The sequence below is a fragment of the Rhyacophila brunnea genome, unplaced genomic scaffold (assembly GCF_057557595.1).
Source record: "Rhyacophila brunnea isolate RB1 unplaced genomic scaffold, BYU_Rbru_1.0 scaffold_12, whole genome shotgun sequence".
Lineage (NCBI taxonomy): Eukaryota > Metazoa > Arthropoda > Insecta > Trichoptera > Rhyacophilidae > Rhyacophila > Rhyacophila brunnea.
In genome coordinates, this window is record NW_028232774.1 from 24,206,664 (window position 1) to 24,439,897 (window position 233,234).

The window sequence follows — 233,234 nt, forward strand, 5'->3', positions numbered from 1 at the left end:
TATACTGTATTCGATTCTATCGAATCTTCTACTAACGCATGCAAACAAAGGCTTGGTATAATCCAACATTTTTGGATGAACATTGATGGCGTTTGTTTTTGAGATTGGAGGACTGTCTGACTGCTTACTTAATTTATGAAACGGGTAATGCTTTCATGACAAACCTACATATCTTTGCGTGCGTTATCGTTGTTAAGTGAAATGTCTTTTATAAATAAAAAAATATGATATTTTATTAAACATACTTATATTTGAAAACACCTGAGATATACAGTATCTTCTTTTTTTCTTTTGCCATATCCACCCTTTAACTGGTGCATATGGACACCACGCGGCGCCTCCAAGAATCCCTGTCGCTCTCCAGTCTTCTTGCTTCGTTCCAGGTCAAACCAGCATCACGTAGCTCTGCTGACACTCTGTAGATTGTATTTAGCGGCCTACCAGGACGCCGGAATCCGGTCGGCTTGAAGAACAGGCAAGCCAGGTTGAAGTTCTCTTCTGGCATCCGCAGCACGTGGCCGAGCCAGGTCCAACGTCGCCTCTTCACTTTCAGCGTGATGAGGGGCTGTTTGGTGCGTTCTCTTATCTCCTCGTTGCTCCTAAAGTCATACCCCACCGCACACCCAGTATTCGTCGCAAACATCTGTTTTCGAAGCTCAGTATACGGTTGCTCTGAGCCTTCGTAAGGTGCCATGATTCGCTACCGTAAAACAGCACCGTCAGAATGCAAGCGTCGAATAGGTGGCATTTAGTTTTGACCGAGGACAATCGTGAGTCCCAGACATTCCGCATCGAATTGAATGTTACTCCAGCCATTCCCATTCGGATAGCGGGCTCTTTCTGCAAAATGCCATCTCCCGTGATGTGTACCCCCAGGTACTTGAAGCTGTCGACGCTCTCGATGTTTTGTCCGTCGCTAATCAGAGGGAAATCTTCGCATTGGGATAGATATGTAGATAGATAGATATACAGTATACACTAGGAAATCCAATCCCGAGCCAAAATTCTGATCCCGAAATCCCGGGAGTAAATAATATTGTAATATAAATAATAATGTGAATTTAATATGAGATTGCTGTTTCTGAGAGTAAAGACTTAATGAATGGATTAGCGAGATTTAAAATAGTAAAGCAAATAATCATGGCGTACTTATGGCCTTTCCGCTTTATAAATCTAATTAGTCAGCCAAATATGAAACTGCCGTAAAACGTATAAGATCATGTGGAATTACTTTATTAAAAGTGCGAAGCATTGTTTTTTTCCAATCTCTCTCATTTTTATTTATGTGAAAAAATAAAATGAATCGGCAACTTACACATGGGTATAAATCAAACTTCATTCAAACTGCGTTTATTTCTAATGTAGTTATTTGTTATTAAAAGTATTTTTCCTGTTATATTTTAGTTTTTATTTTATTTTCCATAAAAATTGATAAAAAATCAATCCTGAAAGTTTCTGGATTATGTTTATCAATCCCGGGATTCATAGGTATCGAAAATAGCTCGGGATCCCGGGATTGTAATCCCTAGTACCTATACACCGACGAGAAAAAATCTTTTATTTTTTTTAAATACAATGTCCGACGGAACTTGAACCTGTAACCACTAGATTTGCATCAATGTTCTTTACAGTCAAGCTATAGAAATATTATCTAATTACGATGAAATTAATTAGTAGTTTTTACATGAAATGATTACCAAATGGCGTTAATTTTTGTGTTTTAAATCAATGTATCAATTCAGTGCCCTAATTACTAACTGAGGTCCGGATCCCGTCAAATTTAGTTATAACGTACTTGCACTGCTAATGCTGCAACGAATAATTTACAATATTTGAGAATGTTAAATTATTTTTATTGAAAAAACATAATTTGACAAAACAGCTCAAATATTATATAGGTACCTACTAGATTTAAAAAAAATACTACGATGCCCGACGGGTATGGAACCTGTAAACACTAGATTAGCGCCAATGTGCTTTCTGAATAGGTATGTCTATCCAGTGCCGTCCCTAGGCAAAGTGCCGCCCTTAGGCAGACTTAAAATGACGTTTCCTTTTCACCTCATTGTAGTCTCAAATTGTATGCAAAATTATTAAATGCACCTACCTATTTTACTATCTTAAATTGTGAAAATATACATTTCTACGAAATGTATTCTAAAATAGCGATGGTTTTAGGTACATAGAGGTCTGATGTCCCCTTGCGATTTCTTTACAGTAAAATGTTGATACTTTTTAACGCATCGTCCGATAAATGGACAACTGAAACTGCTTTCAAAAGTTATAATCATAGTATTCATTCCTAAGTTTGCCGCGTCTAAGCAACGCTTGGCCTGACTGCCCCCACGGGATGTCTCTCTTTTTATGCGGAAGGCATACATACGCCCTGGCGGCCTACTTCCTTTGACACCAACGATGGTCAGCGTTACTATATTATAATAATTATTATTTTACTATCACAAAGGCATAGAATGGATCTACGAATAAAAAAAATAAGGAAATAGAATATATTATACCAATCACGGCAATCAGAAAGGCCGGCAAATATGGTCGACATTGCGTGATACAATAACATAAAATACACAACATTACAAACACATACGAAGGTTATTCGCACACGTAGAGTTGGGTTTTGGGAGAAATTTTTGAGATTTTCCATCCCGAATCTCGAGAATTGAAATTTTTAACATTTCGGGAAATCCAGGATCTCGAGAATCTTTTCTCGGGATTCGGGATTTCTTTATTATCAAATATTAATTGAAAAAAACGATTTCTATATGAAAAAAGTGGACAGGAAACACAAAACGTTCAAAGACTGATCGGGGCATTTAACACAATTAAGCCAACGTCGACTCAAAATGAGCGCAATTTTTTCAACATCAGGGAATTTTGTGTCTCAAAGGCGTAGGTACGCGATTTTTACACGCAGCGATTAACAGTCTGGGTTTTTTGAAATTCTATTTTAATAAGTTATGATTTGAACTATTTTTGTTTTCCTACTTCTATTTTGTTTTGTCTTCTTACATAAATAAAAAAAAACATATTTTTTGGAATTTGTCTGTTTTTACACTGATTTTAGGATTTTTACAGTTTTTTTTTAAATTTCCCGATATCTCGAGAATTCCTTTCTGGAAATCCTGAATCTCGAAAATTCAAAATTTCTTCATTTCGGGAAATCCCGAATATCGAGATTGAGATTTTCTTCGGAAATACCCAACTCTACGCACACCTAGGTACATACCACGTGAAATTTTTTTACGCAAAATCGTCACTTTCTAAATTGGCGAATATGGTTGCCCGTTTTTGTACTGCAATGAATCAGTATATTGATATTCCTTCCCTTCTTTTTTTATTCGTTGGAATGGATAGATTGATAATTTTCCAGTACCTCTATAAATCATTTTCTCAAATATGATGCTTACAAGACTCCTCAAACCAATCGAGTGGTCAAAGTAATTCTAAAATATCATATAAATTCCGTACGTTTTACTGCTTTGTTGAACGCACACTTATTATGAGGATATCTATAGTTTGCAACATCAAAGTTTGTTGTGAATAGTTTTCGGTAGAAATTTAATGATTGCATGAACTTTCACAATATGTACCCACCACTACTTAGGCAGACTTAAATGGTAGTTATCAAGCAGGGACCAGTAATTAGCCACAAGGGATATTTGAACAGAAATATAGAATTTTCGGTTGGCTGGCAACTTAATAATAAATTATCACCATTATGGCTTATTACCTGTTAAATAATATTACTATCGGGGAACACAAAAATAAGGGAAGTGGTTTGCCTTCTGGGTGTGGCTCTAGACTACGGAGAAATATGGGATAAACTTAAAAACGCTTTTAATATTTACATATTGTGTGTCATAATATACAGTAAAGTTTGTCACGTAAAAGAAATGTACATGTAATATTGCGATCATTGATACCTCGTATCTGACATTCAATGGTTTATAAATAGAGAGAATTAAAAATAAAAAATTAGAATTAAATAAAAACAAATAATTACAAGATAAAAAGAACTTTTTATATACTTACCACGTTTTTAAATTTTCTGTTGAATCATATAAACTTGACACATCTATGTATTAATAATTTAGGACAAATAAGGCAATTGTCAAAAAATCATTTTTTTGCTATTTTGCAACAAACAAACAAACAAGTAATATAGAATACTGAAATCTCATTTTGATTTCCATAGTAACGCACCTATATGTTAATAATTTAGTTGCTAGGACCATCCCCTTAGAAACCAATAATAGTGGATTGGATTACGGATTTCTTCCGAAATAACTTTTCGTACAAAACACAATTAACTGAAAATGAATTCAATTCTACTTAAAGATGGCTAAAAGTATTAAAAGAATGCATTGGCATCGTGTTCTGATATATTCTAAAAGTTTCAAATGTCTAGCTAGTCGGGAAGTTAGTTAAAAATTGATTGCAAGATTTGTACTGGATAAACCATCACCGGACAAACAAGAATACGAGCTAAGAAAAACGTGGTAAAATAGAGTTACTTCCATTAAAAAATAATTATTTTTGCTCTAATCGTATTTTTGTTTTTATTTAATTTCATTTAATAGTAAGTTTTAGTATAAGATTTTAACTACCCACTGTCAAAAATATTGAATGTCAATGTTATAACATCGATTGGTGATTTTTGAGGATATCGTGCGGGCGTTGTTTCTTGCGTTTTATGCAGTGACCGTTATGAAATCATAAACGAAACCTGGTATCAAAATCTTGGTCTATGGCGACTGGGTTTTCCATATACTGTCTTTTACATTACATTACTCTATCGGTGGCAGTTTGCATCGGCTGGAAACCAGGGCCGCCGTGTTCTTAAAATACATTAATATTACGAAATTATTCAAACATATTTTCGCTGTATTAGAGAAAAGTTAATAAACTGAATTTTAATGATAAAAATATTAACCATACGTACTAAAAGATGGGATCCTTTAACGAATTTCCATTGTGTAATTTGTGTGTTTATATTATTTGTCTTTAAATAAAATATATTTAGCTTTTTAATGATTTTTAGATACACACTGATTAATTAAAACACTATCAATATAAATTTTCTCAATTTGCAAGGTTCGTTTTTTTTACGTTGGGTGCCTTTTGTAGGTGTCGCATTCACCTTAATGTGTCTAGAGTTCAATAAGAGTTTGTGATCCTAAATTTAAGTTGATCATTCAAACATGACGCATTTTCATTATATCATTAAGTAGAATATAACCGCACTAATAAATACGTAAAAGATTATTGTGAATCTAGATTCTAGAATGTTGGTTAGATTATTTTCATTCAACTTTTTTGCTATTTGAATCACAACAAGTAGTCGAGTACTAAATTATATGAGGTCCTCCGACATAGTTGTCATTCAAAGGCTCTCCAACTTTGAGGTGCGAACGCTTTGAATTGATCGCTGTTCCTTTGCTGAAAACTATTCGCAAACAATCAGCGCTTCCACAAGTTCCCTATAACTTCCGAGACGTAGAAAACTTTGAATGATCGCTACGCCTTTTCAATGAAGCTCGATTAAAATTATGTAAGTACCTTTTTTTAAAAGCCTCGTTCTAGAATCTAGGTATATCATCATAAGTCTGTATTTCACTATGAAATATAATATGTATTAATGATAAAAAATGTTGTATCTGAAAGCCAGACTACCGTATCTCTAAAAAGAACACTTTTGAAAAAAACTCAATTGAAAAAGTTTCTTCCCATAAATGTTAATGTAATTACGGATATATTGTTATTTTTTAGAATATCAGAATTATGAATATTTTTGATACATTAGAGATAACTTAATAAACTTAATTTTAATAATAAACATGACCATAAAAAATAGTAATAATAAGATGAGAAAGAAGTCATATTTTATAATGTTTTGTTTAATTGTAAGTTTCTTTGACACTACATAAAAATATTTTCCTTTTTACGGTTTTTAGATACCTACTGATTTATTAATTAAAACACTTTAGTCTAAATTATCAAAAAAATGTCTCAAATTGTAAGTTTCTTATTTTTCCGCAAAGTGCCTCTGACATAAAAAAGTGATAAATATGCTGTATCGTATTCAGACAGTTAATTATCCCGGGATGTGAAACTATCGGGCGTGATGTTTTTTTTAACACGGCCGCTCATGATCGTGTTAACTGTATTAGAGCGAGATAGAGTACAACAATTACAAATTGAGAATTGAGATGCAGCGATTTTGAAAATGTCTCGTCGAGTCTAACACAATATATTTTGAAATACCCACGTCAAACTTGATTCTAATCGTATGAATTTGGAGTCAAGTAAGACGCAGTGTCATGTGTTATCAATTAATTATTGTAGATAACCGCCTTGAATTCGGAATTGCCCGAGTAATATACGAGTTAATTTTTGATTTAAAAAAAAAATGGAAACCTGTTACCTTGTTAACTAGTTAGAATAAACTGGTAGGCGGAGTATTCACATTAATAAGTGGTTGAGCTTTGTGGACTGTAATGTTGAAGGATGTTTGTGGATTCAGGATCTGGGCGGGGAGATTCAAACATGATGGCAGGCACTGACCTTTGTTGTTGAGAGGGCTGGCGTGCGTTGGAACTGATTCCGGGCCATGCACTCATGCACTAATATGTAAATAGTTTTGGAGTGTCACTCTCACTGTTACACTTGGGTTAATATGAATGATGATGAATGACGGCTTAAATAGATGTTCAAATCTCCTGAGCTCATACTGAGACTCGTATATAGTCCTTGCTTAAACGACGGCCACACTGTAGCGAGTTGACTCTCTCGTTGTCTACTAATACTCGCTGTCATTAAATCACGGTCTCCTGATGGCCCGTGATTGTTAAGTGCCTGGATGACAATAATAAGAAGTATGGTAGGTGTGACATATTTTTGCGGGCTTGGGAATGGGATTGGGGATCATAATCAGCCCAACCAATAAGGTTAGCATACAGACCCATAGTATTGAAGTGCGATCTCCTTCGTATCCGAAAATTTCTACGTAAACAGTTCACCGCAGGACACTTATTCGTACACCGCAGTACGTGAAATATGAGTTCGTGTAACATTTAATCAAATGACGAGTTCTTTGTTGAACATTTTACCGTGGAGTATATTTGTACGTATGCTACAACATGTGGCGAATTTTATGAGATGTCTTTACTAGGTTAGGTTAGGTTATGTTAGGTTAGGGTTAATCTAATTGGAACAGTAGTATTTGCAAACTATCGCCGCATTTTGTAAGATAAGTACAAATGTATTCCACGGTGAAATGTTCAACGAAGAACTCGTCATTTGATAAAATGTTATACGAACTCATGTTTCACATACTGCGGCGCATGAATAAGTGTCCCACGATGAACTGCATACGTACAACTTACATGTAACCGATATTCTTTCCATTGAATTTTTCATCGATCAACATGAAGTATGCCACAACGACCTGTTACAGTTAATCTTATAATTGACTGCAAAATAAAATATAGTTAATTTAAATAATGAAAACTACCCATTACCTACCTACACCGTATTAAGATTTGTTTAAAACAAGAACTTATTCGTAAGTCTGAAACTAGAATAAGGTTTTGTGAAATCAAATAGGGGCATACATTATGTAGGTACACAATCGTGGTAAGTTTTGCTTTTCATTATAGTTGGATATAGTAAGTTATATTACAACTTACTAGACAAATATGTAAACAGACGAAACTACCACCGAAAAAGTCGTGTTAATGAGATATTATGTGGTTGAACAGTTTAATGATTTTATTCATACGTAACTGTCTTTTATTTTAGTGGTGGAGTGGTATGTGATTAATCATTTTTTTGAGTATTTTCTATAATGTTTTTTTTTATTTAGAGTACCTATTACGCAACCATTTTTTAAAGAATTTCCTTTAAACAAAAGTTTCTGTCTGGATTCGAGAAAGAAAGTCGAATGCTTTTTTTCACGTATAAAATTCAATTTCAGGAAAAATTCACCCTTATCTTATTTAACTAAATTTTGTCAATAATCAAAATTATTAGTTTTTTTTTTAAATATTCATTTAGCACGTACTCTAAAATGCTAGATTCTGTCATGAATAACGGTGAATAATTGGCGATGCTACTTCCGAATCTTATTTTTAAATACAATTTTAATAATTATTTCTGGTAAAAAATTCTCGAATTCTCGAGATTATCATTGACACTTTCTCGAATTTTGCACAATCTCGAAATTTATGAAAAAAGCAATATCGAAAAAGAAGAATTAACTTTATTACCTAATTATTTATCTGAGACGAAAAATTTAAATCACAGCCTCTATGTAGTGTGAGTGAATGAATATTTGTTACGTACATATTAAAACCCACGCCCACGATGGCCGAGCGGGTAACGCATCGGCTTATAATGAAGTGGGTCTTGGGTTCAAATGCCGGGTCTGGAAAATACATGTTATTTTTCAATGCTTGTTGGAGTCAGAGTATGGACCTAATACGTTGGGCAAGTGACCATCGTTTTTTTGAGAGTAGGTTCTCTTGAAAACGCTTTGCAGTATATGGTGTATATTTAAAACGTAAATTTAAACATTTTAGTGTATTTGTCTGTTAAAGAGAGCCAAAAATGAATAATCAGATAGGTAAGTAATGAATTTGCAGACATTTTGAAACTAAAAATGAAATGGGATGGTATTGTAAGTCTGCTTACGGGTAGGACGTCACTGCGGTCAAGTATACCTACTGCTTTAATCAAGGCCCATCATTGATGACACACGAAACTGTGAAGATCGATGGTAGTGCTAGTTATACTTTAAATGCAATGTTGTTAACTGTTTATAGAAAATTATGATTATTATATATTTAAATAAATCGTAATGATTTCAACTAAATCTGCAATCAAAAATCTTCATTTATTGCGTACCGATTACCGCATTGTATTCTAAATAATCAATAACCAGCATAACTGTCGTAAATAACAATTCAGTGCCACTGCCTGAATATAATCGGTCTTGGCTTTAGTATAAAGATTGCAACGCACTGTTTTAGTACATACGTTTTAGTATATTCTTCTTTTCTAGTTATAAGACATTTTCGTCTACACTGAGCATATTCCTGAAAATGTCATTAGATAGTACCTTTATCGTTTATTATCGATTTAAAAAAAGTGTTTAACAGCTTTAAGGGGTAGAAACCTGTTGATTGAAATCGGCGGATGGTGGATAAGGGCGATTAGTTAGATACCTACAGGTTGTGTGCAGGGTGAATTTTGAAGGCTTCATTTCGTCGATGTGATGTCGGCCTTTGCGAGGTGCGTGCCGCTCCGCCCAAGAATGCAGCCCCAGTCCCGCCTACTTCAACCCTCACAATCGGGGCGAAGTCAAAACACACAAAAAATGATTCATTTTAATTATTAATTTATAAATAGTCACCACTAATTTATTGTAAGTACGTTAAAACTACAGTTGGAGAGATCCGGACACCGTCTATGAATCGACTTTAAGTCGCCAATGCGACATGGTTGTTTAGAAATTTCTGCGTGATCAGTGAATATAAATAAGCAAAGCTCACTGATTGAACTACGGTGGATGTGAATTTATGTCACAACATAGAGAAAATAAAATATACTATAGTTGATGTAAGACGAATATATTGTTGTCTTTATTTAATAAAACGCAATTATTTTTGTAGTACTTATTCCACTTTTAATCAATTAGATTAGTACCGGTTTCGTCCGCCTCAGAGGGACATTTTCAACTCAGAAGAGTAAGACACATAATTTAGAATGCAATAAAATGAAGGCATGTTTTGAAAATGTAACAAGTCAAGTAATTTCGACTTTCATGAATGGTACTCATGGGGAATACATATGTACAAGTTTTGTCATATCATATGTGAAATTTAGGGAAGAATTACCGTTCTTACCAAACTTTTACATAAAACTCCTCCCTCCTAGAATTTTATTTTAAACATTAAACTATTGATTTTCATAGTAATTGTTAATTGGAAAGAGTTTAATAATTGTAGTGTCAAATATGGCCTTCTTTTTTAAAATATCTTTTGGAGGATTATGGACACCTCCGGAAAAGACCGGGAAAGGAATTAAGCCTATTTTAAGTGATATAGTTATTATTAACTATTTTCACTGTTAATAGTTGTTACTAAAATATACTTAAGTATGTAGTTTAAGTAAATCAATCTAATAGTTCTGTTCGAAGTTCGGTCGAAGCAAAGATCTGTAAAGTGGCGTACGCAGATGATATATTTTTTAAATTCGCCTTCATCGGTGTTGCCAACTGGCAACTATCATGTAAAAAATCTTTAAATCTTGTAAATTCCGTTAAAAAGTTATATTGTATTATATTTTTCTTGTTAATTTGTTTCCAAAAATAATTTAAAAAAAAAATGTTAGAAACAAGAATTTTGACACTAGGTGGAAGAAGGAGTCTTATGCGGATTCCGTATTAGGAATTTTGAGGGCAGTTTGATTTCTGAATCAAACGATCGTACGTGCGGTTGTATTGGTGACAGCCCCAAAAACAAAATGTATCTACGTACCTACGCATTTCTCACTGTTTTACATAATTATTTATCTCAAAAAATAATGGCCAATGCATTGCTTTGGCTGCTTACATAAACTCGACAGAAGAGTATCTTTCCACAATGTTGTAAATTTAACTAAATGGTAATGTGGCATGAAAAGTCAAATTGAAATCGAATTTAATTATGCACTACCCAATCCTTTGAATTTAAGCATTGAAAGCATAGTTTGGTAATATAAATTAAATAACAAAAATAAATAAATAATTAAGTGTGTCAATGTGAAATTATAGTGGAATGTCATAGTAGAATAATTATTCTACTGTTATCCACAATTATTGTGAAGTTCTTTTTAAATGAAACTAAAATGCAAAGTCACATGTACTTAGCTAAATTAATTAATATTCTAAACAGCTAGCAAAGTAGCAAGTTTCAGTTATTTTTATTGGTCCAAAATAACACGGATATCACTCGGAGAAATTCCATAACAAAGGCGGTTATTCATAATAATTGTTAGCACAGTTAACACGTCTTACTTGATTCCAAATATATCCCATTAGAATCTCAAATTGGACAAAAAAACTTCCTGTTTACTCAGCGACATTAAATTTGACAGCAGGCTCGCGGTTAACCATGGGTGGCCGTGATAAAAATATCACGCCTGACAGTTAAGATCCCGGGATAATTAACTCCCTGAATACGACTTAATTATATAATTTTTTTTTTCACTTTTTTTACTTATTGATTTTGGAGCTAAGTTTCATACGTATAGGCTCCGTCTTTATAGAAGAAGGTTTTTTTCAACATCTTTGGTTAAAAATAATTTCTAATAGACTTGTGTAATGACTGCATTGTATCTATATTACATTTCAATGTCATCATTTCCAATATCCGGTGAACAGTAATTCCCGCTTTTTTATTGCATTTCCTGCATTACACGACAATATCAATTGACCGACCGGATATGCTTGTCACCTTGCTCTATAAGTACGTAGTCTCACATTATAGGTGGGATCTTCGTTTAATTTATCCCTGAACGCAGCCGGAGGAAGTCGAAGGCCGGACAAAAGATGTCGAGGAGCCTACAAGACTGCTCGTTTCGAAGAAAATGTTCGTGATGCGTCCACGGTCGAAAATCAGCAGCACGGATGTAAGTGGTTATAAAGTTATTTAAATATACAGGTATTTTCGTATTCAAATTTATTTGTTGTTCATACTTATAGTGATCATGATAAATTACAAATTCAAAGCGTTCTCAACATGACATAAAACAAAGAAAATAAGTGTTAACAATATTTACATAAAACACAAGATGAGTAAAAGAGTACACGAAAGAACACCGAGTGAAGGTATATAAAACAAAGTTCACTCAATCTCACCTTACGTAAGTGGAGAAATTAATATCCAAAGTGATGTACATTATAATATATATATTATATAGATCAGGGTTGGCAAACCTTTTTACGTACGCGTGCCAAAATTTCCCAAATAATATTTTTCGACTGTCTGCCGTGTCCAGCAGTTTTTCAAAGTGAAAAATAAAGTTTTTTTAAGTTTTATAAAAAAAATACTTTTTAAGAATTCTATTAAAATAGCTTATACAATATAATTGCGTTTTTTATATTCTATCTTTCATCGTTTTTCTAGCCGAAGGCATACCTTTTATTATTTGAATATGTTGTTCCTTGTTTTAAAAATCACAAAAAGATCGTGGAAGCATTTAAAACCACTCTTCTTTCATATTATATTCTCCATCACTGAACAGCTTTCCATTTTTAGAGATTATGTTTGAGGCAAAATAACAAGCAGTTTTTGAATGACTGCCGATAATTAATTTCATAAGGTGTGTTTATAATTATTTTTATTTTTAATTGCCCGATCCTAAGGACAGGGCTATGCAATTGTATATTAAACGTAATGATTATTCTTGAAAAGGATTTGATATTTGATTTATTGATTTTTAATATTACTTAAATAGTACTCATATATTTATTTGTAAAACTTTTTTATAAAATAGTAATTTCTCGTCTCTGTTCTGGCAGAACACACTAACTGGAGAATACTAGTTTTGAGTAATTTGACTTTGAAATTGTTAAAATGTTTGAAATGGTCTATCATGTGAGTTTATTAAGTAATCGTAAAAAGGATGACTTTAAAATAAAGACTGTTTATTTATTAAGAAGGTTTTCAGACGGTAAAGTTTGAAATAAGGAACATTTTGGTGTAACTAACTCAATATGTCATTCTTTCGAATTAGTGTCTTCTGCCAGAACAGTGACGTTTTTTTCTCTTCAAAATGAAACAATCGCGTGCCACTAGTTTCATAGGTTCGCCATCCCTGATATAAATGATAGATTTTGGTCAGTGTTTTGAAATATGCATCCGGAAACTTGACAATAAAATTATTACTGTTTCTATCCAGCATTTCGCAGTTCGTATGCCCAGTTGAAGGCTCTGGATACAAGAGGGGTAGTTTCCATATCTATATGCCATCGGATAGAGTTATTGACGTTTAAAGGGCGGTAGTCAGCTGTGGAGATTTTGTCAGTCAGACTTATTTGTTTTCATTGAACTAAGAACACAAACTGCAAACTCTATTGGATGGTTTTTAAAATTCAATTAAACCAATCGATTCTGGATGATTCAGGCAGTAAAATGATGCACATATTATAAGTGCATTTTTTTTTCTTTATTTATAAGTGCATTTAATTGGAGGTTTTTTTAATGCAACAGTATTAGGTTACCGTTAGACTATTGATGCGATCTTCCAATTTGAATAGATTTCCCATCCTTAATCCGGACTATTCTGTAAGCTGTGAATTGCGAAAAATGCGATGACACGTCTTACATTATATGGAATTATCGGAGAATTTCTGTTGCCACATAATTATGTTTGTGCAAACATTATTGTCTTTGTACGGTGTTGAGTCGGTTACATGTAAGTTGTACGTATGCAGTTCATCATGGGACACTTATTCGTGCGCCGCAGTACGTGAAACATGAGTTCGTATAACATTTTATCAAATGACGAGTTCTTCGTTGAACATTTCACCGTGGAATACATTTGTACGTATCTTACAAAATGCGGCGATAGTTTTCAAATAATACTCTTCCAATTAGATTAACCCTAATCTAACCTAGTAAAGACATCTCATAAAATTCGCCACGTCTTGTAGCATACGTACAAATGTATTCCACGGTTAAATGTTCAACGAAAAACTCGTCATTTGATTAAATGTTACACGAACTCATGTTTCACGTACTGCGGCGCACGAATAAGTGTCCTGCGGTGAACTGTTTACGTATAAATTTCCGGATACGGTTTACTCATGGATCCTGAGAGCAAGGAGGTAGACGGCATGTGATGCCTTCAAAATTTGGCACAGTACAGAACTAGTCTATCATCCAGAGATTACAACGGCTCTCGACAATATGTTTGAGACACATTTTGAAGTTTTTTTTGAAATATTGCTTGGCGCGGACCAAATAACCTGAAGAGACTGGTGGTTTTGGGTAGCCTCCAGGGAAGGCAAAGCAGATGAAGAGCGCTAGAGCAATCAAGTAAAGAAGCTAACCGGGCGCAGCCTTTACTCTTCCATGAGAGAATCAAAGGATCTAAAGTGATGGAAAGTCTTAGTCGTTCAAAAGATAACAGACTTTCAAGGTGGTCACGATTCTCAGTCATGAAGGAACTATCAAGAAGAAGAACATTGTTACGTGAAAGGCGTTTTTAAATTAACCATAAAGAAGGCCGCGTGATCTCGTCGTATCACTTGATTCGTATAACATCATTCACTGCCAGTATTGAGAGAAAAATAAGATGTGGACTACCATGTCTTAAAATAATTGAGGCGTAGTTCTCCTTTACCATCACGCAGTAGGCTCTTTGCAGATTAGACGGACGGTAAGTGTAATGAGTGTCCAAAATAAAATTAAAACTTATCATTTTCACGACAAAATGTGAATTGAGTTCTTTGTGACATTGAAAAACAAGTCGGTATTAATAACAAGATCTATGAATGTAACATTCTATATATTGAATATACTTAATTTGAAAACATGTCATGCATATACACCCTAGAAAAAATCATATTGTAGAAAACAAAAATACAAAAAAATTATTATTAAGTCTAAGTACGTTATAAAAACTAAATAATGGAGTAATCCGTGATGTCGGTTAGTAATTAAGGAATTAATTGACATTTACATTAATTTAATATACTAAAACCAATAGCCAACATTATAATGCAATTCGATAAGCATTTCATATAACAACTACCAGTTATAAACGTCGTAATCAACTAAGATGTCTGTAGCTTAATTGAAAAAAAAGCACACTGGCGCGAATCAGGTTCAAGTCCCGTCGGATGTCGTATTTTTTTCGACAAAGTGGGTATTAATAGTTGTTTAATTTTTAATGGTTCAGTGTCTTCAGCCAAATAATATAATACGTTTAAGTTGAAGAATGACGACTGCCAGTTTTGATACTAACTAGTAAGTCTGCTTGAAGTTTGACATATCTATATTAAATACTAGATAGTGGTGGCGATTGTGATCGACCGCTTGTCTTTCGTGGACCATCCGCAACCACAGGTCACGTACATCTGAGTACGCACGCCCGTCATAGTCAGGTGGTAGGAATACATACCACTCCATACTCACTACGTTCCCAGAAGAACGTATTATAATACTACTCCTTGGGTGTGGAATTCCTTCTTGCGAAATTCAAATTTGAAATTGGAACGCGGCAGAATCATAAATACCTGCAGAGGGAGTCGAAGGCCGTGGAATGAGGAGGCTAAGAACCGGGGGTGGGGTATTCTTATTGTCTACGCCCGACGTTTATTGTCCATGGTAGAAGTTTTGTAATATACCTACCTATCTACACATACTTATCTGCATAATTCGAGAATGACTATGACATTTAAATATAAATCTTCTGCTTGATGACATCTAATATAATATACATATACTTTTATAAGAATCTACTATAATATTAATATACTTAAATTAATTATAAATCATTTTACCATGAGGATTAATTTGTAACAAACTCTCACTTTTATGCTTTGATTTTTTTTATTTTGCCAGGGATGCACTGAGATAAAAAATACCTAGAATTAGTGGCTGTTACAAGCTAAATACGAGAATATACAAATAATCATAACTACTTTGAATATTATTTAATTTAGATGATCAATTATAAAAAAAATCAAACAAAAGTACACCATACGTAAATTATATGATAATGTTAAAAGAGGCCATATACCATTTGAACTAAACATAAAACGTTCTAGAATCGCCATCAAGTTTTAGAGTAGGTACAAATGCTTAATATAAGCCCCACTAGATAGAAGAAAGACAGCTTCTTCTGGCATTGCGGCCACGACGAAATCATTTTGTAACGGTGTTGGTGTCATTTGAAAGTAACGATACCAACACCTTAATGAGTCGCCTGCACCACCATTCTACTTATAGTCAAAACCTTTTCCATGGCCGTACTGTATGGTAGATTTTAAATTCGGAATGTTACCACAATGAAATTGAATATTATTATTTTCTTTTCTAACAGCAACAAAAATAAATACAAATCTGTGATAATTGGTGCAGTGGTTATCAATATTTTTTACTCTCAAAACCTTTTTAATTTACATGTCATTAGTGTGTGAGATGACATATTATTATGTAACATGGTTAATATTAATTGTACAGTCGTTTTTTTTCGAATAAAAATACTTGTAATGAAGCTATAGTTACTTTAAAGTATTTTTCTTCTTCTTTTGACCATGTCTGATCCTAACTATTAAGTTCATATTCGGCTACTAAATTGAAAAACAATGTGTTGTCCGGTATCGAAATTGGTCAAATCCATATTTAGTGTTAGTCAAGTATGTGTATTTGCCAGTGGCGAAGGGTGGAGGTAGGCTGTTAAGATTCGCTATAAATAGTGCACACTAAACTATGTTAGTCATATGTATTTGTTTTTATTGAACTAAGACTACAATTTACAGATGGTATTAGTTAGTTTTTAAAAATCAATTAAACCCTGCCTAAACGAAACCATAATAGATTTGGTCTAATTTGGGCAATACGACAAAATTGTGTACAATTTTCCATTCATAGTTATTTGTTTTCATTGGATTAAAACTACATATTACACATATTTTTGGTTCATTTTTTTGATTCATTAAGCCCTGCGTAAACCAAACTATAATAAATAAAAAATATTATTCTATCTATAAAATACTCAAAGTTATGTATGATTTAATTGCATAATTTTAGATATTTTATAGATAGACATGTATTTTTTGACTAATATCTATTATGGCTTGGTTTCTCAGGGTTTAATTGAATTTTAAAATCTAACCTACACTATCTGTAAATTGTAGTCTTATTTCAATGAAAACAAATATGTATGTCTGAAAAAGTTTAATGCGCACTATTTATGGCGGATCTTAACAGCCTACCTCCACCCTTCGCCACTGGTATTTGCCAGGCCCATAGTGACGTCCCTAGACAAAATGCCGCCCCTGGGCAGCGCCATAATGCCGCCCCATTTTTTATATAGTATTTATTAATATCCGTGCTCGTGTTGTTTCTGGTTACCAAGGACGTCGAAGAGCGACGGAAGTAAAGTACACATCGCGAACCTGACAAAACCTGAAAAGTTCTGTTAAACTTTGTATGCTAATTAATACATTTTGTTTCCAACCAGTGAGCTGAATTTTTGGAAGGAAAGATATTTTCATTATTAAGTACTCAGTTTAGGTAGGTAGTTATTTCTATATATACCAAATGATTTTCCTCGGTTTGCCACCCTTCAAGTAAATGCCGCCCCCGAGCGAAGCTCAATCTGCCTACCACCACGGGACGTTACTGCAGGCCCATAATTCGAACCTGGAACCCACGACATTATAACCCGATGAGTGAGCCACTCGGCCATTTTATTATAACATAATTATTTTAGATTGGTGATATTAATTATAAAATAATATTATAAGTAGGTATTTAAAAATATGTGTACCACCCATAGATAAAATAATTAAAATATGAAATAAAAACAACTTTCTCTGTGGTCAATGTCCAGAAACTTTGAGAATTAGTGTATTGAAGAATTGATAGGAAAATGTTTATAGCAAGAGCACACTATCTTCAGTGGGTCTATTCTATGCTTATCGACCGCTAAAGTGATAAAGTGAAAAATATTATCAAACTTAGGGTAGGTTTGTATCAAAATATTAGCACTTATTGTAACAATTACACGAAGCCGGTTTTTATTGTTGCAATAAGTGCTATATTTTAACAGCACCTATCTTGCTGCTGTTAAAATATCGCATTTATTGCAACAATAAAAACCGGCTTCGTGTAATTGTTACAATAAGTGCTAATATTTTGATACAAACCTACCCTAAGTTTGATACTATTTATCAATTTAGTGTTCGATAAGTATAGAATAGACCCACAAATCATACTTTGACTAACCTTGGTCAAGCGAAATCTAATTGTTACAAGTTACAAGTGCCATCCCATTGCAAGCGATTTTAATTAGTCTCTACTAAAATTAAATTGTTTAAACACTGCCAGTCACAACTGGTAATTACTGGCGCACAATTAATTTGTTGTAAGAATCGACTCTACAATATTGTCGTAGAAATTTTGACCAGGGTTAGGCTGTAAATCGATTACTATGACATCAACATCCAAAGTACGCAACTTGTATTTTAATTTCTGTCAGTAGATGGAAGTTGCATCGATCATTACAAAACGTTAGCACAATCAGTTCCTGATCGACGCGAAGTTCACATTTTATTTTTGAATTGTAACCTTCCCCCACCCACAGCAACTACGCTGTTAGAATGAATGCAAAAATATATCCACGGTATGCACCGGCCAAACCCTAACAACTAATTTTTCGGTTGACAGCCAAACGCGCTATCAAATGACCACTGACCCCATGCCGAATTTGAAAAATGTAGGCTTCAAGAGTAATGCAGAGACGAACTAACACTTATATATAATTATTGTTTCTCACTTCTCCTAAGGCATTATAATAAGAATATTATGTTTTGTCATTCAAACTATGTCGCCAATTTCGGCATCGTAAGATGGACGTATTTATCTTTTCTGCTTATGCTTCTACGCCATTAGTACACACAGTTACTTGACGATGTGGATAAATTTTAACGATTTGGTTTGCTTTGATTTCAAATTGGCCGGCTAACCACGTAAATCGCTCGTCTTTCATGGCATTTTTACCAATAATTAAATAAAAATCTCCGGTTGATACTTAATTTTAGTTCTTTAGAACATCGTGCATTTGAAACATATAAATCAAGCCATGTGATATTTTAACTTTTACTTTGGCTATGTTTTTTTTGGCGTTATTGTTGTATTCTTCTTTGCACACACAACAACCACTTGGTAGTGTGTCAGCTCGCACTTAACATTCTCGCACCTTTACATGTTTCGTGCCGGAATTATGCGCATCTGGAACCCTTCATTTTCACACATCAAAATCACCGTTCGTGCAATGAATATCAGGCTTGCGACCTGTAACTCCCACAATTGGTTGTCATAAATGATGCTCCTACATCCACAAATTCTTTTTATTAATTCATTAATACGTTCAAACTAAAAAAAATACAATATTGTAAGAATATTCTGTGTTCATGATGAGCCGATTCTAATACTAGTGGCATTTTTCGAAATATTTCCAAGTATGTGCGAATTTTTTTGCGATGCATACGCAGTACTGTGCCTTCGAGCTAAATTTTCTTGTAAATTTTCCCATGAAAAGCGGTAGGGATGGGTCGGTAATGCAGATCGCGATTTTTCTGCAAGTCGGCACGCGAACTCCCGCCAGAAGTGCGAATCCAGTCTGCAAACGACGCTCCGCCGCGGCGCTCGCGCCATACAGCCTCCATTCGCCAGAGAAAACTTAAATCGTGTTTTATCGTAATTAACCGAAAATAAATTTATTCCAGATACTTTCATTTGTCTATGATGGATATTGACAGTATAACAGACTTCCATCTTTCGGGCGTGCTGTGATTAACTTTTTGGTATTCTACATTTTGAAAGTTTTCGGCACTTCGTTGTTTTTCAGATTTTGACAATTAAAAAGGCACCAAAACTAAGTGTTGCTGAGTCGTACGAGATTGTGAAAGCTGGAAGGGCTTTGCCTGATTGAAAAGTATGATATTTTAACTATTTATTGTGCGCTATTATTAATAATAATATGGTCGTAAGTTTCCTGCACTATACAATTCTCTTATTAATAATTGATGTCAACTTTCTATAGAACCACTGATTATAAAATAAAAGTTGTAGTACTACAACCAAGTTATATTACATATTGTATGTATGTCGTATGAGGTGATTATATCATAAGTTATTGAAAAACTTCTACACAGTTATAGCATTCTCATTATATTTATCGAAAAGTAATTAATAATCTAGTAAGTAACAATTTACCTACTTTTTATTGGTAGATGAAATACAAAAACTAATTATTGTAAAGATTCAAAAATACAATACGTGTCGTTCAGGAGCATCTTTAATTTTATTTTTTATTCATTAAGTAAACGTATGAATATTTTTTTCATTATATTAACTGACGATTGGTGGAAAGCCATTGCATGCAATAAAATATAACAGATTCAACAGAAATCTGTCAAGATTTTTTTTATGAACACCATCTTTTATAATCGATAATTTTCTTTATTTCCATGACAAATTTTTTTTTACTTAATCCAGATTTAGTTATCTACTTGCGTAGTTGTCTCGTTTTAGGTTCATGACAGTATCGTAGTCAGACTATCTAAATAAAATCACCAAAACTTTTTCCAACATTCAAGCATACATTTTAGGATGTCATGAATATCGACAACAATGTCATTATTTTATTTTCAATAAATCAACAACTAAAATTGTATTATGTTTGAGGCTATTAGTTTCAAAGTCGGTATCTTCCATTTTAACATGTTTTGATATTTTTCTTGGTCCTGATTCTGAAAGTACTTTGCCATCGTATTCATAAAATATCCACCTCCGTGTGTTAGTTAAATAGGATTAAGCCAGAGTGTGATTTTAAAGTCTTTTATATTCATTAGCTGCCATTTTTATGTTATACAACTAACTTTAAATATGATTTTTCGTATTAATTTTTGTTACTTTAAGAATATTTTATTTCAGTATTTAGGTACTTTTTCTTATTGTTTAATAATATGCTGGCAAAAAGAGATTATTACATTTTCAGTCATAAATGTGGTTAACGTTTTTTGCGGAGTGACGGAATTTTGAGATTTTTTAGACTCGTCGTCCTAGTGTTGTTTCAGCTCGTAAGGGATTTTTTTGTTTACCTATTTGAAGTTGAATCCCAGCTACCCTCGATTATAAAACCGTTTATATTTATCAGCCGGATTTTTTAAACTTTTAAATTAACGACTAACTTTTAACATGTTAAGGACATTTTATTTAGCATTTGATGTTTATAATTTATTATTTCCTAATATGTTTGCAAAAAACAAATATTCTATTTATTTTGCAGTCATAAATACACTCGATTTGTGCGATTATCTCAAAACGGCGGAATATGAAGTTTATCGACTTTGTAACTAACATCCTCATATTATCATGATACATTTATATGTATCTTGTATCATTTATATGTGCTTCTTATGAAGGGACCAGATTAAAATTGTTCGAATATAAAATAAGATGTAGCGATTGGCGAGTCCAATAATTCAGTAGAAAAGTCTGCCAGACAAAGATAGAAGAGAGATGAGGTATAATTATGATATAAAATTAATTTATCGATACCTACCTACTATTTTATTTCACACTACACCACCGCCAAAAGTTGATCATTGACAAGAAAGAAACTTTTCGGTCATTATAATTATGTTGGGTGTTTCTAAAATAATGCTTGACATTATTTTCAGACAAATTGGTTGTAAATAAAATTAATGGTGTCAGAGGTCACCTGTTGTATAATTGGCGGACAGCACGTCAATCTAAAAATGGATACAATTTTATTTATGACAGTTGTGATAATATGTATTATAATTATGTTATGTCCTGATACAGAATCGTTAAACGTTATTTAATATTAATATTGTTGCTCCGTGCATTTAGTAATATCGCCTCAGCCTCCAAAATGCAGTTTGTCTTTAATTTTAAATATCGTGAAAATTGATGTCATCAATATTCTGGACGGAATTTTTTATGTTGGACGTAAAAGCTGAAAAAGCTTTCGGTTTGGATTTTGGACAATTTTTTTATATGACGTATCCCAAGAGAATAAAATTCCTCTTTACTGAATGTAGCTCACCATAATTAAAGTTTCACACCCATGGTTTAATTTAGAAAATAATTTGTAAAATATATAATACTTAGTATTTTGGGAAAATACTTAGATAGTTCTAATGGGATTGTCCAATGGGACGTATCATTGTTTTTAGTCTATATTCATTCGACATCAATATGCTATGCAAGTAAAGCTAAACCAAGAAAATTTTAGTTCTTAGCTAAGTTTTTGGAGAAAACCATCTACCATAAAGATTTCACTCAATCAATCACAAATCACAAATAACAGTACGTCAGTAAGTTACATAAACAAAACATCAAAAAAGAAAACTAATTTAAATATAAAAAATGCAACCTGAGCAGAGATTTTTCAGGTAGTTACCAATCACCAAACTATCTTGTTATCGTTCTGGAATCGACATCATTATAGGTGTTGTAATACAATTGATATGATTCGATTTAATTATAATTACAGCCGTAATATTTTTTGTGGTGAATATAGCACAGAACTGTTATCCTGTCCGAATTAAAAAATGTAAGATTAATTTAATCTTTCAAAGGTTTAGATGGAAACCTTATTTTTAGCTTTTCTTCCTTTTTCCTATTCGAGCGGTTTTCCTATCAAAAAAAAAAATCGTCCTAAATCAAGACCAGCAAATGAGTGAGTAAAATATGTGACCTTTCAGTGACAGGTTCTTTTGCGGTGCTTTCGCATAATCCCAATCAATATAATAGTTAGGTTTGTAATATATATGAAAATCAATTCAAATGCTTTCTCTATTGCTGAAAATAGACTGTAGAATGTCTGTAATACACATTCATAAATAATTATTCGTCTTTGCATTGCGTTTCTGACAAATCATTTCCAATTTGCCACCTGATATCATCGCTAATTGTATCAAAGTCAACAAATATGTTGTATGCAGAAAGCATTCCACAGCTAATTAATTTTATTGGCATTGTTTTAAAACACATTCATATCAGGTAGGTATATATGGTACACTGACTATGAAGAAAAGTTTACATACATTAGACCTGGACGACGAAAGAGTGTACCTACATAATTATAGGGATTACAATACCGGCAATACCGTTTTTTCGCAAACACTTTATGTTTTTCGAAAATGATTTTAACGTTTTTTTTCATTACTTATCTACTACTTATAATGTATATTAAATTTAGTGTACATGTATAAGATTAATGTTGCCTAAACGAAAATATAAAAGTTAAATAATAATAAAACAAAATCCCTCAAATATACTTATGGAATTGTCGCGATGAATTAACATAATATTTTGAAAAATAAAACATTCGTGGCAAATATTTCCAATTTTCTATAACTATTGATCCAACGTTGATAGAACATCCGACAAACGTTGAATTTGAAAGAGATTTTACTGTATCTGCTCTAAAATATTATGATTTATACATATTTATAAAGGTCAACATAATAAATGTAGGTAATTAGAGTATAGTATACGTTTTATAACTATGCGCTTTTTTGCACTTTTTACTACACTGATACGCCTCTTTGCCTGATTACCTCGCATAAAATTAAATCAAATGATATTCACTTGTATTAATAAATGTAATAATAGATAAATAAATAGATAACTTTAGAAAATTTGAAAAAAAGAAGAAAATTTTTGGAATATATTACATCAAATTCATTCTAGAGTCGGATTGCAAAGTGATGAAGCATATACTCTAGTTTGTTTAGGTTGCTATAAAATAGTGTTTTATTGTTATTTATTAAGTCAGGACATTAAATAATATATGGTGCAATTATTTGGTGGCATTTTAAATGATTATTTCAATACCCGCTATCAAATCTGAAGAAGACAGCTCTATTTGAAATAAAACTATTTCATATTCAACGATACAATAGGTTATTTGCAACATACGAGACATTCTATTAACTTATTAATGATATGTAATAAAATAAAATTGTCGTAATCAATGATAAAAACCATCAAGGGTAGGTACTTACAATCAAAGGGTTGAGTAATTAATCCAGTCCGCTATCGATTTGAATAATTATTACAATTTTCAAATTTACTACTCATAACTTTGGGTAGGAAACTTAAGTTATTCAATATTAAACCAGATTTAATATCTGGTTATTAATTTTAAATACGAATTTGGACTTCCACGAATGATATAATATTTTTAATAATCGTAAAACTAAGTAATTAGCGATCGATTTATGATTTAATATGATATTTTTTTTAAATATATAATTAGAACAGAGTATACCCAAGGTCTGAAGAAATCTAACCATTCGAGCGTATAGTCTAATTATACCATTATACCATTATAGTCTTTCGTTATAATGGCATGTGTTTCGTTATCTTATGATTATCAAGCTGTATTCGATACGGAAAGTAAAACGAATATGTTTTATTGTTAAAAGATCTATAAATAAATAAATGATTATCAGAAAGAATAAAGCCTATTATATTGAATAAATAATAACCTGTTGACTAAAGTGTAGGTACTCATAAAAATTAAGCTATTCGCGTATAATATTTAAATCTATCAACATTGCGATTTCTTTTGTTTATTTGGTATCCCATTCTTATTTAATTTGACTGTGTTCTTCTGGAGTAAATCGACAAAACTCATAGAATCTAATGCCCAGATATTTTTGTTGAAAATACGTTTTATATTAATTACATTGCACTAAATTGGAATAGTTTTCAGTTCCGTTTACGTTGTTACAACCTCACACGTAAATATAACAAACTAAACTTATCAAATTGCGTTTATTACATGGGTATCTTAGTCAAGTACAGGCGGGAGCTGTTGTCTTCTTACAAGGCCAACAGCACTCGGTATGCGGTGGTGTGCCAAGCGGGGGTGTTAGGGGTACTAAACACCCTTCCGGCAAGATTTATGGGGCGGAATATGTTATTCATTTAAATAAATAGAACTTTAACTAGAACTAGAGAAGTGTGGCGAGAGACCGGAGTGAGTGGAGAGCGGTTGTGGAGGAGGCCAAATCCCACCCCGGGATGTAGCGCCGTGGAAGAAGAAGAAATAGAACTTTATTACATAACGTTAAATATATTTTTTATAAATTGTACTACCATGCTCCATCTATACAAAAAATGGCTACATGTAAGTTGTACGTAAAATATTTCACCGTGGCACAGTTCGCAGTGAGCTTTTTTATCGGAATGAGATGACCGTATATTATACGGTCTCAAATTTTACTAGATTCAATATAAACATTAATTCAATTTTCATAGCTGATTTTGGCAAAATTCATGAATTCAAGAATGAAAACCTAACCTAAAAAATAATCCAGTGCATCGGCTATTTTCAATTTTATTTTTCTGCCGGCTTCCTGTAAAGTATAAACTGACAAGTACCGTGCTTTATTTAGACATGAATTGTATGCCAGTACTATTCATACGCCCCAAAGAGGTTGGACGGTCTTTAATATACGGCCATATGTGTGATACAGCGAACTGCATACGTACAAATTTCCGGACACGAAAAAAATAACATTTTATAAATTAATGTCATTTTTTTAACAATCTATGCTGACATTGAGAACTGAATCTGGCAGTGGAACGTAATTATTTGTCCCGACGGGCAAGTATTTACAATGTGGCGCTCACTTACGTGCCTATCGGAAATCTGAACATTCAACTCTTTTGAGCCAGTTAGAGACGCCAATAATAAATTATTGAAGGAAAATACACAAATCTGAGCTCTATAAATAGTCTGCACCAGAATTTAAGTCAAATTAATAAAGATTGGTAGACTGCGCTGGTAAAGACATCGATTTAAGAAGCTTTACATTATAATTCAGAATGTTATATTTTATGTAATAGGTAAAATATGTAAAAAAAAATAAATACATATTTTGATTCCAATAACATAATTGTTTTAACTTTTCTTTGACTTCTGTCAAATTGCCACTATTTCTTTTTATTTGGGGGAGGGATTCTGGGCTGGCACCCAGGTGGCAGTTACTCTTAACGTATCCCTGGGCTCGTATGGCGCTGTACAATGACCAATGCTGCTTAATTACGCTGACGCCGGCAGGATTACTCTATTAAAGCGTGTGGATACATTTTACACAAAAACTCGAAAATATATTTAAAAGCGGCATGAATTAAAAGATGACTCGGCGATAGTTAGTTACTAAGTATATAAAACAGTGACTCAGGGATATTTATATGATACATAATAATAATTACAACTAGATCTCTGCTTATGACTATGTATTCTGTGTGAATCGTGACAGTATATTTGAGAAATTAATACTAAATTCATCCGGAGCCACAGTTTTTGGTTTATTAACCAAATTATTATCAATTGCCCAACTTTACCACTTACCAGTACCTACCCTAAATAAATTTCTGGCCTAATGCAGTGGTTTCACAATGACGAGTGTGGTTTCGGGCACTTATTCGATGCAAAGCTCTGGATGCACTGTAAAGCCATTGTATAATTAACAGAGAAGGACACGCTAATAATCGTAACTAAAGTTTTGTTCTTGTCACTGAAAATAGTCTGGGAATGTGTATTATAGTGGTAAATTTTACAAAAACGCGGCAATTGCAGGTTAGATTTTTCAAACACATTTTGAATTCGAATACATAATATCTTATGGGTTATATGGAATAAGCCTTAATCCATATTTGGATATTATGTTAGGTAAAAATATGAATTTTGACATTTTCAAATGCATAATAATTCACGATTCACCCACATACACAACCGGTCACAAATCTCCGGTATATAAAATTCTCACGTAGGTACTTTTCAATGTATGTTGAAATACGCAAACCATTCTTGTACTTTTTTGCAACCACACCCAGAAAGTAACCCAATTCCAAATTTTTTGTGTTCCCTCGGATAACTCATTGTCCGTAACATCAACGCACAACGTCAAGCATTCCACCAGTGTTTACAGATGTAGGCCAGGCGGTGTATATGGGTATGGGGAATGTAACCAGTACAGGGATCAGCGGTCAAAACGATGAAGCACAGTAAGTAGTAAGTATGGAAGCCAGTGGCACTGGTTAGCTGTGGACTTTCCGAAAGCTGTAGCGTGTCGCACCCGTTATGCGGACATACAATTCAAATAGTATCCGAAACGCAGTCCGTAGCATGTAGTTATTATAATAAAAGTAAATACATATATTAAAATCACCCCCTTCATACCTAATAGACATCAAACTCCCTGCATGTACCATTTTCTGTGTGCACGCCTGACCATTATAAATCAATTTAAAATAATATGTTAACCATATTCAATCAAAGTCAAAAGAAAATTATGGATATTATATATTATTTTGACATTAATAACTTAGACCAAGTTGTTATCATTTAATGCAATCTATAAACTATAAAATAGTTTTCGTGTATTCCAATACAATAATGTAACTTTTTAGGGGTGTGAATTAAGTAAAACGTTAAATAACGAGGGTTAAAGCGTAAAGTTTGAAATGTGTGGTTTTCATAAATTAAGGTAGCCTATTTACAGTAAAACAATAAAATTTTGTTGAGGTTCCTTGTTAATAATTTATTAAAATAAACTATATTTTTATTTTCATTATAATGGTAGATTATTAGATCATTATTTGAAACGAGATTTTTTTTTCCTTTGACCATGTCCGATTCTAATAAGATCATATGGGCCTCCACAGTGATGTCAGCCACTTGCTCAACCTATTAGGTCTATACTCTGACTCATACACAAATTCAAAAACAATATGTGTACTTGCCAGACCCATGATTCGAACCTGGGACCAACGACATTATATTAAAAAAAAAATTAAACATTTTTTAAACATATTGTGGACATTACAAATTATAAGTTTAAGACGTTCACAACATGACATTTATAAACAATGAAATATACAACAGTATTCTATACATAAGATAGGTACAAGGAAGTACACCAGATGAGTTAAGCAGATCCTATTTTAAGAATTTATAAAACAACGTCCACCTATACTCATCCTCACGTAGGTGGAATATATCAACACCCGAAGCAATTTCGTTGAACATAGTTATCGCCCTCCCAATTGGCATTACCAGTGGCAGGTTGGTTCTGCACCTTGGGAGAATGAACAACTGATGGTCTCTATTTCTAAGATAGTTATCAGGGACATACAGGTCAACACTGCCCAGAATGGCAGAGTTCTCATTTATACCTCGTATAAGTCGAAAAAACCTTCTAAATTGCAAACTGCAGTATGTAAGCACGCCTAAGAGAAAGTCAGTTGGATAAAGCCACGGATAGTATCCATATAACCTCAAGTAAAGGAGTCTCAAGAATTTCTTCTGAACCCTCTCCACCTCCACCATAAGGCCATACTTCAACTGATGCGGTGCCCAAACAATAGACCCACTCTCAAGTCTGCTTCGAACTAAAGAATTAAGTAAAAGTTTTAATACCGTAACATCCGAAAAGACCCGGGAAGTACGCATGACGAAGCCCAACATTTTAAGCGCCTTGTTACAAATGGTAACTATATGGCTAATAAATGTCAATTTACTCTCAAACGTAATGCCAAGATCCCTTACAGATGATATTCGTGACAGAACTCTACCATGCATTGAGTATTGGAAAAACAACACTTTTGAGGCTCTGGTAAACGACAAAAGATTGCATTTATCAATATTGAATTGTAGTTTGTTACGCCTGCCCCAATCTAATATTTATTATCTATATCAAGTTGGAGCTGACGACAATCGTCCAAGGTGACAACTTCCAAAAAGAGTTTCAAGTCATCAGCGAACAATAAAAACATATCATTTTTTATTACTAATGCTATGTCATTTATAAAAATCGTGAACAGCAAGGGTCCTAAGTTTGAGCCCTGAGGGACACCAGAAAATGTGTAAAAGGTCTGTGACTGATAAAGGCCGTACGATACGTATTGTTGACGGTTCCTAAAATAACTCCCGAATAGCTTCAAAAATCGATCCGACAATCCGATAAGTTGGAGTTTTTCCATCAGGATGTCATGATCAACTTTGTCAAATAGGCCGACGCTTAAGCCGCGCAGCCATCGTGGGTGTTAAAACAAACAGTTACAAACAAATATAACATATTTTAGTGAAACTGTTTGTTATTAACGTATTGGATATATTTTTGCTTGTGGCCAATAGGACATCTGGGTAAGGCTCTTTATCCTCAGCATCTTAAGAATGGCTGTTCAGGAATTTTTCCAAGGAAGACAGATTTAATGGGATCTTAAATACCTAACCGGTGTGGAATAATAGGCAACCGATCTCGAATGTGGAAGAATGTAGGATAAACTAAAACACGTGTCACGAATACGTTATTCTAACATTCTCCTTCGTTCTGACAACTGCTCTCGGTTTATGCACTGACGCTCATTCAATATTGGTGTATTTTAAGGTTTCACACAGTGTCGTAGTCGTATCGGTGTAACCTACAGCATATGCGATTATCGAAGCTCAAAATTCGTCAAATAATCAACGAATGCATGAAAAAATAATTATAATAATGATATGTAAGACTTTCTCGTTGAGTGCTTATAATTAAAAATAATAGCTACATTTTAAAACAACAACCATTTTCTTAAAATAATCATCATAAATTTATATCAATAATTAAAGGGAAAAATTCTTAAAAACGTGGCTGAGTGAATACCGATGTACTTAATAATTATTTTATCAAACGATGAGTGAATAATTATTGTATAGGTACTACATTTCAACATGCTATTCAGTCATAATATTAGAATAAAGATAGTCCAATTAATGCATATCTCGGAGGACTTGAAACATATACCTACATAATAGAGACCAGTGATCGTCAATATTTTTTTTTGCGGAACGCTTGAGATAGGTATTTTTCCGTTTTTATATCAAATCAAAATTCAATATCTGTAGAAAGATGGCAAAACATGAATTTCTTTCGAAGTTTAAAATAAAATTGCTCAAACAATTTAGAAAAACTGACTTTTTCCCTTACTACAGATATTTTGACCATAAGTACCAAGTTAAATTCGATATAAATAAAAGCTTCAATATTTTGAGTATATAAATAAAAAGGATTTTACCTAAGTTATACACATTTATATTTTTTTATGGAATCGGTGTTTTTTTTTAAATAAATATTTAAAAAATCTGTGTGTATACTTATGCACGCACGTACTTATTTGGCGTAAAAAACAAAAACAAAACTTGTGATAAACTAGATTCTTCGACTAGCTCTTAATTATCTTGTTAAATTACACACTCAAGAAAAAGGACCGCTTATTGGAACGCCGTTGGTTTATTTCTATACACTTTAACTTACTCGTATATTACTAAAATATATAATTATTTATCGTTGTTTTTATTTTTAAATTAACAACTAACACTATGACGCTTAATAGTTTGTTTACGTAAGGAATTGCAAATGGCCGACAATAATAAATTCGCTGCCTAGCAACGGTACAATTCTAAACTATCGAGTATGTTTTTTTGTGTTAAAAAATAAATTATGTGTGACATGTCACACGCCAAAAATACACTCTGATCTGTTTTTCCAAACGCGCCTAAAGAAGTATAACTTCAAAAACATTAAAACTATGAATTAGTCAAAAATCGTTTCTGTAGGGTAGAGAAAATTAGTAAACATGACCTACGATTATTGAATACATAATAAGAAGGGATCCTTTAACGAATTCACGTTTTATACGTTTTGTTTTAATTATTATAAGTTTAACTATAGAGTGGGTCATATCACTCATATAACCAACAGTCTGCGGACGAAGGTCGCTAAAATCGTCCTAATATAATAATAATAAAAAAAACATACGAGTCCTTCTAGAAGTTATAGTTTAAACAATCTACTAATGCTTATATTTAAAAATTAAAAATAACCTGTATTTATAATAAAATCATTACTTGTAGCAAGTCGATTATTTTTTACAAATACATTTGTCTTAAAATGTACGTGTTCGTGAAAAATGTTCTGCCCGCTTGCCAATTGTGAGAGTTGGCTCTATGTTACACCATCCCGGAAACGCACCGCAGAAAATAGAACTATTAAAACCTTCTTAAACTCTATTGAAGTTCTATAAATTGCGAGTAGCATTTGCGTATCTACAATATCTTTATTATCTAACGGTGCATTATAATGAGGCATTTTCTTTTCATCTTTCAGATATATTGTATCTCATCTTGTCAGCTTATGATTAGTGGCATTCGGTAATATAAATTCAATAACGTGACAAAATATTTTACAGGACAAAATGCCAAAAAAAAAAACAATGGACTTATAGATAAAAATAGTCTTCGATTTTTGAATGGAACGATTGTACCTACGTGTGGTTGTATTGGCAACAAGTTCATTATTTTAATCTTATATTGGCAGCCCCAAAAATAATATGGCGGCTCGCGTTGTGATTTGAAGTCTGTTACTTTGTTTACGTAGATGCGAATTTATCGGCATTTTACGTGAGTGTTCATCTAACAGTAACATATGCTTTGGCTGCCTTCGTAAATTTGAAAAAAGGAGTTTCTTTCCACATTTAAATAATTAGATATGGCTAAATGTATAAAATGTTAAATTGAATTCAATTAAATATAACAAGAGAGACAAAATATAGAAGAGCGAGATTGTTATTTGACAAGTGATACATATTATATAGTAGTAAGTCATTTTATATTTTAATTAATATTCTGTTTCCCAAACAACTATACCAAATGAATGTGGTGTGGAGTCGCCGCTTATCTTCTGCTAATTGTTGCATAGATTTTTGAATGTTATATTTATAATACATAATCATATACACGGTGGCCGCGCGGCTTAAGCGTTGGACTATCACGCCGTGGGTCCCAGATTCGAATCCTGGGTCTGGCAAGTACACATATTGTTTTTCAATGTGTGTATGAGTCAGAGTATGGACCTAATAGGTTGAGCAAGTGGCTGACATCCATTTCTCGTAAAAAACAAAATCTGTTAATAAAAACCTCTACTCTGTGGAGGCCCATAATATGAGATCATATTATGATCCTATTATGATCGAACATGGTCGAAAAAAAATCATATACCCAAAGTATGTTGGATGCAATTGACACGAAAACTTGTTCGATTAGCGATATTTATAATATTGTATTATCACAATGATTTTATTTAGATATGTCATATTATACTAAATTATTACTTTACCTTATTATTGTCACGAATATATTATGTTTAATACTATTTTCAAGGTCAATTAAAAATTGTCAATTTATTTACTAATCTTCACCCCTGAGCGATATAAATCTTCTTCTTATTGTGCCATCCCCTAGCGGAGGTCGGCCACCATCAAGTCGATCTTATTGTTGTCGTCTGCTACCCGGAACAGTTCGGTGGAGCTGCACTCGTACCAATCACGGAGGTTCTTACGCCACGAAATGCGGCGCCGTCCTCTGCTACGCTTCCCATTGATCTTTCCTTGAATGACAAGTTGGGGAATGCTGTATTTTTGTCCTCTCATAATGTGGCCGAGGTACTGTAGTTTCCTGGTTTTGATACTACGTAGAACTTCTCGGTCCTTCCCCATTCGATTGAGAACTTCAACATTTGTCACCCGGTCAGTCCAAGGAATTTCGAGGATGCGTCTATATGCGATATAAATATGTCTTATTATATTGGATTTAGGGTTCCGCTAAGCTTTTGATGGTATACCTACATGAATTATTACGTATATTATATACATATTAATACATATTAGAGCACAGATTTCTCGTATAAATAATTGCTAACCTCAGAATAATAGATCTCTTTGAAAAGTGGCTGATTTACTTCAAGGGTAGGGTTCGTGGTTAATTTATTCCAAAATTGAGTTTTCAGTCAAACTGCAGTGGCGTAACAGATAACCTTGCGTTAAGCACATAATTAGGGATTGCAATATCGAATGAAAATATCAATACCGGTATTTCGGTATTTCGTATTAATACCGGTATTAATACCAGTAAGTATTTATCTTGAAAACATTGATATTAGATATTTATAGAAAATGTATCTAAGTATCTACATTAATAATATTTCGTTGACGTTTGAAAGTATGTACAGGTCATAAATTATAGAACTGTTGATTTTTTACAAATACATTGCAAACACTAAATTTGTTTTCCAAAAATTAAATGTGTCTGCATTCTTAATAACGAATATACAGGTGTTTTTTTAATATTTAAAACCGGTATTTCGGTATCGATAAATCCTGGAATACCGATTTTAAAATACCGGTAGGTATTGCAATCCTTCCATATAATACATACGAAGCTATGATAGCTATGATTTAAAACAGATATTAGTATAAACAAACTTGAACTGTGTCACTGAGCTTGCGATAGAATTGAAAGTACCCTTCGAATTTTGATGCATTTTGATCACGAATCCGCTAAAACAATCTATATGTAGTGAATTCAACGAAAGCTTACAAACTGACTTTTTCTTGTATTCAATTGTGGCCCATAGCTTGCGTAGTTGGTCATACATACTAATCTTTTCCATTGCTTAAGTAATGTCCTCAAAATTCAAAAGGAATAATTAATATTAAGAAAGCAGGCTGCAGTTTTTGTTATACAATGTTCACAGGTTTTTTAATAAGTATGCCAAACACCACGCCAAACCAAATATCAAAGTTTCGGTCGAAATATTCAAGAAATGAAAGCGGCAATCGTAAGTTTTTAAAATCATAATTGAACTATCTATAAATTCCCCAAAATCCACATTTACTAATCGATTGTCAATAATTTTTGAGATGTTTTCTATCCACGTCATTTGCAGAATTGCAATATTTTTATACAATTGTTTAACAGTAAGTTGTTATAGCATTACTAAATAGTTCTTACACAATATTTATATTGTATTTTTATCTTGATATAGACCAGAGCAGGGATATCGAATCTATGACACGCGTGTCACTAAATGACACACGAACTATTTTCGGGTGACATGGAGGCAATAGGTCTAATTTTATATGTTATGATTTTTTATATTTAATTTACTGAAATAAAAAAAAAAGAACTTCATCTGTCAAACTGGCTTCTTTTATAAGCATTCAAACGGATTACACGATAATATAAATAATATGTTTTATCAATATAAGTATTGCTAGCAATGTCTATGAATAATAATGTACTTTTAAAATAATGAAACTTGTAGTGAGGTCAATACCCTACCACCTACATGACTTGGCAGGAAACTAATAATTCATAATTACAATGTACCTTGCAACATAGTGGTGTTGAAATAGCAGAAAAAGCGATTTATGTGAATCAATCAATTTTTAACAGAAAGATAATTTAGCAAAATAATTATATTAAACAATTATTTATAATGTACCAAACGATTTATCATGATATGCACAAAATTGTTTATATGAAAAATTAATCGTGCCTAATAATTAAAAAGTGTTTAATTGTCTAAAATTAAAATCAATTATTTATAATTTACAAACAAGCTATGCATTACACAACAAAGCATGATTATCAAAATATCCAAATAGTGATAGCAGCATTTTCTATTGTATCGAATCGCTATAAAAACACTTAGTACATGAAATTAAAAAGTCAGTCAGTTATCAAAGACTCAACTGTAAGGTTATCGTTCTGCTCAGCCCGATCTACTTCACAATTTCTCATAACGCATACACGTGCTTTCACTCATCTAAATTATAATCTGTAAACGTACCTGTAATAATTAAATTAATATTTATTTGGAAGGAGATAATAAAACCAGGGTTCATTTCATTCACGCACCAAATTCTGAGTTATTCATTTTGGGAGTCAAATCAACCAACCCTGCCTTTTTCCTTATTCCATCTCACTTCGTCAAACTCATTACCCGATAATCCAATAAATAAAAATGTAAACCACTATTTTGACCATATTTGGGTAAACCTTTGACTGCGAACAACTATTTTCGTCGTTGAATTATTGCAATTCAATCATAAGATGTTTCCTTTATAATGGTTTGTCTGAAAAAATCCAGATTTCTATTATAAACCGTACCTTTAAAGTCGTATGATATAAATCACGAATAAAGAAATTGACATCAGACAAATAAAAAATAACTCAATAAAATGTAAAAAATATATATTTTTGTGTACCTAGTAAGTATTCATATGTAATTAGACGATTATATGATACGATAAACCACTGTGTATAATTTGTGTGACTATTTGTTTTAAGATTTTTGCATATAATTTAACATGTAGAAAAAGGCTCTCCATCCCTGGAGTAAGCATTGCACCTTGAGCATTAAAGATCATTTCGCGACTAGTGGCCAGCATGGAAAAATATAACTGAAACGCTACTGTATTTCTTACTCCGTGGTAAATTTTACATTAGGCCTCAAAATCATTTTGTCCGTAGTTCCTTCGAGCGTTTTAAACCACTACTGGTCTTTAAGTACAGCACTGACACTAAAAAACCGGAAGCGCATAGTTTGAAGGTTCTGCATGCATTTCCGAATACACAGTATGTAATACAGGGGAATTTACTATCGCATGTGTGACTTTCAAATAGTTGTTCCATGTTCAAGGGTTTAAGAAATTATTTCGACGGCTGCATCTAATGGCCTCATAAATATTTTAGTTGTAAATGTTATAATCCTACCTGTGTCGTAAATTTTATGTCAGATAGCTATCCTCTTGAATTATTATTAACGAGTACTGAAATTGATTAAATCGCAACCTGAATATAAACCTCACCCATTATTGTAAAACAATATAAACTATGTTCTACCTTGCATTCAAATTATTAATAGTGATAACAATTGCTCAGTTTTGTTCATGGGAAACAGGTAAGACTGATTCACAATTCACCAAGCATATTATAGAAAATAACCATATCATCAACGTCATATACCTGTATGCTTATCATAATTATTTTTCCAAACAAGTGCAAAATAAAAAATACTTATCCACACACCATTTTGAAAAAGTGATATTCCCTTTTTAAAGCATCTGTAAAATGTTACTTTCTTATTTGCATTATAGTGTTTAATTATTAAATGCTTGAATATATAAAAATAAAAAAAATGTCATGATTTTACACTAGAGCTACAGGTCGCATTAAACCTATCTGTCTGATAATTTTTATAAGCCTGTCAGAAATATTAATCTGTATCTGAGAACCAATGTATTTTAGTCAGATTTTGCTGAAAATGATTTAAGTATAGATTTTTAACATATCTATAAGCTATAAAGCTGTAAATTCACTAATAATCTCTTCTTAATCGTTCCCTCATAGCTGAAGATCGTGACCACCTTGAAAGTCTGCCATATTTTAAGCGACCATGACTATTCACCCTTCTCCATCTACTTATCTCAGGGCACAGTGAAGGCTACCCCCAGTCAACTCCTTCACTTTATCGCTCTTCCTCTGCTTTGCTTTCTCTCAAGGCTACCCAAAACCATCAGTCTCTTCAGGTTATTCTGTCCGCGCCATTGATATACTACTAGATGAGCAGTTCCCATACAAGTGTCATTTTAAAAGTGTACCACAAAAGATATTATGAATATCGTCTTATAATATTTCCTTGTAGGTATAATGCGTTAAGACCGATAACATGGATTCCCGAATTTCACCCGTATTGCCCTGGCTGTAAAACTAAATTTGCGTTCTTGGAATAGTGAACCTAAGGGTGGCTGCAACGCAAAGTAGACAGAGCAATACGCTGACTATTAGTTAGAGTAAGATGCAAGCTAGTCGTGCTTACCCAGTAAGTTTTAACAAAGGCCGACTCGCTGAAAATCGGGCGTCATTTTAAGAAGCATATGATTCATCCAGTAGTATATCAATGGTCCGCGCCGAACAATATAGCCGCCTAAGCGCCTGAAAAATCTTAAATTGCGTTTTCAACAAAAATGTTCTACATAGATATGCATTTCAATATTAGTATTTAAAATTATAATACAAATATAATATGGAATACTGAAACACTAGACTATTTTCAAATTAAATAGTCCGCGTTGGGTTTTGCCATCAATCACTGAAATGAACATTAGTTTTCTCAGGATTAGGCTATAGTTTGATAGTTTTTAGTGGCTGAGCACGCTGCAAGAAGCCGTGCGATGCGCGAGAGGCACGGCCACTCGCAGTGTGTTTTGGTCCTTACACTTGATTTACGTTACAATATTAAACAATCTTTAACAGTCCGATCTCTATTATAAGGCTGTAATATAAATTATATATCGGTGACAAGCATGTATTGATTTAAATATTGACATTTTCAGTTAATTCTGTTTTGAATGAAAAGCTATTTCGGAAGAAATCCGTAATCCAATCCACTATTATTGGTTGCTAGGGGTCTGGGGTCCTAGCAACTAAATTATTAATATATACGTGCGTTACTATGGAAACTTTGGACTTTATTTTTTTGTCGGGTTCGCGATGTCCAGTTTACTTCCGTTGTCGTTGGACGTCACGTTAAATGTACCTATCTGAAACCGTAGACTCGCAATATTGTCTATTGAAGCAGAGATGGCATATAAGTTAGATTTAGTAGTATATGTAGATACCTATATCTTGCTACTAATGTATCCATTCAACACAATTCTTAGATATTGGAGTCATGAAAGGATGATAAAAAGTACTGTATAAAAAAAATGTGGCGGCATTTTGTCTAGGGACGTCACTGACTAGTAGTAAATAGACACCTAAAATAAGTAATATAAAACATCATTACCATAACAAAACGTCAAAACAGGCTGCCATCACTCAATGTGCCAATGTATAAAATAACATTTTTCCCATGGTTTCCAATTCAACCATACTAAAAACGTTGCGAAATCGCTCTCAACCGAAATTCTCAAACAAACTCCTAGCTGCAAGTCATTTCATATTGTAGAAGCATTTATAACAAACATCACACTTGGTGGCAGATGTACAACAGAAGTAAATTATTGCGAATTTTTCCACGTTGTCCAACGTAAGATAACCGCAGTGACAGCAACCAAGTTACAAGTTGAAATAAACTAATACTTATGGAAGTCCTATGTGTTTTGCATATATTGTGAAAATATAATATATTGTATTCGCAGCAGAGTATGTGTTAGCCTGTCAGTACTGTGAGAAGGTATAGTTCAAACTTTAACATATTTGACGACCGTATCTGACAGGTGATCTCTGATCATACATTGTTTATATTCTTTTCAAGTAGGTAGGTATATAAGAAGATAAAACAGATGTCAGGAAAAGTAAATCGAAAGTGGTATTTTGAGATATATATATATATATATATATATATATATATATATATATATATATATAGTAGGTATTTAAATATATTAATATAATATTATACAAGCTGAAGTACCCGGCTTCGCACAGGATCGCTTCGTGGATACATTTATCTTAGATATTTAAAAAATAATAATAAGTAATTATCTTTTTAATAATAAAATAGCTGTGTAAAGCGTCAATTACATTGAGCTTTTTTACGAGCTGCTTATTGGCGAATTTAAAAGCGGGCGGTTCAGCTACTGCGATTTCATGATTACACACAAAACTTTCCATTCGCTGATAAGCCACAAGCCAGCGAGCGATTTTGACGGAACGTAGTTCGTTTTTTTACCGGGAGGTCGCTACGCTCCATAACAATGTTTCCATTAAACGTCAAAAATGTAAATTTCAAAATGAGTAGTTCGTTTTTCCACCACCATCGCTCTACTGCGCAGACGCAGTAAGCCCACACGCCGGCGTGTAGTGTGAAAAGTTGACCGGCTTTCAACTTTTCTAGGTGGAGTGTTTACAACCTGCTTATTAGCTTATTCGATGATTACACTGGGCGAATTTACAGGCAGATTATAAATTTGCCAATAATCAGCTCATAAAAAAGCTCAATGTAATTGACGCTTAATACAATGTGGCAATATGAAAATAATTCTAATAGGAATAAAGGTCAAACAAAAGCACACTAAATTAAAATCGAATCCAAAATATGCAAACGTTATTAATATGTGGTAAAAAAATTCGAAATTGGATGGAACAAACAAACAAAAAAAATTGTATTTTATATAATACTGATTTAAATTATTTTGACTTTTGAAAGTTGTCAAGTGCATATTTAAATGTATCTGAAAACCGTGGCCTCGCAATATTGTTTATTGAAGTAGAGATGGCATTTAAATTAGATTTAGTGGTATATGTTGTTAGTAATGTATCCATACAACACATTTCTTAGATATTGGAGTCATGGAAGGATGAAAAAAAAATACTGTATAAAAAAAATGGGGTGGCATTTTGGCACTGCCCAGGGACGGCACTGAGAATATGAGTAAAATATTTCAAAATTACAGTCGGACACTTTATTTTTTTTTGTTAATACTTTAATACTTGCATGCACGCGGCCGTAGATTAAACCAGCGAGATTTCGTTTTACATGATGCCAAAATACCATTAGCATAGTCGTCGTTTTACTTAGTTGTCGATATAATAATTATAGCTACGTTAACCATGGCCTCACTTGTTGGCTATTAGAAGTAACCTAACATTATTCAATGCGTATGCGTAAAATTTTAATTTCCCAGTGTAAAGTCCAAAAGGTCTTCGTGTAGCAACCATTATGTGACGACTATAAACTTCTTCTGATGAAAGTTTTTGCTATACATTTGAATTAAAAAATTAAAAAAAACTTATGATCACCCCTGCAGAATTGTTGTCTGGTCGACCTATTGATTTTTTCGCTGAGTGCATTACAAAAACACAAGGGCAACCATACTTTTCCAGTTGTTCATTTCAGTTTTTTTTATAAAATAAAATAGTTCCAGTAAAACCCGGGATGAGCGCTGGCCATCTTCAACATTGTTATCTATATCTCTTCTTATTAATTGTCTTACCAGTTGAATCCGCGAATCAGGAGGTTCTTTTCCACTGCATCCAGTCGTGGTCTCCCAGCACGTAGGTGTTTTAATGACGATCGATTAACAAACGCGCACGCGGTTGATTGTGCTATTCCGGCCATCGGTTGTATTTTATTTTCTTTAATCGATATATAAGAGAACTGTTATTCATTGTATATGCAAAGCAGGTTAACGGTCGGCCGCAAAGTTTTTGTCAGGTGTCGAACATCAAATTTTATGATGAAGGTGTTCATGACTTATTTTTCTGCATCCGATCTAAATATTTCCATTTCCAATTGTTTATTTGTCTATTTTTTAAATACATACGGACCTTCTCAGCATTATTTCAACAATGTAAGAATTAGCAAATCATTTAAACTATCGCACAATAGTCGCATCTACAGTCATCATATTCTACACGCGTGAAATTATTCAATTGGATCGAAACGTTCAAAGTGCAATAATGCAGAGGCCGGCAGATTACTCAATTGCAAACTTCATCAGCAAAAACTCGCAATTTTACCGAATATTCATGCATATAATTAGCAGGTCATATTTGATTAGTTGCTCAGTCTAAATACCTATTAGTATCAATCATAATCTCCGTCCGATCAGTAAGCTTCGTGTAAGTCACTCCTATTCAATCGAGCTTGGACCTCGGGACAATATCGTAAGTATTGTAACATACCGTTCTTGTAACATACTCTTGTACCGATTGTTTACGCTGCAAATAAAACTAACTCCTGCATCCGTCGGAGCAACCATTACCAAATCTCGACTTATCATCTCTCCTCCGGACGGCACTCCATCTACACCTCCTGGTCATCCCCAAACTCTGCGGTCTCGTCCCTTAACAACGAGACTCCGCAAAACATATACTTAATAAAAACTGATCCAGCTGCGATGGTAAATAATAATAAACATTCTTGGTAATAAAGAATATCGCTGTTTCGCAATCGCATAGAGTCCAAACGATCATGGCCACCGTATCGCTTTCGAGACAGTCTGCTTACAAACGTGGTGGGTATGAGAATCCAAGATATAGACAATTGTTTGTACTGAAACACTACTTATATATGGGTAGATTGTATTCGGAATTGCCCTAGTAAAACAGAACAGAACCTATTAAACCATTCTGACTTTGTATATCAGCATGAACTGAGGTAAAAACACTGTTGGATGAATGTCTCTCCTACCTTCTTTGGCGGCTGTTAATCATCAGCACAAACTTTACGCACATTTAAATTATGTAGGTACCTATGTGTATGTGATGACGCAAAAAGTCCACATAACTCAGGTCCTCAAATTGTCAATCATAATAAACTTATCTTCTCTTCTTTGGCCATATCCGCTCCTTAGTTGGAGCATATGGATACCACGCGACGCCTCCAAGAATCCCTGTCGCTCGCCAGTCTTGTTCCATCATTCCAGGTCAAACCAGCATCCTGTATCTCCGCTGTATACTCTATATAGAACATAGATAGTGTAAACTTAATAAATATAATAATAGATAATTAAATTGGAACAACTAATTGGAAGACAACATGGAAAAATATTGGTACCGATTGGGAATTGAATCCACATCCATCGCATTCTGGTCGGAGAGCTTAATTAGTTAGGTATTTTTTTTTAAATTGTATATGTATTGTTGAATTCTTACCTCTTGTATCACATATACAATATTAAGAAGTACTAAGTAGATATCCGTGCGCCATCTGCGAATTTTGATTTAAAATTCTAAAAGATATTTGTCAATATTTCCTCACGATTAGTAAATTTACCGGTAAAGCTCACTGTTCAGAATGCGATGGACGTGGGTTCAAACTTCAATTGTATTATTATTCACTTCATAAAATATATTTTAATTGATGTAAGATGCATGTCATTATGGATAGGTTCCCATCCTTTTATCCAATAAAATGATAATATTGTCATAGAAATCGTGATACAGTGTAAGTGCCTATTGAAAAGATCATTTAATTAAATCCTTTTGTACATAAATTGAGTCTGCAAATAAAAATTGCGTCGCGAGAGTTACTAAGAAAGGAAATGATAATCAAAATACTTTTAATTGAATCCCTTCCGAGTTTCAAAACAGAAATTATAAATATAACCCTCCCCCTGACCGCTTTTGGCTTCATTTTGTTACAACAATGATTTATTTTTGATTAAACTACTTTTTTATTCAATGAATAATACACAAGATTTAAGAATATAGCACATTAGAATAATAATTAATATACCTTCTTGAAAAAAAATGTTAGTATCGAGTGGGAATCGAATCATCACAAAATATGGTTGTCAATATTAACGGAATTTGAGATAACACCTCGGACGTATAGTTGTTAGTAATTTTCGGCATAATTAGGATGGTGTAGATTGCAATTGGACCCATGGCCACATGGTTTAAGCGTCGGCCTATAGCGTCGTGGTCCCAGATTCGAATCCTGGGTCTGACAAGTACAAATTCTGTTTATCAATTTGTGTAAAGTCAGAGACATCCATTTCTCGTAAAAACAAAATATGTTAATACAAACCTCCACCATGTGGAGGCTCATAATATGGATCATATTATGATCTTATTAGGATAAGACATGGTCGAAAAAAAGCACATCGGGTGCAGTCCGATGGATGCAAGTTCGAGTCCTGCTGGGCATAATATTTTTTTCTAATGGGTATGTATAATGAGCGGTTTCAAAATTACGTAACAGGTAATTATTTGAGGTTGAAAGATCATTTTTAATATACATAATAATATTAAAGCTTGTATTTAGTAACGTTTATATTGAAAATATATTATAATGTAATCTATAATCAGTTATGTATAAGTCTGCAGTCTCTCAATGAATGAAGCCTTTTCTAAGCTGATTCCATTCCTCTCGATCGTGTGTATTAATTGTGTTGTGACCTTCCATAGAACGTCAATTTTTTATCGATTTAGCGGCGACTATTTTTTAGATCTACCTTTCGGTCAAAACTGTCGCCATTTTTAAATTGATATGTACATAATATGTGAATCATAGTGCACACACTGAAAAACAGTGTGGAGAAGGGCTCTATTTCGAAAAAATATAGTTATATATTAATAATCCACAAGTGGTCATCAAATACGCGAGTCCGTCTTCTTTTTTCTGATTTTGTATCAGACTATAAACAAATTATAATCATAAGAATTGTCTAACAAAAGTTTATCGCTGTTAATTTAGTATCGCAAGGCCTACTCATATTGTAATAATTTTAATCAATTTAAGCTTTGTACTTTCCGTTTGAAAGATTTATGTTTGACAAACTAGATTTGCTTTTCTTCAACTTCAAGCACTATGCACATTCACGAATGGCAAATATATAAATGGTCACCGAATATAGTTGTTTCGATACTGTTTATATAATTAGTTAACATAATATTAAAAGATTGTTTAAAAAATAATACATTATTATGAATTAGAAATTCTGGATTTTTTTGTGAAAAGTGTAGAACCTATAGAGTATAGACTAATATATGTTTGTAGAACATTTTGTACATCCCTTTTCTTGTCCAGTGTTTCACTGTGAAACCATTCAGTAGTGCGCCAGTCAATAAATAGGGGAATGGGACAACTGGACGCCGGGACAATTGGACGCCGCACTGTCGTAGACATGTATACAGAACGTAGACGAGGAATTTTAATCAGCTTCTATCTATTACTTAGTGGTTTCAATTCATTTTACTCTTAACATAATGTTTTTTTTATTGCGGATTGAGAATTACCATGCTGTATATAAAATAAAAAAACTCTTTTTCGTTGGAACTAAAACATGTGCACGATTAAATCATTATTTACGTATTACATATTATTAAATATATTTTTTTTAAAGTACCTATAAGTACTTAACGTCTATTTAATTTCGAACTGCGTGGCGTCCAGTTGTCCCGGCGCCAAATCGGCCTAGACCCAAAAATAGCGGGTCATCATAATAAATTTATTGGACATGTCACTCGATTATAAGTTCCCGTTAAAAACGCATCGCACCGAATTGTCATTATTTTAATCATATCATATCGATTGTACCCTTATAATTATTGAAACAGTCAATAAACTTTCGCCTCCTACATCAACACGAACAACTACTACCGTCTTTCATCTGCAACCCCTAACCACCGCCGAAGTGGAATACCTATTTATTATTTAGTGTTATTAATACGTTATGCTTCATCTATAAGATTGCTTGCTGTGTTATGTGGGTTATTTTTTTATTGCTGTCTAGTTAATACGAATAACTATAATTGTACGATAAGTTTTAAAAAAAAAACTAAACAATAAAACTCACTTAATTTTAATTTGGTTTAAGGGGTGGAAAGACACTAACAAATATAGTGAAAATAACAGTACAACAAAATAAATACAAGATAAAAAGAACTTTTTATATACAACGTTTTTAAATTTTCTGTTGAATCATATTATAAACTTGACTTGACTAGCTTAAACGATCAAAAAAATTAGTAGTTGATAGAAATACTGAATAAATATAGAATACTGAAATGTCATTAAGACATTTCATATTGATTTCCATAGTAAAGCAAGTATATATTAATAATTACGAATAATAGTGTTTTACTTTTTACGGATTTCTTCCGAAATAACTTTACATACAAAACAGAATTAACTGAAAATGAATTCAATTCTACTTAAAGATGGCTAAAAGTATTAATAGAATGCATTGGCGTCGTGTTCTGATTGATATATTCTAAAAGTTTCAAATGTCTAGCTAGTCGGGAAGTTAGTTAAAAATCAATTGCAAGATTTGTACTGGATAAACAACCACCGGACAAACAAGAATACGACCTAATAAAAACGTTGTAAAATGATTCAAATTGAATAGTACAAAACTTCCATAGAGTACCTTCTCTCAGTCGATTGTATTAGTTTCATAGAATAATACATGAATTCATAGATATGATATTTAAAATACTTTGTTAATATAAAAATTCTTGTTTCTTGTTACCTGATAGAAAAAGAAACGTTGCCTACCGCAAGTTTTCATATTAGATTTTCCTTTCGCTTCCCTCCGTCCCGCCCTCGGCATTTGCGGTTGATAAACTTTCTCCATAACATTAAGCGGAAAGTGCTACAAGCTTTACTTTGTGTCATAAAAGTGGTTCTTCTGTAAGCTGATAAAACATTCGTTATTTATTGACATCTAAAACCGTGGTTAATGTGTATCGGAGAAAAATTGATATTATGGAAACGGAAGCTTGCTCATAAGGTAATGAGACTCAAGCAGATCAGTGGGTATATACCATGCCCCCCACAAGGGGGGTCTGACAGGGCTCTAGCCTGAGGGCCCGGCGAGGCGACTCCACCAGATAAGTGAGATAAACTCACATCACAAATATGCTTTAATAGTAAAAAAAAAAGTCACCTGCTTCCTTCAACAATGTTATTATTTAAAATTAAGTGGTTGTACGATATATAAATAAATATAAAATTTTAAATTGTGTATCGATATTCGAAAACCCATGATTCAAATGGATGTATTAAAATATGCAAAAAACACTAAATATACACATTAATTTTACCGCGTACACCATTTTTGAAACTGCTACTATAGAGTGTCAGACTACCTTTATCCTTAGCGATAGGTAGGGGGGGCGCCAAAGATCTTAGCCTGGGGGCTCGTTTCAGGATGTGGGGCCCATGGTATATACACAAGGCATCTATCGGCGGAAATCGACGGTAATTTATCATATATATGTATGGTGGTATTATAATTGTAAAAATAAGTTAGCCCTCTAAACTGTCAAAACTGTCTATATTGCTCTAAAAGTTAACACAGCCAAGACAGGCTGTTAAAACATAGCACTTTTTGACAGATTGGACGGTTAACTTATTTTAACAATAATTAACCACCTCAATACATAAATATGATAAACTACCTTCTACTAGTGTATAGAATAGACCCATTGCTATATCTACGTGACCGCATATCACCCTTTTGTTACGTATATTTCTGGATCTGAAATACCTCTAGTTATACTACGCATGTATTCTTAAATGATCACTTAAAATAACTAATTTTACGACATTTTTTAGTTCGACAAAGAAAATTTTCATACTTTTAAATGCTACAAACCTGTATAGGTATGCAGTTGGATGATAAATACAAAAGACTGTTTCATTTTTATTATCGAATATTTACTAATCTTTAACAAGATGTATGGATTGTCATAAAATAAACCTTTTTAATGTAGACACCGATGCCACACCAAACCAAATACAGATATAAATGTCTGAATTCACGCACAAGCATTTTCAACCATGAATATAATAGATATATTTTTACGCCGTACCATGTATTTCATTTGATTTTGTTTTTGCTTTATAAATCAGGTTGTTTTCGTATCTCGTACTGTAAATGTTTCTGTATTTTTAGAGATTATTAAATGCGGCATAGATGAGAAAAGATTACCGATCCCTGATATATTTACTAGTATGATCCTAAAATCGCCTGTCATCGTCTAAATTATAATCCTGTAATCGCTTGAAAACTTTATACGAGTATTTGCTTGAAAAATAAATTAAAAATTTACAAAGTTTCAGGAATTTATCATTTTATTTTACCTACGCGTAAATAAAAAAAACAGGTAAATATGGTTTATAAATGCAAAAGAATGTCAAAATAATTCTTCTTACGATAATTGTAAGATTACAGGACAAAAAAATATGATCGGCATTAAAAGTCTTTCAGAAAACTATTTCCCGTTAAACTGATAATTTACAATAATGTGCCTGAGTTTAACATTAACATGATGTTATGACATTTGTGTTAAATTCGAAATATAACTAAAATATATATATATTTATTAGTAATCGATTAGTAAGAAAATTTAAAAGGGGGCCTCCAAAAAGTACAAAGCGGTAATAAAAGTATTAGATTATATCGTCACCTCAATACTATAACTAGATAACTTGATTTTCACTGTTTTTTCGATATACATTGAGTATGATTTTATATTTCCTTCTCTCCAAAATGACAAAACTAGGTAAGTCAGAAGTTAATGGGAACTGTATTAATTTTATGTTTGAAAATATTAGATAAATTTAAAACCATACATGCATTAAATAAATAAAATTAGTAAGTACAACATATTTCCATGCAATTGAACATTGTTTAATTGTTCCCAATTAGACAAGCAGAATTTTCCATTTATATTTTAAATAATAATTATAGACAAGATTTATGTTAATCAAGTAAAGTTTAAATTTAATTTTCCCAGAAATGACCAGCAGAGTGATCAAGTTGTAGTCTTCTTCTTATTGTGCCATCCCCTAGCAGAGGTCGGCCACCATCAAGGCGATCTTATCTTTGTCGTCTGCTACCCGGAACAGCTCAGTAGAGCTGCACTCGTACCAATCACGGAGATTCTTAAGCCACGAAATGCGGCGCCGTCCTCTGCTGCGCTTACCGTTGATCTTTCCTTGAATGACAGGTTGGGGAACGCTGTACTTTTGTCCTTTTTGACTTTTGTCCTCTCATATTGTGGCCGAGGTACTGTAGTTTCCTGGTTTTGATACTACGTAGAACTTCTCGGTCCTTCCCCATTCGATTGAGAACTTCAACATTTGTCACCCGGTCAGTCCATGGAATTTTGAGGATGCGTCTATACAGCCACATCTCGAAAGCTTCAAGTCTCCGTGACATCTCTTGGTTTAGCGTCCATACTTCTATACCATATAAAAGAATTGAGAGAACATAACAACGTACCATACGCAGTCTCAGACCTAGGTTAAGGTCTCGATTGCTAAGGAGGCTTCTTATTTTGAGAAAGGCGCTCCTTGCGATCTCAATCGATCTCAAAGTTGTAGTATTGATATTATATATTAGTGATATTATCAAAATTTTAAAAAGTTGCGTAATTTAGCAAATTGACGTTTTTAATACCGATTTAAAATTCGCAGAACAAACGCTCAACTATCATATTTTAACAATATTAAAATTATAAATACTATGTACATAAAATATGTCTTGTGGTAGTAGACAGGGCATTCTTTGCTTAGAAACAGTATGTTAAGGTCAAAATTGCGAATATTATGCATCTACATCTACTTGGATAGTCGATAGTAGATTCCGTTGACATGAAAATTTTCCAATTCTCATTAATGGAAGTTTATATATTATTATACCTATATATATATTCAAAATTCGATTAACAGTGTAACATGGACATATGTGTCGCTACATTTCAAAATCAGCCAACGACCTTTAGGTATTTTTGACTTTTTTGTGAATTGCTGAAGAGTTACTGCTTTCTAACATTTCTGCATTATCAAAATGTGGAATTTATTAATTTTAAATATTCTATACTCGAAATAATATAAACTTTCACCCTTGTGACTGTGTATTTGAGAAAACAAAAAGCTGTTTTTCTCCTATTCATCTATTATGGACTTGGCTGATTTTGAAATCTAGCGACACATATATTCGGTAATCCACGTCACTGAGGATGACACTTTGTAAAGACAGCTTGCTATCCGAATATGAATAACTGAGCAGCATTCAACTCAATGCAAAATGTCTGAGACTACGAGTTACACTCTGTCAGAACCAAATTTCGCATCTTTAACGCTGGTATTCTGACAGTGCGCTTAACAGTATGGTATCATGGCACCTTGCATAGACTCGAAAATATAATTATGTATATGGCAGCTTGTCAGGTAATATAAAAGCGAACCATGTAGCCTTTCGTCACATATTTCTAACGGAAAAGCGCCTTAGAAGACCGCGAAATACCATCAACAAGGTATATGCATGTAGATACTAAATAATGACAATTGACCTGGAAAGACACAAGAAAACTGTCGGGCAACAGGTATTCTTGGAAGTTCTGCATGGTGTCCACATGCGTTACCTAAAGAGCAGATAGATATGAATAATTAAGAGCCTTTTCCCGTACAAATGCAGGTGTGCAAATTTTAAAATCACCTTTGAATGGACGACAGAGACTCAGAGGTAGAATTCGTTGACAAGACAGTGAGTTGTAAATCATAATTAACAGTACGGGCGAGTTCTCCTCCAGCGTATTTATATTAGAAATAATTTTACAGTAACCAAGAATGAAATTACACTAAATTACGGATTGCAATTTAACTTGGGGTTCACTTAATATCACCTTTTAACCCATAGAACATAAAAAATACTTGACAAAGTGTTTTAAACAATGCTTTCTAGTGAGATACATTACAAAGGACGGACTGATTTTCATGTAGCCGAAAAGGCTCGCACACCCGTTTGCCTATTCATGTTGTGAGAATGGCGGCAAAATACAACTTTATTAAATTAACATGGCCTTGTTTAAATCAATTTTAATCTCAATCATAACAATGTATCGGCGCACAAGCTCTGTCGACGCATAGTTATTATGATAGTGACGTACAAAATAAAACTGCACACTGCATATTTAATTCGCGTTATTCATAGTGACACATGATCGCATACTAATTATAAAGTTCACCGTAGTACTTCATTATTTCCCGCCATCCGAGAGCGCCTTGTTTGTTTGCTTCTGTTATTTTGTTTTAAAACAAATTTTAATATACTACGAAAGACTCGTTTAGTACAAAAGTACAACGCTTTGACACTCTGACTCCGGAATAAACAATATAAATACAGTGTGTGACTTGATCCGTATTAATTGCTTCATATTTGAATGCTGTTGTTGTATTAAGTCTATCTAAGGGCCGTGTTTCCAATAACACTTTTGAATACCTGAAATGAAATATAAATCCATGCCAAAAAGTACATGTTTTATATTTAAGTCTTAGGCTGTGATCTACTATCCTCTATCTCTCTATCAAAACTGACAGCGGTATATAACTTTACTCTCCCATATACATTCATTAATTTGAATAAATGTATTACATATATTTAGCTGAGAATACTGAGGCGTTATAAATTAAATATGAATACTTGTCATTCACCACCACAAAGAAATACTCAATTTTCCATACGTCGAAAAAAGTTATGGTCTTTTTTTGGGCATTTGGGAAAACTATTTAATAATGGCATTGAACGCATTTTTCAAAGGAAGGGTCCTTGATATTATATTAACATTAAACAAATTCAAAATATACTTATACAAATTTTATTATAATAATATGGTTGAATTTGATGAAACCAATTGTTCTTTTGTTTCTTCATATTTTGTTTGTTTCTTGCCAAGTGCTTGAAGCCTACACATATTTTTTTGCGATTGTACCGAAGCTTTGACTGCGACTCTGTGTCATATCGCCCCTTTACATCTAAAAGAGGATCCGCCGATCAGGTCCTCACACGGATTTTGTTAAAGAACTTTGCAATTTTGCCAAACTCAATATTTACACATAATGTTATAATATATGTGGGAACCAACAATCCAAGTCATGTCAGCATATAGGGCTGCGATATAGGAGCTGACCTCAATTTATTAAATATTCATATACATTCAGCGCAGTATCCAATTATCACATAAGTATGTCAATTATGAGTAACAGATCTCAATTTATTGAATAGGTACCCATTATCACCTACAGTCAGCCAGTATCCAATTATTTCATACTCAATAAAATAGCTGACCTCAATTATTATAATATTTTTTTTTAACATTCATTTCATTTACCTACAGTCAGAATTGTAATATCCAATTATTGCATACCTACGCAATAAAATAGCTAACCCGCAATTTATTAAATATTCGTTCCAACGTATTATTCAATTATACGTATGTTATTCGTTAACCGGATAGTAATTGATTGGATATGCAGTTACTCGCCGCGCTTCGTACTGAGGCACTCTCTCATCGCGCCTCGGACTGAGTATTCTCTCGCCGCGTCTCGCCTTGCACTGTTTAACTGTCCATGCACGTGTCCTTATACCAATTGTAAATTATCTGTTCAATAATAAAGTCGCAAAGCTCAATCCACCCGAACAACAACAAACAGTCTTTCACCTCAACACCTGAATCTCAAACATACATAATATTATTCATTTATTTTATTTTAATATAATACCATAAAGTAGCTTCTAAAGTGGCTTATATTGCGACGCGACAGCCGTCGAGAGCAATGAAAAGGTGATAGACTTTTTTTCAAGGAAAAAATACAGAAGAATCAATTTTATAATGAAATAAAAATACATATATTGTTTAATTTTAATACTTTTGATATTAATAGTAAAATATAATCCAAATAAAATATTATTTTTATTTTTAATCAACCGCAGCACCCCCAGATATAACGATATATATATATATATATATATATATATATATATACACGAGCCGCCACTGCTTATAATATTATTATATCTTTATAGCAAAGAAGGTTTTCTATCTCTTCAGCTCCCAGGCATAAAAGTGTATATTGTATAAACGTGGTTACGGATCATCTATTCCAAATTTAAATTCCCGGAACCGGCACACGTAGTATCAAAATTAGTTTTCGTCACAGTGCGCTGTTGCATTGCAATATCTATGGTAATTATTGTTTGTTGTCTGTGCAAATATGGCGGACTGTCCGCCGGGATGATGTTCGCGGATCGCTTTCAGCTTTACGCGAGGCTTTCGCTTTGTCGCGAGAGCAAATATTATGCATGTCATTAAAGTGGAAACGATACGTCGATTACACCATGATATTTACAATAGTTTCATTTAGCGTCTACTAATGTAGGTACTTGGTTGACAAAACGAGGCTTGTTTATTTTAGTCGGTATTTGGTTTAAACTTGGGTGGGTATAAGTTGGAATGCCATCAAAAATAAAATTATCTATCCTTTTCTATGCCTCACGATATTGTGATGACAGCATCGGACAAGCCGTTGAACGTAGAGCAAAGGTTTTACTAAAATCGCCGTAATTCCAATAATTTGTGGCTTATTATTTCATAATTATTCAAACAGATGTCACTGAAGTGGTTAATTTTTTAGATGATGAAAATCAATCAACTGTGGCTGTTAATTTGAGTTTGAAGTTGGACGAGATAACTCGCAAAATTTGTATGTGCTGCCTGACGATCACGGCCTGATAGAGCGAGAAAACTCGCTGAAGGCATAGAACCGGCTATACTTGGTAGCGTATCGAAAGAAAGAGCCTCCGCCCATTCCGTACTTCGTAGGTGGGCTAACCACCAGATATTTTCAACGCACAGTGAACCCTTTTTACACCCGTGCGACTTTATGCGTATCTTACCTCACCTTAAGTGTAAGTGGAAGTATCCACATCATATTATGGAATCACAAGCCCACAGAGAAAAACAGTGAAACTGAGCAGAGGGTTCAGTATACTTACAGTATGCTTACATCCAGTGGCGCACGCAGGATTTAATTGGGGAGGGGCCAAGGAGGAGAATGTAAATTAGTCCCATAGGCTCTTTTTCTTCTTCACAGCCTAATTTCTCGTTGTCTATTGCACTCGGTGTACCTACACCATGGTCCCCACATCCTGAAACGGGCCCTCAGGCTAGGATATTTGGCGGGCCCCCTACCTACCGCTAAGATTAAAGGTAGTGTGAAACACTACATTAACGTTTTTCAAATTGTGTTTTAGTTCAAATTAAGGGTACACATAAGAATTATTGGCGATTTTCAATACATGCACTTTAATAATGGAGCTGTCGAGTATCAACACATAATAATCAAAAAATATATTGCACAATTATATAAGCAATTGAAAATGTTCATGGCCAAGAAGTATAATAGCGCCGCAGGCGACTTTTTTTACTATTAAAGCTAATTTATGATGTGTGTTTATCTCACTTATCTGGTCAACCCGACACGCCGGGCCCCCAGGCTAGAGCCCTGTCAGCCCTCCCCAGCCATGACCTACACCACTCCGGAATTCGGGTGGACACCAAGAATTTTTGACAGTTCCATTAGGGATTGGGTTTCTAAAAAAACCTGACATTAGTGTTTCGAAATTTTTGTGTTAGAAATTAAAATCTAAGAAATAGTTCTAAAAAGGGTGCTGGAGAATTACAAATATTTTTTTTGCCAGTGTTTTTATTTGTCTAAGCCCAAAGGTTTATTGGCTTTCAATTTCAATGGTTAAAATCATTCTGATAATTTTCATGTTTGGGGGGTGTCAGGGCCTCTTGCCCCCAATTTTAAAATGCTGAAATTTATGCTGAATTCCACCAATTAAGCCCTTCTTAAGCCCGGGCCCCCAGGCTGTAGCCCTGTCAGCCCATGGTGGTGGGTGTAGTCGTACTTTTCGCCGATTTTGTATCGTCGATGTTGGGTTTTTTAATAGTGAAGTTCCAAAATATTAATTGAAAATGGAATAAAAAGTATTATTGCATTTAACTTATAGGTACACAAACCTACCCAATAGAACACAGCCCAATTTTTCGTTTATCGGACTTTTGTCTATTGCACTCGGTGTACACCACTCCGGAATTCGGGTGGACACCGAGATTTTTTTGATTTTGATCATTTCCAAACAACCCGACATTAGTGTTTCGAAATTTTGTGTTAGAAATTAAAATCTAAGAAATTTTTCTAGAGGGTGCTGGAGAATTTCAAATCATTTTTTTGCCGTGTTTTTATTTGTCTAATCTATTGGCTTTCAATTTCAATGTTTTTGGGGGGGGCAAGGCCCCGCCCCCCCCCTGGGTGCGCCACTGCTTACATCTACGGTATACAATGTCATGCCTCTACCTTATCGCCAATTAATATGTCATAATTACATTTTTAATACGATACTCATATTATCCGGTATTCATTACGGAATTGTCAAAAGGATCTTTAATTGTATCCTCGGTATAGTATTATATCCATTTCCATATTAAAAATTTAATTATATTAAAAATGCCTTTGATGTGTGAATTTTCAAAATGTTTATATTAATATTTTAATAGCTCAAACAATCGAGTTAATAATAATACCACTGCTATCACGATGGAAATATTGTGATACGATAGATCAGTGGTGAAAAACATCGTATCGCGTGCCATCTCGCCTTTGTATATGGTTTTTGGACTTTCACAGTTCATTTCGAAATAAACAAGTAGCAAAATGTATGGCCCGGTGTAAGGATGTTAAAAATAAATGATCGATTTAGTAGACAGGGAAAATTGCTCAGAGTTACGCGATGTTCGCATTTAAACACTCAATTCAATTACATTATCTTTTTAAAATTACGTCCTCTATAATGAGCGCTAAACATCTCGAAAAGAAGGAAGAAGAACACGTGACAACCCATAAACCAAATACAATAGCAATCAACCGTGAAGGGAATAAGACAACTGGACGCCAGGAAAACTGGGCGCCGCACTGTCGAATGAACGACATTTGGTTACGATTTTATACAGAAGGTAGACGAGAAATTTTAACCAGTTTCTATCTACTACTTAGTAGTTTTAATTCATTTTGTTCTTAACTTTGCTTTTTTATTGCGGATTGAAAAATTATCATGCCCGAGGCTTTATATAAAAATAAAATAACTCTTTTCTCGTTGGAACTTAAACATAATATTATGCACAAATCATTATTTACGTGTGCATATATAAATTCTCACCAAGTATCCAGTAATATTATAATAATTTAAATATAAATAATACTATTAAATATATATATATTTAAATTAGCTATATTCACGAACGTCTATTTATTTTCGAATTTCATTCGATTGCGTGGCGCCCAGTTGTCCCGACGCCGAATCATCATAGACCCACCGTGAACCTCAAGTAATACGTATGTCTCTGTTTAATGCCTACATTCGTATTATAATACATAACAAAACATTTGATATTACGAGGGTGGGTCAATAATTCCTTAGAAAAAAGCATTAAAAAAGTTTTTATTTTTGTATTTTTTTTTTATTTCTCAACATAATCTCCTTGGAGCTCAATACACTTGGTTAGACGTTTCTCAATTTTTTTTAAACCGTCAGAAAAATAAGTTTTCGGAAGGTCCTCAAAATAAGCATTTGTCCGATCGATGACTTCTTCATTTGAAAAAAAACGTTGTCCACTTAGCCATTTTTTTAAGTTTGGGAAAAGGAAAAAGTCACTGGGGGCTAAATCTGGCGAATACGGTGGGTGGTCGACCAACTCGAACTTCAATTCTTCAATTTTAGCCATTGATCGTAAACATGTGTGAACACAAGCATTGTCCTGATGAAAAAGGTTTTTTTTCCTGTTTAAATGAGGCCGTTTTTCTTCAATTTTGTTTTTTAGCTGGTCCAATAAAGATGCATAATAATCCCCTGTTATTGTTTTTCCTTTTTCCAAATAGTCAACGAAAATAATTCCACGTGCATCCCAAAATACAGTAGCCATAACCTTACCAGCTGATTTTACGGTTTTCGCCTTCTTTGGACATGGTTCGCCTTTCGTAATCCACTGCTTTGACTGTTCTTTCGTCTCGGGAGTATAGTGGTGTATCCATGTTTCATCTACAGTCACAAAGCGACGAAAAAATTCATCCCGATTGCGTTGCATGAGCGACAACAGGGCTTTAGAGGCCACCACCCTATTGCGTTTATTGTCGACTGTGAGCAAACGCGGCACCCATCTTGCAGAAATTTTTTTCATGCCCAATTTGTCATGTAAAATAGAAATGACGCTACCTTTTGAGATTCCTGTAACCTCAATTATCTCACTCAACTTTAATCTTCGGTCACTTAACACCATATCGTGGATTTTATTGATCATTTCTGGTGTAGTCACCTCTACAGGACGTCCTGAGCGTGGTTCGTCCTTTGTTGATGTACGACACGTTTAAATTCATTTAACCAGTTATAAATAGTTGCAAGTGAAGGAACAGATATGCCGTGAACTAAATCCAACTCATTTTTTATTTCCTTTGCTGTTAACCCTTTTATATTAAAATGTTTAATAACAGCTCTAAACTCAATTTTCTCCATTTTTTGTAAACAAGCAAATTTTTTTTTTAAATGTACGAGAAACACACAACAACCCGACCAATCTGATTGAAACTTCGCAGCATACTAAATCGGTAGTGCCGCTGCATGAAAACAAACCGCTTACAGTACTAGTCGCGCCACCTGTCGGCTTTTCTAAGGACTTATTGACCCACCCTCGTATCATCATTAGCTTGGACATATCCATTGCTAGACAAAAGCCTCTCCATAGTCTATATTGCGTTACATACTACGTATTTTCTTCATTTTAGGAACACAACTTTATAAACGGCAGTTTACCATCATGGCTACCAATTTTACAGGAAGATGATTATTCACTATCAGGAAACCTTGGATCGATTTTTATAATAATAATTTAGGCATCGACTCCAGATCTTCTAAATTATGTATTATATTCCGTAAATTATTTAACTTCCATGTGTATGCAGACTTCTTCAATAATAAACAATACTGCTTTGAAAAAAAAAGTCGTTCATTTTTTTCACCCCTTAAAATGTATCGCCATAGTGCATGATTATCTTATCTACATGAGACGTCAGTACCAAGTAGGGAATCCAATCCCGAGTCAAAATCTTGATCCCGGGATCGGCATTTTTTCGACAGTTAATATTAAATTTTATATAGACAAATAACATTGATAAAATCGGTCAAAAATAAATCTTCTAGCTTTACTTTTTACTCTCTACTCTCTTACTAGTTCTATTTTTTCTATTTAATATTTTTCGTCCTCTAAATTAATTTAAACAAATGGATTTATTATTTTTCTGTTACGATTGCGTAAGGCAGCAAAAAATGGTTATTTATTAAGCCAGTGATTGCCCCTGTGACCTGCATCGTACATATATGTAGAATTTTTAATTAATCTAAAACTATTCACAAATATAAATGATTTTCATTTATTTTCGTCGAATCAATATTGTGTTTAGTGTTTACATAATATATTATATGAGATTGCTGTTTCTGATAGTAAAGACAATGAATGGATTATCGAGATTTAAAATAGTAAAGTAAATTATGGTTTATGGCCTTTCCGCTTCATAAATCTAATTAGTCAGCCAAATATGAAACTGTCGTAAAACGCATGAGATCATGGTGGAATAACTTTATTAAAAATGCGAATAATTGTTTTTCCAATCTTTCTCATTTTTATTAATTTATGTGAAAAAAATTAAATGAATTAGCAACACATGGGTAATAAATCAAACTTCATTCGAACTCAGTTTATTTCTAATGTAGTTCTATGTTATTAAAAGCATTTTTTCTGTTATATTTTCGTCTTTATTTTATTTTCCATAAAAATTGATAAAAAAATCAACCCCCAAAGCTTCGGGACTATGTTTACCAATCCCGGGATTCATAGGTATCGAAAATAGTTCGAGATCCCGGGATTGGAATCCCTAGTACCAAGGACAAAGTACCGTTTTTATCAATTAAAAAATACTGTTTTTAAAATAGGCAATATTGGTGTTTTTTTAGCTTCAATAAGCAAAATAAGCAAAAAGGCAGCTATTTGCCAGTCACATTTTAAGATAATGAGACATTAACATTTCTTCAACTTTTTTTAATATTTTTTTATTTTTTCTTAATAACATTTGATCTGTGGTATATAAAACCAGTATATTTCCAATGGATGCTGTGTGTTTGCTTATGAATCTCGTTACACTATCGTGACGAAAAACAATATTATGTCGATTTTTATACTGAAATAAATTGTATATAGGTACTGCTTTGGCTGTATGTCAAATGGTTCAGAATTTTACGTAGAGAATTATCTGTACACTAACTCAATTTGTGATTTTTGTCGAAAAGCTGCCTTTTTAATTATGGGGCCCGAATATATTTCACTTTATTCAGAATATAATACATCAAAATAAGACGATTGAAAATAATAAAAATGCTATATATTTCTAAAAAGTTTCAAGAGTAATGTCCGGTGGGGGTGAGCAAATGATGTGCCACTTAGGCCCCGTCCAGCGTACGGGTGTTCCGCGGAGCGTTGAGCGGCGCGCGCAACTCAAACGTATAACCGTATAAACGTATAACTAAAAAAAGACATTGTCTACGAACATTTTCACACACGGTTATACGTTTGAGTTGCGCAAAACGCTCAACGCTCCGCGGAATGCCCATACACTGGACGAGCGGTTAGAGGCGGCATATTTTAAGAGACAAAAGCTAATAAAACAACTTTTGAGATTATGTATCGTGTTAGCTTTTTTCGCCTGCGGCGCTGGTAGTCTTTCTACCACAGAACGGATAAAAAATATAATTCAGATAGGCTATACCACAATACAGTATATTTTGAAGCAGCGTTTTGAATGTGTGAGTGCCTTACGAAAATATAACACACATTATTATAGGCGTGTTATATTGTGTGTTGCAAATACACCAGTATTGAATGAGCGTCAGTGCATAAGCCGAGAGCAGTTGTCAGAATGAAAGATAAGCTTAGAATGAAGTATTCCTGATACGTGTTTAAGTTTATCCCATATTCTTCCACACTCGAGATCGGTTGCCTATTACTCCACACCCGTTAGATATTTCAGTTCACATTAATTCTTTGCTCCCCCCCATCCCATTGATCCCATTGTTCCCTGATTTCTACCCAAATTTTTAAAATGTGTCAGGATTTTGAATATATATTTTTTTCCGATCATGTCCGATCCTAATAGGATCATATGGGCCTCCACAGAGTAGAGGTTTGTATTAACAGATTTTGTTTTTTACGAGAAATGGATGTCACCCACTTGCTCAACCTATTAGGTCCATACCGTGACTCACACACAAATTGAGAAACAATATGTACTTGCCAGACCCAGGATTCGAACCTGGGACCCACGGCGTGATAGTCCAACGCTTATGCCGCGCAGCCACCGTGGGTGTCAAATTGAATATTTTATAACGTTTTTATTAGCTCGTATTCTTATTTCTGGTTGTTCGTCCGGTACAAATCTTGAAATCGATTTTTAACTAACTTCCCGACTAGCTAGACATTTGAAACTTTTAGCCATCTTTAAGTAGAATTAAATTCATTTTTAGTTAATTCTGTTTTGTTTGAAAAGTTATTTCGGAAGAAATCCGTAATCCTATCCACTATTATTGGTTGCTAAGTGGGTGGTCGTAGCAACTAAATTATTAATATATACGTGCTTTACTATGGAAATCAAAATGACATTTCAGTATTCTATATTTGTTTGTTTTTTATTTACTTCATATCAGTACAAGTTTGATCATATTGAGCATAATAATTCAACAGAAAATTTAAAAACGTTGTATATAAAAAATCTTTTTATCTTGTAATTATTTATTCCATTCAAATGCATGAGAAGAAAAAATGTCGCTAGATTTTTCTCATATAAGAATTTCTGAAAAATAATTCCCCTTTTGTTCTTCTTGATAAAATTTAATACAATCGGTATTTGAACGTACTATCTTCTACAAAAACGTTTGTTACCGCTGGAATGATATTATAGTCTATTAAATTTAGCCGATATCTGCAAAAATTTTTGCTGTTTTAGGAATTTACAAATTTATTAACTCGACTACGTGAGCGCTCGCGGAGTTATAATTAATTAATTACTGTTTTAATCACAATAATTGTCCGACGTAAATTCGCCCGCGGAACATTGTGATGGAAAAGAGTTGCTTCAATTAAAACGTCATTTATAATATCACTAGTAACAACATAATATCAAACAGATACAAAGACACGGTGTCAGTGAACTAACAATTAGGTTAAACCTATAGAATACCTACACTGTATACTTTTTATACAGCTTACTTATAAAGTTATAATGTTTCGTAATTTTTCATATACATACGAATTAGGGATTGCAATACCGGTATTTCAAAACCGGTATCCCGGTATTTTTTGATACCGAAATATCGGTTTTAAAAATCGGCCAATACCGATATATTCGGTATTGAAAGTGGAAATAAAATGTATTAATTAACACAAAAAGGTTTAATATGACTGTATTCTGTGTCGGGTTACGCGATGTCTTGTTTACTTCCGTTGCCCTTAGAGGCCAGTAATGGCACGTGCTATAAATTTATTAGTATTTTAAAGACTTATAGTATAGTAGTACTTCTGTTTTTTCATACATTTCAACAATACCGGTATTAATACCGTTATTCAATAGGAAATACCGAAATACCTGTATTAGTATTTTAGTAATACGAGCTCACATATTACATATTGTCACTAAACTTATATATTTATAATAAAACTGAAGTATCTGTGATTTCAAAATATTTTCATTGTGATCAGCGTTTCGGCTATTTCTATGATACCTAAACATAAAAAATATATCTAGTACCTACATTAAACAAACGTAATTTTAAAACACCTCAGAAACTTGAACCAGTATCCATAAGATTCCAGTTAAGGTTTATACCTCAGTTGAGGCACGGTCTAAAAAGATCGTGGCTAGGCGATGCGCGGATTGCGGGTCGCGGGTGCAAATGACGCGTGTCAAACGAAATATAATTTGTCATATAAATCCAACATGTGTCCATTTAATGTTCTGTTTATTATTCTATCAGTAACAATAATAATATATTCATTGACATGTTTTCTTTTTAAAGTAAATGGGTAATGTTTTTAGTCATCTTTACACGATTTAAGAATTAATACGCCCGTCACCATCACGAAACAAATTGACGTGTTTCCAGCTCGACGTTCTCTCTCCGAATGGCAGCGAGTCCAAAATTTCTTGCCGTTTCACTGATGTATCACCACCAATTAGGCCACTAGTATCGATAAGTAGTCATATAACTTAAGCGCTTTACAAATTTCGCGAATGTCGGCGACAGAATTTTGAGGTTTGAATCGAGGTACCAATATTAGGTACTTACCTTGATAAGTATTTTTTTTCAACGAATAATTTACAATATTTGAGAATATAACATTATTTCTTGAACAAACACAATTTGTAAGCACCAATTAGAAAAATACGACGCCGGGCGGGATTCTAATCAGCATTCATCGGATTTTAGCCAATGTGCTATACAAATTGGCAGTGACAATTTTTTTTGACGCAATCAATAGAAGTTTTAAAAGGGGTTCTCGAGACAGATCAAATATGTCATACGATAGTTACTAAAATCTTTTATAAAAAGATCTCGTATTTCTCATAAATTTAGCATAAAATCCCCGCAACTAACGTCAAATGAACCCATAACATAAGCACTACTACAACAGATAGTACGTGTATATAATAAATAAACTACTCATTTTATTATGTGCCATCACTGTCATCTTCAATAATAATTATTTTTAGTTAAAGTGTGAATGATTCTAGAAAAGAGATACGTTGATATTTGTACTCTTTTTTTATTGATTTTATCATTTTGTCTCAAAATCATTCAGCGCGTCAGGTTTCTATGTACATAAACCCACCACTCCCAATTGAGCCACCTGCATTCCACCTAATTACGGTTAGTACCAATTAATCATATCCAGTAGACATTGATGAAATTATCAAGGATAAATTCTTATCTAGGACGATGACAAGTTTACCACGAGTTATCATTGTTTTACTTTTAAAATATCTTTGAAATATATTATGTAGAATGTATAAAAGCCTTCAGTAGTTTAGTATACGTATTTAGCCTAACTGAAGATAAAGGTTAGACATTAAAAAAATATGTTCCTTCACTATATAAATAGATTTTCGCGTTTCGAATTTGTAACGATTTTGCAACATTGTGGTCCAGATGATTTGATCATCTGACAGCATTCTACACGGCTTTGCACCATCTCTCTCGGTATTCAGAGACACACAGAGCTTTCGTCAATATGAAGCTTGTGGCACTTTTGATTTGATCTGACCTTTGACCCGACCCAACATCACGAATAAAGATTACTGCGGGAAACTACCAAAAAACTGAAGAATCTGGCGAAGAACCGAGGAAAGTCTGTCACAAGTCGACTGATTATTGAGTCGTTTCTACGTTTGCCCATCCACGAGCATCCGCCTCCAGCAACACATTTCATAAGCATATAAGCTTTTACCGTCCAAGTCTCAAAGGCATACATATTATATTCAAATCATAGACATAAGACAGTTTACTAGACGCATTTTGATATTCCAAATTAGGGTACTGTTCGGTTATACGGAATACAGCGGAAAACGCATTTTGAAAATAGCCGATAAACTGGATTATTTGATAGGTTAACCTAACCAAACTTAACCTAACCTAACCTAACCTAACCCAACCTAAACTAACCCAAACTAACAAATAATCCAGTTTATCGGCTATTTTCAAAATGCGTTTTCCGCTGTATTCCGTATAACCGAACAGTACTCAAATTAGTTGTAAAAAAACATGATTAGGTACTTGGGTATAAAATAAAAGATGAAAACCGACAAAAAATATAATTTTTTATCAGATAATATTTTTACTTTAGAAAACGCCGGCATACATGAATTCAATTTCTACTTATTGTGCATTCATACGGCTAGATCATAGTACCTACCTTGCAGTTATATTGGATATTGACTAATTGCAAAAAAGATATTAAATTTCCGATTCGGCTACAAACCGATTGACAGGATTTATTAAAAACATCCTGTATGATATTTATTATGAAAGTAATTCCTATTTTTCCGGTTACGGCAAAAATATTTTTTGTCAAAACACCATTATAATTAAATACATAGTAATATTAACTTTCATAATTCGATATATGACGTGTTTATTCAGCCATACATACCTACTTATTTTTGTTCATTGATAGGGATGCCAATTAGTTGCGAAATGATCTGTAGCCCAAGAGCGCCATAAATATATGAATGCGCGATAGGTATCATCTGGATATTAAAATTATGATGTTTCGTTTACCTAAATCCAAACTAATCGCATTTTCTAGTCATTATTTTCGCACTGGTACTAATATTCATTGGAATGCAAACATGAAGTATTAGTAATCTGCAATGTTTTTGTAATTCTAATATTGGAACGATAACGTGTCGATTAATGTCTGGGCCCGGAGCTCGAATCCCGATTCTGGAAAATTAACATTTACCCAAAATATAGACCTAATAGGTTGAGCAAATGAATATCATCAATTTCACGTAAACACAAAAATATTTATATCAACAGTGGAGGCCCATAATATAGTCCTACTAGAATCAAACATGGTGATGCAATTAAAATCAAATGCTTGAAAAAAATGTGTCACTGAGTTAAATTCCTGCCTCTGAGCTAGATGTAGCATGACTTTCGCTAATGAATCTCACAAAATTCGCGCGTAATAATACTTGACATGTATTATTATGCGCGATGTACAATAGTCCGGGAAAATCGTAACGCATTAGCGTTAGTAATATGATTTCGAAGTAAATAAAAAAACAAAACAAAATAGTTAAATGTTTTTACGATGTAATTAACATAAAATTTTCATGTAATTACTTTAAAAAAATCTCTGATTATTTGATAAATAAATTACACAAAATAGTTACTATTCAGGGGAATGTATGTATCTATCAGTGGAGTGCAATCCATAGATGCTGTAGAAGCTGGGCATCCTCAAAAATAGTTGATAAATCATTATCAATAATGTTATGTAGGTATTTATTGCACAATTTTATAGTAAAATTTACTATGCTTCGAATGGTTCTATAATTATTTATACATTGCTTGTAACATTCTTAATGTATTGTTATTATTGCCATTCTTTATTATTATGAATAGTATGCAAATATATAATATATTATTGAAATATCGTAAAGCTTCATCGGTTGTTCGCCATGATCCAATTAGTTATTGACGTTTAAATACCTATATAAGTAATTACTAGCGAATGGTAAGTCTGTAAATATGTATTTTTCAAACAGCATCCCTACAATCAAAAGCCACTGGTATATATTGTAAGAGCATACTTCAGTGAAACGGAAAATAATTTTCAACTATAGGTGCGACGAAATTTCGGACTCGCTGCCAATCGGAGAGCGAAAGTCGAGCTGTGAACACGTCAATTTGTTTTGTGATGGCGTCGGGGGAATTAATTCTTAAATCGTGTAAAGATGACTAAAAAACGTTACCCATTTACTTGAAAGAGAAAACATGTCAATGAGTATATTATTATTATTATTACTAATAGAACAATAAACATAACATTAAATGGTAGCATGTTGAATTTTTATGACAAATTATGTTTTGTTCTGCACGCGACGTTTGCAACATCTTCGCGTTTTAGACCGTGCCCCAGCTGCGGTGTAGCCTTTTAAACGATTGTTATACAAATCAGAGTCTCTAAATTCCTCTTTCTATAGGTGAAGTTGGAATTATTATTTAACTACACGAGTTCTATACGATAAACCCTTAAATTATAGTTAGTACTTAGGTCAGGTTTGAATTTTTATCAATTCAGATTTTAAAATATTTTATAATCCGTTAAAACGTGTTATAGTAAGTGTATCTCGAAGAAAGGCATTATCAACACCAAAACATGTGTTAACCGGTCAGTTTTTGATCAAACTTGTTTTTCGTTTGTTGTAGAATGCTTGTGAACGTGAGCCCTGAATAAGGAGTTTTGGGAGGCTTGGAGCCAGTCGAAGGAGGCCGAGCTGGACAAGGGACGCCATGGAGCTAGAAGCCATGGGGAACGCCATTGGAGACTCGACGAGCTCCCATACAAACACCACACTCTCTGAGGAAACTATACAGCTGGGTAAGATAGGATCCATTCAAATGCCTTTAATACATTTTTTTTTAAATCATACTTATTGTTTACGCTTTGATGAACACAAAATGCAATAGAAGTATAAATTCATTATATTTATACAAATTTTTAATCATTTTTTTAACAATTAGCATTTAGTAATCGGCACATAACATCGCACCATGCGTATTCAGACGAAAAGATTAAAGTATCCTGTAGCAAGAGACGTGTCGTATTTTGAGGAAGCAGTTTCGTCTATCAATATGGGTTTAGAGAAACCTTGTGACGTTTAGTGCCTCTTGCGCCTCATATTGTGAACTTTACAAATTATAAATGCAAGACGTTCAAACATGACATGGGATGAAAAGAAAAAAATGTGTAACAGTTTTATAATATTTATACAAAAAAAAACAGATAAATTAGTAAATAGAAACATCATCAGTATCATGGAAGTACACCAAATGAGTTACATACTTAGACCCTATATATAAAACAACATTCAACTAAACTCATCCTCACGCAATTGGTAGGACGGTTGGTATATATTAATATCCGAAGTGATTGGCATTGTTAATGGCAGGTTAGTTCTGCACCTTTGGAGACAAATAACTGATGCTCCAGAAGATAATTATTATGAGGGAGATCTAGGTTAACACTACTAAAATTTGCAGGGTACTCGTTTATACTTATAATATGTTATTTATTTATACATTAGCAAGTGGAATAGATGAAACTAAAATTTTGATGACTCCGATGCCGTCTAGGAATCAAAATTAATATTGTTAATACCTTGATTTAAAGTTACAAAAAACAGTCTGGAAAATGCATACTTGTTAAGAAATTTCTGCATCTTAAGAATTTGTATCGGTCAATTTAGAGACCAGACTGCGATTAAGCTATATGTTGTGATCGAGAAATCCCGTCTCGAGAATTCTCATTTCTCAGGAAATCTTCAATTAGATTCTTTATAAATCGAGAAGGTGTCAATGGGCTACGAAAAAAAGCTCTCGATTTTGATTCTGATAGGATTTTCTAAAAAAAAAAATGGCTGAAAGAGCGAAGAAAAGCTCTCAACTATGATTCTTGAAAATGTTTTCTTAGTCTGAAGAGCTTAAAAAAGGTCTCGACTCTCATGGTGATTGAAATTTGTTAAATTTCTCAACACTCTCGAGAAATCAAATTTTCGAAAAACCACAAGTTCAAGCCACATTCGATATTTTGGTTCTTGTCGGTTTAAGGGAAACCAGGGGCAAACAAATTTTGAAAACAGCTAATATAGTAGATTAATTGTTAGGTTAGGTTAAGCTTTCATTCTTGAATTCATGAATTTTGCCAAGATCGGCTATGTAAATTAACGCGGTTCCCGCCTGGCTTCCCGTAAACTGACTTGTACCGATATTTTTCCAACAGGTATGCTTCTGAGGTTGTTCCAAATTATGTGCATTCAATAAATTTAATAATTTCGCATTCGTAAATGTAGTTTAGGTAGGTACTATTTTATCAAAATTATTTTAATTGTAATCAAGTAAGTATATTTTCTTTTGTTTATTACATATTGTTCTCTACTTTACTATTTACTATGATTACAAAACTTTGTAGTAGACTATGTTTTGTAGTGCATTGGTCAATCACTGTTATGTCATAATATTGTGTTTGTGAATATTTGTACACATAAAACCACATCATTTGCATTTTAACGAGGCAATATTTAAAACCAACACAAATACTTAGCACTGAAAACTGAAGTCAAACGTATTTTTTTGTATTCATAGCATCGTCTCATTAACGAGCTGTTCAATTTAAAAGTCAATTATCGAACAGACTCAAGAGAATTAAAACACTTCTCCTGACGTTTATTGTGGGCATAATAATTCATTTAATTTTTTTTCGAAGAATTTTAAGTTTACGTATTTTATGTAATTCTTTTGCGACTGAAATAATTAAGAAAATATGCAAAAAAAATAATGACACGATACATATTATACACTACCAACTAACGCCATCTAATTATCTAATATTTCCGTTCAGAATTGAAACTAGATAAGTATGTCAAAAGTTTTTGAAAATCATGTTACTATCTAGGTACAGTGGATAAGGCATGTTACACTTCAAATGGGTTGTGATCAAAACAAAACTATCAAAACTGGTAGTTATTCATCTACCACACTCATTCCGATTGTAATTCTTCAACTTGAACAAGCGCAATATAATTGGCTGGAGATACTAAAATAGTAATCGACGTTTGGCATTATATCAATACTAAAAATTACTTCAACCATCAGAACTTTTTTTTTGACATTTTACAGGAGAGCACTTTTAAACTTTTTTTGTCATTAATGTGAAAACTATAAATATAATAATATTGATTTAAATATACGCATTATTTTTTTTGGCATTGTTTATGTGAAACAAAATCATTTAAAAGTATATTCTGTTACATATTTCGTCAGATAACCTCAGATAGGTTAATTTTGTTCCAAAATGTTTTCAAGATTGAAGTTAAGCTTGTAATGATGTGTGTGCTTTTCCAATTAAGCTACTGACAACCTACATAATTACGATGATCTTAACTAGTACGAACATGAAATGCTTTATAAAATGGCTATCGATATTTGTATATTAAATCAATTAATTTCCTTAATTATTATTAACCTACGTCACGGATCACTCCACTATTTAGTTTTACGTACTTAGACTTGCTAATAGCTTAATAAACTATTTTTTTATATTTAAATTTTGAGAATGTACCATTCTATATGCACTCTCGATGGCCGCGTAGCTAAAGCGACCGCCTATAGCGTTGTGGGTCCCAGGTTCGAATCCTGGGTCTGGCAAGTACACATATTGTTTTTAAATCAGTGTATAAATCAAAGTAGGGACCTAATAGGTTGAGCAAGTGACTGACATTAATTTTTCGTAAAAAAAAAATTGTTAATACTAGCCTCCACTCTGTGGAGGCCTAAATATGATCTTATTAGTATCGGACATGGTCGGAAAAATTGGTATTAAAGTTTTGTATGTTCAATATATTGAATGTTACATTCTCAAATCTTGTGAATTATTCGTTGAATAGACACAAATATTTTATTAAATTAACCTCTTAGGTTAACATGCTAGGTTAGGTTAAGTTTAATGGCCATTATTAAATGAAATGACATTGGAATAGTTTAATGGCAAACAAATAGCATCCATATCATTGGGACTAATTCTCTGTACGTTTACAAATAATAACGCTGTCTAGTTTAATATCAACAGACATCAAAATAATAACTAAGTAGCAATCAAATATTTCAAACTGAAGAGCTTTTAATATTAACTTAAAATCCATTAAATATTGTATTTACTTTTTTTTGAACGAGAATTTTATTCATCAAATACCATTAGAAAATAAAATATCTATGCTGAAATTTAATGAACATAAAGACCTGATAATCTCATGAGATTTAAAAGCTGTTTAAACATCTCTCGTTTTTTTTTTACATTACCTACTTATACATATTATAGCATGCGGAAATTTATTAGTATATATAGGTTCTTACTTTCTGATTTAAATTGAAAATATAATGTACAAAGTAATGTGCCTATTATATTAATGTTCACTGCTTTTAATATTATTTATTTCTACTTGTATTTACGTTTAAATTTTAAATATTACATAATTATAACAAAAAAATATATTAATTAGACATGGTATTTTTTGCTTCTTCTGATCTAATGAAGAAACATTACGTTTTACGTCACTAGACACACAATAGTTCCATAGTACAATAATAATTAATAAGGATTACAATAGATTGCAGAATATTATATTTTAACCCGGGATTTCGGCGTAGTATTTTCAGTCCTATTCCTGGAATCTGGAATAAGTGGAAGCATTTGAAATTTTTGTCTGTTTGGTGAATTAGTAATAATATTTTCTAATGTTTTGGGGTTGTAATAACAGCTTTATTGTTTTTACGAAAAATGGAAACACTTGCTTAATATATAATATCCATATACTCTGGGTCCAAATACAACATGATCCCTTGGAGGCCCAGATGCTCGTATATAGTAAAAATTGTGATATGATTTTACTATGATATGCTCAGTAAAAAAATACCTTATAGTTATGTACCTATATTAACTATTTAAATCCCAAAAATTCCGCAGTTCAAATTTTGAATAATTCAAGTTTTCAGGCTATTGAATGCGTTACGTAGATGTTTCTTTTAAACTAACTTTTCTAAGCGCCGATATATTTTTTTTAATTTCGGAATGTCATACTCAAATTAAAGGTTTCTTTCAGGTATCGGAGAGAATGGAATGGGACCAGCTTCCACGCCATCATCAGTGGACCTGTCGTCAGTGCGTCGCAAACAACCTCCACCAGTGGCTCCGAGAGGGTCGGCCAAGACTATCGTCCTAACAGCAGGAAAGAAAGACTCCAGGCCGAAGCTGTCCTTGGTTCCAGATTTGTTTGAAGGTAATTTTTGTAACACAATAATAACAACGTATCAAGTTTTTACTCGAAACAACTAATACCTACTAGCATGGCCCACACATCCTGAAGCGGATCCCCAGGCCAGGGTGAATGGCGGGCCCCCTTACCTATCGTTAAGGTTAAGGGCAGTTTGCTTTCGACAGTAGTATTCCTCAAATGGTTTCCGCGGAACTCCAGAGTTAAGTTGATTCTGTGTATTATCAGCATTTTTTAAATAAATACAGTTGATTATTGAGTTTTCGGCACTCATCGTCATAATAATATTATGAAGCACTGATCGCTACCTCCTTTTGTAGTAACCAAGTAACATCCGACCATCGTCGTATTGAGTGAGTAGCCATTTTTATTAATCAGGAAACACACTAAAAATATTTATAAAATTCTATACTTACGTGAATCATCGTATCACACCAAATTTCATCGCAGTCACATATTTTAAACTGTTAATAAATAGCCTCAGGCGACTTTTTAGTACCTACATATGAGAGAAAATTTGTGGCGTATACTTATCTCACTTAACTGTTCTACCCACCACGTCGGGCCCCCAGACTAGAGCCCTGTCAGCCCCCCCTTTGTTGGGGCCATGCCTAGTAGTTACATTCATGCTAGTGTTCATAATAAATTATTATGTCATTGCTTAAACCATTTGTCATTGTAGCGGGAGACGACAAATCTCTAATGCAATCAGGTATCATTGGAGGAAGTAGCTAGTTCATTATTGTCATTATGACAAGCAGTCAAGTTATGATGGTGAGACAATAAGAAAAAGAGCATCATTTATTTGTTCTACCAATCTATCTATAATATAAAAAACAATATTTGTTTGTTTGTTTGTTTTTTATGCGCTGCCATACCGTTAATCCGATTGCGATAAAACTGTGTCAACGTATTGCTTGCACTTGTGCGAAGAGTATAGGCTATATCTTATATATAAAAATGAATGTCTGTATGTCTGTCTGTCTGTCTGTCTGTCCCGTATGCGTTCCTATACCATTCATCCGATTGCGATGAAATTTTGGTAAGTGGTTGTATGCACACCCGCAAAGGTTTTTAAATTAGAAAAACAATCTTCCTCTTCTTCTTCTACTTCTTCATTATATCTTCTTTTATTCGCATGGTTCCTATACCATTCATCCGATTGCGATGAAACCTTCGTCAGTTGTTGTGTTAACACCCGCAAAGGTTTCTGGATTAGTAAAACCATCTTCTTCTTCTTCTTCTATTCAATATTCTTCTATTCGTATATGTTCCTATTCTATTCATCCGATTGCAATAAAATTTTCGTCAGTAATTGTGCCAACACCCGCGAAGGTTTCTGAATTAGTACAACGATCTTCTTCTTCTTCTATTCGTATGCGTTCCGATACCATTCATCCGATTGCAATGAATTTTTGATCAAGTGTTGTGCTCACGCCCGCAAAGGTGTTTGAATTGATACAACCATTTTCTTCTTCTTTTCCTTCTATTCTATTTTCTTCTATTCGTATGCGTTCCTACACCATTCATCCGATCGCAATGAAACTTTGGTGAGTTGTCGAGCGCACCCCCGCAAAGATTTCTGAATTAGAAAATCATCTTCTTCTTTTATTCGTATGAGTTCTTATACCATTCATCCGATTGCGATGAAACTTTTGTCAGTTGTTGTGCGTACACCTGCGAAGGTTTCTAAATCAATATTATACAAAATACAAAGTTTGCTGTTTGTTTGTTCCATCAAATTTTGATTTTTTTCTATATATTAATACTATTAATAACGTTTGCATATTTTAGAATCGATTTTAATTTAGTGTTCTTTTGTTTGACCTTTACTCCTATTAGAATTACTTTCATATTGCCATATTGTATTACACAGATATTTTAATATTAAAAAGATAACAACTTATTGTTATTTTTTAAATATCTAAGATAAATGTATCTACGAAGCGACCCCGTGCGAAGCCGGGTACTTCAGCTAGTAAGTTATAAAATAATAACCAATAACTGTGATCAATCAAATTTCTACGGATTTCGATATTTTAATTTGAAATTTGTACATATGCAGTTCGCCGTATCACACTTCACCATGAATTGTTGTATCAGAAATATATGGTAGTATAATATTAAAAACCTTCCAACCTCTTTGGGTCGTATAGTACCGAGATAAAATTAATGTCTAATTAAAACACGGTTCTTGTCGGTTTACAGGAAGCCAGCGGCAAACAAATATTGGAAATAGTCGAAATACTGGATTATTTATTAGGTTAGGTTAAGTTAGGTTAGGTTTTCATTCTTAAGTTCATGAATTTTGCCAAAATCGGCTATGAAAATTGAATTAATGTTCATATTGAATCTAATAAAATTAAAGACCGTATAGTATATGGTCATCTCTTTCCGATAGAAAGCTCACGGCAAACTGTGCTATGGTGAAATGTTTTTTTCGTACAATTTACATGTAACCCTTTATCTTTACTTATACAACGTGCAAAGGCCTAGCTAAAAGACCTTGATAACCTGCACAGGCGACATCTTTATGTTAGGTTTATTTCTTAAGTAATGAGAAAGTTTACTGCAATTTCTATTGCCTTGTTCAACTGAGCCTACGTCTGTGCTTCCATCTATATTCCTTGGTTTATCATGTATACCAGTGGTTTACAACCCACGGCTGTAAACGTCATAATAATTCGATGATCCAGTATTAAACAGTAACAACTCAAAAAACGTAGTTTTGAGATAATCATGTTTTAATATTTTGAATATTTTACAATACACAAGATTTGTCAAGTTTTAAAAGGATACATGTCAGAATTTACCTATTCTAAATTGAAACGTATGTTCAATCGCCAATTTTAAATCGAAACAATTCGAAATGGATTTGTACAAAACTGGTATTGTTTGAAAGTTTGTAAAGTTTCATATGGGTTTTTTGCTCTCAATATATCTATCTAAATTATTTTTTTCGCTTTTTTTCTGTACAAAATCGAGAATAGCTGATTTTTACGAGTATTTTGATACCAATATCGCGAAATGTCGAATTTCTGACTTGTTACCGTTCAATACTGGGTCATCGATATATTATATCATTCGTCCGTTTATCAATTATAACGTTTTACGATATATAAATGCAAAATGTTTGGAGCCATCAATAAAATGGTTTTAAATAGCTGAGCCGATTTGGCCACGATAACATAGATGTACGAAGCATATTAAAATTAATGTAAATTATTGGAAACTTTATGGTGACATCTATAATTTAAGTGTATGCCTCATTTAAAATAACAAAAAAAGATTGCCTAAAATACCTCTTTAAAGTTGGTACTTCAATCTGATCATCATTTTTCACCACTGACTGCCAAGGGAATTGTATTCAGTATTGCGTATGTAAAGGTAATATTTCCATAATTAATAATAAATTACTTAAGACGATACATCAGTGAAACGGCAGATAATTTTCAACTATAGGCGTGACGAAATTTTGGACTCGCTGGCATTCGGAGAGCGAACGTCGAGGTGTGAATACGTCAATTTGTTTCGTGATGGCGACGGGGGTATTAATTCTTAAATCGTGTAAAGATGACTAAAAACATTACCCATATACTTGAAAAAGAAAACATGTCAATGAATATATTATTATTGTTACTAATAGAACAATAAACAGAACATTAAATAGACGCATGTTGGATTTATATGACAAATTATATTTCATACAAATTATATACACCCACGATCCGTGCATCGCCTAGCCACGATCATTTTAGACCATGCCACAAATGAGGTACGAGGGTGGGTCAATAAGTCCTTAGAAAAGCCGACAGGTGGCGCGACTAGTACTGTAAGCGGTTTGTTTTCATGCAGCGGCACTACCGATTCAGTATGCTGCGAAGTTTCAATCAGATTGGTCGGGTTGTTGTGTGTTTCTCGTACATTTAAGAAAAAAATTTGCTTGTGGAAAATGGAAAAATGGAAAATGGAGAAAATTGAGTTTAGAGCTGTTATTAAACATTTTAATATAAAAGGGTTAACAGCAAAGGAAATAAAAAATGAGTTGGATTTAGTTCACGGCATATTTGCTCCTTCACTTGCAACTATTTATAACTGGTTAAATGAATTTAAACGTGGTCGTACATCAACAAAGGATGAACCACGCTCAGGACGTCCTGTAGAGGTGACTACACCAGAAATGATCAATAAAATCCACGATATGGTGTTAAGTGACCGAAGATTAAAGTTGAGTGAGATAATTGAGGTTACAGGGATCTCAAAAGGTAGCGTCATTTCTATTTTACATGACAAATTGGGCATGAAAAATATTTCTGCAAGATGGGTGCCGCGTTTGCTCACAGTCGACAATAAACGCAATAGGGTGGTGGCCTATAAAGCCCTGTTGTCGCTCATGCAACGCAATCCGGATAAATTTTTTCGTCGCTTTGTGACTGTAGATGAAACATGGATACACCACTATACTCCCGAGACGAAAGAACAGTCAAAGCAGTGGATTGCCAAGGCAAACCATGTCCAAAGAAGGCGAAAACCGTAAAATCAGCTGGTAAGGTTATGGCTACTGTATTTTGGGATGCACGTGAAATTATTTTCGTTGACTATTTGGAAAAAGGAAAAACAATAACAGGGGATTATTATGCATCTTTATTGGACCAGCTAAAAAACAAAATTGAAGAAAAACGGCCTCATTTAAACAGGAAAAAAATCCTCTTTCATCAGGACAATGCCCGTGTTCACACATGTTTACGATCAATGGCTAAAATTGAAGAATTGAAGTTCGAATTGGTCGACCACCCACCGTATTCGCCAGATTTAGCCCCCAGTGACTTTTTCCTTTTCCCAAACTTAAAAAAATGGCTAAGTGGACAACGTTTTTTTTCAAATGAAGAAGTCATCGATCGGACAAATGCTTATTTTGAGGACCTTCCGAAAACTTATTTTTCTGACGGTTTAAAAAAAATTGAGAAACGTCTAACCAAGTGTATTGAGCTCCAAGGAGATTATGTTGAGAAATAAAAAAAAAATACAAAAATCAAAACTGTTTTAATGCTTTTTTCTAAGGAATTATTGACCCACCCTCGTATATAGCATTAAGTCTAACAGTCAAACTATCTTCCTTCCCTCCCTATATTTTGTATTATGCTTTGCAAAATGTTCTCCATTATTTTAATAAACCACCACAATATTATTATAATATACACAATAACTAATATTAATTTAAAAAAAATAACTCCGTGTGTAATGTGAATCACAGTAATGGCTATTTCCATTTTTTTTAATCTGTCATCGACTTCAAAATAATGTTTTCAAAAATAAAAGTGAGCAGAAGACTCATACGCGCATTTCAGGCTTATTTTTGTTTGGAAATATAAACATTAGATACCTATATATAAAATGAAGATATAATATAATATTTGTCACCCATGATGGCCGCGCGTCTCAAGCGTTGGACCTAATCGGTTATGGTATATATGTGTTTATGGAGTATGGACCTAATCGGTTGAGCAAGTGGCTGACATCCATTTCTCATAAAAACAAAATCTGCTAATACAAACCTCCACTCTGTGGAGGCCCATAATATGATCTTATTAGGATCGGATATGGTCGGGGAAGATATAATAAACAATCTAAGATATAAGATAATACTGTTCTACAACCGGTTTATACCATCACTGGTTTATACTCTACCATCATAACAATGTAACAAGAATAATGGCGTATTAGACATGAATTTAGAATCAGATGCATTATAAATCATATTTAAAAATATACAAATACAATTGGTCCTTTTTTTATTCTAAAGGTAACCTTAGTCATACTCTGAAGCCTGGAGACGATTCAACCAAGGTACAATCACTGTCGCTGCAGAGGAACCAGGCGAAAACAGCAGGCAACGCGGCTGGCACCAGCCATGGCACTCCAGGCGGCTACAGCCAAGGTTCCGGATCGACTCCTGGACTAGACGACGGCTATGGATCTTCGAACAGCTCGCCGCATAGTTCCGGTAAGTAAGCTTGAAAATATATTTCCAATTCAATTTCGCCAGGAAACTTATACACGATAGGTACCTACATGTGTCAATGATTCAGATTTTTCTGCAATCACACAAGCATGGCTGAATTCCCACTCGTGCCCACGAAAACGATTTTCAAATAACTAATGATAATAAATATAAAATCTGATACTAAGTATAATTATCATTTCATTATGAGTAAAACCGTTTATTCTGCGACCAAATTTAATTGGAAAACGCTGCTCTGCATAATTCAGGATAAAATCAATCAGTTTATACAAGAGGATAATACAATGTGCTTAATAAAATAATATTGGAGTGGACAACACAAAAGTCTTTCCAGACTAGAGTCCTGTCACCCCCGCCCCCCATTGTGAAGGCCATGCTGCCAATACCGATGGTTAAATATTAAAATAACCAAATATTCGTCAGTTCATTCCACCATTCCTCCCATTTTTAAGGCCGTCGCCATTTTAATAAATCTTTTCACTGGATACCCATTATCTACCCTTAAATGCCCTTATTACAATAACAATGTCGTCTCTCCTTCGGCTGCTAATAAATTTAAGTTTGTCAACAGTATTTTCGCTCAAAGGACTTGCGAAGAATGGCCTACCTTAAAGTGCACAATAGAAGATCGCGTTTATTTATTATTGTTATTATGTTGCTTATACAAACGTCAACTTAGAAAGTGTCCACGTAACATAGCACCTACTCGTAAACTTTCTTTTATAACTCTCTTTATGTGACACACTTTTCTAGTTATTTTAAAGCACATAATGTAGTAAATACCTGGACATATTTTGAGATTATCTATTTTATTTTATTGTTTTATTTTGTTTTGGATGCATACTTACCTGGCGAGCTTGTAATATGTTTTGTTTTAAAAAGAGAATGCATTCACTCCAACGTGTGCACCATAGACTAATATACTTTTGCGTGCACTGACCATTCGTGATTATGGTTTTCAATCTCAAAATCATGAATTCCGGGATTCCGCTCAATTCATTGGTTGTAAAATTCCGGGATTAAAAATGGTCTAATCATGTAATTTCAAGATGGGCTTTCATGCGATGTAGTGAACGAAAATTACCAGTCTCTAAATATGACAGCATACAAATAATATTATACTACTTATTAATTTTTTCATTAAACCTATTATAATTTCATACATATACTACTGTCGAACAAGATCTTCTTGGCTACTTGTTAAAACTGTGAACTAACAATCTCCTCCCATTTTAACCGCACTTCGATTATAAACTAACAAGCTCCTCCTTTTTAGTCGACGACAGCGACTTCCGGCTTGTGCCTAAATCTTCTTGTTGGACGGTAATTTTCAGATTGAGAAGCGATGTTGTAATTTTATGGTACTATTTGACACTTGACAGGTCGTGAAAATCGGTTAACCTCAAAATGAGTCTACGCGGTGTAGCTAGTTTTCTTTATCGGCAGGTTTGCTACTATCGTTCTGCTGCGCAGGCGCAGATATCTAACGCCAATTGTCGCGTGAAAATTCAGAAGCTTCTGAATTTTTTTGAATCATGCATTTTTTGTTATGGCCGCGATCATACGTACTGTCAGCAGTAAATCCATACACGTGTAAATGGAGTATAAATGTATAAAATGAAAGCAAAAAATTATCACTGGATTACTGATTAAGTTAACTACAAGTTACTTCACATTACAGGCTCATTTGCAGTGAACTTCACACTACTTCTATGATATTTATTTGCCAATTTTCAAAGCGTATAAAAAGATAATCCATCACGATGAGTAGATAAACAGCCAGCGCTCAAATTGGAAAATTTGACGAACCGGAGCGCTCGATAATGTTTCGAAAATATTATGATAAGTACCTAGTTAAGTATCTAATTGTATATGTATTTTCCAAAAAAAGTGTGTTTGATTTTTGTTATAAGGCCTATCTAGCTCAAACGGTGAAATTATTTTTTCCACGAGACGGAGCGATAATTTAGGGGATTTTATGAACCGGAACGGCGCTTGGTCCATTTCTAGCCTTGTAAACAGCCAATACTAGGTATTACACTTCGGCATTAATATTCAGTTGAAAAATATTTGTGGAGTTTACCAACTTAATAACCATGCTTCATGCGCTTGCAGAATAATTTTAAAGTCACAACAGAAAATAAAGTCTGTATATTACAAATTCTTTGACTTTTCCACATTTTTACAAGTCAATAAATAAGTACAACTGCATAAAATCGATCAATTTACTGGCAATATTATTATAATAATGGTTCTACAACATTTTAAATATCGAATAGAAACAAAGTTGTAAATTGGATGCAATTGTTTTGTTTTGACATTTCCAATTAATGCACATGCAAAAATAAACAGTTGTTTCGTGATATATTTATTATATATTATATTATACATATTATTATTTAGATTAGGTTTCAACATTTAAAATGACTACTTATCACTGTGAATTGTATTTGTGGGTTTGGATTTGATAATACACCGCAGTCTGAGATCTGAGCAAATAAGTTTACCCATGAATTCATTTTGGTTGTATTACATTTTGAAGCGCTAAATGCCTTATTCTTAAACATTTAAACAACTCAATATTTTAAATTATGTTTGAGAAACCAAAAGCCATTACCAAAAATTTTATTTAAACCTAGCGGGCCAGCCTTTTCCGAGAATTTCCCAGGATATTGTACTAAAGTGGTGCTTGTCGTATCAGTAGGCTGACTGTGTTCTAGTGTTAAAGAATTGGACCAATTCTCTGAAATTACATTATGAAATGCTGCAATAAAAAGTAGAACACAAATAATATCATTTAAATTTTACAGAATCGATCATTATTAATTGTTTATCGTTATTAATGTTGTGCCACTTACATAATATGGAAATTGTCAATATTATATTATTTAGCCAATACAATTTTACCTACTCTTTCTCCTACTGAATTGCTACCCATAAATCTTTTCCTTGGTGTATAATCATAATTTGTATTCGGCACATGGTATAAAGCGTAGTTCAATGAATTGACATTATTAGTGAATTACTCTGGTATCAACCGCATGACCTCGTTGTGATAAAAATATGTGATTAGTTTTGCAGCCTGCCACGGTAGTAAGAGAAAGAGAAGACGTGGACCCATAAGTTTTAAACTGAGTAGTGTCCTCTCACCATTACGTAGCATTAGATATAGCGAACTTCCTTGATGGATGGATTATCTATCATGAGACATGAGAGTGCTAGAGGTCAGCTATTGGCCTAAGAAAGCAAAAGGTCGAGCAGGGTGAAAAAAATTGATTACGGTGGTCAATTTAACCCCGGACATGCAGTATAATAGAAAAAAGAACGTTCCTTTTTTAAAATATTTTCATGTCGTTCATTTTGCAGAGATAATGTGTGCCACTAGAGAAACAACCGCTCCTGTGAACAAATTCTCCATGGTTACCCTATATTCTAACTTAAACGACCTTTTGATGGCTTGAATTGCCCACTGTCTTTCTCTTGTTATTGTAAATAAAAGGAGCAATTTGTCTTTGTTTCAACAGTTTAAGGCTCACATCTGGAAATCTTAATGAAAATAATTATCATTAAACTGTATTATTTCTGTAATTTTAACCACCGTTAAATTGAATTAATAATATCAATCTTTATTGATATTTTTGATGTTATACTTCTTTTGGCGCGTTTGGGAAATCAGATCAGAGTGTATTTTTGGCGTGTGACATGTAACACATAATTTATTTTTTCACACGAAAAAACACGCACTCGATTGGATTCGAACCACTGGTTGTGCGGTTATCAGCCGAACGCACTACCTTTACGCCACAGTATGATACTGCAATCGTGACGAATATACAGTATAATATTATAGTTTAGAATTGTTCCGTTACCTAGGCAGTGAATTTATTATTATTGGCCATTTGCAATTCCTTACGTAAACAAACGATTAAACGTTATAGTGGCAGTTATTACTTTACAAATAAAATCAACGATAAATAATTATATAATTAAATAATATTAGTTAAAATTTATGGAAATAAACCAACGGCGCTTCAATAATCGGCCCGTTTTCTTGCGTGTGTAATTTAACGAGATAATTAAGAGCTAGTTCAAGAATCTAGGTTATCACAAGTTTTGTTTTTGTTTTGTTACGCCAAAGAAGTATAACTTCTAACGCGCGTACATATGTACACACACCGATTTAAGCTTAAAATAATATTGATATTGCATATTTTAAAAAATGTATTAGCTTCTCATAAGACCCTGCAGGTAGATTGTTTATGAAAAATGACAATGCCTTCCAGAATTTTCACCTATTTATTACTAAGCTTAAAATAATATTGATATAGCATATTTAAAAAAATATGTATTAGGCTCTCATAAGATATAGCTCACATATAAGGTAGATTGTTTGTGAAAAAAATCCAATGCATTCTACAATTTTCACCTCTTTATTACTAAACTTAAAATAATGTCGATATTGCATATTTTGAAAAAATGTATAAGGCTCTCATAGACACCTGCAGGTAGATTGTTCATGAAAAAATGACAATGCCTTTTACAATTTTCAGCTATTTATTACTAAGCTTAAAATAATATTGATATTGCATATTTTAAAAAAAATGTAGCAGGCTCTCATAGATCCCTGGAGGTGGATTGTTCATGAAAAAATGGCAATGCCTTCTACGATTTTCACCTATTTATTACTACGCTTAAAATAATATTGGTATTCCATATTTTTTAAAAATGTATTAGGCTCTCATAAAATAGAACTCATAGATAAGGTAGATTGTTTGTGAAAAAATATAAAATTATCATAATGTAATCTACTTTTCAAATATTCACTACATTCTTATCGATTCACTGGAAAATGTATTAGGCACTCATAAACTTATGTAGTGTATATTGCTTTATAACCAATTAAGGGGGGCATGCTCAGCGTAGGTCAAAATGGAATTTTATTATATTTTTAAAGCTTGATCCTGGACATTCCTTAAACGTTGTAGATAATCTATTTATATAATTTTGAAGCCTAATTATCCTTTATATTTATTTTAAACATTTGATGACTGCATAAAGTATTTTTATTACATAAAATAGTATTCTTTTAAACCTCTCGCTCTAATGTTTTAGAATATAGTCATATTTCAGTACATAAATGTGCAGTGGTGTTAAGATTTTTTACATTTATTAATTTTTAAACGCATTTATAAAACCATCAATATAATTTATGTTGACATTATTATAGTGGAATATTTACGATAAAAAATTATATTGATAATCTCTGTGATCCCAAATTTGACAAGAATTAGGCATTTTATTATTCAAAAATGGGCAAGATTAACACATTTGAAGATAATTCTAAAGATATTGATTATAAGCTATGTCTTTGACCATTCAAATGTGATAAACATCCTACGAATAATGATTGCTTTATAATAATTATTGACCTAAGAATAAGGTTTACCTTACTTTTTATACCGTTTAAAAAAAGTTTTTTTTCGGTTAGGTACATGTTCAAACACGCGCGTTAACATGTTCTTACTCCATACTTCAGTTTTAGTTTGTCAATTTATGGCTACGGCCATTTGTTGTTGCTTAACCAATGGGGACTGCCAAAAGAAATGGCGTATTTCAAAAAAACACTACCACGTCGATCCGGCCTGTTTCCCGATTTATTACCCATTGAGTGCCACTCTATGACGACATTTTTGTCCAGCGGTTGTCCACTTATAGAGCGACATGTCCAGCTCATTTCTATATCATCACGTATTTTTGTCTGCTATTGGTTTCTTTTATGAACTTTCCTCGTTAAGCCCAACATGCATCTTTCCATGCCACGTTGTGGTAGGTACTCAGTAAAATTGATATCAATCAATATTTGTTTGAGAAGTTTGAACACCAGAAAAGGAAAACCTTTCTGACTTAGAAAATTTCATGATTACGAGACCACAAAGCTATTATTTCTAAAGGTCAAGAAAAGGGATGAAAGCAGCAGTGACTATAATATCCAACTTTCATAAAATGGTGAAAACTGGAAGAAGAAGGATATTTAACCCAATGCTTACGGGCCGCACAAAATTGTGTTTTTGCTAATTGCTTTTCAAATGCAAATTAACACGTTAATTAAAAAATTAATTAAAAGAGCTCGCAAACATCAAAAATAATTAAATATATGAACATATTTCTGATTAGCAAAACTACCCGTACAACAAAATGTGTTTATTTATTTATCCTAGATAAAGTTTAGGGATTTGTATACTACTTTGAAACTAATAGATTCGTGCTGAGATATTCTTTACTATATTCAGTTTGATGTGATGCTTTCTTTAGTGGTGGGCTTAGGAACGTTAAGGTCTGGTGTGATCTTGATGCCCCCAACGATAAAAAAATAAAACAAAAACTATACGTACATTTTAAATTATAATAACCATAATATTTACCTTAAATAAATATATAAAATTTTTTATTAAAGGTATTGTACTTTATATTAATCGAAATATATTTTTTAGATATTCTTATGTTTCTTTATTTATGGCCAAAAAAGAATCGAGCGGTTTTTCTTTCGGCTGGTAACTTGATAAAAAAACAACACTTTCTTCCAGTTGGTATCATGTACCCTGACGAGTTAAGGCGTGTCCTGTTTTCTTTTAAACATTAAAGTTGGCTTACAGGCGCTCAAGAGACATTCCTAAATCATTGCAGTAATTAAAAAGTTAGCGCGTTCAACTGTGGAGTAAGTAATTGTTTTTGACAGCCATGGAACAATATTAGATTAATAATCATTATTACAACGACCCTTAAGCGGTACCCTTGTCCCTTACCTCTGTCAAAATGATTTTAAATAATCTTTATACAATAATTATTTTATTTTGTCTTCCTATTATTCTCCTTTAAACGGGGTTATATATTATTGGTTATTACAATCATTTCGTACGCTGTGCAGTCATTCTTAATATGATTATTGTGATTGAATTTACAGGAATAGTGCGCTAATTTGTGACACGTAATTTTAATAACGAAGGCTTTAACATTACGACACATTTAAATACAAATGAGGGGCTAGCAGAATGGTTGCATATTCTCTATTGACTACAAAATAACCTTATGGGAGACTTACGTTTTTTTTAAATCTTTGCGTTTCGAGTCTTAAAGACGCGATGAAATGATATATAGGCTTTTTGACGTTGCGGTAGACCTACGTATCAAAAGGAAGTCATTTTGAATTTTTATTAATTATTCGAAATTCAAAAATATTATTTATGGAAGCCGGATGAATAAGGCCAATCGAATTGACTCGACAGTAGAATTCCATTAAAAATATAATTATTGTATGTGGTTTACAGCTGATTTGTTAAATATTTCGATTTATCACATTTTGTAATAAAAGAAGAGAAGGAATACGTTATAATATTAGGGCGACATTGAACGTTTTCCCGCTATTAGCATTAAATAATATGGCAACAAAAGTCTTTTCAGGTAGATGCGGTCGTTCGAAGTTTTACTATGGGAGTTAACACGTTGGTGTAACGACCCGGATACCTAGATAAGAACATTTATTTAACAAAAGTATGTGTTAGATAGTGTAGTGATATCCACGTTTATTTAATCATTATCATCATTAGCCTGGGTCAATCCGCTGCTGAATCAATTAATTTCGATTTTATATAAAAATTACACAGCTACTTATAATTAATTCTAAATATTATGAAAACTATTTGATAAATCACTATGATATTGTTCGTTAGAATTATGGTCTCGCTATACATAGTTTTTTGGAATACCTATTTATATTAACTTAATTAATCCCTCTTCAGGGGTTAGGCCTGATGGTTTTATAACCAGAAAGTTGGCTTCAATTTGGCTAAGCTTAATATAATTTTATAGTTTATGATTTTGTACATATTTCATTAATATTAACTTTAATAATTTTAAAATGTAACACACTACCTGCTGAGACTAAATAATGCTCTGCCTGTGAGTCGTTTCTTATATGGGCATACGGCTCTTCTGCCACAACGGCGTCAGATAAATGAGCAAGCCATTGATGAGAGAAGGGGGTGGAAAAGAGGTGTGACAACGCCGTGGCCATATATGATAGTAAAAAAGGATATATTATGAAGGGTGTATTTTCAAAGTGAACTTATTCCACTTCAACAAATTTTTGGCAAACGACAAAAAACTATTTACGGGTTGATGTTACATGTGTTTTTGGTATTGGAATAAGTTCATTTTGTGACTAACACCGATTTTGAAGTTGATTTTTCTACAGGATTAAATGCTATTAGATTATTCTATACAAAAAATACTACTCTATTACCTCACCATTATGTGGGAAGTGCGGTTTTTTTTTACTGTAATTAGATTCAAATATTCACTCAACTCTGAATCTCAACATTTAATTAGTAAAATTTACAATATTATTGATAGTAGTGTGGATTCCAACACGCTAAAAGAATTCAAACTGTATACCTTCAGACTCAGTGGTTTGTAAAGTACCAGTTTGTTAAAATAAACGTAAAATAGTCCCGCTGTTTTTCACAGTGTTAAGGGCATAAAGGTCTAATCAAAAGGAAAGTTTTCTTGAAGAGGTTGCGTCCTGTTTTACATCACAAACACTTGTTAGAGGTTTTCCCGTCAAACTCTTTTGACCTTGCGGTGAACCTGAACACCTGAAGGGTATATCGTGAGGGACAAATGTGAACACAGAACAACTAAATCGTTACAAACCGTTGCTTTATTGTCTATTTATATCTTTACGAAAAGGTTTTGTGGTTCTGTAAAACAGACAACCATATTTTCCGATTTCAATATAAAACACGAATGGTACTTATGATCAAGATGGCCGAACCTTGTAATGTCATTGTAATACGTCGGAAAATTTTGATTCTTTATTCAAATAGTTTGACAGAGAGGAAAATTTTAAATGCATTTGACGGTATTTCTGGAATATTTTAATTTGGTAGATTTGATGGATATACCAAAATTAATACATACTCTCTAATTTGGCAAATTGGAATTTAATCATGCTGGCTTATTTATAACCTCCATCTGTGTTTTTACTTTGCGATACGAATGACATATTTGTAAATATTCTTATTAATATATTGGAAATATCTGCACATATTGTGTTAGGTTCGATTAAGTATTTCTCAACTGTTTTTTACATAGTATATCGTGTTCGCCAAAAAACTTTAAATCTTAAATGCATGATGACAACCCAAGGTACAAATTACTATTCTAATCGATCACAACATTTAATGTTTAATACTATTAAAAATTAACAGTGGGATGTAAATAAAAACCATAACTATTTTATCAGCACACTTAATCCACTGCAGAGAACTGCAATTTTTGAAATAAAATTTCATTCACACAAAAAATTAATATTAAATTATACAGATTGTTGCCGAAAGGCAACACCGTGTAATTAAGATCTAATGAAATTTAAAAATATATATCTCTTGTATTTGTTCAAATATTAATCATGATTGCACTTATGCAAGTTGATAAATTACTTAGTTTTATTCGGTTTAGTGAGACATTATATTGAAGTAATGACAGTATTATTTGATTGCCCATTTTATAAAACACACGTTTTAGTTTCTTTTCTCGGTTTACATGGAGAGAATAATGTTTCAAACTCTTCCAATGGAAAATATAAGTAATTCGAAAATTGACCAATATCACAGATATACATATATGGAAAAACGTTTTTCTATCAAATAAGATCCTAAATGAATTTAATTAAAGCAAAAAAGGACCTCCGGTCTACTGATTGAGTAAACTACAAGGGACTTTGCATTACCGGTTTCCACTATAATTTCAGATTTACCCAATTAGTTAATTACATACATAATTGTATATGCAGATTTTGCCTAAATAAACCTTTAATATTCTTAGTGTCATACGATTGGATAGTGTGTAATTAAATTTGACTTAAATTTGACATGCCAAGCATCTCAAACATTGCCGAATCAATTCAGATATTTTAATATAAAATTTAGCTATAAATACGTATGGAAAGATACTTTCTCGTTAATTGCATATAGGCGGCCAAAAGCTATTGTTTTTAAGATGAATATTCTCGTTGTGTTGAGTATTTTTGAATATGCCAGCATTATTTGGAGGCCTAATAGGTCCCATCCACACAATTAAGTTGGATTGAGTCCACAATAGATTTCTTAGATTTCTCTACTTAAGAACATACGGGTTCTTTCCTTATGATAATGATAATAAAATGAATTTACGGACTCGTTTTCTTCTGGGTATGCTATCAATGCAATCCCTGTCTACCCGAAGAGTGATTGTTCTTTTAAAGCATTTCTTTTTACCTCTTCGTGGGTTCATTTACAATCCGTATATACTGGCAAATATAAATTTTCATGTTCCCACCAATATCACTCGTAGCTCTACGGTCTTCGAGATACCTCGTCGCAGGACAGATGTTATGTTTCATGATGCTGTGTATCGTGTAATTAACTTATTTGATGGCACCATAGAGGTTGATTTATTTTTTATTAACTATATAATATTTGTGGACGTGTTAAATAGATTAAAATTATAATTGTATATATTATCATGTTTCTTTAATATTTACATATACACATGCTGTCTTTTGTACTTTCTTGTTATATTAGTTGTTATTTGTAATTAAGATATTTTTATAATTTTGTATTTATTATGCATTATAGAGCATTGGCCAATCGCTGTAATGCCGTAATACTCTTTTTCTAAATAAATAAATCATTATCATCATCAGCCGGGGTCAATCCACTGCTAGATGAATGCCTCCCCAAGCTTTCTCCAACTCTCTCGGTCTTGTGTCGTTTGCTGCCACGTATTTCCGCCGAACTTTACCAGTTCGTCAATCCAGCGGCTTTTAGGGTGACCCTGTGGCCGTTTCGTACCCCTTGGGTACCACTGGATGACGGCATTTGTCCAGCGGCCGTCCTTTCGGCGAGCAATGTGCCCCGCCCATCTCCATTTCAGCTGTTTGGCAATGTCTATTACATCGCGTACTCTTGTCTGCTTCCTAACCCATTCGTTCCTCTTACGGTCCTTTCGCGTGATGCCCAACATGCACCTCCCCATGCCTCGCTGTGTGACTCTTAGCCTTTGGACATCTCTCGTGTTGAGGGTCCACGTCTCGCAGCCATACGTGAGCACGGGTAGCACACATTGGTTGAACACCCTACGCTTAAGACATAATGGTAGGTCACTCTTGAAGATAATATTCAGACGTCCGAAAGCACTCCATCCCAGCTTTGTTCTTCGAGAAATTTCATCGTGCCATGCTTCCGTCTATGGACACCTGCTGTCCGAGATAGACGTAGCTGCTGACTTGCTCGAGTTGGGTGCCAGAAATACAGATAATCGCAGGGTCCGAAAAACAGTTCCTCATCACTTTTGTCTTTGAGACATTTATCTTTAGACCGACCGTTTGACTGACATCCGCGAGTTCTTGCATTCTACCTTGGAGGTCTTTCGGGTCTTGTGAGAGTATAATAAATAGAGTAGAAATAAATAAATAAGTAAAACAAAGAGATATGCATACATAGGTTTTTAAACAAGGCGACACACTTAAAACCAGAACGTAAGCCGCCATTTTATTTTCAACGTTGCCAGTAGAAGAATAAAATAATAAACTTATTACCAATACAACCACATTTACAATGATTTGATTCTAAAATCGGACTGCCTTCAAAATGTATGATAAGGAATGCATATAAAATAGAGACATATAAATCTATTGTAGAATCCAAATTCGTTGGGTACACACCATATCCCATATTTATCAACCCGGACAAGTCTAGACCATACACAAACAGGGACTTTTCAATTAAATGTCGTACTCCAAGCACTATCAACGTATCTAAGGTAAATATGGTTACAGAAATATTATGCTCTATAGGTCTACGCCGTAGCATCTCGATTTATTAATTAATTATTTGTTTACACCAAGCGATCAGAATTTTAGCTTGAGCAGCCTTACTAAATCAATCAGTGTTAGAGTGCTTAATAATAATATAGGTACGTGAGTGTGTTAAGGGAGTCGTGTTTTCACTTGTCAAGCTTAACAATAAAAAAAACTAGAAAATTACCAAATGGCAGTGTCACCTGTCAATTCTTGGACGTGTTTAACGTCTTCTCTCTATCTCTCACGTTACGTGATTTTACCTCACCTTACACCCAGTCATCTGACTTTGTCGAGCACGCCATCGCTGAACTCGTTCATTTGTTAAGCGTTGACGCTTAGCTGATGGTTCTTTCTGATCCAAAATGTTTCTATTTTTTTATTGATAGATATAATTCTAATCGTGCATATACCTACTCGATATCCCATTACTGCGCTGTAAGCATCTGTCAAACTATTATGGGAATATCCTATCATTTGTTTTCTTTCACGATCCGATTAAAATGAACGATTCCTTCATTTTAGTGTCAGTTTATTTTTCAAATTTAGAATTTGGGTTTACGTGTATCTTTTCGTTCAACAACAAACAAATACATATCTACATGGTCTGAAAAGTATTCATAATGACGTCGTAATGAAAGTCGACGTTCTATATCTGATCAATATTTTCTTTTTTAAATTATCAATGGTTTTGTTGACTCGCCAAACCTACTCGAAAGGGTGGATTTTCATTGTCCATCAAGATTTACGCGAAACAAAACTTTGTACCATGTCAGTCTTAGCGATTCTAATTATGCACAAAACCCTTTTATTTGGCGTTCTTGTTTAAATTATAATATGTATTTCTCCACTGTTGATCCTTTTAATAATTCACCTATTTCATTTAAACGCGCTATCTCCAAAATTTTGTATAAATAGATATATATATATATATATTTATTTATATATATTTTTTTTATGTTACTTTTTTGTATATAATTTAATTATTCATTATTCTTCCTCATTTTTCTCATGTAATTTTCTTATGTAATTTCTTTATATTTATGTTATTCTTACTCTCTATCTTGTTAGGTTTAACTATATTATAATGTATACATGGAAACTTTGCTGGTTGCAATAACTTTTCATTATTATATTTAAATTTTTTGTAATCAATATGTAACTCTTTGTTTCCTTAATAAAAAAAAATTAAAAAAAATGACTGTAATATCTGAGAGAATCTCTAACCATTGTTTATTTTATCTCATTAATTTGAAAAAAAAACAGTTAGCAATATTATATTATTTCTTCAATCTACATAATATATCTACGTATTTCACGTGGACGTACTCACAGTCTGTCTATTAAGAACATAATAATGCCTTTTAAATAATTGACAATCTGTGCTGTTTTTTTTTATAGAATGTAGTCCATTAAAACAAACCAGACTTTTAAAAGTATCTTAATTCATATTTCTTTATGATACAGTATTGGTAAAAAAGTTTCATGAAGAATATTTTTCTAAGTAGGTAGTAGTTTGTAACCGTAAGCACTGTGCAATCGACTTATGAAGAGTCGTAAAACTGCAATTTATCAATATTAACAAGCTTAAAGTATGGAGTAGAGATTTAAATAGTTGTTTTAACGATATAAACTTTTATTTTACAACACTATGCAGTCTGCGTTTCCCATCCCTTATTTTCCGCAAGCTCTCTCTCTCTCTTTATTGTAGCGAAAAAATAATTTCGCTAAAACAATTAAAATAAAATTTCTGACCATTATATAATAGTTCCCTCCAAACCAACCAGCCCTGTACCACACTTGGTCTTAATCACCCGTATCACGAGGCCCCACGTTTAAATGTGAAACATCAGCAGTTGTTTATGTCAAAATCACAGAACCAGTCATATTTATTATTACAACGTTTTTTTATTAGCTCGTACTCTTATTTGTCCGGTGGTTGTTTGTTCGGTACAAATCTTGCAATCGATTTTAACTAACTTCCCGACTAGCTAGACATTTTAAACTTTTAGAATATATCAGAACACGATGCCAATGCATTCTTTTAATACTTTTAGCCATCTTTAAGTAGAATTGAATTCATTCTCAGTTAATTCTGTTTTGTATGAAAATTTATTTCGGAAGAAATCCGTAATCCAATCCACTAGTATTGGTTGCTAAGTGGGTGGTCCTAGCAACTAAATTATTAATATATACGTGCGTTATAATGGAAATCAAAATGACATTTCAGTACCTATTCTATATTTGTTTGTTTGTTTGTTTTTTATTTACTGCATATCAAGTACAAGTTTGAGCATAATAATTCTACAGAAAATTTTAAAACATTGTATATAAAAAGTTCTTTTTATCTTGTAATTATATTATAATAGGTCACCATTCAAGTCGACGCAATAGTTTCGGGTATGACTTGGTGTATGGCTGAAAGTATTTAAAACTGACAATTATATTATAATATATGAAGAGATCTTCACGTCCGCAAAACGACGCCGCAATTTTTTAAATCATTATAATTGACCTTTGTAGCGACCCGGTCGGACGGCCCGGTGGACCCAACAGCATATTGAACCAACTAGAGCACCTCTTCTCTTTCCCTATTTACAGGAGATGTTGCATTCTGTAGTTCTCCCTCACGTGAACATATTGGCTGGATGACAACTCCAAGCTCAAAGAGTTTAGCAGTGAATTAACTGTGGCCTGTGAAAAATTGAATATAATCTAACCACTAATTAATTTACAAATATCCAGTATTTTTAATTACTGTATTGTATACAAAAGCTCAGTTGTTGCCGTGTACGGCAGTGTCTGTCAAACTGTGTGCCACGAAAATTTTATCAGAACTGCAGAAGACAATAAAAAATCTCTCTGCATAAATTTCTAACTCTTTTCCATCGCTTGATTATCAAAATATGTACAAATGAGTTAAAACTATTAGTTACCCCATCTCTACTCGTCATATATATGCAGACGCCATTTGTGCACGTCCGCCTTCCATGACGCTATAAACATGTCAGAATGAAAAGATTTTAGTGCCACACGAAACAGAGGAGTTGAAGTTAATCTATGGAAGGATCGGAATTATTCCGTCCTCCATATGACGCAGTAAACTTTTCAAATGCCTCAAAGTTTGCCATGGTTGATATCGAGTCGTGTAAAAGTTGTTATCAATCCATTCGCTAGATACGATGGTACACACATCAGTGGCGCACCCAGGGGGGCCAAGGGGCCTTGCCCCCCCCAAAAACAATGAAATTGAAAGCCAATAGATTAGACAAATAAAAACACGGCAAAAAATGATTTGAAATTCTCCAGCACCCTCTTTAGAAAAATTTCTTAGATTTTAATTTCTAACACGAAAATTTCGAAACACTAATGTCGGGTTTTTTTAGAAACCCAATACCTAAGGGGACTGTCAAAGTCCACCCGAATTCCGGAGTGGTGTAGGTCATGGTTGGGGAGGGCTGACAGGGCTCTAGCCTGGGGGCCTGGGCTGTGGGGGCCCGGCGTGTGGAGTTGACCAGATAAGTGAGATAAACACACATCATAAATTAGCTTTAATAGTAAAAAAGTCGCCTGCGGCGCTATTACACGTCATGGTCATGAACATTTTCAACTACTTACTTATATAATTGTGCAATATATTTTTTGATTATTATGTGTTGATACTCGACAGCTCCATTATTAAAGTAGATGTTGTTATGTACCCATGACCTCAATCTATTACTTAACAAACCACGTAGATAAACACGTGTGACTTACATATCAATAACAAATCGAAGGCTAAACACTTTTGAGTAAACAAAAGTAATGGGTTACGTGTTAATGAAGCATGACTATCGTCAACTTAATTGCCTCATTATCGTAATATATAAAGCCCCTTGATTATACAAATCATCAGAGCGAGTTCAGTTGCGAGTCTTCATACATCACGTGCGCGTCGGTTATCGGTATGTCAATTTAGTGTCCTCCTGTGTTCGAATTTAAATAATTATTTTATTCTATTTTTGTTATAATATTGTATTTTAATTTGATAATAAAGTGCAAATAAAGAGATAAGTCGCCCAATCGATAACTGAGATCAGTCGTCGATTGTGCGGCCCTTTTTAAAAATAAACATCTTATTCAATACGTAACAACAGAATAATTTTGGTGATAGCGGTGGGATTGCTTCACTTTTTCAATTAGTAGACGTACTGAAAGAAAATTCGAGAGAAAGTTAAACGTCGCGAATAATCGGTATCAAGTAAATTCTCACTGGGTTTAATAACTCAATTTCGAAATTAAAACTCAGAGCCTTCAGGACGAGGGACGACGATTTATCGCCCGCGAAGATATATCCTCGCGTTGATGAGAACTACGTATTCCGTTGGCATCGAGACTGAGCAGCGTCACTAACTCTTGCGGCTAACAACGTCAAGATTCAGGACAACAAATCAAGAGTCAAGAACGGTGGATTCTACATCCTTCAAGGCAGCCAAGAACCTTCCCGAAAACAACAGAATCAGGAGACAATAGACACGACATCCGGAACCAGACCTACAGACAAGACATCCTAGATAAGTTATCCCGAACGAGTTATCCCGGACGAGACCTTACTAGAAGACATCTACTACACACCACACACATACTGGAGAGATGAAGATGCAGGTGGCAGCGTCTACTTTTATCCTGTAAGTGCATTTGTCAGCTTTTATTGCCAAAACATTATTACACACCGTATACTGCTCCTCTCATTAACACTTTAATTGTTAAATAATTGTAAATATAAATTAGCTTTAAAAAATTAATATAAGATGACGGAACCGTCAACCCCATCCACTTCGAGAGTAGATAAAGATGTTGTTTACGTGTACCCCCCGAACGACATAAGCTTTCTTATAAAATTTGTTGAGCCATTTCATGGAGATAGAGATAAATTAGATTCCTTCATTGCCGGGTGCGAACAAGCATTATTATTGGCTTCAAAAGAACAGCAAACGTGCTTGCTTAATTACATAATCAATCAAATAAAGGGCAAGGCATATCGAGCATGTAAACCTAAATCTATAACATCATTTGTACACCTCAGGGAAGTTTTATACATAAATTTCGGAGATAGACAACAATATGCTCAACTATTATTTGAACTTCAACATTGTAGGCAGGGACGAAACGAAACCGTTACAGATTTCTACAATAAAATAGAGACTTGTATCGACGCCTGTGTACAATCGATAAACCGAACCTCTAAATCTGAATTGAGAGATGGAGAGATTGAAAACATTCAAAAATTAGGGTTACAACTATTCACGTACAGGTTACTCCCACAAATAATAAGCTTTCTAGTAAGAGCTATGCGTCCCGCTAATTTGAATGAAGCGTGTAAAATCGCTCTAGAAGAGGAAAATATTTATGAAATGAATAAAAAACAAGACCATCACAATAAACCCTTTTGCACAATATGTAAAAAGACGGGACACGAATCATCAAATTGCTATCGTAAAAATGATAGAAAACCTAACTTTGACAGGCGCATTCACGCCGTAGAAGCAAGAAATCCGAATAATAATTATAATAACGGTGGTAGAAATAATAATGGATATAATAACGGAGGTAATAACAATAATGGTTATAACAATAATAACTATTTTAATAGAAACGCTAACGCAAAATATAATGGAAATAATGATAATAAAAATTATTCCCAAAATGTCAAAATATGTAGCTATTGTAAAAAGAAGGGTCACCTTATTAATGAATGCTATACAAAGAAAAATAACGATGGAAAACGAGTACAAGAAAAGTCATCGCGCATAAACCATTTAAACGGGCTACAGTCTGTCGAGGGGCGCGTCGACCTGACAGATTGCTAATAAGTGACGAATCAAAATCCTGTTTAATATATCACATCAATTCGGACACTATGCGATACATTAAATTGCAAATTAAATATAAAACAAAATTTGTAACTCGGAAATTTTTAATGGACACCGGTGCGGGAATATCCCTTATAAAAAATCATTGCCTAGACCCAGAAATGAAAATAAATGTCAACGATATAATCGAAATGAAAGGCATAGATAAAGAAAAAACTGCAGAAACTATTGGAAGTATAATAATAAATTTTAACTTCTATGATGAATGTGAAGGGCACACATTTTATGTAATTAAAGACAATGACTTGAATCTTCACTATGACGGAATTATAGGCGGAGATTTCTTGAAAAACTACAACGTCAAAATAGACTACAAGACAGAAAAATTAATAATAAACGATAAAATATCGATTAAAATGCAAAATGAGTCCGCAGAGACCAATGATTATGAAAATTGTAACTATGTAATTAAACCTCGTAGTGAAACAGTTATAAATATTAAAATATTAAATCCTGAAATAAAAAGTGGATTAATAAATATGGAATTAAATATACCAGGAGTATATTTATCAAATGCAATTGTAAATGTGAATGAAAACAACGAATCTATATGTACTATCTTAAACACTACTGACGAAAGTTTAAGAATAAATAAACTGAAAACGATACTTGAACCAATACCCAAAAATATATATGCGTTTAATTATAAAATAAAGAATGTTAATAATAGAATATATCAACTTAAACAATCAATAAGATTAGATCATCTCAATGATGAAGAAGCTTCATCATTATTAGAATTATGTAACGAATATAATCACGTTTTTCATTTAGAAGGCGATGAATTAAGCTTTACTAACGCGGTCCAACACGAAATAAATACAGAGTCAAATAAACCAATACATGTAAAAAATTATAGACATCCTATGATACATAAAGAGGAAGTAGATAAGCAAATCGATCAAATGCTTAAGGACAAAGTAATTAAACCTTCGACATCTCCGTGGTCTAGCCCCTTATGGGTCGTGCCCAAGAAAATGGACGCCTCGGGAAAACCAAAATGGCGGATAGTTATTGATTATCGACAACTAAATAACATAACAATAGGAGATGCATATCCTCTGCCTAATATTACCGAAATATTAGATCAATTAGGAAACTGTAACTATTTTACAATACTTGATTTAGCAAACGGTTTTCATCAAATACCAGTTAAAGCGGAAGACAAAGCAAAAACTGCTTTTACGACAACAAGTGGTCATTACGAGTACAATCGTATGCCATTCGGCCTTAAGACGGCTCCTGCTAGTTTCCAGAGATTAATGAATAACGTATTGACAGGACTAAATGGTACTTCATGCTTTGTATATCTTGATGACATTGTAATCTATGCAACTAACCTGACAGAACATAATGAAAAATTAGAAAAGGTATTTAAACGACTAGACTCAAACAACCTTAAATTACAACCAGATAAATGTGAATTCCTAAGAAAGGAAGTAGCCTATTTAGGACACATAATAAGTAATGAAGGAGTTTTACCCAATCCAGATAAAATATCAGCAGTAAAAAATTATCCTAGACCAAAATGCCCAAAAGACATTAAAGCTTTTATGGGATTAGCAGGATATTATAGAAGATTCATAAAAGATTTCAGCAAAACAATTAAACCTCTAACAAACTTATTGAAAAATGATACAAAATTCGATTGGACTAATGTTCAAGAAATAGCATTCGAAAAATTGAAAGAACACTTAACTACAGCACCTTTGTTACAATACCCTGATTTTACTAAAGAATTTATATTAACTACTGATGCATCAAATTATGCAATAGGAAGTATTTTGAGCCAATGCATAATTGGAAAAGATCTCCCAATATCATACGCTTCGAGAACGTTAAATAAAGCAGAAATAAATTATAGCACAATAGAAAAGGAGTTATTAGCTATTTACTGGGGAGTTACCCATTTCAGACCATATCTATACGGTAGAAAGTTTAAAATAATCACCGATCATAAACCATTAGTTTTTTTTTTTAATATTAAACAACCAGGTTCTTCTAGATTAGTAAAATGGAGACTTAAACTTGAGGAATACGAATACGAAATAATGTACAAACCAGGTAAAATCAATAATAATGCAGATTGTTTATCCAGAATTAAATTACATGATACTTACGAAGATTTTCTAGAGAACGATACGAATGAAGTAAAATACGAATTACTAGAGAAAAATGACAGTATATTAAATTGCAAATCAGACTTCGCACATTGTATATCTAAAGATGTAAAAATGTCAGCTGGTTTAGCAGCACAAATTAAAGAGAAAATAAATAACTATCAAGAATTAAGAAAACATAAGAAAGAAATAACTGATTTTATAACTTCAAAAATAGACAATAGAATTATCTATCACTTAATAACGAAAGAAAACTATTTTCATAAACCAACTTACGAGAATCTATACTACGCAATAAAAAGCTTACGAGATCACTTAATAAAGAATAACATTAAAAAACTAGCATTACCCAAATTAGCAACAGGATTAGATGGATTAGCTTGGAAACGAGTTAAACAAATGATAACATTTTTATTTAACACAACGAATATCGAAATAACAATATTTAACGTAGAGAAAAACATTAATGTCCTCACTTTAGGAGATATATTCGACGAAGATTTCATAATACCAAGTATAGAATCACAACATATCGAGGAAAGTGCAATATTAGATGATAATACAGATGACTATGAATCATATGTAAAATACATGAAAGAAAATCCTTTTATAGCATATGATAACTTATATGAATGTGACGATTTGTTATTAACACAAAACAATCGAAATATCGCATATTCAACATCTCTCGATTTTGACGATTCAAATCAATTTGTTTTAGAAGTAATAGAAGATAATGAAACAAACTTAAAGACCCGAGAAAAGGAGCAACATGAAGTAATAACGACAACGTCACGTAACGGAAGAACGAAATATTACCATTGCTTAACTAAAATTCATTATTATGACAAAGCAACATTAAAAGACATATTCCTGACACTTAAAAACTTACGCGAAATACTTATTAAAGACGAAATAAAAGAATTAGCTATATCCAATTTTAAGAACGATTATGATAATATAATCTTTGGGAAAATTAAAATGCTTATTCAATATATGTTTAGAAATACTAACATACAAATAGTAATTTGTCAAAATAAATTAATAGAACCAAGTAGAGACCAGATTCCCATAATATTAAACGAATGTCACAATTCACCTATTTCAGGACATTCAGGATATCATAGAACCTTAGCACGAATTAAAAGCAAATATCGTTGGCCAAATATGAAAGGCGAAGTATTAAAATACGTAAAAAGTTGTAGGGGTTGTCAAACTAATAAAACAGACAGACGTAAATTCAAGGCACCAATGGAAATAACAACTACATCATCCACCTCTTTCGAAAGAGTAGCGATAGATCTTGTAGGACCTTTAAACGAAACTAATAACGGAAATAAATATATTTTAACATTACAAGATGACTTAACTAAATTTTCCCAAGCATATCCAATACAGGTAACAAACGCAGAAACAGTCGCGGAAACCTTAATATCATTCTTTTCACACTACGGAGTACCAAATTCGATTTTATCAGATTTAGGTACGCAATTCACGAGTAATATCATGAAAGAGTTTACAAAATTATTTAAAATAAAACATCTTAAAACTACAGCTTATCATCCACAAACAAATGGAGCTTTAGAAAGATCACACTCAACCCTTAAGGATTATTTATCACACTTTGTGAATGACTCACATACTGATTGGGATAAATACCTACCGTATGCCATGTTTTGCTATAATACGAGCGAACATTCAACAACTAAATTTACTCCTTATGAGTTAGTATTCGGAGTTAAGGCGAACTTGCCAAGTTCAATAGAAAACAGCGAACCAAACATTACGTATGGACAATACATAAACAATATAAAAACGCGATTGGCTAATATAAGACTAACAGCTAAGGAACACATATTACGCTCAAAGATGAGATCGAAAAGAAATTACGATAAGAACGCATCTAATTACAAATATGAAATCAACGACTGGGTATGGTACAAGGTATCGATAACACCGAGGTCATTTAACAAAAAATTGACCCCGAACTGGAAAGGACCATATCGTATAAAAGAAATTCACGATTTCCAGAATATTACAATACAAATCGAAAACAATAAATTGAAAAGAGTACACTATAATTTACTAAAACCATTTAATGGATAATTTCAGATTGTTTATTCACCAAGTGTATACACAAAATACACCAATCACACAAGGAAATGGAATATATTTCGACCAGATAGGAGTCCTTAAACTCAGTGAAGAGACATGGACGACTATAACATATGTTAATCTAAGCATAATTCCACAGGAATTAAGTATTCTTACTAACAATATAAATAATATAACAATAAAATGTAACATAGCAATTAAGATATATGGTAGACTAGAATGTAAAAGGTTACTAACACCATTAAATAACGACATTGAAGATATTACAAATCAATATGAAAATATTATTCATTTAACTAATAGCAGACGAAATAAACGTGGATTGATTGATGGATTAGGATCAATATTCAAAACAGTCTTCGGCACTTTAGACGCCGACGACGCGACTTTTTATGATGAATCAATCGATAAAATTAACATAAATGAACAACACCTAATGGAACTCATGAAGGACCAAGTGCACGTAACTAAAGATGCTTTAGAAAAATTTAATCAAACAATGACTAAATTGAAACTAAATGAATACCTTTTGACTAATGGTATGAACCGAATAGACGAATCAATTAATGCAACCGAAAGCGAATTAGAATATACTGAAACACTGTTACTGATAACGGAACAAACCGAATTAATAGCGTTGACCTTAGAAAGATTAACAGATCATTTAAGTACAATAATAAATTCAATTTTAATGGCTAAACAGAATATATTACATCCAAGTATCTTATCGCCAGCAACACTATATAGAGAATTAAATGAGAGATCAAATTTATTACCAGATGGCACAAATTTCCCATTACCACTACTACTAGAAAATATGCATTTAATTATAGAGATTTCAAAATTAACAGTATACTACATGAATAATAAATTAGTTTATTTACTAAAAATACCTTTAACATTACCGAATGAATTTAAATTATATAAAACCTATCCATTGCCTATTCCCCATACAAATGACACCAATACATACTCATTAATTTTACCAACACATACATACATGGCAATATCTACAGACGAGCTGACATATGTACCAATTAATAACATAGAAATAGTATGTAAGAATATAATTAATCAAATATTTATATGTGAAGAATTAAATGTTTTATCAACTCATAGTAACATGCATTGTGAACCCCAACTTTTATTGAACATTGTTAAATTCATCCCAGAAATGTGTAACGTAAGAAATATAAAAGGATCTGTAAACCTTTGGCAAAAACTCTCAAATAATAAATGGTTATACACAGTATCTGAGAAAAGAAGATTGACTATTAATTGTAAAAAATTAAAATCAATAAATATTGAAGTACTCCATACAGGAATTATAAAATTAGAAAAGGATTGTAAAACTAATAATGGTTTAATCAGCCTAACTGGCACAGATAGTATTCTAACAGAGTATGAAAACCCATACACTAACATTAATATCATTAAAGATAAATGCTGTCTCATAGACGATAACAATTACACTTTAAACAGAGTAGAACCAATAGAATTAATTAATATTGATAATGGAAATTCAAAAAATGTTATAGAAAAATTTGATAAATTCAATAATCAATTGGAAGAATATGAAAAACAACCAACGATTGTAAGACATTCTTCAATATTTACTAAGATAATATATGTACTAACAACTATTGTAATCCTAGCTATAGTACTTTTCATTTCAATAAAAATTTATAAACATTTTATAATTAATAAGAAAACTTTTAATATTGTAAAATATAGAAGGACTAAACAAAGACATGACCGAGAAAATATAAATGAAATTCCGATTGGAATTAATGTAAACGATGATGAAAATGAAAGTATAGCCATAGAGCTTACACCTAGAATCATTCCTAGAATTCATCCCACTAAAGAGGATATCTTACAGTCAGTTACAACTGGCTAATTTAATTAAAAAATATTAGCAAGTTTCTTAAGGAGGAGGGTGTTATGTACCCATGACCTCAATCTATTACTTAACAAACCACGTAGATAAACACGTGTGACTTACATATCAATAACAAATCGAAGGCTAAACACTTTTGAGTAAACAAAAGTAATGGGTTACGTGTTAATGAAGCATGACTATCGTCAACTTAATTGCCTCATTATCGTAATATATAAAGCCCCTTGATTATACAAATCATCAGAGCGAGTTCAGTTGCGAGTCTTCATACATCACGTGCGCGTCGGTTATCGGTATGTCAATTTAGTGTCCTCCTGTGTTCGAATTTAAATAATTATTTTATTCTATTTTTGTTATAATATTGTATTTTAATTTGATAATAAAGTGCAAATAAAGAGATAAGTCGCCCAATCGATAACTGAGATCAGTCGTCGATTGTGCGGCCCTTTTTAAAAATAAACATCTTATTCAATACGTAACAATGTATTGAAAATCACCAATAATTTACTGTATAAGTACCCTTAATTTGAACTAAAACACAATTTGAAAAACGTTAATGTAGTGTTTCACACTGCATTTAATCTTAGCGGTAGGTAAGGGGCCCGCCAAATATCCTAGCCTGAGGGCCCGTTTCAGGATGTGGGGACCATGGTATAGGTACACCGAGTGCAATAGACAAAAGACCGATAAACGAAAAATTAAGCTGTGAAGAAGAAAAAGAGCCTATGGGACTAATTTACATTCTCCTCCTTGGGCCCCCCCCAATAATAAATCCTGGGTGCGCCACTGACACACATTAACAATGGAATAAAATGTAATAGACTTAAAAAACGATCCTGTGCCCAAAGCCTAATAATTATCTGAAGTAGAATTGTTGAATTATTATTTGTGGTATTTTTATTTGGTGTGCCACAAAACAAATTCTTTTTCCCAGGTGTGCCGTCAGGTAACAAAGTTTGGCAGACAATAAGACTAGATACCAGATCCACAAATCTAGGTCTTATTATCCACGTGCTCCTCAATGCCCCCTTATATCCCTGAGAAGGGCAACGCCTCCCCCGACCTTTCCAGCGCCTACTGAGAAACCACGATCTAAACCTAAACTACGTAGTTTACTAGCTAGTTTAGTACGTAGTTTACGTGCACACGTCATACAAAAATATAATTTTCTTTATGTTGAAATACGTATTAAGCATATTATATTTTTAATGGACTGTAAGTAGAAGATATTAACATGGAATTAAAAACATGATACTATTGCAATAAATGCTTTCTTCCACCCGCTCTTCTAATTCCCGCCAAAACGACAGTTTGTAATACCAACTGGGGCAGTCATCCGTTTATAATCGATCAGGAATACAGTAAAATCAGCGCCGGAAGTCCCGCCTCCTTCCGGTCACTTTGTCAAGCGCTAACGAGAGGTAGCATAGACAATAATTACTACAAAAGGATAATATAAATTGCCCGTTGTCTGTGATGGTGACATTTCGGTTATTAAAATAAATTATTTTAACAAATAACACATTGATATCATTAACTTTAAGTATGGTTTATTTTTAAACACAATAATAGTCCATTACTTTTATTAATACAATAGGCTATGTACACTTATTGAATGTTTAGTTAAAAGCTATATTTGATTTGATGTACATAGATAGATTAGTATATCTATATAATATACTAATAATACAAGTGCAGCTTCTGTCTCTCCGGTTATATAAAATAAATACTAGATAAATATGGATGAAACTTTTGGAGCTTATAGACTATTATCGTCGTTATCAAAGATGTCGAAAAAAAACTTATTCTATAGAAATAGGACTTAATTATATAAAAAAGAACTCTGGGACCTCTAATGGCCTCTATATGGTATATTGCACCACCTTGTTGGAAACACATATCGTCCAGATCAAAATCATTTAATTCATGGTAGAAAAAATCAGTAATCACGTTTCTGTAGCGTTCTCCATTGACAGTAACTGCATTGCCATTTCTGTCTTCAAAAAAATACAATCCAAAAATACCTACAGACCATAAACCACACCAAACTGGTAATTTTTGTAGATGTACCTAATGGTACTTCAAGAATAACATGTGGGGTATTATTACTCCAAATGCGACAATTATTGTGCTTATTTATGAAGCCATTTAACCAAAAAATAAGCTTCATCGCTGAATGGGTCTGTTTCAAGTTGCGCTAGAGGCCCAATGAGCTTCGACGCACCAAATAGTCATCCAGTTTAAGTTCTTGTGTTAACTGTATTGGATAGCCTTCAAAAGCAAATATTTATGAAGATTATGCCATTTAGAGCTAAAGAAGTCCAAGTTCTTGAGAACGGCGTATAATTGATTGTTCTAGATTTTCATCCACACTTTGATTCGCAACATCGATATTTTCAGCAGTACGTTTACGTTTTTGACAGATTGGATTCCTAAAATCACAAATTCATTCCATTTGACACAAATCTCCCAGTTAAATTACGAATAGTAAGCTCTGTAGATCGATGATTTTGACCATAAATTTCATATAGCCCCCGAAACGTAGTTCGAATACAGTCATTATTATTGTAATAAATGTTAACAATTTGTTTACACTGTACAATTGTGTATCTTTCCATGGTAATTTACCAAACAATACTGAACACAAATATAAATTTTGGTGGAATCAGAAAAAAATGGCTGCTAAGAGGTTTTAAAAATCTATAGTACCTACTAATTTAATAACCCTTTACGTAAAAAAAAAACTATAAATTATATTTACAATAATTCATTGACTACGAAAATGATTTCAGTACTTGAATTTGGTGTCTTTCTTTTTGTAATAAATTTTGAAAACATTATACACGTTGCATATTCATAACTCTCTAATAACATAATAACAATCAGCCTAAATGCAATAGATAAACCTAAACACCTCTCCCTTTACTTACGCATCTGTTACTTCCACCTTCTTCCATTTAGTAACTAAACGTGCCATTGTCTAACAATATACAATATCAGTGGCGTGTAAATGTCCCAAAAAAAAAAATAGTAAACACAAAGTTAATGTCCACTGAAATAATCATTTCGAATCCATCAAAAAAACTAAAATAAACATGAAATAACACACATGGATACGAAATCAAACCTTATAATATTTATTGTGGTAACTAATAATTTTTAATGCTCGGAACTTCACGTAAATAAATAATTGAAATCGTAATAAATGGGGATTAATCTTTCGTTCATTGTTATAGTGTTGACTAAACATAATAATTAATAATCAGTTATCGTTACAGATATTTACGTTATCACCGCGGATTTTTCTCCTTCTTTCCCATTCTGATGATCCTCTGAACAAGCTCGAAATTAAAAATAAAAAAAGCGGAAGAACGTGTGGTGATAATCCAAAAATCTATCGCGATAACAAATAACCGTGAAAGTCACAGTCATTCATCAGAAATGTATCAAACTTGTACATTTTAGGTCAACACTGATTCAATGAGTCAATATTCTAACAATCATTGTGTATGATGGCTTGTCATGGTTTACAAAACCGCTTTCGTTTTTAAACACCACGACAGACAACAGGGATAGCCGACACTACTGCATAGAGATGTAGTGTCGCGGCACTGTCTCTCCGAGAACAGTATTGTAATCAGCTGTCACATGACATTTATTTCGGTCAGTTTCAGTACATTATATTGATTGTAATATATATGTAGCTTATAAATTTATAGCTATGACAAAATAATAAAACCATAAATTCAATTCTGACTATATTTTATAGAGATTGATTCTAACATTAAGTTTATCATAAGGCTATGGACACACCGTTTCACCGTTTCAAGGCGTTCGTCACTAGCATCAAAGCAATGAGTGTTTGGGTATATATAAATATATACGTGAAAAAAATCAGGGGTATACAGTGGAAACGGCGAGGCGCAGCAAGATAATAGTCGTTTTAACAACGATGCTCAGTCATGCCAACTAGCTGTGGGTTTTCCGAGATCTGCAGCTAATCACATGCCACTGTCAACTGACACGTTCACATGTTGGTTGTAATTGTGTTATCATAAATAAAAATAAATTAATATACACACAAAAAGCCAGCGATAAACTTTACACGTCTTCATAATATATAAAATACAAATAATTATTACAAAAATTTGGCACCATTTACCCCCTTGTCTGTTGAGTATCAGAACTCCATTGTAGACTACCTTCAACTACCTGCAAAGGCTCTCACAGAACGGAAGTCGTCTCCGGAAGTGACCACCTCTTTCGCACCATATCTCTTTTACACTAGAGAAAACCTTTACAGCCTTCAAGTCACCCTCCAGGTATCGTCTTCAAACTCCTGAAGCGTATACATCTCAGCATTGCTTAATTGGATCTTCTATTCATTTCTATAATGCCTTATAAAAATTTATCCTCGTTTACTGGCTTATTTTATTATATGTAATTTCTATATAGGTACATTATTTTAGAAATTTTTGAGAAATAGTATTTCTCGAGGCCTTAGAAAGGTCATAAGATATTGATACGTATGGGAGCAATCAAACATGTTCGACTATACCTTACTAGAGGTTGATTTAATATGAACATCTTATATTACAACATTTGATCGAAAGTTTTTAATGTGGTTGAATTGGTAGCCATAGAAAAATTATAATCTATACGTTGGCATATGAGAGATGGCGATTATAATTTTTGATTATATTTTATGATGTACGTATGATATTATAGTGCAGTTTGTTTGGATCACCAACAAATTCTTGTAACGGGGTTTATCTTGACAATATTTCCTAATTTAATAATTCATAAAATCGACCGAGTTGCATTAAAGTGATTGCGGTGTGAAGTTTTGTATAAATTAATCTGCAATGCGGAGTGACTTACAAATAATTTATGCATTAGCCGGCTCGCACATCACAACTCGCCTCCTGTGCTTAACCGCCATAAATCAAAATTTCTGAGAACGGGCAGCCGGCGTTCCTTCATACAACCTCGCACATCTGCCTAGCGATATCGACATTCGCCGCATCGTGGCTTCTCCGAACGCGGCGACAGTCTGGAGAAAAATGGCCGATCCGCCAATTGTGCGCTTGCGCGGAGTCGACTTTTTTTAGATACAACATGCAGGCTGTAGAAAATGCGACATGTTGCCAATCTGCGAAGCTCCATTTGATAACGTTTGTTTCTTGGTTTACGATGACGTCACATCGACGAATTCGTCGTAAGACGCATGCGGCGAGTTCTGATGTGCGAGCCCACTTAGCCTTAAAAACATTTTTCTCTATTATGCTCCATATTTCACGCCGAACAAAGTCACAGGTAATTGTGATCTTCTTAGGATCGGACATGGTAAAAATACATATTGTCCTCTTAGAATAGAACAAGCCTAACTGATTTTTTTACATTTTACAGGAGAGCACTTTTAAACTTTTTTGTCAATAATTTGAATATTTGATAATTGTCAATATATGAATATTGGTTTTAATATACGATAATGCATTAGTTCAAAGCATTGTTTATGTAAAAAAAAAACATTAAAAAGTATATTCTGTTACATATTTCATCAGATAATGTCAGATAGGTTAATTTTGTTCCAAAATGTTTTTAAGATTGAAATTAAGCTAGGAATGATAGGAATGAAATATAGAGAATCGAAAAAGGATTTTTTAATACCTACAATAAAAGTATTTTCACAAAAAATCAGTTAGGCTTGTTCTGTTATAAAGGAACGATATATATATATTTATTTTTGTAATTTTAATTATAGTTTGGAAATTACTGCTCTATAATAGTGGGCGAAAGTCGTCTAGTGGTCAGGTATACACTAAGAAAGTTTCTAGTTTTCCAAGTATCTCGAAATGCTTCAACGTTTCAAAGAACTGCCAGCTGTATCCAAATAAACGATATATCAATCCTTCGAATGGTTCAAAATAATTTTGAAGACGTTGAAAAAAGCCTTACTGAAACTGAAAATAATGTTACTAATAAGATTTTAACAATGTTAGATTCTTTATAGAAATAACATAATTTTGAAAAAAAACTCTGTTACAATTAACTAAGTTAGGTAGGTGGTAGGCCATTTACCTTAATCGATCACAAAGCAGATTACCTCGAAAGGTTATTCTATATAATTAACAGAATAACACGTTTCCGTTATTTTTATAACTCCAAAATAACACGCATATCACTCGAAGCAATTCCATAAACAACTACAATACTTTTTGGTTACATGTAAATTGTACGTATTACATTTCACCGTAGCACAGTTTGCTTTGAGCTTTCCAGTAAGTATATCGGCTATTACTAATAATGGCTATTACTAATAAATTACAAAAATCAAGAAATATTGCTTCATAATTTGGGAAAAGATACCCAAAATGAACTGGTCCAGATCTTAGCAGGAGCTATAAAAAAGAAAATTATGTCACCAGTGAAATCTTTTATGATGTGTGTGTGCGTGTTTTATAATAATTTATATAATTTAAATTTTTGGAAGTGACTAAAATTATTTTATTATAAGTGTCTATTATAATATGTCTAATGATCCCTAAATGTTATTTTTTATTATTTCGAAAAAAATTGAGACAATTCAACAAAATATAACCTCGCGTCGGCGCTGAGTACACAATAAATAAATAACCCTAGTTTTTTCATCACTACCTTAGATAAAACTAAATATGGCATTAGACGTTAATAAAATCGCCAAAATACATTTTTCTATTACCAATTTGGTCCTGTGGCAGCGAAATAGTCCGTTATGTGGTTATAAGGATCATAACATAACCTTACTCAACCGAATCTTGCGTCGCGTCATGTGAACTGGTGTAGGTAGGTACAACATAAATTTGTGAACAACGTAAAATGCCTCGGGAAAATAAGTATCTACGGCGTACTTGCTTACTTACTTTATAGGGTGCTCAGATATGATACGAGTCAATTCATAACCCTTCAAAGAATGAAACAAAACTATGTGAATTTTTCTTGTTCTAAATCTAAATCCGCTACTTAGATGGAGTATATGGACATTGACGTCCGGTGGGGGTAGGCAGGTCATGCGTTGCATAGGGGCGGCACACAATAAAAGGCGGCGAACAAAGGAACAATTCCAAATTTTACAACTTTTGAGAGCAGTGGCGGTTATCATTGAAGGATACGTTGCGTTCTCTGTTTAAAAATATCGAAGCATAAAAATCCTGACAACATTACCATTGTTGCAATACATTTTTTTTCCGACCATATCCGATCCTAATACGATCATATCGTCTCTGTTCTGGCAGAACACACTAACTGAAGAATACTAATTCTGAGTAATTTGACTTTGAAGTTGTTAAAATGTTTGAAATGGTCTATCATGTGAGGTTATTAAGTAATCGTGGATGACTTTAAAATAAAGATTGTTTATTTATTAAGAAGGTTTCCAGACGGTAAAGTTTGAAATAAGGAACATTTTTAGTATAACTAACTCAATATGTCATTTTTTTCGAATTAGCGTCTTCTGCCAGAACAGTGACGATATGGGCCTCCACAGAGTGGACGTTTGTATTTATTAGATTTTGTCTTTACGAGAAATGGATGTCAGCCGCTTTTTCAATCTATTAGGTCCCTACTCTGACTCATACACAAATTGAAAAACAATATGTGCATTTATCAGACCCAGGATACGAACTTGGGACCCACGACGCTTAAGCCGCGCGGCCATCGTGTGTGTATAATAATACATATTGTTATTGCAGTTGATGTAAAAATTTCACAAGTGTGCCTAAAACCACCATTGCCTCTATCGGTACTCTCCTTAAGCTGGTAAATTTATAGACATAGCGCATTGCCACAATCCCGCTATAAAAATAATTTTAACTGAAAAAGGTAAAGCTTTCCGCTACTAGAGGGTTAGATTGTTTAAAGGCCACACAATTCCAATGTGGTAACGGATTAAGGCGGCATTTTTCTGCTAGGGCAACATTTAAAAGACCCCTCAGTCCCACCCTGTTCTGATTTCTGTGTTCGGTGCTCACTCATGCGAACACTTGATATCTTAATAACGAATAGACGGTCTCGTTAAACTATGGCGGTGAACAGGCGCGCATCGGAAATTGGCACTTCGCATTTTTTAGTCAATTTACTTTGAAAGTTTGAACTTTGTAAGTAAATAAGATCATAAAATATTGTATATTTATTATACACTAGGCTAGGCATGAACATCTTTGCTGCAAGGAAATCAAAAATAAACTCAGCGGAATAATAATTAGAAATTATTATTTAATTTTGAGAAGCCAAGTATTAAAAGGAACCATGTGTTTATAAATTAGTGTTTCCAGTAGTACCTAAGTAGTTAGTGTTGATCAATTTCCGGAAACAAGTTTTTTTATAATATATATTTATAACTTTTCATACAAAGTAGTTACGTATAATATGTGAATCTTTTCTCACTTATCACATACATGACGTGTTGATGTGAAAATTGATTTTAACTCATTTTTATTTGTATGTGACTTGAACACGTTTAACCTTCAAATTCATCATGGTTGTTGTTTATTTATTTATTAATACATCAAAATCTCGATAAAGCAGATTAATAATAGGGTGTGTCCATTAATTCCTATTCATTTGTTTTCGTTATACCTACATACCTACAGACATATTCATTGTGGCGTGTCATTAATGTTCAATGTGGAGTCACTTGCTTTCGGTAATTCTGCTCTGAAAAACTCTGAAGTTTTGTTTGAACTTTTGAAGTCTGTAGTTTTTTTTTATAATTAACTCTGTAGTGGCCCTGATTCAACTAGTCCGTGACAGGTCTCTGGCCTGTCAACAATAGAGTCATTAGTTGTCCCGCATTGCGATGCACAAGTCAAAATTAACATCTTTATAATATAATCAAATCGAGTAAACGGATATCCAAAATGTTCACACGTGTTTCACTGGTCACCTGTGCATACCAACTTTATATCTCTATGAAATTTATCTAATGGTGCTGATCTGGGTCGCCCATGGCCCCCACATTCTGAAGCGGGCCTCCAGGCCAGGATTTTTTGGCAGGTTCCCCTAGCTATCGCTAATGTTAAAGGCAATCTGACGCTCCACAGTAATGTTTTCCAAATGGTGTTCGAGGTCAAATACAACTCAATGTTTTTTAGTGATTTTTTAACACATCGAATTATGGAGTTGTCGAGTATCAATACGCATCAACCAAAAATTGCATCACGCAACCATATATTTTAAAATTGTAATAATTTCGATGTAAAGTAGCGTAGATGGGTGAAGAAAACAACTTTTCTCAGTAAGTATAAATCAGTCATAAGTAAACCTAAATATCTATACCTACGCCCCAAGCATCACTATAAGATTAGTATGACATAGTACCTACTAATTTTACTTTTAGGCAGAGTTTTTTTCTCATTTGATAGTTTGACTGACTTACCATTTTGTCAGATAGTATACTAATTATAACACAGTAGTTTGGGATGGAGGTAGACCATGGCCCCCACATCTTGAAGCGGGCCCCCAGGCCGGGACCTTTGGCGGTCCCCCCTACCTGTCGCAGTCTGTCGTTCTACAGTGGCGTTTTTCAAATGGTGTTCGAGATCAAATAGTATTCAGTGTATTTTTAGCGATTTTTTAACACATCGAATTATGTAGTTATCGAGTATACACACAACAATCAAAAATTGCATCGCACAGCTATGTATTTATAAATGGTAATAACCTTGAAGCGAAATAGCGCCGCAGGAGACTTTTTTTACTATTAGAGCAAATTTAAGATGTGTGTTTATCTCATTTATCTGGTGAGCCCGACCACCTAGGCTAGAGCCCTGTCAGCCCCCCTCCCCATTGTTAGGGCCATGATGTCGACCTTTAGGATGTTATCTATCACTTGCGTACTACTAAATGATCATAATTTTCCAGCAACTGTTTCTTCTTCCAAGCCATATCTTCCAAGCCAGCTCAAAAATTATTCCATATACCTAAACACAACACTAACTACGCTAGTAATGCTGTATTCGTTAGAATAATGACTACGTACAATTATTTTTTCAGCGATACAGACATTTTACACCTAATATTTGACACATTCACAAAAACAATTTGCGAAAAAACATACAAAACTAACTTCACACTACCGCAATAAATACCAAAGCCTACTCCCACGCACTCTCACCCATATATACAGACGCACGTAAACACATACCTTATATTATATACTTATTTTAAAGTTGTTTCTTCTATCTCACTTTGTTTTAGTTTAATATAAATGTAATAATAAATGTGGAAACCCATTATTGGTCCTTGTATATTATGTAAAAAGTTGTAATATGTACTTTCAATGTCGACTGTGAGGTTTCCCAAATAAAATAAAATAAAATAAAATAAAATAAAATAAAATAAAATAAAATAAAATAAAATATAACCTGTTATAATTAATATTTTAGCGAACTATAACACACCTCATGATATTGTCTGTTCTCATATCTCTGGGAACATGTTTAAAAAAATATTAGTGCCCTAATTATTTTAATAATTATGTGAGAAACAGAATTCGACATCATTTTATCTGCGATCGATTGCTTGAATAAGTGTGTCTTCAAAATGAAGTTATGAAAAAGAATTAAGAATTCAGAAAAATAGCTTGTCAAATCAAAATATCTAAGTTTGAATTCATCGGAATAGCACCTACCTACATGGTAAATTTTGACTGCCAATGAATCATAATCAAAAGGAAAGTCTCAGAGAAGCACGGGGCTGTAAGAAGATTAACGTAATATCTAAAAAACTCCAGTACTTAAGTCTTTTAAAAAAAGCACAAGTTCCCTATTCGGCGAGCCATAATATAATACTATTATATTATGGCACATACATATTATGATCAGTGGATCACCACGATAAGTATTAGTCAACTCTCGACGAATTGGAACTTCTAATACGATTACGAAGGATTGAAGATCATTGTATTTTATGCTTTAAAAAATACATTAGAAATAAACCTACTCTGATTTGCGTAAATTATAAAATAAAAGCAATGAATCAAAAACTTTAATGTTTAACTTTTTCGATATAACTTGTTTCATTGTTGAAGTTTCAAAGTCACAAATGAGGAATATAAATTGCTTTAAAAGAATATTATATTATTATTGTCTAGATATGTAATAGTCGATTATGGAATCAATATTTTATTTACGTACCTACATATTAATGGGAAACTTTAGTGAAACACATAAAATAGTAAGGTTTCGAACAAGGCCTGAGCAAAAACTAACTATAAGTGCGAGTGAGAAAGTATTCGGCACGCATATAATATCCGCGATATGCGCTAAAGAAAGATATAAAACTTATAAATAAAGGGGTTAAGTTTTAGAACGTGAAGCCAGTGAATATTAGTTTGACGGGTGCGCTTAAGGCAAATACTGCGAGTATGTGTTGCTGAAATATACCTATAGTTTTTTTTCGAAATATTTTTTTGTTAATTTTGTAAAAAAAGATACTTAACTAACTGTTTTGTGTTTAAAATCTGGTAGCCATACGAAGAAAGTAGTATAACGTTTCATATGTAAATTATTAATAATACAATTGAGGTTCTACTATGCATCATACACAAATAAAACGGCTTGATATAGCCGGACAATACGCTTTACCTTTAGTATTATTGCTCTGAGGTTTTGAGACTTTATTTTACATAACTTAACGGCCCACATGCTCGTCGTAGGTCAAAATTGAGTTTTTATTGTATTTTCAAACCATGTAGGTACCTAACCGAATTTTTTTTTATTTTTTTTTAAACGGTGCATGTTCAAACACGCGCGTTAATATCATTTTACTCCCTACTTCAATTATAGTTTGTCAATTTATGGCTACGGCCGTATGTTTAAGCTTAACCACTGGGGAATGACAAAAGAAATGGCGTATTTCAAAAAAACACTAACTTATTCTTAGGTCAATAATTATTATAAAGCAATCATTATTCATAAGATGTTTATCACACTTGAATCGTCAAAGACATTGCTTATAATAAGTATCTTTAGAATTATCTTTAAATGTGTTAATCTTGCCGATTTTTTGAATAATAAAATGCCTAATTCTTGTCAAATTCGGGATCACAGAGATTATCAATATAATTTTGTATCGTAAATATTTTACTAAAATTATCTCGTCATAAATTATACTAATGGTTTTATAAATGCGATTAAAAATTAATAAACGTAAAAAATTTTAACACCGCTGCACATTCATGTACCGAAATATGACTATATTCTAAAACATTAGAGCGAGAGGTTTAAAAGAATACTATTTTATGTAACAAAAATACTTTATGCAGTCATCAAATGTTTAAAATAAATATAAAGGATAATAAGGCTTCAAAATTATATAAATAGATTATCTACAACGTTTAAGGAGTGTCCAGGATCACGGTTTGAAAATACAATAAAAACTCAATTTTGACCTACGACGAGCATGTCCCCCCTTAATAAATATAAATAAATATATTTTTGTGAACAGTAAGAATTTTTTCGAATATTCATTTATTTTTCCAATTGGAGAGCCCTATCAAATTTCAGTATAAATATATAATATATAAAATAAAAGCGTAACTATTTATACAGCCATTTTGTTTTTTGATTCACTTCGAAATTAGATCGGTGATACATAGCGTATTAGTCTTATTAGGTACAATATGGTGGGACTACTTACAAAGTCTGGCGGTTCAAAATTATTCCATACGTGTCCGCCCATATTCATCAATACTAATAATTATTGATCCACCAAAGATTCCGGAGGGTATCAAGTTTTTTCATATTTTTGATAGTAAGATTACAAAAACGTGACTTAAAAACAGTATACCTACGCTCTAAAAAGAAACCATTCCAATGAATATTTATCCCAGCATGAAAATAATAATAACAGCGATTATTTTTAATTTATTAGACTGAAAATTAAGTTTCTATAAACATACGGTGCAATCGATGGCCGTACGTATATAAATAGGTCATTAGTGCATTGCGTATAAATTCGCGACTGGCCCATAGCCTTAATTTTGTTTCTGAATACACGACATAAATAAAATAAGTATGTACTTACACATTATATCCTCAACTAGAAAAATCATCCAAACTTAGATAGATGGGTGAAGAAAACAACTTTTCTCAGTAAGTATAAATCAGTCATAAGTAACTAGGTACGCCTGTATACTAACTATCTACATCAGGGATGGCGAACCTTTTTAGGTACGCGTGCCAAAATTTCCAAAAATAATATTTTTCAACTGTCCGACGTGCCAAGCAGTTTTTCATGGCGAAAATTTTTTTTTAAGTTTTATAAAAAAAAATAGTTAATAATTCTATTAAAAAGGTTTAAAAATTACAATTGAGTTATTGCTAATCTATCTTTCACCGTGTTTCTATCCGAAGGCATATCTTTTATTCATTGAATATTTTGTTCCTTGTTTTAAAATTACTCAAAGTGATCGTGGAAGCATTTAAACCACTCTTCTTTATATTATATTCTCCATCACTGAGCGGTTTCCCATTTTTAGAGATTATGTTTGAAGTAAAATAATAAGCAGTTATTATATTTCAATGACTGCCGATAATTAATTTAATAAAGTTTGTTAATTGTATATTTTTATGTTTAATTCTACGATCCTAAGGACCGACCTATGCAATCGTATGATTACATTAAACATAATGATTTGCCTGTAATTTTTTATACAATGCAATATGTCATTATTTATGGATGAATTTCATCGTTTCCGTTTGCGCATCGATTGGTAACTAAACATAGGTATAAAAACCGAAGAAAATACGCATGGCTATGTCGTCATTATTTTTTAATATCATTAGTAAGTACTTATAGATTTATTTGTAAAACTTTTTTATAAAAATGATATTTTTTCAATATATATAAAATAGTATTATTTGTTTTTTCTTCAAAATGAAACATTCGCGTGCCATGCAAAATCATCTCGCGTGCTATAGGTTCGCCATCCCTGATCTACACCTACGCCCCAAGCATCCCTATAAGATTAGTATGACATAGTTACCTAGTAAGTATTTTACTTTTAGGCAGAGTTTTTTTCTCCTTTGATAGTTTGACTGACTTACCATTTTGTCAGATAGTATACTACTTATAACACAGTAGTGAGGGATGGAGGTAGACTGTTAAGATTCGACATATATTATGCACACTAAACCATGTCAGACATACTTATTTGCTTTAATTGAACTAAAACTTCAATGCATAGATAGTGTTTGTTAGTTTTTAATATTCAATTAAACCCTTTCTAATCCAAGCCATAGTAGATAAATAGTCAAAAAATATTATTTAGTGCTACAAAATGTTTTAAAAATGGCGTTGGTCTCTAATCTCACCCCATTTCACTGTACATATGTATTTCGTTATGTATTATAAAATAATTTGTATTAGGTACTGCTCAGTGATCACACTACGGGGGTTGGGTGTTTTTGGGGTCACTGACAACTGTCATATTATTAATTCAAAACTGTGTATATATATAGGCGCAAAATAACAAAGAATATTAAATTAAAAGACTTTCTATTTCATATCTATATACAACACCTGGAAAAAAATTGAGAAAAAAAACGTTGAAAATAATAGCTATAAAATTTCAAATTTAATATTCTAATGCATTATAACCGCCAATAAGCATTTGAATTTATTTTAAATAGTTCCCGGCAATGAACGAATGCAGTGACGTCCCGTGGGGGTAGGCAGATTGAGCGTCGCTTGGGGGCTGCAGTTACTCGAAGGGCGGCAAATCGAGGAGAATTATTTGAAATAGCTACCTAAACTTAGTAATAACAAAAATATCTTTCCATTTAAAAAAAATCAGCTCACAGGTGTCGTCAGGTTCGCGATATCTAGCTTACTTCCGTCGCCCTTTGACGTCCTTGGTGACCACAAACGACACGTGGAGATTTACGAACAATTACAGCCTGATATTTTTTTAGTAATGTAGGTATCAATACAACACATTTCTTAAATATTGGACTCATGAAAGGATGTTAAAAAACTGTACAAGACATGGGGCACCATTTTGGCGCTGCCTAGGGGCGGCATTTTATCTGGGGACGTCACTGAACGAATGATTCGATACTGAGTATTGATCGATGTCCGTTGTATGAAGTATCCCGAATATGAGGGTACATTATATTATATAGATACAAAAAAAATTATTAATATTAGACATTAAATTTGAATTTTCGCTGCAATAACGTAGGGATAGGTTGGAATTTATGTGCATAATATGAAATAATAAATAAAAAGTATTCCAGAATTTAATTATTTGATTTCGAAACCATTACCACACCAATAAATAAATACCAAATTGAAAAGTACGTCGCGGCGGGTGAATTGGAAACCGTAAATTCCACGAACGCAGTGCCATTCGGAGGATCATAATGGCGGAATTCGATGCGGAATTTTATTGTCGATGGCGCGCACCTATTCAAGTCGGCGGTCGCATTCCACGGGCGTCTTTTCCCGCCGAAGCTCGACATGTTTGCCGCGCTGTCAATTGCCTGGCAGTGTGGACGAGAAATGATCCAATCCAAATCAAAGTTAAGAAAATCGTACGAAACTAGTATACTATTGTCATTATACAGTGTCGCCATGAATTTAATAAATATACCCCAACTAAAAAGTCTATAATAAAATAATTACAAGATAAAAAGAACTTTTTATATACTCGTACCTACCTACAACGCTTTTAAATTTTCTGTTGAATCATATAAACTTGAGTTGACTAGCTTAAACGATCAATAGGAATAATACTGAAATGTCATTTTGACATTTCATATTGATTTCCATGCGTGTACGTATATTAATAATTTAGTTGCTAGAACCCCAGACCACTAGCAACCAATAATGGTGTCGAAATAACTTTTCATACAAAACAAAATTAACTGAAAATGAATTCAATTATACTTTAAGATGGCTAAAAGTATTAAAACAATGCATTGGCATCGTGTTCTGATATATTCTAATAGTTTCAAATGTCTAGCTAGTCGGGAAGTTAGTTAACAATCTATTGCAAGATTTGTACCGGACAAAGAACCACCGGACAAATAAGAATACGAGCTAAGAAAAACGTTGTAAAAAAACGCTGTAAAATACAGTAGTTGCATCGTCGTTTTTCCGTATCCAGTGTGCTACTGTAGAATGATTCCAGTAGGTATAACAAAGGCGTACCTACTCGAAACGATTGTTATATTCTATATTGTAATGGCTATTTATCATACAGGAAAAAAATACTAGGGTGCCTCTAAACCTGTCCGCGTATCTAAAATCACAACCGTTTGAGAGTAGGTTTCGCGGAAATGCTCTAATTCTCAGTATGATATCGTGGTGCAAGTATTTGTATATTTAAGTATGATATAATCATGGCGTCCACAAAGAGGGGGCTGACAGGGCTCTAGCCTAGGGACCCGGCGTGGCGGGTCGACCAGGTAAGTTAAATAAACATACATCACAAATTGACCCTAATAGTAAAAAAAGTCACCTGCGGCGCTAATTTACTTCAAACATTAATGTTAATTATCGTTTTAAAAGATGTGGTTATGCGAAGCAATTTTTGAAGTGTATTGATACTCGGCAACTATTCAATAATTCAAGTAGATGTATTAAAAAATACTAAAAACCGCTAAAAAATACACTTATGACACTAATTTTACCTCGAACACCATTTGAAAAACGTAACTGTAGAGCGCCACACTGCCTTTAATCTTGGTGATAGATAGGTAGGGGGCCTGCCAAAGATCCTGGCCTGGAAGTCCGCTTCAGGATGTGGGGGCCATGAATATAATAGGTAAGTAAGTAGGTACCTAACTAATTTGCAGATAATTTGAAACAAAATATGAAAGGACGGTATTCTAAGCCCGATTAAGGGCAGCATTTTGCCTATATATGTGATAGATACGAATATTTCGGCAACTGTGACCTGTCTGTAAAGATCCTGTTCCACTATATGAAAATAGTAAATAATCATTTTTGCTTTCAAAGCGCAGCTTGATGTTATATTAACATTTTTTTTACGAAATGTGGTTGTTATCCATTCACCCAAGCAGTAAAAGTTTTATTTTAAGCGTATGATCTTTAGAACGTTCAAAAATCTTAAACAAACCAACCAACAAACAACCAACCGGTATTCCGCGGAACCCTGGGTCTGTACGAGATCTCTCAGGGCCACCGCGAGAAGAGAATTCGGAAAAGCTCACAAAGCAAGAGTAATGTTTACCGTGACCTGCATTTAAAAATGATTTCTTCGTATGATACTTATTATATAAACTAAAAACACACCCATATGATTTGCAAAAGTTTTAACTAAATAAAGTTTATTTTCAGCCACTCCGTAGAATGGATGGTAGATATATATTTTGACATTCAAAGGTTTTCTATGACGGATTCTGCGAGCTACCTGTCCAGAGATGGCTCGCGTAGCGATTATCGAAAAACACCATTCCCAATAATAAATTATAATATCTTTACTCACTGTCTTAAGAGTAAGTAGGTACTTTCCTAATGCCTAAATTAAACGTTATCATTAAAAAAATGTACTTACCTATTAATTTTAATGTGCTTATAAATATTATTTTATTTGTGAAATTACTTCAAACTAATTTTCAAATTAAAATAGTAACACTTACCTATTCTGCTTTTTTAATGTTTACTGAACAAAATGTATTGTCTGGTGTTTTTTTCACCAAAAAGTATTGGTTAGCATAAAACAAATGCAAATGGTTCGTGTAAGAAATATGTCGTGATGTTTCTTCAAAATGTATGTTCTATGTTTATATACCGTTGGCCAGAATCATGGATCATTCCACTCTTTTACCACCCACCTCCTGAAAATCAGTCAGAGCCGCATATCGTTCAAAATTAATATATCATAAATATGAACATCAGAGTAATAATACCAAAGAGAAATGATATTGTCCGACTTTATGAAGACGTTTTCTTTACGTATGACGTACAGTAGAACCTCAATTTTATTATTATTATGGAGCGCTATCTTGCTTCTCAGTACGGCTACCACACTTAAACACAGTGACGATCCTAGGCAAATTGCCGCCCCTAGGCAGCGCCAAAAAGCCGCCCATTTTTTATACAGTATTTTTATCACCATTTCATGACTCCAGTATCTAATAAATGTGTTGTATTGATACATTACTAACAAAATATACACCAATAAAGCATACAAAATTAAATTTAGATATAAAAAGCGAATAAATATAATTAAGTTAGACAGTTACCCAAATCATCAAAGTCTGATGTCGTATTTGGTTGATATTTCTGACTCATTTGGTTTGTACCATTTTGCAATACACAGATTTGTTATTTCCACACCATTTTTACAAATCTATTATTGTAGGTAGGTACAACATCTAAACAAAATATTTTTAGCTATTTCTATAATAAGTAGGTATACCAAATCTCGATTTGCCGCCCTTCGAGTAACCGCCGCCCCCAAGCGACGCTCAATCTGCCTACCCCCACGGGACGTCACTGCTTAAACACGACACAGTTAACCATTTTATGTTCTACTAAATTAACTAAAAATATTTACCAATTATTTCTCACAAAACTACATATTTCACCAACACATACTTCGGTCAAACTAATATTTACCAGCTCTGCATTCGAAAAATTAGCTCCCGCATTCACATGGCTTATATTACTGTAACACTACAGGTGAAAATCATGGACGAAACTAGATTGTGATGCATGGAAGCCGCTGATAAAAGAAAAAAGATATTATGTAGCTGGGATTCGAGTTCACATAGGCAAACAAAACAAACCTGATGGCCTGGAACAACACTAAGATGACGGGTCTAAAAAAACCTCGGTATTCCGTCATTTTGATATAATCGCAAAAACCTTCAAGCACATTTAAGACTGAAGATAGAATATTTTCTTTTTGCGAGCATATTATTAAACAATAAGAAAAGTAAGTACCGAAATAAAATGTTCATGGTAATAAAAATAAATACAAAAAATTATATTTAAATTCAGTCGTAAAACATAAAAAATGGTCTCTGATGAATATAAACGACTTTACAAGCAAACTCCAGCTTTTATTTTACTAACAAACAGAGTGAATTTGCTATTTTGTGAATATAAATACGATGAAAAAGTACTTTTTTCTGACCATGTCCGATCCTAATAGGATCATATAGGCCTCCACAGAGTAGAGGTTTGTATTAACAGATTTTGTTTTTTACGAGAAATGGATGTCAGCCACTTGCTCAACCTATTAGGCCCATACCCTGACTCACACACAAATTTAAAAACAAGATGTGTACTTGCCAGACCCAGGATTCGAACCTGAGACCTACGCCGTGATAGTCAAACGCTTAAGCCGGCCACCATGGGTGTTTGGTGAAAAAGTACTTACAAAATCAAAATAAATATTTAAAAAGGTGAAAATTTGGGTTAACAACATTGAAACGCCTTATAGGTATAACCTATAGCCATTCGCTCATCATATTGGCTTCATGTCCAGCGCTCGAAATGGAAAAATTTACGAACCGGAGCGCTCGACAGTTTTCTGAAGATTTTTACATAGTAAAGTTATCAAAGTTTATGTGTTTTTTTTTCTTCATAAAATAAGTGTGTTAGATTTTCTATTATATGACCTATCCAGCTCAGACGGTCAAATTATTTATTCCACGAGACGGAGCGATAATTTTACCGATTTCACGAACAGGAACGGCGCTCCGGTGCGTTCCGGTCCATTTCGAGCCCTGTTCATGTCCGATATCCAAACATAGAAGATTGAAAAAAGAAACATAATAATATTAAACACATATAATTTGAAAACACTTCTAAGAAATATATAACCACTAGACATTTTTTTTTTAAATACAACATCCAACAGAATTCGAACCTGCGCCATCGGGAATCTCGCCGATGTGCACTAACCACTATAATATATGTATATTATTATCTTATCTAATTGCGACAAAATGTATCTATGTAATGTTTTTACAGCACTCTCTGAAGCGCTTTCTAAATTGCGTTATTAATTGGCAATCAGCATTTTGTAGTTTAAAAGTATTATATTACCTTAATTACTTACCGGTGTCAGGATTACTGCAAATATTTTGTTATAAGTATTTTATAACGTACTTAACTTGCTAATAAAACACTTATGAGAAATAATATATTACTACTAGAAAAAATCTTTTGAAAAAATAGATTTTAGAAAGCGCTTCAGAAACATAGTAATTTAAAACAGTTACGGGATGGAAATCGTGACCAATTAAACAAAAGACGAGCAAAATATGTACCTCTGTTCTACGGTAGGCACCAATACTTTTATAACTTTGAATGACACATCATACCCTTCTTTTATTGATAAACCTAATACCTTCATTATGTTTTCCTATTGAGTTTTCTAAAAGCTTAGAGCGCTCAACCACCTGTATTTTTTTATATTTTAATGAAATCTGTAAGCGCTTAGAAATATTTCGTAATTAATTACAAAAAGGCTGTAAAACTTCATCGATTATGAAAGTTTGGAATCTTCTCTTGACTTAAGCGATTCGATGTGTCGATATTAATCAATAAATTTATTTATAAAAGTTTTGTCTTTATGTCGTCTAGTCTAGGGAAGTTAAGCTTAATAAAACCCAACTCACATCTGCCCGCAAATAATATATACAAACTGTTTACAAACATTTGTATAAAAACATATTTTATTTTCTTTTTTGAGAATTCAGATTTTTTGTATTGCGCCGCGGATGGAAAACATAATATGCAAATGCATTTATAAACACGCAAGTTAGTGTGAATATGTTTGAGAAAATAATACTCGGATTTTCATCGGAAGTAGCGACGCGTGATGAATGTGGAATGTCGTTTTGATTAAATCACATTAAAATTAAATCTCGTCGCACACACAATACGACAGAATATGCCCATGCCTTATATTATCACAAGAGTAAAAATGGATATTATACAATTTTTTTCGACCATGTCCGATCCTAATAAGATCATATGGGCCTCCACAGAGTGGCGGTTTGTATTAACAGATTTTGTTTTTACGAGAAATGGATGTCAGCCTCTTGCTCAAACTACTAGGGCCATACTCTGACTCAAACATAAATTGGAAAACAATATGTGTATTTGTCAGACTAAGGATTCAAACACGGTACCCACGACATCATAGGCCGACGCTTAAGCCGAGCGGCCATCGTAGGACTGTTAAATTATACAATAGCTTTACAAAAATAAAACATTATTTAGTTGGGTAATCACATAAAATCGCAAATCACAACAAAACAGTATCAGTTAGTAACTAATAATTACCAGAAAATTGTTACCAATTCAACCATACTAAAAATACTTTCTTCATTTGCTATCAAAACAACGTTACAATAAATCATATAAGTACACAGTATTATGAATCTCTCTACGTATATACGAAAATACAGTCCAATCCCTTTGGTTAAGTCCTGTTGTGACTAAAGTTGCGAATATTTATATTATACAAAAAATGTCGAAATGTCATTTCGATTTGATCGAGTATTCTACACGCGACGGAAGTTTTTCAATAAAACAGATAAGCAGATAAAAAATTGACGCTAGCTTCCCAAACTAGCATGCTTATCGTATTAGATTTTCGGTTCATCACCGTATGTTCTCTCTACTTCTTTCCTCTGTGTTTCTGGTTCGTTATGTTAGCCGCTTCCTCAACCTATTAGCTGCATACTCTGGTTTCATCCATACGTGAATTTGCCAGACCGGGATTCAAACACGAAACTCACGACATTGTATGCTGATATGTACGTTACCACTCGGCCATCGCAGACGCCATTGATACCCGTGAAATAGTTGTCATGCAGTGACGTCTCCAAGCAAAGTGATTTAGAATATAGCCCCCTTTCATTTTTATATGAAAATTCGTACCTATATGAAAAAGGCACATAGAGTCTGTCTTCTATAAGCTAGCGTGCGGTTTCCCCCCGCTTCAGCATCTTAATACTGCACTCCCTCTTGTTCCCTCCCATGAGAACTTGCAACAGTCGAACGCGATGGCACAATGTTGTCCGTCCGCAAACGACGTGACGTGAACGCCCGCTTATAGAACACAGGCTCTACTAACCCATTTCATTATTTATTTTCGGCAATTTTAAGCAGACAAATACACCTTTTTTATTATTATAGCATTTACACGAAACTTACTCTCAAATTGTGGTGGTTTTAGGTACTGACAAGCTTGGAGGCACCCTTCTGAACATTTTGCCTGTGAGACAAATCGCCGATGCATTTTGTATTACAATACGACTTACGTAATTCAGTGCGTAAGGCGTTGGCCTCTCGTCCGGCGGCTCCGGATTCGATTCCCGTTCGCTGTCCTTTATAATGTACCACCCCTGTGCACCGCATGACCTGCCAACCCCCACGGGACACCATTTTTATCATATAATAACTGTAGATGGCAGTTAAACACCATTGTTCAAAGCAAACGCAAAGTTTTACAAATGCTGAAATATTTTATTGAAATCACGGGAAGTGGATCCATTTAGAGATGAAATTTTATATTACATTTCGAGTGTCGCAGAACTATATTATTTAGATAATGTACATACTTGTATATACCTCATGTATCAAAGAGAAACCTGCCATCCGATGCAACCTATACTTATTTCAGAAGAATTGCCATAGCTTTAAATGGAGCTGATAAATGAATATAATATAATATTATCCTAGATTCGAATGACACTTATCATTTACAATTATATTACATACACTATCTATTATTTCTGTTTTATTATGGTATAGGTTGATTTTATTATTGCAAACAAACATAACCCTAATATTATAATATTATTTCATTGAAAATTATATAGAGAATTTTAACAGATATATATAGAGAAACATTAATAATAATAATAATATAATAAAAGAGAAAAACAAAATAAGTGACATAATGTGTAAAATTAAACAAGTACATTATATATATAAACCAATAAAATAATAATTATACAACTATTGGTATATTAGGTTTCCCCAAGTATATAAAAAAAACTTACCTAAAGCAGAGTTCCTAGAGTACCTAAAGCAGTGACTGCATTACCTCTTCGGAATATATATATGCTTATTCGCTGTCTCAGGTACTCAGTCGAACGGCACTCACATGTTTTATCTGTCAAGTGACGACCGATCTCAGCCACCGTCTTCAAAGCAGACAGTCCCCAGGGTCCAAACGTCTCAATACCCAGGTGACAGACAGTCGTATTTTGGCTATACTGCTGAACCTACTTATACATACACATTTTTAATTAACAACAACTATTTCAAATATTGTTTAATAATATCTTAGGTATTTATTAAAAGCAATGACAACCCCGTTACACATGTCACATACCATATACTGCTTTTAATCGACTGATATTAAAAGAAACAAAGAGAATAATACATATTTTTAGTGTATATTAATAACTTTTTTGCCTGCGGTACTTAAAAACATTGTCTACACAAATCATTAGTACTTATATAATTTGTGTCAGATAATATTTATAGACTGTCATTTTATTAAATGTATCTGTGTAGATATAAAAATCACAAAAATACCTAGCACACTTTCATATTATCGGAAAATTATTGAGTGCTCCGGGTAGTAAAATTTTCTATTCTGTGCGCTGTACTTTTCACAAATATCAGGTTATCGCATTGTTTTTACCACAAGATACTACGAGAGAGGGAAGCAACTAGTATTGGGGTCGGTCTTACGCAGAGATTTTTAACGTATGCACCTCGACACCTCGATAGTCGATGTATTTTTTAATAATGCCGAGCAATATTAATTCAGGAGGTACACGATAGATTCGTACACTTCTGTGGATTTTGTCTTCAAGAGATGACAACATTTTAACCTATCATACTATATTTTTATCGTAGGCAATACGTAAGAAGTCGAAATCAGTTATTACAAGACTATGCTTCCTTATTTATTTCATTTGCAATGGTAGCATATGCGGCAACTTCCGATAGGAGAAAGCACGCGATAAAACAGAAACTGTTGTTACAATTAATTATTGTATTTGTATATTTATTATGTATATTCGTAGACGTGCATGGATTTACTTCCAGATATAGTGCGTATATCGTGGCCACAACAAGAAAATGTATGCGTAAACATGTATTATCCTGCAGTTGGCAAGATTGGATGCATGAATCAAAAAAGTTCTCAGGCTTCTTAATTACTTACTGTCAGCAGTAAATCCATGCACGTGTAAACATGGTATAAGATTCGCGACAAGGATGTTTTCGATATCTTCCTTTCTGTCTGAATCTTCGGGATAGATTTGTTTACAGATCTGTTGGATCTCACCAGGAAATGGTGACTAATCTATGAAGAAATAAGCATTGTATGTGTATTAGTGTAGAGAGTAATGAGATTATTTTCTTTTTTGTCTCAGGTCGTCATAAACCATCAAAACATCACGGATCAGCAAACACATTGCTTTTTCAGAAAAGTAAGTACTTATGATTGCTATAATAAGTAAATAAAAATAATAAATAAGTACCTATGTAGTTATCTTCAGTAGTATTGTGTTTAATAAAACAGTACCTAGTCGCTGTGTTATGTAAACCTGACCTAGGTACTACATTATTATGCGTGGGTACGTCAGAATATGTTTTAGTAATTAGGGTAAAATACGGGTCTCAAAATGGACAGGAGCGCACTGGAGCGCCGTTCCGATTCATAACACACTTATTTTTATAAAACACTGGATAATAATATACTGACGTTGATGATATTATGTTATCGTTTGCGCGTTTTAGAAGAACTGCTGGTTCAAGTGGAGGAAGACAGCTGCGTGGTGCAGAACGTGGTCCTCACAAGTGCGCCCGGTAGTCCTGGCGATGGACCCGATGATCTTGAAGGTGTAGGACAGGACGACTCTGAAGCTCTCTCTCTATCACAAGGAGCCCTGGCCAATACTGCGAAGGAGAAAGGTAAATATTTACACTAGTTGCTACACTCTCATATTATAAGTTACACATCAAATTTATCTTCCTGTTTCACTATTGTGAGTTGTGACCATATCGAAATCGTAAATATATAAGTAATTAATATTTCAAGTTAGACACATTTTTTTGGGAAATCGATATTTAGAGGGTGACAGGTTTAGGGATGAAAAGAGACTGGTTGGAGGTTGCTCGGATGAATGGAGTTGCAATAGTCTATTGCTGCGTAAACAGTATACAGGTGGTATAAAAACAAATAACGCAGGAGAGATATCAGCGGTCTGAGGCACGGTGGTAGGAATGTTTGAGTTTCAGGCATGGTGAGAGAACGCTTCACAGCAAGATGTAGGGAGAGAGTGTGCTGGTCCGAGGCTCGGTGGAAGTAAGTACTGTACGGTGTGATACTGAAACTGAATCTGAGACTGATTTGACGCAACCCATCATACGTGAATATTCAGTAAATTGCTAGTCATTGTTTACTTACGTAATTCGCAATTAGGAAATCTGTTGACCTCCGCATCGTTGCAACTCGAGGCGTTTCGATGACAAAACCTTCATCGATGTATGTGACAACTGTAGAATATGCTGATTGTATATGCGGTGATTGTGTGATAGTTGAGTGACTCAATGATTCTTGCATTATCATAATTACGTTGACAAGGCCCGAGGTTGTTGCCCGCTACAAATGTTTTTTTTTAATATTAATATAAAATACATTAATACTATGATTATTTACGGCGGAGATAGCCTATTACAGTAATTATGTAATTGACAAACATAATAATAAATGGATGACAATTAATTTTATTACCAATCGAGAACATTGAAATCATTTTTAATTAGATCTAAGCGAGCTGATTGATCTCTTACGACGACAATATTTTATTTGAATTATTTTCGATACAGTTTTATAAACAATATTAATGAATTTTCTAATTTAATATTATTTAACAATATATACTCATCCGCTGGTGCTACTGAGGCAGATTATTATCTCTGTTTTATGAAGCAATAAATATTATTTCCTCTGTTTATAAAGCATAAATAATGGCAAATTTTTAGAGCAATATTGTATTAACTTGCACGTCTTGCAATCACGGCGTCACTGACGTGTCTGCAATTTTTGTAATACTCAGCCCTTTTTAGAGAAAACCAAAAGAAGTCAATGTCTACTTCATTGTGATGACTATTGTATCAATAATTATTATCTAAATAAAATATAATATATTGTTAGTCTTTTCTATATTATAATTTATATATGAGAAAACGGACTGGAGAAAAATAACTGAATTGTGTACAAAAATGTGGAGAACACTAATGTTTGCACAAGCATCATTTTCGTGGCAATCGTGGAATTCCTCGATCCTTCCATATAGTGGTAAGTGGTAAGACGCATTCGCAATCTGTGTGCGTCTTCTGATTTCCGCTTCACATCCGTCTTTTCCAGCAATGGTCAATCCCAGATAAACAAAGTCGTCCACTGTTAGCCCGATCGGTATTAAGGAGGCCGTATTTGCGACTTTCTTCCTCTACCCGGTGTCGCAGCTTTGTGAGTTATATTTTTCATCACCAGCGAAACTGTATAAATAGGTATGTCTTAATTACCAACTTGCACGGATCATGTATTTTGACACAATCGTAATTTTATATTGGTTCCCAGGAGATGATGGTCGAGAAACTTGGGGAACAGGCGCGGACTTTCTTCTCAGCATCATAGGATTCGCAGTAGACCTTGCCAACGTCTGGAGGTTTCCATATCTCTGCTACAGGAATGGGGGAGGTTAGTACATTATTTGACAACTACACACATAATATGCTAACAGCATTTTTTCTAACCATTATTTTTATTCGTATTATAATTTTAATTAACACAAAATTGCTAGTCTACTTTTATTTATTGAAAAAAAATATTTTTACATATTCTGGATTGAATGAATTGTTGTATAATCGGTGTTTTTCTTTAAAAATATGATTGGTTGAGCATTTGTGGACGGTAATTTTCGTTGAAGGAGGCTGTGAATTCTGGATCTGGGGGGGGGGGGCGAGTTATACAAGAATACCAGGCACTAACCTTTTGATGTGGTGAGGACTGGCGCGCACTGGTACTGGTCCCGGGTCACACACTCACGCGCTAGTAGATAAATTGTCTTGTCTCACTCTGACTGGTACACTTGGGTTAATTTTAATGATAATGACGTTTGTAATGAATGATGATCAGACACCTTGTGCCGGTAGCACGGCTTGAGTCGAGGTTCTGATTGTGCTGTATTGAGTTCTTGCCAAACGATCGTCACACTGTATCAAGTGCACTCACTCGTTGTTCGCGAATAACTCCCGGTTATTACATCACCGTTGTAGGATGGCCCGTAATCCTGGTTGAAAATAATGATTAAGGATGGGATTACAATCGACCCAGCCAGGATAGTACCTATTATTATTATGACGACCGAAAGACCGTCGCAAAATACATTGGTTTGATGAAATATTGCGGTTTGCAAGAATAATGTGGCAGTGAAGAACAAGAAACCTACTAGAGTGGACAGTGCATGGAGAGGCCCTTTTCCAGCAAAAAATTGAAAATGATTGATAATATTATGATATTATCTACCAACATAATATACTAAAAACTTCAAACAATTAAATCTCTGTTGTTATATCAGAAAAATAACATTTAGTAAACAAGAATCAAGTCTTCCTTGAACCAGCATCAGAAACCTAACTTTGTAAACGTCATTAATGTAATTTAGTCTAGTTTTTTCAAAGGAAATCAATAAAACCGTTCAAATGTATAAATATTATGAAGATGTCATTTTTTTTTTAAATACGACTAATGATTAAATAAAATAATAAGCCATTTCAAATTTATTTGTAACAAAATTTACATCGTTGTCGTCTACATAATATGTCAAAGACTGCAAGCATTTTAATATTTTCAGCACAATAATTGTAGAATCGCTGAATTTTTCAATTCCATAAATTATTATTAATTGTACATATATTGTCAAGATAAACCCTATAACTTGAATGTGATGAATGGATGGTCAAAGGCATGGCAAATCTTTATTATTTAGATGAACAACCACGTAAAATGCCAAAAACTGTACTTAAATAAATAATGCAAACACGTCAACATTAAATTTATTCCCGAGCGCTTTTCCGAAAGTTTTTTACACACTGAACCATCATTATTTAGCATATCAAATACAAAAGAAGCCGTTATAGATGGCGGCTATAAGCAAGAATTTGTAACCACATCTTATATTTGTGTGACTATTAATTTAACCATACTAAAAATATTGATGAATAATTGTTACCAACTACAACTGTAGGTACTACAAAAAATATATTATTAAAAATATTTTCCAAACTCTAGCTTTTTATCTTGTAGGATATGTTATATTTTAGTAAAATGTATTTATTTTTATTTTCAATGTTTACGGTGGTTACTTAATAGTTTATGGTAATTCACAATCCATATTAATTATTCATTGTCAACAGGTGCTTTTCTGATTCCCTACACACTTATGTTGATCTTTGGGGCAGTCCCTCTATTTTACATGGAATTGATTCTCGGGCAGTTCAACAGACAGGGACCCATCTCGTTGTGGAAAATTTGTCCGATGTTCAAAGGTAAAGTTATTTTGATCGGATTTATATTACAACTCTCTATCTACGTTGAAAACATTATTAATTGTGAATAAAATAAAATAGAAACGCTTTGTTTGGTAAAGCAAAAGGGTGTTAAGGTAAAATTTCGCTCTTGCGTCCTACGTATTTTGTATTAAATTTTAAGGGGGGACATGCTCAGCGTAGGTCAAAATGGAGCTTTTATTCTATTTTCAAAGCATCATTCTGAACATTCCTTAAACGTTGTAGATAATCTATTTATATAATTTTGAAGCCTTATTATCCTTTATATTTATTTTAAACATTTGATGACTGCATAAAGTATTTTTATTACATAAAATAGTATTCTTTTAAACCTCTCGCTCTAATGTTTTAGAATATAGTCATATTTCAGTACATAAACGTGCAGTGGTGTTAAGATTTTTTACATTTATTAATTTTTAAACGCATTTATAAAACCGAAAATCAATAGGTTTCATAATGATTAGACCTTTTTCACCATTTTATTAAAATCCAAGACTTATTTATATTAGATTAGGATGCCAAGCAACCTGCAAGGTCTAGCGAGGCAGCTGACTATTGCCATCCAGCTCTGTAGTAAACGTTAAATGTCTTTAATTTAAAATAACTTTTTTTGTAACAACCCTTTTTTCAGGTGTGGGGTTTTGTGCAGTAATGGTGGCTTTTTACGTGTCATTTTATTATAACGTAATTATCGGTAAGTCAATACTTCACTTATTACATTTACATCGTCTTTTAAAGCTGCCAACTTATTTATTTATCAGGTACATACAACTAATTATAAATATATTATTGAAACCTCAAAAATATTTTGGAAGGTGGATTCACTTATAATTTGTATAAAAAAATATTGCATTTTCATTCTCATACATTTAAAACAAAGGCGTGTATAGTATTAAACTTATTATGATTTAATTATATATATTCATATACAAATTCAATAATTAATATTGTGGATTTTTAGATGCCTACATAATAAATAGAAAAATATTTATACAACGGGGAATTCCCAATTAGGTCACCTCATAATAAAATATGAACATCCATAGTGTTTTAACTTAAATTGGCTATTAACGTTGTTTGAATATAAACTCTGGATCTAATACAGAAGATATTATTTGAAAATTTTTCTTTTTTACAATCCACGTACTAGTCTCGGCCATAGGGCAAGCACAAAGACTCACAATTTTCTTCGGTTCCACGCGTCTAGCCATATCATATCGTAGATCTTGCAGCAGCACAACTGAGAAGAAAAAAGCAATATGCAGATTTTACCTGTACTTCACCACGCAATGTATTGATACAGGTTGGGCTCTATACTTCCTGGTATCATCAGCGACGACCGCAGAACTTCCGTGGATTCACTGCAACAACACGTGGAACTCGGGAAGCTGTTGGGACAGCTCACTGGGAATCGAATCAGAATCCAACTCCTCAACTGACATGCCTCCGGGACCTCTCAGTCGCTTCACGCCGGCCTCTGAATTCTTCCACAGAGCAGTTCTGGAGATGCAGAAATCATCTGGTCTGCACGATTTAGGATTGCCCAAGTGGCAGCTTGTCCTATGTCTGCTGGCTGTCTATAGCATGCTGTACTTGTCGCTCTTCAAAGGGGTGAAGAGTTCTGGTAAAGTGGTGTGGGTCACGGCTACCTTTCCGTATATAGTGCTATCGCTACTACTGGTACGAGGTCTGATGCTGCCTGGGGCTGCGCAGGGTATTGCGTACTACCTGAGGCCGCAGATGGCGAGATTGGCTGACACTCAGGTTAGTAAAATAGTATTTTTTTCTAACAGATCCCCACAATATAATATATTTTTTAAATGAGATGCCTAGAGTCATAACATTTTTTTTAAATATATTATTACCTAGTACTAAGGCTGCAGACACACAGCACACAGCCAATTTCTGATCGGTTAGAAAGGCCTTGATGACATAACTCACATTATTCAATGAAAAATGTGAGATATGACACCAACAGTCAACTTTGACAACGATTTTCACGTGGCTTAAAATGAATTTTGACAGCCAACTATTTTTACAACGTTTTTCTTAGGTCGTATTCTTATTTTTCCGGTGGTTGTTTGTCCGCTACAAATCTTGCAATCGATTTTCAACTAACTTCCCGACTAGCTAGACATTTGAAACTTTTAAAATATATCAGAACACGATGCCAATGCATTTTTTTAATACTTTTAGCCATCATTAAGTACAATTGAATTCATTTTTAGTTAATTCTGTTTTGTATGAAAAGTTATTTCGATACCATTATTGTTCGCTAGGGGGTCCTATCGACTAAATTATATACGTGCGTTACTATGGAAATCAATATGGAATGACATTTCATTATTCAGTGTTCCTATCAAGTACAATTTTTTGATCGTTTAAGCTAGTCAAGTCAAGTTTATATGTTTCAACAGAAAATTTAAAAATGTTGTATATAAAAATATTACATTTAATCTTTTTATCTTGTAATTATTCTTTATACAGATAAATGCCTCTAAAATCACTCGGTATATTTAACTCAAAAATTGCAAAATGTGAGTTATGACTCTAATACACTGTACCCAACCCCCGTTAATGACATAATATGATGAGAGACAAGGGATGGCATAATATAAAAAATCTCATACATGGAAAGAAACTGTCTAAATTAATTTCGACTAGATATATATTTTTTCGATTACCTTCTCCTATTGGAGGTTGACAATTATCACAACTCTATAGAAGATGGTGAATATATATATTTTTCATTGCTGTGTTTTTCTTTTACCTTCCGCAATGTAATTTTACAGATAAATCAATAATAATTATATCTCCATTGTATATATATGGTACTATTCATAATTCGCCTCAGCCTAGTAGGCATGGCCCCCACAAGGGGAGGGGGGGGGCTCACAGGGCTCTAGTCTAGGGGCCCGGGTTCAGGAAGGGCCCGGCGTTACGTGTCGACCAGATGAGTGAGATAAACACAGACTACAAATTTGCTCTAATAGTAAAAAAAAAGTCGCCTGCGGAGCTATTTTGCTTCAACAATTATTATTAATATAAATATTTGATTGTACAATGCAATTTTTAACTGTGCCGATACTCAACAATTACTCCATAATACAAATGGATGGGAAAAAGCAAAAAAATCGCTAAAAATACACCTTAATTTTACCGCGTATACCATGGCAAACGCTAGTGTAGCGCATCACACTGCCTTTGCCCTTAGTGATAGATAGGGGGCCCGCCAAACATCCTATCCTGGGGGCCCGCTTCAGGATATGGGAGCCATGCCAGTGGGCATAGTAAAAAAACGGCAAGAAAATGTTAATTTCGTTTGAAACGCCACTATATATGGTCCTAATATAATAGATACAGCGACAAATTGAAAAGGTAATAAGGTGCTACTCTTTCTCCGACTCAGTGGTACTCCGTTTACTTTTAGTGGTCGATCATAATATGTTAAAATATCTCACTGGTATTCAAAGTGTGTGCAACGGTGCCCTGTGGCGTCACGTGCATTTACTAGTGACGAAAAAAGTACTTCCACTGTCCACTTTTCAAAACCACTTTCGTGAATATAATATGTTGACATTCAAATAGATTAAATATATGAAAGAAATAAGGGTAACTACAATGATGTCTCGTGTGGGAAGGATGGTCATGCGTTGTCTGGAGGCGGCGTATTGTGAAATGTGAATAATACAACTTTTGAGAATAACTTCTATGGAGTTGACAAAATTTCGCTTACGACACTGTTGTACGTCAGAATTTAAAAAAAAGAATCATTACATTTAGGTAGGTATCCAAAGCAATATAATAAAATGTAGTAGTACCTAGTAGAAATATTTTTCTAGTTAATTTATATACAATTTGAGGGTAAAAATAGAAAGGGGAGGCATTTTGAGCATGTAAGACACTATTTTATTAGCTATGTTTAGATTCAATCGGCGATTTGAAAAACTGCGCGGTGCAACTGGAACCGTGTCCGGAAACTTGTATGTATGCAGTTCGCCGTATCACACTTCACCGTGAACGGAAATACATGGCCGTATATTAAAGACCGCCCAACCTCTTTGGATCGTATAGTACTGGCATAAAATTCATGTCATTCATGTCATTCAGGTTTACACTTTACAGGAAGCTAGCAGCAAAAAATTTTGAAAATAGCCGATATACTAGATTATTTGTTAGGTTAGGTTTTCATTCTTGAATAATTCATGAATTTTACCAAAATCAGCTATGAACATTGAATTAATGTTCATATTGAATGTAATAAAATTGGAGACCGTATAATATACGGTTATCTCTTTCTGGTAGAAATCTCACGGCGAACTGTGCCACGGTGAAATGTTTTACGTATAATTTACATGTAACCCACTGAAATAATCCTTTAGACTTTGATATCTGAGGTGGGAAACCACTGCAGTATCGCAATGATATTTTCGCTGTCTAATATTTCTACAAAATATTCATACAATTTTACATGAATTTGTAAATCAAATCACACAAACTCTTGCAAGCGCATACTGTTATTGCACTTGTGACGATGTGACGATTTTAGTCCCGAATACCTAACGTTATAGATCGCGCAGCCAGAGTTGAGGCGGCCGAATACTCACACAGTGACGCATTCAAAAAAGGAACAGCCTGTAAAAGAATACTATATTCTTCAGAAATTCACCAATACACACAATCTTCCGTATCTGTGTCGCACCGACTCTGGTTGCGCGATCTATACTTAAATAATAAAACAAAAAAACTTAATAATATTTGGTTAACAACTACTGCTTGGTATGGTACAGTAATGTGTCAAAAAAGAAAGGCGTGCATGCATGCGTCATTTTTAAACGGGCGCCAAAAAACAAAACGCCATTAGCATAGTATTGTTTGGGATGTTCAATATCATAAGATTGATAGAAAAATGTGAATTATATATATATTATAAACTACTGTGTTAGATATTATCGACCTATGCATCGATATACCAACAAACAATTATTATGTTTTGGCATTATTTGGCAATATTTCCCCAAGGTCCCAAACGTAAACATATTTTGAGGTAGTGCTAGACAGTACGATTAGTTGTTGGGTCCAGAAATGTTTTTCGCAAACGGATTTCAAAAACAACGTTCGGCCACTAACCGTCGAAATTTTCAGGATCCTTATAGTATTAAGATACCTCAACATAGTGCAGAATAATTAACTTTTCAATCCCCGCCAAAGTGGGTAGGCACTGTCACATTCCCAAATGGCCCTCATTTGGGGATGTCTCTGTGAATCTGGAGAGACCCAAATCGATATCAAATCGACAAATAGTAAGGGTTGATTGCGAAAATAATTAAATAATGTTAAATATCTGACCGGCAACATTGTCTGAATGCCGTTAAAAAAAATACGAATGGTAACGCCGCAGTTGTACGGCTCGTAAGCGACCAGCATTTTGACAGCAACGCAGTAAGCAGTGTTAACCTCGCTATCCGTCAAAATTAAATTGAAAAGAATTTGTATAAAAATGTAACCATTTAGAATATATTAACGTAAATATACCTTGCCGTCCCCCCAAGTCCCGAATCCAGACGAAAATCCATACAACGAAGCGACAGTGTTTTCACTTTCGAAAATGGAGGGAAATGACAGTACCTATAACAAACAGCGCCCCGGGCTAATTTTGTGTTTCATTTAATGTAGAAGAAACCAAAACACGGCCTTGATAGTTGACAAATATTAAAATATTTAAAATAACGCATAAATAGTGTCAAATCTGTAGTATACATTAAAGATACACTTTGAAATATTGGGGATATCGACCGTGTGAGATATTCAGTGTGACCAGTCAATTAAAAAGAGAGTCAGATTCGAAACATTTTGAAGGCATTGGGTCTTAAACTCATTAGACTTATCAATCGAAACCAAAATTATAGTACAAATACTATAATTATACGACTGTATAAAATAATAATTCAAATATTTGTACGAAAACCAAATTCACCGCGTACCACTTCAAATATTTCACGTACCTCAATGCTCACTATAATTTGGCAAATACTGGTTTATAAACCAATGTGTATCGATCTAATGGCCATCTTAGAATGTAGCCAAGAAAAATACTATGACTGGAACATATGTAATTTCATAAGTGAACTTTCGTCAATTGTTTTTATTACAAAATATATTCAAAAACAAATAAGTTTCTTAAATATGTGTTTAGTTTGTAAATTCGTAAATTCTGCGTGTCCGTTGGTTCAATGTGTATTCTTATTTGAATAGTTTGAATAATTGAAACCCCCTACTAGCTTACATCAAAACAATGGAAAAACGTCAGATTAACCTTGAACAACTCTATCTAAATATTATTGTGTTTGGCATTGGTCTCACGTCAAAAGTCAAAACGCGGGACTGGTGCCTTGTCTGCCTTTCCACCTAATGTTCCCCAATTGAATGCCCACAATCCACATTCGCATTATTATTATATATTTGCTTTCACTACGGTATTTCCCAGGGGAAAGTTACCTTCCTGCTGACAGGGGCGAAATGGAATATTATTATAATATTTGATGATTGGTACTTAATATTGGCACAAATGCGTATTGTACCAGACACATTGTCATCCCGGTTATATCTAATAGAAATAGATTCAAGTTTGAATTTAAAAAAAAAATGATACATATGTAAGAGGTCATATGCATGGGACATTTTTAGATGTCTTCAAAATACAGTGAATTGAAGAATTTTAATTTTTGTTGCGTGCGTGTAATAAATACATTTATTAATCGTAAGAACTTTATTTTTATCAATTATAAAAGTTGGCTGATGTCCCAACAGCCTATAATAAATGGTACATAAAAATCTTTGAATGGGACGGATATAACAAGATGTGATGGTATGTATGGCATAGTCCGCAATTTCGCCAATTTTTTGAATGTGTTATAATATTAGATTCATTCCATTTTTTAATACAACGTTTTTATTAGTTCGTATTCTTATTTGTCCGGTGGTTGTTTGTCCAGTACAAATCTTGCAATCGATTTTTAACTAACTTCCCGACTAGCTAGACATTTGAAACTTTTAGAATATATCAGAACACTATGCCAATGCATTCTTTTAATACTTTTAGCCATCTTTATTTAATTGAATTTATTTTCAGTTAAATCTGTTTTGTATGAAAATTCATATAGGAAGAAATCCGTAATCCAATCCACTATTATTGGTTGCTAGGGGTCTGGGGTCCTAGCAACTAAATTATTAATATATACGTGCGTTACTATGGAAATCAATATGAAATGTCAAAATGACATTTCAGTATTATTTCTATCAAGTACAAAATTTTTTGATCGTTTAAGCTAGTCAAGTCAAGTTTATATGATTCAACAGAAAATTTAAAAACGTTGTATATAAAAAGTTCTTTTTATCTTGTAATTATTTTAATTATTTATTTATTTTATTAATAATTCATTTATTCAAGTAAAATCGCCCTAAGGAAAGAAACGTGAGACGAAATTCGACAAGAAAAATATCTTTAAGTATCAGACCAGCATGATTTGCGAGGAGATATTCGATTTTGAAATAAACATAATAATTATGTACCTGAAAGAAAGTAGCGACATTTTTCTTATATATAGAACATACAAAATAAGTAAAACGATTTTTTTATATCAGATTAATTAATTGTTTATAACACAAATAATCATGATATTTATGAAATAAATCTTTCTTTGGTGTCACAAAATGTTCTAAAAAATATTTCTAATCAAAACGTTTTATTGATACATGTATATAACTTGTTCGTTTTTTCACGCAAAAAAATGTACTTTTTCCACTTTTTATTTAAGAAATTTGGACTGGTTTCGTCCTCCCCAAATGTCACTTTATTTATTAAATAAAAAAGTGGAATTAGTATTTAAAAAAATCGTTTTATTAATATTAATCAATAATACAATGCAGTTCCACCATGTATTGACAATTAACACAATAAAAGTTTTTAATAAACGTATTTAAAATGTTCCAAATTATTAATTTGCACTTAAATGATCATTATTAAATTTTACTTCTAGCAAGCGTAGAGCCACACAAAACTTTCGTATACCTGTAAATATTCGTTAAATTAGCTAAATGCATTCATAATAATTGTACCTGTGATACATATATCACATGAAAAGTCCAACCCTGCCTGGTTAATACGTCGTTTCCGCAACAGCCGCGGGAAAGAAGAAAAGAAATGAAGCGATGATGATTGACGAATGCGCGGAAACGGAGCGAGATGGTTGCTGTTCTATTATCAAATTGGAAAATCGCGTACCTTTTGCCGCGTCAAGTTGCCAACAATCATTGTTACGTGTGATATATTTTTTTACTTCATGTTTTGTTTATGGCTGTATGATTAATTATTATTGCATGCAGAATAAAAGTTTTCGGTGCGAAAGTTCTAAAAATAATTTATTGAAACATTAATTTCAGTTTGTAATGACAATGTAAGATATTTGAATAATTTATCATTATTACTAAGGTATTAAAGATATTTTTAAGTCAGTATTATTTCAATGTATGTACTTCAACCACTATAGCATAGCTCAGTGGTATTACATAATATTAATTTTCATTTTTATTTTCCCTGAGCACAAATAGTAGAAAATACCCCCCACGCCTTACTTTAATAAAAAAAATACACCCGTCTATAAGGAATTTGATCCTTAAAAATCGATATTCTCTCCTAATTACATAAATATTATATCTACTACAATACAGGCTCGCCTCAAGGGACTTAGACGCCCTAGAGCAAAATCAAAAAATACCTCTATATATATTATAATTAAGTAGATAGTCAAAATAAAGTTTTATGAATAATGCTGTTGTATTGTGAAGTGTAAAACATATCAATTTGTACGGGGGTGGCGAAGAAGAACTTACTATTTATTTTAAATATGAAAGGAATATATCTACTTAATATTTTATACGGTATAACTATAACAGATATTTTACATTTTTGATGAATGTTTTTTCTGATAGTTGGATGTGTTGATTTTTATTTGGTTTGTGGGATATCTTTGTAAATTTGCGATGGCCACCCTCTAAATTCGACTACCCTTATGCAATGTATATTTTACACAGTGCGGCCCTGTTATTTATTATACGGTGAACATAATATATTAAATCGGTAAATTTGATAGGATATATTTACAATGTTCGATCCTGAGAAGATTATAATAATTATGGAGGTTGTATTAACAGATTTTTGTTTTTACGAGAAATATGTGTTTGAAACTTGCTCAACATATTAGGTTCATACTCTGGGTCCAAAAACACATTGAAAAACAACATGTGAATTTGCTAGGCCCGGGATTCGAACCCAGAACCCACGACTTTATAAATCGACGCGTAATCGCTCGGCCATCGTGGGCGGAGATAATACATCAAGATTACATATTATGTATTTATTTAATTTAGACGCGTACACATAATGAAGAAGGAGGGTGTATAATATCATATTATGTTATGCATAGCAGTGGCAAAGGGTGGAGGTAGGCTGTTAAGATCCGCCATAAATAGTGGACATTAAACTTTGTCAATCATAGCTATTTGTTTTCTACAATTTACAGATGGTGTTGGTTAGTTTTTAAAATTCCATTGATCCCTGCGAAAACTAAGCCATAATAGATAACAATCAAAAAATACTCGTCTATCTATAAAATATTTAAAACTATGCAATTAAATCATACATAACTTTGGATATTTTATAGATAGAATAATATTTTTTATATATTATAGTTTGTTATAAAAAAATGAACCAACAATATGTGTAATGTAATTCTTAATCCAACGATAACAGATAAGCATGAATGAAAGTGTGCACAATTTTGTCGTATCGCCCAAAATATACCAAAAATATTATGGTTTAATTGAGGCAGGGTTTAATCGATTTTTAAAAACTAACCAACACCATCTATAAATCGTAGTCTATTTCAATAAAAACAAATACGTATGCCTAACAAAGTTTAATGTGCACTATTTATGAAGGATCTTAACAGATTACCTCCACCCTTTGCTACTGATACAGAGTGAGTCTGATATCTTAAAGTAATTTTTAGTGTATCCTTTACCTTTACGAGATCTTGTACCATTAGCGTAGATTGTAGAGGCCGTCTACGCCGATGAAAAGTGAAATGGCGTAACCCTACGCCGTTACTATCGACCCCGTCAACTTACATAGTACATGCATTTAATTACACCTTATGTCCATCAAATACCTCCTCTCGATGGCCACTTGGCCGCCACCTTTCGTCGGAGGGAGGCATCTCTGAACGTATTTAATAACGACGATCGGCTGATCAAAATGGCGGCGAGCCAACAGCCGGAATGCTATTGGAAATTCCCGCGCTCGAAGATTCCCATTATCGGCGGCGTCGTGGACCGCAATAATAAAATCGTGACACGGCGCAACGCCATTCTGATAAAGCCATCTGGTATGGGATGGTGCCGCACCTCTACGAAGGTTCGGAGAAATGCTCTAATTCACTACACGCTGATGGTATTTTACATATTTCTACCTCGATGGAACAGTAGTTTAAATTAATGATTCGATTTACCTAGGCATTTTCATTTTATTTCATAGAACCGTATGTCTAGTAAAATGTCTACGTATATGGTTAATTTACAATTATACAGCCAGTGACGTCCCGTGGGGGTAGGCAGATTGAGCGACGCTTGGGGGCGGCAAATCGAGGAGAATCATTTATTACCACGTTTTTCTTAGCTCGTATTCTTGTTTGTCCGGTGGTTGTTTATCCAGTACAAATCTTGCAATCGATTTTTATCTAACTTCCCGACTAGCTAGACATTTTAAACTTTTATAATATATCAGAACACGATGCCAATGCACTCTTTTAATACTTTTAGCCATCTTTAAGTAGAATTGAATTCATTTTCAGTTAATTCTGTTTTGTATGAAAAGTTATTTCGGAAGAAGTCCAATGCACTATTATCGGTTGCTAAGGAGGTGGTCCTAGCAACTAAATTATTAATATATACGTGCGATACTATGGAAATCAAAATGACATTTCAGTATTCTATATATGTTTGTTTGTTGCAAAACAGCAAAAAAATGATTTGTTTACAATTGCCTTATTTGTCCTAAATTATTAATACATAGAATTATCAAGTTAATATGATTCAACAGAAAATTTAAAAACGTGGTATATAAAAAGTTCTTTTTATCTTGTAATTAATTATTATATATAAAGAAATAGCTACCTAAACTGAGTAATAACGAAAATATCTTTCCATTAAAAAAATCAACTAATTAATCAACTGTATTAATTAACATAAAAGGTTTAACAGGGCTGTAATGTTTTGTCGAATTCGAAACTAAAGATGCACCTCCCTCTTACAAAGCATCCCACCTATCGTTACTGCGCATCTATTCTATACAACTAGCTTCTTGTAACAATTATAATACTTCAATAATAAATAATATGATCAACTACCCTCGATAGCCGCGGATAGCAGTCTTGTGTTTAGAATAGATGCGCTGCTCTACGATTTTAGTCTATATCGAAGCGTCGCGCCGTCATTATAAATATTATCGAACAAATAATTATAAATTTAATATTGTATAAGTATTTTTTTTTCGGCCATGTTCGATCCTAATAAGATCATATGGGCCTCCACAGAGTGGAGGTTTGTATTAACAGATTTAACGTTTTTACGAGAAATGGATGTCAGCCACTTGCTCAACATATTAGGTAGGTATACATTTTATTAGTAATGTATCCATACAACACATTTCTTAGATATTGGAGTCATGAAAGGATGATAAAAAATACTGTACCTATACAAAATGGGGCGACATTTTAGCGCTGTCTAGGGGCGGCATTTTATCGAGGGACGTCACTGTTTACAGTAGTTATGCTCCAACTCAGTGCGGATACATAAAAATGGTATAGAAGCGGGGATCCAGTTCGAAAAAAATATAGGTACCTACCTAATATTATAATATTTCTTTACGGATTATCCAAAGCTATCTGGTGTCATTCATTTCTATTCTACTCCGTTTACTACGTACGTTGCTTCAACTGCAGACCCCGCACTTCCCCGTGTACATTCCTCATGCCCAAACACTCCGCGCTTTGATTCTAGCGATGAACACCTGGCCTGCAGCTATTACCACTAGTGATTCCGTCATGGATCACGTTCACTGAAACATTCTTTGCGTACCTACCACAGAATTGCAAAAGGGATGGATCCAAGCCGCGGAAAAGGCTACTCGATGCTCGAATCATCCGGATCACAATCATTAATGTAAATAACTAAATGCAAATCATGTAAATAACTAAGTAACATGTGATATGTTTAGGGGTCTAAAGCCGAAGACCCCCCTTGCGTCATGTTTAAATTATAGGTTACATGTAAGTTGTACGTATGCAGTTCATCGTGGGACACTTATTCGTGCGCCGCAGTACGTGAAACATGAGTTCGTATAACATTAAATTTTATCAAATGACGAGTTCTTCGTTGAACATTTCACCGTGGAATACATTTGTACGTATCTTACAAAATGCGGCGATAGTTTGCAAATAGTACTGTTCCAATTAGATTAACCCTAACCTAACCTAACCTAACCTAGTAAAGACACCTCATAAAATTCGCCACATGTTGTAGAATACGTACAAATATACTCCACGGTGAAATGTTCAACGAAGAACTCGTCATTTGATTAAATGTTACACGAACTCATTTTTCACGTACTGCGGCGCACGAATAAGTGTCCTGCGGTGAACTGTTTACATACAAATTTCCGGATACGTAAATTCTAAGGGTGTCTATAAGCCATATCAGAAGGGTTAGCAGTTTTGTGTCTCACAATATTTGGGGACTCAATTTCAACTATGTTTCAAAACATGCCCACATAACTTACTGGCAGTTATGACATATATATTATAACATTCTTTTTTAACAAATCATTCTCGATAATGCATAACGTTGATTAATTATTAAACATCGATTTTTAACATGCTTGTAATGTAAGTGTAACGAAAGAAGATGCCCAAACAAAAAGGATTAAAAACTTTCTAAGATCAACATTTGAGCCCAAAACGATAAAATCGACGAAAAACGTACATTTTCGGGTACCTACTTTAGATTATCTGGAAATAACAACTAAATTTTCTACGCAAAATGCTTTTATTAAATAATCTTACTAATTAAATAAATAATAATATGAAAGAGGTACCACTAGGGATTCCAATCCCAAGCTATTTTCGATACCTACGCATCCCGGGATTGGTAAACATAATCCCGAAGATTTCGGGATTGATTTTTTTATCAATTGTTAAGGAAAATAAAATAAAAACGAAAATATAACAGAAAAAATACTTTTGATAACAAATAACTAAATTAGAAATAAACTGAGTTTGAATGAATTTTGATTTATACCCATATTATTATGATATTATGTAAGTTGCCGATTCATTTTATTTTTTTACATGAATTATTAAAAATGAGAAAGATTGTTTCCAAATTCCAAATTCCAAAAGTAATTCCACCATGATCTCATACGTTTTACGTCAGTTTCATATTTGGCTGACTAATTAGATTTATGAAGCGGAAAGGCCATACACCACGATTTGCTTTACTATTTTAAATCTCGCTAACCCATTCACTAAGTCTTTACTATCAGAAACAGCAATCTCATATTAAATTCACATTATTATTTATATTACAATATTATTTACTCCATTAAATTTATGTATTTTCAAGATTGAACGTACACAATATTAACAATAAAAATGTCTTAAATAGTATAAATTATACTAGATTTATTTTTGACAGATTTAATAATATTGTTATTTGTAAATATAAAAAAATTATATTAACTATGGAAAAAATGCCAATCCCGGGACCAGTCCCGGGATCCCGGGATTGTCAAATTGTAATCCCGAACTCCCGGGATAAGAATTTTGGCTCGGGATTGGATTCTCTAGGTACCACTAAGATTTGATACAGAAAAACCACGATACAAAAACATTACAGTGTTTTCCTTACAATTTTATATTAGAGTAAATATGATTAAAAAAAAAACATTAGAAACATACTCTTAGATAAACAGTTGCACTGTGTGAGACTTCAACTCACATCTTTCATTCTCCGGGTGAGTGCTTTTACCCTTTAACCTATCGATCCATTTGTGAACCATGGGGATTAATCCTAATAACTACATAATCCGAACCGAAATGTTTCAACCGGTTTTGTAATTAAACAAGGCAATTTTATTACTAACATAATTATAAATGCCATTGGGTGTTTTTTATTAATGACGTTTATTCACTTGCGAATAACTAATTACATATTGTTAAAAGTGAATATAATTGGTATTCCCAATTATATGCATTATTGGAAAAATACATTTTTTCTCATTCTTCTAATTTTTATTTTTTATAAATACTGTTGAATTATTTTTTTATTTCCGCAAGCATTTCATAATAAACTATTAGTGTATCTAAGTTTTTGCATACTTTTATTTATTCAATCTCCTTTACCTTATCTTCTGCACTCTAAAATGTAAATGGTATTCCGAATATGCTTCCTTTCCTCTATTAATTAAATTAACAATTTATGGATTATAAACCATGATTTGGAAACAAAAACGGCAGTATTAACTTTCGTAAAATAATGTTGATAAGTCAATAAAAATGTCACACCTACCTATTTATTTCTTATTTTTGTAATTTACTTACTAATAATTAATAATATTTCAGAAATTTTATCTATAACCAAAGAATTATAACATTATTATTGGCTTGTCCTAATTTTTCGCATATGGAAACTGCCGTTTTTGTTTCCAGACTCCTCATTTATGAGATTGACAACTTTTTCTTTGTGAGTAAAAGCGAAAAGGCACCTTTCCCACCATATAGAATTTATGTAAATTTACCAGTGCTGCACCATGGCTTAATTTTCTGAGAGAAATGCCCTTGTATTATTTCCATATTAAGTACTCTTATAAGACGTAGGTAAGCAGCTTATCCTATTCATATTTTTCGGTCTAAATTATTCTTTTGGATTTAAGCAAGTCGGCGGAACACATTACAATAATGTACGAAACGAATTTCGAAATGATTTTAAATGTGTACGTTTGTAGAAGATTGCGATGTCAAATCAAACAGTACAAAACGCAATTATTTTATGATAGGTAGATTCAATTGTTTTTTCTTATTATTTTACACGCCTGCAATCGTCTGTTACGGATTCTACATCCGCGTCTAGAAACTCACCTGCGGTTTTTTTCGGTAGACCAAGGTCGAAAAAGGTACACTTTTTAATTTCTGCATGAATGTAATAAAAGAATTAAAATTATGAACGATGGCAAATAAAAATGATTCATGCCTTTTAGATACAGCAACTGCATTCATATAAACTAGTATCTAGGATGGAATCGTAGTTATGCAGTATCATAATATGCTTAGAAGTTCATTTTTAATCTGATATTTCTTCCGTAGGAAAACTATAAATAATGCGGATATAAATTGGAGTTTTGAGAAAACAGTTCTCATTTCCCGATGCATAGGTATAACAAAATATTTATCAGAATCACTATAGAATTTTCCATAGTTTTTGAAAGACGGTTTCATAAGCCCTGGACGAATTCAAACAGAAGAATTTTAGCAATTTTGTCAACCAGCACATTTTTTCTTTGAATTAACATAGGTAGTGTATTTTGGGGTCTAGGACGATTTGGCGCCGGGACAACTGGACGCCACGCAATTCGAAAATAAATAGACGTTAGGTACTTATAAGTAATTTAAAATAATTAATTATATTATGATTTAATAATTGGTGAGATTTTAAACAATGATTTAAACACGTAAATAATGATTTAATCGTGCATATGTTTAAGTTCCAACGAAAAAAGAGTTTTTTTTATTTTATATATAGCCTTAGGCTTGGTAATTCTCAATCCGCAATAAAAAAAAACATTATGTTAAGAGTAAAATGAATTAAAACTACTAATTAGTAGATAGAAACTGATTAAAATTCCTCGTCTACGTTCTGTATACGTGTCTACAACAGTGCGGCGTCCAATTTTCCTGGCGTCCAGTTGTCCCATTCCCTGTATTTTGCATGCTAGTCAATAAATAAAGCTTCTATAAAGGCATATAGATTAAAAAAAAGATTTTCCGCCGTGCGCAAGGAGTCAAATGTATCTAATAGCTTTTCCTTGCAAAACTGTTAATATAACCTCCATTTTGTCGATCCGCAAATGATCCGCATATAAGAAAAAATGGTAAATTGTAATTTAAATACCTACATACCTTAATGGCATGGAAAATTAATAATTTTTAAATTGTTATGATATTAAAGATCTACGGCGTAGAGACGTAGAGGCTGAGTATCGCAGAGCCTATAATATATATAATAATATGATACTCAGTCTTCTGTTGATTCCTCCAGATATTCAACAGCAACAAGTTAATAATTTGTATATCTTTTATTACGTCAAACGAAATATCGTGTTCTCATTCTATAATAACCCGTGTTCTCAAAATATTTGCTGACCGCTTTGAGGTACCGACACTCTGCTATCTCACGTCATCTTTAAGAGTGCCAAATGATAAGAGGTATCAATACTTAAATATTAAATTAAAAAACAATGTAAGCCCGGGGAAAATGGTAAAGGAAAAACGTGGCATAACCATTGACATTAATTAATAACTTATCTATCCATTTCCATACATCATAATAAATTATAAGCTATAGTGGAGTTTGTATTGTCTGATATAGCGCATCTCTTATCACTGTTATTATGTAAGTACTTAATAAATCCAGTAAAGATTCAAGGTTTCGTTTTATACTAATGAAAGCTGAAACAAAGTATGTGAGACATGACGTATTCGCTTAACTCTGATGAGATTAAAAAAAATACTTAATGTGCCTATGTATCAGTGGCGATTCTCCCTTGAGAGCGCTGGAGCGGTGCACACCCACCCACTCAATTTATGCGAAAAGACTTTTTTTAAATGAGTATTTAATTTATATTTGATTAATTAAAAGTGTTCTGATCTATTACCGTAGTCATTAATTCATATACAAAAACAAATTCTAATATGTGTTTTTAACCGGCTATTTTAAATAATAATATTATATGTTGATGTGAGCGATATTCGCCATCGCTCGACCAAAGCGCCCAGTAATCTAATTTCGATTTCTTTGCAATGAGAAAGAGCGTCGTCTGTCGCGTGGGATAGCAATACGTAAATATTTTTTCTACGTGCTCGGGAGCGACAGTTTCAGTCGCTCTCGGCCCGAACGCAGATTCATCGGTTTTAAAACAATACAGCCCGTGTCACACGTACAATTATTGTTTGACAATTTTTATTCAATATTATTATAAAAATAAATTCTTTTCACAGTACGCATTTAAATTTCCGCACATGTTGACAACATTTCTCAAATTTAGGCGAAGTCCAATTTAAAAATAAACTTCAAGTTTTTTTTCAGTTTGATAACTAAATTCACAATGTTTATCAATTATGATATCTCTCCAAACTATCTCTGTAATACGTCTGACTTTTTAGATAAAAATAAACTCAAAAATGAATTGTCTGTTATTTACAGCTTGGATAATTTTTATAATGCTGATGGCGCCTCAGCATTATAAAACATTTTAATCGAAAAAAATCTCATTGACACATTTACGGAAACGGTTTTACTATTAAATTTAATTTTTACTATTCCGATGACATCAGTGGAAAGCGAAAGATGTTTTTTCACACTCAAACGGATCAAGTGTTTTAGTAGAAACGCCATCGCGCAATCAAGATTGAACGCATTATGTATGCTCAGTATCGAAAAAAGAATGATACAAGAGATTCCTGACTTCAACAAACGCGTAATTGAAAAATTTGTGTCGATGAAAAACAGAAGAATGGATTTCTCATACAAATGAACAATAAATCCCGGTCACTGCCAGATACGAGATATTTCGGTAGTACTAATAATTCGGTCAAAACAAAATAGTTCGTGTCAACCAGTTTGTGTTAAAGTTTAAAATCCATTTTTTTCAATAAAAACTGTTTTTAGAGGTACAACAAATAATAAATAGTGAGTTATTTATGATTTCTTTTAAATGTACTAAATTAAAAAAACCAATAGTTTTTTTTTTGATTTTTTGGTGAAGTTTTGATGAAGGCAAATGCCTTTTTACGGCAGTCAAAAGGTGAAAAAAGTGAACTCCCAGTAAAATAACTCACCGGTCGCCACTGCTATGTATGTACCTACTTACTTAATGCAATCGTTTTTATTAAAATCATTTTATGACTTGTGTAATATATCATGTAAATTGTAAGTCATCATCATCTCAGCCACTCTACATCCACTGCTGGATGAAGGCCTATCCAGGGAGCATATTATAATTTTCTCTAATCCTCGTCTTTCATAGCCACGTATTTTCGCTAAACTTGATTTATTCACTTATTTATTACATACAATGAACATGACAAATTACAGATTCAAAACGTTCACAACATGATATAAAAAATAAAGAAAAATAGTGTTAACAATATTTAAATAAAAGACAATATAATATGAGTAAAACAGTACATGTATGTAGAGTTGGGTTTCGGGAATTTCCCAACGGGAATTCTCGAGAAATTTTCGAGATTTCCCATCCCGAATCTCGTGAATTTCAGGAAAAAACATTTCGGAAAATCCCGCATCTCGAGAATCTTTTCTCGGGATTCGGGATTTCTTTATTATCAAATATTAATTATTAAAAACGATTTTCTATATGAAAAAAGTGGACATACAACACAAAACGTTCAAAGACTGATCGGGGCATTTAACACAATTAAGCCAAAGTCGACTCAAAATGAGCGCAATTTTTGCAACATCAGGGAATTCTGTATCCCAAAAGCTTACGCGATTGTCTGACAATCTGTGTTTTTTGAAATTCTATTTTAATAAGTAATTTTTCGAATTATTTTTGTTTTCCTATTTCTATTTTGTTTGTCTTCTTACATAAATAAAAAAAATCATATTTTTTTTGAATTTGTCTGTTTTTACACCGAATTTAGGATTTTTACAGGTTTTTTTTAAATTTCCCGATATCTCGAGAATTCTCGAGAATTCTTTTCTGGAAATCCCGAATCTCGAGATTGAGATTTTCTCGGGAAATACCCAAGTCTACATGGAAGCACACCGAGTGAAATAAGCAGAACATATTTTAATATTTTATAAGACAACGTCCACCTAAACTCATTGACACATAAGTAGAATATATTGTAGGCATATTCGATTGGAAATCATAATTTGTGTAGTAAATATTGTATTGTATTGTATAACAAATGAACGATTCGTACCTTTTTTTTAAATATGTTTCTTTAGTTGTCCAGTAGTTTATTAGACAAGTTTTTACAGTTAGTTTAATGTAATGATAAGAAATGCCATTTAAAGTTTACGTTAATGATAGTAGACAATAAAATGCTTCGACGAAATTAAATTGTTATCCGAAACTCTCATCAGGTCGCCAGTACCTACAAAATCGATACCAAAAGTTTTTTTACAATATCTCTTTCAAAGTGGGTAAATTTTTAAGCTGAAAAGTTTTCATTTTCAAATTGAAAATCAGATGCACGAGCGAAAGGCAGATACCGGGTGTATACATAGTATAATATATTCATACCCCGTTCAGGCCCGTATTTAGGTACATGCAACAGGTGTATTGCCATGGCGTGCAAAACATACAGATACCACAATATTAGACAACTTATTATGTTGTTTACAAATTAAATAGAAAATATTAACCCATCGACATACTTATCGCCGATTTTAAACGGATTTATTTTCATCATCAATCACTTACGTATTACTCGATTTTAGTTGTTCGGGACCTTTATGAATTTGAAAGCCATACATCTGGTTTATACTGAAGTACACAATAAAATGATATAGGATACTCGAATGAAGTACGATAATATATTGTTAGATAGTAAGTTTCATGCAACGATCGAAATCGCTTGATAATTTTCTGAAAATATTAAAGTGTGTTCAATATTTTTGTTATATACCTTGACAGAGAAATGCAATAATAGTGTTTGAAATTTTGATATGCATACCTACTGAAGATTAATACAGATAAAGCTACTCAGCACCGCAGGCGAAGAAATCTCAATTATATTAAATGTGTCGCTAGATTTCAAAATCAGCCAACTTCATAATAGATGAATAGGAGAAAAACAGCTTTTTGTTTTCTGAAGTACACAGTCACAAGAGTGAAAGTTTATATTATTTCGAGTATATAATATTTAAAATTAATAAGTTCCACATTCCGATAATGCAGAAATGTTAGAATGTAGTAGTAGTTCTTCAGCAATTCACAAAAAAGTCAAAAATACCTAAAGGTGGACTTGGCAGATTTTGAAATCTAGCGACACAAATATACTGTTAAAATTTATATTATTCTATTTTCTTCATTTGTCTGTAATTGAAAATCAATGAATGGTCTGCCCACCCTTATTGTCGTCATTGATTTGTACTTATTATTATGAAGGGTAATTTAATAGAAATTGAAATAAATTATCAAAATAAAACCATAATAATAGCCCATATCGTCTCTTCAATACTAAAACTAGGTCACTTGATATAAATGCTGTTTTTTATGAAATTGATTAATATGATTCATTAATTCCTTTTATACAAAATTAAATTATGGGATCTTTGCATAAAAGGATTTTAAAATCTACATATCTACACCTACTGACAGTATCATCAATATTTTGAAATATGAAGTTATTAACTACAGTATCTACCTCTGGCACATTAAGAGAGGACAAGAGTACAGCATTCCTCAACTTGTTGTCCAAGGAAAGATCAATGGTAAATGTAGCAGAGGATGATGCTGCATTTTGAAGAACCTTCGTGGTTGGCACGAGTGCAGCTTACAAAACTGTTAGTGTGGGTAGCGGATGATAGAGCAAAGATCGACATGATGGGGGGCAATCTCCGTTAAGGAATAGTACGATAATAAAAAGGTGTTACCTGCTTACTTTTTGACAGGTGCATTGCATAACTTAACTGGACATTGTTATAACCCACGATGACGTGTGACGAGAATTAATATTTAATTCACTCCAGTTTTCAACAATTATTTTCTTGACAATGTCAAAATCAAAGTTATCAATAATATGTATGTCACGGTTAAGCGTACGTATATTCAAACATTTTTCATTATACAAGTCACAAAAATTAAATCTTGCACGGGTGCAAAAGTGTCCTGCTTCGGTCCTGGCAGATTCACGCAAGTAATAAAAAAAAGATTTTCTTTCTTTATTCTCCTTACCTTAATACAAGTTTATTGACATTTGATTTGAGTTTAGCGATGCGTGAAATCTGTTTCGCAATTTGATTCAAACGAGATGAGATGATAAAGCGAACATTTTTTTTTACTTTACGATTCGGTTAGTAATAAAATAATTTTGTCTGGAAATTAAGGGACCTGAAACTAGCAACACACGATAATAATATAGCGCGGTTAATTTTTTTCAGTCATATTCTAAACTATTTATTACATGTTTATTTAATAAATATCTTCTTTGTAATTCTAATTCAACTTTCTTTATTTAAAATAATCGAAAATGGAAAATTATACGATTAAGACGTTCACAACATGTCATGAAAAAGTAAATATAATATACAATTTTTTAAATGAGCATAATATATACAAAATGACGTCCGATTGGATAGCCAGCAGGTGTCCCGTAAAACTTTTTTTAGAATTTTAATACGCAATAACACAATTGCATTTCAAGTCAAAATTTTAACATATGTATTTATTACATTTCCTTGTTTAAGTGGCTATAATTTTATATTTATTAATTATATACAATTTGAGATTTGATTCATAAAACTGAAAAGTGGGCAATATTTCGGGTTTGCTTAATGGTGAGAGTAAGCCGGCTCGCACATCACAATTCGCCTTGTGTGCCTAACGGCCATAAATCAAAAGTTCTAAGACTTTCGACGAATGTTGCATCGTACATCCTCGCACATCTGCCCAGCGGCAAACGTCAAACACGAAAAAAGAGAAGTCTCTCGTTTGCCATTTTTATTGTGTTGATTGTATGAACAAACGTCAAACGCGGTGGCGTGAGCGAGCAATGACATTGCAGACAGAGACAAAGACAGAAATGACCGATGGCCGCCAGCTGTGCGCTTGCGCGGAGTCGTCTTGTTTTAGATACGACATGCAGGCTGTTCGAAATTCGACATGTTGCATCAGCGGATCGTCTCGCGTCGCAGTTGCAACGGCCAATGTGCGAAGGTCCATTTAATAACGTTTGTTTCTTGGTTTACGATGACGTCACATCGACGTATTCGATGCGTTTTTAGGCGAGACGAGTTCCAATGTGCGAGCCGACTAATGTTTGTAGGGAAAACTGCAATTTAATACATTTTCCTGATAACTTTTATTTTAAATAATCAATAAATAAAAACGTTAAAAGATTTTTTTGTTAAAAATACAATAAAAATATGATAATTTAAGAAAAACTATATAAAATGTGCATTTTTAAAGACAGATTTTTATCTTCTTCTTCTTCTTGCGCCGTGTCTGATCCTAATAGGATCATATGGGCGTTCACAGAGTGGAGTTTTGTATTAACAGATTGTGTTTTTACGAGGAATGGATGTCAGCCACTTGCTCAACCTATTAGGTCCATACTCTGACTCATTCACAAATTGAAAAACAATATGTGTACTTGTCAGACCCAGGATTCGAACCTGGGACACACGACGCTATAGGGCATATGCCGGCCGAGCCGCGCGGCCATCGTGGAGTCACGATTTTTATTAGTATAATAAAAAAATTGTGTACAATTGTTTGAATTTGCGGTCAAAAACTAAAATCGATGTACTTAATTAAAAATGATTTCAAGTTATACACATTGATATAAATTGATGCTCATTAAATTTAAAAAAAACACGTTCATTAAGGTAAATGATGATAGGTCGACATAAGGGTCTCATGTTTTTCGCGATCGATAATTTATTATACTCCTCTCCTACACACTCTAATTAATTTTCTTTATAATAATAAAAAATATTTTTTTGCAGGTGTGGGTGGATGCAGCCGTACAGATATTTTATTCAGTGGGTGCTGGCTTCGGAGTGCATCTCTCATATGCGTCATACAACACTTTCCATAATAACTGTTACAGGTACTCGTAAGATACAATGTACATCACCATTACTTACAAAATTACTTGTTTATCTCGGAGTCAATTATCTAAATAAATAAGTTTTTTTCTTCGATAAAAGATCTAGGAACGCGTTCGACTTCATGGTTTCGAAATCACATGATAAAAAATGTTGGAATCCCGTAATTTCGGGATCAAAAGTAATGAAGGTATATAAAAATTAATTTGTGAGAAAACATTGCGTTAATTTATGTGATTACTACTAGATATCTTCGTGTAAAAAATAAGACATCAACCTACTGCAACGTAGTGTTGCTAAAATATGAAATATCTCGTATGATGTTTTAACTCGTATAAAATCATGTTAATATTCGGTTATATTAAATTGTTCTTGCAATACCTACTAAACAATATAATTTGATAATTATAATTTTAATACTAAAGCCACAAAGAGTAATCAAAATTTGTTATTTTTCCAGAGATTGTTTGGTGACTACAGCAGTTAACTGTTTCACCTCCTTCTTCTCGGGCTTCGTAATCTTCACGTATCTTGGCTTCATATCCCACAAGCAGGGGGTTCCTATCAGCTCTGTCGCAACTGAGGGTAAGATAGCTTTTAATAATGGCTCATATTTATATTGATGACACTTTATCTACCAGTACATCTAAGTACCTATTTAACTGTGGCGAAGGGTGGAGGTAGGCTGTTAAGATTCGCTATAAATAGTGCACACTAAACTTTGTTAGTCATATGTATTTGTTTTTATTGAACTAAGACTACAATTTACAGATGGTGTTAGTTAGTTTTTGAAAATCAATTAAACCCTGCCCAAACGAAACCATAATAGTTTTGGCCTAATTTGGGCGATACGACAAAATTGTGCACACTTTTTCATTCATAGTTATTTGTTTTCGTTGGATTAAAAATACATATTACACTTATTGTTGGTTCATTTTTTTTATTTCATTAAGCCCTGCCTAAACCAAACTATAATAAATAAAAAATATTATTCTATCTATAAAATATTCAAAGTTATGTATGATTTAATTGCATAATTTTAGATATTTTATAGATACACATATATTTTTTGACTATTATCTAATATCGCTTGGTTTCTCAGGGTTTAATTTAATTTTAAAAACTAATCAACACTTTCTGTGAATTGTAGTCTTATTTCAATGAAAAAAAATATGTATGTCTGAAAAAGTTTAATGTGCACTATTTATGGCGGATCTTAACAGCCTACCTCCACCCTTCGCCACTGCTATTTAAATAGTATAAAACACGTAAATAATACCTAATCAATAAATCAACGCATACAGAAATCTAATCTACAGCTAAAAGCATCCACGTATGAATGGTAATTTAGTTTTGTTCTGATCTGGTAGTGGTGCCCTAATTAAATAGTGACTCAACTAAATGTAACGAATCCAACAACTCTAAACCAGAGTGGCCAATACAGCCCCCTACGGGTACCGGATGGATCTAGGGCAGGGGTCGGCAGTTTGTCAAGTGAGAAGAGCCAAATTGTCAAGGAAACAGGATAACAAAGGTACCAGAAAGCCGCATATAAATAATATACCTGCATATGTAAATGGATATGGATTTTTAAGGGGGGAAAGTTCAAGATTTTTTATAAAAAAAATTGATTGGAACGGTGTCCATGCAGTTTAATTTTTATTTGGTTCATAGATGACAATGTTTGTTCGAAAATATATGTCGAGCCAAAGATTGTGAGATTACCAAAAGCTAGTTTTTTTAACGTGTCATATGTTTCAGGCAAACTATTCCATATTGTATCAAATATTATTGTTTATATTTTAGGCCGTTGTTTTATAGCTGTCCACTCGTGCTGAGAAATCACATTGGATTTCTCTCTTTCGAGTTCTTCCAAGCGGCTGGTCAGATCTGTGTTGCTTCACAGTTCCTTGTTTTTTTAAATCTATTGACTGCATCGGGAGTGAACCAGAATATGTGTAGAGTAAAGAATGGTAGAGAGTATGCCGTACGAGTCTAAGTTTGTTCGGCGGCTCTACCTCATAAAAGTTATAAGGCTGCTCGAGATGAGGTGAAATTGGAGCTTATGTCTGAAGAGCCGCAAACGACTATGCAAGCCTACTACGCAAGCCGCTTATGCCGACCCCTGATCTAGGGGATGTTTCTGGCCCCAGGGGCAATAGAAGGGGGGCGCTGAAGCAAATATAAGTTAATACAGAGTCTAATATAGACAAATTGGTAACACAACACACCAGGGTCCTCATTTGCATTGGTTATTACTTTGTATTTCAACGATTTGATTTCTGACAATAATGAAAAATCTGAGTGTGTATGGAGTTTCATATTTATTTGTTATCTCATTTTCTATATTTTTATTAAATTGTTTTTATTTCCAAACTACCTTTTTAATGATTATGATGTATCGAAAAGAGAAATGTGGTAAGGGCAGTATGCATGTTTCAGTTGGCTGTCGAGAATATTTATAATAAAATAATTCAATACGTCATATTATTAATTAAATGAGATAAAAGCACGGTTATCATATTACATTTTACATTTTATTTTAGGTCCCGGGCTGGTGTTCCAAGTATATCCTGAAGCGATCGCCACTCTTCCAGGAGCCAGCATTTGGGCCATGCTCTTCTTCTTCATGCTCATCATGCTGGGACTGGATTCTGGGGTACACTTTAATTAGTCAATATTACCTACTGTTTTTTTTTATAAAAATTATCGCTTTCCAGATTTCTGTATCAAAATCCAGCGAATTGCATTCATTCGTATCAATTGCCTAATTTGCATTTTTATAATTATTAATTACGAGTATCTAATGTTTTTAGGTCAATTTCGTGCATCTGTGGTAATGGTTTTTCAATTATAAATCTGGCGGAAATACACATAAGTAACATATTATTATAATATACTGATATATTTGATCAATGTTGCATAATATAGAAGATTAAGCCTTCTGCGGTGTTCAATGACTGAATCCGTAAGGCTGTGACACAGCTGAGCAGAGTGTCGCACTATTGAGACAGCAACCAAAATTCCTGTCTAAATTGTGCCACATTCTCTTAAACAACTTCTGTCGTCTTCGTCGTATTGTATCAAATACCCTATCTCCTGTAGGATGTCATTTCATATTATGAACGACCCTTTATAGACTGTAGACCAGTAGCCAGCAGCCAGGTTGAAGGCAACCACGAGAGTACGAAATCATTTTTTACGGGCGTGGTTGCGGCAACCAACCACAGTTGACAGTGCGTAATAGTCCTTAGAATTCGTTGACAACTCATAAGCCAAACTCTTTCAGCTTCGGTTAGTTGCGACGTCTCACGGCCGTGCATGAGTGCATCATGTTCACAAAAGTAATGTATATTTATTATAAATGTATGTCATTGTTTTTGTTTGCTTTGACAGATGGGAGGTCTGGAGTGTGTCATCACCGGTCTGATGGACGAGTTCAGTTGGCTGTTCAAGGGCGTGAAGCACGCGAGAGAAAAGTTCACCCTCTGCGCTGTTGGATTCTCATTCTGCATTGCTTGTATCAACGTTACCCCAGTAAGAAATAACTTCTAAAAAACAGACTACACATCAAATATGTTTATTAATTCCAGTTTGTTATAATATAATAAATACCACAGCATACCTAGCCTACGTCCTACACTGCGCTGAGTAAACCATGCATAACTTTGGATTAAATCCCTCACTTTTGTGTGAGTGCGGAGAAATCCAAGCAATTCAGTATGTTAATGTCCTGTATGCAGGGCTTGAAATGACCGGAGCGCCATTCCGGTTCATACAATCCCGAAAATTATCGTTCGGTCTCGTGGACGTGTTAATTTGACCGTCTGATCTAAATACATATGCCATATTATAATAAAAATCTATCACAGTTATTTTTATAAAAAAAACACATAGGATACTATTAGATAACCATGATAATATTTTCGTAAAATTATCGAGCGCTCCGGTTCGTAAAATATTTCATTTCAAGTGCTGGATATCTTCATTTTGCCGCTTTAAGATTGGATAAATAGGTATAAAATATGAAAGTGAACCTGGATATTTTCAGGGTGGCATCTACATGTTCCATCTACTAGACACTCACGCTGCGGGGATCTCCCTTCTCTGCTCAGCCCTTTTTGAGGCTGTTGCAGTTTCGTGGTTTTATGGTACGTAACACAATTTCTTGTGGCGCCTCTTAAAGTGCAGCTCTAATGATTCTAACGAGGAAATTAATATCGCAACGGTAGTCACTGCACTTTAGTTATAATAGTATAAGTATGTACCTTGTAAATTAATGGTTTTCTCAGTGAACCTGAGTCAGAGCTGTTGGAACCACAATTTGAAAGGTTCGGTTTAAACTGAAAATTTTAGAGTTCGATTCCGGGATTTCTGTCCTTCAAATCAGAAATCAGAACTTCGAAATTCATATAAATTTAAGTATTGCTATCGTGGGAGTTACTAATTAATTTTAGATTTAGATATCATATAACATTTAGATTTTTAAATTGATTATAATACGTTATATAAGTACCTACGTACGTACCTATATAATTAATAAAAACCTGACATCAAAATACATTAAGCGGGATAACACTGGCAAAAATAATTAAGGGTAGTGATCGAGAAATCTATTCTCGAGAATTCTCTAGAAATAATCAGAAAAAGCCAATCTCGATTCTCGAGAAATATTTTTTCTGAAAATTCGAGAAATCGAAAAAAAATCACTACCCTTAACTATACCTTATTAACCTAAATAACGAAACGGAATTAAAAACATCGGTGTGTGTACTTAATGTACGCGCGTTAGATGTTACACTTATTTGGCGTAACAAAACAAAACTTGTGATAACCTAGATTCTTCGACTAGCTCTTAATTATCTTGTTAAATTACACACTCAAGACAAAGGACCGCTTATTTGAACGCCGTTGGTTTATTTCTATACACTATAACTTCTATTACTAAATTATAAAATTATTTATCGTTGTTTTAATTTTTAAAGTAACAACTGCCACTATGACGTTTAATAGTTTGTTTACGTAAGGAATTGCAAATGGCCGACAATAATAAATTCGCTGCCTAGTAACGGAACAATTCTAAACTATAATATTATACTGTATAATCGTCACGATTGCAGTATCATTCTGTGGCGTAATGGTTATGCGTTCGGCTGATAACCAAACAATCGTTGGTTCGAATCCAACCGAGTGTGTTGTTTTGTGTGAAAAAATAAATTATGTGTTACATGTCACACGCCAAAAATACACTCTGATCTGATTTTCCAAACGCGCCTAAAGAAGTAAAACTTCAAAAATATATATACTTACTTTGGTAAACAAGGCCTCGAGTTTGATTCGGCATTTGACTCGGAACGGAATTTCTTAAACTTGTGAGTGCGTACAGTGCCCGAAGATGTTAAAAGGCGAAACCTGGATCGCAAAAAACAACTCAAATGGGGAATAGTACAAAACTTAAATCCATTATAATTTAAATATGGTTATGTTTCTCCATTGCAGGTCTTGACAAGTTCTCGAAAGATGTGGAAGCGATGCTTGGCTTTAAGCCTGGACTCTACTGGAGAATATGCTGGAAGTTTATCAGCCCTTCGTTTATAATCGTAAGCTCTTCTCCTTCCGCTAGTCATCTTAGATTATATTTTTCCATTTCAATCTTCATTTAAAAAAAGAAAAACAATAATTATTAAGGGTAAGCTCTACAGAATTGCCCTTGAGAATTGAAAATATGATTTTTTTATATGTGATCCGGAATTGTTGGTCTACTAGCAATATACAAAGGTCGCCGACAATGCTTGTGTCAAATGTAAATGGTCTCTAATTTAAATTTAAATCATAAACACGGTCGACGTGAAGACAGAATGGGGTGACCAAAAAATAATATCTTCTAATATAGGTAGGTAAGTAAATGTTACTAAATTCAATTTGTTAATCAACTGTTTGGGATAAAGTATTGCAACCAATATGATGGTGACATTTTCAATTATGTGGTTGCCACAATATAAACTTAATAATATATTAATAACTTTTTAACCTGAAATTGTCCGAGAATTAAACATACGAAGGATGTTGAAATGCATATCTACCTACATTTTTATTTCATGTGCTATCCAAAAAACATTAATAATGAATAGTGTTTATTTGTAATGTTTAGGACCTACGTATTAAAAATAATAGGTATTGTTTAATTCTAATGCATATTTTTTAAAACGTAGAATTTAGTGTCTGCCTATTATAAAAAGAAAGTGACTTTTTATTGACTGCGCAACTTCACTTTTATACTAGTGAAATAAGTGGTAGGTAGAACCATTATCGCATGTAAAGGCAATGGGCGAAATAATTTATATCATGAGTGCCTAAAAATAATTATTAACATACAGTCACTAGATACATTATTTTTTTATTAGACCATCCGACTGGCGGGCGACGCCAGGGCTGTCGACGCAATTAATTATATTGTACTTTTTAAATTTTATTTATAATATATTTTATTCAAGTTTTGTGCATCTAATGCCGGGTCCACACTGGCAACATGTCGCGCGACAACCTCGATAAATTTTACGATAATTATCATACTTATCGTAAAATTTAACGAGGTTGCCGGCGACATGTTGCCAATGTGGACCCTGCATAATATCCACTGTGGTTCACGTAGGTGACAGTATACGTAGGTTCACGTGGTACGTAGACATCGAAGAAATTTCTTCTGGACGCGTTCTAAAATAAGCTTATAGGAAACCTCATAAGGACACCAGATAATCGACCCATATTCAAGAATGCTACGCACTAATGATATTTGATCAATAATACACTGACAGCTACACATGCATTAACGAGGGGCGCAAGACCAGTCAATGCGCTCCCCAAAGACATAAACATTTTAGTGACGTGAATGTATTTTGTTTTCGAAATTTTATTTTTCTGTATTACAATTGTATTTTTTTGAACATTTTCTTCTCTCTTGTGAGAGTAATATGTATTATAATGTAAATCTCATGTTGTGAATGTCTGGACTTTCCAGTATTTCCACAATGTTTTGTTTTCTTAAAGAACTATATTAAAATGAAAATGGGTATAATAATGACATCGCAATTTCATACTATGTACCTAAGTCTACAAATTGTTCAGACATAACCTAAAAAAGGTACTCCAAGGTTTTCATTTTCGGCTCTTGAACTAATTCAAGAAGTAAACACCCATGATAGAATTTTTCTAGTTTTAGTTGCATTATATTCCAAAACTCATTTTGGATTTTATAAATGGAAATTTCTTGGTGTACATAGTAAACAAACCTACGAATAAAAAAAGACAGGAAGGAACATACTGATTCATCGCCATAAAAACTGGCAACCAAATTCGCCATTTTGGAAAGCGATGACTTTGCGAAAACAAATATCGTGTGGTCTGCACGTGTGCGGTAAACTTAAATAGGTAATTTTGTGTATTTTATGTTTGTGTATCATGCATTGTTGGCCATATTTTCCGGTCTTTCTTGATTGCCGTGACACAATATGTTCCTTCCAGTCTTTTTTATTCATAGAAAAAAACAGTATGTTGTATTAGTTATATAACGTATTATGAATCTGTAATAAAATAATACACAATTAAAATATTTTCAAATTGAAAAAAACACATTTTCATAGCTTTGAGCCGTGCTCACTCATGAATGTCGAATATTCTTCATTTAGGTAAGTATATACAAATTTTGATGTTATCTTGAAAATTAAACAGGTATCTGACCTTTTCACTATATTATACATGTACCTACATGCAAATGTATTGTTTTCAAATAATTGATATGGATTATATATCATCGTATTATTTTCTCGAAATCATAAACATATTATAATAGTATTTGAGTATCAACCTACGCTCAATTTGAATTAGGTAATAATAATACTATGACGAAATTAACATTTTAAAAATATTAATGGATATAATATTTTGACAGCCCTGTTTTCTGATCGGCGGACACGTGCAGTTGTTTATCAAATAATAATGTGTAAGACTGCTGACAATGCCAATAATATATATATTTTTTAAATAAAATCTCCGATGATTAGTGGTTTTTGCGAAAATATCGATTTAAATTAACGTCCTAACGACGCCGATGTCCTTTTGATACTAGATTATATTTCAATCTCCTCCTCTTGAGCCCCCTCTTAATAACATGTAGGTAATATACTCTAAATGCTAAATTTTCCACTTTTAGTGCCAAATTGTATAGAAATTCATTGTCGGCTGTATTTCATTATTTCGTGATAAACAAACAAATGCTACAAAAATCAAATCTGACTTTCAGAATAATACTTTGTTTAGGCGAAAAACCCTATTTTTTCAAGAAAAGTACATATTATGAACTATCAAAAGTTGTATTATTCCCTTTCTCCTGTGAAAGACGTGACTTCGAGCCCCATTCGGTCCCCTACTTTGTTTCTTGAATTTTTCTATACCATTCTAGAAATATTATATTCTTTGCGCTGGCAGCATTAAATGCATTGTTTGTAAATAAAAAAAGAACAAATCGACCTGTTGTTGATATTTTAATTACTTATATATGTAGTGTACTTTGTATGATCGTAAAGTGTTCCACAAATGTGTGCTATCAACGCTCACGTATGCATGTGAAACATGGACTCTTAATGTAGTGGTACCCAAGGGGCACTAAACGCCCACAGGGACGCCCTCAAACCGCTGGATAAAAGATATCATAAAGTTCGGTGGATGTACGTGGCAGAAAATAACTAGGGATCGAGCAGAGTGGATGGAGCTACGGGAAGGCCCTCATCAACCTCAGGAGTTTTTAGAAAACTGTGTTTTTCTATATTATTAAAGAATCTACAATCTTAAACCTTATTATGTATATTCAATATATAATAAAAATCTATAAACACTACTACTCTCTGGAACCCCTATTAAGTGATGTAATATAATTAATTATTATTTATAAGTCATTTTTTATTAGTCCAAACTTTTTGTCTACAGCATTATTTGGGCAAATATTATGTGTATATTGTAACATTACTTCTTGTATATCTCCAATAGTAAATCCGCGAAACTGCTACCTAGTTGTTCAGATATTTAAAATAATACTTATGCATTTTCCCGATCCCTGAACCAACTCTTGGCAACTTCAATATCTCAGGGGGTGGTGGCGTTTGCTCTACTGTACCACCAGCCTTTGCAGTACCAGCAGTATACGTATCCTTGGTGGGCAGAACTTCTCGGCTGGAGTATGGCGCTCAGTTCAGTCATGATGATTCCTGCCCTCGCCATATATCGTTTGATCGTTACGAGAGGACCCTGGAGACAGGTTTGTTATTTTTTTAATGTGTTTTATCATATAAACATATGCTTCAAAGTTGTAGGTACCTACATAATATTATTATACATTTTTAAAACAAACTAACGTAGGGTATGCGAAGAAGTGAATGGCTAACATTGCTAATTTTTTTTTTTTTTAAGTTATCGCATTGACTTAAAATAGACACATTAATAAACAATAATTTATTTGTGCCTTTTGGATTTTATGGTAAATGTTTGTGTATAATATATTTTTTTTAAGCACTAAAATATATTAGTTGAGTAATGAGCATTTCCAAAGCTATAATAGCTTCCTTATTTGATTTGTAGGAGTATACCATTTTTCATTTCATTATAATAATATTATGTTGATCACTTTTCAGCGACTTGCATTGAGTATCTCACCAGTTGATGAGCACGAAGCCATAAAACGTACCCAAGTGGTCAGCCGATTCACCTGGAAGCACTGGCTCTACGTCTAAACGAAGAATCAACAATTTGTTAGTGTTTTATTGTGAAGGTTTTTACCTTTTTGGGCTACCATTATGCCTCAGGGTTGGCAACCTGTGAGAATAATATTGACATGACAGTCAATCAGAAAAAATGGTAGGTGCCCAAGTACTTCCATAGGATAACTAGAGATGGCTCTGTTATAGCTCAAAGATTCTCTATGAATTCTAATATTCTCTATTCAAAACATATGGGATTAGCCAATTATTGTATGCATCAATAACTATTTATTGATGGTCTATTATGCTGGCCAAGGGATTTATGTATGTATGCATTGTCCCAATATTACAAGATAGACAATGTAGCATTAATTACACATCCTTGGTAATTTACAATCACTATACAATGCCATTTGATAATCGTACCCAGTCAAAGGGTTGTACTTATCTAATACCTGTCTTTACATTTATTTATTTTTAGGAACATTGCCACCAACATAAACATTAATCATTGATCATACATATTAAGCACTCTTTCTATTATTTTATTCAACATTATAGTAATACATATTTCAATTTTCCATGTTACGATAATCTTTTATAACCCGATGGAAGAATATTAATTTTAATCATATTTGTTATAAGTAAGTACTTTGCGGGTTAGGTTGAAGATTCCAATCCAATTTTGTATAGGTAAATATTGTAATAAGATTATTAATATTATTCCTACATGATAATAATAAATAATAATTTAAATGTAGGTACACATTTGTACGGACGAAATTATTGTGAATGTATGCACGAATCTTTAATACTTATGGAGATTTTATCTGTGGTTTTAAAGAAAAGTTGGTTAAGTCAAATTCATATTTAACCAAAACGGTTTAATGGAATAAAATATCTATAAAATACCTTGTCACTAATTTGTAGAATAAATTGTATTATGAAAAAATTCCTAAACCCACTTTTTATGTAAACATTTCAGTGGCTACATGATTATTATTTTGTACCTATCTATGTAGTTTATTAGAGTGATTGTAAATTATGTTAAAAATAAATAATATTCTACCCCAATAGTTACTTTATATATTAGGCAAATATTATCTTCCAAAAATCTAATAAATTAATCAAACCAATAATTCTGGATCGACTATTAGGTATAATCAATCATAAAGCCAGTATTTAATACTAACAATTAAAATAATGCTTGATTACAAATAGGCAAGAACCAGCAAAAATCGGTTATTATTTTATATAAATTTTAATATTTGCTACTTTTGAGTAGGTACAAGAATATATGATTTTCTGAACATTTAATTTCTTTTTTCGATTTTTTATCATTATGAATAAATCAGCTCCATTAAAATTACATAGGATTTTTCAATAACTATTAAAACATTGACGTAGGTAATTGTTAGATTGTGATTAAATTAAAATAATAAAATAACAGATTTTAAGTAGCTATATATTGTAAATTCGAGTACCAGTGTACTTACGTTATCTTTAATTGCAATTGCCAAATAGAAATAGTGTTTATTAATTAATAATTATAATCAAAAATTAATGCTTTTACCGAAGTAATCATTGTATAGTTAATATTATGTGAAAATTAATATTTTCATAGATGTCTTTCAATAATAATAATATATAATTCTGTAGAAAATGTAATAATGTGATTAGATAAATGTTTTATAAAATATTTATTTTAATATAGCGGAATGCAAAAATGGTTTTGATTAGTTAAAATAATACCTATAATAGATAACGTATTTTGATAGATTTGTGAACTACGAATAAAAAATTGTTATTATATTTTTTAGTTATGTACCTACTTTAATAACATTAATTCACTATTAACAGAGGTGTATAAACTTTCTATATTTAATTAATTGCTCCTTTACTAGAAACATTAACGAGTTTTAGAACTATTTTATTTGGCATGGTCAAATCGGATCAATCAAATATTTTGAAACCGTTGTAGGATATTTTTTGTAAAATGTGAGAATTCTGTTGATGAAAATATCAAGATATACACGGTGAAAACCTGAATCACAATGTTGCAGAATATTATTAAAAAAAAACCATAGTAGCTTGAAAAGATATAAAATAATTATAATATTTATTCAGAATTCATATAATATATACTTAATTGTATCAGCACTGTGTAGAATGTCAAAAGGATATTGACTTTATTCAAAGATCATCGCTGTATTAATATTATTGTCTACTTTCACCATTGATTATTTTACATATTAATATTTTAAAATTTATGACATAAGTTTGTATAATAAATAATTGTATGAGAAGCTGTAGACAATAATTGTAATATAAAACATAATAATACTTATATTTGATTAATATTACTAACATAATATCCCATAGTATAACCAGTATATTATAATACAAAATTGAGAATTCTTGAGAATTGTTTGCATGGGTTTCGGAACAATGGTTAAAAGCTTTAAGCTATATTCATTCCTTTGTAAGTGTTAATTTTATTTTCATAATACCTAATGATAAAATATTAAATATTTTCTTCGTGTTCTAAAATTCTAATTACCTAATAATTAAAATCTTCATGTCACTTATTCAGTGTGCAATAATTTACATAGAATTTTGAATGAGTCCAGTTCGAATAAACAAAAAACACTACATATTATTTATTAAAATATGATGTCATGTTAATATTTATCTACGAAAAAGACTCAGTAAGATTTACTATAACCAGCGCTCGAAATGGAACATTTTACAAACTGGAGCACTAAATAATTTTCAGAAAATATTAACATAGTTATCTAATTTTATGTATGTTATATTAAAATGAGTGTGTTAACATTTTGATATTGTCAAATTATTTTTTCCATGAGATGGAGCGATAATTTTGGAGATTACATGAACCATAACGGCGCTCCGGTTATTTCAAGCTTTGATTATAACCTTTTAAAATAATGCAAACATTATTTCAATCAAAGGGTTAGCATATTACAATTCACTTCTACAAAGCACACAACATTAATAATATTATTGAAAGAAAACAAGGTGTGTAGTATATAATTATTGTAGATTTATTCTTCAATACGTTTAAATTACCTATGGTTCCTACCTAACTATTGTACTATACCTATTGTTCTAAGAATAATCAGGTTTGGGTCGTCTTCTATAAAATGTAGTATTCTTATTTATACATTGTGTTGTTTGTTAAGTACATTACAATATTATTATAAATGCATCTTTAGAAATTGTTTCACATATTTGGCTATTTTATTACATAGTTATTATTTTATAATTGGGACCAAATTGGCTACCTATGATTAAATTTCTTTTGCATTAAAGACATTTTATAAAAAAGTTACTTTTATAGAATTAAAGACAAAATATGAAAACCTTTTCGACATGAGCGGAGTCCTCTTCTCTCGTAATTTATCCACCTATGGCAAATGATACCAATACCCACATTTTCATAATTGAGATGCTTAGTGTTACCTCCGAAAGGGGGGGGGGGGTATAGGTAAATGCGCTGGGCCCCCCTGATGATGAATGTCACGGTGATATCGTCTGCTTCTTCTTTCGGGAACATGTTTATGTTGATTGACAACGCGGAAGTACAGGCGAAAACAGGGCGTTTATTGTTCAGAATATAAATACAATAAAGTACAGCGTACAAAATATTTAACAAAAAATTAAAAAAAAAAAATAATTAAATTTAAAATGGCGGTGACGCCGGGAGCGCGGCGCCACAGCCGACGTCCGCAGAGACCAAAACCCGAATCACCCTAATAGGGGCTGGTAGGGCAGAGTAGGTAGTAATCATACCCAACAAACAATTCACAATTTTATTATTCTATCTCTGAAAAATGACAAAAACAGCCTCTGGCATATGTACCTGGCTTGTAAGTAGGTACCTCAGGTCTCATATTTCAGACCTTTTCTAGGTACATGCTTTGGAAAGGGGCTGTGAATTTCTTGGAATTATTACTACCTTCTGCATTTCTTTGCTTGTTAGCTACATATTTTGAAATATTTGAACTAGGTACAAATACATATTTTTTTAAAGTAATCTCAAATCAGATATTCTAGGTGCTAGGTACATTGTATGGCTGGGAACTTTGCTTCCAATATTGGTCAAAATTGGATGAAATAATGTAGGTAATAATATTAAAAAAATGATATTAATAATTATTACTATTTGCTTACGGGCTAGAAATTTGCCTCGCAGTCGATCTGTTCATGTTTGCATGAATCAGCCCAATGATGATTCAGGCCTCATGGCCTTGGATCCTCTGAGGATGCCATGGTTTAGGCGGTATCATTAGGATTAAGTTAGAACAGGTTACAAATAGATTTTAAAAAATAAGTTCAGAACAGATAATATAATCTTTTATATCGAACATATTATTATATCCCATGGACAAGGTGTATAAAATGTTGTTATTTATGAAAATAGCAGATATAATTGACCTGACTCGTCCTTCTTCAAACACTTCTTCTTATCGTGCCATCCCCTAACGGAGGTCAGCCACCATCGGGGTGATCTTTGATTTCATAATGCTACCCGGAACAGTTCGGTGGAGCCCCACTCGTACCAATCACAGCGTCGTCCTCTGCTCTTGCTGTTGTTCTTTACTTAGATGACAAATTGGGGAATGCTGTATTTTTATCCTTTCATAGTGTGGCCGAGGTACTGTAGTTTTCTAGTTTTGATACTACGCAGAACTTCTCAGTTATTTCCCATTTGATTGAGAATGTCAACATTTGTCACCTGGTTAGTCTAAACAATTTTGAGGATAGGATAGGTCACATATTGAAAGACTCAACTCTCCGTGACATCGTCAAAAACACTAACACTAAAAACGTTAATAAACACAAAAAAAAATATTATTTCAAACATGATCAATATTGACAATTTACTTTGAAGTTGATTTACTCAATTTAGTCACCAGTACACTTTTATTCGTTCAATCATCAGCATCTCAATTATTAATTTCTTAAATGTATTTATAATAATAATTATTATTTTGAAACCTATTAAGTTAAAAATTTAAGTAATTTATAAAAACAGTACATTTATTTCGGTATGGTACATTTGGTTATTCAGTACTGTACCAATAATATTATAATAAGGATGTTTTGTATAATTTCTGTTAAATCAGCAACTTAACTTGTTTGCCATATAAAAATTAACAGTGTAATAATGTATGTCTATATTATAATAGTTAGAAAAAATGTAATGGAATTATTCTAATACTATTGTTCATTAGATAAAACTATGGAAGATATAATATATATTATTATAGTTTATAAAGAGCTGGCCTCTAACATTATTTTACTATATTGTTACTATTATAGAAAAATAGAAAGAAAACCATGTAGCATGCCATAATGATAATTATTATTGAAATGTGAAATAAAGAATAATATAATATAATGTATCAAAAATGTATTTTAAATTAATGTAGTTGTACTTGTGAATATTTAAAAATATACATTTCGTATATTAAAAATGTAGATCTATTTTGTTTAAATATTTTGAATTACATACGTACTTACCTACCAAAAGTTATTTACGATCTGTTGTTTTTGTAAATTAATGATATTATTAATATCGTCGTGAAATCTCAATATGTGATTATATAATACCTTCAAAAATGCTGTCAACTCAAGATAATCATTTATCATTTAACTGGTTCTATGCCTTCAGCGAGTTTTCTCGTTCTATGAGGCCGTGATCGACAGGTCGAACATACAAATTTCACAAATTATCTCTTCCGACTTAAACTCAAATTACTAGCCACTGTCGATTGATTTGCATAATCTAAAAAATTAAACACACAGTGATAACTGTTTGAATAATTATGACATACTAAGCCAAAAATTATCGATATTCCAGCGATTTTAGTAAAAGTTTCACTCTACATTAAACGTGTGTCGTTAAAAATCTGCGGTCTGTCAGATACTGCCATAGTAATATCGTGAGGCATAGAAAATGTTAATTGGGTAGGTGATTACAATTATTAATTTATCTCATTCAACGTTTTCCATAACATTTTTTGCATAGTAACTAGTTTGAGGAAGTGTGACATTTTTTTGTATCATATCTACCAAATTAGTTTGTTGATAGTTTGAAAATTACTACTAAGAGTGCGATACAGAACCATACTTAGAAGTGTAAGTCGCAAAGATCGGTCTCTATCTTTAAGAGGCCAATATCGGTAACATAGATTACGTTGCCTAAAGTGCTCATACATAATAATAGCAGGTAGTAAATCTACCGAAAAGGGCTGTGGTCCAGAACGAAACCATTTAAAATACGGTCAAGACATGTCTAATAGAAACCTTATATGGTTTTTATTGTCAAGTGCGACTTAGTTAATCCAGATAGTTCTGCATCGCCTTCTTAGAATCCAGATGGAACATGTTAATTATCGATGACTAGTATTTTAGACTAAATTAGCAAACTGAACTAGGTATGTAATATTGCGGTATTGATACTTGTCCAACGTTTATTTGTGGTAATGTCATCCTGTCTCTTTTGACCAATGGTTGACAATCATGGCTCAAGCCTTTTTCCAATAGCTAAGTAAGCGTTTGGGCAGGGCGAACAGATCTTCAGAAGTAATACGTTAGTATCCCAAATGCAAAAAAAAAAAAAAAATTTTAAAACAGCCTAAAGCTTTGATCTGTCATATTCAATCAGTATTACCTAATTACTGGTTTCACATTACCTGCTTGGATTGAACTGTATGTTATTGTAAAACTTATTGATAATTTACTGTGTTACACGCTGGTATATGAAATAAAAACTATTCTACATAATTAATAGGCATTATATACCTACAAATAAGAATACTCTGAGAACACTATAATAGAATAATTTAATTCTTATCTACATACAATTAATTTGTGATCTTCTGGAAATCAGTTTCAATATTACAAGGTTGTATTGTAACTATGTATGCTAATTTTTTAAAAATAATGAGAAAATAGTTTCACTTAAATAGGTGTTTTTGCTGTTGTATCCAATCTCTTTCTCTCTGCCTTAGGCTACCATCGCTAATGTCATTAGAGGAAAACAGTCTATTTTATAAAAAAATGTGGTAAAATTACTATGAAATATCTAACTACCCAATATAATATGAATTAAGTTAGGTATTTATTTTAAGATTACTTGTATATTATTTCAAAATATACAATAGGTACTCAATATACTCGATCCGATTTAAGATGACATATAGCTGGAATATACATGCTGTCCTACTTTGATATTTCTCTTACGCAGTGGCCAATAAAATTTAACGCAGTACGACGTGGTATCTAATATCAACATTTGTTAATGTGATGTAACATTTTACAAGCGTCGGTGGCATTTTAATTTTAGAGGTTTGTATTTTTGATTTGTAGTTGTTAACTACGTTCTGATAATGACATCAATTATGAAAAAATACAGTGTCGTGAATTCATGAAACTCCACTATTTGTTACCATCAAAGCTACGTTAAATACAATGTTACATACATCAAAAGACAGGGACAGTTCATCCGATTTAGCTATCTGAACTAAATGTTAGACACATACAACTTTGTAATATTGAACCAATGAAATATTGCTAACCATTTAAGTAGGTACGTACAATACGCAAAATAAGTTTTAAAATTTAAAACAATAATTATTGGCTTCCATACTTCATTGTGCAGAACGGGAGGTGCACCCTACATAAGTGAATCAAAAAGGACCTTGTCTACTGATTTTCATTAAAAAAATTAGAAAGTTTGAATGTTTTGTGATTGATGTAAAACAACAGTTTCTTCACATTTTATAAAAGACATAATTCATATATATATTATTAGATTTTTTTTTGACTGTGTCCGATCCTAATAAGATCATAATATGGGCCCCACAGAGTGGAGGTTTGTAATTAACAGATTTCTATTTTTACGAGAAATGGATGTTAGCCACTTGCTCAACCTGATGTTAATTATTCAGTTTTGACAATAAAGACTTTTAAACTTTCATGAAAAAAAATACTACAAATCCAAACAGAAACACTTGTTAAAACTATGAACCAACATGCTCCGCCCATTTTTAACCGCACTTCCATTATAAACTAACAAGCTCCTCCCATTTAGTAGACAACAGCGCCTAGAAGCGTAGCCAAGATGTTTTCGCACAGGATATGAAACATCTTGCAAATTCTTAGTTAAGTCAGGTCAAGATTTTTTAAAATTATTTTCAGGAAAGCAATGATTATACCTTGTGCTTTCGGTACAATGCTTTCATTCCGCTTCATCATACATCTCAACTAATTAAAAGTAAATGAAATATTATTTTTAAAAATGAGTGTAAACAAAATAAGTGTTAGTGAATAAATTTTATAAAATTAATGTCTATTTTATTTTTCTCCAATCGTGTTTTATTTGGTACCTACCATTTATCTACCTCCCGATAGGATAAGGTAAGCCGGCATAACAATCTCCACTGCGTAATAATGACAAATAAAATTCTGACGGCCAGAGTTTACTCCCTCACTCACAGCGCCTGTACACATGCATGGATTTACTTGCAGCACTAGTGTGTATTTTACACTACCGCGATAATAACCGTTCACACGTAAAAGTGCTGACTGTCTCGCCAGTTTTATTCTTTAAGAGTAAGTGAAACGCGATGTTGTCATTTTAAGGTACTATTTGACAGGTCATGAAATTCGGTCTCAAAATGAGTCTTTTTACCGGCAGGTTCGCTATCGTTCTACTGCGCAGGCGCAGATATTACATAGTCCAATTGTCGCGTAAAAATTCAGAAGCTTCTGAACTTTTTTGATACATGAATGCAATCTTGCAATTCGCATGACAATATGTGTTTACATCTGCATTTTTTTTGTTATGGCCGTGATAATACGTACTGTCAACAGTAAATCCATGCATTTGTAAACAGGGTATAAGTTACCCTATACCCAAAGCAGACCTCCAATCAACAAGCCAACAAGCAGATTCGCAGCGTTATAGAACATTACACACACATAGCGGTACAATGCCCAAAAATTGAACGACTTGCAATGTCCTGGAGAACGTCGAGGAGCTCAAATTAATGTGCTCTGGCATTAGGGAAGACGGAAGAGTTTTGTAAGATTATTAGGTTTACCGAGAGAATGCCTTAACCACTTGACTGTTTATCCCGAGTGTGACTCGGGCACGCGTTTACTTCGCACACTGACTAGCCCGAGTCTCAGTCGGGCGTTTTTTTTATCAACTTGACAGGAATGTTTATCACGAGCTACATTCGGGAAGATCGTATTTCAACTTGTCACACAGTTTATTATTTGTTTCGACTGGTATTTGAGTGATATATGAGCCATATGACATAATAAAAGCTATATTTACTGCCGGGCAGAGCGGGTATATTACGATTAGTCAATGACTTCATTGTTCATTCATAGTTATTTTTGTGTTAGGTATGTCGCATGTTATTGCAATTTGAATTTAGTTACTTTTGTTATTTTTGAACACATTTTAGAAGTAAGTTCGTAAAAAATAAGTATATATTATTCATACTTATTAGCTTCATTTTAGTTACCAACCAATACCATCTACAGCAAATAAAGAAAGGCCTACTAGCGTGCAAAGTATGCTGCTCACATATGAATGAAAACGACAAACGAATACGGAAGGAGACGAGATTGTGATGTAGGGTTGTGTATTGAATTTTTCAAAATTTACCATACCAAAAAGGCTTATTAAAATTATTTCCGTAAAATTTAAAACATAAACCTACATATCTGTTGTGATAAAATGTAAAAAAACATGTAAACAATTTATAATAAAACGTTAAAAGAAAATTTGACATTTTTCATAAAATTTTAAATATTGTAAAAAAGTGTTAATTTAATGTGAAAAAAAGTAAAACAAACGTAAAAATAAAATTTTTAATAAACTGTTAAAAAAATATCTGACAATTTTTAGACACTCTTTCTCACCAAAATATAACTGGGAAGTGGTTAACAGATCCTCGCTCAAAGAGTCGATATGAAAGCGGGTTGCAGTCAAAGCCTTGATAAAATTATAAAAAAACCTTAGTTTTATTACAATTTCAAAAATAATTCACAATTATTAATTATAGTGCTGCTAATATAGAAATCCTATATTGAAAATAAATATATGGCAAGCACACCGACAGAAAAGAAACTTTTATTTTGCTCTCCATTTTCATAATCTTCAATGTATGGCATCTTGTGCACTGAATTTATCATTAATACACCACCATCCCATATTCACTAGGGTTCTCCACTTAAGTTTGACCAACAGCTCAAGCATAAACTAAAATATGACGAACTGGTTGGTGATGGAACTCAAACTGGCCAGTGACTGATGCTTCGCATACGGTTCTACTGAAACCCAACAATCTCATAACCTCAAACTGTCAAACCGCCTTTCCTACTTCATTCTAAGCTTTTTCCGTAATATCTCTACAGGAATATTCTGGCAGCCTGTAATTATACAGGCAGGAGTATTTCTCAACATCTGCCACATATTTCACACATTAGTTAGTTCAGTTCAGTGCTACCAATTTTGGTAAGAAAATATGATTTTTCATTGAATCTACTGATATTGGTACCACTGTTTTATGGGTGACTGGAAACTGAGAGATTAGCATGTCACATCTCTTCGGTTTTGGTCGCGAACGTTTTGAAACTGAAAAATTCCAGTCTCGCTGTCAGCGAGCCGCTATTGAAATACATTAGCTAGATACTGTAGTTTCAGTCTCGTCTTTTTTGAGCATTCATGTGAACCTTACCCATCAGTTACACAGTATATTATGTAAAAGGCGAAGTAACCAAAATTATGTACTATGGTCATTGATTTCGATGCTTCAAATGCATGACGAATTTAAATTGTGATTTGAATTTTTAAATTATCAATTGGTGATTTCCATTTTGTTATTGTTGAAATTTTTGTGAATCGAGCGATATACACGGTTGGCCAGCCCACTTGAAATCAAACCAATGCACCTCGTCTGCCTTTATCCACCTTGCCAAATAATTGTGTAGTGTTCTCAAAACTCTTCACATCTTCCCTGACTTCAATGGTGCACTTGGTAACGCGCTTGGCTGTCAATCAAATGTGTAGGGGTTAGAGACTATCGATAGCCTACCGTTAACATTTTTTGTTTTTCATCTGGTAGGATGATTTTTTATTACACAACAATCGGACTCATTTCACTGGTGAAATTGAATAAAAACATTCACTTGAAAAAAAATAGGAGGAATGGACAAGGAGAGGTAAAATAAAACGCCATTTATCTCATACGAGTGTAAGACTTGTATTGGATTCTAAAACAATGGCCGCACGGTTCCGCTGCGACCGGACAATGCCTTTAAAAAAACAACACATTGATTGACATTGAACAGAACAAGTGATGTTTTGTAATAATTCATCGTGGTACATATTACCGCTACAATATAAAATGGAAACAAACAATATTCTTTTACACTAGCTCGCCGAACACAACCATAAATAACAAGTTGAAGTTCAAACAAAATGTATTCTTATATCCTGCACACATGAACAAATGATAATTTCATAATAATAACTACAAGCACGCGCTGCCAACTCCCAAATGCATTGGATGAACATGTATGTTATTTTAAATAATATATTAATATTACAAAATGAAATAAAAAACCCCTGCTGGATTAATAAATCCTAAGCACCTATTCATATGACTCTGAATCACCAAATAACCATTGAATTCTATTTCATAACAATCAGTGAAACTTTGTTGCCGTAAAGTGAATATTTGTTATCGTAAGCATTATGAATGATTTAGTAGTTTACTGGTCGTAATGCGCAATACACAATTCGTCAGCTGAATGCAGAACTATTAGAATTCTTTGAAACAACTTACTGAAATTATTATTATCTTTATGGATAAATAAATATAAATGTACGCATCATATTTTAGTAGGATTCTTGATGAAAAAAATGGTGCATACACTTGTTTATATAAATAATAAATAACTGAAGTAGGCTGTTTCAAAAAACTCTTCTGCAAAATATTTCAAATGTGAGCTGAAGACATGTACAGCTTAAATTCTGTTGTTACAAACTAAATGTGAAACAAACCTGACGAAAATGGTATGAATCAACCAGAATATTCGCCAAATCGAGAGCTAAAGTGACATGATAAATGTAGGTTGTGTATCATTGTTATGTCAAATCAATGCTTTGTAGACGTTTCGAGTAAAGATTTATTCATTCATAAATTACAATATTCTTGAATTTGGGCACGGGCATGAAAAAAACCGAACTGATTTGAGATTTGGGTGCAGGAACCTTAGTACCACTGTAATATAGTCTCTTGAGTAACACAGACACGCATGTCCTGGTTGCCAAATGAACCGTATCACTTTATCAGAGGTTGTGAGGAGTGTTACCAAATGTAGTGGTATTATAATTGATTGAACTTTGGTTTACATGGTATATTTCCATTATAATGACGAGAATCATATGTATTTTAATTGACAGACATCAAGAATTAATCAGTTGTTCTGGGGTTATAAACCCATTGTCAGATTATATTCTTGATTACGGGTTAGAAACGATTGTTAACACTCAACAAAAACTGTACCTCTACCATTATGAAAGGTAATATTCACAGAAACGTGAGGATTCAACGTGACTTAATTCAGTTGTTTACAGTACCTATAATATATTATTATGTAAGCAATTATACAAACACCATGAAAAATACCATGTACTTGTTTCATCGTATTTGGCGTTCAGTGCCATGTGATCGAGGATTAAGGCTATTCTTAGTCAGGCGTTACGGTACAGTGGAAATGTGTTTATCACAACTAAATAATATGTATGAAGTGATTAATTAATTAAATGATGAAATTACTTTATCATGCATTTCAAAGATATCTTACGGAGAGAAAATGGGTTTATCTTTAAATAATTATTTAAAAATAAATACATTGCCATCCAATCAGCACCCCATTAATTATTAACACTAGTAATTATTTATTCTATCAGAACATATCGAGAAACTACAGACCTATGTCAAATAAGCAGATTTAAAGTCATAATAAAATACATTGATCAGTTTGTAAAAAAATACATACATACATTCACAAATTATTTTTATTTTTATAATTACAATAATGTGTGCAGTTGGCCGAGTGGTACATTTTTTTCTCTTTACAGAGTTGGCAGCCTGCAAAATACAGCTCGTGTTAATTTTTCCGTTTTTTCTTCACGTCTGTTTTTTAAATTCACAGTAGTCAAATTCATCATAAACATATTATAAATTTTCACTAATCGAATACCATTTTCACTTGTAACTTTCAAACGGCACAGCTTATTTGGATTCTTGTCGTTTTTACCTTAATTTACGTATTGCATACAACTACAATGTTGTCACCAGTGAAGCAAATGATAAGCGTTGAACCAGTGAAGAAAAATACATAAATAGTTTAGGAACTGGATTCACTTTGTATTAATTAGAGATCAGCCATATATTACGTCACACCATAATGGGGTAAAGGGGTGTGACATCGGCCCCTTATGGTCAACAAAAGTATCCCATTTTTCTCCACTTCACAGGAGAACCAAAACACAGGCAAATTGACATTCCTCTGACATTAACAAAAAATATTTTCAGGAGATAGGTGTGAATGTATGTAAAAATGTGACATCACAAAATACGAGAACATACTGAAATTGATCGTTAACGATGGCACGATCAATTGATAGCAAAAATTGTGATGTCACTTATGGATGACTCCTTACTACAGTTGTGACATGTTGGATTTCATCTTATTATGCGAGCTCTATTGGCATCTGTAATCAATCAAATTTACTGCTTTCCTTCACTTCACTGTAAACATCTTGATTCAACTTCCTTAGGGTTTGTCATAATATATTTTTGTCTTACGTTTAATATCCATCCAAATTAATAATACCATCCTAAAACATTGAGCAAGCTGATGCTTTTAGTTTAAACTCTTTAATGGTCAATAGATGGAATACCTTGCAATGCAAAAAGCATGAAAATTAACCGAAACCATGCATCGATCAAGATGGGCCATACTTAGCTAGCTGGAATATTGAAGAAATGTGCCACTCATCATAAGCGTCTAAGCTTAATCCCTTGCCACCGTTCCATTGAAAAGGTCAAAAATCTAAAATTTGGAGAATGTTTGGTAGAGTCTGAACAATCTGCTTTTTAGCAAAAATGTAGGTATACTTATATTATTATTATACACTATCTTTTCTCAACCAAGAAATCAACATTTCATTATCATATAAACATATCAATACCATAAAAGTTTTTGGATGTTTTTAAATTTCAGTACTTTTCTTTTCTAACAAACTAAAATTTAAAAACATTCCTGATTTTACCACATAAAGCCAAACATACAAATAGCTGCCCTGACAATTGATTGACCTATCCAACATATTCACGCCATACACGGATATAACGTTAATATCCTCTGTAATCAGATATAATGCCCGTATTGACATCCATGGCTTCATTCAGAATTTTAAAGACTTACAATAATCCATTTTTATTGTATTAATATATTTCATATAAAAATTTTGAAAATGATAAAAGATAGGGCATAACAATGAGACATATTATACACCTTTCCTCTAGAGATTTTTCAGATTACCAAAGATACCCCAAATTCCTATATTTTTTATCCTTTACAGGGCATCTGAGCCCTTGAAATTCCATTTGTATGACAAACCTCAATATGACGATGCGATATAATGGATGGTTTTGGTTTCTTGGCAAATAACATATTGGCCTAAGGTTAAGTTTGATTATATTTTCAATAAATTCCTGAAAATGGTCCTAATTTGTAGATCAACGTTTCACGAGACATTAATCTGAAGTTTTTATTTTTCTTGAGCAGCCATTAAAAACATATTATGTAATTGGTGTTATTCATACTTCTTTAACCGTCTTGGGCGGTTTTATTATTACTAATTCAAATAATTTCAGGATGATGTGAATACATATTTGCATATTTTTTTCAATCTATGTCGTATGAAAAAGAGCTATACAAAAATTGCCAGATATTTACAAGTAAATGTAATAGAAATTATGAAATAAACCCAACCCTTCATGTTCTTTTTATGAATATACGGTCTCCAACATCTAAATAAAACAATTAAGTACTTTTTAGGTTAAAACTAACCATGTAATTATGATTTATTTCAGTTTATTGACAAATCATAACAGATAGGAATACAAAACGAATGGCGTGACACATTCGAAATACATTTTTCACAATATCAAATAAGTAAAAACAGAGAAACAAAATTCTTCCTGCAAATATTTATAAAAAAAATACATACATATTGCATAATTTCTCAAGGACAATATAAATGATACCAAAAGACGCGACCCCCACCTATTATCCGTGTAATTTAATGATTTTTTTTACAATTACAAAAAAAAAATGATAATAATTTGTATAAAAAACAAAGTTCAATATCAAAAATCATTGATTCAAGATTTTCTACACGGGTACATCTTTTGAAATCGTCATCAGTACACGGATAGAGCTCAAGACCACACTACAACCAGGATAAAGTCGCAAATATATCCATTTATACATAAATCATCAAAAATTAGTAAATTCATTTAGTTAGATGCACATTTTTAAGAGTGATTATTGAAAATGCACTCTTACAGTCGAAAAAATCCTCTGTACAACTCAATAAGTCCTCAATACTAAACAACGATGGCAGAAATGTATCAATATTATAGATATTACATTATTATAAATGACGCTATTGGTGAATTTAAAAGAATTCTAATAATTCGATAGAAACACTTATACAATAGTACAAAATTGAATTAAATCCATGAGATTTGAGAAAGTTATGTTAAAGTAAAAAAAACACAGTTCGATTCTGATTACTGAAATATTTAAAAATAATATGCAATATTATTACAAAGTGACTTGATTCGTCTCACAATTTGTACACAGAAATGTAATTGTTTTTATTTTGATTTTACCTTTAATATTCTTGCATAGATACCGTTTATAATTATTGAGAATATATTATTTACAATACATACCGATTTCTGATTAACGATAATTATTCACGAGAAATCCAATTGACCGTATGATAATTGCCGCAATAGTATCTATGCTGAGATTCGACTCAATAAAAATTAACGAATTTTAACAATAACCTGTATGCGATAATATTTTATATTGTTTCAACGAATATTACACAGACATCTCACCGAATAACTTTCAGTAACCTCATAGTACGTCTATGTTTTATATAATAATCATATGAACGTAAATTATGAATAACAGCAACCGATGATGAATTAAAAAAAAGAGAAACGATGCTATAATTATTCAATAAAAAAAAAACTCCAGTGATGTAAGATTTCCACAATTATTAATACCGGTAATCCCTCCACAAATTGAAAGTCACAAGTAAACAACAGTAAACGAAAACTTTAAAATTTCCGCTTTTGTTCCGTGTCACACTACTTTACTGTCAAAGAGTCATTCATCATTATATCTATGTAATATAATAAGGTAGATAGATTACACTTAAACCTAGACTTAAGTTCTCTAATGAATGTGTTTGTTAAATTTATCTTATGCATATTTTTTTAATTTTTTTGTTTTTTGCCGTCGACCGCCGGCCACGCATGGATCCAAAGTCGATGGGTGAAATGCACGAACGTGTTTTAGACAGCTCATGATGATATTAACTGCAAAATAAAAACAATCATTCAGTAAAAAGAGTCAGAAGAATATGAAGCGAAGAGCATAGATAGGATTGGAAATGTGGTAGTTTTTACAATGTCATTGGCACAGTAATGTCATAGAATGATCCCTTTTAAAAAATGAATTTAGTGGGTGCACACCTTTACATTTAAAAAAAATGAGAAGGAATGCAAGCTTTAAACACAGATATAGATATTATTCGACCTCACTTTTAGAAGGCTTCGAAATACATGTGAGTGCGCTGATTGCAGACATTTTTTAAGAAAAGACAAAACTTCAGACTTCTATATAGAGGCTGACACATTATGTAATGTGAAATAAGAAAAGATGTAAACTGAAGGACAAAAACAGGGGACGGGACCAGAGATATACATAAAATGATGATACAGAGAGCATGAAAATATATGTGAAAAAGCAGGAATGGTTTATAATTCCACAGATGATCACCAATGTCTTTCACACTATAATTCGCAGTATAACTATCTCAGATTGGCAAAAAAAAAATGTTGTCTAGTCTATAAATGTGTTGGTCGAGTTAAACTGAAAATTATCAAAATACACACACGCACAATATTGCCACAGCAATAATGGACATGAATTCACTTTACCCGTGACGATTCTACCTTGGTTAATAATGGGTAATTAATTGTACGGAATATATTAATAAAAAATGCCTCAATACTTTTGAATTCCTAAATAAATGTACAGAAAAAACCATAATATATTTTGTATCTGCATAGGTGATAGAAATATGTCAAATGTTAAAAAATGATTCAAGGTTTTGTTTGGAATTCCCATAGAATGTTTTAAGGCTACACAGTGTCAAAATACCATAGAACGCCATAGACAGCCATCATTTTAACTAAGGATGTTTTTAAATTCAGCAAGAGCTACTGTCTTTATGTCAAGGTGATGGTAATTATTAAATTTGATAAAAAAAAACTTTACCCAAGAGAGATGAATATAGTTGGACATTTAACTAAATCGAAATAGTAACGAAAACCATAAAATTGTACAAAAAAATTGATTAATACAGTAAAACCTCGTTAATACGAATTCCACGGGTCCGAAAATCGAAAAAAAATTCGAATTACGAATTATGAAATGTATGGGGGGAAAATATAAAAATTTAAAAAAAAAAATTTTTGATTTTATCAATATTGTTTACGATCCATAGATGTGCCTACCAAATTTCCGGTTCCGTGTGTGTTAATGGGTCATAAAAAGTCAGGATTATTTTTATTACCTTCTTAAAATAAGTAATTTATGATGTTTTCGAAAAGTCTGTCACAATTTTCAATGGCTGGCTAATGAAATAGTGTACTTTATTACGATTTATTAAATATTTTTATATTTCGAATTACGAAATTTGAATTAAAGGTATGATTTTATATGAAAATAATGTTCAAGGGACTTTTTTTCACGAAAATTTTGAATTACGGCAAATTTCGAATTATCCGTGTTCTTATTAACGAGGTTCTACTGTACATAGTTGATATAAATATTAAATAAATTGACATACCACACACTATTGTAAAGTGTATTAAATTATGTATTTTTTTTAATTGACATGATAAAGAAGTTTCATATATTATTGAGATGGCATCTGTTCGCTTAGGAGATGTCAACAGTGTGGATAATATTATAAAATGTATATAATACTGCTACTCTTTCATGTTTGCGTGTATAATAAATGGTCACAATAATTTTAATTTTTCGGAAACAAGTAAATGACATTAAAAATTATTTCTGGTTAAAATGACAGCTACATAAATAATTGCAAGTTATCTGTCATGCGTACAAATCATTGTACTAATCTAAACACTAAACGGTAATCACTTTAGTAATGGCTGATTATGATATTCTATGCATCTCGGCCTAAGATGATGAAACGTAATCATTATGAGAACACCCAAGTCAAGGTGACATAATTACAGGTTTACAAAAAAAATTATAGCTTGATAGATTAAAAGAATAATTACTACATTCTACTGAATATAAATAAAGACAGTAAACATGCAAACATTCAATACATACACATTATGTAGTCATATAAAGATAAAAAGTGCAATGAGTACCTAATGAATGCATTCGTAAATTATGTTACTAGATAATATAGTATAATAGGTACCAGTGGCGAAGACTCCATACTAGGCGATTACTTATTGTACGACAACATCTTCTTGGCTACACTTCTAGGCGCTGCTGTCTACTAAATGGGAGGAGCTTCTTAGTTTATAATGGAATTCTGGGTAAAAATGGGCGGAGCATGTTAGTTCACAGTTTTAACACGTAGCCAAAAAGATGTTGTCATACAATAAAGCTTACCTTCTTAAGAAAAATAATTTTTGATTGCATATTGACATACCTATATAAAAAATAATTTAATTTGCCAACATCTGTCATATATGTAAGAAAGTAGGAATGTATTATAAATAAATAAATACAGATTACGATTACAGCAAATCTGCTAAAAGTTTTAAAAAAATATGCCACAGTGCGACATTATCTTAACAAATTTGTCCAATTATTTTCTGGGAGTAGTGAATGTTTTTTTTTGTATGGACTTCTAAGGCCATCCTCCCACGGCGCAACTTATGTCCGTCGGAACTGAAACTAAAATTCCAGCCAGTATCTAGCTAATGTATTTCAATGGCGGCTCGCTGACGGCGAGACCGGAATCTCTCAGCTTCAAAACGGTCGCGAAGAGATGCGACATGCTAGTCGCGCGGTCTCTGAAGTTTCCAGTCACCGTAAAACAGTGGTACCAACATCATTAGATTTCGGTGAAAAATCATATTTTCTTACCAAAATTGGTAGCACTTCGTAAAGCCGCTAGCGTCATATCGTAAAAACCGAAACAATCAGAGACGTCAAAACTCAAAAGTACAAGATGAGCGAAGCGAGCATGTTTGTATTTTCTTTTTGAATAGCAGGAGTGATGATCCTAACAAGCTCGAGGTAGCTTTTCTTGGACATTCTATAGAAAGCCAGAAATTTGGAATCGGTTTCTTGCAGTTCCTTTGCAGCAACAAATAGTCTGCAGTTTATGTTCCTTTCTATATAATGATGAATCCAATATTTTCTTTTATTTTGACTCCTGTATCTGTTGTATTGATACAAAACCAAAGTCTCCTCGTCGCTTGACCCGCTCGAAGACATTGTTTGTTAAATATTAACTTAAATTAAAATAACCTAATAAGCGCGCGTGTTTTGTACAACACAGCTGATAGTCCAGTTTGACAGTTTGAGGTTATGTGATTATTATTTCAACTGAGTTTCAGTAGCGCCGTCTGCGAAGCATCACATTGGCCAGTTTATGAGATCCTTCACAAACCAGTTCTGTCAGATTTCAGTTGCGCCGTGGGAGGAGGGCCTAAGTCACGCAACCTCAGGATGTACGGAACAGTGTATACAAAACGATAGGGTCTAATGCGTAAGCCTAAATCTTTGCGTGTAATATATTATTAAAATATTTAATAATTAGATAATTTAAAAAAAAATATTTGTCATTTAATCACATACATACAAATAAATACAGTGTACACAGTACAACCTCGGTTATTACGATCACGGATATAGCGAGATCTCGGATGTAATGAGGAAACATTCGTTGACATTTTAGTTGATGATTTTCTCCACTGTTATAACAAGCAACTTATCGGATATACCGAACTAAAATATTGTCAAAATTTTTCTTAAAACTGTTAAAGTTGTTAACCCTTTCGACGCGAGCCATTTTCGCGGGAATTTATTTTCAGTCAACTGATCTGTTAAAACGGTCACTATAGCTAAAACACATTGATTTCAAAATTAAATAATTACAAGATAAAAAGAACTTTTTATATACAACCTTTTTTAAATTTTCTGTTAAATCATATAAACTTGACTTGACTAGCTTAAACGATCAAAAAAATTTGTACTTGATAGAAATAATACTGAAATGTCATATTGATTTCCATAGTAACGCACCTATATATTAACAATTTAGTTGCTAGGACCCCAGGCCCCTAGCAACCAATAATGGTGTCGAAATAACTTTTCATACAAAACAGAATTAACTGAAAATGAATTCAATTCTAAAGAAAAGATGGCTAAAAGTATTAAAAAAATGCATTGGCATCATGTTCTGATATATTCTAAAAATTTCAAATGTCTAGCTAGTCGGGAAGTTAGTTAGAAATCGATTGCAAGATTTGTACCGGACAAATAAGAATACGAGCTAAAAAAAAACGTTGTAAAAATAGATTAGAATAGAGGAGAAATAAACTATATTCGTGACATTCTCACTAAAATAAATCGAAGAAACTGAAGACGCTAAAAAATATCCAAGCTTTAACCGCGTGGTCAATATGGCGGCCGTCCAGTGTTCACATACACGATTTGAACACATACTAGCGAGCGATTCGCCGCGTTTGTATTTGTAATACACAGGGCTGAGTACATGCTGCCAGAGTTAGTTACGGTCTATGACAGATATATTACTAAAAAATTACACTTCTTCAATGATCGGTGGGTTATCGCACTTAGTAAGTCGTAAATTCAAATTTTATAACCGCTTCAAATCATGAACTATATTTATTTTCGTCGCCATAAAATAATGTTCATCATCGAGACACATTAGGGTGTTTTGCAGAATAAATCAATAAAAATAATTACCCACCGCTAAAATACTATTATAATATAATTCATGAGGCGCTGTCGGCTTTTTCATTGTACAAAGTGCCTGTCGAAAGATCGCCAGGCAAAATACGACCATGTAAACAGAGCTAACACAGTTTCGTGGCACATAAAAAATTAAAATTATTACCCATTATAATGTAAATATCAAATATGGAACAATGAACAAAGACATACAAATTTACTGGAGAGCTGTGCGTCGATAAAATATTTTTCCTTGAGAAGCAACGGTTTTTAAAATAAATAACACAAACTCCTTTCAATAAAGGCGGCATATGTTTTGCAATGTCTTTTGATATGGTGCGCGTGGATGGCTATGCGTCATAAATCACTAAGAAAAAATACATAAAACTAACGTAATCGTAATAATTAATTAAAAGGTAAATAAAAATAATATCGATGCACACTTTTCGATGCATGACCAATGTTTTGTTTTGATAACTCTGGTGACGTATCGAGTACACCTGTCTTCACAATGGCGCGCGATTCAAATGACTGAATAAAGAGTGTCTTTTCAAAAACATATTTCCTTGTGTTTTACTTGACATTTTTATGATCTGTTGCCTGATATGTCTACCTTAAGGTTAGAACAATTTTTAAAGGATATTATCCACAAGTGTCTCTTTCTAGTTTGGTCGAAAATACGAGATAATGTCTATGGCATGTTTACATGCAATACGCGTTTTGTAAGGGTTAAAGATCGTTTAAAAACATTTCGACCCTAAGCAATAAAATCTGACCGGACAGGATGCCGCCGGGACAATACGTAAATGTCTAAGTACCTAAATAAATGGTGTTTTCGCCGACAATATTGAAAAAAATATCCACGCATATGGTTGAAATAAGTAAAAAAATCCAAGGTTTGTGAAGTCAATAGGTACCTATCAGCGTTCATTACAATAAACAACTTCTTTTAACGAGTATCACACATAACGAGCAAATTCAGTCGGTCCCATCTTCCTCGTAATAACCAAGTTAGACTGTATAAATTAAATATAAAAAAATAATTTAATCCAATGATTTTCGATGTGTGTAAAATGTTTAGAAAAATACATAATTTAAACTCATCGCTCAATTTTATGCAGTCGATGAGTTATTGAAAGGTCATCGAATCAGTGTGTCAATGTCATTAATGTGTACCGTACCTATTCATCAGTAGTGATATTGTATTATCTTCTAATTTCCCGTAAATATACCTGACAAGTGTGTTCTTTTTCTCTGATCTCCACAGCCTACCTCGTTCCAAGTCACCCTTCCCCAGTGGTAGGTACACAATAGAATCACAAATTAGCATTTGACCAACCCCACCAATACTTTCAAACGACTTCACTCATTAAAATGCATGCAGGGAGTTCAATTCTCTGACAAGCTATAAACTACAATGCACTACTATTATTTTACTATTTTGTTATAAATGAAAAAGTAAATCAGAAAATAATATTTCTAACATTCACACATGTACAAATATAATAAACAAGGATCATAGAAATGAATATATTGTATATGAACAGGCAACCGGGAGAGATTGTTTGTTAATTGAGAGTTATTCTTAAGAAGAGTTAGTGAAGCGTTATTACAATACTCAGTTTATAAAGGAAGATTACAAAAAAAAAAAAAAAACACATGAAAACTGCACAGAAACTTTTAATTTTTACAAAGCCAGAAAATTTAAGAATGTATTATCCATAAAATGTGCAAGAATATGTTGAACAAATTTGACAGTTCAAAATTAATTTCTGTGCAATGTTCAAGAATATTTTTTTTATTATCTTCCATCTCTGAAAGTACAGTATTTTTTTATGTCACAGACCAGAAAGCATAGCGTTATAGACCAAAAACCACCAAAAAAATGTTTGTCAAGTTCTAATCGCTCAACATGATTGAATAGTCTATTCAACGCCGATTGTATACCTTAAGGTTTGGGCTGTCAATTGCAGTTTTTTTTTTTAATATTAAATTTCTCATATTTAAACTCTCCGTTGCCAAACATTTTCGTCTCCTTTCCACAATTATACTTTAAATACACTGAAAACAAAAAAAAAACAAAATTAAAAAATGAGAGTGCACAATCAAAACTAATCAATAAAAATAAAAAATTGCTCAATTACATCCCTTGACACGCATAAGTAAAACACAATAATGTTAATCAAAGCAAAAATATTATAAATAATACAGATAGCTGAGAAGTGTGGGATTAAAAGTATCGTCTGCCTATTAATTCAAAACCATATTTCATAGATAGATCATCTAATTCGGCAATGAACATCAAAATTCAATTAACACAATCACTGATAACCTTTTAATTACCACATTTAAATAACACGTTAATTATATCTAATGACCAACGACTCCAAACGCGCCAGTCACGGTGTTAGCACTAAATGAAATGCATAACCAACCATACGTAAATAAGTGGGCAAAATAATAAAAGATAATTCAAATGAGTGGCTCTTCTTCTAAAAACCCTTTATCCTCAGTTTGTGGATTAATTCAAATTCATCAGTGATACATAATGATAATGGTATCACCATGTTCGATCCTAAGAGGATCATAATATGTATGGGCCTTCACAGGGTGGAGGATATATTAACAATTTTTTGTTTTTAGAAGTGGATATTACCCACTCAATTGATCAACATATTAGATCCAAACACACATTGAAAAACAACACGTGAATTTTGATAGCCTGGAGCCGAACTCGAGGCCCACGACACTATAATCCAATGATACTCAACCTTTTTTTTCTTCGGGCCAAATACATATATTTGTAAAGTAACGCGGGCCGCATCACTACTGGTGTGACGAAAAAAATCATAAAACCCCCCTTTTTAACAAAACATTTTTGAGATTTTAAAAATTATGCGTGTTTTTTAAATTAATCGTGTGCAATAGCAAAATAGCAACACTCTTATACCAGATCTGATGTGGACCATAATGTCAATCCTCTTCGGGTGTCACTATCTGTGCGTCAAAGTCGAAACGAATCTCAAGATATACGAAATCCCTGATAATAAATGTGTTTCGGGCCGCACATAAAGGCTTAAAGGACCGCATGTGGCCCGCGGGCCGCAGGTTGAGTATCGCTGCTATAATCCGACACGTTATCGCTCAACGATCATGGGCGGAAGATTTATATCATTAACTATTAATTTATATCGTGGAGTTTCCATACTTTTACATCGTGTATCAATTTAAAAAGTTACGAAGAATCACACACCAAAAACAATGATGCTATGTTATTTGTTGTTTCGCTGAATTGTGAACTATGCATAGAGTGTATAAACAGTTAAATTTAAATAACATCGAAACCTTTGCATTATGCCCTAATACTTTACTACATTTGATAAATTATGTACAATAAATTAATTAATACCTAAGAAATAAATAAATAAATTATTGAGTAAAAGTTAAATAAACATTAAACAAAAAATAGACAGTCACCACTTTTAAGCACACTTCTACAGACTACACTGTCATAAAAATGTAAATTAGCATTAATACGAAGATACCCATTATCAATTGGATTTTCAAAATCCTTCACATGACCAAATAGCGAATGGTCAATATATCAATCACCGACATAACATTCTACATACATACTAAAAGTAATGACAACCATAAAATCATGAGGCATTTCGACAATATTCATTGACTAATAAACTGAGCTGAGTTTGTGTGGGTGGTTGATCTACCAACAAGATAGATACAGTGAAACCCTTCTCTCAAATCTTCTTTTGTTGGAATCATGCGTGAGTGAAACACGTTCTTTCACCTTTTCAAGAATGTTTCTTTTCTCTTGAACTAGTTTTGTCTATGTTTTTCTTTGAATGGATGTCAACAAAAAAAAAAACACAACTTAACTTACTACAAAAAAACCGCAATAAGTAAACAATAAAAATGATAATATTTAAGCCAAAACGGAAATGAAAAAAAAATACAGCCGTCTATGAAAAAAAAGGAATGCAGATATATGTCAGCACTTACAAGGCTGACGTATTTAAATAAAATTTAAATAACCACCATGCACACGTATTTAAATGTATTTCAGACATTGTGGGAAATAAAAATGTAAAATCCGAAATTAAATGTAGTAAAATAAAACAGGACTGCGGAAACTACACGTAAGTAGTGCGGAAAATGGGAATTCTGGGCACGTAAAATCGAGGCTTCATTGTATTAGACGGGGGGGGGGCTAACTGGAAATTTCAGGATTCAGATTGACATTGCTACGAGTAGTATAAGAGTATCATGGTATATATTACATAAAGGATTGTGATGGAATAATCTAACAATTTCCAACAGAACAAGAGAGCCAACTGTCACAAAACGCTTTTTATTATACCATGAAAATTTATGTACTTTTATTACCTAACGATTTATTATAAAAAGTTATTACATGTAAATTGCGCTTATCACATTTTTCCATATTACAATTCACCGTGAGCTGTCGTACCAGAAAGAGTTGACCATACAGCATTGCCATCAAAAAATGACATGTTTGTGGAGCATTGCAGATAAGTAGTGTTCCAATTTAATTGAATTCAATAAAAAAAAAAATCTTATTTGATGAGTACGACATGATACTTACGAGCACCTACCAGAATTTTATATAAATATATACCTATATTTCTAATTTAACTACCTGCCTATTTTCTTCTATCTTTTCCTTGTATTGTTGGATTTTTTAGTTCCAAGTGTTTTATTCAAACATGAATTAAGACTCCAATACTATACGGCCATCTATTTCCGATACAACAGCTCACGGTGAACTGTGATACAGCCAACTGTATACGTACAAATTTCCAGACACAAAAAAAAGCACCTTCTGCACTGGGTATCACAGAAGCTCAGTAAGATGTAAAATTATAGAATGACAGAATTCAATAATGATCAGTGATCACACACCACTGGTGCTACATATTAGCTTCAGCATTAATTATTTAAATGTACTACAACGCTGTATGCGTTTGTTATATAGATTAACTTTATAAAAAATTTCTACAAGAAAATACAAAAATTCCATCCGTTTTCTACAGTAGACAAATTTCCATTGCTATAAATATAATTTAATGCTATAAAAACAAAACATCATGTTTGTTGGGATCTGTTTGAATTGAATTATGGATTGCTCACCGATTTGACAGTCGCCTTGATGAAATCTTTCTTGTGTGCGAGATCAAAGTCGGGGTAGTGGCTGTACACTTGTTTGCAGACTGTCTTCATTGTGATCTCTTCAAGATTGGCTCCTTCTAAGATTTGCTTTACGTACTTCTTGATTTCGTCATCCTACGATAAAACAATTTTATTCATCAGTCATTTATATTAAATATGGTCATATAGCAGCGGTGGAGAACTGAGGTGAGGTGCACGTAGAGTAATGCGCAATGGAGTTATATCAACCGGTGCATTCGCTGCTTAGTCATTTATTGCTTTGCGTTGCTCAAAACAACAATGGCGGATTGTCCGCGGTTGCCAGCATGTTTCTTGTGGATTTATTCGTATTTCAGTAAAACAAATTAGATCATGCGGATTAGACGTGTAGACATTGTAGTGACCTTGAATTAAGTTTTTGGAAGAATGTTCGATTCAGAAAAATTAATCTTGGAAGTGGAGCCAAGACAGACCATCTATTTGGGATAAGAAACAGATCAAGTAAATTTTCCAACAGAGAGAAAAGAACCAGCGGCTGGAATCAAATTATGGTTAACATTCGCAGTCTTGACAGTCGTAGTGAGAAACATGTTAACCATTTGCCGGTTCACCAACAAATGGTCATATAGAGCGGTATAACCGCTTGATATAATTCAGCAAAGATGCGACCTGCCTTACATCCAAACGTTATCGAATAATGCATTTACAAAAATTCACAAGTATGTAAAATTATCAGATAGCAGCAATGAAGTGGTGAGGTGAGATGCGGGTAGAGGGGTGCGCACAAGATCCAACTATTGCCTACCTCTATTGGTTATCCAGAGAACTCAAAATAAATGCCACTAAATTATGGGACTAAAGATTATGAAATCTCCTAGTTCACAGGTTCCCAACCTTTTTCGGGTGGCGACCCGTTTTTATAAAAGCCATGTGACCCGCGACCCCGATGCAATTGAAAAAGGCAATTTTAATAAGGTAATTAAAAAAAACAATGAAAATAGTTTTTTTAGCATAATTTTATTTTAAATTATGTTTAATAATTAATTTAATGCGACGGTTGGAATTTCACCATTACTCCCAAACTCTCAACACATGTCTCAACCAACTGTGACAGAATAGCGTACCTAGATTACACTTATTTTAATTTAAAAAAATATATATGAAATTATTCAAACGTCAAAACACCATTAAAAATAAAAATTGCATTAAAGTGAATATTTTTTTTAGTTGACTGTATAAGTAATTGGCGACCCCACAGAAAACCGTGTCCAGTTTTAACAGTGTAAACAGTATAATAATATTAAACATAACAATAATACTGGTTATGAATTTATGGATGGTTGGTATCAGTGACAAACTAGCACAAACAAAACTTTTTATTGGTCATTTGTTGTATTTAAATTGCAGGTACATTTTTTTCCATGTCCCTTGTTCCATTAAAATTAAAATCGTAATGTAATGAGCACTCACAGAGGGCGGATGTTTCCCTTTCTTGGCGGGCGGTTGTGCAGTGAGTGGCTGATCCTCCTCGCTACCCTCTGAGCTTCCCTCCTCATCGGAGCCCTCTTCGTCGGATCCCTCCGCCGACTCGTCTTCTGATGACGATGCAGCCTTCTTCTTCTTGCCGCTGGCAGGTGGAGCTACTTTGGCAGCAGGCTTACCTTTAGATGATGCCGGACCCGGTTTCTTTTTCGCTGAAACCATACCGTAATATTGTTAGGACACATAGGCAACAATTTTTAAAAGAATGAATGCTACTCAAGATTTGAAATTTTTGTATTGTTTATTTGGTACCCAGAGCAATTAATATTTTGTATCTTTGAAACTTTTTATGGCACTTGATTGATTCACAAATGAACGCCGATTTTATATACTGACGTTTTTTTTGTTATCTGCACAAAAACTGTACGTAAAAGGACCTTTTTCTTTTATTTAAACCCATTCAATAATTTCTCAGCAAAGAAAAACATTGTCGGTTCGAGTTTATTTTATGTTTTCGCTATTTGCATTTTTTTCCGGTCCCTTCAAAAACATAAAATGGAGTTTCACTGTATTTGTACTCATGATTGTTCATCTAAATATCTTGGTAATTTCTGTACATGTTGTAATGAATCCGTGAACTTATCTAATATGTGAATAATTATGATTCAATCCCGTCAACTCTTACATTTCGAGATCATTCCCGCTCATCATACTCGATATCCAAAGAAGATCACATGAGCCTCCACAGAGTGACTGTATCAACAGATTTTTGTTTTTAAGAGAGATGGATGTTAGCCACCTTGCTCAACCCTACAAGGTCCATACTTTGACTGCAAACACACATTGAAAAACAATGTGTATTTGCCATACCCAGGATTCGAACCTGGGACTCACTATATGTCAACGCGTTAGCTGCTCGGCCATTATGGGCAATTCATCGAATTCATTGAATTTTGGGTAAAATGCTTGAAGTCTTTTACAGTTAGCGAAAACAAAGAATTTTGTGAGTTCGCAATGCAACATCAATTGCAGCTAATTTGGACAGTAAACCATGAATCCTTGCTGTTCAGCTTCATTTCAATATATTTAGGCTGTGTCTAGTAAAAAGTTCATCCTCAACGTCCTGGATGCGACTTTATGAGTAATATTTTTTAAATAAATTTAACTATAACCAATCACCAAATACTATGGTTAAATAGGAACTAACCAGGGGAAGGCGGAGGGGCTTTCCTTTTCGCAGCGACGGCAGCAGCCTTGTTGTTCTTGACAGGGGTAGGGGCTGGAGCGGGCTTCCGGCCGCGGCCTGCGGGTGTGACGGGCGCGCGACCTCGCTTGCTGGCCGGCTCCTGCGTAAGAGGCTGCGTTACCCACATCCCACAATCACATACAGATCAAATATTTTATTACGTCACTCTCACCCATTCACCGCTTAAATCTAAGCTTGATGAAAATTTGGATGCAATATTTTTATATCCATCGTTACAAAATCATTATTATTTACATTGGCGAGTGAAACATTTTAAATGGCGACATAACGGCGGGTTTGATATATTTTTAAATGATTATTTTTGACCCCTTCCTTAAGTTGAACTCAGGTAGAAATTAAAAAGAGTTAATTTGAATGTGCCAAAAAATATAAATAACAATATGGGGACAAAACCATAAAAGAAATACTGACATCTGAATCCTGTGCATCCGACTCGCTTTCCTGCTCTGATCCGCTCTCACTTTCACTCTCGTCCTCGGATTCTGACTGAGGAGGTTTCTTTCCTCGGCCACGCTTCGCTGGAGGGGGAGCCTGATAATAAAAATTAACAATTATATAATGCCGTTACTCACACAAAAATGCTGTTTTCACATACATAACATGATCAATATTATCATTCAAATGTGTTGCGGTGCTGACTATCTGCTGGATAGAGGCATCCACAAATTGTTTTGTTCGTAGCCTCATATTTTTTTGGAGTATATTAATTTCGCTGATCGAGCTTTACTCCACACACAAGACATTTGACTTCTTTGATCAACGAATTATCATTACATAATCATAAAATGAAAAACAAAAATAATGAATGGTTTTAATAAATTAAACTGAACTAGTCACCTTAGATTTCTTGCCTCCCTTAGCGGAGGCTTTTGGTCTCCCCCGGCCGCCTTTAGATTTCTTTCCACTGCTGCCACCGCTGCGCCTCACGGGGGCTCGCCTTTTACGTTGCACTCCGCCTGCCTCTCCTCCCGCGGGGTCAAAGTCAGAGTCCGCCTCCTGGCCTGAACCGCTCGGGTTATATGAGCCCTGTAAGGTAAATAATTCATTTCATTAATATAAGATCACCATAAGCACTTCATTAATATTAATTTCTGTATCTTAGAGCTTTACTTTCGGATGTCACAGTTTAAGCCATGTAACATTTGGGTTTTTTTTATGTGAAGGACATGCTACATAGTTTACACGTCAATCAGTATAAATTTCAAACCAAAATCTGGAAACCTACATTTTTGTTTTGTTAAAGTGAAGACAACATTTAAAAACAAACGCAGATATCTACAATAACGAATGTTAGCCAGTATACGAAACAAAGTCACAGTAATATGTATATTAATTAGTTGATGAAACTATAACAGACCATTTTGTTTTTTTTTTAGATGATTCCATTCAACCTCAGCCATTACAAGTATTAACATAATATGACATACATACTTTCAGCTCCAAGGTACAGAATAACAAAATTGCCAAGCCTTTTCCAAATGAGCACACATAATTCAATGCCTTCCCGTCAACGGGACACATACAAAAAACCAATAAAATAATAATCAATATAATATTTACAAACAATAAAGAGTTAGTACATACCCATAGAATCTTTTATAAACACAAACACAAACGCTGCTGAATTACTATTGCTCTTGTTATAAGACGCATTCAGATAACAGATGAGGAGTCTTCAGCGATTCATTCGTCAGCTCTTCAGTCATAGTCACCACAAGTCAGAACCTTCCATCACAATAAGCCAAGTAGTGTGGTTAAGTTCACGCAAATGAATACATTAAAGATGTTAACTAAATACTTAAATATATTAATTAAAGGTGTTAGAATGTTGATACGTTTCGTACACTTACGTCTGAATCTCCTGATTCATCGCCACGAGCCACTTTTGGACCGCGTACCTTTGTTTCCGGGTCAGTCTCGTACTCCTCATCTGAATAACCTGCACAAAACATTATTTTACACAAAATAAATATGTACAGTAAAACCTCGTTAGTAAGAACACTGATAATTCAAAATTTTCAAGAAAAAAAAGTCCCTTGAACATTATTTTCATATAAAACCATACCTTTAATTTGAATTTCGTAATTCGAAATGATTTCAGAATCCTGGCATATAAAAATATTCAATAAATCAAAATAAAGTACACTATTTCATGCGCCAGTCATTGAAAATTGTGACAGACTTTTCTTAAAACATCAAAAATTACATATTTTATGAAGGTAATAAAAATAATCCTGACATTTTATGACCCAATTTGGTAGGCACATCTATGATCGGAAACAAAATTAATGAAAATCAAAAAAAAAATTTTTTGAAAAAATTTAAATATTTTTCCCCCATACTTCGTAATTCGAAATTTTTTCGATTTTCGGTCCTATGAAAATCGTATTAACGAGGTTTTACTGTATTACAAAATATAGATTAGTAAAAAAAATATTAATAAAATGAGGTAGATAATATGCTCATGAAAACATTGTGAGGTTGATGGACTAACCTCTGTTGTGAGTTTTGATAGCGGCGTTCCTTCGCGGCCGTCCTCCGGGAGTTTTGGCATCATCGGAGACAGGCCTTTCTTTTACAGCGCCTCTCGAATGTGGCGAACAATTCTTAGGAAGCACCAGAAAACCGATAACTCGCGTCGCCAACTCTGTCGGACCACCTGAATGCATTAAACAGATATTAATAATGTAGACTGACTTTATAAAGATTACAATTTTAGTTAAGACAATCCAACAAAAAAAAACTAGAATGATAAAATAAGTATTGTATACTACATACCAATCACTAGGTTAATAATTCACATGAATTGTAACCAATTTAATATTAAATTTAAATATGTTCACTATAACAAGATGTGAACAAACCTCTCTTATCAAGATCCAACATTTCGCAGAGCATTCTGAGTTGTTTGGGTTCCAACTTTTGCACTTCTTCAATTTTAGATTTGTACTCTGAGGAATCCTTGTCGAACTCGTAACCTTTAAATTTCTTGATATTTCTCTTAATCAGATTGGTACGGCACATTTGCTAAGGGAAAACAAAACATTTCACAATTAATAAAAATAATTAAGAATTTGTCATTTTTTTTAATATTAAAAAAAACACTTCAGGCAGAGCTTATAGAAACCAAGCGAATAAAGAATACTCACATTATAAAGGAACTGATGAAGGAATTTGAGGTCTTCAATCTTAAACCTGGAAATAGCGACTTCCACATTTGGAATATGACCAAGGGGGATGCCTTTGCCTGCCGGGACTGGCACGGGGGGCTCCAACGGCTGCAATGACAAAACATACATACAAACATACATACATACATACAAACATACATACACAACATACATACATTATTGGAGTCATCAAAATATTCTAAAACAATAACAAAATTTGCCATATTGTGTCATGTTCAATATCTATTTTATGTTCGTTTTATTCATTTATTTTCATACTATCAATTGGAAATCTTTTGTAGTCAACCTAGTAAATACATTTACCTATTTTCAATTGTATATTGTAGTGTCTTTTGAGGAATATGGTTTTGAGCGCATAGCAGGTGTTGCAGAATGAACATCAATATTATAGGGTGTTCATCCAAAATTTTCGAATGCGATTTTACGCCAGATATATAATACGCCCGTATAATTGCGTTCATCCAAATTTAGTACATAAGCATCTCGCCGAACCCGAACACCTAATGCCCCTCTACCATAAGTTTAGCGAACCGATTGCTAAATTCGGCAGAGTCCATTTTTGACAGATCGCAACTGACAGCCCGCGTTTGTTGATAATTGTCATAGGTACTTGTTTTCTTCCGTATTTCATTATGATTCAGTGTATTATTTTGATTATTGTCTAATGGTACTATCTATTTTACAATTGATTCTATAATTGGTGCTTCATTTTATTCAATCATGAATGCTTTATTTATAGGTACTAAACTTTGCTTTCGTAGATAAAGCTAATCTACAATGCCGCAAATTTCGTAAAAGCGGCGACGCTTTCAAATTTAAGAGTCTCGTTAGTAAATACACATCAGACGCAGATTCATGAAATCAAATAAATACAAGTAATATAATATTTTAAACAACTCAATTCACATGATTATGCTGGAATCGATTTATGCATAATAATTATATGGTAGGTAGGTATACTATCACGATAACCATTTACTTTCATTTGTTTATATTGTAATGATTATTTATTCAATAACGTTTATTCGGCATTCGGATTATCCGGCCATAATGTAGTATTAATCAAAAAATAAAAGAAATAATATGAAAGTAAATGTAATAGCGAGTTCAAAATATATGGACCACTAGGGATATCTAGCGGCAAAATGTGAAAAATTGTCATTTATTTGACAGTTAAGTGCCCATAGACATCAAAAACTGACCATAGAGAAAAAATATTTTTCTGTTTTAATATAAGGAATACTTGTTTCAAATAGACGCGCATGTACAAACACCGTTATTTGAATAGAGCATAATGGAACACGGCGGCACCCGTATATACAAATCCGCAGATAAGTGGGTGAACGAACACTCGACAAGTTTTACTACGGCAATAAATGGTTTCGGCGTAAGGTGAGACCGTCATAAACCATTCGGTTCGGCTTATTTCCATGGATACCTTGTTATTATTATGTACATATTGAATATATAACTATAAAAAGACAACAAGAACCAAACATAGGTATATACCTCTTTTTTCTTCTTGGGTTGAGGTTCCTCTTCTTCTTCCTCCTCCTCTTCCTCCTCGCCTTCCTCATCTTCGTCTTCCTCCCCCTCACCTTCCTCATCATCCTCCCCCTTGTCTCCCGCTCCCTCCTTCAAGACTTTCTTTTTCTTCACAGGAGCTTTCTTTGCCCTGCAAAACAAAAGACCGATTTTTATTCCATGTCTGTGAAATAGCAATGCATTTTACATCCAACAGATAAGTATCAGGAATGTACATCAGAAATACGTGTAGTTTACATTGACTACCGCAGGGAACCTTTCATTCATACCGGTAAAACGGATCAGTGAGACTGTCATCACCACAAATTATGGATCTCCTTTCCTTCCTAAAAAACTGCTTTTTTCCAGCTTTTCTTCTTAATTTTTCTCGAGTGGTGTCGTAAAATGGACGATGGAATACCAATTACCAGTTTCATAACTTAACCGAAAAAATGATTTTTATGTTGTAATAAAAATTAAATCGGGTACTTCTTAATTTTTAATAATTGGAAAAGTAGATTTTATTTTGTAGATTCAATATTTCTTTTGCTAATCCCTGGGTTGATGTGCAGGTTTTCCACATACAGCATTTTTGTTATGTTAAAATTGAATTTAGACGATTCAAATCAATTGGAAATCAAATGGAACATATTTTTTTGAAAATCTTGAACAAACAACATTTTTACAGCATAAAAGCACATTGGCATTATTTCATCTATAATAACTCAATTGCATCAAAAACTGGACATAGAATATGAATGTGCATTAACCCATTGATAAATACATATCACTGTACTAATTTCAAAAGTATGTAACAGGAATCGGTCACAAGAGGTATTGGTTCCTCAATATCTACATTATATATGTAACAGATGGTATACTGAATCTCCTGTTTCTTTCTATTGCACACAAAATGTATGAAACAGAACATTTGAAGTATTTCCACATGTTTATAGTCATGAATCATAAATGAACCTCTTTGACAGGATAAATTATACACAAGTCAATAAATAGAATGGAAAAATAATATTATGGAATCAATTTAATATGCAAGTAATTTTTTCTCACTTTGGTTTGACTTCCCCTTCTTCCTCCTCTCCTTCTTCATCTTCCTCATCTTCCTCGTCATCTTCTTCATCCTCTCCCTCGCTTTCCTGTAATAAAATACATTGACAAAGTTATAATGATATTGCATAGTAATAACATACGAATGCAACATTTAAATAAGCATACTTTATTAGCTGACAAGACCTCCATTATAAATTGACTATGCTGAAGACAAAATGACACCCAATACAAGTTATAGGGTGACATAATATAAAGGTTGCTATTGAGTTCTATATTTTAAAATTAATTTGATCATTCATATAATGCTGGACACTTTAATCTCATGTGCCACTTGTAATACGGTGGTGACGGTACCATTATGTGTGAAGATGACCATATTGCCATCCAATCACTAGTCTATTTGGACGAGGTTACACGCTCCCATAGAAAACCTCAATAGAAAAGTGGACATACATGCAAATTTACAATTACTACCTTTATTGCAATGCATGTGGAGTTCAATCTTCAACCGCGTACTTTTATATTTTATTTTTATGTAACGATATATAAGTGGAGATCTGCAGACATGTTTACAGAATAGCACAATTATGCTTGAGTAGACCTCGTTAATTATTCAACCACTTTCATTTGTATTTATCTGTTTACGATTTAATGATATTTGCATGAACAGACCCAAAAGTACTCAGGGTCATTTACAAGGGCTCTTTACTCTTCACAAGCTGCATCCATTAATAGTGGTTTGAACACATTGCTGTACAAAATGTCCATTCTATATTTCCTTTCTCAAAAACAATTTGCACATGTCAAATGTACGCACAAAACATGGTATGCATATTATTAAAAGTACATAATAGATATTAATATAAATTATGGACAATCACCTCTTTTTTAGCAGCCTTCTTCTTTTTCACATCATTTACTTTCTTGTCTCCGTCTTCTTTATCATGTGTCTCTCCGTTCTCTCCCTTCTTCTCCTTTCCCTTCCCCTTCCCCTTCACCTTGCTCTCCTTCTCCTCATCTTCATCGTCATCTCCGTCTCCGTCTCCGTCACCATCCTCTTCATCTTTTGACGCTTTCTCTGATTTCAATTCAACGTCTGCTGTTTTCCCGTTCTCTGCTGTTTTTACTTCGTCTTTAAACAAAATACCAATTGTTCATTAATCAATCAATTTTAACAAAACTTGCGATTGATGCGTATTTACATACATATTATATACATTTAAGCTACCATATCGATAATAACACTTAAAATGTTTTTAGACATATATTTTTTTTACCAAGACCTGGTTACCAATATAAAAAAAAAATTGACAACTGTAATTATTGTCATTTTTACTACAAATAATAAAATGATTTGTTACGGAGATTTCTCATACACGTCTTGAAGTAAATCGTCATTATACTTGTAAATCTCGTGAATAGAAAAGATTATTTATTATCAGGGAACTCAGAAATAATGGGAACTGAAATACCCAACGGGTAAGGCGATAGCAGGTAACCGTCTCGGGTAAGGAAGAATCCGGGTTAAACTTACACACATGTCAAGAATACGTTGTACGTCTAATATTGAAAACTGCTCTTGGTTTATGCATTTACACTCATTTAATGTTGGTGTATTACACATACTATTGCACGTGCATAATGCGTGCTTCATTTTCGTAGGACACTCACACATTCAAAAACCTGCTTCACCATGCGACGTATTGAATATAGCCTATTGGTATTCTATTTATTATCTGTTCTGTGATCCAAACTAACATGCTGTTAAATTAACTAACAATACACGTAGATTTTAAAGATATAACGATGATTTGCAGTATAAAACATGGCTCCTTATAATGCAGGTGGGTGGGTGTGGGAATCTTACAATGGTGGATATTCGATAGCATATTCAATAAGTCAATTTTTTTACCAAAATGGGATTTGTTCCTAATAATCAGCATACTCCAATGATCAAATGATAATATTAACTGTAAGTTTTTATTTCGATATAATAAAATGGAAAATGGTAGGGAAGAACTTTTTATGTATTTTTTGAAAAAATTACAAAAATTTCAGATTGAGACTATTTGACTTTGACTGTCACCAACATCGATGCGATAGAGATATGTCATTAAATAATTTTCTTATTCCATATTCATTCAATCTGATGAGTGTGAAGTAAACATGTGATTACAGAGAATTACTCATGGGACACTTCTAGAGACTGACGAAAAATACAAGGTGCACGGTTGGCTTTATAACAGTCAGACTTGCTACTATGAACATATACAACAAATGACAAACATTGTTATTGTCCCCTAAACAGGAGATTCGATGATGCATTTTTAGCTACTGGGACATATCGTCTCTGTTCTGGCAGAACACACTAACTGGAGAATACTAGTTTTGAGTAATTTGACTTTGAAGTTGTTGAAAAGTTGGAAATAATGGTCCATCATGTGAGTTTATTAAGTAACCGTAAAAAGGATGACTTTAAAATAAAGACTGTTTATTTATTAAGAAGGTTTCCAGACGGTAAAGCTTGAAATAAGGAAAATTTTGGTACCAACTCAATGTCATTTTTTCGAATTAGTGTCTTCTGCCAGAACAGTAACAATATGACAGCAATCTAACATACGTTAGGATACAAGTCTGCTATGACTGTCTTTTCAATCCAACTGATTTTGTAGTCATAGTTCAATAAAAACAAATACGTATGACTGACAAAGATCTCCACTTTTCACCATTGTCTAATAACCATTTTAGAAATACTACATTAGATCGTAGGCTATTTATTATCATGTTGGCAAAAATATTATACAGATAAGTTTGTATTTTCTAATTCAACCGATTAAGATCCTGTCATTAGAAATCCGGAAAAACCAACTAAATAACACTATTCTAAGAAAAGTATGTACCCTCGTCATCCTTTTTGGCATGGGCGTCGTCATCTTTCGGAGGCTTGACGTCTCCGTTGTCTTTGGGCGCCTTCACGTCCGCCGACTCCCCTTTGGACTCCTGAGACGACTCGTCCTCAGTGGACATGTCTCCGCTGGTCTTCTTCTCCTCATCCTGACAACAAAACAACTCATGAGATACAATAACGTTACGTAACAAAGATGCGGTAACACAAATTTTGTAATTTCTAAACCAGTATTCAGTTTTACGTTTCCTGCGGTCTTCCATGTGGTTGATCCAAACTATTGAAATAGTGATAGTATTTGATGGTTAATCTTTCTTTTCTTGGTTTATAGGAGAAATTATAAAAAATATCAATAATTATACATTTATCATAAAAACAACTTTAGATTAATATTGGTTCCGTTTTGATGAGACTCACATTTCAAATTTAACCATGGACTGCACGCAATGCATGCATAACCAGGCACCATAAAAAAGCCTCACATTCAGCAAACCTAAAGAAAAATGCCATATTCAGAAACTTAATACTGCCAAGAAAAAAGTTGAAGTGGCCGGCGTTGGTAGATGAAGAAGACAAAGTCCACAGAAGAATATACTTTGAAATTTTGTTAAGTAACTCAATACAGAGATTTAATCACTTTGTTCTTGTTGTAAGCGCGATTTATAAGTTTTGAGTTAATATGACTGGGCAGCAAATTGAAGTATGTGTAATATAGAGATATATAGCAGTATAGAATTGCGAGCTGTCAAATGTATTGAATAACACAGTTAACACATCTTACTTGATTCGAATCTCCAATTGGACTTTTTTTATTCAATTGGAGATTCTTACGGAAAGACGTGGTAAATGTGCTAACAATTATTATTGTACATAACCCCTTTGTTAATGGAATTGCTCCGAGTAATATCTGTCTTATTTTGGAGCAATAAAAAAAACGGAAACGTCTTATTATGTTAACTATTATACAGCCCTGCAGATACCAGACTTAGCCAATTGATAAAATATGGCAATGACTACAGAAGAGAGCCAAAATCTACAACACAACTGATGGCAACGAGTTATTTTTCTCTTGCATCTCATAAAAGATGGTCGTCAATATTAACGGACCTTGAGATACATCGGACGCATACTTATGCTAAAACCATCATAACTTGGAAACGATTTTATAGCGCTGTCTGCATTGTTTCATATGCGAAGATTTATACCCGAAAGTGCGGGGGGTGCGTAGTTCCCAAAATCACCGTGGTGACATCTAAGATGTAGACAAGATAATATAATGGTAAGGCTATAATTTCAACTAACATAATAAATTGAGTGTTATTTCTAATACTAAAAAGTACCTAAACTTATCCAATTTAAAAATAGAACATCTTTTTGGTACAAATTGGTTATGAGGAAGCCAGGCGGGAACCGCGCTATTGTGATAGGCGATTTTGGCAAAATTCATGAATTTCAAGGATGAAAACCTAATAACTCAACCTAACAAATAATCCAGTATATCGGCTATCTTCAAAATGTGTTTGCCGTTGGCTTCCCCATAGCCGATTTGTATCCATTTTTTCAATGGAAACAAAATTTCAATGATATGAAAATTATCATTTAAGCCATAAGTACCTTTTTAGGTATGTTGTGGCCGTGAAAATTTACATAGGTATAATATGACAAAATGTACAATTGATAATGTTGAAGACATTATGTACCTACGTAATTAAATAATGTGCCGTATTTTTTGGTTTAAGTGTTTATTTGCTTAGCCAAATGTAATGAGAAAATATTGTGATTATTGATACCTCCATATAATTTAACCACTAATAATTGTTATATTATTATGTGATTATTCAATATAATTGTAGGTAGGTACCTATGTATTTGAAATTTTTATCACATTACAATAACAGAAGTGAAGTTGATGAAGTATTCTGTTAGGAGAGTTGGCAAGCCTGCATTTTTTTAAATGTACACAACCTTGATGTGGGATGAAGTGTGCTTTTGTTTTTCTTTTAAATTTCACCTCTTTTAAAATTTAAGGGAATTATAAATCCGTAATTAAATTAAATAAATTAGAAATTACTCAAGTATTGTCAGGGGCAAGCTAAAAATATATTTTTATTGATACCTGTAGAAATTTATGAAATCATTAAATAATAATAATTAATTAATTTTGCACAGCAATAAATGCCCTGCACTGATATTTTTTTTATATATGATTTTTTTCCAAATATTTTTGCACAATCACATAGTGATTTTTATTTTATCAATAATGTCAAAAAAATTAACTATGCTAACAACTTCCAAGGTCACGCAAAATTCAATCAATGTCATGTAAAAAAATGTATGTACTATACAGCAAACTAACAAAGATCCTGCATTTAGGGGGTAGGGGGCGAGAATATAGCAAAAAATTAAGCATGGCCAAAAAATAATCGAGAAGCTCGAGTTTCGTGGGCCGAGTTAATGGGCAATCAAAAGTCTAGGGCAGAATATCCAAAAACAACGATATCCTAAATCGGCGCAGTTCCCGCGTTTTGCGAGAAGCAACATCTTCTGTCAGCCATATTGAGATCGCGAGACGCAGGCAAACATTACTCGGATAGCACTGAAATTAAGACACTTTCGAAAAAATATGTACATCACGCACGTAATTCGATGGTTTAAGCACATTTTGAAAGTAATCTCGCCGCTTAACATACCTGATTATCACTTATCTTTGCATTATCGGTATCTACCGACATTTTTACAACTCTGTTGAAAACGAAACCAAAGAGCGTCTATTTGGCCAATAACACTACCAAATTGCTGCAGTTCTGGAAACAGACGTACGTTCCTTACCCGATGGGGGCTGCCATATCAACTTTTGAAATTTCCCAATTCTTAATAAATATAATGCCGACTCTTTGGAAGCAATTTAAATTATTTTAGATAAATAATAATTATTATGTATACCTACCAAGTAAACAATAATCATTCCTATAAAAACGCAAAATATTTTATATAATGCATAATTGAACGATCTATAAGTTATCTTATCATTGTACTATAATACCTACCTTATTAAAATTAATTACTTATGTTGCAATAATTATATGCGTATTTTATACATAATAATAAAATCCTAATTTCTTAGGTGAATATTTTGTTCAGTTCAAAATAAATATCCACTTTAGAGTAAACGATAAAATCATTTGCAAAAATATATTTTCATGTAAAAAAACAGATAAATAGGGATTAATCGTTTTTCTGGCAATTCTATCGCAAACACCTTTCCATAGACTAAGGTCGGGGTGGAGGAGTATTGCATTTTTGTAACGTACGTCGCAGACCAAGTGTTTACTTGGGCATGTCAGTGACCGAATTGCAGAAATGCTACTCTGTTAAAAATAAATATAATTGTATTATAAAACGATGTAACAGGGTTTAATCAGTTTGCCTCCATCAAAGTTATTAATACAAACAAATTAATTCAACTGAATATCGATGAGTAATATTAAACTGAGTAGAATAATATGTATGTGTAGATAGAGTAATAGGTAATGATGTAGATTTAAAATATTGGATGAAAATCGACTCAATTTAATTCCCTACAATAAAATCCGAATGGACAAAATAACAAAAATCATTACTGTATTTTTAATCGTACTAAAATATAAATTATAGTCATAATATTCATTTATTATTCAATAATTGATTAAAATTATTCGCCACGTCTTACTAGCTAAATGCAAAATTACCCGCGAAAAATATTAGCTAAGTTCATGTAGGTAAGTATTATTTTAATAATAAACTATTCATGCAATGTGAAAACACATTTGTAGGTACTTAAATTTTACTGGTTTCTTTGTGGTTTTGTATTGAATAAAATAAACTTTTAGGACTGACTTAAAATAATAGTATTATTGCAGAAGTGTAGTCATTACCTAGTTATTATTAATTGAATGAAACAAACCGATATAGTGAAACATGCTAAAATAAATAATTAATACCTAGGCAGTTATATTGTTGACCATCAGTAGGTAGAACGTTTATTTAGACTTAAATCACGAACAGCCCACATTATTTTCTTCCTATCAATCGTTTTGAGTGCATCTTATTAGTGCTCCATAAGCTATTATTATGTAGCTTGAAAATATAGCTTTCGAAAAATAATGATCAACTTCTCATAAAGATATGAGATCACTTTTATGGGCATGACCAGCCACACGCCGTATGAGATTTTGGCATAATTTAATACCTACCTACCTATAATAATATGATATTTGCATCTTTTAATATGATTAGTGTATGAGACCTTTTTAAACAACCTACCGCTAAAAGCTCACTAATAAATTATATATTTTTCACACAACATAATAAACAGGGGCGTAGTAGGTACCCTTGCACGTAATGTATGTGGCGTGGTTCACGCGGGCGGCCAGGCCAAAAGGAGGTACCTAATAATTGTTATTTTTATTTTAAGCAGATTAATTTGTCGACGAATTTTACATAATGTAGGTATGCGTAATGTGATGGTGATAAATAAGTTTTTTTTTATTTATTTTTTATTTTTAATGGTTAACTTTAACTTACTTACTCTACCTCTTACGACGGCCATGTCCCTAAAAATATCATTACCTACAATAATATTGACGTATTTAACGTTCTTTGGTAATACTAGAGATATGGGTATTGTAACATTATAGCTACCAGTGGCGTGCGGTCCATAGATGCTGTAGATGCAAAGCACCCCTGAAATAATCGATTTGTTGGTATATTAGGTATATTGTACAATTATATATCACGTAAGAATATACCAAGTTCCCATACCGAAATACCATACACCACAAGGCATCATTTATGTCTAGAGAATTTATTTATTTAACAGAATCCTTGTAAGCACAAGTCACCGCACGCCACTGATATGCCAGTACCTATTGTATACATTAGGTATTACAGTCATTCAAGTGAATTCGTTTTTAAAGATTTTTTTGTGCTAGGAGGTACCTACTTGGGCTAATATATTTAATACATGTGAGTAACCACCTATTCACTTATTGGTGTTAATTAATTATGTAACAAAGTATGTAGGTATAATAGGTAATCGCTGCCGTTATTTTTTTATATTACATTATAATCGTAGTTATTACGGTCAATACTGTCACCAATCTCATAATTTTCAAAAAATCAACAATAATTAAGCTAGAAATGCCGATTCACTCCATTTTAAATATTTACCAGACACAGTAAGTTAGAAAACCATCGTAGGTAGTCATTTTCTACTAATTATTTGATATCGCATAATAATTTTAACTTTACCGCTAACGGCATCTAGGGTTAAATGCCTTCACTGTATAAAGGTTTTATTTCCTCATATTTACATTGCCGGATATTACCAAAGACTATAGAAGATAGCATTATTAATCCCGTCGATGTTTATGGTTAATCAATCTTTTCAACTTGCAACACAAAATTCCATGCCGCACTGTCAAAATTGCAACGTGAGCCAGTCAATATTGCATCATAAATAAGGCTTTAAAAGGACAAGGTTTGTTAATTAAGAGAATAAATGAGAAGAAAAACCCATTTCGAGCACCCGCTACACCTGTTTATCTGTAATATTATGTTCTGGAAATCAGAACAGATTTGACTTTGTCGTCGGTGTATTCGTATTTTACAACTGTAAACTTTCTTTATTCGCTGGAAATGCCTGATCATCCGCTAGGTTACTAAAATACAAACCTGTTAAATCACATTAAGGATTGCTTTTCATCCGTCCTTTTTATTTAGTTATTTTTATGCTCAGGTTAGGTATTCGAGTTCTCAAATGTCAAAGAACGCTTCACAGTAGCCCGATAGAGAAAACACCCTGCTTTTTTATTCCCGGATAACTAACATAGATATTTTATCGATTTATTATTATGTTTATGAGGGCTAAAATCACTGTTAATATTGTGAATTTATTCGATAACTTTTTATAACCTGTCCAACTATCACTATAAATATGCTATTTAAATTCTTAAGTAGGTAGGTACCTACATAATAATATATTAAAAAAAAAAATAATCTCAGCACTCAACACAGGTTTTCTGTTATTTGAATACCTATAGAATGTGGTGAAATAGTTTGAGAGAATGACCTGCATTTTGTAAAAAGTATTCAATAAATTTTGACTTCTCAAATATGTATTTTTTTTTTTTTTTGACCATATCCGATCCTAATAGGATCATATGGGCCTCCACAGAGTGGAGGTTTGTATTAACAGATTTTTTTTTACGAGAAATGGATGTAAGCCACTTGCTCAACCTATTAGGTTCATACTCTGAATCATACACAAATTGAAAAACAATATGTGTACTTGCCAGACCCGGGATTCGAACCTGGGATCCTTGACACTATAGACGGCGCTTAACGCTTTCGCTGCTGAATAGATAATGAGATTTTAATTGCCCCCTTTAAAATGCACGTTAATTACATCGATCGGCCGCCTGGTCATTACGCACCGTGTGCGTCTTCCGCGTCCAAAGTATTAAGCGGCAAATATGTATAAATGTCATAAAATACGTCTGTTGATCAACCCATCGAAGACAGATGATTAAAATGGGAAAAATTTTAAACCAGCAGCCAGATTTAATTTTGTAGTAAATTTTACAGGAGTACTAAAACAGCTAGGTACAACTTTTATATTACCTATATAAATTTAAATTCATCTTTTTAAATATGTAAGTAAATTTGTATGGATTCAAGAAATATCTAAATGTAAAAAATATAACATTTTTACCAAGGACGACGCCGATTGTCCAGAATCACTTGGTCAACAGCGGCGCCGATTGTCTCCAATGGGTTAAGCACTCTTGCAAAATCAGAAAATTATAAATCCTTAATTTGTTAAATTGTATTGAAGTTTCTCGCAACTAAAATCGCTTCCAAAATAAAATTTTACCCATAATAACTCTTATCATTGCACAAAAAAGCCCCGAAACATATTTAGCATTACCTATTCAAACATCGATTTTCAATAATTATTATTTCAAGATGTCTCGCTTGTAAATATTTCAAACAGTGTGTTGATTCGTGGATTCATGAATTCCTCGCTTTTTAATGATGTGAATTCAATGTGGATAGACATGACTTACATCAAGCTTATTGCATCGTTTTCTCTCGTTCGGCGCTACTCTGACTATGACTTATGTCAAAACAATCGAACTTTACGATGATGTATGTTTTCAACAATTTTTTTTAATGTAACTTTTGTTATATTGGCATATCGCAGACCAATTCTACAACAAGTTAAAACATGGATGGTCTCTCATGGTTGTCGAATGTTCTTGTTAAGCACTCATTATTTACCGCGTTGAAGCGCATTATACTTTTAAAATCAATATTAATCTTTTGTTTATTTCTGATGGTTTTTTTTTCTGTTTCCAGATGCCGCTTACTTGTAGGTTTTACAAGGAGAAATATCCTGAAGTGGAAGATGTAGTGATGATCAATGTGCGCTCCATCGCGGAGATGGGCGCCTACGTCCATTTACTTGAGTACAACAATAAAGAGGGCATGATCCTGCTTTCTGAATTGTCCCGAAGACGTATCAGATCTATTAATAAATTAATCCGAGTCGGCAAAACAGAACCCGTCGTTGTAATCAGAGTAGACAAAGAAAAAGGTTTTTATAATATCCATTTTAAATATATTTTGGTACAAGTCAGTTTACCAGAAACCAAGCGAGAACAGCGGCAATTTTCATTGCCATTTTCAGCAATAATTCATGAATTCAAGAATTTTAATCTAACATAACCTAACTTAATAAATAATCTAGTTTATCGGCTATTTTCGAAATTTGTTTGCCGCTGGCTTCAACTAAACAGATTGAAACTAAACATTACAAATATTTTACATTCGATTCGCAGAGTCATAGGTAGGATGATAGCTCAATTAGAAGAGCTGTCACTCGGGACAGTGTAAAGATGTGAGGTTCGAGTTCCATTTATCAGTCGACCTTTTTCTAGGATTGGATTTCTAATTAAATATTATTTTTCCATGAACAGGTTACATAGATCTTTCCAAACGACGTGTGTCAGCCGAGGATGTAGAAAAATGCAACGAGCGCTACGCTAAAGCGAAGGCGGTCAATTCCATTCTTCGCCATGTCGCTGAGCTATTACACTACTCTTCTGACGAACAACTTGAGGATCTGTACGAGAGAACTGCATGGCATTTTGAAGAAAAATACAAGAGCAATAAAGCGTATGCTTACGACTTCTTCAAGCAGGCAGTTTTGTAAGCTTATAAATATGTACTTCTTAATGTCACTGTAATAGAAAGTTGTATATAAGTAATAAATTTTTATGTAGAAGAATGGTTAAGTTTCCGTTTACACCGCATATAAGTTGGAAAAAAATATGTAGTTAAATATAGATGTAAACTAAAGTATGTAATCATATCCAACGAAAAGTCAGTCAGATAGAGTTACTGACAGTATTCATACAGTAGTCTCAAAAATTTCTTTTGATCCCTCTCCACCATACGGCTGTACTTCAACTGATGCGATGCCCAGACAATAGGCCCAGTCTCAAGTATGTTCCGAACTGATAAACTTGTAATACCATAACATCCGAAAAGACCGGGAGTATGTAAGACGAAGCCCAACATTTGTAGTGCCTTGTTACAAATGGTAGCTACCAAACGTCAGCTTACTGTCAACCGTAATACAATGTATGCAATGCAGTTTTATAAATAAATCGTCGTAATTATCTAAGGCGCCCATAATTTAATGGTAAAACATACTGGCGCGAATCCAGCAGATACAGGTTCAAGTCCCGTCGGGCGTCGTATTTTTTTCTACATAAACAATTTTTTTAGCGTGTATATGCACGAGATGTTTTCATATTATGTATATTTAGGGATTATTTGTTGCACCATTTTGTTGTCAGTGTATACCATTGGGGAGTGTGCATAGTGCCTGAAAATGCCGAAAGGCACAGCCCAGGCCGTAAAAAACAACTCGAATGGAATAGTGCAAAACTTAATCAATTTGAATTTAAATTCCATGTAGTAGCCTCCTTCGGTCATAGTATTAAAATTGTTTTCAATAAACGCAAACTATATTAGTGATTTCAACCGCTTAAGTTTGTTCTTTCCTTCTATAGGGATCCATCCATTCTGGCGGAATGTGGTTTAGATGAAGAAACGAAACAGGTTCTCCTCAACAACATTAAGAGAAAGCTGACATCGCAAGCAGTCAAGATCCGAGCTGACATTGAGTGCGCCTGTTACGAGTATGAGGGAATCGACGCTGTCAAGACTGCGTTAAAGGCAGGGCTCACTCTCTCCACTGAAGAGATACCCATCAAGATCAATTTGATAGCACCCCCATTGTATGGTAAGAATTTCAACCAATCTGTGTATTATATAGTTATAGATTATAGATACTGAAAGTTGTCAAGTACCAATAATTCCTTATAAATACTTTATAAATGCTTTCATCGACCACATTAAACAGTAGCGCAATAATGTCTATCAATAATAAATTTTGATACATAGCAACGCCATAAAATATTTCGAAGTATGCATGTCACCTTTGTTTATTATACGTTAACACACAAATAATTTTGTTGACAATTTGGAGTTATCAAAATGAAGTGCCACATAATAATATCGATAAAATAAATGTTACAATAAACCAATTATGTACAAGATTAACAATAAATTATGGCTTCTCAAATTATTGGGTAAGTATATATATGCATTATCAGCAAGTATTTTAATAAAAAATCAAGCAAGTATTTTATTAAAAAGGTGGGAACTATTTAATATGAACAGCAAGTAAAAAATGATTATTGGTAAGTATTATAATATCACAATGGAAGTATTTAAATTATTATAGGGAATTATTTAAATAATTGCCGGGAATTATTTAAATAATTAATGGTAAGTATTAATATCAATTTGTCAGAATAAAATCTATTTTGGACAGATTTTTTCTTTTACTGAAATAACTTATTTAGTAGCTTACTTATTATGATAAAATTACCCATTTAGTGTAGCAGACAGTGTTGCCAACTAAAATTTTAAAAGTTCAGTAGATTTTTTCTTCAAAATATCAGTAGATTGACAAAAATGTATGAAATTCAACGATTGTGTTTGTTGAAAGCGTGCATATTGACATAATCTTACTAGTGTCTTTTAAAAAATCATATAAAAAGTGACTTTTATTCATCACAAATATCATTTCTTCTTTTCCTGAAAAAAATTTCAGTAGATCTACTGAAATTTCAGTAGACATGGCAACACTGGTAGCAGTATTTGTGTATCTATAAAATGGCTCAATGATGCAATGTGAGTCTCCTAAGCAAGCTTCTAGTGCCTTTAAGATACTATTTCATTTTAAGTTGTAGGTAGCTGTTAGGCATACACTCTTGATCTAATCGCACTTCAAAGATATATGTAACCTTACCTTGTGAGATTCAAACCCTTAATCTCTACTTCATTGCGGAGTTAAATACAATTGTAGTGTCTATTATATATATTTTCAACTTTGCAATAATAACAAGACATACTTCAGACTTGTATAGTGTTTATTACATATTATTTTCAATATCAGAATTAAATAATAAGACAGACTTCAGTTGTTTACAATAAATATATTTCTTATGTTCATAAATTCACAATAATAATCAATAGTAACCAACATACGACAGAATAAGACGTTTCCTTCAATTACGTATCAATTACATACAACCTATTACAAAAAACAACCGATATCGATCAATGTGAATGATTGAAAATGATAATCTAGAATAGACATCCCTCGAATAAACAATGGGAAACAAATTATTTACAGTCAAACGATAACATAAAAATCTTTTCCTTCAATTACATACAACCTGTTACTAAAGACGACAAATGTGAATGATTGAAAATGATAATCTAGGATACACATCCCTCGAACAATGGGAAACAAATTATTTACAGTCTAACGATAACATAAAAATTGTGTCCTTCAATTACATACAACCTGTTACTAAAGACGACCAATGTGAATGATTGAAAATGATAATCTAGGATACACATCCCTCGAACAATGGGAAACAAATTATTTACAGTCTAACGATAACATAAAAATTTTATCCTTCAATTACATACAACTTATTACTAAAGACGACCAATGTGAATGATTGAAAATGATAATCTAGGATACACATCCCTCGAACAATGGGAAACAAATTATTTACAGTCTAACGATAACATAAAAATTTTATCCTTCAATTACATACAACTTATTACTAAAGACGACCAATGTGAATGATTGAAAATGATAATCTAGGATACACATCCCTCGAACAATGGGAAACAAATTATTTACAGTCTAACGATAACATAAAAATTTTGTCCTTCAATTACATACAACTTATTACTAAAGACGACCAATGTGAATGATTGAAAATGATAATCTAGGATACACATCCCTCGAACAATGGGAAACAAATTATTTACAGTCTAACGATAACATAAAAACTTATAATAATTTAATACTACACAACTAAAAACTTTTTAATGCTATTAATCGACTAAAAGCGCACGGGTTGCCAATTTTGGCCTTCCTCTTTGTCTTTTTTTTCCGATGGGGATTTTTTTTGCAGCTGGTGGAGGTTTCGCATATTTTAGGCGTATAGCCAAACCAATTAAATGTTTGCAAACATACTCTTTAAAATATGTTGGGCAAGTGCATCTCCCATTCATCCAATCTTCCCCAATGGGCACTTCGACGACCCACACCTTAAATGCCATTTTCCGGAACTCTTCGAATGTTGTCCATAACATCTCAGTAACACCAGAAATCTCTTCTGATGTCGCCTGTGTCGCTCCAGCCGACGGACAGAAATACTGGACAATATCCTGCGATGAAGATTTTATTGTGACTCTAATGTCCGATTTTGCCCATTGGTATGCGTCAGTCCAGTGTTTTAGCCCAATTGTTGTGTTGGAGTGGAATATTTTTGTTCCCAGAAAATAGTCTTTCGACCATTTTTCGGTTGTCTGAAGGCTCAATTCAAGAAATCGCGCTACAGGCAACCTTTCTCGGAAAGTTTCTTCTCGTTTGATGTTTAAATTGAATGCCTCCAATGCATTATTAGTGGATGGAGTTCGCTCAGCAAAGCCTTCGTACCAATTCTGGTGCGTTGTCAGCCATTGCGAATTAATATAGGTAACAAAATTTATTTGACCCATATCATTCCACTTCTTTGTGAAGAGCGGCACTGCACTTTCAAATACTTTCTTCGAAGGCGCCAACTGCAGCGTGTCTATATCTGCCATCACCTCCACCCTATATCGTGTATCAACCAAGGACTCAACTTTTTTCAGAGTATTTCTGCGCATGTGGGCCCAACACATTATCTGCAATTTATTAGAACCAAAAACGTCTCTAAACGCATTGCGTATAGCACTCGACGCATCTGATACGAAATAATTCGGGTCAATCACTTCATTAACATTACCCACACCAGTGACCAGGGCTTGGAAAATAAATTTAAAATCCGCCGTTTGCTCATGAGAGCAGACTGCCATGCCAGTGACATTAAAGTGCCGATCGGAATCCGTGCACCCTACTATCAAGACAGGCATGCCTTCCCACACTAATTTATATGTGGCATCCGCATGGATATTTTTTGCTAGAATCGCATTTTTCAAAAGGCGATTCGTCGATATGTATACACCAAATTCAGATGAATCATCTGCACCGGCATATTTTATCCGATGTGCGACAACGTACGCCGAATCCTCGCATTCCGGTATTGTTGAATGATCCAAACACCACTGTTCTAGTTCTCCAAGACTGATTTGACTTGGTCCATAGACATCCTTGTTTAATCGTACCAGGTAATTTGCTAACTGTGTTTTCTTTAGATGGAATCCTTTTTCCATAAGTATCTGCATCATTCGTTTAGGCTTTACTTTTAAATCAAATAGAGCTTTAACTTCCAATTTGACGTCATCCGACAACCTTACAGGGGCCAACTCTTCAGCATTATCATGTGAATGGGGATCAGTTGTTTTAAATAGATAGACATCATCACTTTTGCAGTCAAAAAATAAATAAATTGCAGCATCACATTGCTGAGCCCTTTTTTTAACTGCCTTACAGCGGAAATATATTTTTGTTCCTTGGTTAGTTTTATTCCTGTAGTGGAAGCTCCAAATACTCTCTTCTTTTACTGAGTTCTCAGCATCTTCCTTTGATTTATACACTGTCGCCATCTCCCAAGTTCTCTCCCTTTTTCTTCTTCGATTAACACTGTTGAATGCCGGATTCAAGGCGAAATCTTCTAACGAGTCATCGGACACATACATCTCCAAGTACGCTTCCATTCTTGAAGGTGTACAAACTGAAAATAAAAGAAAAAAATAATAATATTAGGTATGTCTCAATGTATCAAATTTTGATGAATATGTCAGAAACTTACATAAATTTAAAAAAAAAACATTACTATCATACGTGACGATGGTGATGTGGCGATAGTTTGGATCTGAGACTTTTAAATACCCACTAAGTAAAGCAACACTGTACATTTTTCTTTACTAAATGTCATGCATGAGCTTTCCTACCATCACTTGAGCTCATGTGATATGATAAAAGTATGTTTCTGGCGTATTGACATGTAAACATGGCGGGTATTTACATGGCTAAAAATCACCATATAGGTGTGCATTGTAATGTTTGTATCATTACGAAAACAGTTTACTATAAGAAATTCTTTACATCAAGTAGTAGGTGTGTGATTTTCACACATTTTAGAGGTAGGCCACCACAAAATTTTTGTAATCAGCTGTCAGGTCTCATCAAAAAAGGCATTTAAAACAAACAAACACAAACTACAGAGATTATTTAGTTTTTTTAAGTGTATGTATATTATTTGTACTTCCCTATACCATTATGAATATTCCATTCTCAGTATAAAATTAAATTAGGTGCAGTAATTGCATTATAAACGGCACATACGTGCTACATTCCTTCAGTTAATGGGATAACGACAAAAGAGAGTGAAAGACAACACATTAGTGGCGATCACATTCACTTAAAACATCCATCGGGCAATTATGGAACAATAGTGGAAAATAAAGGAACATTATTTTGTAGCGTAAGTTTGCTATACTGTGGTATTAATTGATATAAGAATCAAAATTAATTGTACATACCTCTTTGTAGTAGACAATGCTTCGATTGGTGCTCGATTTAGTACCGCACTCAACTTGCCACGTGCTTGAATATGAAATATATTGCCACGTGATATTATGTAGTATATCTAAGTATTTTACTCAGCAATCAAAATAATTGACAACACGACACGTCGCTAGCAGGATTGTAAAAGGAAAGAAAGAATTTGAAATCGAAAGGAGTGCGTAGGACAAAAACGGTTAGCTTGTAAACAAACAAACAGTGTCGCCAGGCTATTGAAAATTCTCGTTGGATTTCAAACATGTTGATATTTTACTCTCCGAGTTGTCAGAATTCGTCCGTCAATCACTACGTAAATTCGATTTGTCGTTAATACGCAATCATTCGGAACGAAAAAAAAATGTTATTGTTTTAAAATAAATATTGATTAATTTGTTAATTCAAACATTAGAAAATGAGAGATTTATCAATTATTTTATTTATTTGTATTTATGAAATTCATAAAAGAAAACATTTGTGTTGTTTTTATTGTTATATTATTTTATGCAAGTCTACATATTATAAAATGAATAACACAAAATTTTAGGATTATCGGAAGACATTCCGATAATCGCAACATTTGACTTTTGACAGCTCGACTTTTTTATTCGTTCGTTGATCAGTATCAGAGCATAGACAAATCGGACGATATATTGTCCTCAGACTTTTGGCTCGCCAATGGAGCGCTGGCAATAAATTTCATGGTCTTGTATTACATACTATAATAAATTGACAATATTAAATTACTATCTGATTCTGCATTTACACTAATAGTAAAAATAATAATATACATATATAAATAATTAATATACTTATAGGGTTTCCATGGAAATAAGCCGAACCGAATGGTTTATGACGGTCTCACCTTACGCCGAAACCGTTTATTGCCGTAATAAAACTTGTCGAGTGTTCACCCACTTAGCTTCGAATTTGTATATACGGGCGCCGCCTTGTTCCATTATGCTCTATTCAAATAACCGTGTTTGTACATGCGCGCCTATTTGAAACAAGTATTCCTTATATTAAAACAGAAAAATATTTTTTCTCTATGGTCAGTTTTTGATGTCTATGGGCACTTAACTGTCAAATAAATTACAATTTCTCACATTTTGCCGCTAGATATCCCTAGTGGTCTATATATTTTGAACTCGCTATTACATTTACTTTCATATTATTTCTTTTATTTTTCGATTAATGCTACATTATGGCCGGATAATCCGAATGCCGAATAAACGTTATTGAATAAATAATCATTACAATATAAACAAATGAAAGTAAATGGTTATCGTGATAGTATACCTACCTACCATATAATTATTATGCATAAATCGATTCCAGCATAATCATGTGAATTGAGTTGTTCAAAATATTATATTACTTGTATTTATTTGATTTCATGAATCTGCGTTTGATGTGTATTTACTAACGAGACTCCTAAATTTGAAAGCGTCGCCTCTTTTACGAAATTTGCGGCATTGTAGATTAGCTTTATCTACGAAAGCAAAGTTTACTACCTATAAATAAAGCATTCATGATTGAATAAAATAAGCACCAATTATAGAATCAATTGTAAAATAGATAGTACCATTAGACAATAATCAAAATAATACACTGAATCATAATGAAATACGGAAGAAAACAAGAACCTATGACAATTATCAACAAACGCGGGCTGTCAGTTGCGATCTGTCAAAAATGGACTCTGCCAAATTTAGCAATCGGTTTCGCTAAACTTATGGTAGAGGGGCATTAGGTGTTCGGGTTCGGCGAGATGCTTATGTACTAAATTTGGATGAACGCAATTATACGGGCGTATTATATATCTGGCGTAAAATCGCATTCGAAAATTTTGGATGAACACCCTATTAGATACTTAAATTAGTAATTTTAAAAGACGTCAAAAAAAACCTTTTTTGTAGTGATGAGTCCAAAACATGTGAAATTGTAAAAAATCCACGAACCCTAACTAATTAATTTAGCATACAATTTTAATTAAGTTAAATTTAATATCATACTATCAATTATTGTTGTTCCCAAACTGAGATTCATTTTTTTTATAAAATTAGACAATACTTTGTTATAAAAATGTAGGTACTTAGTTTAAAAAAATTATTAATATGATTTCTGTAATATTTGTAGTACCTACCTAGATTACCTATATTTTTGATCAATTATTAATTTAATCTTTGAGGTTATTCACATTTGTTGTATGAAATGTCTATCTAGATCTTTTTTCTGCACTTGTGCGACTTCTTAGTTGATCTTCTTTTAATAATAATGTAATCATAAATAGTTAGTTCTTACCGATATTCATGAATGCATAGACTAATATACTTTATATGCGATAATGGTAACCCTAAAATGCCGTACGCCCCATTGAATGTTTTTTACTTTTCATGCTATCAAAATAATAATGGATGTTGGTTTTATCTATTGGCCCATGTCATTTAAATAATGATCATTTATTTTTACTACTGATTTTTAAATATTATTTCTTGCTGTACGAATATTTTACATTCAACGTTAAAACTGGCGGGCTTATACCGATACTTTGAATTAAATACTTACCATTCATTTAAAATTCTGACAGTTGTTATTTAAAAACTTTTCAAAATTGTCTATTAATACTTGCTTCAAAAATGCACGCCATAAATTATTACAGACTGCTAGATTTTTTTTTATTCAGTAATATTACAAGTGCCTTCCCTGCAGATTTAGTGTGATTAATATGCTTTCAGAGAGTTTTAAATTGTGACCACAGATGGTTGCTAAATTTATTTGATTCATAGATGGCATCAGGATTTTTTAGCGCTCAATTAGAGTTATTTTCTTTTGATCATTGTTACGTTATTAGACCTTTTGTGCAATTGTATATTACCTGCCACCAGTAATTAATGGTTTGAATTATTTTACCTCATCTTATAGAAATGTTTTTGGATAAAATGATACCAATATTTTATATTAGTTATTTTGATAAATAGCTTAACCGGTTCTATGCCTTCAGCGAGTTTTCTCGCTCTATGAAGCTGTGATTGACAGGCTGCACTTACAAATTTCGCGAGTTATCTCGTCCGACTTTAAACTCAAATTACTAGCCACTGTCGATTGATTTGCATAATCTAAAAAATTAAACACACAGTTTGAATAATTATGAAATACTAAACCACAAAATATCAATATTACAGCAATTTTAGTAAGAGCTTCGCTCTATATTCAACGTGTGTCGTTGAAAATCTGTGGCTTGCAGATACTGCCATAGTAATATCGTGATGCATAGAAGAGGTTAAAGGAGATTTTCAAAGATGGCATACTTAACTAAATTTTAACTAAGGTGATGGTTTTAGGGTCTTTCAATTTAATTTTGAATAAAAAATAATTATAGTTAAATTATTTTGTATTTACAGTAATGACGACGTCCACTCCGGAGAAGGCGGAAGGACTAAAAGCGTTACAGGATGCGATAGACAAAGTGAGAGAGACAATCCTTTCGATGAAAGGAGTCTTCAACGTGCAGATGGGGCCTAAGGTGGTCACCGCAATGGACGAGGCGGAGCTCGCTCGCCAGATGCAGAGGGCCGAGGCGGAGAACGCCGAAGTCGCTGGAGACTCGGGGGAGGAAGAAGAGGAGGGTATGGGTGGGCCAGCCGAGATCAGTGGAGACGAAGAGGGGGATAAGGGAACAAAGGAGAACGGGGAGGCTTCCGATGATGAATAAGCTTCAAATCTGTAACTCCTATAAGAATTTAGTAATGATAATTTTTTTATAATCACAATATCATTAATTCATTAACTCAAGTCTGTCGTTCTAACTTTGGCCAAAGTTGTTTACTTTACATACCTAATACATATTATATACTGATTATGTAGGATGTCGTTTTATTTAGAAATGTTTTGCTTTATCAACTCATTTCTGAAATTATTTATAACATTTTCATCATTTGAAGCTATCTTTCAATAACATGAAATGTGTTAAATATTATCAGATTTTTTAAACTGGGTTTCTTAAGAATAACCTCATCCTCACTGAAACATAATATAGGAGACTATTAAAGTCTAATTACACCAGCTTCAATGATCCACGTTGATCGCCGTGAACAATCATCGAATTCAAATAGCTATTAGATGGAACGATTCAGCTACCAACTTGATCATTCGATTTGATTGGTTCATAATATATGCTCAGTTATCAGTATTAACAATTATAAGTAAACCAGCAAATATTTATTGGTCAGCTTGGTGGCAACACTAAACAGTTCCCTCTTATTAGGTTCGTATCATTGAAACTGAATCAAACAAACCAAACGAACGGTTGGATTCGTTAGGTTTCGTACCGTTTGGCAGAATGTCCACAGGAACGCATTTCGCGTTTGACAGATCGTCATTAGTCTATGAACTGTCAGAAGTGGTTTGATGTTTCATGTCATACCATTTCTGATGGTCCGACAACGGTTTGATTTTCAATGATACACTGAACCAAACGTCAAATCTCAAACCATTTCCGGTGTACTTTCTACTCTTACAATTTGTACGTATATTGTCTATGGTTTGGTTTGATTTGTTTGATTCGGTTTCAATGATACGAACCTATTATGTTGTTACTTTAAATGTCAATGAAAATTATTTGATAAAGTTGCAACTAATTGTATTTACTACAATAATATTTTTGTATCTTATTATTATCTTCAAATAATGAGTATAGTCAGGTAATCTTCAATATATAAACATCAAATTTGCGTCATGTCAAAAGCAAGACAGAGGCCACACCACATGCGATGCTACCCTATTCGGAAGCTCATGCTTAATTTGGATATTTTCGTACATCGGTAATCTTCGACCCAACTGTCACAGGTTGCGAGTGAGTCAAGCACTGAGAATTATTCCATTTTGGTTACAACTCCAGGGAACAATCCAAAGTGACATTTCACGATCTGTGGCTATTGGTGTGAAAATCTGCCAATACAATTTGAGCTTTAGAAAATTTCACATAGGTATTTTAGACATAGTATCAGGTAATTTTAGCTTCCATTGTCTGGCTTATTGATATGACGTGATATACAGTCAAATGATGTATTCGCTATTATTGTGCAGCTAACTTCATGAATTCCAAACTGACAGTGGTCAATGTACGTCTTCACTAGCGACAGTGAATTAAAATCTTAATGTTTACCTCTTATTTATTCATTTAAAAATGAAGGTCTGTAATTAATTTTACTTGCGGTATGCCTAGCATATTTGTCGTATATTTATTGGTATTAAAGAAATAATGAGAAAGGGCCCAGAGTAGTAATCTAGTCTTAGTTTTTCACGGATTAGGCAAGCTAACAAATACAGTATAAGATAAAGGACATTGTCTGAAGTTGGGGCCATAGACAAAGTTACCGGTATGATAATAGGCATTCAATTATCCAGATTACACAAGATTATGTAATAATTATATTATTACTTACGTAGGCTTTCTTTCATGAAAGTTGTCTTATGGTACGTTTACATTTGACATTTATATTGTCATATTTATGTATGACACCATATTCACCAAGTGTAAACAGTAATTATATTTGTACCAGCCACTAATTTTGCGTGTGTCGACACTCACTTGTCACTAATTCAATCTACTTATATACGCAAATGTAAACACCGCGTATTCGACAATTCCGAACTTGCCGCGATATATCACTGAAGTTGGACTCCCGTCTACTTTTATATCAAGTACCTGACACATTATTCGTAGTTTGACAGGTACCTAGTGAATTGCATAGGTATATTTCTAAAACAACGGACAATCAATTATCATAGGTACACCATGAATGTATGCCCAACGTTTACGTTAATAAATGTACTGTAGCGATCTGTCAAAAATCATAGACAGTGAGAAATAAATCGGATGTGCCGTGTTCTATGGATTTTGTTCGAAAATAAAATATCGCTTTTTCTCGGCACATATGATTAATTCTGATGCACTCTGTGAAGAAAAAATGCGCTTCAAATGGTATTACCTAATTCATTTTGGCCCACACCTGCACTCGTAATACGATAATATTATATTGAATATGCAATTACGATCAAGTGCTAGATATCGCAATGTTACTGTTAATCGTTCTTCTACACTTATGGCATTTCTAAATTGTGTGTCTTGTTTTTTGGCAAAAGGTCCAATCTTGCAAACTAAAGTTCACAAATTGAGTTGGATCTTCGATTTTAAACTCTGACATTAAACGGAAGGCACCTAGTTCTTCTCGTCGCTGAATCCATTCCCGCACCCATCTAGACCATTTTTTCCTCCTTTTTGTTGCCAAAAGACTTAAAATAATAACACTCGCTGCTTTCTTTTTTAACATTCCCATATTGACAACTGACATAACGTTTTTGAGAAGTATACAAAATAAGTGTCCGAATAAATTACAATATCATATGTAAACACCGCATATATTTATTCCAATGTTGCCATTGAATAAAGTGTCGAGACTTTATTTCAACGAGAAGTATACCAGAATTTTATGTCAGATCCATGCAGGTGTAAACAGTAAGTGAAATTTTATGTCAGACACATAAAATAAGTATAACGGTATAAGTGTCAGATGTAAACGTACCATTATAACAGATAATGTCAATCTATAGCATCAAATTTTATTCTCTAATTGATAAAATTAAAACTATTTGATGGTAAGTGAATCTGAATTGATTGTTCAACGCTTAGTCTGGATAATTCGAAGTTTATGTTATTAAGGAAAACTATCATTACTTTATTTGTGAACTTTCTCATCGTCTAGCAACAATAATTACTATGCATTTAATGTAAGTATACCGATTCTCTTGTAAAGATGGTGTCATGTCCCTCGCCTATCGAAAGGCGAACCTATTATATTTTATAATAATAAACAAATTTTTAAATGAAGACTGTCTTGTCATTTTACAGAATATGTCTTTTCCGTTATGCTACATGTGATATTATTGTAGCTGCTGTTAAATCTTACATTATGGATAATTGGTTATTAGCCATCATTTCAAAGGTTTTAGAAATAGTGAGGTAAGTTAATAAATATCCAGCACAGAAAATGCGTCGCAGGTGACAATTTTTTCCTTGCTCTGAATTTTTCTTCAAGTTCAAAGCCGGATTTTTCAAAAATATCCCTGCTTCCCCTTTTGATAGAAATGATCAATTTCAGTATAAGATTCTGAGAAAAAAATGCGTTTATATTTTATTGGATTTGTGACATTACAATTTCTACAAACTCCCTTAACCCCTCCGCTATAAATCGTCACATTATGACATAAAATATCCAGTATTGATGTGTTTGAATTATGCCCTGTCCTTGTATATGATGGCATCTATCAAGATCCAAACTTATAACGCTATTAGTTTCAAACTCAGTTACCTCTATGGTGCGCCATTTTGAGATAATCGCAGAAAACCAGCAAGCATATTTAAAGCTGCAAATTTGTACATAAATAATTAGAAATAAAATTTTCTTATAAAAGTCAGTCTCAGAAATACATATTCAACAAGTATTTCTTCATTCAAATACTGTTTGCACCTTGCAGTATTTACTGATTCGTATTGCCTAGATATTTCCGCAGATACTGCGTGTAATGAATATCTGATCTACGGATTGTTGCATCGACAAGTGATTGTCATGTGCAGCAGCAAATTGAAGACACTGCAAGCTGCCGTGTTCACGCAGCATTGACGCAGATACTAGGCTTTGCTAGATGTGCATTACATTGTCCATGCAAAGGCTGATCTAGTATCCTCATCAACATAAGTTTTGGTGAGACATAATTTTGTAGACAATTTGTAGTTCGTCCTTTTTCAAATGTGTGCCTCAGAGCCAGTATGTTGTATGTATGATTTTGCAGAAAATAAGTACAGATTTTCTACCTAAACTACTACCATACCTTTCAGAGCCAATTTATGTGTTGGGAGTCAATCTACAACAGAAACCGGAAATTCCTAAATAGAGCCAAGAGTCCATAGATATTGATATCGAGTGGCTAAAGAAAATTTGATATTTTCTCAAAAGTGTCTTTTTGGCATTGAATTAGAAACATCATCGCAAGAGTCTCTATATCTCAGTTCGATAGTTGCTAATGATTTTTTTTTGTTTATTATATTATAACGTTCACAAAAAGAAAGGATTGAACTGCCGAACGTTTAACTATCAATCCTTCCGCCGAGGCAATATGGAAGCCGTTCAGCGTGGTATGCCCGCACGGGGAATAGAAAATGTATAAATACATAAAAACGCAACCACAAGACGCTGTAATCGGCACCGAGCTTAAGAATAAATTGCTAAAAAAAGCTCTCTTGACTATAAATGGATTCTTTTTTAGAAACACTGAGCAGGTCCTTGTATAATTTTTGCATATGGGCCCAATATTTATAGATAAGCCACTGCTTTTTGGACATACAATACACTGGCTCTTAGGTATACATATAATTTCTTATTATTTAAGTAGTCAAACGAAATAATAATTTTATAAAGATTATTTTATTAGTGTACTTATACATACAGGATAGTCTATATTAAATAATATAAATAAAACAAAATTATATTAAAATAATATAATGAATTAATAGTACATACAACACGATTTAAATAATAAAAAAAAATCATATTATAATCCTAATATTTTAATAACTAGGCTTAGGATTTTTAGGTGCTAAAAAACAAAAATAGGTGCTAAAAAGTATTACAATAAATCATATACCTATATTTCAACAGTTTAATTTATTATTTAACAGAAAACGCTTTATTACAATAAATAATGCTTCAAATTTTCGAAAGTGAATCTTTGACAATTAGATCTTAGAAAATTTTTGTACATGGAAAAACTTCTTCCCACTTCTACAGATGTTATTATTGCGTATGTTAACTATTTTTGAAGTAGACAAAATTGAAACATTTGAGGCATCTGATGGATTTTCCAAAACAGCTTTAATATTCTGCAGCGTTTGAAGTCTAGTATTTTTATTTAAAACACTATTTAATTTTGTACTTATTTTTATTCCAATAATTGGTCCAGTGGGTCTATTCTATACTTATCGAACACTAAATTGATAAATAGTATCAAACTTAGGGTAGGTTTGTATCAAAATATTAGCACTTATTGTAACAATTACACGAAGCCGGTTTTTATTGTTGCAATAAGTGCGATATTTTAACAGCAGCAAGATAGGTGCTGTTAAAATATAGCACTTATTGCAACAATAAAAACCGGCTTCGTGTAATTGTTACAATAAGTGTTAATATTTTGATACAAACCTACCCTAAGTGTGATAATATTTTTCACTTTATCACTTTAGCGGTCGATAAGCATAGAATAGACCCACAGGAACATTTCTTATTTTAGCAGCAGTATTGTTTAAAATATTAATTTGCTCCATTAGTGACTTACTTACTACATGATTTTAACATTTCAATAATTGTGTTTACCAGATTATCATAATTTGAAGTGATGAATGCCAATTCTTTTTTTGTAACGGTTTCCCATTATTTCTTTTGCTATAGAAATAGAGTTGGAATCTTCCTCATGAAGCATCTCCATAATTTCTTGTAATTTTTCCAAATTCGCAGTATAGTAATTTACTGCACTAAGCCAAGTTTCCCACTTAGTTATCACGGGTTGAGGGGGTAATGATTGAAGTTGAAATTTTGTGTTTATGTGAAAATATGTGCTTAAACCTAGAATATGTAATTATCCAAAAATATTTAAAAATAGTTACTAACAAATACGGCTTAAATGTTTCAAAATTGTCTGAAACAGATAGATATTTTGTTGTGGGGCCGGGCCGCTCAAAAAAAATATTTAAATACCTAAGAATCTTAAGCCTATTAATAACCATTCTGAAAATGGATTTATTCTTTGTGTGTGTCTTTTTATTTTCTCTATTATATTAATATACTATTATAAGTAAAATATAGTAAAACAATAAACATAAGTAGGTTTTATTAAATTTATAAAGTCGAATGCTGAAAATTAAAATCTGTGTTCAGATGTAACAGGAATGTTGGGTAAAATATACAGTACACCATATCGTCAAAATGGCGGTATACAAAAGACAGTACACCAAAAGAAGGGAAACAATTACATTAACAAGCCTCAGTAGGTTGGTTTCGTTTTCAAGTATTTTTTCGACGATAGGTTACGATAGCGGTAAGACAACTGTCTCTTTTATGAATACACACATAGCAAAACAGATTCTTTTTAATGAAATAAATACAATAGTATCTTGAAAATTCAAGGACTATAGCTATTGGATAATTTCCAAGTTTATCCTTAATTTATTACGCTTAGTCAATTTATTTACGTAGTTAATGCCTTAATAATTAATACATTCCATGCTGGCCAGTTAATTACCACAATACAGTCACTGCTAAAGACACAACTGCCGTGTATCAATTAGTATGATAATTAAATGTGGTAATTAACTCGTCAGCAGTGAAAGTATTAGATCTAATAGCCACGCGTCTTTAGCGGTGAAAGACTTTATCAAAGAAACAATGATATTTGAGATAAAATTCTTCTATGGAGATGGCGCCAAAATATATGAAAGTGAAGTTAAAAAAAATGTTAGTAAAGCGACTGATACACAACATGAGTAGCTCTCTTCAGCGCGCCGGTACTGTATTATGTATCATATTGCTGCGAGTAACTTTCATTCGAATAGCCTGCATGCACGCTGTGTAGATAACTAGCATGTGTATACTGACCATTAAGCATTCGAGTGGTTAGCGTCCAACATACTCTGCGAAAGCATGCTTTCTGACTCGTAGTGTATCTGTCTTTAGACTTATGAATAAATTAGCTTGAAGAAATGCAAAATGACTTGCAGCTACTTTCGTTATTAGTAACCTCATTATAAACATACCATGTAAGTGTGAAGTTCGATAGTTTTGACAGCAAATTTGACATAGTTAAAGCGAAGCCGAGTGAGAGAAAACGATGCAATAGGCTTCATGTAAGAGCAGTCGGAAATAATAATGGTAACAATAATTAAATCTGTGCAATTTCAAGGTGAAGTTGTTCCACTATATCCACCTTTATTTTATATAACAACGTAAAGGCTCCATCTTCCTAGAAGAAAGTTTTTCATCGACATCTTTGCAATATATGCAATCATTTTCTTAAAATAATAAAAATATAGAAACACCATTATGACAGGAATGAATATATTACTGTCTTAATTTTCGGTACTGGACTTGTTTAATTTCCGCGATCTGTACGCGGCGCATCCTTCATTAGTGTGCCGCTTCAAATAGCACCTTTGGCTGAATGGCTTGTAGCAAAACAGGCAGACCCACTTCCAAGAGTGGTGGCCGTGGTTTCTTTGATGAGCTCGCAAGTTGGAGCTGGAAAATAATGAAAATACCAATGTAAGTGTACATAATATTATTAAATATGTATCGTCCAGCATCTACTATTTTGTTGGTTAGTTAAAATAAAACAAAGTACAGTCGGTTGTGGAAAGAGTAGGTACTTACGTATACTTACACAATATTTTTTTTTTAATTTAATAAATGTAATTCTACCAAAAATTTATAGTCACCAATGATAGTAGAATTTTCTGAAATTCATCAGTATGTGCGAAATTTATATGAATCTTCATGCAGATATAGGGTAAGTCGCCCAGTGAATGCACACTTAAGGACTTTGGAGAATTATTATATTTCTAAAAAAGTATAGGTATTATTATAGTTATTCTAAAAAATATTGTACTCATCTAGGTATAACTTGTGTAGATTTAAATGAATTTAATAGATAGAATGTGGAACACATCACCGTTTAATAAAAAAATTAAATATAAAAGAACACAGAAAAGCCCAGTAATTGAACACAAAATCTTAAGAATGAACCTGAAAAACCAGTAAATGAACTAAGCATAATATTAAGCCTTTATAATTATTTTACAATAATTATAACAATATGTTATAATTAACAACAATACAATAAATTGTGTATAGCTATGTTATTACTAATTTTATGGAATTCAAGATGATTTTTCTTAAAAAATAGGAAAATTTTGTTAAGCATTTAAGTTGCTCATTTATCTGCCACCACATCATAAAACTGTTATTGTATTGTAAATTTTCCTTTTTGTGAAGTAATCAAAAATAAAAAAAACTTAATGACTGCTTTTCAACCTTAATAAATAGGTACATTAATAAATTCTTTGGTCCATTCATTAGATTAAAAATGCTAGTTAATGAATTGGTACCGTAGTATTAAAAAAAGTGTTCAAATACTAGCTCTAAGCTTCCTAAAACATTTAAATACATAAATATTGACGTTACAGCTATACATTATAATCATTACAGGATATAATAATAAATAAATAAAAAATCACTAATCTAAAGAATGAACACACCGTTTATTACTTGGATTAACCTTCATTAGAAAGACCACTTAATGAACACTCATATTTAACGTTGCGGCACAAAAAATATACAAAAAAAGGATATCTTACATTTGTAATCTTCGGTTACCTCAGCAAAATCACGAATTGGGTAATTATATTATGCAGGGAAACATGTAAAAAGACACAATTAAAATGTCACACCACGCACACTCCTTAGAGCTGGGAACAAAACCTCTTAACCAAAAATGTTCACTGAATATCATCCCGCCTTCTTGGCAACTGAGGCAGGAGGGGGTTTGTGAAGTTGTTTTCATATGGATATAAGTATTGCCAACTTATAAAAAAATTCCTACTTCAGAAAAATATCACCCATTTCCTATGATTTAAAAATAATCGAGTTTTGTTCATTCACAGGGGGGGTTCATTAACTGGGCGGCTTACCTTATCTAAGCTAAGCTTACAGAGTATGTAGTCTGAATTAGATGTAGGGCCAGGGAACTCAGAAATAATGGGAACTGAAATACCTAACGGGTAAGGAGATGTAGGCAACCGATCTTGATTAAGGAAGAATACGGAATAATTTAAACACATGTCAATAATACGTCATACGTCGAATACTGACAACTGCTCTCGGTTTATGCATTGAAGCTCATTTAATATTGGTGTATTACACACACTTTGCACGTGTATAGTGCGTGGTTCATTTTCGTAGGACACTGACACATTCAAAACCCTCCGTCAAAATTTACTGTATTGCTATTGGAATTCTATTTATTGTCTCTTCTGTGCGTAGGGCTCTATGCATAGTCCTACTTATGTAAATAAGTGGGTTTATATATGACATATTTACATAAGTATGACTATGCTTATGGCTAAATTTAGTAATAATTAATTATTGTAGTTAACGACATTATCTGCAGGAGTGTTTATTTACATTTCAATATGTAGTGACTGTATTACATATTTTACACAGGACTTTTTCAACTCAACTTATGACCAAGTTGTAAGAACATGTCTCAGTCATAAGTCAAGGAATACTCGTATTTGTCAAAAATTGTACAAACTGAAACTGAAAAGTAGACAATTTATATGGCTGACTAACCATTTAAAAACATAAACCAATATTAAATCGAATCCAGTTGAAAACTATCACAAAAATAAAAAATAAATAAATTAAAAAGGTAGCCCCACCACCTGTCTCTGAAGCCAACAATTCGGGTTAAATAAAAGTCTAGCATTTTTTTTGTTTAATGTACTTAGATTTAATCTGGAGCAAGAAGTCATTGGCTGGAATTGCTAACAATCATCCCTCGTGAAAAAAGTCTGTTCATATACTTAACTTTCACCCTGTGGAAACCCATATTATGCTTTGTGGATAAAATGGTAAATTAAAATGTTCGCATCAATCGGATCATAGGGGTCTCCACTGAGCGGAAGGTATACAATCAAGGCCTGAACAAAAACGATGCAAGAGTGCGAGTGAGAAAGTATTCGGCACCCTTACAATCTCTGCGACACGCGCTAGAGTAAGATAAAAGGTCTACATATATGTGAGCTAGTTTCCAAAACTATCGCCATCAAATCAGGGCGAAACGCTTCAAATAGCGTCGATAACTTGCGAGCTCGAGTTGCTAAAATTGATATTTTTTGTATTAAACATAAAGTCAATGGTAAATATTTTTAGTTTATTAAGTAGAAAAGATGATTCTGTGTGTTGTCTTAAAATGTGGTAGCCATACTGATAAGCAAGAAGATGGTACTACGTTTCATAGGTAAGTTGATACATGTTCGTGATAATTTATTTGTATTTTATTATATATTTTAATATCACTGACCTAGTGTTTCTTTAAAATAACTTATATTATGGATATCTTTACCTAATGGTTGCATTGTGACCGCTTAAAAATACTATATAACGTAAAAAAATTATATATTATAAATTATATTTTAATTCTGAGCGTCTAGTGCGAGCACTTTGGGCGAGCACTAGCGAAATGGTCTATGGTCTCGAACATTTGTAGGCGAATGCGTTCGCTCGCCCACAAACCAAACGCAAGGCATGCGGCTTCATTTAGCAATGCAACGGGTGGCGTCTAGATGTATCTATAGTCTAAGTATACAATAGACTTTTAAAGTAGGGATGGTTAATAGCCATTTACTCTACTAATTAGGTTTATTGACTGAAAAAAATATGTGAATGTCATAGGTACTTCACTACCTACCTACTTCACTGCGGGTGCAATATACTTTCTGAGAAATAGGTAATTATGGCGTACCTACCTAATAATAACGTAGATACAGACCTACAAACTTATCTGGAGAATGAGATGGGGAAGCCACTGTCGAAAACTATCCAATCACGACTAGTAACTTGCAAAAGCTGACATTCGGATGACGTTTTTCGATATGGCGTCCTATGGTAGTTCGTAGTTCCATTTTTGGCCATTCTCCAGATAAGTTTGTAGGTCTGTTCAACACTTTTACCCTACCTGTCTGAAAAACATTTTGAACAGCCCTGGAAATCACATGAAAATGGCTTTTCACCAGTGTGAAGTCTCAAGTGTCCCTTGAGTGTCCAACTATTATCAAATGTTTTCGAGCACACATGGCAATAATACATTTTTGGTTTTCGAAAAACATTCACTCCGTTTACGTGTTGTCTAGCGTTCAAATGTAGAAATTCACCATTTGGAGGACCGCCGTATACTAATTGTCCCATTTGAGGTAATAATTGCACATTTGTGTGAGTGTTCGTTATTTTAGATTCCGATTTTGTTTCAAATTTGAATTTGTCAGCTTTATTCTTTTTCGCTGACTTTTTGGCTTTCTTTTTAATTTTACGTACTGTTTTACTTCCAGGTGATTTCAATTTTAACACTAATTTAGGATTCTTTTTATTTTTCGATGTTTTCCGTAGACAATAGCCTTTTCTTTCATCCAATGGAATCACACCATCGTCACGATAATCTCCGTCTTTACTTCGTAGCTTGAACGTTGAAGTTGTAGCGTAATCGTACGTTTCCTTTTGAATGAATCTCTCGGTAAAACATTTCTTTGTTAAAAAGTTTAGTTTAAATCGTGTGCATATTGGAATCTTCGCGGAACCCTTTGAGTACACGCCAATTAACGGTTTTACGATTTTTTTCAAACAAGGCTTCTTTTTCGTTTCTTCGTTCAGTTGACTCAAAAGTGATGGTTTTTGGCTAAGATTGCGGGGTTCTTCTGGTTTCTGGAAAAGAGACGAGAAACAATATACAACCAATAGGCTAATGAAAATAAAATATATTAAACCTCACTCTTCCTTGATAGCTAATAAAGAGGGGTTTGCATTATTTGGTATTATTTTGTTGAGGTTGATTACTTTCACACCGCGTTATACAATACCGATGCACCCGCTTGCCAATGGATCGGAACCATAGTGTGCGAACATAGGTTTTAAAAAGTCGAATTTCCGATATTGTACCTACTGCAAGTAATTTTTTGCGAAAAAAAAATTTACGAGTCGAAACGACATTCAACGTTTTCTTGTTAATACATACAACATTTATAATGGGTACGGTTGTCATAAATAAATTAATATTTATTTCTTTCGGAATTCCACTAACTTATAATATAATAGACATAGAATATTGGTACATTTCTACATAGGAAATTTAACAAATGGTAGAGTATATGCTTCATAACTTTGCACTTCGGCTGTAGGACGAAAATGATGTAGGTACCTACTAACTTAATATTTATTCTAAAAATATATTTTTTTATATATGTATAAGTACCTATATATTTATTTATTTATTTATTAATAGATACATTAATACAAGTGAACATCGTTTGATCTAATTTAACTTAATCAGACAAATAGGCGTATCAGTGTAGTAAAAAGTGCAAATTTATAAAACGTATATATAGGTACTCTACTCTACTAGGTAACTGTAGGTACACAGAATCCCCGCGCAATGTCTCTCGTACGTAGGTACTTTGTCTGAAGATGAAATTATTATTATAATTCCGAAACGTATAAAAACCTGATATAGGTATATATAGGTACTGTATAAGTACCTACTCCTGAACGTTTTTGGTTCTATTTAGAGAGTTCTATTAAGCCGCGTTGACAAGGTCCAAGTACGATCCAAATCTACTTGGATAGGAATAATTAGTATGAAGATATCTCATCCAAGTGACAGCTTCATACTATTTATTCCTATCCAAGTGCACTCGTATGAGACATCTTCATACTAATTATTCCTATCCAAGCTACTTGGACCGCGTCCTACTCATCCAAGTTAACTTGGATAGGAATAAATAGTATGGAGCTGTCACTTGGATAGGAATAAATAGTATGAAGCTGTCACTTGGATGAGACATCTTCATACTAATTATTCCTATCCAAGTCTACTTGGATCGTACTTGGACCGTGTCAACGCGGCTTTAGTGAAAATTTTTAGAATACAACGTGTGAAATACGTGGGGCTTTCCATAAAGCAATTTAAACCGGTCGCTTCGTCAGAATGTATGAAAATCTTTAAAAAAAAAAATGGATTTTCGCAATTTCCAAACCCATCAGCGCCTTATGCCTCAACGTACTACCTCAGACCGCCACTACTAGTAGTAAAATATGCACAAAAACCCAACACAATATTCTAACTTTAGTAAACTTCATTCTCAACGTCGAACATATTATAGGTAGGTAATAATATTGTTTACAGTAGATTTAACAATGCTTACTTTTAATAATATTAGCGTTTAATGTAGGTATCATGCACATAAGTTTATTTGATTATAAATTTTGGCAAAACAAGTGTTACACTGTATAATTTAAAATGTCGGTCCCCGATCTCAATGATTCCGTTATGGATAGGTAGATAGATACCTACCCACGAGAAGTTTTCAAAGTAAAATGACGAGGGTAGACATAAAAACAACGAAATAAGCAGTTATCTTGATAATATTCTTCATTAAACAAATGTTATAACTAATAACATAAACAAAATTAAATAACTATGGGTCCTAATATAGTTATTAAAGATGAATACTTAGATACAACATTTTTATTCCATAAAATTATAATCACTTACCATTTTTTTGAGAACCTCCGGAAGATCTTTCTTTCGAAAGCCAACCCCAAAACGACGGGCTATTAATAAACACCGAGGCATACCGAGGTGCGTAATGAAATGCAATCGCAAACTGGATAATATTACTTTGTAAGTGCTTCAAAGAAAATGGCCCCCACCGCTTGCGGGTGCATTCCAAATTCAAAGTTTTCCAATAAACTCTTTTTTCTATCTATGGCTTATTGCTCTTATACAAAAACTTAATTGGTAAGTAGATAGGTTTATATATCCTCTTTCTGCTATGCTATCACATAAAAAAAACTCTATGATAAGTAATAACAATAATAGACTATTTTATGAACACACACCCATGCAACATTATTATTATTTTTTGTGTAATGAACTTGTTATTAATTAAAAGGTTGTATTATTATTTATTATGTAAGTTTGATAATCGAACAAGAAAAAAATGTTACTTTTTAAGTTTTTCAATTTTTATCATTAGCTTGGGAGCATAAATAACTTACCAATATAATATTGTAATACGTATTTTCCATCGCTTTGCTTAGGGAGGCGGTAGTTACTTATGACGCAATCGTTGATGAAAAGCTTGCCCATACACGGAGCCAAAGTATATTATGAAGGTGAAGCTGAAAAATAATATGGTTCTAAGACTTATGATTAAATTACTTAGGTATACTTATGTCATTTTGCATTGCAGATTAATTTGTAGAATAGAAAACACTATTATCAGCTGCATCTGTCAAAAACCATAGGTAAGTAGGTATATTATCATACGTAGGTAGTAGTGGCGTGCGGTGACTTTCGTCAGTGGGTATTCTATCAAAATATACATGTAGGTATAAAATGCCTATTATAATAATAATATTATTGTCTACTTGGGCCACTACTTAAATATTTTGTAAATAATTGAATCTTGAAACAATGGGTAGGTTTTTAATACGTTTATTTTTCTTACTACCCAATTGCACAATAAATACATGATATACCTACACTAGTTTATCGAATATTTTTGGGCATGCTCCACATCCACAGGCGACCACAGCATCCTACCTAATTATACCTACCTACCCAATAAACCGTCAAATTAAAGATGTTGAAGAAAACTTTCTTTCATAGAGATGTAACCTAAACGTGATTTCTAGGACCAGTCATTTCCATAGAAACTCTTCAGTTACCTACGCTTTATCTATAAAAGAGTGGCACATACGTCAAACTGAAATTGGCTTCAACGATGTTTATAGGTTTCAGGTTACAGGAGATTCAAGATCTTTGGTCAAAATAGTCCTTCAAGATGGCCAAGAGTTTATATACTTATTTAATTTTTATTATTTAATATATTTTGTTACTCATGTCGAGTCATGTCCAATGACATTATCTCATGGCTATCAATCATATCGTTATCGTTAAAAATCATAAATGATTTAGGGTAGTGATTATATTAATTAGTTTAGAATAATAATTATTTCTCGCCGAATCTGCTAATGATAATAACTATAATAATTATTAATGTAATATAACAATTATTGTTATATATTTAAAATATATAAATATTCCTTAAAAATGTCTAGACATTGACACCAAACACAGCGATTAATTCGCAAATAAATTGCTAGGTAAAAGACAGTGTGCCTATTTATTTATTCATCCATTCCTAAATTACTACTACCAAAGGATTTAATTAAATAGAAAGTTGTAAAGAAAGTCGCTACAATAACAACCTACCCAGTACTTACAAAGCATATTGTACACGCCCATTTAAAAAGAAAAATCGGTTGGCAATTATTTGAAAAGCGCTCATATTAAATGGGTTGGGAAAAATGTGAAACAGAAGATTTCATTTAGATTTTAGGGGCAGCAACCAACGACGTCGCTCGACGCTCACTAGATGACGGCACAATGTCATTTTGTATCTACAAACATAGTAGGGATGGGCAACGTGAGTTCAACAAAAGATATAATTTTCCTAGTAATGATACCTGTCACAATTTTCATCCTTCTTTTAAGTAACATTGGCAGACTGCTTAACATTACTCTGGATCTTAATTTTATTATGGTGTACATATCAAGTAATTTTACCACATATTATTAAAATTAGAAAAAAAACTTATGTACTGGTTTGATTTAAAAATTTGTATAGTTACTCACATGGCCCAAACACCCTTAAGCGGGCCCCAGGCTATGATGTTTGGCGGGCCTCAATCTATCGCTAAGGTTAAGAGCTGTGTAATGTTCTATAGTAGTGTTCCCCAAATGGTATTCCGCGGAACTTCAGATTCAATGAAAATAAAGGTATCCCATGTAATTTAAGTGATTTTTCATATTTTTAAATAAATCCACTTGAATTTATTGTCGGCACTCGACATCACAATTATTATGAAGGACTGATCGCCGAGCGACGCCGATCGAGAGAAAATGATGCAAAAGGCTTCATGTAAGAGCAGTTGGAATTAATAATGGTAACAATCACCTAATTAAATTTACCCTAAGCTATTCGTGCAAAGTAAAAGAAGTCACAATCTGCGCAATTTCAAGGTTAAGTTATTCCTCTATAGTTCAGAGCTTTCATACAAAGGCATCATACTCAATGCGTGCTTGTAGAAAAGTTAAAGTGACGGTATCAATGTAATAGGTATATTAAAAAGTTTTGTCACGGATATTTTTGTTTTCTGAAAACCGTGACAGTAATCTCATTTAATAGGAGGATAAATTTTGGAGTTGGAGTTCATTACACCCACGATGGCCGCGCGGCTTAAGCGTTGACCTATAACGTCGCGGGTCCCAGGTTCGAAGCCTAGGTCTGGCAAGTACAATAATTAATCGTAATAATTTTCAATTTGTGAACGAGTCATAGTATGGACCTAATAGGTTGAGCAAGTGGCTGACATCCATTTCTCGTAAAAACAAAATCTGTTAATACAAACCTTCACTCCGTAGAGGCGAGGCCCATATGATCTTATCTTATAAGGATAGGACATGGTCGGAAAAAGTACATTATAACTTACCACAAAGTTAATGCCGAATAGGTACCTACAGGAGCGTTCAATTATAAATACATAGGTCAGGGTTGGTGAACCTTTTTGCATACGAGTGCCAATATTTCCCAAAAAATATTTTTCGACTTTGACGTGCCAAAGAGTCGGCTAATTTTTTTTAGGAAAATATTTTCGCCACGGGCCGCAAAGTGATCAATTTTTCGCAGTCGTCATTATTTTTTTATATGTAAGTAAGTATAATATTCATTTGTAAACCTTTTTTGAAATTTTTTAATGGTTTTCGTTTGCGTGCCGTGCAAATTCATCTCGCATGCCATAGGTTCCCCACCCCTGACATGGATAATAGGAGAATATTAATTTTACCGTAGCATTTGTTGT

At 33.1% G+C, this 233,234-nt stretch overlaps 5 protein-coding genes across 12 annotated transcripts; 3 read left to right on the forward strand and 2 right to left on the reverse strand.

Annotated features, from left to right (window-relative positions):
- The first annotated feature begins 19,410 nt into the window (after positions 1 to 19,410).
- LOC147077961 (sodium-dependent noradrenaline transporter-like) lies at positions 19,411 to 160,394 on the forward strand. The gene is made up of 18 exons (XM_085961028.1): positions 19,411 to 19,728; positions 64,065 to 64,236; positions 68,513 to 68,689; positions 74,487 to 74,687; positions 123,077 to 123,133; positions 123,444 to 123,617; positions 125,290 to 125,409; positions 127,128 to 127,259; positions 127,912 to 127,974; positions 128,584 to 129,044; positions 150,366 to 150,469; positions 150,928 to 151,052; positions 153,014 to 153,126; positions 153,864 to 154,004; positions 154,519 to 154,618; positions 155,967 to 156,067; positions 159,610 to 159,777; positions 160,151 to 160,394. Exons 2-18 carry the CDS (start codon positions 64,149 to 64,151, stop codon positions 160,247 to 160,249), a joined length of 2,424 nt encoding a protein of 807 aa, XP_085817154.1. The 5' UTR covers positions 19,411 to 19,728; positions 64,065 to 64,148; the 3' UTR covers positions 160,250 to 160,394.
- Positions 96,866 to 102,991, forward strand: LOC147077962 (uncharacterized). Its single transcript, XM_085940048.1, has 2 exons — positions 96,866 to 98,094; positions 102,846 to 102,991. The coding sequence occupies exons 1-2, from the start codon at positions 97,185 to 97,187 to the stop codon at positions 102,989 to 102,991; spliced, it is 1,056 nt and encodes a 351-aa protein (XP_085796174.1). The 5' UTR covers positions 96,866 to 97,184.
- A 14,995-nt stretch (positions 160,395 to 175,389) lies between the features above and the next one.
- LOC147077963 (uncharacterized) lies at positions 175,390 to 201,012 on the reverse strand. 8 transcript variants are annotated; one of them, XR_015072260.1, is made up of 16 exons: positions 200,933 to 201,012; positions 198,238 to 198,391; positions 196,219 to 196,469; positions 195,338 to 195,423; positions 194,255 to 194,420; positions 192,704 to 192,832; positions 192,419 to 192,581; positions 192,049 to 192,213; positions 191,405 to 191,493; positions 190,392 to 190,580; positions 189,966 to 190,085; positions 189,495 to 189,633; positions 188,276 to 188,499; positions 186,788 to 186,940; positions 183,566 to 183,679; positions 175,390 to 176,958 (listed from the first exon to the last, which is right to left on the reverse strand). XR_015072260.1 is itself a non-coding variant. In XM_085961020.1 (15 exons), exons 1-15 carry the CDS (start codon positions 200,972 to 200,974, stop codon positions 176,944 to 176,946), a joined length of 2,085 nt encoding a protein of 694 aa, XP_085817146.1. In that variant the 5' UTR covers positions 200,975 to 201,012; the 3' UTR covers positions 175,390 to 176,943. The 8 variants fall into 8 exon arrangements, 4 of the variants coding, with proteins under 4 accessions (XP_085817146.1, XP_085817143.1, XP_085817144.1 ...); XR_015072258.1 differs by having other exon boundaries at positions 189,495 to 189,645; XR_015072259.1 differs by having other exon boundaries at positions 191,399 to 191,493.
- Positions 201,013 to 203,696: 2,684 nt separating this feature from the next.
- Positions 203,697 to 216,296, forward strand: eIF2alpha (eukaryotic translation initiation factor 2 subunit alpha). Its single transcript, XM_085961032.1, has 5 exons — positions 203,697 to 203,760; positions 205,641 to 205,878; positions 206,261 to 206,492; positions 207,362 to 207,594; positions 215,835 to 216,296. The coding sequence occupies exons 2-5, from the start codon at positions 205,641 to 205,643 to the stop codon at positions 216,143 to 216,145; spliced, it is 1,014 nt and encodes a 337-aa protein (XP_085817158.1). The 5' UTR covers positions 203,697 to 203,760; the 3' UTR covers positions 216,146 to 216,296.
- On the reverse strand, positions 208,838 to 211,597 carry LOC147077965 (uncharacterized). Its single transcript, XM_085961031.1, has 2 exons — positions 209,230 to 211,597; positions 208,838 to 209,098 (listed from the first exon to the last, which is right to left on the reverse strand). Exon 1 carries the CDS (start codon positions 211,581 to 211,583, stop codon positions 209,775 to 209,777), a length of 1,809 nt encoding a protein of 602 aa, XP_085817157.1. The 5' UTR covers positions 211,584 to 211,597; the 3' UTR covers positions 208,838 to 209,098; positions 209,230 to 209,774.
- Positions 216,297 to 233,234: the final 16,938 nt, after the last annotated feature.

What these genes read in the sequence shown, in the direction of transcription:
- LOC147077961 (XM_085961028.1), top strand. Translation starts at nt 64,149, where the DNA reads ATGGAGCTAGAAGCCATGGGGAACGCCATTGGAGACTCGACGAGCTCC. An exon ending in GGTTCCAGATTTGTTTGAAG is followed by an intron (nt 68,690 to 74,486) that starts GTAATTTTTGTA and finishes TTTATTCTAAAG; the next exon opens with GTAACCTTAGTCATACTCTG. An exon ending in TCAGCCCTTCGTTTATAATC is followed by an intron (nt 156,068 to 159,609) that starts GTAAGCTCTTCT and finishes TCAATATCTCAG; the next exon opens with GGGGTGGTGGCGTTTGCTCT.
- LOC147077962 (XM_085940048.1), top strand. Translation starts at nt 97,185, where the DNA reads ATGGAACTCATGAAGGACCAAGTGCACGTAACTAAAGATGCTTTAGAA. An exon ending in TATAAAATTAGAAAAGGATT is followed by an intron (nt 98,095 to 102,845) that starts GTAAAACTAATA and finishes ACTCCATTGTAG; the next exon opens with ACTACCTTCAACTACCTGCA.
- LOC147077963 (XM_085961016.1), bottom strand. Translation starts at nt 200,974, where the DNA reads ATGTCGGTAGATACCGATAATGCAAAGATAAGTGATAATCAG. An exon ending in CGGATGCACAGGATTCAGAT is followed by an intron (nt 189,646 to 189,965) that starts GTCAGTATTTCT and finishes TGGGTAACGCAG; the next exon opens with CCTCTTACGCAGGAGCCGGC. An exon ending in AGCCCCTCCGCCTTCCCCTG is followed by an intron (nt 188,500 to 189,494) that starts GTTAGTTCCTAT and finishes GTATGGTTTCAG; the next exon opens with CGAAAAAGAAACCGGGTCCG.
- eIF2alpha (XM_085961032.1), top strand. Translation starts at nt 205,641, where the DNA reads ATGCCGCTTACTTGTAGGTTTTACAAGGAGAAATATCCTGAAGTGGAA. An exon ending in CAGAGTAGACAAAGAAAAAG is followed by an intron (nt 205,879 to 206,260) that starts GTTTTTATAATA and finishes TTCCATGAACAG; the next exon opens with GTTACATAGATCTTTCCAAA. An exon ending in TTCTTCAAGCAGGCAGTTTT is followed by an intron (nt 206,493 to 207,361) that starts GTAAGCTTATAA and finishes TTCCTTCTATAG; the next exon opens with GGATCCATCCATTCTGGCGG.
- LOC147077965 (XM_085961031.1), bottom strand. Translation starts at nt 211,583, where the DNA reads ATGGAAGCGTACTTGGAGATGTATGTGTCCGATGACTCGTTAGAAGAT.